This window comes from Mixophyes fleayi, chromosome 5, assembly GCF_038048845.1.
Source record: "Mixophyes fleayi isolate aMixFle1 chromosome 5, aMixFle1.hap1, whole genome shotgun sequence".
Lineage (NCBI taxonomy): Eukaryota > Metazoa > Chordata > Amphibia > Anura > Limnodynastidae > Mixophyes > Mixophyes fleayi.
Window position 1 is genome coordinate 270,138,343 of NC_134406.1, and position 288,358 is coordinate 270,426,700.

The following is a 288,358-nucleotide window of genomic DNA, read 5'->3' on the forward strand; positions in this document are numbered from 1 at the left end:
ATTTAATGGATTAGCTACCATCTATTCGCATAACTTAAATGTTATTTCCATACAGTCTGTTGCAGGCAAGACAATCACCATTTAATTTTTAAAGTGATAAAAGACAGATTTGGAGGAGTTTTATTTAATCTTTTTTTTTAAAAAAAACATGGTAAACGTCACTTTTGCATATGTGCGAATGTGTAAGTCAGCTTACCGGCTCACGGATTTGGTCTTTCAGTTCCACTTTGCTCAAAAACATAATAAAGTTTTTTGTCTTTTTTAAAGTTTTCATTTATTTCAATTATTTTAGAACATTATTGAATTTAAAAAAAGTTATATTATCAGAATAAAGCATTGTTAATGATTTTGATCTGCAATCGCCATCCTGAAATATCGTCATTGTTTTATTGCTGGTTACAGATATATATACATTTATATCTATATATTGTACCCACCTTGTTCAGTATAATCTGTTAACATCACCATTGCGCCCTCCTTCTGTTGTACCTATTATATCCATTTTTCGGCTTTACCAGCCAGAGTTTTGAAGGAAGGCTGCCTCCTCACGTGGAAAAGGTGTATATGTGGGTTTGAATTCCATTACTTCATATATACAATACTGCATTGAGCGCCAGTGTTTACATCTTGTTGTCTACATATATCTATATATATATATCTATATATATATATATATATATATCTATCTATATCTATATATATATATATATATATATATATATATATATATATGTATATATTTATATATTCCTGCAGTGGACAATAGTGTAAAGTTTGTATAATGTTTCATAGGATCTAGAACATTATCCCCGAGATGGTGACAACAGAACAGGTACTTGTACCACTGCGATACTTTAAATAAGATTCCCCATGGAAACGCGTGTTCTCGAATGCTCCCTGCAGCACAATGTACAAATTACTGAGCGGTAACACCAAGAGATGTAGGCAGTATATAAACTGATGTGAAACAAAAGCTTGTCATAAAGAGCTTACAGGTCCATTCTCTTACATTATTTATGGACGGTCAGTGAAAAAACTGAATTTATCAGGACTTACCAGCACACATTGAGGGCATGATTCATCAAAGCACGCAAAACAATCATACTGGGCCTGATTCATTAAGGAAAGTAAAGCAAAAAAAAAGGACTAACTTTGCACCTTGGCAGAACCATGTTGCAGTGGAGGGGTGGTAAATTTAAAATGTGATGGCAGATTTACAGTTGGGGTAGGACATGTCCTAGATCAACTTTAGGGTTCAGTTCAAAAATTAAGCTATCAAGCATTTGTGTGCTACATGACCAAACAGTCAATATTTAACTTATGAGCAAATTAACAAACTAATATGCGCCCCTTGCATTGTAACATGGTTTTGTCAAGGAGAAAATTTACACATTTTTTTTGCTTTCCTTAATGAATCAGCCCCACTGTGTGATTTTTAAAAATGCACGTAAATCGGGAATACGCACATCTGTATTCAACTAGAAGTGGATGAAAAGATACGTCTGTTAATGTCTGCTCTACTAAACAAGTCACTGCGGAGTACGTCCAATACATATGTGGGATATAAAGTCACAAAAGAAACCACAGGAAAAGAAATTCAATTAATGTCACCTGTTAATAATATAGTCATTAACAAAATATGAAAATAATATTTTTTTTTACATGTATCAGGATGTTATTAATGTCTGCTGTACATAAAATACATTGTTACAGTTGCTCCTGATTACAGACACATGTTCTAGCTGTATACACAGCCGTCATCCTAGTAATCAGCACTTACACCTGACCTGTAGCTGGAGCAAGTGACACAGCAGAAAATCACGTACCTGAGAGATACCCAAAGCTTGAATCGGACGCTGATGTGTGAGCCTGAGCTTGGCACGTCCTTACTGTACATTGACTACCAAAGAAAACTTTCTACGGGTTTCTCCAGCAAAGTCTATTTAAAAATGACAGTGGCAATACCAGTGCTTCTACTGTCCTCTCAGGATGTCGATAGCAGGGGATGTTAAATTCTTTTTTTACTTAAAGTATTTTTTCATATCAGAATAGTATTAAAATATTTATTATTATTTGTAATCATTTTTTTTATATTTTTGAACGTAGTACGAGTGATCGGTGCTGTAAACACTCTTTAATCCTCCACAATTATTCCTATACTGAACAGAGCGACGAAGAAAAAATACCTACTTACTAGTAAAAAGACAGAGGGCTAGATTTACTAAACTGCGGGTTTGAAGAAGTGGAGATGTTGCCTATAGCAACCAATCAGATTCTAGCTGTCATTTTGTAGAATGCACTAAATAAATGACAGCTAGAATATGAGTGGTTGCTATAGGCAACATCTCCACTTTTTCAAACCCACCGTTTAGTAAATATACCCCCAGAGAGTAAATCTGAAGACAGGAGATTGCGACTGTTCTAAATGACGTCACTTACAGCTGCTACTTGCACAGTTCCGGATTTAAAGCGGCAACGCACGGAACCAGGTATCACTCACCTGCCTCTACGACTTCCATTAGTAAATTGCAGCCATACGAGGTTTTCTATCGCTGTCCGTAAGCGGCGACAGAACACATTTGTTATCGCCACTTAATGGCAAATAGGTCCCTAGATATCAGTTGCACTGAAACATTTTGCAGATTTTATATAAGGATTGTATAAAGAAGTCTACTTGCTGTTGGCCTGAAAACAAGTTACAAAATACCTTATGAAGGGTTATTCCGACCAAGCCCAATTATGTTTGATCTGTAAAATGTAGCAACCTTAGTTTCTTGCCGGTTGTTTACCAATTTGTTCTGAAATATCTCTGTGGAGCGACAGGAGGAACAGAAAATAAAAAATAAGGGTGTGCACCGGGCACTTTTGGTGTTTTGGGTTTTGGGTTCTGATTAGCTTGAGGTTTTGGGTTCTGATTTGTTTTGCCAAAACACCTGACGAAAGGTTTTGGTTCTGATTTTTTTTTTAAAAAGCATAAAAAGTGGTAAAATCCATATTTCGGGTTTTTTTTCACTCCTACACTATTATTAACCTCAATAACATTCATTTCCACTAATTTCCAGTCTATTGTGAACACCTCGCACCTCACAATATTGTTTTTAGTCCAAAAGGTTGCACCGAGGTAGCTGGATGTCTAAGCAAAGCGACACAAGTCGGCGGCACAAACACGTGGCCCATTGTAGGTGGCTGTGTAGGCTTGAATGGCCTTTTTCTGCTCCTACATCCTCTGCAGCATATAGAGGGTGGGGTCAAGCGCGTCACGACCTCTTGTTTTTGTTGATGGCAGGGCATGTTCATGCTTTTTTGATGTAGCAGGAACAGTGAACCTAGTTTAATATCTGATACTAAGATTTCTGGACTGCGTAGTGGAGTGGCCCCGGTACCCAATTTAGTACCGGGGCCACAATACCTCCTTCAACTGTCTAAATTCCACTGCACAGATGGCGGACACCGGATGCACGTCTAACACCAACATAGCTGTTAAGGCCGCAGTTATCCGCTTTGCCATAGGATGACTACTGTTGTACTTCGTACTCATGGCAAACGACTGTTGGACGGTCACATAATGCTAAAAAAAGATTTGCAAGATGGAATTGTCCTTGGGCCCTCCCACCCACCCTTATGTTGTTGAAATAGGACATGCACACTTTAACAAACCAATCATTTCAGCGACAGGGCCTACAAACTACTGTGGCTGAAATGATTGGTTTGTTAGGGCCCCACACAAAAAAGCTGTTCATTTCTCCCTGTACAAACTAAACTGGCTCTACTGAGGCAAGATGTCGTCCTCATCCTCATCCTCTGATTCCTCGCCCCCTTCAGTGTGTACTTCCTCATCCTCACACATTATCAATTCGTCCCCGCTGGACTCCACAACCACAGGTCCCTCTGTAGTCTCTGGAGGCCAGTGCTGTTCTTGATTGAGGAATTGATAATTCATTTTTATGAACATCATTTTTTCAACGCTTTGCGGAAGCAACCTCCTTTGCCGCTCACTGACCAGGTTCCCCGCTGCAATAAAAACTCTTTCCGAGTACACACTGGAGGGGGGACAACTCAGGTAAAATAGAGCCAGTTTGTACAGGGGCTTCCAAACTGGCTTTTTTTCCTGCCAGTAAGAATATGGACTGTCTGACATGTTTACTTGGATGGTGTCAGCAAAGTAATCCTCCACCATTTTTTCAATTGTGACAGCATCCAATGCAGCGACAGTAGACATGTCTGCAATGGTTGGCAGGTCCTTCAGTCCGGACCAGATGTTCTCAGCATCCCCGCCAGCGGGTCTTTTAGGAAAACTGAGCTTTTTCCTCACAGCCACAGGTGTTGAAGTAGATGGAGGAGCTGTTGGCATGTCACGGTCCTCTTCAGAGGACAATCTCCTGACCAGCAGGTCTTTGCACCTCTGTAGACTTGTGTCCGCTGGAAACAGAGACACAACATACGCTTTAAACCGAGGATCCAGCACGGTGGCCAGAATGTTTTCCTCTGACTTTAAAATAGTGACCACCCTCGGATCCTGGCAAAGCGTACGAAGGGCTTCATCCACAAGAGCTACATGCTTGGTGGAATCGCAATGGTTTACCAGCTCCTCCCTCACTTTCTCCAGCTGCTTCTGCAACAGCCTGATCAGGGGAATGACCTGACTCAAGCTGGCAGTGTCGGAACTGACTTCTCGTGTGGCAAATTCAAACGGTTGGAGAACCTTGCACAACACGGAAATCAGTCTCCAATGTGCTTGACTAAGGCGCATCCCCACTCCTTTTCCTATGTCCTAGGAGGCTGTGTAGGCCTGAATGGCCTTTTGCTGCTCCTCCATCCTCTGCAGCATATAGAGGGTGGAGTTCCAGCGTGCCACAACCTCTTGTTTGAGGTGATGGCAGGGCAGGTTCATGGTTTTTTGATGTTGCTCGAGTCTGTGGTAGGCACTGGCAGAATGCCGAAAGTGTCCAGCAATTTTGCGGGCCACCGCAAGCATCTCCTGCACACCCCTGTCACTCTTCAGGTAATGCTGCACCACCAAATTAACGGTGTGGGCAAAACATGGGACGTGCTGGAAATTGCCCATATGTAATGCCCGCACAATGTTACTGGCGTTGTCTGACACCACAAATCCCCAGGAGAGTCTAAGTGGGGTAAGCCACTGCGAGATTATTTCCCTCAGTTACTCTAAGAGGTTGTCAGCGTTGTGCCTCTTATTAAAACCGGTGATACACAACGTTGCCTGCCTTGGAACGAGCAGCCGTTGTGGAGATGCTGCTACTGATGCAGCTGCGGAAGGCGATGCATCTACCCAGTGGGCTGTCACAGTCATGTAGTCCTTCGTTTGCCCTGAACCACTTGTCCACATGTCGGTGGTTAGGTGGACAGTGGGTAAAACTGCATTTTTCAGAGCACTGAGGACACTTTTTCGTACTTCTCTGTACATCCCGGGTATCGACTGCCTAGTGAAGTGGAATCTCGACGGGATTTGGTACCGGGGACACAATACCTCCATCAACCGTCTAAATCCCACTCCACTGATGGTGGACACCGGACGCACGCCTAACACAAACATAGCTGTTACAGCCGCAATTATCCGCTTTGCAATAGGGTGACTACTGTCGTACTTTGTGGTCATGGCAAATGACTGTTGGAAGGTCAACTGTTTGGTGAAAGACGTAGCGTTCTTGCGACTTTCCCTCTGGGAAGATGACCGACTACCAGCAGCAACAGCAGCAGCGGCAGTAGTAGGCGTACCGCTGCAGGATTCCTTGGATGAATCCCGTATTGAAGAGGACTCAGTCTGGCTGGTGACATGGCCTGCAGGACTAAATCTGATGGAGATCGTGGAGGAAGTTGACGAGGAGGGTGTTGGTGGTGTGTATTTAACAGTAACCAAGGGATTTAGGTGTCCCTGGACTGCTGACGGTCCTAGCCACAGGTCCTGAGCTAAACACTGAATTATGAAGGTTCTTCAGGTGACGTATAAGGGAGGATGTCCCTAGGTGGCCAAGATCCTTACCCCTGCTTATTTGAGCTTTACATAAGCTACATATGGCCATAAATTTGTTGACCGGATTGGGATAAAAATAACTCCAGACAGAAGAGGTGGATTTTTTGGTCTTCTGACCAGGCATGACGATGGGCTTTTTCATCCCATGGACAACAACTGTTTCCCCCCCTGGTGGCTCATTTATGATAACCACATCAGCATCCTCCTCGTCAAGTTCCTCCTCAGCGCCAGCTAAATCAATATCCTCCTCCCGGTGTACAACATTCACACCTTCATTAGCCAAATCTGTAACTGGACTGTGGGTGATCCTTCCAGCATATGCAGAGGGCATGCTGCAAATGGTGGAAGGAGCCACCTCTTCCCATACAGTGATGGGAAGGTCAGGCTTCGCAACCACCAACACCCTTGGACTCGCTTTGGGGATTTGTGATGACATCTCTCTAGAAAGCAGAGTTGTTTGCTGTGTTGTTGATGACAGCTTAAGTCTCTTAAATTTTTAGAGGGGTGGGGAGGAGGAGGGCTTAGATCCTTGGGTGAAGCTGAACCACTAGTCATGAACACGGGCCAGGGCCTAAGCCGTTCCTTGCCACTCCGTGTCGTAAATGGCAAATTGGCAAGTTTACGTTTCTCCTCTGATGATTTGAATTTTCTTTTTTTACTAATTGTAGTGAACTTTGGCTTTTTGGATTTTACATGCCCTCTACTAGGAGATTGGGCATCGCCCTTGGCAGACGACGTTGATGGCATTTCATCGTCTATGTCATGACTAGTGGCAGCAGCTTCAGCATTAGGAGGAAGTGGGTCTTGATCTTTCCCTACTTTATTCTCCAAATTTTTGTTCTCCATTATATGCAGCACAAGAGAGCATACCCCTAAACCACACACACTTTGGGACTGCTGAAACAGTGAACGTAGTAATATAGATTGCAGATCCTATTTTTTGGGACTGCAGAAACGGTGAACGTAGTAATTTAGATTGCAGTTCCTATTTTTTGGGGCTGCAGAAACATTGAACGTAGTAATATAGATTGCAGATCCTATTTTTTGGACTGCAGAAACAGTGAACGTATAAATTAGAGATGGGCGGGTCCGGTTCTCCGAGAATCGAACCCACCCGAACTTTGGGTATCCGAGTACCGAGCTGAGCAGCTTGGTACTCTCCCGCCCGTTCCGAATCCAAATCGAGGCCGAACATCATTGTGATGTCGTCGGATCTCGGGGCTCGGTTCTCGCGATACTTCAACTTTATAAATACACGCCTCCACAGCAATCCATCGCCATTTGACAGAGGGAGAGAGCAGGGTGTAGTCATAGGCTAATTAGAGCAGGGACAGAGAATACAATATTGTTCTTGCAATTGCTCTAACCAAAATCGCTAGTGCAGAGAGGAGGATAGAGGTTTATTATTTTTTCTTCATATTTGGCACTCCCCAGCGCTTTTGGGGTGTCCCCCATAATTGTGCATAAATATTTCTGGCTGTCAAAAGTCATATCTGTCAGCAGTATCTACTAAATAATTTTTAGCACTCCTCAGTGCTTTTGGGGTGTCCTCCCTAATTGTGCATTAATATTTCTGGCTGTCAAAAGTCATTTCTGTCAGCAGTATCTACTAAATCATTTTTAGCACTCCTCAGTGCTTTTGGGGTGTCCTCCCTAATTGTGTATTAATATTTCTGGCTGTCAAAAGTCATATCTGTCAGCAGTATCTACTAAATAATTTTTAGCACTCCTCAGTGCTTTTGGGGTGTCCTCCCTAATTGTGCATTAATATTTTTGGCTGTCAAAAGTCATATCTGTCAGCAGTATCTACTAAATAATTTTTAGCACTACTCAGTGCTTTTGGGGTGTCCTCCCTAATTGTACATTAATATTTCTGGCTGTCAAAAGTCATATCTGTCAGCAGTATCTACCAAATAATTTTTAGCACTCCTCAGTGCTTTTGGGGTGTCCTCCCTAATTGTGCATTAATATTTCTGGCTGTCAAAAGTCATATCTGTCAGCAGTATCTACCAAATAATTTTTAGCACTCCTCAGTGCTTTTGGGGTGTCCTCCCTAATTGTGCATTAATATTTCTGGCTGTCAAAAGTCATATCTGTCAGCAGTATCTACCAAATAATTTTTAGCACTCCTCAGTGCTTTTGGGGTGTCCTCCCTAATTGTGCATTAATATTTCTGGCTGTCAAAAGTCATTTCTGTCAGCAGTATCTACTAAATAATTTTTAGCACTCCCCAGTGGTTTGCGCTCAGAATGGATTCAAAGCAGTCCACATATGATCTGAATGAGCAACCAGGTTCTGTCACCAGTCCTGATGTTAGTGTTCCCAGTACGTCATCTGGCCAAGGCGATGTCAAACAACAGAGTGTTTTCAAATTAGTGCAAAAAACAAAAACCCCAAAAAAATGTACTGTATTGAAGCGAAAAAGAAGTGTAACTGAGCAAAAGTTAAGTGACGATAAAAAAAAAATTGCAAGCATGTCATTCTACACACGCAGTGGCAAAGAGAGAATGAGGCCTTCACCTTTGGCTATTAGTGGCAGATCCCAAAAAGTAACCCAGCCTACAATTGGTGCACAACTACTGTTACGCGTCAAAGCCGAGCTGCAAGATAACAGTGAGGCATTACAGGAGAATATTTGCTCTGATTCACAAATGACAACAATCCCTGTGGAGAGTCCATCCAACAGTGGGATGTCTAATCGTGAGCATTCTGCTGATGTGTGCCTTAATAGCCCGAGTGTAGCCGGTGATACCCAAATTGAGGATGCCACTTTGGAATTAGAAGAGGATGAGGGGGAGATTTGTGTAGGCGACGAGGGCGCTAATGATGATGTTGATGATTATGATGCAGACAGATACCAAATTGCCTTTCTCAATTTCTATTTATATTCTAGATTATATAACGGCTGAATAGTTTTCTATTTTACTCCTAGTGGAGAGAGGATCTGATGCAGACAGATACCAAACTGCCTTTGTCCATTTCAATTTATATTGTACAGTATATAACGGCTGAATTTATTAGTATTTTATACAAGTGGAGGGGGGCCTAGAGAGACAGAAACCAAACTGGCTTTCTCCATGTCAATTAATATTGTACAGTCTATAACGGCTGGATTTTTTGGTATTTTATACAAGTGGAGGGGGGCCTAGAGAGACAGAAACCAAACTGGCTTTCTCCATGTCAATTAATATTGTACAGTCTATAATGGCTGAATTTTTTGTTTTTTTAAAAAAGTGGAGGGGGCCTATAGAGACAGAAAGCAAACTGTCTTTTTCCATTTCTTTACATATTTAACTATAAGTGTAGGGTGTAATATAGATTCAAAGACAATGGCTGCATTGCCAATATGCATAGATGGAGAGGAAGACAATCTGTTTTGTGTGTAGAATAAATGAAGGCCTACCAACGAAGAATTAAACAGTTTTTTTGGATGATTTATTACCTCAACAATTAGATTACTTATCTCTAAAACAGTTGGAGAACTAAATTGGGTTATTTTAGGCACAAAAACATGTATTTTCCAACAAAATAGCAAAACAAAACCAAACAAAACCAAAACCAAAACCAAAACACGCAATGGCGGTTTTGCAAAACCAAAACCAAAACCAAAACACGATGGTAATCCAGATCCAAAACCGAATCCAAAACCAAAACACGGGGGTCAGTGACCATCTCTAGTATAAATATAGATTGCAGTTCCTATTTTTTGGACTGCAGAAACAGTGAACGTAGTAATATAGATTGCAGATCCTATTTTTTGGACTGCAGAAACAGTGAAGGTATAAATATAGATTGCAGTTCCTATTTTTTGGACTGCTGAAACAGTGAACGTAGTAATATAAATTGCAGTTCCTATTTTTTTGGACTGCAGAAACAGTGAACGTAGTAATATAGATTGCAGATCCTATTTTTTTGGACTGCAGAAACAGTGAACGTAGTAATATAGATTGCAGATCCTATTTTTTGGACTGCAGAAACAGTGAACGTAGAAATATAGATTGCAGTTCCTATTTTTTGGACTGCTGAAACAGTGAACGTAGTAATATTGATTGCAGTTCCTATTTTTTGGAAATGCAGAAACAGTGAACGTAGTAATATAGATTGCAGTTCCTATTTTTTGGGACTGCAGGAATATATTGCTCTAGAATATTTTTTATACTTTTTAAATTATTTTTTGATATTTTTTTTTAATTATTTTTTCATTATTTTTTTTTTAAATTTTTAAAAGATTTTATTATAATTATAAAATTACTATGGACTTAGCCCAAAAAAACTCAGGAGAAAAGCACCACTGGACTCAGCAGGACAGACACTGGCCAAAGCACCACTGGAATCAGCAGGACAGAGCACTGGACAAAGTACTACTGGACTCAGCAGAACAGAGCACTGGACAAAGGACCACTTGACTATAGTAAATTAGTATAACAGAGCACAGGATATCAACCTCCCTCGACAGTGATCGCAGGGAGAATGAAGATGGCGGCCACGAGCGGGGCATTTATGACATCCGAGTCTCGCGAGTTCCGACGCGAGACTTGGATGTCATAGCCTCGTTTTGGATTCGTTTGGCGGCCGGATGTACCCGAGCAGTGCTCGGATCCCGTCGGATCCGCACTGTTCGGGTGGGCTCGGATTTCGGTAATCCGAGCCCGCTCATCCTTAATAAAAAACAACAACTTTTTTGGTATCCTGTTGCTGGTTACAGATATATATATTTTCTTGCCGTTTTACATCCAAGAATAAAGTGCAGCGGTTGCCTAAGATCAGTCTAGAACCTTAGTAAAGGGTTTAACAGTTGCTGCGGCCAGATTTAACGTCTCAAATTGCTTCTGATTAATTCATCAAAGGTTCTTTGTTCAGCGGCTGATGCTACGTTTTTTTACCATAATAAAAAAAGACGGAAAAAGGGAACTGGGTGACTATTGGCACTTTAAATAAATATTTAGAGTTAGAACTAAAGCCAGCTAAAAAGCGCAAACAGCACCTGGGCAAGCTCTGCTGGTATGCAGGGGTGCAAATGCATTTATTTATATTATTTCATAGGCAAACCGAGGGGGGGGGGGTTTCCTAGTGCCTGGAAACCCCCCTCCAAGCCTGGGGCACTGTATAATTGAGCTGGTTGGACCCTGCTGCCGCTTTACACAGCTCTGCTTGAAAAGGGAGAGCTGCGTGCACCTAACAGTAGTGTACGCAGCATTGCCCATGTATATTATGGGGATAGGAAGAGTTGGAGAGCAGCCAGATTGATACTAAAAGTGGAGGATTTTTTGTCCCATCAGGCAGAAACTATATAAATATTCTGTACACTATGATCAACTTCTATAACAAAACCCATTTCACACAGCATTGACTGGGCAGAGAGTGTTGTCACTCATTGGTATTATTTTATAAATGTTTTATCAGCCTCACTGAGCCAAAACGTTTCGGGCATGTTTAAATAATTCAGATTGGGAAGAGAGCTGGTAAGCCAGGGGACAGTGGTCGGGAGCTCAGACCTTGATTTAAATTACAGACTTGCTGATTTGAAATGGGATCTTTTTTGTACAGTGTGGTAGGTGTGAATGATTTAAGGGTCAAAGTTAAATTAGCATTAGAGCAAAAATGATTCATGTACACTGCACGATTAGTGTGTCAATGTTTCATGTTATGAAAAAACACATCGCTAGAGGGTTATATTAGCCGCCGTTGCAGCATAAATGATGTTTGCGCAGCGCATGTTATGTATACCTGACAGTCGTGGATTGACAAACAAAATGTATTTAGTGGCGGCATAAAAGTGAATTTAGATTCAATTGCTGGTGCTATCCGGCTGTGTACATTGCTGACCATTACGGTGGGAATCTCTACTCATTTTTCTGCACACATCTATGGGGTAAGAATGAGTGGAGACTCCTGCCATAACATAGTCACAATGTGTCTCTGTGGACGGTCCCAAGAAACATTGCGCTGAACTGAATCTCCCATTAGCATGCTTGCTATATGGCAAATATATATATATTTAGCTTCTTATGTGGAGTTGGGCGCAATTCACGTTTACTACGTAAGTGTAAGTTGAATCCCATAATTGACTCTGTATTTAGATATCTTGAGATATGAGCGGCTCTGAATCATACAAAATGTGCAAAGATTTGCTTATAGAGTATCCTGAATTACAAGCGGATGATGTGCTTTAACCATATAATACACTGCTGAGTGTCAGACAACACAAACAAATAATTTTAAAAAAGCGTGAGACCCACCCCCTCAACAAAACAATAACAACCTAACCCCAGTGCTGCCATCCTAGACTGGTACCCTACTAATACCAGTACTAGGCTATGCCAACCAGGGCTGATGACAATATAGCAGGGAACCCGCAGAGTGGGAACAGTCAGCACTGGGCGAATTTGGGTGGACCGGGCCCGCAAATAACTAGCGGGTCCCCACCCCACTAGGATTAACAAGCCCACAAGCCCTGTAGGACTAGAACTCTACCCACTCTCCTGGTGCAGTGGGTGTGGAATAATAGGTAAAAAAAAAAAAGATAGAAAAAATAAATAAAGTGCTTGGACAATGCTACACTAGCTCCGCTAAGAGTTCCTTTTGCAAATGAGCTCTTAGTGGCTTCCTTCTGCCACCAATAACAAAGTGCCTGACGGGATGGCATGCTCCCTGCATGGGCAAGTGCCATTGCATTCATCGGTGCCAATATGACTTCCTCAGTCCAGTCACTGAGCGGCAGGACATTAGAGATAGGCTGCAGAAAACAGAAGAGGGCTCTTAGTTATGAGTAGAGATGCTCAGGCTCGGTTCCCCAAGACCCGAACATACCCGAACTTAGCAGATCCAAGTACCGAGCAGAGCCGACTCGGTACTTTTGCGCTTTTTCGGATTTGAAAACGAGACAAAAAGACATTTTTATGACATTGGATCACGGATCTCACGATTTTTGTATTCCTTTTTCAGATCCAACATAACGGTGGGTGAGAGGGCCCAAGGACAATTCCATCTTGCACCATCTTTCTTTCCTGCCACTGCTGTGTGCCAATGTGTCCTAGATGTGCTAGGAACTGCCGTGTGTTTGTGTCATTGCTCTGTCGCTTACCATCCAGCCAGGTCGCTGCAGTATTTGTCTGAAAGTGTATGAAAATAATATTGTGACCTGTGCTATGGTCAAAATTGACTGCAAATGACTTGAAATTAGTGTCATTGAGGTTAATAATAATGTAGGATCAAAAAAAGAGCAAAATTATGTGATTTTAGCATATTTTAAGATTTTTTCTAAAAAATCCAAACACACGAGGGCGGTTTTCCCAAAACCAAAACACAAAGCTAATCCAGATCCAAAACCAGTTCTTGGGGGTTATTGAGCATCTCTAGTTATGAGCTGCTTAAAGCCACAGGTAAACCTGTCTTTCTTGCCAAATTCCTCCGTCCGGCCAACAGACACTTTCTGAGAATAATTGGAATGTTGGGTACAAAAGAAATTGCAATTTTCCTTAGTGTGAAAAACTCCATTTATCTCACTGAATTGAAAAGGCCACATGGAGCTGCATCCAGCAGAGATCAAACCTTTTCCAGGCCAAGTAAACAGCATCCTCGTTATACAAAAGATGTTGTTCCCTGGAAGAATGGTAATAGGGCCGTATCTGTGTGGAGATTGTATGTTCTCCCCGTGTTTGTGTGGGATTCCTGTGGGTCCTCAAGTTCCCTCCCATACTCCAAAAACATACTGGTAGGTTAATTGGCTCCTGAAAAAATGAACCCTAGTGTATGTTAGGGAATTTAGACTGTAAGCTCCAGGGACTGATGCGAATGATAAATATTACAGCGCTGCGGAATTGGTGGCGCTATATAAATACATGGTGATGATAATGGTAGTAACGAGCTCTGTGCCATGAGAAAAGCCAAAAGATAGTTGACATCACCTAGAGAGAGAGAAGCGTATGTAAATCCTGTCCTGCTATAGTCTACAAACTGTCAGGAACCCCTCCAAACAGTACAACACCACCCGGAGTCTACTGATAGTCAGGTGTTCACTGGAGCCCCTAGTGGTGGGGACAGACTTGGCTGCAGACTACAGAGGGTCGTGTGGCGTGTAGCAGCTGCGGGGAACCCAGTAGCAGAGGGGAATGGCAGACAGCAATTCCAAAGAACAGGCCGAGGTCAGGGGTCACTTGCCAGGAAGAATCGTCAGGAAACACGCCAAGGGTCCAGGTCACGGGCAAATCAGCAGAAACGGAGGTACAGGCCAAAAGGTCAAGGGCACAGGCAGAAGACAAATCCAGTAAACAGGCAGGGGTCATACACGGCAGGCAACAATCCAAAGGCTTAACACCAGGAGTACAGCAGCAGGCAGCAACACAGGGATCTGGAAGCTATAACTGGCAGGGAGGCTAAGCCCTCCCTGCCTTAAATACTGAAATGGACCAATGAGAGCTCAGCTCTCAAATTGCACCTAAGCTGTCCCCTAATTGAATTAATTAGCCTGCAGGCTTGCACCCTGTTGCGCACGCGCCCGTCTGCCCTGTAATGCCAGTACGCGGCGCTAACTTAACAAGCGTCTGACCGTTGCTACGTCGGCTGGGCCCCGGAAGTGACGTCCCGGTCGTCATAGCGACGGCCGGGACAGAGGGAGGAGAGTCGCAGTGGCTGGGCACCGCCGCGGCTCGTAACACAAACCATGTAGAACACTACTATACAGATTGAATGTATCAGAGAGAGTGTGCATCACCTGGTGGTCATAAGTGGTATTGCAGCTGATTTGTGATGCGTATTTTGTAGACAAATTTTTTTTGCTTGGTGGGATGATCACACCTTCATCATCATTATCACCATTTATTTATATAGTGCCACTAATTCCGCAGCATTGTACAGAGAACTCATTCACATCAGTCCCTGTCCCAATGGAGCTTACAGTCTAAATTTTCCTAACACACACACACAGACCGAGAGAGACTAAGGTCAATTTAATAGCAGTCAATGAACCTAACAGTATGTTTTTGGAGTGTGGGAGGAAACTGGAGCACCTGGAGGAAACCCACGCAAACACGGGGAGAACATACAAACTCCACACAGAAAAGGCCATGGTCGGGAATTTAACTCATGACCCCAGTGCTGTGAGGCAGAAGTGCTAACCACTGAGCCACCGTGCTGCTCTTTGACATCATCTAGTTGACCGTTCAAAAGAAAGCTCTTCTGCAGGAAGTAATGCAATGTTACTGCCCTCTGTACTAGGTGAAGCATACACTCAGGAACTGCAGTGGAGAGCGCAAGCTGTGAAGAGTCCCAGCAACCAGCCACATAGGCGTTCAGCCCGGCATCTCTGAGACACATCCCATCAGGAATCTGCTGCAGTCATCGGCCCCGGCCCCACTGGTGATTAGTGCTCTGTAAAAGCTATTGATTCATTGATGTATTCATTTGAACTTGGCAATATAATCCCATAATGCTCATCGCAAAAGAGTACAACATAATTATTCCTAAACTGCTATACATTTAATTATTTTAGATTAATTGTGCATGTAAATGTAAGACCAGAATTGCAGTCAATCGTTTGTGTCCATTACATATATGTCATTTAGAAAATGAAGAGCAAAATGGAGCCTTTTCATAAAGTGAAAATAATGATTGGTTATATTTGTTCATTAAAATACTAAAAATAATATAGATCCCTGTTATTGATACAAAACAATTATTTGTTTTAGGTTCCATAATGTTTTATTTATATTTAAGTTTGATAATAAGATTAATAACAAATCTGCTGCCTTCTGGAGATAAAATAAATGCTTATATTGGAGTTCTTTCTAACCTACCTACATGTGAGCTGGAAATTTCAGCCCATATATTCAGCTTGTAAAGATAGCAGTGTGATTATTTATTTAGCTACAAATTGGCACATGTGTGACGTGTCTTCCTGCCATACTAATGTGCCTATTGGTCCACTGAGGGCCTCATTCATCTTCGAACGCAAAGTGAACGCAATTTGCATATTTTTTTTTAATTGTACAGAAATTGTACGCACGTGCGCCAAAATTCAAGTACAAGTGGATCTCAAGAAACGTTTCCATTTGAATCTGGGTATAAGTATCTCTGGCTGTACGTTACTGGCCGTATGTAGACAGAAGACAGCGCAGGATACGCGCATGGATATGTACAATATAAAGTACCATCAGAACGCATGGAAAATAACTGAACTACATTAACAACTTTTAATACTTTAATCATTAATAAAAATACATTTACATTTTTTAGCATATCTTTTTACATGAAATACATACAGTATATCAGGAAGATTTTGAGGCGCACTGTACATAAATGTATTTTTACAATAGTTGTCTTACATTCAAACCCATGTTGTAGCATCAAACGTGTCAGTCATCACTATCAGTGGGCGCGTACAGCTGCCCTGTATCTGGTGCAAATGATACGGCTATACAACACGTACGAGAGAGATGCCCTGAGCTTGGACCAGACGACAATGCACGCCTTACTGTACATTGCCTGCGTACGCCCCTTCCATCACCCGCCTTGACCTTCTTAGGCAGTCGGAAGTGTCAGTTGGCATATGGTCAGTTTCTGAGCACGCACAGAGCAATTTCACGCAAGATACAGCGCGCAACAGGACTTACACCCAAAGATGATACAAGCCCTGAGTCTATAATGACAAGTACTCCCACTTCTGGGATATACCGAAGTACAAACGCTCTGCAAGACTATTTGCTAGTTTGTGAGTCAATATGAGAATACACACACAGCTGACAAACCTGCATCCTTCCAAAGCTCTGTCTACAATTACTGTCGTATTCCCTCCATAATTAGTTACAACTTCTACATTCTGGTAAAGTCGAAAACAAGGTATAAGGTTTTGTTTAAGCTTTTAACAGGTGTATTTTTACCCACTTATATGTATGAGCCCTAAAGGGGACAAAACATGAATAACATTACATTGTTTTCAAATCATCTTATAACGAATCATATTATCAATTGAAGGATAAAAATGTTTATGGAGAACAATCTATTTCTATTTTACCACCTTTGCTGACGGATTGTTAAACAGAAAAATGTACATGTGGAAAACAGGAAAAACAACACTGTTGTGCGATTCATTAATATGTATAAATATTACAGTGTCTTCACAAGTGAGTAGGAACATGACTCTCTGAGTCAGGGATTGGCGGCACACTGTCTGTGAGTCAGGTGTTTGTGGCACACGCTCTGTGAGTCAGTTGATTGGTTGCACACTCGCTATGAGTCAGGGATCGGTTGCACACTCTCTGTGAGTCAGGGATTGGCGGCACACTGTCTGTGAGTCAGGTGTTTGTGGCACACGCTCTGTGAGTCAGTTGATTGGTTGCACACTCGCTATGAGTCAGGGATCGGTTGCACACTCTCTGTGAGTCGGGGTTTGTGGCACATTGTCTTTCAAGACAGGAGTTGAGCAGCCACAATCCACGACACCCAGACAACAGCATTACATCTCTGTACATTGATTACTATAACTTATAGGAATATTAAAGGCCGTGAGGAGTTTTATAACCAAATGAAAGCAGGAAGCTCCATTCTGATTGCTTTCATACAGGTCACAGATCCAAGTTGATATCTAATATCTGTAATAATTTACAGTACGGAGGATCATTAATCCATATAATATACAAGTTTTCCTCAACACTGAAGCGATTGCATCACATAAATCACTATTTATACAAATGTTATTTACAGAAGTTTACACACCTATTAAAAACATTTATGCTTTATAGCAATATAATTTCCTAGAGATAATAATTATATCATGAACTATGTTTTATCTTTTTAATCTCTATTGCTACTATTTCTCCAGTGTAAGATCTTCAGCTTTACAATGTCATTATTTTTACAGTATGTCAGAGATAACTTGTTAGTCACATGACACGAAACTATTAATACGAAAACTCAGAGGGTACAGAACACACACATTGGTATCACAGTGACAGATTCCAATGACAACAGTCATTAGTATCCAGCATGTCAGATCAGGAAGTAAAAGCTATTAGCAAAATAATACAAGGTAAATAAAACACACATGATGGCTGGCACCCAAGGAAAACGAAGGAGATTAGATTACTTTCAACTGGACCATTGTTTGTATATGTTAAAACTTTTAAGAAAAAAAGTTCCCTATGAGCATGTCTCTACAGCAATGTGATGAGATAGGACTCGTCCCTACTGTCGTTTCCCAAAAAATGGATTATAGGTTTTCTTTTTTACAGACGTGTGACCTTAAGTAAACTATAAAAACAAAAGTATTTTTTATTTCTTAAAGTTTTTCCAATGCCATGCAAATTTAATCTATTGATTTGTATATAGGGACAGGGAGATAGATAAAGCAACGTATTTAGCAAAAGGTGTCAGGATTACCTGCTCCGACCAATGCATTAAAGACATTGGGCCTGATTCATTAAGCATCTTAACTGAAGAAACCTCTTATTTCAGTATCCTGGACAAAACCATGTTACAATGCAAGGGGTGAAAATTAGTTTTCTGTTTTGCACACAAGTTAAATACTGACTGTTTTTTCATGTAGCACACAAATATCAACTTTAAATGTCAGTGCACAAATAAGTTATCAAGTATTTGTGTGCTACATGAAAAAACAGTCAGTATTTAACTTATGTGCAAAACAGAAAACTAATTTTCACCCCTTGCATTGTAACATGGTTTTGTCCAGGAGACTGAAATAAGAAGTTTCTCAAGTTAAGATCCTTAATGAATCAGGCCCATTAAGATGAAGTTGGCCTTGTTTGTTGATATTGTCCCTCTGATTAGATACTTCCAAAGAATATAAGAAAAGTTGTACAGAATTTTAAACAAATATTCCTTACAATGACGTCTTCATTTACAAGTTTTACAATATACCAATATATAATTTAACAATAAAATTCAGCCTTTGATTCAAACATTGTTTTCCTTGCTTAATTATATGTTTACCTATTCTTTCTCTACCCAACATTTCTTAAAAATTGCAGAACAAAGTGTATTTGTCACCTACGAAATAAATCTCAACATTCAACAAAATGAGATCAGTACTAATAAATCCATGTTCTACCCAAATCTCGCCCTGATCCATCTTGATACTCACATTCGGGTGAAGCCACACCCACTTCCCGGCGGGCCACGCCCTTTCGAGTCTGCAAACCAGGATATTTCTGGCAAAAAACTGGACAATTAGGAGGTGGGGACAATGTATAAAATGAACGTAAATAATATTTTGTAACAATGGAGCCAATTAATTGACTAACAGTTAGTGAAATCATGGGACTACTAAACACTTTGCTGAACAAATACTGAATGGGCCTCAACCAGTTTGTGGGTTGAACCTCACTGAAACAAGTCAAGGAAATGGATTTACTCATTAGTCCCTTCTCTTTGTAGACTAGAGACCAACATTCAAGTGAGCAAAGCCAAGTGACTAACTAGAAATTAGTGACATCACTGAGGAAAATTGAATTTTGTTTCAGTTCACAAAATTGCTGCTTCCACCGTATGTGACGGATAATCTGTAATAATCTTATGGATCAAGTCGCGAACAGCATTATAATTCTTGGTAAACACACCCGGCCTCCTTTACGATGAGCGCTGAATGCTCACTAAAACTGAAGAAACGCGTTGTGCAAAAGTGTAAACATCACTTCAAGGTCCAACCTCCCATCACTTCAAAACCTCCCATTCCATTAAATTAAATGTCTACATTTTTCTCATAAAATCCTGCAATATTAGCTGCATTTATGCTTGAATTAATCTTGAGGATGAGGGGACATCAGGAATGAAATCTACTTGTACTGTTCTCCGCGTAGAGCGGTGACAGAGCCTGGTGGTGTGAAACGCGTTATCAAGGCTTCACAAGGCAGAAAAACAGCATCCAGGGGGATGGACTCCTTTCCCAGGAGTCCTGGAGGACTCCCCGAAATTCCGGAGTCTCCTGGATGTCACGGGAGAATAGGCAATTATTTGCTCCTTGGCCATTTCCAATCCATTAATGACCTCCACTGATTGCTCAGGGTCCAGAGATAACACTCTAGGGGTGGCTTGGCTGGGGGGCATGGGGCATCTGCCCTCAGGGCTGGATCCATACCTTGGCCTGAGTCACTGAACTAGCTGTATTTTTTGTTCCTTTAAAATATTCCTCATAGGCTACTGAGACGAGTCTAGAAACTTTTCTCATTTCTATGTTAACAAATCCACTTAATTAAACTCGCCCCTTTTCATCTGAGAAGTCCACATATTATTCTTTGCGTTCCCGTGTACTTATCTCTGGTTTATTTTTTTTCTACTTTCTATATTACTATCTACAGTACTTCTCGCTGCCTATCAGACTAATTACCTTTGTTCCGCTTTTGCTGTGTCAGTCATTTAATTTATGTTCTGTTTTATATATGCTGGTGCCTATTCTGTCTGTGCATCTGTGCATTACCCAGATCTATACAGGATGCTGAGAACAAATGAATATTGCAGCAATAAATCACATATGTAGGAAAGTCATCAGCATTGAAAAGAGACATTGAACCTCCTGAGCTCACTGCTCCCCCAGGGCCTCCGTCATCTCGGATCTCTAACTCAAGGCCTCCGGGTTCCCATAATGAAAATGTGGCGATGAAAATTGCAAATGACACCTGGAAACTGTTAAAATAGTTAAGCTTTTTTTAGTATTAGGGTCAAATACATCTAAATAAACTGTAAACATCAACAAACTCAAAGAGAAAAATAAAGTAAATTAATTTATAAGCATATAGAAATGAACACATGTGGAGATAGACGCAAAGCGCGGTACGCTGCGCCTTTTAACTCTGCGCATGCGCACAAAGCACTAGTGATAGTTGGGGGCGTGTGAAGACTGAGATGCGTCTTGCGCTTACAGACACCTGTTGCCCCCTTATCATCATCATCATTTAGTCCCTGCCCCATTGGAGCTTACAGTCTAAATTCTCTAACATACATACACACACAGACAGACAGAGAGAGATTAGGGTCAATTTTGATAGCAGCCAATTAACCTACTAGTATGTTTTTGGAGTGTGGGAGGAAACCGGAGCACCCGGAGGAAACCCACACAAACCCACACAAACACGGGGAGAACTAACAAACGCCACACAGATAAGGCTAGTTCGGGAATTGAACTCATGACCCCAGTGCTGTGAGGCAGAAGTGCTAACCACTGAGCCACCGTGCTGCAGATGTGGAACGAAGAAAGAAGAGGACACTTAGGCATGGTCATAATATATTCTGGGCGTGCTAGCGCCAATGCGAGTTATGTAGACTAAGACTCAGACGCACGCGCACCTGTCAGAAGACGGGAAAGTATGTTCTGAAAACAATGATGATGATCAGCCGAGATGAATACAGCTCAATATACTCCTGTAAAATATAAAATGTGTCGGACAAAACTTACATCTGCATTTTAGACAGAAATTGCGCCCAATTCTACATGAGGCCCAAAATGTTGATCCAGATAAATTGTATTATAGCAGATGGAGCGTATTCTCATTAACGGTTTAGTTTCACTGCAGACCTGTGTCGATTTTAAACAAGTGTAATTTCCTTGGCTGAGGTTTTTCAACTAAATCCGCTGGGAATGTTCTGCAGTCGGCTCTTCACCATCTGTTTGAGACAGTGGGAATCATCTGCGTCCTGCGTCCCATATAATGTACCTGGATGTCGCTAGTACCGCGTAGCTGACGGGCAATTGGCAGAACCTCACAAAACATGTAAAATGCAGGTTGTTTTGAGTGTCTTATAATAAAGACTACAGATCTCAAATAATAAACCTGTTCTCTGTACTCGCTATGTGACATTAAGATACGGCTGGGGATTACTGAGCTACAATAATAATATAATGTACATGAAATAACTGGTGTTGTTATTTACCGAAATATACTCACCACATGGCCCATTCACTGAGGGGGGTTGCCTAGTGCCTGGAAACCCCCCCCCCCCCTCCAAGCATGGGGCACTGTATAATTGAGGTGGCTGGACCCTGCCCCCGCTTCACACAGCTCTGCTTGAAAAGAAAGAGTTCTGTGCACCTAACAGTAGTGCACGCTGCATTTCCCGTGTATACTATGGGGATAGGAAGAGTTGGAGAGCAGCCAAGCACTGTCTAAAATTATAGCCATGCCCCCATGCATGCTGGTCACGCCCACTGGCGGCGTGGTGTGGAAACCCCCCCTCTACAAATCCTGTGTTTGCCCCTGATCCTTGTTAAATAAACTTTGTTAAATAGAGCGAAGTGTTAAATCCAGCAAATATTCCTGTTTTCACTGGATTTAGAGCTCTCCTTCCTATAATACGTAGACCCCAGTCTTCTAATTGCCATTTAAACTTCACTAAGAACACACAGTACAACCACCAAAGATCTGACTGTATAACAGTCACTGTGATTAAGCTGCAGTGTTGCAGATATCTGACATAAGAACAATCACATCATACAGACAAAGTGAAAGGGAAGAGGTTTGTTGTTTCGTCTTCTCCTGACAGACTATAATGAAACTCTAAATATGCCTTTTTTTTACGTAGGTGTCTGTGAGATCCAGCAATCACATAAACACCACAGTCTCGCAGAAGACAATAATATATCACATGACTGCATTTAATTCTAGTGCTATGTGCAATTTGCATGCAAACATTTCTTGTGAATCCCATTAAAATAGCCGAAAAATAGATTTTGCAATGTTGTACAATCCAGTCTGCACAGACTACCACGATGTGCTAAAGCCAATCCATAGGTTTTTTTCATAACTTCATGTAAAACTGCATAAGATTAGTAAATGAATAATGTAAGAACAATTGTCACGATTCAATGTATGTTTTGAAGACTAGGGGGTAAATGTATCACTGTCCGGATTCTTCAACTCCGGCGAGATCGGCGTCTTCAGCGCTTAAATTTAAAGCGGTGCTGCCTTGTAAAGAGAACCTTTACAAGGCAGCACTGCTTTAAATTTAAGCGCTGAAGACGCCGATCTCGCCGGAGTTGAATAATCCGGACAGTGATACATTTACCCCCTAAGAACTATGTAACTATCATCGCATGTGTAATATCCAGGCAGTTTCTGCAGTCCCCCCACACAGACCTGCACATCCCCTATACTTTGTGCTGACTATTCCAGTTGAACCTTAGTACATGCTGTTATTGCATGTGACACCCATGCACTGTGTGATATACATGCACTGTGTGACACCCATGCACTATGTGATATACATGCACTATGTGATATACATGCACTGTGTGATATACATGTACTATGTGTGATATACATGTACTGTGTGATATACATGCACTGTGTGATATACATGTACTATGTGATATACATGTACTGTGTGATATACATACACTATGTGATATACATGCACTGTGTGATATACATGCACTATGCGACACCCATGCACTATGTGATATACATGCACAGTGTGATATACATGCACTATGTGATATACATACACTATGTGATATACATGCACTATGTGATATACATACACTGTGTGATATACATGCACTGTGTGATATACATGCACTGTGTGATATACATGTACTATGTGTGATATACATGTACTGTGTGATATACATGCACTGTGTGATATACATGTACTATGTGATATACATGTACTGTGTGATATACATACACTATGTGATATACATGCACTGTGTGATATACATGCATTATGCGACACCCATGCACTATGTGATATACATGCACAGTGTGATATACATGCACTATGTGATATACATACACTATGTGATATACATGCACTATGTGATATACATGCACTGTGTGATATACATGCACTGTGTGATATACATGCACTATGCAACACCCATGCACTATGTGATATACATGCACAGTGTGATATACATGCACTATGTGATATACATGTACTATGTTATATACATACACTGTGTGATATACATGCACTGTATGATATACATGCACTGTGTGATATACATGCACTATGTCATATACATGTACTGTGTGATATACATGAACTATGCGACACCCATGCAGTATGTAATATACATGCACAGTGTGATATACATGCACTATGTTATATACATACACTGTGTGATATACATGCACTGTGTGATATACATGCACTGTGTGATATACATGCACTATGTGATATACATGCACTGTGCCATATACATACACTGTGTGATATACATGCACTGTGTGATATACATGCACTATGCGATATACATGCACTGTGTGATATACATGCACTATGTGATATATATGTACTATGTTATATACATACACTGTGTGATATACATGCACTGTATGATATACATGCACTGTGTGATATACATGCACTATGTTATATACATACACTGTGTGATATACATGCACTGTGTGATATACATGCACTGTGTGATATACATGCACTATGTGATATACATGCACTGTGCGATATACATACACTGTGTGATATGCATGCACTGTGTGATATACATGCACTATGTGATATACATGCACTGTGTGATATACATGCACTATGTGATATATATGTACTATGTTATATACATACACTGTGTGATATACATGCACTGTATGATATACATGCACTGTGTGATATACATGCACTATGTCATATACATGTACTGTGTGATATACATGAACTATGCGACACCCATGCACTATGTGATATACATGCACAGTGTGATATACATGCACTATGTGATATACATGTACTATGTTATATACATACACTGTGTGATATACATGCACTGTGTGATATACATGCACTATGTGATATACATGCACTGTGTGATATACATGCACTATGTGATATATATGTACTATGTTATATACATACACTGTGTGATATACATGTACTGTGTGATATACATGCACTATGTGATATATATGTACTATGTTATATACATACACTGTGTGATATACATGTACTGTGTGATATACATGCACTATGTGATATACATGGACTGTGTGATATACATGCACTGTGTGATATACATGTACTGTGTGATATGCATGCACTATGTGATATACATGCACTGTGTGATATACATGCACTATGTGATATACATGCACTGTGTGACATACATACACTATGTGATATACATGCACTATGTGCTATACATGCACTGTGTGATATACATGTACTATGTGATATACATGTACTGTGTGATATACATACACTATGTGATATACATGTACTATGTGATATACATGTACTATGTGATATACATGCACTGTGTGATATACATGCACTATGTGATATAGATGCACTATGTGATATACATGCAATATGTGATATACATGCACTGTGTGATATACATGCACTATGTGATATACATGCACTGTGTGATATACATACACTGTGTGATATAGATGCACTATGTGATATACATGCACTATGTGATATACATGCACTGTGTGATATACATGCACTGTGTGATATACATGCACTATGTGATATACATGCACTATGTGATATAGATGCACTATGTGATATACATGCACTGTGTGATATACATGCACTGTGTGATATAGATGCACTATGTGATATACATGCACTATGTGATATACATGCACTGTGTGATATACATGCACTATGTGATATACATGAACTGTGTGATATACATGCACTATGTGATATACATGCACTATAAATCCTGCTCTAACACCGTACTGTACATTCCAGGTGTCAGCAGCTGATCTGCTATCCCAGCTCTGGCTGCTGCAGGTTCCCTGGTCTCAGATCTGCCTCTGCTCTGCGCTGATTGGCTGCAGCTCCTGAGCCTGGGATTGGTCCACTGCTCCTGGTTGACTTTCTTAATGAAAGTGCAATGCAATGGCCAGCTAAAGATTGCAAAGTGAGTGTTGCATGCGGCTGTGTGAGGCATCGGGATCCCCCTTTACCAAGCTGTGATCTGCAGGTGGCTTCAGTGGGCAAGTGCACTACATGGCTCAGTGAGGATTACACCTGTTCACCGCCTTGGGACTTCTACTGCATGAAAAGTGATTATTGCGGAGCAGGATAAACCTACACGAAGTTTTTGGAGAGAGAAGTCAATTTGCTCTGTCTGTCATGGGCTGCACAACGCTGCTCGCCTTCTGGATGGGTTTCATCTCCTCTGTAAGTATCCGGGTCTCAGAAGGGGCTGCAGAAAATACCAGTTGGGGACATGGCACAAGCTGTGTGTGGTATGTTGTACTGTCATACCTGCGCCAATGTCACACTACAGATATGAGATTACTGTGTGTTAATGCAACAACATTGTACCAGGTGAGTGAGTGGGGACCAGCTGGTCTCTGGCAGGACTGTCATGCCAGCTGCTGCGCCCGGCAGCGAAGGAGGATTGTTGGCATCTCCTGGTGACAGGTTGATGCCAATTAGAAGGGTTGTGTTTGCACTCAGCAGTGTGTATGTCTAATAAGGTTACATAGTTTCCAATTCTCTGCTTCCGGAATGGCATCAGACACTTTGCCAAATGGACTCGCAAGACAAATAATCTGACTCACTGATATAACCCTGCATGAATTATATTGGTTTTAGAGCAGAGATTGGCAGCCTGCGGTTCACCAGCTGGTGTGGTACTACAAGGCTCAGCGTGCTCAGGGGCTGTCACGGAATGTTGGGAACAGCTATAGTCAGTGCTTGTCTGACTGTAGTGTAGAGAAAACAGCACTGTGGGTGCATTTGTGCCCCCAGGTCTAGGGGCGAGGGAGCCCCTAATCATTTTTAAAAGTTGGCTCTAACCCATTGTTCACAGATAATTAAGCCCCATACACAGCACATTCAGGACTGGCCGGAGGAACTGACAATTAACTGATTGCTGGATTGCAAACAATTAGACCCCTTAAGGTGCCACCTGTCTCTGTGCCCCTCTACAGGTGTATACCTGGGATTCTGCAACTGCAATAATGCCCATGCCCACCCCCCCTCCTCTTGGTCATGCCAGTCTTTATATCCCTGCATTTGTGCTGCAGTTGGAGTCACAACGTACGGAGCCCAAGAAGCTGCATCCACAACAAAGTTATGTGATCTTTAGGGTTCAGTCTCTGGGTGTCTTGTTGCAGAACCGTCCCCCATGTTCTGCATTTTTTGCAAATTATCCATCTTCAGAGGTTGCAAGTTGCATCTCATGTTGTGCAGACAATATTGTCCAGCCCTGATGTTATTGCACAAGGCTGTTGTTCTCTCAGGCGCACAGCTCAGTGTATCTCTCCCAGGCAGTTGTTGTGTATTTTCATTTTGCTGTAGATGAAAGCTGTTGATATGTTTATCAGCCCAGTGCCTGTTGTGAGCGGTGTTATCATGGGTGAACCGGCCCCACAGATAGGGATTGGGGAGGTATCAGTCAGGGTTCCCTGCAGAGAAGATACAATCTGTTCTGGGAACTTCTGTGTTGTGCTCAAATTGAAAAAACCAATGGTCACTTTGGGAGGACCCTCTTAATGTTCCACCTATAGGATGTTGTTAGGTTAATTGGAGATGGTTAAATGCTTTCTAGGAATGTGTAAAATCTCATTGTCCTCTAATGCTCCAGGGCAGTGGTAGACAACCTGTTGAACTATAAGTCCCAGCAGTTTACTAGACCATGCCTCTAATGTTTACTAGTCGTGTAATGTTTGGATTGCAAGCTTATGGATTCTCATTTGTAAATATTCATGTCATAACACTGCATTGTTCTTAATCCTGTATTTCTCTACCTATCTATAAATCCTCATCACTCTGTACTACGCTTGATTTTCCCACAGTGTCGATAGATTGTTAGCTCCCTCTGCAAATAAAAAGAAGAAGATGTGTACATGTCTGTATAGCTATGTAAGGATGAGACAGAAAGATATTTTTCAATATTTTCTTTTTGGGTATTTGGGATTTTCTCTGTGAATGCTTATCCCTGTCTTTGTGTAATAATATATTACATAGTTGTGCACAAATAATGTGTTATTTTAGAAGACATTTGAGAAATACAGAAATGCTAATGGGACTGTGGTAGGGGGGGGGGGGGGTTCTGGAGTGTGGTTATATTACAGCAGCAACTCTTTAATCAATTATTCGATGAGCCACTGTAATTAATTCACCATGAGGTCTTATAGAGGAGAGAGGTAAAACTTTTAAGGAAAACCTACAGGCTCAGTTTAGAGAATGCCTCATTTTTCAGCCCATTAACTGGATCAGTCTCATAAACCTGCTGGGTGTTAAGGTTTTTGTAAACTTCTAGTAGAGATCCCAGCACTCCGCAGATTTGAAATGTTGACACACGCTGTTTTATAGTCTCTGCGCTCGTTAATGTATATATTTATAAACTATTCACACAGCATTCTTCCAGAACCACAGGCAAGACTGGTCTCCTGCCTGATTGTCTCAGCCATTTAAGAAACAATCTTTTTTTTTGTCTCTCTTATGTTTCTTAAATGTAAACCCTGAATATAATTATGGTTATATTAGAGTACAGCGAAAAACATTAAGACATCACGCAGTGAAATGTAATAAACCTCCCAATTACCACCCAAAATAATTGTCTGCAAATAGATTTTCTCTAAACCTTTAAGCGATTTGACTTTGTAATGGATACTCCTTTCCTTTCCTTATATCTTTTTGATGATCACCCTGTAGAATAGGTTTCGGAAATGATTTGGTACCTCGCCAACTGTTGCGAAATTGCCAGTGACAGCACGTTTTGTCGGCCTCTGAACGTGACTCTCTATGTTGCCAACCCTGAGCTTTCACAACAGAAGCTGGCAACCTGTGGCTGTTTGGTTGCTGTGGAACTACAAGTGCCAGCATGACCTGCCAACCAGGAAAGGCAAACAGGAACTCCTAGCCAGAGATGTCAACCAAATTTAGATGTCCCCAAAAAATGTTTTCATATTTTTTGGCGTTTTACTAGAGTCATCTACAAGGGAAAGCACATTAGAAAAATTAGGATTAGATTGTTATCTCGGTTGGATGGTGTCTTTACCAGGCAAGAAAAGGTTAATGTGTAGAGGAAATATTGTCCTGGTTGTGAGTGGCGGAGTATAGTATAGTGTGGATAGGTGACAGCAAATTATACAGGAACTAACTTCCTCACTGATACACAGTGGGATAGGCTAGGTACACACTACAGAAACATTCTGCTGATGCCATATTGTTAAAGATTTTACCAACGACTGAAAGTCCCGATCAGCAGCCGATTCTTGTGCACACACTGTACACGTGTTACACTATTTACCTTCAGATCTGTGCTCTTCATCTGTCATAACCATCAGCTGAAAAGATGGTGACTCTGTAAACTCTACAGATATCTGCCTGCGCTGCAGGTCGTGAGCGTGTACACACTGCAGAAGTGGAACGACATCGTTTATAAAGATTTGTAGTCTGGTTATAAAATTAAATGAAATGATAGATGAGCTTTGGAGCCATAAAAGATGATTGTTGCAGCGTACACACTAATGCAATATCGGACCTAACAGTCGTTTATCGTGTGATTAGCCTGATAATCAGGTGAAAAACCTGTAGTATGTACCCAGCCTAAGAAGGGAGTGGAGTCCTGTCAATAAGCTGTATAACTACTGCTGTGTCTGTAAGCTGCACATTGTAATAGTCTAACCTTGGGCAGCACGGTGGCTCAGTGGTTAGCAGTTCTGCCTGACAGCACGGGGGTCATGAGTTCAATTCCCGACTATGGCCTTATCTGTGAGGAGTTTGTATGTTCTCCCCGTGTTTGCATGGGTTTCCTCCGGGTGCTCTGGTTTCCTCCCACACTCCAAAAACATACTGGTAGGTTACTTGGCTGCTATTAATTTGCCCTTAGTCTTGGTGGGTGTATGGGTGTTTTAGGGGATTTAGACTGTAAGCCCCAAGGGGGCAGGGACTGATGTGAGTGAGTTCTCTGTACAGCGCTGCAGAATTAGTGGCGCTATATAAATAAATAGATGATGATGATGAACTTTATCCCATAGGATGGTTATTACAGCTCCAGGCAGGAATATTAGTTCTAAATGTACTATAAGATATGAGACATTTATCACTGTATGTCTGGGGGCCACGGCTTGCTCGTCATACTTGTAGGATATCTGTTATATAAGACGACAAAACAGATTTTCCCACAGTTAAAAAAAAAATAATTATAATTATAAAAAACTCTCACTATAAAGCTACTTCCCTTAAATTCCATTTGCCTTCAGCTGACTGCACACAGGATAAAACATCCGACCTCTGTTTTGTGATTTTATTGGATGTCTTTAAGGAGGTCTGGGGATGTCAGGAGGTCTCCCTGCGCCCACAGCCAGGGGCGGATCCAGAAGTTAATTGTACCGGGGGCGATTTAGGGAGGGGGGATTTAGCCCCGCCCCCTTTTTGACACCTAAGGCTGCTGACGGCTGCACACTATGTGCAGATCCGTTCAGCAGAGAGAGTTAGGGAGAGAGTTCTGCCCGGCTGCTCTGATTGCTCTGCAGTTGGGCAGGACTCTCTCCCTAACTCTCTCTGCTAAACGGATCTGCACATAGTGTGCAGCCGCCGGCAGCAAGCCCCTGCTAGGGGGGGCGATCGCCCCGATCCGCCACTGCCCACAGCTTTGGGGGGATTGGGGGTTTGGGGATTGCCTCTTCTCCATTTCTATAAATGTATGCAAATCAGTGTGGTTACTCTCATTATTCAGAGTTTTGAAAGGAATATGGTTATTTTTATGTCGTTATGTGACTGGTTGGTATATAAATTATACAATTAAGTGCAATTTTCATTATCACTATTATTATGATTATTGTTGTTACTATTATTAGATGCCGAAACATGTTATTAATACATAGCTCCCAACATGTCACTAGGGCTGCCAATTACATCCCTCTCCCTTCCCCAATATTCCCACCCACGTCCCCGAGAGGGACAGAGCCCTGTTTGTCCCACCCGCCTATGTAAGGGGTCTATAGATGGATAGAACAGCTAACTTCTATGTTGTCTATCCCTATCCAAGTGTGAGTATTACAGGCTTACCGCCAGGTGGGCGATTGGCAGCAGATGTAAAACGCGTAGAGTCAGGTGACGTCACAGAATTCAGGGGTGGTCTTGGGGCTTCCTTGCGGTTAATGTGATAAGAAAATAATTTCTGTTGCTCTGCAAAATTATAAAATATTACTGGTGAAACTCATTGAATATTCCCGACACCATTACTAATATATTTTATATTATAATTATATAAGTGAATTATAATTATATAAATGATATATTAATTAATGTGCCAATAAAGAGGTTGTAAACAGTATTCACCACTTTAACATTCTTTACGTTTTATTTTTGTGAAATCAAAAATTATTTATATGTGGGGGGTGGGTGGAGTTACCACTCATCAACATAAATTCGTCTGAAAAGAGGCACGGTGGCACAGTGGTTAGCATTGCTGCCTCCCAACGCGGGGGCCCTGGGTTCAATTCCAAATAAGGCACTATCTGTGTGGAACTTATGTGTTGTGCATGTGATTTCCATCTGGGTGCTCCAGTTTTCTCCCTCAATCCAGAACCATTCTGATAAGTTAATTAGAATTTAGATAGTAAGCTCTGCTGTTAGTCACAGACTGATGTGAATGATTAAATATTCACTGCAAAGTTTTGCCCATATAAGAGCTTCATCGTGAAGTTCAAAGAACAATCAAAGCACAACAAGTTTTTTTAAAGAACCAATCAGCTGAAAGATATACATTTTTTTTAAAAAAACTTGTTAATATCTCCTGGAGGACTGACAAGTCCATCATAAAGAAATGGACAAAATACGGCACAGATGGGAATCTGTCCAGTACTCGAAAACTAGACATCCGTCCTAGAAGCACGCAGGCCACTAGGTGACAAAACACTTCTGCCTCACAGCACTGAAGTCATGAGTTCAATTCCTGACCATGGCCTTATCTGTGTGGAGTTTGTATGTTCTCCCCGTGTTTGCGTGGGTTTCTTCCAGGTGCTCCGGTTTCCTCCCACACTCCAAAAACATACTAGTAGGTTAATTGGCTGCTATCAAAAATTGACCCTAGTCTATGTGTGTGTGTGTGTGTTAGGGAATTTAGACTGTAAGCCCCAATGGGTCAGGACTGATGTGAGTGAGTTCTCTGTACAGCGCTACGGTATTGGTGGTGCTATATAATGATTGATGATGAATACGGTGCATACATGTGATGTACAGGAACACACGGTGGATTGTCAGGAATGTAACTAGCAGATTCACAACATTCTACGACAGTTCTTTATGACTGTTGTAGATTGTCTGATAAAGACTACATAGGTTGTAAGTTGTAGATGACTAAGAAACATACACATACCGATATGTAATGAGCACATAACAGACTGTTCCCACAGAGGGACAGCGTGAGACAGACATTGACGGACGTCATTGTGGATAGTACTTGTCACTACTAACGCCATTCACTGTAATGGAATCATTGTGATAACAATCTCTTTAATATTTGCTCCTACTTACACCGTGCGCGTTGAACTGTCACCAGTTCCTATATTATTATTATTATTATTGCCGAGTGCCTGGGTGGTTTGAGCGCTGGCTGTACGATTATTCATTAACCCCTTCATGCCCGGAGGGTTTTCTTCCTGTTTCACCAGGAAGAACATTTGCACTCCTTTGTCCATACAATTACATGTTATAGCGTTGGGGTCTTTTTTCAAAGTAGGTTTTATTTTGGTAGCGTATTGTAATGTATAGTGGAGCTATATAAATAGCTGATCATGATGACATTATGGACGTATCCTGCAGCGTGTTGTCTGTTAGAGCAGAGCGGACCTAGACCCGTATTCAACCACAGACCTATCTCAGACCCGCTCCTTGGTGAATACGGATGTTCGTATACACGATTTACGGGCAATTTTGTGTAAAAAAAACACAATTGACATTACTTTTGCGTACCTTAATGAATCAGGCCCAATGTGTATAAACTAGAGAGCTCATAAACTAGAGAAGGTCGTACCATGGTTAGTTTTGGGTGGGGTTCTTCTGTAATTACGTACAGGTATATTTTGGCTGTACAATGTGTCCAGGGAATATATCAGTTACACTATGGTGCTGTTTTCAAACATTTCTATGCAGATAAACAAGTGTTACAAGTATCTCTGCTGAGAACTGCGTAGGGGTCAATCTGTACAGAGGTAAAGAGCATAAAAAAATGACATTTGTATATCTCAATACACAATCACTGGCTATAGGTTTAGTCCTGTTTTCTCTAATTCTGTGTGGAAATTATTGCCCCGAGGTGCCTGTGAGCACATAAATGCCCCATGTTTAGGTCATGATCCATAGACGTTTATTAGTGTATTATGTCCAGCACTGGGCAATTTTCCATTCTGTAACATATATTTATATTTTATTAACTGTAGTTGACCTTTCAGGACCAAACATTAAATCTTTACTGGCCACAGTTTTGCTACATTTATATCAAGAGATATCACAGAACTGAAATTAAGATGGTCACAAACTGGCCAATCGGCCAGATGGTTTTGCACGCAGCGGCTAGATTCTGCTGAGTCCCTCTGTCAGCAACAAAATTGCACCGACATACATTTCCTTACTTGTCTCAAAATATCTCCCAACTCGACACCTCGGTTCTGCACAAGATCTGCGTCTCTCATCCACTCCCATCACATCCTCCCATTCTCGGTTACAGGACTTTTTTCGGGCTGCACCCACTTTTGCAGAATTCCCTTCCTCGCACAATAAGACTTTCCTCTAGTCTACAAACCTTCAAGCGTTCTCTGAAAACTCACCTCTTCAGACAAGCTTATAATATTCCTCAACCACCATCTTAATCTCCCTAGGTTACCCTATTACCTCCCTCTACACAGCCACACAAGACAACAACCCTCTGACCAACATTGCTGTGTGACTGTTTACACAGCCCACTCAATACTTTATACCTTTGTGCAATATAATGTAGCACGTTCCCTTGTGTATCAAACGCCCATTGTCCCATAGATTGTAAGCTTGCGAGCAGGGTTCTCTTACCTCTCTGTCTGTATGTATTACCCAGTATTGTTTTTTTACTGTTTGTTCCCAGTTGTTAAATGCTACGTAATTTGCTGGCTCTATATAAATAAATGTTGGTAATGTTCATGGTAATGATGATGGTTGGGCACCTGGACCTCTGTGAGATTGGGCCATACACCTAGCTACCTATATGGCCAAACCTAATAGATGTGGCCGCTCAGATTTGTGCCCGATGTATCCATCAGAGTTGGCCCCATTACTAAGGTTGACTGTCTACCCCGGCAGACATCTGTTGTTTGTCACGGTTCTCAAACAGAAGTACAGCTAGGAGTCATGAATTCGGTGAAAAACACTGTGTTTATTTGCAGAGAGGTGATAACAGGTAATAAGGAGCAGTGATAAATACCAGGTTCCAGCTGATGCAGCAAGTAGCATGAAATGTCCAGAAACAATCAGGTAAGGACAACAGGAAATGACATCAGGATTAGGACAACAATAACCAGCAATGACTGCTGGGAGGAACAGGTATATATAAGGGGAATGAGACACACCCAGATGCATGAGATAATTAGTGCACATACAGGTTAACTCCTTAAGCACAAGAATAATGCACAATAGCAGCACCTCTGGGGAAAAGAGGTACTGCTGGAACACAAAATAGAAATACAAATAATAGAATGACAAAAAGGCAGGAGCTGCCATGCAAAGCAGCATGTAATGCATACGCTGTAGGCAGATCATGACAGTACCCCCTCCCTTAAGGGCGGATTCCAGACGCCCAATTACCAAAAATGTCTGAATTCATCGGAATCATAGTCCAGAATTGGGGGCCCGGCAGAAAAGTCCTCGTCCATGGGTGGATGGGCAAAGGAGACTATGCCAGCTGCCAGTTCAAGCTCTGTAGAACCTCCTCTTCTCTTACGTCCTCCTCTCTTACGGGACTTTCTCGGAATTGGGGCCTGAGCCAACTGAGTGGAGCACAAAGGTATCTCTTGGCCAGGTGAGATGGGTGGACCTGCTGACAATACAGAGGCCCCGTAACAAGGCATAGCGGGAGGTGTTGGTGAAAACTTGTTGATCACTGCCTCGACAAATAGTTGTAAGTCAGAAAGAATGGGGTGATCAGACTCAACAAAAGGGTTTGCCCATTCCATAGCCTCTCCTCTAAAATGTGTTAACAAAAACAAAACTTGCCTCTTTGGGTCACTGGCAAGGCTAGGTACTGAGGGGAAATAAGAAGCACAAAACCTCAGTAGAGCACTAAATTGAGAAAGGTGCCCCTCAAAGGTAGATGACAGCTCACACTTGGCACCCTTGGCAACGGATGGTTCGGACTTGGCAGCAGGCTTGACAGGAGACCCGGACTGGGTGGCAGGCTTGACAGCAGGCCCGGACTGGGCGGCAGACTTGGGAGCAGGCCCGGACTGGGCGGCAGACTTGGGAGCAGGCCCGGACTGGGCGGCAGACTTGGGAGCAGGCCCGGACTGGGCGGCAGACTTGGGAGCAGGCCCGGACTGGGCGGCAGACTTGGGAGCAGGCCCGGACTGGGCGGCAGACTTGGGAGCAGGCCCGGACTGGGCGGCAGACTTGGGAGCAGGCCCGGACTGGGCGGCAGACTTGGGAGCAGGCCCGGACTGGGCGGCAGACTTGGGAGCAGGCCCGGACTGGGCGGCAGACTTGGGAGCAGGCCCGGACTGGGCGGCAGACTTGGGAGCAGGCCCGGACTGGGCAGAAGGCTTGCCAGCAGGCCCGGACTGGGCAGAAGGCTTGCCAGGGACAGCGCTTTGAGAAGCCTGAGGGCAGACAGCGCTTTGAGAAGCCTGAGAGCAGACAGCGCTTTGAGAAGCCTGAGGGCAGACAGCACTTTGAGAAGCCTGAGGGCAGACAGCACTTTGAGAAGCCTGAGGGCAGACAGCACTTTGAGAAGCCTGAGGGCAGACAGCACTTTGAGAAGCCTGAGGGCAGACAGCACTTTGAGAAGCCTGAGGGCAGACAGCACTTTGAGAAGCCTGAGGGCAGACAGCACTTTGAGAAGCCTGAGGGCAGACAGCACCAAGTGGTAACTCGGGCTGAACCGCATGGACTGGCAACTCGGGCTGAACCGCATGGACTGGCAACTCGGGCTGGACCGCATGGACTGGCAACTCGGGCTGGACCGCATGGACTGGCAACTCGGGCTGGACCGCATGGACTGGCAACTCGGGCTGGACCGCATGGACTGGCAACTCGGGCTGGACCGCATGGACTGGCAACTCGGGCTGGACCGCATGGACTGGCAACTCGGGCTGGACCGCATGGACTGGCAACTCGGGCTGGAGGGACAGAACCCCCTCTGGAGCAGACTGTAAGAGCAGCGCCCCCTCTGGAACAGTCGATAAGGGCAGCGCCCCCTCTGGAGCAGACGGTAAGGGCAGCGCCCCCTCTGGAGCAGACTGGAAGGGCAGCGCCCCCTCTGGAGCAGACTGGAAGGGCAGCGCCCCCTCTGGAGCAGACTGGAAGGGCAGCGCCCCCTCTGGAGCAGACTGGAAGGGCAGCGCCCCCTCTGGAGCAGACTGGAAGGGCAGCGCCCCCTCTGGAGCAGACTGGAAGGGCAGCGCCCCCTCTGGAGCAGACTGGAAGGGCAGCGCCCCCTCTGGAGCAGACTGGAAGGGCAGCGCCCCCTCTGGAGCAGACTGGAGCTCAGGAACAGAGACAGCGGCTGAAGACTCAAAACTGGACACAGTGGCAGGAGACTCGGAACCGGACACAGTGGCAGGAGACTCGGAACCGGACACAGTGGCAGGAGACTCGGAACCGGACACAGTGGCAGGAGACTCGGAACCGGACACAGTGGCAGGAGACTCGGAACCGGACACAGTGGCAGGAGACTCGGAACCGGACACAGTGGCAGGAGACTCGGAACCGGACACAGTGGCAGGAGACTCGGAACCGGACACAGTGGCAGGAGACTCGGAACCGGACACAGTGGCAGGAGACTCGGAACCGGACACAGTGGCAGGAGACTCGGAACCGGACACAGTGGCAGGAGACTCGGAACCGGACACAGTGGCAGGAGACTCGGAACCGGACACAGTGGCAGGAGACTCGGAACCAGACACAGTGGCAGCAGGCTCCAAGCTGAAGGCAGATGATGTGACCTCAGAGCTGAAGGCAGATGATGTGACCTCAGAGCTGGAGGCAGATGATGTGACCTCGGCACAGGAGACAGAGGCTGGCACCTCGGCACAGGAGACAGAGGCTGGCACCTCGGCACAGGAGACAGAGGCTGGCACCTCGGCACAGGAGACAGAGGCTGGCACCTCGGCACAGGAGACAGAGGCTGGCACCTCGGCACAGGAGACAGAGGCTGGCACCTCGGCACAGGAGACAGAGGCTGGCACCTCGGCACAGGAGACAGAGGCTGGCACCTCGGCACAGGAGACAGAGGCTGGCACCTCGGCACAGGAGACAGAGGCTGGCACCTCGGCACAGGAGACAGAGGCTGGCACCTCGGCACAGGAGACAGAGGCTGGCACCTCGGCACAGGAGACAGAGGCTGGCACCTCGGCACAGGAGACAGAGGGAATGGGTGCCTCAGGACAGGCGGCTGGAGCTGGCAGATTAGGTCTCTTCGCAGAGAACAGGAATGCTGGAGCATAAACAGATTTGGAGTGCCGAGAGGAAACAACAGGAGATGGTTCAGTAAGCTGACGTGGTCTACGGACAGGACAGTCCTGCAAGAAATGTGCATTGCTGGCACAGTAGAGACACAGTTTGTTGGTTACTCTGCGCTGTCGCTCCACTTCGGTCAGATGGGGGCGTGGCCCACTTGTGAACCGGGCATTAGTTAAATTGCAGTTGTTAGTTAAATGCAAATTTGACATGGTATTATTGCAAGGTGTTGGCGGCACGGATTCAGCAGCAGACAGAGTTGGCTGGGTCAAATCAACAGCATTAGATTTCAGTGAAACCGTCTCTGATAGTCTCCTGAGTGGGTCCAAAAGCAAAGCGGAAAATCCGGCCAGCTGGGAGCGCAACAATATAATGTCCATTTGTAAGGTTTGTAGCAGGGGTAATTCCATGATAGGTAAAACAGACATGTTGCAAAAGACAAATGAAAACTTGATTGCAGCAAAAAGGTCCCAGAATAAAACAAAACTTTCACCTGACTCCAAAGCTGTTTTTTGGGCTGGTTATACTGTCACGGTTCTCAAACAGAAGTACAGCTAGGAGTCATGAATTCGGTGAAAAACACTGTGTTTATTTGCAGAGAGGTGATAACAGGTAATAAGGAGCAGTGATAAATACCAGGTTCCAGCTGATGCAGCAAGTAGCATGAAATGTCCAGAAACAATCAGGTAAGGACAACAGGAAATGACATCAGGATTAGGACAACAATAACCAGCAATGACTGCTGGGAGGAACAGGTATATATAAGGGGAATGAGACACACCCAGATGCATGAGATAATTAGTGCACATACAGGTTAACTCCTTAAGCACAAGAATAATGCACAATAGCAGCACCTCTGGGGAAAAGAGGTACTGCTGGAACACAAAATAGAAATACAAATAATAGAATGACAAAAAGGCAGGAGCTGCCATGCAAAGCAGCATGTAATGCATACGCTGTAGGCAGATCATGACATTGTTCATACCTCCCAACATTGGCCACCTGGGAATCGGGACAGAGGGCATGGTCATGTCATTTTGAGGTGCGCCGAGAACTACAGAAGCTTAAAAAACCCCAAACAACCCTCCCCTCTCCTAAAAAAATCCCTTGAATAGCCATACGCAACAGAGGCAGTACTCGCCGCACCCACCCTCAATAGAAAGACGCGACTTGCATCCTGACTTTACGATTGTAGGAACAAATGTGCTGTTGGGATGTCAGGATAGTCCTCTCAAACCGGGACTGTTCTGAGTAGATCTGAACATTTGGGAGGTGCAGTTGTCCCCCAACAGAGTCTTTTGGGACTCATACAGCCAGTTATGTCTAATTGTGCATCCAAAACACAGGGTCTGAAATGCTCTAATATTTGTATCCATAAAGTTCTTTAATAGTGAGAATTTAATTACACTGGATTCATTGTGTTACCGCAGTAACGATTGCGCTGACAGCTGGGATCATCCTGAACTTAAAACTGTGAAAATGTTTTAGTGGAAGTCCTATAATGCAAAAAAAATACATTTTTAGCTTTGTATATATGCAGAGAAAGTCCATTTATAAACAATCCAAACCACATTAGCACTGCATACAGTACAAACATTTTACGTGTACACACATCACACCAGGTTTAGTCAACATTTTCTTTCAGCTTTTGAGATGTGTTGCAGATGACAGTATCACATTCCCTAATGCATCCAGGCTCCCACAAGCTTTAAGGAATTTGATGGGTTAAAATAAAATTCTGTTTTATTAAAGTCAACCACTTTTTGTTGCTCTAGACCCGTCCAACAGGCCACACCCAGTTCCATGACATCACTAAGTTTGATAAGCAGGGTCCCACTGGGAAGACAGACTGCAAAACATTTATCAGTATGTTTCCTTTACAATATGTCACAATACGTTTTACGGACTATAGAGCAGGTCATCACGACGTCACGTGGGGGAATGAGGAATGTCATAGACCTAGTACAATATACTGCCGTATTAAATACCAAACAAACTCACCTTTATCTTCATTTCATTAAAGTTTAACAGTAATAAAGTAATAAAATTCTGTCACCAAACCAAGTGTCCCGCTGCCGGGGACGGACATGTTGGGAGGAATAATGAAGCCAGTTTCAGAAAATTACTTGTTTTTATTTGCTGTTTTCCTTATAAAAGCCCTCGCTGGACGTCAGCAGGACATGTACCTTCAAGAGATTCCAGCCTGACACATAGTAATTACACTACCCGCTATCTAGCAGTCTAAGCACTACATTATATAAAACCCCAACGTCAACAGGTAATAATAAAACATTGTAGCAAACACAAGCGCTTGAAGTTAACCACTGAGCATTACATTCTTCATTTTACAGATCCATCCAAATTAGACCTATTGCGTTAATGCGATTTGATATGTTGGGTTGTTCTTTAACAATCTATCTTCCCACACTGTCTGTGGGGAACCTGTATAAACTCTATAGTGAAAATGAAAGGTAATATATATTTATAGCTTATGTGCTCAGAGATTTCTTAGTCTGAATAGTTCTCTGAAGAGATGGAGAAAATGAGAATTTGATTTGCCTTTTAGGTGTATAAATTTATACAATTATCCAATCTTAAAGCAGCAATCCCACATACAAGATCTGTTTTCTTCCTCAAATGGCAAGTTAAGTATATTTTCACAGCATTTTTTCATAGCTATCCTCCTACAAATCAGAATATCCAGTATCTGGCCCAAGTAAGAAAAAATGACTGCCAGACACACACACAGTCAGGCTGCAAGACACAGACTCACATCTCTCAGCATGTCATGTTAAAGGGGTGGGGGTGGGGGGTTGTCAAGGTGCAGACAGAGGGTGTTCCAAAGCCTCTCTGCTTACTGTGCCATGTGCCATGTGACTGTGGTTGCCATGCTAGTCTATAATAATAATAAATCATTCTTCTATTAGCCTGCTGCAGAGATTTATGTTAAAAACATATGTATGGGAATGCTGCTTTAAAGGACACATGTGTAGACTAGCTCTATATTAAAATGTAACTGTTTTTTTTAATAGACAATGAAACCTTTAACTACATAAATATATAAAGCACACCACAATACATGACTTTGATGCGCTTCTGCAAGAGTCAGAATGTTTACTTTGGTTTACATAGTATATGAGTTTGAAGTTGTTAGGTGAAAAAACCACCCCACAAAATATTTTGGGAACGTCTTGCATCTCCTTTAAAAATGAATAGAATTCAATTAGTTATTAAAAGAGAAATTCCACAAGATCATGACTTGGGGCGGACATATAGGTTCAGTGGGGGAGGTGATAATACTGGGGAGGAGCTTAACTCCTGCAGGTGAAGAGCAAATAGTCCAAAGGAACACAAGAGCAGCACCTTTGGTAAAGCAAGGGTACTGCAGCAGAAAGGTTTTTTTTGTTTTTTTGTCACAGCTGTGATTAATTGTTTGCTCCACCTCTTGCTTACTGTGCTTCAATTGGCTCTCACAACTGACTCCCAGCTGAGACAACCAATCACAAAACAGCCAGGAAAGGGAGAGGCTGGGCTGACAACTGCTACCTTGAAACAGTTGTCAAGGGAAAGCTTAGCTGGAAACCAACACTTTACATAATTTTTAATGCTTTTTTTTAAAAAAAATCATAACTATATCTGCATACATTTCTGAAATAGACCTTCATTTGCTGCTATATGACATATCAGAAGTATGATAGTCTTAAATGCTTGAAGATGTGGATTACAAATTACACATATATTTATATTTATATATTTAACACTTGTAGAATCTTATAACCTATGTAGTTGAAACATCCATAACATAGCTTAAGTCTGCCCTAATGTAGCATAATCTGTTATTTCAAATTATGCTTTTTGTATTGTTTTTTGATGCTAACGCATTATAATAATGCAAAGTTCTTTATCACGTACCTGTAGTGAATATCTTCCAACTTAATTAAGGATAACAGCGTGTAATTCTCAGTAGCTGCAAGTTGTATTGTTTGTCTGGAGCTGAATGAAGCCTATAATTCTACTTTTATTGTTACACGCCTACCTGCACGATCATTTTAAACTCATTTATACCTTTATATCTCCGACGGGAATCTCTCCCCCAGTAATACAGTACAAGGGATTGGAATGTTATATGTTGCAATTAGTGTTTAAGAGTTTAAAGTAATATTGTGGTGAGAAAAAAAAATGACTTCACTGCTTTGGAAGGAAACATCCATTGAGGCAAGAAAATTAATCTTTAAACAATATCCTAAAACATTTAAGTTAACATCCCAGTAAGACGTTTCATCAAATAAATTGCAACCTTGGACGACCATTATGTTTTAGTGTCTTAATGTGGGGAGAATGTTTTTGTTGTTATTTAGCTCAATGAAGCCAGTAATCTCTTAGCTAATAGACAAACAGAGAAAGTTTATTCTTTTTGTACCGCTATCAAGCCAATAATCTTTTAAATAAGCAGCATAATCAGTAAGTCATTTGCTTTATACCCCAATCAAATCGTCAATCTCCTAAATAAGCCATTTAATGAGCACATTAATTTTTGTTATGCGGTTCTGTACTGTAGATATGGCACAGTGCCCAAACGGTATTTCCAGGACATAATTTGTGTAAGTACTTGCTGTACCTACTGAGCATTTGGATATTATCATGTACTTCACAAATGTTACATCCACAGACTGAGAGATAGATAGTGGACAGAGCAGGGTGCTCGAACAGCACAGAATGTGAAACTCCTGTGACATTAATGCGGGAAGATGGTGGTGTCAAATACACCTTTATATTAAACACGGTTTATAAATCTAATTTATTACCACTCTCTTATCTCATTGTGGGAGAGAGAGATAAGATAAGATGGTCTCAGGGCTTGGTCAGTAAAAATTTGTGATCTACACCGCTATATATACTTATATTCCATAGCTTTTATTTTTAACATAAAAGTTACAGCTTTTTTTACCTTTATTTCCTGTCTTATAGATATATTAGTAACCTCTTAATGGACGGTGGTAACAATAATTTTGCTTGGAGTATAGCCAACTCTCTTGACCAGCATAATGTATAGCCTCAGTGTTCTCCATAAAAGCACAATGTCCAGCACATTATATATCCCCAGTGTTTTCCATAATAGTATAATGACCAGCATGATATATAGCCTCAATGGTCTTCATAATAGCACAAAGTCCAGCATGTTATAGTCACAATGTTATCCATAATAGCACAATGTCCAGCATATTATATAGCCCCATCGTTCTCAATAATAGCACAACGTCCAGCATATTATATAGTCACAATGTTCTCCATAATAGCACAATGTCCAGCATATTATGCTACTGAAATGTCCACCATATTACATCTCTTCCATGTAGATTATACTAATATAGATGAGCGAATTTATCCATTCCATGTTTAATTTCATACAGATGTCTCAAACGTAGGCCAGACAAACAAATTCACAACATATGCAAAGCTGCATCTTTTTCAAAAACTGACCAGTAGAAGATAATTGAATTAAACTTAGAGATGCCGTCAGTATAACATTATAGCCAAACCATTACTAAACTGGTCAGCAAAGTGCTGGAAATGATATCTCACTACCTTAATAATAATAAATGATTGTAAAGTACTTTGGAAATTAAGACCAGATTGCGTAAATAATATTTTGACCGCACTGTGATTTTTAAACTGTTTGTGTTCTCTGCCTTTCAGTTTGATTGTTAATGTTATAAAAATTACTTAATTACGACATATTAGTTTTAGGAAGCACTGAGAGCATAAAATCAATATCCTACAGTCAACAAAGCTAGACGTGTGTAAGTGTGATATCCTGCAGGGCGTGTGATCTTCTGTGATGCCATGTGATGTCATGCGATCTTCTGTGATGTCATGTGATCTTCTGTGATGTCATGTGCCTACCATGTTTCATTGTGCAAGATGAGATTATTTCAATCAATATAAAGTTGTAGCGAGGGCATATTTACAACGGCACTCCCTGATTTGTGGCAAAAGAAAGGACCTTTTACCACCACGGATGCGTCGGAAATCGGTTCTCATCCTAAACATTTTATTTTACCTTATTGTTGCACATTTCAAATAATGTAGCAAAAACCTTTAAACACAAAAAATGACACATGTAATACAGACAGTCCCCATCTGTCATCATTTAAGAAATAAAGGAAGCTAAACCATGAAGTATTTAGGAGACAATTGGAAATGTTTAAATGAATAATGGGGATAGCCCTAACATGAGTTTCGAGTGACATTGCTCACTTTGCACAATGCACGTCAAATGTACCCACATAGCCAGGGGCAAAATGCTTTTGCAGAGGCAAGTTGAGGACCGTGAAGTGGGCGTGCACCTATAACTGTGCTAGGTATAGAAGTAATCTCATATAAAGAAGAAGTGTGGTTCTGCACCATTTGTGTTTCTTACATAAATCTTAATATCTCATATCTCCCACCTCTTCTGATTTTGGTGGGACAGACTTGGATAGCAGACTTCAAAAAGGGTGGAGCTTACACGAAAGTGGGCATGGCTTCACAGAAAGTTGGCGTGATTGGGTGGAAAGTGGACTTGTGTGGGTTGGATTTAGTCAGATGTGGGCGGAGTTGATTTTGTTTCGAATTTGTCTTTATAAATGTTGGGAGATATATCTGTAAATCATAGTTGAATTAATATTAACCCAAAGGGGGCTTCTGCATTAGACTATTTGATTGTAGGAATAAAGTTAAGTACACCTGAAACAGTGAATTTGTTTTTTTCCAATGTATATAAATCTATCTATATATAATATCATCTATTTATATAGCGCCACTAATTCCGCCGTGCTGTACAGAGAACTAACATCAGTCCCTGCCCCATTGGAGCTTACAGTCTAAATCCCCTAACATACACACAGACTAAGAGAGACTAGGATCAATTTTGATAGCAGCCAATTAACCTACTAGTATGTTTTTGGAGTGTGGGAGGAAACCAGAGCACCTGGAGGAAACCCACACAAAGATGGGGAGAACATACAAACTCCGCACAGATAAGGCCATGGTCGGGAATCAAACTCATGACCCCAGTGCTGTGAGGCAGAAGTGCTAACCACTAAGCCACCGTGCTACCCAGTTCCAACAGAAACGCGTGGCCAAAATGAGCATAGATATTGTTCCTCAGCCTTCCGATCTAGTGGACATTAAAGGGCACCTTAATGCACCATCTGAAGCTTAAAGTACAATCACGTTCTCGGTTACTAGTAATACTATTTCAGAAATCCCATAAATCCCTGTATTCTCCATAGATTTATAAACATTTATATTTTCTGCACTTTATGAATTCGATCACTGGAGATAGAAAGTTCATAATAAAAACTGTATCTGTAGACTGAGCTGTTCACGGAATTGTAAATCAGTTCTGCAAAGTTCACAAAGCCAATATATCAAGTAAATAAAACAGAGCCGTGACGCTTTGCAGAAGAATTAGCAGTGGGCTGTTTTAACGACCCTACTTGCCCAGGTAACGGGTGACTGTGCGCTGAATCACACAGCGATCTGCCGGCCGCTGGTGGGGGTGATGGAGATGGAGGTGTAACATTATTGATCTGTGTGCTGCAGCCAGAGGGGGTTTATATTTACGAAATGAGTCTGAGTCACAGGGTGAACTTTGTAGAAAGCAGCTCTGGATGATAATGATCAGTCATCGCTGCCTTCCAGGCACAATACGCTATCAATAGCAACACTAGACCCATTAAAAAAAAATATAAGGAGAACATGAAATGGTAATTGAAGCATCCAGGAGATTATAAGGTTACACAGATTTATTTTTGAAATCATATTCACTGAAGAATAATTGATGATTTGCAGGTTTTTTATATGACTGTTTTTGCAATGCAAATATTGTTTCTAACCTATCTACTTGTACGTGCTGCCAGTTCAATAGATAAAAGTGCAAGCATCATCATCATCATCATCATTTTATTTATATAGCGCCACTAATTCCGTAGCGCTGTACAGAGAATATTTGTCACTCACATCAGGCCCTGCCCCATTGGAGCTTACAGTCTAAATTCCTTAACACACGCACAGCATGAATGAATAACTCCTAACTGTCCCGATTTAGGCGGGACAGTCCCGGTTTGTGGCCTCTGTCCCGCTACCCCGATGGGGACAGTTTTGTCCCATGGGTGTGAAATTTGAGAGGTATCTGTTGTTCACTGCTGCTCCGCATGGCAGAGTAGTGGTGAAATGGTGCCGCAAATGGTGTTTGGAGGGGAGTACGGGGCCCCTTGGTGTGTGGCCACGCCCCTATCATGGCGTGGTCACACCCCTCCCCCTGCCAGAGAAACAGATATTGTGGGGTATGTCAATGTGCGTAGCGTAACGTTCGGATTTCTCCAGTGCTCAGACTGACAACAAATTCTATGCAGAGTCCATTTCATCTGGCGTATTCAGCTCCTTACAGTTACGGAGGCAGATCAGAGGAGGCAAAGGGCGTTACAATAACAACAAGGTCGTAAATACGTCTGTCAGGAAATATATCCGTGGCGGGTGCTCCCGGCCTGACGTAATATAGAAACCGATAAGAATGGCGTTCAGCTGAGATGCGTCCGACTTAGCAGGTTACGTGGAATGTCTTTTTTTCCAACACAATTTTCACCTGTGGTTTAGACTGAAATAGCCTTCAACTCTATATGAGGTCCTTAATGTACATGTTAAAGCAATAAATTAGTATTTTACATATTGATTTATATCCATTCTCAGTGCACACATCATTTTATATGCTATACAGTAGTGTTTTGAGAGAGAAATCGGCATTCACCTTTAGACACATTTCCGTGGTCTCTTGTAGAGATTGGCAGGGGAATAATAATTGTGGGATTGTGGGAGATCTTCTAAGGTCCTGGACACCGAACCATTTTGTCTTTTCTCTCAGATCAATACTAGTGACAAAAACACACACACACACACACACACACACACACACACACACACACACACACACACACACACACACACACACACACACTAAAGAATAGTGTAGTTTGTTGGCACAAAACAAAATTGCACCTTAGTTTAAGGCATTTTGTTTGGTGTCTTCTGTCCCTTAAAACAGGAAAATAATTCAGACAAAACGCGCTTGTGTGTTCAGGCCCTATAGGTTACAGGCTGATTTTCCTCTGTTGGAAGCAATTTCACCAGCTGACTAATTCAATCTGAACTGAGAACCTTATTTGCAGTAATCTCAGGTGACATCCTGCTGTGATGGGTTCTGTGCAGACATTGTAGCTGTTATAATACTGAATATACTTCATACTTATATACTTCATACTTATATACTTCATACTTCCGCGTCTCACTGTATATCTAAGTTGTGGGAATAAAACGTATTCACTTTATTGCTATTAAATAAATATATATATATATATATATATATATATATATATATATATATAGTGTTAAATCTCTGATTGCAGGATTCTTCAGGAATCTATAGCCTGTGGTGGTTACCACTGAAACTTACTTGCCAACTTTTTACACCTGAGGTGTGAGGACGAAATGACGCGTTTCACCCAGAATCGGTTGATGAAAGCCCCAGTCCTGCCTTCTTCACTAGGGAGTGGGCAGGATGCGGGAGACTGGACTGCTCTTCTGTGGTCCCCCCTGCAGAAGCAGTAACCAGCATGAAGTTATGCCAACCTGGGCATAGTCACACTAGGACAAAGGAGTCTTCCCTCTTTCTTAATGAGAAATTAGACTCAGACCATTAAAAAATACAGTTCTTTTAATGCCGCGAATAGGCGTCTTCATGCACTAAATACCTCCTAATTGTCCCGATTTTGGTGGGACAGTCTGAGTCATGGACCTCAAAAAGTGATTGGCTTTCTGCAGAAATGGGCGGACATCACCTACATGTGGGCATTTTAGGGAGGACTTGGGTGGGGTTTGGGCAAATCAGGGGTGTGGCTTATTGTGTCCCGATTCTCAATCAGCGTTGGGAGGTCTGACATTGTAATTTTTGCCCATCATGTGTAGGAGAATGTGATAATGAGCCCTATCACCAGCAAAAATGGGAGCTCAATATATTTGCCAACATTTTGGATCTCCTGAGGGGATGTCCAGGTGTCGAGCTCGGGGTGGATGATTCTCAGCATAATACAGCAGGGGACGGAGTCAGGATGATGCCATACACTGTGATTCATGTTATTAAGCGGGTAGAATGCGGGAGGGCGCACTGATCTACCGTAAGTCCCGGAGATCTCCTAGAAATTTGTGAGACTCTCAGATATTCCGGGAGACTAGGCAAGTACGGGGTTCCACATTTTATAAGTAGTACCCTGCGCAGTGAGATATCTTATTCCCATCGTACATGTTAATTCTGATACGCTCATTATACATTAATAGGACTTGTATCAACATAGACTTGTAAAAAAGATTTTTTGCATTTGGCACCAAAAACAAAACAACAGGTGGCGTTTACAAGCGTAAACCTCTACGGGTGATCTCCCAAGCAATGGAAATTGTTACATCAGTTAGCTTTCTATATAAATCTATTTGTCATGCTAGCAATGTGGGCCAGAAACGCTGACATTTTAATGGTTATTTCTGAACAGCAAAAAGAACTTCAAAAATGCGGACCTGCGCCCCTTGTTTTATTTGCACCTTTAAATGTTTTCCAAGTGCAGTTCAAGGTCTATGCCCACTCAGTGTTTATTACATATCTCACTTTTGTGTGTTTGTTTTGATTATATTGTGCCTAGAAGTTTGCTTTCATTATTATTATTATTATTATTATTATTATTATTTATTTCTTCTTATTTTTATGCACAAGTACAACTGGAAAGTGCAACCCGTTCAGTGTATCGGGAGGGTGTTGGGTTTTCAACACCGGACCCCTCCTTTTGCATTGAGAAAAATTATGTACATCTACCGGCCTCCCAAAATGTGCCTCCGCCACCTTCACCAGCTCATCTAAATTTATACCATTCCACTAACTGAAATGTAATGTTTCCACTTTCGTGCACCTAGTCCCCGCTTTGGGGTCTATTTATTAAAGCGAGATAAGCCCTAAATTCTGTGATACGCAGTGATAGAAAATTTGGTTAACGGGTGGTTCTGAATGAATAGACCCCCTTAGAATGGAAACCGCCCATCCACTCAATTCCTCCCATTAGAATGGCTAAAGTTTTGCTGATGTCTTCATCTTGGCGTATAAATGTATTGCGCTTACCTGCAAATCTGTCGAGTTTGAGCAAAAGTAGGATGGTGGCATCACGAAACAGCATTTGTCTTTTGTTTTTGCATTTTCGTAAATGACCCTGATATTTCCCCCTAGAGCAGACTTTCTAAGTTTAAAAAAAAGATGGATTATGCCTCTGTAGATTTTACTATATCTTCGGGCATAGGGGTTTATTAAATCGGTTTTGGGGATGGTACAACTGTAATATAAAGTCATGTCGTTGTGCTTTTTGTACGAGTATGTTACACTAGAAGCAGTGGACAATGTTGTGAGGAGAAACCCACCTTTGAAATGTCACTTCAAAATCACTTCTTGTTATATTCATTTCTAAAGTGCTTTAAAGTCTAACTCAACCTTTGTGGAGCGTTTATTTTCACCTAGTAGAATGCATACAGCTCTTGTCTTGTCTACCTAAAAAACTAAACAACAATGGCTCTTTCTTTAATTATTTACAGGTACATTGGTTTCACCTGTTTTATTGTAAATACAATAAGAAAAATATATTATATATGGGATGATGCACCCCTACAATGAAAAATAAGGTTAATAGAAGTCATCAATGCTTCATATAAAAACATGAGGCAACGGGCCGATATTGTGGAGTATGGAACTGGTACTGATAACATCTGGCTGAGCTTAGTTTTATGGAGGAAGAGAGGAATGAAGCATAGAATTAGCTAGTATTGTTCAAACACATTACATTACAATGAAGCAGAGAAGTAGCTAGTATTGTTCAAGCATATTTGTGACAGAATGGACCGCCTATGCCACCCTGTCTTTTGAGTTGCTGGGGAGCTGTTTGGCTCGCCTTGTCACCGTTCCCTTTTCGCTATCCCATTTGCGCACTCTAACCACGGTAGGAGGGGCTTAAGCTGCTGCCAACACTGGACTCATTAGCAGCATCCAGAACCACGTTCTCTGGGTAACTGTCGCTGCTAGTGTACCCCCTTGCTGGTATACCTGGGCTGGTAGCCCTGACCTCTTGCCTTCTTATCAGGGTTGCTGTGGATGGTACCCTTGGCCTATCACACTGGCCAGAGCTGCAAGCAGTGGGCAAAGCGTTGGTATTGGATGCTGGGTCCAACTACAGAACAGCTGGAAAACGGACTAGATTTGCTCTAATCTGCAGGTCACAGGAATTAGGCGTCAAAGCAAGTTCCTTAAGCAGTGATATTTATTAGCTCATGAAGTCCTAAAAAGGACAGTTACAGCCACTAGTTGAAAGTACTAGCGACATCCAGAAAGGTACAGATGGAATGATACATTTCCGTACAAACCAGTGCTCTTTTTAAATACATTATGACACACTGCCCCCTGATCCTCCCTGGCCCCAACACGTCTGAGTTATTTTTAGTATCAGGATGCAATATGTTTCCCCAAAACATGGATTTAAATGCAATGCAAAGTTAACAAAATTTACACTAATCTGCTATATTCCAAAACCTTCTGTGTGCATTATTCGGACAGGATCTGAGATGCACAATGAAAAGCCACACAGGCCAAGAGGCAGCGGCCCCTGCTGTGTATACAGGCTAAACAGACATGTTGGCCACTGAGAGGAAAAGGTCTAATTAACACGAGGGACTTTCTTTAGAAAAGTTATACACATACAATCATGACACCATGTTATCGAAGTTTCAAATCCATACCTCAGAAATGAATGTATTTCCTATACAGAAATATAACACAATATAATAAAATAAGTAAATTTATAATACACAGTATCAAGAATCAGTACATTTACAACGATATAAATTGGCACACTGCGCTAATAATATATTATTGCAATAAGTAACAGAATCCTTTTCAAGCTCCTCACTCTGACTTACAAGGCCCTCGCCAACTCCACTGCTCCCTACATCTCTAACCTTATCTCTATTCACACTCCCTCCCGCTCACTGCGATCGTCCAACGATCGTCGCCTCTCTTCCCCTCTGATTACCTCCTCTCACGCACGTATCCAAGACTTCTCCCGCACCGCTCCCCTCCATTGGAACAAGCTCCCCCACTCCATCAGAACTTCCCCTAATCTGTCCTCTTTGAAACGAACATTAAAAACCCCACCTTTTCCTTAAAGCCTTCCAGTCTCATGCCTAAACTCCCACCAGTCGGCTACCTCTCTTTCTCATCCCTTCTTCCCTTCTCCCCCTTCCTCCCGTCTCTCTGTCTCATACATGTGTCTGTCTGTCTTCCCCTCCCTTTAGATTGTTCGCTCCTTTGAGCAGGGCTCTCCTACCTTCTGTTTCCATCACTTTTAACTGCGCTCTCCAGCTACTCAGCTCACCTCCTCTCAGTCCCTCTGCCCTCTGTCTCCTCTCGCTTCTCTCCGCTCCCCTCAGTGACTCTCAACCTGTCATCCGTGCCCACCCTCTTGGGCCATAGTTACCTACCTATACTCACTTTTCCCCTCCCTCCCTCTCTTTCATGCTGTGCCTGAGACCCCAGAGTTATAGTGTTACTGTTACTTGTACTGTGCTGTTTCACCTTGTACTGTGCCATTGTTTGTCCTTGTACGGCGCTACGGATACTTTGTGGCGCCCTATAAATAAAAATTAATAATAATAATAATAATAATAATAAGTTATTTATAAGTGATCCAGCCACAACATCACATTGCAAAGTTGGAGATCTTGGTCACTTCATGGTATGTTTGAGATATGGGCTAAAATCGTCACCAGAGTGACAATGTAGGATAACTTTCACAGCCTATAAGTGTACTCACATATTCATTGTAATGATTCCAAATCAGTGGGCGTGCTGTAATAATTTAGAACATGATATACGGCTCTCCAGAAACATGCAGAGTTCTGTCATTAAACCAGCAGAGCGTATTAGGTTGAGAGCAGAGTACATCAAACACAGAGGAAAATCATATAGTCCTTTATGGTTGTTGTAGTGAATTATTAAAGCTATCCCTATAACTGTAATTAATAATTCCATAACTGTAATTAATAATTACTGTAATTAATAATTACAGTTATAGTGATTAGAGATTAACCCATAACATAATTGCTGGAGATAACTGCATTGTAGATACTGTGTATCAAATGAAGCCTCCTGAGTGGTGGTTCAGTGGTCAGCACTTCTGCTCTACAGCACTGTGGTCATGAGTTAATTCTGTGAGGAGATTGTATGTTCTCCCCGTGTTTGCGTGGGTTTCCTCTGGGTGCTCCGGTTTTTCCCCACACTCCAAAAACATACTGGTAAGTTAATTGGCTGCTAAAAAAAAAAATTGACCCTAGTCTGTGTGTGTGTGTGTGTTAGGATGTTTAGACTGTAAGCTCCGATGGGGCAGGGACTGATGTGAGTGAGTTCTCTGTACAGCGCTGGGGGAATTAGTGGCGCTATATAAATAAATGGTGATGATGAATTGAGCTACTAAGGTGTAAAATGGGAAGCCAAAGGGTCTGGTGTGTGTTTATTTGGTTGCTCTGCACGACCCTGTGTTATTAGGTAATGGTTGTTACCTTTAGAGAGTGAACAGCTAAAAAGGCCCCTGGGGTGAGCTACATTACTTTTAACAGATGGGAGGAAGCCGTTCACAGCTTGTGGTCTTACATAGGAGACCACGTGATGGCTTGAGGTATCTTACATAGACAAACATAATTCAGTTCTAAAATACCACTTAAAAGTATTGATCAAACACATATTCATAAATAACATGATGAAGGGCAGCCCGTACATCAAATGAAGCACAGAGAAGTTAAGGAAATGAGTATAAGTTCAACTAATACACTGGACCAAGGCCTGTTTGGTATCAATAAATTGGTAAATTCATATTGGATCTATTAATAATAAAATTGGCACTCCACAGGAAAGTTAGGTCACATGGTATAATTGAGTATTAAACCAGGCAACATGCAAATTGTGGTTGTAAAAAGTGTCACAGACCACAACCTGCTGAAGGTGGGGACAGGTGTGGAAGTGTCTTCAAAAAGCGGAGACCAGTTACAAGAAACTGTCAGACTTTTGGGAAATCAATTATCATTGATAAGCTGTCCATCTTCAAGCCAATTTCCCTTGGTGCAGATTATACCACTTGTCTGTAAGTTTTACTCCTTTATTTTGCATGTTTTGCTATGTATGTCATGTCCATTGTTTTTTTAATTGTTATTTTATAACCTGTAAGCATTGTACTTTTTGTATATTAAATCTAAAAATTAATAAGTGATGTCCTTGCTTTAAACAAATTCACTGCCTGTTTAGAATAGAGAGATTGCTTGGCTGTGTTAATGCTTTAGATACCGGTGTGTGAAGTGTTAACTGTTTCAGGAGCGCACGCAGGGGGGGTTTCTGGGTGTCCAGAATCCCCTCCCCTCCGCTCACGAAGTGCCCCACAAAGCGGCACTGTACTATATAGCAGCCGCGGTGCTGTCAAAGAAGCGTCCGCGGCGGTGCTGAATTGTAGACAGCACCGCTGTGGACGCTTCTTTGACAGCACAGCGGCTGCTGTATAGTACAGTGCTGCCGAAACGGAGCTGCTGCGCATGCGCCAGAGCACAGAGTGTGCGTAGTTGGATAATTAAGTCATAGGTTTCCTACGGGCCTTATACGTAGCTGGTGGCAGTTGCGGAGAAGTGTGGAAGTGTGTGTCTGTGTTGGGAATGAGACCAGTAAATCTGTAGCCTGAGTGAGAGGTGAGCGTGAGGTTCAGGCTGGAATCCTGTGTGTTTCCTTACCGCAAGCTTCCATGTCACGAGCGTGCAGAGTGCGGTTTGTGGCTGGTCAAAGTATTTAGCAGAGATTTCCTAACGAAATAGAGGTGATATATTGTGTGACTGTTAGAATATATGATAAGATATTAAAAGAGGGAGTGGCTAGAGGTGGCTGCTTCTGACAGTTGTTATAAATCATCATTATTTATAAGTCTCTAGATCAGGCTTGTCCAACCCACGGCCCGCTGGCCGCATGCGGCCCAGCACGCCTGTACATGTGGCCCAGCAGGAGTTTTGATTGTGGCAAGGGGGCAGCGCTGTTAATGGGAGAAAAAAAAATCCCGCAAAAAAAAGAAAAGAAAATACTTACCTTGCGGTCACGCGGTCACGTCAGCTGGTACTCCGCCTCCCTCCCTGGTCTCCTCCTCCATGCGGCGCTGGCAGTGAATGTCGGGCGTGATGTCATTACGCCCAACATCCATTGCGGAGCGCAGCACAGAGGAGTCACCCGCGCAAGAAGAACAATCAGCAGCACAGAATTGGAGAAAAGAAGAGAAGAGAACAGGAGAACAAGCCGATTAAAAGGTAAGTTAAGGGGGATTTTTTTCATTATTTCAAGGGACGCTGACCAGTGAATAAAAGTCACCTGGTCCTGGAGCATCATGGACCTTATCTCCCTGCTACATACTTCTACTTGTATTACTAATGGGGCATTATATATTATTCTCTTTGGCCCATTATAAGTTGTTATCCCTTAACTAACATAGTGGTGTAATTAGCAAAACAGGTGACAATTTGGGGTCACAGTGGTGTATATGTCAGGTACCGCAGGCCTGGTCAGGGCACCCTGATAGACAATGCCTGGCTTAAATGCACTTTATTGATATTGCATTGAAACAATACAAAAAGTGATTATAGTATAATAACTAGAGCGGATTTTTTTGAAGAGGGCGATTGAAAGGTAAGAATAGGGGGATTTGAAAAAAAAGTGATATATATATATATATCACTTTTTTTCTCATATATATGTTAACTATGTTTTATATGTTTTTTTGGGTGATCAGCTATCGTTAGTGTTAGTGTATTTTATGTGCGGCCCAAACCAACTCGTCGTCTTCCAATGTGGCCCAGGGAAGCTAAAAGGTTGGACACCCCTGCTCTAGATCATAGGTAATTATCAAGATCATGGGATTTGAAAGCTCTGAGTTGTCTTTTGTCATAGCAACATCTGTGCAATCTTTTCTTGCAAAGATATTTAAAATAAATTTTCCCTCTGACCAGTTGGAGATTTCACTTGAGCACGACTTCAGGGGCAGTCGTCCGGCAGTTTATTGATTGCTTTTTGCATCTTTGCTTAGTGAGTGGGAAGTGTTTTCCTACCTGGAAAGAGCATGAACTACGTTAGACAGTTGATGTGGATGATGTGTCCTGATACATTTCTGCTGTGCAATGTTCTGCCCCTTCTAAGAAAACCACTTAGCTTTTTTATTTTTGTATTAGACAGCTGTCATTTTTTGAAGTCCTACTTCCATGCTGCTATTTAATCGTTTTCAGGAGTATATGTCTATAGTTTAACCACCTTATTGCATCCAGTCTTCATCTCCTGTTTGTCTGTGTAAAAGCCAATCAGATTATCCAGGGCCACCTTAACCACTTTATGGGCCCCCGGGCAATGCAGTGCACTGGGCTCCTAAAAAAAATAATATTTTTATATATATATATATATATATATATATATATATATATATATATATATATATATATATATAGATATATATATATATACAGTGTGTGTGTATGTAAAAAAAAAAGTGATTATATATATAGTCACTTTTTTTTACATATATCTATATATAGGGGCCCCCTTAAACTTACCTTAAGTCTGATCCCCTTCTCCTTTTTTCCGCGCCGCTGAGTCTTTTCTACGCTCTTCCGTGCTGTGCTCGCAGTGAATTCTGGGCGTGATGTCACGCCCAGCATTCACTGCGAGCACAGCATTGAAGAGGGGACCAGGGAGGGAGCCGGATCGCCGCTCACGTAACCGCAAGGTAAGTATTTTCATTTTTTTTTTTTTTTCAGGATTTGTTTTTTTACAGAGCTGCCTCGGACGGGCCCCCTTGCCCGCGGGGCCCTGGGCACCTGCCCATTGTGCCCAATGGAAGAGACGGCCCTGAGATTATCAGCGGCTGGAGATGAGTGTGCTGATCTCAGTGATCTGTCCACTGGTGTGCTTGTTAGTGAGGACTGCACATGACAGGAGCAGTGACATGATGTGAGGAGGGGAATGGAGGCATCAGGAAGCCACAGACAGAGAGCTATAGAGGGGAAGGAGCAGGGTCCCCCAGCAGCTCAAAGTATATCAGGAGATGAGTCATGTGTTAGTGAGGACAGGGCTGCACGTGACAAGGGCAGTGACATGATGTGAGGAGGGGCATGGAGGCAGCAGGAAGCCACAGACTGAGAGTTATATAGAGGAAGGAGCAGGGTCCCCAGCAGCACAGAGTATATCAGGAGATGAGTGATGTGTTAGTGAGGACAGAGCTGCATGTGACAGTAGCAGTGACATGATGTGAGGAGGGGAATGGAGGCAGCAGGAAGCCACAGACTGAGAGTTATATAATGGAAGGAGCAGGGTCCACCAGCAGCACAGAGTATATCAGGAGATGAGTGATGTGTTAGTGAGGACAGGGCTGCATGTGACAGGGGCAGTGACATGATGTGAGGAGGGGAATGGAGGCAGCAGGAAGCTACAGACTGAGAGTTATATAGTGGAAGGAGCAGGGTCCCCAGCAGCACAGAGTATATCAGGAGATGAGTGATGTGTTAGTGAGGACAGAGCTGCATGTGACAGTAGCAGTGACATGATGTGAGGAGGGGAATGGAGGGGAATGGAGGCAGCAGGAAGCCACAGACTGAGAGTTATATAATGGAAGGAGCAGGGTCCACCAGCAGCACAGAGTATATCAGGAGATGAGTGATGTGTTAGTGAGGACAGGGCTGCATGTGACAGGGGCAGTGACATGATGTGAGGAGGGGAATGGAGGCAGCAGGAAGCTACAGACTGAGAGTTATATAGTGGAAGGAGCAGGGTCCCCAGCAGCACAGTCCCATACAGGGCCTATATCAAACTCTTGCAGGAAGAACATGGTATGAAACGTTTGTCTATATCATCATCATTATCATCATTTATTTATATAGCGCCACTAATTCCGCAGCGATGTACAGAGAACTCACTCACATCAGTCCCTGCCCCAATGGAGCTTACAGTCTAAATTCCTTAACACACACACAATATATGAAGTTCATTCATCCCTTTTTTATCATCACTTTTTGGGAAACACATTTTATAATACTGAAATGCTGACACTTAATAATTCAAGCATTGCACTTATGAAACATGTGATATACATAAAAAGAGTTAGGTTGAAGCTGGCATACATGTATGAACTGTTAGTGGTCCTTTAAAGGACTATTATACTCCCAAATGTAATTTTCTTACCTATGAACCATGAGTGATGGATGTAAAATACATTCTTCAAGATTAACTTGGCGTTCCAGTTGCAGGTCTGTTAAAATGTAAAATGTTCCCTACCCAATCCATTGCAGACAGCTAAAACCATCCCACATCTTTAGGACAGCGCCCTGATGATATATGGAACAGGTCAATGAGCTGAGACTACAGTCATTTGAGCTGCTGTGACATTGCTGCGTACGAATCCATACAGTGAATTCTCCCAGAGTAATTCTGCAAACCTGTCAATCTAAGGGTAATTTTATTTTATGGTGTTATGTGCCTTATTTTTTGTGCAATTTATGGGCCTGGATGACGGTTCCCACATGGATGGCATTATATGCACCATTCAATGGCATATTGGGGGTATACTTTACCAAGTACTTGTAGGCATAAGTTTTACATAAAATTGGTAAACAGATTTAAATTTGTGGGACCAGATTATCCCCACTTACTCTTTATCTCTACGCAAAAGAACTGGATTTCCCCTCCTGAGGTGCTGACGATTCTTTCCCTAGACCTATAATAAGAGGCATTTTACACTTTTCATTTCCACATATTTGGGAAAAGTAAGTGCACTCTGTCCAATTTATTAGCAGGCTTCAATGTGCAGGACCCACTTCTCGTTGGTCCAGGGGAAGTTAGACCGGAACACTAAGCTGGTAACATTTTATCCGTCAACTGCTAGAGAGGTCATCTAATGCTTAATAAAACATTGCATTTATATAAAAAAAATCCATCAGAATAATGTCTTATTAAAATATTCTATAAGAACATGTATTTCACATTTCTGGCAATTATTTATGCTTTGTTAGCAAATTCACAGCGTTTATATGGGAAATTCAAGGAACTCTTAATGTCCTCTCACATACTGCAAGCTTTATATTGTAGCTTTATAAATTAAGCACGCAGATAAACTCCACTGTTTAGATTTTTAGTGATTTACCATAGTCTCATTTGTGCACCAGACTAGGTATAAAAGTGAGAGTTTGTCCAACACAAGACTAAACTAGATAAACTCCAAAGGAGTATATCATAGTAATAAACCTAATCAACTTGGGTTTTGTAACTTTTTTTTAACATTACATAGTTGATCTACAGTATGTTTATTAATACACAGAACGAAACGATAATATTATGCATTCATATACAGTGGTGAGCAAATGTTTTTGAACCTTTTAGTGCTTGCTTCCAATTGCAATCTTGCTAGGTTCCTGGTTGTCCTCACATGAAGCACATTTTATTTTATTTGCATAGAGAGACAGGAATCGTTGTTAGAACTTTTAATATCACAATCGCCTTGGTATTAACACAAACTTACAATGTGACAAGGACAAAAAGGAGTCACACAATTTAAGAAAGCCAGGGTGTCTAGCTTCACCAGGGGCCCAGGGCCCAAAGATATACTGCTGGAAGTGGGACTATCAGCTACTTTCAGTCCAGCTCTAGGTGGTAAATCTGGGCACACCGGAAGCGCCAAGCAAGCAGTAAGGGACCAATAATGTGTTTAATATTTCAAGATACGTAAAAGAGACACTTCATTTGGAGACAGCAATGATCCTCTCTTAGTAGATAAAGTGGGAGTGATGATGTTCTCTTACTAGATAAGGTGCAAACAATGAGAAACATTGCAAAACAAAATGCATCTGGGTGTCTAGTCAGTATGTTAGTTCAGTGTCGGACTGGCCTGCCGGGGGGACCGGACTATTCACCGGGGGGCCCTGTGCCTGATAGCCCCACCCTCTTCATTGGTGGGGCGGAGTTATCTTGTCGGCTGCAGCCATTAAACATATATCGGATATTTCTGTGCCATTTTCATTACAGCATCAATCTCAGCGAGTTTTCCAGCTTGTCAGGTGAGCACTGTCGGCAGTCTGCTCTGAAATGTTGCAGCTGCAGAATCCCCAGTCCTGTGAAGTGCTGTTACGAACACTAAGAACAACATATCTATTTGCTACATGAGCTGTGCGGGGAAGTTCACACAAAAAATTCCACGTGTTGGGTGAGGAGTTATTACCTTGAGACATTTATGGGGCACATCCGACACTGATAACCTCATTTACCATCGAACGGAGGCTTTTCGACATTAACCACAAAAGAGTCTGATATTTATACATAGAACAGGGTATTGTTATCTTTCTAACTGAAAAATCTGTGATCATTGGACTACTGCAGCCTGGTTGTCATAATGCCTATGTAGTTTGTGGTCCTTTATAAACACATGCGATACTTTCACTTTCATCTTAAGCTCCCATTTACCAATACACCCATTCTTGGTACTAGAACATACTTGCCAACATTTGTTTTTCTTCCGGGAGATGCCGGCTGGGACGTGGGCGTGCAGGGGGCGGGGCGCCAAAATCGCGATTCCGGGTGAATCGCGGCGTTTAAACCGAATTATGCCCACTTCACTAGGAAGTGGGCAGATCAGGGAGATTGCCACACTCTGCCACACGAAATGCGGGAGTCTCCCGGACGTTTCGGGAGAGTTGGCAAGTATGTACTAGAATTATATAATTTCTAGAAATAATATAATTTTAATGTGCACATTGGGTGTTCCTTATTGAAATAACTGTGGGCCCATAGGTTAAATTACAACAAACAAAGAGCTCTAAATTGAAACCTGTTATTATATTGGCATTTATTTTAAAGAGATTGGTTCTGTTTTATATTAAGAGTTTCATACCCTGCTATTAATATATATTTATATGTATGTGTTCATGTATCACATTACTGCAATGTAATAGAAAACAGGGTTTCCATATAGACGCACTGTTGTCTTTTTTTTTTTATGTTTTGTCTTGTTTGGCATTTTATAGTGTATAATAAATAATAAAGAAATCTTAATCCTAATCCTGCTGTTTCTGTCTACTGGGCAATGCATTTTCTGGTCTCAGCCCTGTTTGCAAGGTATACTTTTTCTTTGTAGACCACACTATGATGCTATATGTTGTCGTACATGGGATGACAAGATCCCCTTTAATGATTGACCACACCCCCTCTTGCAGTTGGCCACACCTCATTGTAGTTGGCCCCTACCACTGCCTTCCCCCGGTGGGCCTTTTATGTCCCAGTCCGACACTGTGTTAGTTCTCAACCCAACTCCTACCCTCTTCCTCCAGGATAGCCGCCATCTTGCTCCATAAAGCAAAGAGCCCCAGCGGCAAGTGAGCTGCACTTGCACAAATCCAGGCCCAATGCTGTTTTTGCATGGTGGAGCGACAAATTTGCACTTAATAAGTAATCTCCATTATGAGTTATGTTAATGCTACATCCTCGTAACAAACCTTACAGTTGTCCAAATTTTGAAGGGGCATCCTGATTCGCAGGGCTTAATCGAAATATGTGATGTTTTATCCAATATTTTTTCATTTGTGGGCGGAGTTTTGTGAGAATGGAGGCGGGGCTTATTTTGTCCCGCTTTCAGGATTCTGAATGTTGGGAGGTATGAACAAACACGTTGAGTCTGATTTAAGTTTAGGTGTAAATCTAACATATCTTATGTAAAATAACTAAAATGGAACTTACTCCAATTAACACAATTACATGCAATACATGGCTGAACGCAAATGACAGTTATGACAACCTACGACTTGAGAAGCGGAACGGACAAGGGAAGGGGCGGACTAACGTAGGCCATGTACAGGAAGGGGTGTGTTGTATATGTGTCCCATAGATTGTATATGCGTCCTATAGGTCGTATATGTATCATATAGGTTGTATATGTGTCCCATAGGTTTTATATAAGTCCTGTAGGTCGTATATGTGTCCTATGACATTTCCATGCACATAACACTTTTTCTGACATCATCATAAGCGTATTCGGATACAACTGGTGCATCCATTATTACTACAGAGCTCTCTGTGAATGCTGAGAAAAATATTTGTCTATCCCCCACAAATATATAAAGATTACTGCTCCCAAAATAAAATAAAATAGTTTTTGGTGTAGTTGAAGGAATTTATATGGAAATAAAGGCATAATGTCCCTGGATGTGCTGTTCACTGGGTCATCGTGGTCCCCAATGGCTCTAAAGGCAGTACGGCACCATCCGGCACTCCTCTCTCCATTTCTGAATGTAAAGCATCACAGTTATTCTGTTCTATTAAATGTGCCTGTTTTTCTATAGACCAGGGGGTAAATTTACTAAACTACGGATTTGAAAAAGTGGTGATGTTGCCTATAGCAACCAATCAGATTCTAGCTGTCATTTTGTAGAATGTACTAAATAAATGATAACTAGAATATGATTGGTTGCTATGGGATGTAAAAATACATTTGTCTGATGAAAACTGGTTTAGGTCTGCTCTTTTCTAACAGACCACTGCAGGATACGTCCAATAAACATCTGCAGTATAAAGTCCCATCAGAACGGACAGAAAAAGAACATGTTTATGCAATCACAAGCAAATGTAATTTACAACAGATATTAATAACATCATGATAAATGTATTTTATTGAAAGAAAAAATAAAGAATATACATATATATATATACATATTTATATATATAAATTATCTTGTAATACTGTATAAGTTATTTCATAACCTTAATGCAGTTGTCCGTCCGTTCTGCCTATGGCTGCAGTATGTGAATTAGATGCTCCCCACTGGGGCAGGATCTTTCCTACAAACTTTTTGGCTGACCATATGGATTGAATAAAGAGGGACAGGGGAGGAACACTAGACCGCTGGTCCCCAGGAGCAGAATGGCTGGGCATTGTAGTCCTTTCTCCCCCCGCTCCCCTGGGTCGCCTTCAGTGCACCTTCTCTGTCATTTTAATATATTACTGAGGAAGGTTAGCCAAGGCTGGTGCTCTTTATCAGTTAGTAAATGAATGTACGTTCAGGTATAGAATAGCACTCTATGTTTAGATAGTCATCTGGAGAAGAAGCTGGTAATTAGGCTCCAGTCTCGTCATCTATGCAATACTAACATATCAGCACCTGAGCAGCACATAAGAGGTAATAATGACAAATTACATTCCCTTCTATGCTTCTGGCGACCTCAGTCCTTGCTGTACAGTACACTATTACCTCCGTCCTTCATAGGAGGTTATATCCTGAGACGTTGTCACATTGTCATGTTGATACGCTTCAATAAACATCCTGATTGTTGCCGGAAAAGCTTTTGACGCCCAATATTCAATCACCTTGCGTTTTTTGTAACCCAGAAATAGCTGATAATCCCCGAGTCCCCAAGGTGGGTGCTGATGGAGGCACAAGAAGTGTACATCCCAAATTTCTTTGACGTTTATACACATAGGGGAATGCGCTGCTGATATTTTGTTACAGCTGTATTTGCTTTACCTATATAAATCTTAAAATGTTTATAAATAATCTCTAAACACTTTGTATTTGTAAATTACATAACATTGTTTCACAATAATCCCCGCTTCCCCCTTGACTGTCCATTTATTACATTGTAACTAGTGAATGTTACATCCACACTGCTTATAATGATACAGTATTACGGTTGGCCGTCCCCGCTGCCTTTATCTCTGTGGTGAATGTGACCTACTTACTGATGCACCTAAAATACAGCAGACACTAAATCACTGAGGTGCCCAGTGTTAGATTTGTGAGTACAGAGGTCATGTTTATGTTAGTGATACATTATCTCTATCTGTATAGTGATAGTCATTCTGGATTATAGGTTTTGCAGGTGTGTGTTTAGCCTTAGTGTAATTGTCTTTTAGCATTTACACATTTAGGTACGTAACGTACCTCCCAACAGTCCTGATTTCAGCGGGACAGCCCATTATGTGGCAGCACAGTGGCCTAGTGGTTAGCACTTCTGCCTCACAGCACTGGGGTCATGAGTTCGATTCCCAACCATGGCCTAATCTGTGTGGAGTTTGTATGTTCTCCCTGTGTTTGCGTGGGTTTCCTCCGGGTGCTCCGGTTTCCTCCCACACTCCAAAAAACATACTTGTAGGTTAATTGGCTGCTATCAAAATTGACCCTAGTCTCTCCCTCGCTGTCTGTCTGTCTGTCTGTCTTTGTGTGAGTGTGTGTCTATATAAGGGAATTTAGACTGTAAGCTCCAATGGGGCAGGGACTGATGTGAATGAGTTCTCTGTACAGCGCTGCGGAATTAGTGGCGCTATATAAATAAATGGTGATGATGATGACAGTCCCAACTTTAGCTCTCTGTCCCGTCCAGGGACATGTTTGTCCCGTGGGTGTAAATGTCAGTGGAGGTATGTAATGATCAGCGCAGACCCCTGGGGGTGTGGCTATGTCACCATTGTGTGCATGTCCACACCCCCTTTGTGTGCATGTCCACGCCCCCTTTACAGTTGACAGACATGTTGGGAGATATGCTGTTATGTAGCTGTTGATGTAATGTATTGTTGAGTTTAGTGAGATCAGGGGATTGGCGCTGTAACCTGTTGAGATATCACCCGAATAGGAAAGGTGAGAGAATAATTCAAACCAGTTTGAAATTTGATTGAATTTGGCTGATTCAAGAGCCTCAAACTAGTTACAATTAAATAAACGTGATGTCAGGGGGAGATGAGTTGGGAACGTGAAGCATTATGGGTAATGTGGAGAGGTACAGGAAACCTGCTGGGGGGAGGTGTAGAGATAATCTGTCCTGATTACTAAGTAAAACAAGTTAGGTTATTATGAATTATTCTTAAATAATGTTATATACAAATATAAAGTGTTATTATTATTATTATGATTTTTAAAACTATATTTGATCATCAATTTAAGTTGATTAGATTTAGCAGTTTGAAGCTTGCGTTCTCGTTGGCAGGTTAACATTCGAGGTTCCTGCTTGAGTTTGAGAATCTTAACACTGTTAGAATGAACTATAACATGCTTCCATGGTTACATTTTATAGTGCTAGCATTGGAAAACTTGAAAACACTGTACAATGTAGTCACTGTGTGTATATTAGGGAATTTAGACTGTAAGCCCCAATGGGGCAGGGACTGATGTGAATGAGTTCTCTGTACAGCGCTGCAGAATCAGTGGCGCTATATAAATAAATGGCGATGATGATGACTGTCGGGGTAGTCAGTATTGTTAATTCGTACTACACCCATTCTAGCTGGGTCATTGTCATTTGGGTTTCACGTGTACAACATTCTATAATTACACATCACATTTATGCTGCTGCTCAAGCACGGGTTTGTGGAACTTCCAATGTTAATATTCTTTGAATAAAAATTTGAGAAACAAATCGCTGGTCATTTTGATACAATTCAAATCCGTAGCCTTTGTTACCTTCCGAGCCCTGTACTGTGCCACAGCCAAAATCCACCCACTCCCCGTTGCTCTTACTTATCCATCTGTTCTAAAAAAAGACAGCACACACATACATAGTATAAAAATAATACAAAAGCTATAAAGCCAAAACACACCCAGACACAGGGACCACCACATAATGTACTTAAGAATAAAATAGCTTCTCGTCTGCCTCCTATATTGTACTCTTATAATGATTGCATTTATGTAAGCAGAGACGTCCTCACTTAGAGGATGTATACAACTATGTGGAATTGACAGAAGATAAATTGCAGTGGATATATTAACAATTGTTTAGATGTCACCCACAAGGTTTGTGGATATAGAAAAAACTAGACTAATATTTAGAGAGAAATGGTCAACTTGGGTGGGCGAACATGCCCCTCTCTACCCGTATAACAGAAGTTTGTCAAATATGTAGAAAGTATTTTAAATTGTTCCACTGCAGAAATATTTAGCCGTATTCTCTCCATTAAGTGCCGTTCTGCTCCCCACTTTCTGTTATTATAGGAAGCTCATTATTTGCTGGTAAACAAAGGTCGTGTTGGGGTCATTGTGAAATGCGCCCCACATACAATTTTTGCAAACAGTTAGTCTATATGGAAACATTGCATCAAATTGAATTTCACAGATTGCATTAGAGGATTGCACTGTGGGTGGGATGAGCATGGAGATGTTTCGTTAATGGCAAATGACTGCCAGTTAAACACCAACGCAAAAAAAAGAAAAGAGGAAGAAAAAAAAAGAATAAAACCGCTTTCGGCAGCTGCTACAGAAACAGCTGTTTCCTTTGCTGTCAGTCTGGAATGACCTTTCTGCCATTGAAGGAGACAAAAGGGATACAGATTGAAACAATATTGCTATTAAAATCACGATGATAATAATAATAATAATGAAACTATTTGTGCTTGATCGGAATTTTAGGAAACCTTTAGGATTATAATTTATCACACCTTCTAGAAAGGAAAAGTGGAGGTGTTGCCCATAGCAACCAAACATATTCTACCTATCATTTATCTAGCACATTCTAGCTAAATGATAGCTAGTATCTAACTATGCATGCCATATGTGCACACGCTGAGAAACGCAATTTCTGTCTGAATGCAAATGACACTTGCCACGGACTATGACTTAAAGGGTGGAACTAGAGATGCTCAGGCTCGGTTCCCCGAGAACCGAATATACCCGAACTTAGCAGATCCGAGTACCGAACCATGCCGGCTCGGTACTCGCTTTTTCGGAATTGAAAACGAGGCAAAACGTCATTGTTACGTCGTCGGATCTCGCGAGTTTTGGATTCCTTTTTAAGATCCACCATAACGGTGGGTGGTCTTGCCCCATTTTTCTTTTCTGCCGCTGCTGTGTGCCAATGTGTCCTAGATGTGCTAGGAACTGCCGTGTGTTTGTGTCATTGCTCTGTCGCTTACCATCCAGCCAGGTCGCTGCAGTGTTTGTCCCAAAGTGTATGAAAATAATATTGTGACCTGTGAGGTGGTCTAAATTGACTGCAAATGACTTGAAATTAGTATTATTGAGGTTAATAATAATGTAGGAACAACAAAAAGAGCAGAATTATGTGATTTTACCATATTTTAGCAATTTTTCTTAAAAAAATCCAGATCCAAAACCAAAACCAGTTCACGTGGGTCAGTGAGCATCTCTAGGTGGAAGAGTTGTGGGAAAGGGCCGATGAACGTAGGTTAATGTACAGTAAGTGACAACACAGATTTGGCCTATTCAAGTCTTGGGTTTCTCTATTTTAGCCGTATCATGTGCCCCAGCTTCCAGGGCAGGTGTAAGTACCGACTGATAGAGATGGCTAACACACGAGTCTTTATATTAAACACTACATGTATACGTGCCACTAGAGAGCAAAGAACAATTGTACTCGTAAGAGGGACTATAGAAACGCATTGTGTATATACATCACTCATCAAGAACATCCTGATTTATCTATATAATGTAAAAAAAAGATACATTTTTTTTAAACATTTTTATTAATGATTATAGTGTTATGAGATGTTAATTTATTTGATTCAATATCTTTTTCCAAACGTTCTGATGTGACTTTATATTGTACGTATGTCTGTGTGTATCCTGCACGCTGTTCTGTCTGTCTGCATACGGCAAGTTCTGTTTATCGAATAAATCTTGAGATTCGCATGGATTTGAATACGGACGGAAGGACGCTTAGGTTTCCTGCTCTGTTTTAAATGCAAGTTACGCGCAGGTTGCATCTGAGCAAGAATCAGGCCCCATATGCTAACGATGGGCCTGAGTCATTAAGGAAAGTAAAGGAAAATTAAATGAGTAACTTTGCACCTGGGCAAAACCATGTTGCATTGGAGGGGGAGCTAAATTTAAAATGTGGGGACAGATTTATAATTGGGGCAGAGCATGTCCTAGATCAACTTTAAATTTCAGTGTAAAAATAAAGCTATCAAGTATTTGTGTTACATGAAAAAACAGCCAGTATTGAACGGATGTGCAAAATAAAAAACTAATATGCACCCCTTGGTTTTGCCCAGGAGAAAAATTTTTTTTTGCCTTACTTACCAATAAAGGCATGTGCTGAGAATTATACTTAACAGACCTGAATCATGAAGAAATGTAAATGCCGATGTGAGCTGTATAAAATCGCTTTGCGCATGTGCAGAACCAGACCGTACACCAGTAGACGCAGCAACGTCCAATTCATCTTAGAGCGCGGGGAGGGGACTGGGCGTATGTACGTAGTCAATGTACAGTAAGGACGTGCCAAGCTCCAGCACACTCAGCAGCGTCCGATGGAAGCTTTGGGCATCTCTCAGGTACGTGATTTTCTGCCGTAACACTTGCACCAGCTACAGGTCAGGTGTAAGTGCTGATTACAAGTGATGACGGCTGTGTATGCAGCTAGAACATGTGTTTGTAATCAGGAGCAACTGTAAAAATGTATTTTATGTACAGTAGACATTAATAACATCCTAATAAATATATTTTATTGAAAATGTTTTAATATTTCGTCATTAATGATTATTTTATTAACAGGTGACAATTATTGAATAGTTTTTTTTTCCTGTGTGTTCTGTTGTGACTTTATATTCCACATATGTATCGTACGTATCCTGCAGTGTATTAGAGCAGAGCGGTCCTAGAGCCGTATTCACCAACAGACGTATTTTCAGATCAATGACGTGCGTATAACCTATGTAACCGTTTTATAAAAAGACGCACATTGCATTAGTGTATAAACTAGAGAGGGGCTTATGTACATAATAAAACCAAATAAGAATATATGATAACTGTTATGTCCAGCGCTCATGATAAGAGATGTGGCACGGTGCAGTGTGCATACAATAAGAACATATGCTGAGAGATTAGACAGCACTATTCAGCTGCCCACACATAAAACCTAGTAAAATAGATAATAACAGGTAAACCCAGCATATATTCGGAATGTGAACACATACTGATGAATACATTCAAAATACAGACAAGGAGAAACGTTACCCTCCCATTGGCAAAATAAGCAATCTCCTAACTGCACCCAGCAGACGGATTATTTCTATTATTATTATTCATTTGAACAGTGCAGAACAGTTTCAGAAGAACATAAAGGATATTGTAACAATTACAATCACATAACAATTGCAAGTTTTGGATAAACAAGACGAGATACAAAGGCGATTGAAACATAACAGCTGAGACATCTGTGATATAGATGTCAGCGGTGAGTGCGCGTTGCACAGTAACGTAGCGTTAGATGACAATTAGTGAGTGACACTAGTTATTGCAGAGCCAAATAATCCGCGTGCCTGTAGGATTTGTTTAAAGCTTCGGAGGATTGTTTAGAGGGGATGGCGACAGTCTGGGACACATATAAAACTGTTACTCAGAAATAAAGGTGCAATGATCCTTAGCAACCAACCAGAGGTGAGCTCTCATTTCATACACTGTGGTAGACAGATGACAGAATCTGATTGGCTGCTGAAGATACCCTCTTGTGTGGATCAGTTTTTAGAAATCTCCCACTCACCCCCTCTGAATGTATTTGGGGGTGTACGGAGGTTGCATAGAATAAGTGCATTGGGCCTGATTCATCAATTGATGCATTCTGAGTGCCAATGAGTCAGAACGCACATGATTCCGGTCTGCGCACGCCCGAATTCAACATGGAGCGGACCTAAAGATACCTGCGCTGATGATATAGGTGTGTTCTATTACACAGGAAACTGCAGGATATGTCCAATGGCTATATGGAATATAAATTCTCAAAAAAACACACAGAAAAAAAAAAATGTAATTACTGTCACCTGGTAATAACAAAGGCATTAATACCAAAACATTAAAAAAAACTTACAAAATTTATATTTCCCCCCCATGAAATACATTTATTAGGATGTTATTAATACCTACTGTATGTAAAATGAATGTTACAGTTGCTCCTGATTCCATACACATGTTATAGCAGCATACACAGCCGTCACTACTAGTAATTGGCACTAAGGCTAGGGGGTATATTTACTAAACTTTGGGTTTGAAAAAGTGGAGATGTTGCCTCTAGCAACCAATCAGATTCTAGCTGTTATTTTGTAGAATGTACTAAATAAATGACAACGAGAATCTGATTGGTTGCTAGAGGCAACATCTCCACTTTTTCAAACCCAAAGTTTAGTAAATCTAGCCCTAGATCTGTAGCCGTTGCAATAGATACGGCTGAAAAGCAGAAATACCCAGAAAGTGAGTCGGACGCTGTTGGGTGTGCTCGAGTTTGGCGCCTCCTTACTGTACAACGCCCTTTTCCACGCCCCGTTCACGAAATCATAGATTGCAGTAAGTGTCCTTTGCGCTTTAATATGAATTGAACGTGGTTGCGTTCTCTGGCGTATGAGCCGGTACTGCGCAGCCGCAGAGGGATTTTGCAGATTGTGCGAACAGAATCGCAGTTTACGTTCCTGGATGAATCACGCTCATTAAGTGTGATTGAGAGGAGGATATCACAGCGTAACCGTCAGATATAAAAGAATATTTCTGTTAATGAATCATGTTTGAGATGTAGAAGACAAGACAGAAATGCCTCTGTAGTACAACCTTGTGCCCGCCCAGAATGCTAGAAGATACTTAGAAAACATTTTTATCTCATTTCTAATTACGCGTTTAAGGAAATTAATTTACCGTAATTGCCTTCCTGTGTTTTTGTTTGACAAGCGTATATGGCAGAAACTCCTATATTGATTCCAGGCAAAGTCAATACCATCATTTTTCAGATACACAGAAATGAAAGCAAATATTTAACCTGGTGATTACCAGTGAATTAGACTGTAAAATATCTCTCTGGATTTTGTTTTATGTTTTCTTTTATTATATTTTAATATATTTACTTGTCATTTTCCAAGTCACATATTTAGAGTGAACAGAAATTTGTATTAACCCCTTCATTATGGAAGTAATATCTTTTCATGTATAATCCATTTGATACATTGACCACTAAACATTTATTTGCCGTTGTAGTGTATTTTTATTTGCTTCGTATTTTGTGTTGTGTTGTATTGTGTTACTCTAGGGCGGGGCTGTACCACTGGGCCCTTCAAGACCTTACTGTGGCCCCTGACAACCCATATAGATTCTTTAGTATCATACCTCCCAAATGTCCCGAATTTGGAGGGAAATTCCGATTTGCGGGCCGCAAAGGGGCGGGGCTTAGCAGAAAAGTGGGTGAAGGGTTACGTAAAAGTGCTCATTTGTGGGCGGAGTTAAAGTGGAGCAGGGGATGGCACTTATTTATTTCCCACTTTCAGGATTCTGAATGTTGGGAGGTACATTATGTAGTTTCACATCATTTTTTAATAGTATATGTATGTAGTAAGGCTTCGCTCTCATTTGTTGTATGTTATTCTGAACCATATTATGCTTTCAGTTCATGTGCTATGGAACAATTTGGATGCATTTAGTAACTACAGTATATATCCATCCGTACGTACAGATTCCCAAAGGGTAATCTTACTCGTGTTGCTGATTTTCCTCTTTTAGACTACTGCATAGAGGTTGGATACGCTTTATTTCTTTCCACAATTCCGACTTGCATAATTCTTGCAAAAAAAAATCCAAAATAAGGAAAACCCAAATGAAAATTAACAGACTGTCAATCCAAATTTAAAGCGGCAATGTGGGGACCCCTAAGGTTAAGTGTTTAAACACTTAATCCAACATTGCTGCTTTAAATTTCTATTGACAGATGTCGCAATGACGTCAGCCTGCACTGCGGAACACTTGTCCAATCGGAATGGCTTGCTGTGAGCATGCTGATCCAATCGGAGATCTCCATCGTCGGATTGAAGGTAAATCTGTTTAATTTTCATTCGGGTTTTCATTATTTTGGAATTTTTTTGCAGGGATTGTCTGTGTCGGGATTGTGGTAATCGTAGAAGCGATTACCAGCGCTGCATAGTTGCCTACTCTCCCGGACTCCTTGGAGAGCCGGACGACCTCCCGTTTTACTGGTTATTTCTTTAATTAAGTGATGGAGGCGGGGCTTAGGAAGTAAGTCATGTGTCATGATGACCCCGCCCTCTGCTGCAATAGGTTAGAAAAAGTGATGTCAGTGTAGGGGGCTGGGCTGAATGACGCATTTCACCTGTTTGTAATTTTATTTCAGTAAACCATAGCAACATCTGACATAAAGGTCTAAACAGCAAATACTAATACTTGTGTCATTCTCAAAACTTTTGGCCATGACTGTATGCCATCACTATAGCTAAGTCCACTCCCCTTCCCCCTTTTTTTTCGGCGGGTCCAGAGCTGTAATTGACCAATCTACTGTGTCATACTTGCCTTCTTTACATACTTCTTCTACTTCGCTTCTGGAAGATGTGGAGACTATTTATGAAAAGTAGAGGTGGGAGAGTGACTTAAATACAACATTTGCATTGTCAAGTGGGCCGGACAATGCGTAGGATGAGGATATCATCACATTCCTGCCCACTTTGTGTTCACTGAGGTGGGCTACACTTGACGGTGTGATTCCTGCCATTTTCCCACTGACTTTGTAGGCAGGTTAGTCTCCCTTCAAGGAGAAATGACCACTCTCTCTGGAATCTTGAAGGCCACACCCTAATCCAGGATTCTCCTCGGAATTCCGGGAGAGCCAGCAACTGTGAGATATCTGTTGCTTTTTACTGACCCACAAAATAATGCTTGTAAACTGGAGGACACCATCCACAGTTGGTAATTTTGATCTCCAGTAAGAGCTCTGCCAGATCTCATGTCGTTTGATAAATTGATTGGTTAAATCTGCACCATGCTCAAAATTGTTATGAAGTTTTGAGGATGTCACGTGTAATAAAAACAGTCTCAAAATCCCCTCACTCTTATGATTAAGCCAATCCGTAAATGAACCAAACAGTATTTTTGGAGAATACATTTGAGGGCAGTTTGTAAGTGGTAAGAGGTTTGAGTTTGAAGTGATTGGGATTGTCCACGCACCTAGGTGCACTTCTGCTCTGTTGAGGCATCTCCAAAAAGTGCAGTGTGCTGGAAGGACCATCTAGGTCCAGTGATGCCAACCAACGCGTTTTGTGGTGTGCATTCAGTACACTTCATAAATGAGGCCATCTGACATTAGCTTTATGTCTTAGGTCAGTAGTTCCTGGTAAGACTATCTAGGTCCACTGATGCCACCAACGCGTTTTATTGTGTATATCCAATACACTTGATAGATGAGTCCATCTGATTTTAGTTTTATGTCTTAGGTCAGTAATTCCTAGGAAGACTATCTAGGTACATGCATGCCAACCAACGCGTTTTGTGGTGTGCATCCAGTACACTTCATAAAGGAGTCCATCTGTTTTTAGCTTTATGTCTTAGGTCAGTAGTTCCTGGAAAGACCATCTAGGTCCACTGATGCAAACCACCGTGATTTGTGGTGTGCATCCAGTACACTTCATAAATGAGTCCATCTGACTTTAGCTTTATGTCTTAGGTCAGTAGTTCCTGGGAAGACCATCTAGGTCCACTAACGTGAACCAGCGCGTTTTGTGGTGTGCATCAAGTACACTTCATAAAGGAGTCCATCTGTTTTTAGCTTTATGTCTTAGGTCAGTAGTTTCTGGGAAGACCGTCTAGGTCCACTGATGCCACCAACGTGTTTTGTGGTGTGCATCCAGTACACTTCATAAATGAGTCCATCTGACATTAGCTTTATGTCTTAGGTCAATAGTTCCGTTACTTTAGCGTGACCGATGGCTCATGGGACATTTTCTGCCACATTTGTTTAAGGTTCATGTTGACTTGAAAATGGAAAACATAATTACCCAGAGCAAAAAGCTACCGGTATGTCAGGTTCACTGGCGTGTTATATCATGTCAAGAGCAATGATTTCAGCTTGTCCTGCATTTCAAGCCACTCAATATTTATCCTTGCTGTTTATATTGACAAATATACCGAAAAGATAAGGCAGGTCGGTGCTTGCCCTACTATCTTAATTGAACAAGCAATATGAAACATTCCTTTTATTGTATAAAAGTACCGCTCGCTAAATACAGCATGTTCTCTGTATTTGTATTCATCCAAACTAATTGCTTTATGTGCAAACAAATTAGAAAAGAGGATTATCAGAGGTATTTATAAGACACCCTTAAAACCTTCGTGCTTAAAACATGACTATTACAAGAAGTCGCAAACAGATTGTATTTGCTGAAGATAATTGTATGTTTGAAGTCTATTAGTAGCTGAAGTATTCATTAAACAGATACATTTATGAAACTTAATATGGGCGAGAAAACACAACACAGCGGCCCGTTGCTCTGTCTTATAGCAACATAGAATTTGATGACAGATACAACCCACAGATATATCTTGTTAGCTCTTTGTGTGTGTTTCCTTTTTATTTTGAGGTTTGAGGTTTTTGTGGAGACGATGGAGCTCTCCTTATTTTCTATCTAAGGGGCCGATTCAATTAAGTGCGAGGTTCATACCGCTTAAAGCACCCTGTACTGGTAATTGCTGTACAGAAATCTTTTCTACAAAAAGGTTTTGTAGAAACCTTTTGACATTCTGCAGAGAAAGCTCCTACAGGACTTCAAACTTAATTGAATTTGACCCTTCATTTCAACTATAGCAATATCTTCGCTTATTAAGCAGTGTTGATCATGTTTACTGTATGAGCCCCTTATGTTACATTTCAGTCATCCTTACTCTAATTTCCAGGTGTGTCCCATTGTTCTAGATAATCTTTTATTTTAAAAAATACTGCCTTCTTATCAGGGGCTGACTGGCAAATTTTATCCCGGGGGGAAACAAGACTCGGCTCAGCAGCCTGTAAGGAACATTTTTAAGGAACAAAATGCAGCCCAAGGTAGCTCACTATGGGACCAACCCAGGGGTCAAGTGCCCCCTGCACCCAAGCCAAGCCACCCCCCAGAGTGTTATCTCTGAAACCTGTGCAATCAGTGGAGGTCATTAATGGATTGCCCAAGGAGCAAACACTTGCCTATTCGCCCGTGACGTCCAGGAGACTCCTGAATTTTTGGGAGTCCTCCACGACTCCTGGGAAAGGAGTCCATCCTCCTGGTTCTGCCTCGTGAAGTGAGTGAAGCCTTGATAACGCGTTTCACAGTACTAGCCCAGGCAGCCCTTACATCCAACCCTATTTCCTCTGTTTGTCCTCTCCTCTAAGCTATACATAGTCAGCTCTTGACGTTTATCCCGGTAACTTTTGTTACGCAGGCGTTCTCTGAATTGTTTAATAATGTCTAGAGCATCAGAATCCCCAGACACGCCGCAGCGGGGCCCTTTTTTTGGGCACGTTGTCGCAAGTTTTCCGCTGGCAAGTGATGCAACGGCTATGGGCCCAGAGATGAGGGGAAGGCAGAGAGCATGGGTGGGACGTTCACCCATCAATCTCAGAAGAGCGGAGCGGAAGTTTATGAAAAGGCCTGGGCATGTATCATGGGGCTCCTACAAATTTTGCTATGGGCCTTGTTTTCGTGTTGCGCCCGTGGTTGAGAGGTATGGTTTTTGTTATAAAATAAAATATTTGTTAGATATGACTGTGCCATGACTGAACATCTGTTATATAGTACGGTTCTAAATGACGTTTGTGTGGAATCTTTTGTAAAGGAAAAATCGTTAAAAAAACATATGTATTAGCTTAGTGATTGCCACCCAGATAATGAATGAATGTTAGGAACTAGCGGTTTTAGAGTGTAGACGCTGATGCCATGGGCTGGCAGAGCTAGGGGAGTGGGGAGCGTGTGCCCCCCGGGGCGGTCCCTTGTTGGGCTGACTTGCGTTAGCTTACTGGGCTATCTGCATTTATTTTCTTTAATAGGTTGCTCAGCAGAATTCCGCCACCCCAGGCTAAAATTTGCCAGCCAGCCCGTCTCCATTCATTACTGTGTTATCGAGCTGTAAAGATGAAGAGTAAGCTCTTGTAGCATTAACAGTACAGAGGTATCTCCAAACGTTCATCCATTTCTGTGAGATAATACATACGGGGCATAAATGGCCAATAAGAACATTATACTGTCTTACAAACTCGTCTGGGGAAAATTATTTGGCAGGACTAATAAGAGCTTGTTTCCTTCCCCCCTTACATAGTTCCCTGAGCTGTAACTGGTAACAAGTCGGTGTTAGCTTTCTCTTCTCTGAGGACTGATTTGAGTGATTGCTCTCTCAGAACGTTAATACTGCTTGCATCATGTTATTAAAGTGCCATTGTGTTTGTCATTATAGTTACTGTAATGATGGATGTCCGCGTTGTCGAGGAGTACAGTAAAACTACTTTAAGTGCTGAGGAATTATGGAAATTGTCGAAACCATTCTTTGCCATAGTTACCTCGTTCCGCATTTCTGCACAGAATTTGGGTCATCTCATTGGGGCACATTTATCAATCTTCTCATAAAGTGAAAAATTGTTTTCAATCCTTATCGCATTGATAAGGATTGAACTATTTCTCAAATTTATGAAAAACACAACACAGAAACAGCAGTTCCGATTAACTGCTGTTTCTGTGATAAAAAAAATGTACTTACCACGTCCTCTTTGGAATATGCTGTCTACGGATCTCCTCCTGGTCATCTTCATTTTTCTTCATACTGGAATTGCACATGCGCACAGACATCTCCGCTCTGTCTCTGCAACTATAGCTGCAGAGAGATAGCGGTGAGTGACAGGGAGGGATCATGTGATCCCTCCACACATGCGCTGTCCAGCTCTGCTCTTCGTAGCAGAGCTGACAGCACTGAAATCTTTCAATTATGATAATGTACGCCAGCTTTAGCAAGTTACTGAAGACAAGTTACTGAAAAAAACTTTACTGTAGAATGGTGACTGCTCGCAAATCGAAACAGAATGCAAAACAGCAGATATCCACGATAACTGCTACGATGCACCTTTATTAAATATGAGTAACACTCCAACTTGCATTGGAGTTCCGGAAACATAGAGATAGTGCAGTAACACCACTTCATTAATATGCCCCTTTGTCTGAATTTGTCTCTAAATTCCGCAAAATTCCACATGCGCAATTAAATTGTACCAAAGCAATGCAAAACGACGGATGGCGAAACAAAGATAGGAGTGGAAGATTATATCGCCGACACTCCACATATCCCCAAAACTGCCTTATATTCTGCCGCAATCTCTTTCCCAAAACCATAATATCAGCTTCAGTTACTTTGTTTAGCCAAAGGTGTTAAAACAGACTTTTTTTTTTAACAGGACTGTTTACATACCTCCCAAAATTGCCAATTGAAAAATGACGTCTGATCAGAAAATTTAGAAAATTCCCACCTCCCTTTTTGTTACTGACCGCACCCAATTTCAGTTCCCTCAATGTATTTTTATTGGGGGCATTAGTGGCAGTCTGGAGCGTGGGAAAAAGTTGCGTTTACCAATAGCAACCTGTCCGGTGCTGTCCTTTTCTAAACTGTACTAGGAAAATGAATGGTTGCTATAGACAACACCACCTTTATCCTTGGCACCAGTTGGTGTTCTATTTTTTTTTTTATTTAAAAAACATATAACAAATGATTAACCCACCCGTAAAAAAAATCTAATTTGATCTGATGAATAAAGTAACATTTCTATAGTGTAATAATGTCACTATCATCATCATCACCATTTATTTATATAGCGCCACTGATTCTGCAGCGCTGTACAGAGAACTCATTCACATCAGTCCCTGCCCCATTGGGGCTTACAGTCTAAATTCCCTAATATACACACACACATACACACACAGACTAGGGTCAATTTGTTAGCAGCCATTAACCTACCAGTATGTTTTTTGGAGTGTGGGAGGAAACCGGAGCACCCGGAGGAAACCCACGCAAACACAGGGAGAACATACAAACTCCACACAGATAAGGCCAGGGTCGGGAAGTGAACTAATGACCTCAGTGCTGTAAGGGAGAAGTGCTAACCACTGAGCCACCGTGTTGCCCAATGACTACGAGATTGGAAATCCTATGAATTCTCCTCCCAGGTCTTCTTACTGCACAAAGTGCAGAATGTATCCTGATCTCTGCGGTGTCATCCATTAATTGTACACATCTTATTTATTAACATTCCACGTAGCCGTCTCCCTCCAGCCAAAGGAGGGGTATCTTGCTGGCGGTAAGAAGAATTTGCTGGCATCTTATATTGTGAGATTTGTGAATAATTTATGTGCAGTCTCTGCAATACATTGTAACATGTCTCATCTGTTATCTTGTTCCAGAGAGTACACAGATTCTGAGTGCTGTGATGGATCAGTCCCTGTATATAGATTATTTCAGTTTCAGTTCAACCTTAAATTGACGGTACAACATAGGTATACTGGAAACTACAAGTCCCAGCATGCTTTAGCAGCAAGACAGAGGTAACATATTGCTCTCTTGTTTGGGACAAGCATTGCATTCTGGGAATTGTAGTTTCAAATTAGCTGGAGAGCCACAGGCGGATAATTCACCAGTTCTTATTGTTGAAGTACATCACAGGTACAAACCTTTGTAGTAACAGCACCAACATTACCCTGTTCTAAGGAGCTTACTATTGTTGGTGTACAGATACAGCTGTCTATGTGCTTAGGTGACCAGGTTCTGGCTGCCTAGGCTAATACACCCGTAGCGCCATCCCCCCAAATTATTAAAGGGAAATTCAGGAGTATTTTCCAGCAAAGAAATTTAGACAGATTCTTACCTGTTCTTGTTGTTCTTTCTTGCTTGTTCTTACAGCTTTGTTGTTGTTTAGCTGTCTTCTGGAAAGTTGGAGTCCTGTTTTGAAAATGTGCAATGTGCAAACATTGCAAGCCCTCAATGATTAGGCTCTTTAGAGAACATCCTCATGAACGCCACACAATGCAGAGATCATACCCCTCACAAGCGGCCAATTCATGACCCCTCAACCATTTCATCACACCGCAGCGGCCAATTTATGACTCCCCTGCACTCTGTCCCCCACAGAACACACACTGTCCCTCTTTCTGCATGCTGTCCCCCCAGAACACACACTGTCCCCCTGCATAATACAAATCTACTTACCTGTCTCCTCTTCCGCGGGCAGCCAGCTCCTCTTACTGCAGCTCCTCACTGACACAGTCGGGACGTGATGACATCAAACCTGACAGGCAGTGAGTGAGGAAGGAGGAGCGGGGGAAGCGGAGGAGAGAGGAGGAGGGGGAGGGGCGGCTCCGCGTGTGCAGGAGAATCAATAGTAAAAAAAACAGTAAAAAAAGATCTTACCTGCTGCCGGCGTTTTGCTCCCCACCCCCGGTCCCAGCATCCCAGGCTGCAGCCTGATCAGCCTATTGGTTAATCAGGCCCTGAGGGTGACCACAGTGGCGCATCCAGAGGGAGGTGATCAGGGCACTCGTTCCACTCCCCCCAAATGGCACGTCACATACCTTTATATTGCGGCAGAGGAAGCGATCAAAGTGAAGGAGGGGCGGGGCCAACCAGAGTGTAGACGGGGCATGGATATGCTAAATCGCCTCCATTAGAAAAAGTCCAGGTCCGCCCCTGAGTTACTATCTGTGACCAGTGACTGTATTACCAGAGCTCACGACATTCTCCATTGGAACAAATGAGGCCATGCCCTACTCCAGCAATGTCACACTCGTTTCCTGTGACACCACACCCATTTCTGATAGGTCACACCCTTTCTGCTAAACCACACCCCTTTCCGGCTGCCCAACCCAATTCTGGTAGGCCACTTAACTTTTGATTTCTAAAAATGATGTCTGTCCATTGAAAATTGGGACTGTGGGTGTGAATATATTACTGATTGGCGGTTTTATATGCTTATGGTGTCTTTTATCCCTATGTTTACCCCTGCTGGACACACTGACATTAAGTCTGTCTCAGAACTTCTTACATAGATGTTGAATTTCCTAACACGGCTCAGCAGGCTATTAGGATTATTTTCAAGTGATCCAGCCCAAGATCGCCCACTTTGGACCAGCGCTGGAGCGTGTGGCCCCGTGCCCACCTGTGATAGGTGATAGGATGAAGATAATTATTGTCACTTACTTTCTTCCCTGTTCTAGCAGCTTGCTGAAAATAATTCCATTTAAAGTGTTATTGTGAGTTAGTATTTTTAGTACAGTTATATGGTTTGTTTACTTTTACGTGGTTTAGGATTCATCTATAGTATCTAACGTTGGAGAAATGTAACCAGATATAACTGCTGATCACTTTCCTGCAAGCTTCTAACAGTGAAATCTAATATATACGGTATAGTTCCCCTTTAAACGCCAATGCGCTGCAGTGTTTATACTGATGTGTTCATGCCATTGTTCTGTGTTATATCATCTTGATGAGCACAGAGCATGCTAAGTGCACGTGGGTATTTGTGCGTGCAGCTTGCAATTATGCAAATGCTATCAAGTGCCATTATGAACTCGACGGCTTATCTAACCGCACAGTTGTGTCATCCCAGTTGCAATCGAAAATCACTTCTATTTATCACACAAATATTTATGTGATTTATTTTTATATTGTGATCTTTGGAGCTGATTCAGTATTGTCCTCAGACTAAAGATCGTTAAATTTAATGTCTCTTTTGATTGTTGTGTTGTGTGGGATAAGGGAGGGGTGGGGGGGTTGGCTCCCAAACAAGTTAATTCTTCTTTCTTTGTGTCATGAGTTTGATAATAAGCTGTCTTACATATGGTTTCTCTTACCACTTGTTTTTCCAGATACTTTGTGTCCCGCCGGAATGTTCTATCATATTGACGATCGAGCGGAAACAAGCGGAATGTTTAAATGATCCAGAATATTTAAACCAAACCTCAGGTAAACACTTATTTCTAGATACGTAATGAGATTGGATAGTTGTTATTTTCGTGGTGACATCATACTGCCGGCTCTCTGACTGTCCCCTCCACAATGACGCCATCGCGCCACATGGGAGAGGCCAAAATTATTTGATTTGCTGTGAATGGTAACATTGAGGTTCCTGTTTCACCCACTACACCAGGAAGGGGACAGGATAGAGGAGGGAAGTCTCCTCTCCCGGGAAAAGTACCCAGAATTCATGATTCTATCGGACATTCCGGAAGAGTGGACAAGTATGGGTAACATCAGGCCTGTAAATAGTTCCAGTAGTGTAATGTTATATATTTAAGAGTTTCCCAGTAAGTTGGAACAATCGTTTTCAAAGAACTTAGACAATTTGATGAACAGAATTATTGGAAAATATATCTAGTTTTTCTACATTTGGCACCTAAAAGGGAAAATGGGTGTTTCTGATAGACAGAGCCAGCACTTGTCAGTACAGTGAGGAACGTCCTGGCTTTCTGGTTCAGATCTATGGAAGTCTTGTTACATGTAGTTGTTGGTGATGAGCACGGTTGGGTTTGGTTTGCAACGAAAAGTCTGCTCTATATTGCAATGAAGACAAAATATCACTTCGTTTAATTTTATGTTTTAATAGATTTGTGGCTATAGCTTGTGTGTAATGTGTGTAAAACAATGATACAAAACACACATGGAGCAAATGGGTGACAAAGGATCCAAGAAACATTATTTTAAATACAGTTGGTTGTAATGTTTAGATTGAAATCCATTCAAGATAATGATTTTATTTGTGGGCAGAGTTCTTAATTAAGTGAAATCTTTATATTCCTTGGTCGTACAGGTCTTTTATCCAAAATGTTTGTGCTGTTAGTCAAGAATATGTTGATCAATTATCTTTAATGTAGTCTTCAGGTTCATGGACATTATAAATATTCTAGTATGAAAATCCCATAGATCTTAATAGTACTAAAAATTCCAGCAGTAAGAGTCCTGTGTTTAACCCTTTAGAATTGTTACCCCACATAAATGAATAACTGGCTCCAGTCATCCCTAAGTCTTGATACATTGTAACCATTTCATTCAGCGATTACTCCGTAACCATCAATGTCAGCAACATTATTATTATCATTATTATTATTATTATCATTTATTTGTTAGGCGCCACAAGGTATCCGCAGCGCCGCACACAGTACTAACAGTAGACTATACAGGGTAAAACAATACAGAACAATGAACAAAAAGTACCAATACTTCAGAAACTCCGGCCAGTCATATGCAGTAAAGACGGAGTGGAAGAACAGGTATGGAGACAGGAGGGGAGGGGGCCCTGCTCATACGAGCTTACATCCTAAGGGAGGGTAAACAGACCAGGCACAAGAGGAGCCAGTTGAGGCAAGAGGAGAGAAGGGAGGACGAGCTAAAGGGAGGAGATGGGGGTAAAGTAGATGGTTGGTAGGCTTTGAGGAAGAGATGAGTTTTGAGTGCACGTTTGAAGGAGCACAGAGTAGGAGAGAGACGGATGAAACGAGGGAGGTCGTTCCAGAGAAGGGGGGCTGCACGGGAAAAGTCTTGGATTCTGGAGTGGGAAGAGGTGATAAAGGTGGAGGAGAGGCGGCGGTCATTGGCCGAGCGCAGGGAGCGGGCAGGAGTGTGAATGGAGAGGAGGTTAGAGATATAAGGGGCAGTAGAGCTGGAGAGAGCCTTGTAAGTGGTGGTGAGGAGCTTGAAAAGGATACATTTAATGTATCTATTGTAGAGATGCTCACTGACCCCCGTGAACTGGTTTTGGTTTTGGTTTTGGATCTGGATTAGCTTCGTGTTTTGGTTTTGGCAAAACCGCCCTCGTGTGTTTTGGTTTTGGTTTTGGATTTTTTAGAAAAAATCCTAAAATATTCTAAAATCACATAATTTTGCTCTTTTTTTTGTTCGTACATTATTATTAACCTCAATAACACTAATTTCAGGTCATTTGCAGTCAATTTTGACCACCTCACAGATCACAATATTATTTTCATACACTTTTGGACAAATACTGCAGCGACCTGGCTGGATGGTAAGCGACAGAGCAATGACACAAACACACGGCAGTTCCTAGCACATCTAGGACACATTGGCACACAGCAGTGGCAGAACAGATAAATGGGAGTCCGCTCTCCTTCCCACCCACCGCTATGTTGGATCTTAAAAAGGAATCCGCCGATGTTACGATGACGTTTTGCCTCGTTTCCGATTCCGAGGGTGAGTGACAGTAGCGAGGCACCTCGGCTCGATACTCGGATCCCCTAAGTTCCGGTGTGTTCGGTTTCGGGAGGAACCGAGCCTGAGCATCTCTAATCTATTGTTTATCCAGTTTTACAAGCTGCTGAAAATGCCAAGTCATTTTACTCAGCACTGTGTGACAGAATGTGATACAGTAAAGTGTTATTATTGTTATTATGATGTTATCCTATGAACCAGCGTTTGACATGAGAGAGCTTTATACACTTTCCCAAAAGGATTCACAGAATATTTAAAAAACCGCGCAAGTTGCTCATGTGACACCCGGGGCCTGATTCAAGTCCGGGCGTGCGTCCGGTCGCAGAGCGTCTCTTGCGTGATTCCAAACTGCGCATGCCCAGAAACGGGCGTTACACCAGTGAGCGCATATGCAGGTGATTGATATCTGCATACATCTCACACTTGCAATCCCTTATGAATTGAGAGCCAGAATTGGGAGGGAGGGGGCGGACTATGGTAGCCCATGTACAGTAAGGGGGTATTCGCGCAGATGCGGACGATTCACGTCCTGTGCTTATCGTAATTGCCCCTGTATTCATCAATCATAAATCGTAAATAATCGTGACGTGAAATATTTGGATTTGAATATGGGCGGAACTACGTAAATTACAACCAATTTGTGTTCAGGCCTTTTAATCAGCCCGTTATGGTTTATTTTTCATTGCTGTCTATGCAGAAGTTTTGTTTTAAACGTAGCGTTAAAAGCCACCTGTGTGACACCACAGAAATCAATAATAATCTCCTTGCTATGACAGCTGGCTTGTATAGTTTAGTTTGCAACTAATTACATACATTTCTGTTATTGTTATTGTCATTAATGCTTGTCATTCAATACTACATTATGTAATAATAAGTCACACGTTACAGATGTAAAGTTAGCTCTTATTACTAAATACACAAAGTAACAGGGAATGAATGGACTGTTTCTGAGCCTGGTTAATGTAGATCATTCTGATATCTTATTTAGAAGTATTGTCACTGGGAAGTTTGAATGGAGGGAAATCCATTTCCTGCAGGAAGTTTCACACTTGTAGATTGTGTTGTTCATAATTCCTGAGTTATTTCTGTATTCATAGTCTGGGATCCATTCACATTCCTAGAGAACATTGTAGCAGAAGACAAGAAAGAGGCTATAGCACCAAACGTTTTGTATGCTCGCTTGAAAACACTGTATATTTTTCCCATGCAGCCAAGTATTTCAAACCTCAAATCAATCCTGTGAAAGAATGATGTGTTTTTTTTAACATATATCGCAGTGACAGTCTATAGGAAGCTTGGTAAATACCATTCTCCTTGGTTTCTTTATTCAGGCTGCTATCATTGAATTATAATTCTGCAGGCTTTACAGTGTCATGTGACTACCATAGCAACCACAGTGGCATGACACATGATGTAGTGAGCAGAGATGTTTTGGAACACCCTCTTGAACTCAATCTGTTCTGTGCACTGTAAAAATCTCCCCGCCCCCCCCCCCCCCACCCTTTGCTATCACATGACATCCTGACAGTCTTTGAACCTGTGTGTGTTTGGATGGTAGTTATAGTCGTCTGCCCCCCAGAGAGATTTTGAAAAGGAGATAATAATTTGTAGGAGAACAGCTAGGAAACATAATTAAAAGGTGCTTAACTTGCACCTTTAAATATGTAAGCATTGTGAGTTAAAGATATGGAATTTGGTGGAAAAAAAAAAAGGACTGTTTTATGATAACTAGGACAAAGTAGAGTCCTAGCTAAAATTTAAGCACCTTTTCTTACCCAGTCTCTGCTATTATCAAGTCCAGTAGAATCCACACAGATATCAGCAAAGACATGGCCTGGACTTTACTATGAGAACATGACGCAAGCGTGATTTTCTCACGGTAATATCTGAGCCACCACGGCACAGATCTGTATGCTGTGCTATTTCCTTGGCGGTTTTCTGGTGTTGCGTTCATTATGGAATCTCGGTCATGTGGGCGCCCTGAAGGTATCCGCGCTCTCCTTACACATTTCTCCTCTGCAGAACACAGCCAAATTTCCCAAGACACCAGACATCTATAAATGGTCACTTTATCTTAATTGCTTTGTCCTAAACTAGAAACCGCTTATCCATCAATTGTGTTATCTTAGCAAGGTCGGTACAACAGTGCCTGGCAAAACCAGAAAATGATTAATTTGTTTTTGCACTACCATTCGGTGCTGAATGAATTAATCCTTTAATTTTCTTCCTCTATTTTTTTTTTTCAACACAATGATCTTCAGTAGAATACCTCTCCACTGCCTGCTGATTGTGTTTGCTTTAATATCCATATGCTTAATTACTAGAGATAAAAAACGATTGCTCGCTTGCTGTAGCTGTAAGGCCTGCCAGCTCCTGTGCTGAGATCAGCTCTCAGACTATTCTGCTAATCAATACTTTATATTTGTTTTGGCACCAGTGCTAACGTTAAGTTAATCAAGAAATAGTCAGCCCACATTTTTTTGTTATCACCTTCAAAAGATGTCGTGACGCTTTCCAGCTGCAATTAACGTGTTACACTTCCTGCTTTAAATTAATTGCATGCGGATAAATCTGAGGAAATATTTTCTTACCTGTTTCCCATCCAATTACATTTTAGATGATTGACTGTCTTTGCTGCAGTCATTGTATGACTTTCATTTATGGGTTTCTTTGCTGCAGAGGTTCTTGCATACTGCGGAATGATGCAGTGTACTAGTTTTTAACACTGAAGGGCTTATTTAAAAGCCATTGTGTTAACATCCAATTGCTGCATTTGATACATGAGGGAGGGTAGGATTCGTTGGTTAGATGTGGTATACACCCGGTCAGCTACAGTACTCTTTGGCCCAGATCACTGTACTATACCCTCGTTTCTGTCCCCCAAGTCCGATGCCTTGGGGTCATCCTTGATTCCTCCCTTTCATTCAAGCCTCACATTCTGTCCCTCTCAAAATCCTGCTACTTCCACCTTCGGAATATATCAAAGATACGTCCCTTTCTCACCACGGAAGCTACGAAAACCCTTGTTCACTCGCTTGTTATCTCTCGTCTTGACTACTGTTACCTCATTCTCTCTGGCCTACCTGATTCTCGCCTTGACCCTCTTAAGTCTATCCTCAATGCTACTGCCCACCTCATTTTTCTCTCCCACTGCTCTGTCTCTGCTGTCTCCCTCCAACAGTCACTACATTGGCTCCCCATACCCTACAGAATTAAATTTAAACTCCTCAACCTCACCTTTATAGCTCTTAATAAATCTTCCCCTCCCTACATCTCCAATCTCATCTCTACCTACACTCCTACCCGCCCCCTCCACTCTGCCTGTGACCGCCACCTCACTACTTAACTGATCACCTCCTCTCACTCTCGTCTTCAGGACTTTGCCCGGGCTGCTCCCCTGCTGTGGAACGATCTTCCACGTTCCATCAGGTTAGCATCTACTCTCAAGGCTTCAAGCGTGCCCTTAAGACTCATTTCTTTATTCAAGACTATCAGTCCTCCTAACTCCCTTGTCCTGGCTCTCTCCCCCAGTTAGTAACACCCTATTTGTGTCTCCCCCTTCCCTTTAGGATGTAAGCTCTCAGGATCAGGCCCTCTTTCCTTGTGTGCTCCTTCTACTTTTCCATCACCCTCTGTAATTCTTAGCTGCTTCGCTAGCTCTGTTTTCCCTGTTTTATTAATCTTCGACCTTCCTCTCGCTGATTTCTACTATCCCTTTCACTATCTGTCCCAGAAATAATCTGATTTGCTTTACCCTGTCACCTGTGTTTGTATATATTTTTGTATCATGTTGTGTCTTGGTTCTGTTTTCTGTATATGTAATGTACGGCGCTGCGGACCCTTTGTGGCGCCTTATAAGTCAAAGATAATAATAATAATAATATCTTCATGTGGCTACTGGAACATCTTTGTTAAATCATCATCAAAGCGAGTGACTGCCTGATAATGGTCAATCTAACCCTTGTTATACTGTTGTGCTTATTGAAAAGTTAAGCTGTAATTTGTATTAACATCCAATGTGATATTAAATGATGTTGCATCTTTGGCTAAAAAATTGTAAAGCCATTACATATGTACATATATATATCATTGTTACATTCCTTCCAACATTTGGGTAGGTGCCATCAGGACAGGAAGCCAGGATCCATGCCAAAGTCACAATGGGGGTATGGCCACACCAGGGGACGTACCTAGCTCTTTTGAAGCGCTAGACGGCCCATTCTCTACTCCCCTCCCCTCCAAAGACCTTCAATCTTCACAACTTCCCCACTGATCAGGACGAAGTTCTGAAATCGGCTTTGGCCAGACAGAGTCCTGAAATCGGGACTGTCCTGTCTAAATCGGGAAGGTTGGGAGGTATGTTGTTAATAGTTTGCTATCTGTAAGGCATGTCTCACTCTACGAGTGTAGCACCTCTAGAGGCGGGTGTTGTTAGAGTGTGTAGTGCGGATCGTACTTGCTCTCCGGATGCTCTTCTCTCAGTCACGGCAGTGGGACAGAGAACCCCTATTTTCCCAATACAAATAAAACACTAGTGACGTCAGTGTGAAGTGACGTCAGATTTATTATACAGGAACAATGCGTCACTAAAATATTTCTTGACAAAGAATGATTAGCAATAAGTAAAACCTAAATACAGTATTCACAGTCCTAAGCTAATAGAGGTGTCAGTCCTGGTACCTTATAGTGCTTTTAAGTTGGCCATTATTATGGGCAACAGTATTGGGCCTTAATTCAAAATAACAAAAGCAATAATAATATTCCTATATTTTTAATACTTCTATAACTTAAACAATTTGATTACAACTATGCTTGACAGTACTCTGAGTACTTTTTTATATCCATCACATAAACAGTCTAAGAATAAAGTAATACAGTTCTAGGGGTATATTTACTAAATGGCGGGTTTGAAAAGTTGGAGATGTTGCCTATAGCAACCAATCAAATTCTAGTTGTCATTTTGTAGAATGCGCTAAATAAATGAAAGCTAGAATCTGATTGGTTGCTATAGGCAACATCTCCACTTTAGTAAATATACCCCACTAGTATCTAATATCATAAAGAACATTAATTTCAAATAACAACCACAAGCAAATGATATCACAGTCTATGAAACCCATCCTCAGCAGAGCGAATTAGCATAGATGTTTTCACTGGCCAGACTTAATGTACGTGTACTGGTTAGAACTGGACAGGAGGTACTTTTATTATAATAGAGGTACACAATTATAATGGCAGTCTTATAATGTCAGTACAGCAATCACAAATAGTTACTTTCTTAGGTATGTACTGGAAGGAAGGGTGCGGTACACCGCTTGTTAAACAAATCTCTCTATGTAATGTAAATCTAGCTCACAGATCTTACAATGTAGGATATACTGTGTAGTGTGTGAGAATACACAGTCAGTGTGATTACACAGACCTATTTCCTGTTGTGTAGATAGGGGTCAGCTCCAATCTGACTTACTGGTATCAGTCCTTGTCTTCAAGCCTTTACAAATACAGATTCTGGCTGGTATCACACCTCAGCCCACTGCAGCAGTCTATATCTCACTTTTCCTCACAACAACATAGTAGAAAAACCTGTCTCTCTTCACAAAATGTCTCCTCAGATGACACTCTGAGGCTCCTCCTTTCACCAGTCTCTGTCACCAAACCCTGGAACTTTCCAGCAGTCTTACACACTGGACTTTTTCTGGGTCCTATAGTCTCTCCTATATCATTCTGTGAGACAGTTCTGCTCCACTGGGTCCTCTACTGGGTATCACACCAAAAAACCCTGAACAGCCAGAACTAAGATTAAGACCTCCACCAAGATATCACCAGGAGATGCAAATACATTCACATGGGCATTAAAACAGTATGACAGATGCAAAAGCAGATGGGTAACAAGACTTTAGCAGGACTGTTCCTTCAGTTCATAAAAGATCCTCAGGGGTAGATATATCAAATATTCTAAAAAGCAAAAGTGGAGGTGTTGCCCATAGCAACTAATCAAAATCTAGGTTTCATTTTCTAGAATATATTAGATACATGATAGCTAGAATCTGATTGGTTGCTATAGGCAACACCTCCACTTTTCCTTTTTAGAAAGTTTGATAAATCTAACCCAAGAGTTTATACACAGGAACATCAGAAAACTTTGGGATGATAATCAGATCAGTCAGATAAATCACTTGCAATAACAATGTATTTATGGAAAACAATTAATAAATATGTAAACTGAATTTTGAAATGTGCACTCTGTATGGTCCTCCTGGATTTTACATAAATAAATCCCACATTTCTTACACATACACAGTTAAGAAGTTCTTGAGTTTTTCTGTCCCCTACAAAAGGGACATGAGAAATCTCTGGTTCTCTAGTTATCCGATGATCAAATATTTGCTCTCACATACTGGTTGCAGGGAGACAATACTTTCTGCTGTCCAACAAACCACTCCTCTGCCTGCGAACACTCTCAGCTTTTGTAAACACTAATATCTTTGTTATCTCAAGTAGGCCGTGATTGTAAAGCAGATCTTGACAGCAGATCCCGTGCGAAAATCAGGTTTCATGTCTGTTGTGGTTTCCACAGATTCCTTTACATGAGTGGATTTAGTTTGTGGAGAATGAACTGGATCTATCCGACCTGCCTCTGGTTAATGAGGAATTATTATCATTTCCTTATTTTCCTTTTGTAGAATTGATTCTTTTACCTGCCTACTTAACTTACAAGGTAGTTGGTCCCACAAATTTTTAAGGGGGGAAAATTTCGTTAGTTGGCATGGGAACAAATTTCCACCCCAGGGACTTCAGTCCATGAGAAATGGACGGAAGATGCCCACAAGCTTTTTGTTTCATGTACAATACACCCAGAACCCTGTATTCCTGATCATCTGTTTAAATCTGATTTCCATGTTTGAGCCGCTTGAAACTTGTTCAAGATGAAATGGTTACATTGTATTTTTAAAGCTTCAAACTTTGGACAGCTTCAGCCCATCCATTCATACTGGTCCAAAAATTACTATCGTACCACAAACAACAGTTTCGGCCACTCAACCGGCAAACTGATCGAAGTTCAAACCAGTTTGAATAATTTGAGCATCTCTAGTTGTCTGTATCTGTCTGTTTAGTAAGAACCCCCCCCCCCCGATCTAGCAACAGTAGAGCTCGAGAGACTTATCTATCTAAGTAGAAATGTATTTCAGTGAACTATATGTATAATACGCAGCTCAGTAATACACATTTTATATATATATATATACATATATATATATATATATATATATATATACACACAGTGTTTGCAATGGAAATTTAGAATTGACTGTATGACATTCCTTCGTATAACCCCCACTCCCACCACTGTGTATTATATATATGTATATATATATATATCTATATATATATATATATATATATTTATATATATATATATATGTACATATATATATATACAATGTAAGTGACTGGAATGTGATAGTGTTACAATGAAGGCAGCAGGAGAAGTGGCAGTATGACGTACCTCTGTATAGCCCACACTTCCACCACTGTATATGTTATTAATGTCTAATACAGTGGTAGCTTTAAATCTGTTTATACAGTATTTAGCACAATAAAATATTATGCATTTTATTTACATTACTAAAAATTTAGGACCAGGAGGACACATAGAGGCACCAATTAGCAGGGATAAAAGGGCACCTCTTGGAATTTTCTGTTGGTTGAGATCAAGGATTAACCCGGCGAATTCTTTAAGATATGGAACCCTGGGATTAACAATAAACATTCTCATCATATATGTTTAGTTCTTACCTGATAGAATTTGCTCTCTCTAATGCTGTCTTACTTTACTGTTTCATTATAACTGTGATATTTATTCATAATAATAATAATGATTATGGTGAACATAAACTTTATATATATATATATATATATATATATTGTGTAGGAGGCTGTTCAGAGTTGAGCAGGAGTCAAGATTCACTTTGAAAAGGAAGAGTCGGTTCTCCTTCCATGCAAACAGGGATACTGTGTTGCAGACTGGCTACATTTTACTATTAAGGGTATAGTCATGTGACAGTAGCTAACGAGTTTTGATTGGCTCCTTGTTGTTTGCTTGTCATTTATTGATCTGATTCTTTTCTGGGTGTTTTTTTTTTTTCATTTATCGAGTCTAATTCATGGATTTACTTGGTAAACACAGACGGATGTGTTTGGTCACCTGCAATGAGAAAATAGAAAATGTAATCAGAAAATTGCAATTAATGGTGACAGGTGCCGTTTAAGGGCAAACACAGGCAATAATATATACCTTGCCTGCAGACCCAGGTTGTCCATTAGCCGTCTCTGTCTTCCTTAATTGCCCATCTCACTAAAAATCTAAATGGTTTGTGAGTAGAACAACATTTGTGTCTTGTTGTGTTCAGAAAATACACATAACATCCCCTCTAAACTAGATTGGCAAACTGGTGATGTGGCATATCCCCAAGGCCTGTCAAACCGATAAGAAATAAATCTGCAACATATTAAGAATGAGCCTTTTGGATTATAATCAATCAGCTTATTTCTAAATATTTGACTTCCACAATTGTATTTTTGTACAGTCTTTGTCCATAGTGATTAGAACTTATAGGTGATTTATAAAAACAAATAAACTTGATTTATTGAGAAGCAAAGAACCAATTTTGATATACTAACAAAGCCTCCAGGAAATATAATATCCTTTTTTCAAGTTGTAGGAATAGAAACGTTTATTCTCACGTCAAATTGCATTTTTGTAATTTAGTGATTTGGGAATGCAATTTAATGTTTAAATTCCATTTGTCACACTGAGCAGGAAGTCACACTCATTTCTCCGTCCTTTACACTTCAAATCGTGAAGCATATTTATATCGTTTCTCATCCATGCAGTTTCTGTTGCCATAAATGGCAGTGTCCCTTGTATTAATGCAAAGTGTGTGCAACTATTTCCAATTTGGGATTCTTTTCAAGAAGAAACAGAAAGTGGCAAAATTGATCAAATTAAATGAAGCTATTTTTAAGTTTAAATATATGTTGTAAGCTCATTTGAAATTATCATTATAGAGACTAGCGTATCATGCTTAATATATATCGTCTGTTAAAATATATTGTGACAAAATCACTGGATTAGTGTATGATGGTAGGATCCTAAACTACTTATTTTAAAACCCCAGGAAAATGTTATTGTCTGTGAGCTGCTTAAGGGCTATAGGTCTGTTTTAAAGCTGATAAGGGGTCCTGGGGTTTAAGGATGGAGAGTGAGGGTGGGCTCCATCCTATTAACCGGGTCTTCCAAGTTACCAGTGAGCCTACTGGTAATTAGTAGGGGTGTGCACCGGGCACTTTTAGTGTTTTGGGTTTTGGGTTCTGATTAGCTTGAGGTTTTGGGTTCTGATTTGTTTTGACAAAACACCTGACGAAAGGTTTTGGTTCTTATTTCGGGTTTTGGGTTCTGATTTATTTTTTAAAAAGCATAAAAAGCTCTAAAATCCTGTTTTTTGGTTGTTTTCCACTCCTACGCTATTATTCATCTCAATAACATTCAATAACAATCATTTCCACTAATTTCCAGTCTATTCTGAACACCTCACACCTCACAATATTGTTTTTAGTCCAAAACGTTGCACCGAGGTAGCTTTCTGGACTGCGTAGTGGAGTGGGCCCGGTACCCAATTTGGTACCGGGGCCACAATACCTCCGCCTTCAGATGGTCTCAATTCCACTGCACAGCTGCCTGCTCCTACATCCTCTGCAGCATATACAGGGTGTAGTTCGAGCGCAACAATACCTCTTGTTTTTGACGATGACAGGTCATTTTCATTAATTTTGGATTTGGCAGCAACAGTCAACGTTTTTTAATATCTGATACGCATCTATCTGGACTGCGTAGTGGAGTGGCCCCGGTACCCAATTTGGTACCGGGGCCACAATACCTCCCTCAACTGTTCTAAATTCCACTGCACACATGGCTGCTCCTACATCCTCTGCAGCATATACAGGGTGTAGTTCGAGCGCGTCACTACCTCTTGTTTTTGACGATGACAGGTCATTTTCATTAATTTTGGATTTGGCCCCAACACTGAATGTAGTTTAATATCTGATACGCATCTATCTGGACTGCGTAGTGGAGTGGCCCCGGTACCCAATTTGGTACCGGGGCCACAATATATCACCCTCAACTGGTCTGAATTCCACTGCACAGATAAAAACAAAAAACATAGTATTGGAAATGGCAGTTCCTCTTTTTTGGAACTATAAAAACAAAGAACATAGTAATAGAAATGGCAGTTCCTCATTTTTGGAACTACAGAAACAAAGAATGTATTAATAGAAATGGCAGTTCCTCTTTTTTGGAACTATAAAAACAAAGAACATAGTAATAGAAATGGCAGCTCCTCTTTTTTGGAACTACAGAAATAATGAATGTAGTAATAGAAATGGCAGTTCCTCTTTTTGGGAACTACAGAAACAATGAATGTAGTAATAGAACTGGCAGTTCCTTTTTTTTGGGATCTACAGAAACAATGAACGTAGTAATAGAACTGGCAGTTCCTATTTTTTGGAACTACAGAAAGAATGAATGTAGTAATAGAACTGGCAGTTCCTATTTTTGGAACTACACAAACAATGACTGTAGTAATAGAATTGGCAGTTCCTATTTTTTTGGAACTACACAAACAATGACCGTAGTAATAGAACTGGCAGTTCCTATTTTTTGGAACTACACAAACAATGACCGTAGTAATAGAACTGGCAGTTCCTTTTTTTTGGAACTACAGAAATAATGAACAGTATATAAATAAATAAATAGTAAATAGCAGTACCTATTCTTTTTTGGTACAGCAGCAACAGTGAACGTAGTTTTACTTTTAAATAGCAGTACCTATTATTTTTTGGTACAGCAGCAACAGTGAACGTAGTTTGACTTTGAAATAGCAGTACCTAGTATTTTTTAACTAATTTTTTTATCTTTTTTTTTCAATTATTTTTTTATAATTTTTTTATAATTTTTTTTAATTATTTTTGTATAAGTTTTTTATAATTTTTTTTTTCATTTTTTATAACTTTTGAATAATTTATAAATGACAATGCCCTTGGCAGAACAGAGCACAGGACACAGGCAGCACCACTGGACTCAGCAGGACAGAGCACAGGACACAGGCAGCACCACTGGACTCAGCAGGACAGAGCACAGGACACAGGCAGCACCACTGGACTCAGCAGGACAGAGCACAGGACACAGCACCACTGGACTCAGCAGGACAGAGCACAGGACACAGCACCACTGGACTCAGCAGGACAGAGCACAGGACACAGCACCACTGGACTCAGCAGGACAGAGCACAGGACACAGGCAGCACCACTGCACTCAGCAGGACAGAGCACTGGAAAAAATAACCACTGGACTGATCAGCAGGACAGAGCACAGGACCAAGTAACCACTGGATATTAAGCAGGACAGAGTGACAGGACACAGGACACAGGACACAGGACGGAGCACCACTAAACCTATAACCTCCCTCTTCAATGATCTGAGCACGATTGAAGATGCCGAGCGCGAGCGGGGAATTTATGCAATCCGAGTCTCGCGAGATCCGACACGAGACTCGGACGTCAGAGCCTCAGTTTCATTATTTTTTCACGCCGGAAATACCCGAACAGTGCTCGGATCCCGTCGGATCCGCACTGTTCAGGTGGGCTCGGATTAGAGAAATCCGAGCCCGCTCATCCTTAGTAATCAGGAGCTGCACCTGAGTGGTGCTAGTAAAAGGCTGCAGCTCAGTCACTGCCTGGGGACAGGGGCTGCAGAGTCTCTGTGAGAGAAAGCCTGATATCTGCTTATAAACTGCTGTGCTGAAATTTCTTTTTGTTTTGTCTTAGTTCCTTAGTCAGGAGTGACCAGTGTTTAGTTAGAGCCGGACGGCATAGTGTTTATTTAGGAGTTTTCTTTTGTTTTCTTACTGAGTAAAACTGTCTGAGGCCAGCGGCGCGAAAGTCTTTGGACTTGTGGGAAATCTCTCGGCTTAATATTGTGACTGGGTAGGAGCCCCCCCTACCCGGTCACAATATAAAATGTCAATAATGTTACTTTAGTTCTAAAACCATGTAATAAGGTAATAGTATAAGATTGTTACACACATCTGCCCAAATAAGGTCAAAATAACACTTAAAGTTTTTGATGACTGTAAAGTAATAAAAGAGAACTCCATTATTAATGAAAAACTAAATAATTGTAATACAGCTGGTTAAAAGATTTAATATGGGTCCCAAATGTAAAAGGTTAAGGATCCTTGCTTTAGCATGTCCTAATGGGGATACTCATGAGATCACTGACTACTTTTTAGACCTTTCTTCCGAGATCGCCAAAGATATTTAAAGAGCAAGTACTGAGACAGACGGGGAACGGGAAAAGGGAAGGATGTTGCCAGTAGGCCGCCATTTTGCCTACTGGCAAAGCATGCTGGGGCTTCTAGTTTCACAACACTTGGAGAGCTACAGGTGGAACGGACATGACTTGGAGGCTGTGAACCGTACACGTCATGCCTCAGCAAAGTCATGGGTCCCTAGTGAATTGAATCTTAGTCAACACACAAAATGGCTGCCTCCTCTATGTGTAGGCGACAGGTCTACTGTAAGCTAAAGGGTGCAAAACACTTTTGCTGTTGAAATGAATGGACACTTTTCTAGGGCCTTAACACCTTGAACCCTTTAATTGTGATGTCTACCAACCTTACAGTATTAAATCATTTCCATTTTAACTAGAGATGCTCACTGACACCTGAGAACTGGTTTTGGTTTTGGTTTTGGATCTGGATTAGCTTCGTGTTTTGGTTTTGGTTTTGGCAAAACTGCCCTTGTGTGTTTTGGTTTTGGATTTTTTAGAAAAAAATCTTAAAATATGCTAAAATCACATAATTTTGCTCTTTTTTTGTTCCTACATTATTATTAACCTCAATAACGCTAATTTCAAGTCATTTGCAGTCAATTTTGACCACCTCATAGATCGTAATATTATTTTCATACATACTTTGGGACAAATACTGCAGCGACCTGGCTGGATGGTAAACGACAGAGCAATGACACAAACACACGGCAGTTCCTAGCACATCTAGGACACATTGGTACACAGCAGTGGCAGAAAAGAAAAATGGTGCAAGATGGAATTGTCCTTGGGCCCGGCCTCCCTCCCACCCACCGTTATGTTGGATCTTAAAAAAGGAATCCAAAAATTGCGAGATCCGAGATCCGACGACATAACAATGACGTTTTGCCTCATTTTCGATTCCAAGGGCGCGCGAAAGTACCGAGCAATTTGGATCCCTTAAGTTCGGGTGTGTTCAGTTCTCGAGGAACCGAGCCTGAGCATCTCTAAATTTAACTTGTCATGAGTTTGCACTTTTAATACAAAAATTCTGGTCTGAAGCTTTATTTATAGATTAGCTGATAACATTCAGAGACTTTCCAATACCCCTTGTCCGTTTCAGAATTCCTCTGTGGGATAAAGCAAGCGAGAATAGTGTATATATAACCTTGTCTTGAGTGTGTGACCTTTCCCTAAAACAGTCACAATTTGTTTTTCCATTTACTATTTTAAAGGCATATTATGGATCCTGTAGAATGACCTGACCTTAATGTGCTTAATATACATATTTCTATAGGTCTGTTTGCAGTTATTTGGTGTCCACAAAGAGTTCATTATTCAGCCAAATAATTAATCTGTACTAGAGCAAAGTCCACGTTGTACCTACATCTATTTTTACACTGTTATTCAACATCGAGCAATGTATATTTAGCTGTGTTTGGTCAGTGTGCTGTACATTTGCTTTATTTATTAACACAATAAATATTGTCTTCCATCACTTAATCCCCCATCAGCCCTGTTTCTTATTGGCAAGATTATGATTTGTAGTTACTTTAGGAAATGAAGAAAATCTGTATGTATTACATCGCTGTATGTGTGTATTTTTATGTTTATTTATATAGTGTTAGTAAGTACATTATATAATGGATTACAAGGAATAAAGTACGATAAAATTAAAATTAATAAACGCGGAATCTGGAAAGGGTTCCACCAATGAATTTTATTTTGATTCCAGGGGAGGTGGGAGTGTGGGGGCGGAGCTTGATGAATTGCATCATTTTGGCCCCGCCCTCTAAATGACTGTCACACTTTCGGCCAATTACAGCAGGTGGCGGGGCTAAGATGAGGAAATATTTGCATCATTAAGCACCCTTGCCACTTATGTATTGCGGAGGCGAGAAAAGGGAGGTTGCCCTGCTCTCCCGGGAGGTCTCCTAGAAATACACGAGTCTCCTGGACATTCCGGGAGAGTAGGCAAATATGCGTTAAAGAAAAGCAGCTAATGAATCTCTAGAGACTGAAGTGTCTTTTACATTTCTGTCACCATAACTGAAGTCATGTTGTCTTACCTGTCAGTCTTTGATTAAGTCTTGGTCTCCATGAAAATGGCCACCTCCATAGGCATCAATACATGGACATAGGACACAATTTCTGAACTGTGTCATCATGCCACAGATGGCGAAGCCAACCACGTCTTGTACTGGCTCAGCATCAGGGAGAATGCCAGACTCTTCAGGGAGTGCGGGAGATCACCCCTATTTCAGGGAGAGTTGGCACGTATGGCCTATTTATCAAGACAGCCCAGTTTGCGGCAATAAGGATGATTTTTTTAAAATTATTTTTATCCCCATCAAAATCGCTGCAATTTATCAATAAAATATCGCTGGGGAAGCTGAGCAACCACAGCGTCACTGGGGATACTTCGCCGGGCCAGTCGACTAGCCCGCTTCAGCGTGCGCAGTGGAACTGACATTTGGGCTTTCAGTTCCACTAATTAAAAAAAAGTAAAAATAAATTGTTAAAAAAAATAGATTAATGCTTTTTTTTTTTTTTTTTAAAGAAAAAAAATGAATATGATGAGAGGGCTTTTCTTGCATTAACTCTTGAGAATTGGTTAATTGTCCACTTACTGCTGCCAATGTTGTTATCTTATCTTATCATTAACAAGTGCGGCTTGTCTACACTAGAGCAACAACAGAGCAAATACATTGCTTGCTTTTCAGCCAAACGCTGTTGATGTCGAAGCTTCCAAGTTGTGTTGGCAGAGTCAATACATGCGGGTCTTGTGTCTGATTTTCAGGTGCCGCTAAGAAACAAGAGCGGATGTTCTATTCAGTATTTTAATGTCACCGATGTGTATGTCAGCTTGTTCTGCGGAATTGTGCGTCTCATTTCAGCATGACTATTTTCTCCCTCATTTAATTCATTGGGGTTCGATGGATTTCTTTTAAAACTGCTCAAAATAACAGTACAACAGCTGCACCAACTAGAGTGCTTACAATGCAATCCATTACTTCCATGAAAAGCCAGGTATTAGCTACAGAAAGTAGGGACAGTTAGAAACTACAGTTATGTATATTTGATACAATTGGCAATTTTTTTTCTTATACTCTTGAGCTTTATAAAAATGAATATCTAATGAAGCGGAGTATTTCAAAATGGAAAAAAATACACTATAATTATATCTTATATATCTATATACATTATCATTATTAAATTTCAGTAAACGTGTCACTATTAGGAGTGTAGTACACAAAGGGCTATTTAGAGATTACTTTGCATGATATAAAATGTTTGTAACTGTGTCCATTTGGTGTATGTATTTTATATACTTGCAGACGTATATGATCTACTAACTGCCCTGTTTGCCTACATAGTAACAGATGAAGTCAGGCTGCATGTGTCTTTTCTATTTTGTATTATAGTTGCTTTACCATGTCAGGCGCAAACGCAGGATTTGTAGAGGGGAGTTTCCACACCATGCCGCCAGTGGGCGTGACCAGCATGCATGGGGGCGTGGCTATAATTTTAGACAGTGCTTGGCTGCTCTCCAACTCTTCCTATCCCCATAATATACATGGGCAATGCTGCGTGCACTACTGTTAGGTGCACTCTTCCTTTTCAAGCAGAGCTGTGTGAAGCGGGGGCAGGGTCCAGCCACCTCAATTATACAGTGCCCCAGGATTGTAGGGGGGTTTCCAGGCACTAGGACCCCCCCCCCCCTCGGTGTGCCTATGCACCTAGGACCTAGTGTTCTTTTATATGTTCCCTTAGCCTGAGCCCCAGGTTCTGGTATATGCAGCCGTTTTTGACAGTGCTCTGCCGATTCTGCAAACTAATTTTGGAGCGGTGGTTAGCATGGCTGTCTCACAGTACCCTGGGGTCATGGGCTCCTCTATGTGTAGGTTGACTTTGAATTCGCATTGGGTTTGCGGTGATGCCTCTGTAGCAGGGCCCTCTTAACAACATTTAGGGCCCCCGGGCAAAGCAGTGCACCAGGGCCCCTATATATATAAAAAAAAATAAAAAAATGATTATATATATGGGCCCTGCAGGCCAAGGGGCCCGACAGAGGCAGCGAGAGAAAAAAGTTCCTGAAAAAAAGAAGAAAATACTTACCTTGCTCTCAGCTGGCGATCCGGCTCCCTCCATGGTCTCCTCCTCCGTGCTGCGCTCCGCAATGGATGTCGGGCGGGCGTGATGACGTCACGCCCGACATGCACTGTGAGTCAGCACGGAAGAGGAGACCAGGGAGAGAGCCGGATCGCCAGCTGAGAGCAAGGTAAGTATTTTCTTCTTCTTTTTTTCAGGAACTTTTTTTTTTTAGCTGCCTCTGACGAGCCCCTTGGGCTGCAGGGCCCCCGGGCACCTGCCCATCGTGCCCTTTGGAAGAGACGGCCCTGCTCTGTAATCTACTGGGCCCCCTGCTCTGCGGCCCCACACCTCATCGCTCCCATGGTCGTTAGTTATGCCACTGCTAGTAGGTTAATTGACTTAACCTGTGTGTGAGTATCTGTGTGGCTGGAATTGTAAGCTTGTAAGATTGTAAGCTCCACAGGGCAGAGACGATGATGATATCATCATCAGCAGAAGCTATTTATATAGCGCCACTAATTCCGCAGCGCTGTACAGAGAACTCACTCACATCAGTCTCTGCCCCATTGGAGCTTACAATCTAAATTCTCTAACATAAACACACAGACAGACAGAGAGACTAGGGTCAATTTGATAGCAGCCAATTAACTTATTTGTATGTTTTTGGAGTGTGGGAGGAACTAAATAAGCTAACATTATTTGACCGCATAAGAGGGGTGTGAGAGGACCAATTACAAACTGCAATCTCTCTTTTGTTCACATAAATTGATTTTGCAGACAAAATGTATGGGCGACAAAAGACTCATAGATCTTCAAGTGCATTAGACATGAAGTGTCCTGAAGTTCAACTTAAGGGGAAGGGAGTTTTTTTGTGCTTTTTTTTGTTTAATACTGTATACATAGGGTGGGATGCAGCTTAATGTAACAATATGCAGCTTTGTTTACTAAACCTCCTTTGTTGTTTACAGTAATATAATAGGTAAAACACATTTAAAAGACACACTGCCTGATATGCAAATGTTGTCCATTCCAATGTTATTACAACACATAAAATTCCGTTCACAGGACAACTGAATAGAGTAATGTCATGTTATTGAAGCCGTTAAATGCCACAGACAGAGCCGGGAACAAATATATTCTGTCATCTCGAGCATTAGCGGAGCAGAATCTACTAAAATAATTGTCTGTTAATAAAGGACGCTCTTATGGCTACATACATTTACATGAGCTGCTAATAGAGTCGCTTATTTTCATTTTCAAACTATTGCTACAAGTTGTCATTATGTATAATTGCGGTAATAGTAAATATTCATTTTGTGATCGTTGCTACTATAAAATAATTTGTAAAGGGCAATAGGTTTACCAAAGTATTAGGTTAACTAGGTTTTTTGCAAATCGCATTGGTGACCAAGTTCACTAAAATGGAATTTGATGAAAAAAACGTATTAAAAAAAAATATAAATTTACTTTAAAACTTTTAAAACTGTGTTAAAATGCCCATAAAAGGACACAGCCATATTGTGGGTTAATGTAATTGTCCCAGGAAGATAGGAGATATGTCATATTGAATTGCCACTTGTGCACATAACGATTCCATATGTACTTCTAAAGCTATAGACACGCCCCTGAGGGGGAGTGGCACTACACCGAACATGTTGGGAGTTATGACAAGTGCCTCAGAAATGGCATAGGCTCCTGGTGAATTGACAGGCTGCATTCCCTGCAAAGCTGCCTCTACTGGTTACATCACAGATGTCTCCTGACTCACTGATGTCAATAGTTCCTAATGAATTTATGGGCTGCATTCTCAGATTAGTACATAGTTTCCAACCTTTAACGATTGGCCTCCGGGAGTCTTGTGTAGAGGTGGGTGTGAGGGGATGGGGCACCGTGAATTTCGTCATTTTTGGCCCCACCCGTGTGACGTAATGGCCCCGCCCGTGTGGCGATTCCCGGAGAAGCGCATCATGGAGGCTTCAATCTGCCTACTTTACTAGGAAGTGGGCAGATGTGGGAGAATTGTCAGCTCTCCCGGGAGACCTACCCGGACATCCCGGGAGAGTTGGCAAGTATGGATTAGTATTGCTTTATCCACCAGAATAGCTGCGTTCCCTGTGTGTAGGTAAAAAGTTCACATACAATTTGACCTCTCGCCTACATAAAGCAAAACGTCCACAAATACGGCATGTAGACTGAAACTCACCTGAACTCAGACTTAGCCTACTCATATCGTCATCACGCAGTGGGGGTCGGGACCATGATTAGGCGAAACGCGTCATCCAACCTGGCCTGATGATGATGATGCTAATCAGGTCATCAAAGCTCCGACCTCTTTACAAGAAGGTGGGATCCGGAAGGGGCAGCCTCCTCTCCCAGCGTCCAAGAGGGTTCCCCCGATATCTAATAGGCATATTCAATTAGGTTTCCGGTCCGCGGTAATGGATGTTACCATGAAAAGTGCAAAGTATTGACGGTAATACGGTACCCAATAACGCAGATTTTCCTTGGGGTGCAAAAATCCACGTTATTGCGGTACCGTGGATTGCCTTTGCGGCCCATTCCGGCGTGTAACCATGCACCTGAGAGCTAACTGAATATGCCCCAGAGAATCTCCCAGGTGTTCTGGGAGAGTAGGCAAGATTGCCTGGACTCCCCCTCCCCCATTATTTGTGCTATCGGATGCATACTAGAGCTATATTAATAATAGCGGGCGGGTAACAGATATATTATCACTGGTGGGTGGTTATTGCAGGTTTCCTAAATATGAATGACTAACACATCCTGGTAGTATTGATTAGTGATGTTGCACTGCAGTTTTTATATTGTCCAAGCAAATAGTCCCCCTACACTTCTCGAGCTTCCCTGTAATAATAATACAACCATAATTGGGTGTTTAGGATTAATACCTTCCCAAATGGTACCATTATGTATATGTAACCCCTTTACTCCAGCTAAGGGGTGTATCTGTAATCTCTTTGTGTGTGTGTCACTTACTTCTTCATTCAGTGCCTGCACCAAGTCCTCTTATTCTGGGGGGTATAGTTACTAAACTGCGAGTTTGAAAAAAATGGAGATGTTGCCTATAGCAACCAATCAGATTCTAGTTATCATTTATTTAGTACATTATACAAAATGACAGCTAGAATCTGATTGGTTGCTATAGGCAACATCTCTACTTTTGCAAACCGGCAGTTTAGTAAATATGCCCCCAGGTATGTATGGATGTGGATGATATGACCACCAGGGGTGACTTGGGGACTCCCTGAAACCACACAAACTCCACACAACACTGACACGCGATAGTGGTTTTTATTTTTAGAAAAAAGATTTTACTTTGAAAATATATTTTAAATGCTGTCAATTTAGGGAATAAATAGCAATTCAGATCTCAAACACTTCTGTAAGTTTGAATATTTAACTCACTATAGGTATATAATTATCGTTGGATGTTCCAGTAATTAAAGAACATTGATAGTATGCTAAGGCGTTATAATAGACAACAGCAGTTTATCTTTATAAACTAAACCTAACTACCTACAAAATCTTACTGTGTCTTAACATTTATTTATATTTAATTTTACACTAAATTGAATTATAATAGCCAGAAAATAAATACTGAATTACACTCTTCACTTAGAATAAATATTAACTAGCTAATGTTATAAAACACTCAACAATTTACAGTTCACACAGGGAGAACATACAAACTCCAGTGAAATAAGGCCTTTAGTGGGAATCAAACTCATGACGCAAAGACTCTGGCGCATGCGCGATGGCGCAATATCCTTCCATGCGGCGCCATCTTCTATAACTGTTTTTAAGCTCCGCTCAGCGGTGGAGGTTACCTACACTATGGGGCATATTCAATTGTTCCTGTTTTCCGCGGTGTAAAAAGTATTACCGTTATTATGGTAATACTAAGCCGGATTTCAGCTCGCAGCTCCCTGAGCCGCGGGCTGAAATCCAGCGTGAAAGGTACCGTAATAACGGTATTTACGCACACTATTGCCGTAACAACGGTAATAGTGCGCACGCCGCGTTACTTTGGCCAGTAACGCCAACAATTGAATATGTCCCTATATATTCTTTTGAACCGATGGTCCAGCTTTAAACCATCTCTAATCCCATGTGAACGAGTTTGACTTTATACACAACCCGTTCCAGAATACTCTAACCAATTAATTTAATAAAACATTTCCTTTCATGTCCCCCTAGATCTGCAGCGCTGGTAGAGAAGTAAAAAAGTGGAATTTTTTTTACATGAACATTTTTCTACTTGCAAAGCATTTTATTCACATCACTTATTCATAAGGATTAATAATATATGTATAAAACCATGTTCCCAACACTTATTTTGGCTGACAGTCGCACACATTCACTAAGACCCCCAGGCACCGGAAAAGGTGAGTTGAACAAGACTAAAATCACATGGGGCTTTTGGGAAATCTATTGCCGTTTTTGTAAATATGTATTTTCTTCATTTAGTGCTGAAAGCGACACGTATTGCAATGTTTAGTAACCTCTAGTTCAGGACAGGAGAGAAGCAAAATTGAAATGAAATATCAGACATGTCGCATTTCAGACAGATCTATCTTTTAGAAGCCTGATCCTGCCTGGATCAAACAAAACGCAAACTAGGCAGGTGTCTAGGGGATACAAGTGACAGGGGGCGCTGAGACAGCTAACAGGACTGGGAAATTGCTGTGTGGTTGCTGAAATGGGGCAGCACGGTGGCTCAGTGGTTAGAACTTCTGCCTCACAGCACTGGGGTCATGAGTTCATTTCCCGACCATGGCCTTATCTGTGTGGAGTTTGTATGTTCTCCCCTTGTTTGCGTGGGTTTCCTCCGGGTGCTCCAGTTTCCTCCCACACTCCAAAAACATACTGGTAGGTTAATTGTCTGCTATAAAAATTGACCCTAGTCTCTTTTTGTCTGTGTCTGTGTGTGTGTATGTTAGGGAATTTAGACTGTAAGCTCCAATGGGGCAGGGACTGATGTGAATGAGTTCTCTGTACAGCGTTGCGGAATCAGAGGCGCTATATAAATAAATGATGATGATGAATATATTTATAATAAAACTGTATATTTTTGTAAATACCCCATTTAATCATAATTGCACACGCTCCTGAAATTTCCAGGAGACTCCCAAATTCCAGGTAGGTCTCCTGGGCAGACCATTCTCCCACATTCTGCCCACTTACTAGTTAAGGGGGCAGAATGAGGGCCTCGTGACGCAATTTGCATTCATTTTGGCCTTGCCCTCATGCCGAAATGGCGCCATTGCAGAATTACATTGCAGGGGATGGGGCCAAAATGATGTGACTTGTATTGCTACACTGACAAGCCTGGCATCATCGGGTTTGAACTAATGTCTTATAAAATGTACTTAGCCTTTAAGGCGTAGAAAACATTTTTGCTTCTAGGCTATTTTATATAGTTTAATTACTTTTATTTTGATGCTGAAGTTTGAATACTGTGCACTGAGCATGGCGATTGCATCCCAGTCCTCAAAAGATTTCTGTAAAGGCGTCCCAGATTCACCTATTTCATCATCGTTCTTGCTTGGAAAATGTTATATAACGTTTCCAGGCTAAATTTAGAGTCCGTCGTCACTAATTGCTTTATGTAACATAGATAGAGCTTGGTTTTTATTGGCAAACTGAAAAAAAATAGCTTTGAAAGTAAACTTTTTTCACTTGAACATCAGCCTGATGTACGTCCTCAATGACGTTCAGAAATAATTTCACACATGACCTACATTGTATGTTTCTTTAACCGGGAATATTGCTTGGTCAGGAAAAGTAAATTATTGTATTCTGCCCCAAACAAAATATTGAGAGTATCCAAATGATTGCAGTTTTCTACGAGAGCTCTTCTGACACCTTATATGTACCAGTGACAGAGGATGTGCAGATATACGCATGTCCGTATCCAACAAGGAGCGGATCTGAAGAAACGTTTGTTGATGAATACGGGTCTAGGTGCACTCTGCTCTAACAGACAATACACTGCAGGGTACGTACAATACATATGTGGAATATAAAGTCCCAAAAAAATGCATAGAATTTTTTTTTAATTCATGTCACCTAATATAGTCATTAATGACAAAACATAAAATACATTTATTAGGATGTTATTAATGTCTGCTGTACAGAAAATGCATTCTTACCGTTGCTTCTGATTGCAAACACATGTTCTAGCTGCACACACCGCCGTCATCACTAGTAATCAGCACTTACACCTGACCTGTAGCTGGTGTAAGGGATACAAATGAAATTCACTTACCAGAGAGATGACCAGAGCTTGAATCTGACATTATTGCGTGTGCTGGAGCTTGACGCGCCCTTACTGTACAATGCTTTCATGCACACGCCCATTCCCCTCCCTGTTCCGCCCATGAAATCATAGGCTCTAAGGGTCCTTTGCGCTTGATAATGAATTAAACGTTGCTGCGTTCTCTGGCGTACAGACCGGTTCCGGGTGTACGCAGATCGATTTTACACAAGATACAACACACATCGGCATTAACGTTCCTTAATGAATCAGGTCCTTAATGAGTGACATAAGTTTATTTGTTTTCCCCACGGGGACCCCTGCTGAGATGAAGAAGAAACAACTGACAACTTTATACATGTGAAGCTATCAGATGCTCTTTTCCTCCATGTCTGTGATGGGCTGGGAGCGTAGTGCTTGGACCTTACCCTGAAGAGCAGAAGATCCCGCCCCCGCGCAACGTCCGAGGGGGGTGGGGCACAGATAAGTTCACATCGGCCCTAGATAAATGCGCGACTAGCCTATAGAGTTTCCAGCAGGAATGTGTTGGGAATAATATTATATTATTATAAGTGTATATGATGTCACAACACAAGAGCACAAGACCGTGGGCTGATTCTTCTATACAGGTCACAGAACTCTTCGGGGACTTCTAGAGGTGAGTGCGTGACAGTAATACGTTGCTGAACTCTCTTCCACTATCTCCTATGAGTCTGGGACAACACAATACTCTATATTTTACACTTTCATTGTGTAATGAATATGTTTTTATGTTATTCATAGATGAATAATATGTAATTGAGGTTTGACAAAGACAAGTATACGTTCCTCTATTTTTACCCACTGATACATTATACATAAACCAATTCATACACATCACAATCTTCTTCTTTTCTCTTCTTTTCTCTGTTAATAGCAGATGAAATGTCACTTTGTGTTCTCTAGTTAAAGGATACGTTATGTGCACGGTACAAAAAGCCTGATAACTGGAGACGGGGGCAGGCTGAGAGGATTATATCCACCGCTTCCATGTAACGCAACCTTATTCTCTATTTATCCTTTCATCTTCAATTATGCTAATCTAGCAAACAGCGTATGCACGAAATACTGACCCCAGTCTCACTAAACCAGGGACAGGCTATATCCTTCTCAATGTCAAGGGCACATCATTAAAAAAAACATGCAGAATGTACAAGTATTTCTTTTTTAGCTAGAATTATTCTAAGCAGCAACGCCTGTGTGTATCTTTAAAAATCAATCACTATGTTGCTAGTAAAGTGTTTTAAGATATGTTACTGTATAAAACTGCTGCAGCATACATTATTACCTGGCTTTGATGTTTGATGCGCTGAAGCTCAGTCTGTTGACTGCTACAAAGTCTTCTATTTAAGCAAAATGACAATGTCGTACAATTTTCTTCATACCCAAACAAATCAGAAAAAGGACTCTGTGTCCTGTTCATTCCAGTCATCCTCGTTGCTTATGTTCAGACTGGTGCTTTTATGTTGTATTTTGTTCCTTAAAGCATTTATATTTGTCTCCAATAAATAAATGAAAAAGGCGTCAATTTAAAATTGTATTGTGACCAACGCTCCTGTCACGAGCCGCGGCGGTACTCACAGCAGCCGCGGCTTGCTTCTGGTGCCCCCTGGCGTCCTGGCCGTCACCTTGACGACCGGGACGTCATTTCCGGTTCCTGCCTTGGCAACGGCCGGACGCCTCTCACATAGCGCTGCGTCCCGGCAGTGCTGGAAGCCGGGCGAATGCGCGAAAACAAGAACAGCCTGTGGGTTAATTAATATAGGGGCTGAATTTACAGGCATTAGCCTGCAACTGTGTGTGTCAGGGACAAGTCCTGATTGGTCTGGCTCTGTGCTGCTGATTAGTCTGCAGGAGTACATACAAGCCCTGATTGGTCCATCTGTGTACTTAAGGCAGTGAGGTCTGCAGCCTCACTGCCGGTTATAGCTTATGTAACCAGTCTGCTGACCTGCTCTGCTCCTTGCTCCTGTCCTTTGGATATTCTGTTGGATTGCCCGTGTATGACCCCTTGCCTGAATTTGGACCCTGCCTGTGTTTCTTGTGACCCCGACCTCTGGCGTGTTTACCGACCTTCCTGTTTGCTCGTGACCCTTGACCTCGGCTTGTGTATTGGATTCCCTGTCTGCTGCCGGCCCTCGACCCTTGCCTGGACTTCACTCCGCTTTCCTGGGTTCTCCCCAGCCGGTAGACACTTCACGACCCTCTGCTAGTCTGCGGCCAAGTCTGTCCCCACCACTAGGGGCTCCAGTGAACACCTGACTGGCAGAGCAGACTCCGGGTTGTGCTGTACCAGCTAGAGGGGTTCCTAACAGACTCCACCTCTGCGTGTAATTTTGCTTTCTCCATGCTATTACCCCCACCCATTCATTTTATTTAGCAGAGACCTGGCACTCGCATATATCACCTTTGGCGCAGCTCACGTCTAACCAGTTAATAAATGAATGAATGAATGACAGCTGCTAAATGAAGTGACAACTTAGAAACATTCTTCAGGTCTCCCCACCTGCTCTCTACCTTACCAACAACACACAAACTCAGTCCATGTAAATCAGTAACAAATTAAACATGGGTTACTTATCCTGCTTATGTGTCCAAGATGGCTCCGCTCTTCGTTTCCCCCTCTATGTGGTCTCGCTCTCACTCAGACCACTCAGACTCTTGTTACTCTCTCTGTGACAGGCTGCACGGGACTCTCCCAGGATGTCTGTCTCTCTGGGTGCCTCTCAGAATCTCCAGGTGCCGTTTGTAACCTGCTCCTTCCCACTACTGCATGCTGGGAGATGTAGTTCTCCGCCTGCAGGAGAGGCATCCAAACCACATGTGCGGCCCACTCGGTTCGTCGGCTCTACATAAAGAAACCTCGCCAATGTTTCAATTTGTTTCCATTGTACATATTACTGGTGAAAACTTACAGGTTGGTTGATGTTATGCATATGCATATGGGCTGGATCTGTTTTATGAGTACATTCCGACAGACAGGCAGATCATCCTAAAGCAATAGATGTCACCTTTGTATGGAAAAACATACCTTGAAATGGTTACATTGTGAAACGTTGCATCATCGCTACATTTGCGGCTTCTTTTTTAAGAAACTTACCGCTACCCCCTTGTCCATAGTTGGTTTACTCAACACAATTAACAATCATCTTGACCTCACCGAATCCTATAATTATCCATCTTTTCTCAGGTGACAAATAACATGTTGCAGATTTTTCTTTGTCATTATTTATTGAATATAAAATAAGCAACATAAAGAACCAATGATTGTTATGTATGTCCTGATATGTAAAGACACTGTCGAAGTCAGAAAATTGGATAAAGTCATTTTGATTAATATCGAGCAAACTTGTTTGTCTATGTCTGAAAAGTTTGGAAGGGCGTACGCAGCCGCAACACGTGGCAATAACCGTTTTTACACATTTACATACATTCGCACAAATACGCACATCTGTAAATAGTACATATTATTTGTAGTTACAACACATAGTTATTTATGTAGAAATATAGTAATATTCATGTTTAATATTATAAGTTATATGCATATTAGTAAAACCTATGGTTCAGGTTAAAGGAAATGTGTCATGTCTGGTATCATTTTAATCCCCTATTCATCAGCAGTTGTCCGGTTCCTTCACTGAAGAGATCGCACATTGCATACTCTAGTTATTGATGTTAGGGAATAAACCTTTAAAGTAATACTGACTATAAAATGCTAATAGACTAGTTGAGACTGGATTCTTGGCCGGAAAGTCGGAGCACATCCCCTGGAGAGATGACCCCCACCTTTGGATTCTTTAGAACTAGCCTATGATCTGCAACACCCTGGACCTTCCTGAAACCTGGACCAACAGAAGCAAGCCACACCATCTGCATTGTTATACTGTATTCACTGACTGCATATAAGCAAGAGCTCTTCATCTAGTGTTCAGTCATCTTTGAGCACAGACTTCAGACCTGAAGGACTGTTCACTGGATCCAGAGCGCCTGCGATAAGTAATGGCTGTACTTATTATTATTTCACTTGAATTATTCTGCTACTTTGAGAATAAATATTTGTGCGTTGGAAACACAAATCGAGATTCGACAATCGTTATTGGATAGCGACAAAACGTGCATAACAACACAGATAAAACAGGCTGTATATTCTTATTCACGTGACTAAGTATAATTCAGTCATGGGAGAGATTGTAAGAAAGTCAGAATTTCACGGTGTTTTTAGCAGCATCCGGCAACAAGAAAAAGGGTAAATATTGAATTTTCCATTAATAAGGAAATAGTTTTGTCTTCCATGTTAGAGCTGTATTGATTCAGAAACAGAGTAAACATCAATGGTCTCTTCAAGACTCTTAGCTGTATACTATGCTGTAGTGTTTTCATAATATGACTATTTATTGATTACTTACTACAGGGTTTAACTTATTTTCCGTTTTATTTTTGGCGCTGAGAACATGCAGCTAGCTGTCTTAGAAACACCTATTGGTAAATGTATCAAGCTGACAGTTTCCTGCCGGTTTGAAAAGTGGAGATGTTGCCCATAGCAGCCAATCAGAATCTAGTTAAGATTTATTTAGTACATTAGGCAAAATGACAGCTAGAATCTGATTGGTTCCTATAGGCAACATCTGCACTTTTCAAACCTGGAGACTCTCAGCTTGATATATTTATCCCCTACTGTTCATTCAGATCAAATTGTACTATAGGAAGACTTTGCTCATAGCGACAGCGAAGTTCCCATAACAAAGTACCTGCAGGAAAGCCACGTAAAACAGCCTGCAGTAGATATTGCTCTATGAATTATGATTATTTATACAGCGCTAACATATTGTACAGTACAGTCAGATAAGTTGTTTTCAAGTTCATCAGTCTTGGCACCAGTAGAGCTGACAATCTAGTTTGCCGACCATGGGCAGACATACACAGAACAGGCACAATTTAGTCACAGGCCAACTAACCCACCCTTCTGCCATCACATCTCCTGTCATCCCTGCTGATTTCGGTGACAGCTCAGTCTCCCTCTAGCAGCGAGCTGACAGTCCGCACAATCCCTCCACGTCTTCATCTGCTGCGCGATGTCACTGTGTGGGCAGGAATATATTCAGTGCCCGCTCAGCTATTATATAGACAAAATGGGAAACACCAGGTGCACTATAAAACAAATAAATGGGGCAGCACGGTGGCTTAGTGGTCAGCACTGGGGTCATGAGTTCAATTCCCGACCATGGCCTTATCTGTGTGGAGTTTCTATGTTCTCCCTGTTTTTGCGTGGGTTTCCTCCGGGTGCTCCGGTTTCCTCCCACACTCCAAAAACATACTGGTAGGTTAATTGGCTGCTAACAAATTGCTCCTAGTCTGTGTCTGTCTGTGTGTATGTGTGTGTGTGTGTGTGTGTTAGGGAATTTAGACTGTAAGCCCCAATGGGGCCGGGACTGATGTGAATGAGTTCTTTGTACAGCGCTGCGGAATTAGTGGTGCTATATAAATAACTGATGATGATGATAATTAATTAAGTGTAATCCTCAATAATTATCGCTGTCTTTATAAGGATTTTAAAGTAAAGAGCAAGGGATTAGTTATCGTTAAGTTTGCCCAGAAAATAGATTGATGGAAATAAGTTTTCTCGCCACAGATATTACATCCACTTCAAAGAAAGCATTTCGGAGAATCTTCTACTCCTATTAGAGATACCATTTGAAAAATCACTTTTTCCATAATAGTCTTGTGCTTGGTGCCGCATTACACACAAAAAGATTTTACAGCCTCAAATTATACAGAAATACCACCCATTATGTGTTACGCTGTGGAATTTGGAATTTATTCAAACTGATCAATCACACTGGGGGCGCACATGTGGACATTTTGGGCTATTTGGCTCCAATATGTATGAAACAAATTGCTATGATAAGTAAACTGGGTATTTCTGCAAATTAAGCTTTCTGATCCAATATTCTATAACTCTTCTACAATATAAGATGACAGCCTGTAGGAGCTGACACTTAAGAGTTTTGTTGGCTTATCCCTCATTTATTCATTAAAAAAAGACAGATGCCTCCGACACTATTGTGGGGGAGAAGAATGGAGGGGGGGTGGGGGCGGTAGCGCTGGATAGGAAGAGCATGGCCATGTTTATCAGATAGCCTACAGCCCATCTCACTTCTTTCTCTTTTCAAACAAATGTGCGACTGGGAAATATGTTTCCGTTAGTCAGCATTATACATCAATATATGAAGCTTTTTTTTTTTAACATTCACAATCCTGAATTAGTAATTACTCTTCGCCCACACATGTCAGGGTTCCTGAAATTCTTGCCTGCATTAATATATTAATTTGTCAATGTCCTTTTCATAAATGTAATTAATCTGCTGAGTATATTTCTGAGAGATCAACAGTCTTGTTGCTCTCTTACGCACATTGATGCCTCTATTGGGTCTCTTAATCAGACAAATTGTCTAGTAGGGTGTAAAGCGTGACAATGCTGCATGTTTTCTGTTACTTATATTACTTCACGCTGCCTTTTTTTTTTTTTGCAATGCTGCTTTTCTGCCACAGATCTGTGCAAACTTTGAGGGCTGACGTTAGCTGTACTGCACATGCCCAGTACTGACTGACGTTAGCTGTACTGCACATGCCCAGTACTGACTGACGTTAGCTGTACTGCACATGCCCAGTACTCATTGACGTTAGCTGTACTGCTCATGCCCAGTACTGACTGACGTTAGCTGTACTGCACATGCCCAGTACTGATTGACGTTAGCTGTGCTGCACAGGCCCAGTACTGACTGACATTAGCTGTACTGCACATGCCCAGTACTGACTGACATTAGCTGTACTGCACATGCCCAGTACTGACTGACATTAGCTGTACTGCACATGCCCAGTACTGATTGACGTTAGCTGTACTGCACATGCCCCAGTACTGATTGACGTTAGCTGTACTGCACAGGCCCAGTACTGATTGACGTTAGCTGTACTGCACAGGCCCAGTACTGATTGACGTTAGCTGTTATGCACATGCCCAGTACTTATTGACGTTAGCTGTGCTGCACATGCCCAGTACTGACTGACGTTAGCTGTGCTGCACATGCCCAGTACTGATTGACATTAGCTGTGCTGCACAGGCCAAGTACTGATTGACGTTAGCTGTGCTGCACAGGCCCAGTACTCATTGACGTTAGCTGTACTGCACATACCCAGTACTCATTGACGTTAGCTGTACTGCACAGGCCATGCACTGATTGACGTTAGCTGTACTGCACAGGCCCAGTACCGATTGACGTTAGCTGTTATGCACATGCCCAGTACTGACTGACGTTAGCTGTACTGCACATGCCCAGTACTGACTGACGTTAGCTGTACTGCACATGCCCAGTACTGACTGACGTTAGCTGTACTGCACATGCCCAGTACTGACTGACGTTAGCTGTACTACACATGCCCAGTACTGACTGACGTTAGCTGTACTGCACAGGCCCAGTACTCATTGACATTAGCTGTACTGCACAGGCCCAGTACTGATTGACGTTAGCTGTACTGCACATGCCCAGTACTGAGTAACCCGACGCATTTTACTATGTCCTCGTGTAACTTTGAGAGTTTACAGGGTGCGATACATTGTAGGAATGGAAATTTTGCCTTAACTTGTCTTTAGGATTCTCCTTTTTTTTACTCCATATTCTGTAACGTTATTTTGCCATTTTTTCTGACACATTCTCCACTTCTTCGGCTGTTCAGTAAATAAGGAGCCTGGCTTAGTTTGTGCCACAATAAAATGTCGGTAATCAGCACATCTGCAAAATGTACTAATACAAATCTTGTAAAATACAAGAAATTGTACATTAATTGCCTTTATCTTGTGCCAGTTGTCATCCATTAGCATCTTCAAATGCTATATGTCAAATTAATCTGATATAATGTGTAATATTATTTCTTTTAATGAATCTGTAGTATTATGTCTAATATCCAAACTAGGTGTATAAAGCAATAATTATTGCCACTATTAGTGCATCTTTCTATGGGCAAAACAGTGGCACAGTGGTTAGTATTGCTTCCTCACAGATACAGGGTCATGGGTTCAGTTCTGACCAGGGTCCTATCTGTGTGGAGTTTGTATGTTAGCCCCATGTTTTACAGTTAATTGATATGTGATAAAAATAGACCTTAGAGAATTTTGACTGTAAGCTTCAATGGGCAGTGATTCAATATTCTCTGTACATCGCTACGTAATATGATGGCATTATATATATTATTGATAATAAATGCACATCTTTCCTGTCTAATTATGTGTATTCAATAAGTGTGCCCCGCCCATTTTCAACATTCCATTATAGTGTTTACAGTGTTCCGTAGCGGAATGTGGATGTAACTTTTCGGTTTTGAAAAGAAGCAAAATATATAGATTGATGACAAGATATAGTTTGAGATTAATCCTCAGTGTCTTTTAATTTCACAGTGGTATTTTTCTTCTGAGGAAGAAAATAAAATGGTATCAGTCCAAAGTCCAGGGTTAGATTTATTGCAACGTCAAAAAAATATGCACGATTTCTTAAGATGGAAACTCCACAAACATTCCCCAATCAATAATGGGTTGATTTTCGGCAGGCGGCCGCAGCTTCTGTTACTTGTTTAAATTGTTGTAACAGTGTCGCACTCTGCATAACGTAACCATTGTTGCTTCAGAGAAACTGGCACTTTTATATCTTGTTTTCGACTGGAAGGTCTTGGACACACAGATGTCCAAATCAGGCGCATACGAGCATTCCTAAAGCCTGCTATAAATGCCCTTTAATGCTTATCGGCCAAATAAATATGTAAGCAATTCAACCTGGACACACACATTTGCCGACAAGTGTTCAATTTGCTCAATGTGGACTGTGAATATTAATGCTTGGTACAATATAATGGCGTTCCATGTACAAGATACATAGAAAATACAAATTTAAGGGAGATGCCATTCACATGTCTATTTCATTTTAGAATCTTGGAGGCCTATTTATGGAGCCCCAAACAATGTAGAAACTGCTTTTTCAGCACGGTTTAGGCATTTTTAAGCAAAATGTCCATTCAAGAAAAGCCTAATGTAGGAGATATCAGAGATAACTCCTGTATTAGCCAAATTACCACAATAAGTTGCAGTTCCCATAATACTCAACAGGGACTGAGATCTCTGAAATTTTATCAAGCTATAAAAAACTTAACTCTGATGTGTAATGGGTCCATCTCTGCAGCGTTGACCCTCTCTCCTGTGCTAATTACGGCAATGACAAGTCGCACATGCGAAGTAAAGGGTCAGAATCCAGAGATTTCTTTTAAAATGAGTTGCTGTCCCGACATGACTTGTATATTAAATTGCTACGAAATGTCATCTGTTATGGGCAGCATGGTGGCTCAGTGGCTCAGTGGTTAGCACTTCTGCCTCACAGCGCAGGGGTCATGAGTTCCATTCCCGACCATGGCCTTATCTGTGTGGAGTTTGTATGTTCTCCCCGTGTTTGCGTGGGTTTCCTCCGGGTGCTCCGGTTTCCTCCCACACTCCAAAAATATACTAGTAGGATAACTGGCTGCTAACAAATTGACCCTAGTCACTCTGTGTGTATGTTGGGGAATTTAGACTGTAAGCTCCAATGGGGCAGGGACTGATGTGAGTGAGTTCTCTGTACAGCGCTGCGGAATCAGTGGCGCTATATAAATAGATGATGATGTTGATTCTCATCCTCCCCAGCCTCTTATCTCTCTTGCCCCACATCTCCCTCCTTTTTCCTCTCCCCTCTTCCATTTACATCACGTCTGTTAGTGTCCTTGTTTCACTCATTTATTCTCTCCCACCATTCCTAAGCCGCTCATGTCCTCTGTGCTCCTGGTCTGTCCCTCTTCAATGCATATAAATAGTTTTTTCTAATTACTGAGGAATATTAGATGGTTAATATTGTATAGAAAATTATAAAATTAACAGGAATATATATATATCAGCGCTGCTCAATTTCTTTGTCTATTACAGCAGCTAACAAATCTTATTTGTGTCTTTTGAAAGTGACAACAAGATAATGGAGTTGGAATTTTTGGCAAAAAAATCCTTCTGGATTTGAATTTGGTTGAGTCATGAACCAAATTTTGGATTCTATTTGCCTCTTTTAGAAACGTCAATGTGAAAACATTTTTTTTTCTTTTTAAATCAGCCGTATTCTGTACCAGAACTTTGATAGCGTAATCACACAACATTCTACCTGGCTATTTTCTTGTCTTATTCCTTGTGATTAATTGTGGTGCTTAGGTGGTTATAACCCAGGGCTGAGAGCCGTGTAAGTGATTGGTGTTGCTTTGCGGTGATTATGTGCTGCTGGAAGCCTACGTTAAAATATCACTATCTCAGTGACTGATGGTATCGCACATTTCCTAAGGTGACCTTAATAAAAGTGCTTTCCGAGGAAAGAAGAACTGACAAATGGCCCTGCGGGTCGGAAACATTTATTGGTTAATTGATGTTTATAGAGATAAACTTTCCATATCGGGCCCATCATTTCTGCAGACGCCAGGTTTAAGTATTATTGATCCTTCCAAGATGAAGAGATAGATTCACTCCTGTACATCACGCATTTCACTAATTGTTAGCATTTGTAGCACAAATGTGAACAACTTTTTCTGAATCTCCCTCACATTGTTTGTATAAAGTTTTGCTGCCTTGAAAAGTGTTCAGCCTTGTTTTACAAGCATCAGAATGTTTATTAACATAAAAACATTTAGAGGCATTTGTTTAAGAAAAGTATCAATAAAAGACTTTATGTTGTTTAACGTAAATCTTGCAAAGCAAAAGAGTCTGTATAACATATATGTGAAACATACCGTGTTTGTAAGTAGAGTTTATTTTTTCAGTAAATGTTCAGTGAAACATATGGACATTGTTTAATTTATCAAGATGAATGCTGCTACAAACGGAACACTATCGATTCATCTTTCAGTGTGATGTGTGTATGGGTAGATGCTGATTTTGGAGTTTCATTGAATGGTAGATTTCTTGTAACAGTTTTGCAAGATATATCCCACAAAGCGTCATAACCGCTGCGGAATGCCACAAACCTTGTCCTGCTCACCTTGCAAAAATATTGGGCTGGTCTGGGAAGATCCTTCTTTTCTGGGAGAACTTTCTGAAAGGTGGAGCAAGTGGGGTGGTTGATGAGACTGAATGTTCTACTGCATGGATGTGGTAGTTTGTGCAACTATGGTTCCTGCAGGGTCCTAGCACCGGCACCATCGGCTATATATGTGTCTGTACATACTGAGGAGGAAGTCGGAGAGGAAGTAGGGACCCCGGGAACTTCTGTGACTCTTCCAAACGCCAATATTCTCAGAGCAGATGCACAGAGAAGCAATAGACCATACTTGGCCTGCGGGAAATTCCGGAGTGAGGTATGGTGGGACGGCAGAAGGGGGCGGGGGGGGGGGGCTCTGCTGTGAGTTTGGAAGACCTACCCGGAATTCAGGAGTCTCCCGGACATTCTGGGAGAGTTTGCAAGTATGCAATAAACTCACAACTCATTTGGAAAATATCAATGTAAATACATTGAATTGGTATTTTTGCATCATGTACATTTAGGGCTTTATTCAAGTTGGGATGCAAATTGGGGTGTGATTTAGTTTTGTGTAATTACTATTGTGTTCAGATGAAAGATACATTATTACAATTTATATAGGGTTACAAATGTGCTCTGCAGATCCTGTACATACTTTCCAGAGGCCTGGACACACAGACAGGCTGAAGTCATTTTTAGGACTTTCCACTATGTTTACTACATGAATTCACATCAGAACGTGATGTGATTAATACGATCATAAATGAAAATAACAACTGCTAACAATATAATAACAAAGCAGCTAAAAAAACAATACCAACTGTAATTATATTTTTTATTTTCAAAACAATCCATATATTTGGTAAAAGAAAAATGTTAGTTCATAAATTATTTTAAAATAATAAACTAGAGTAATCTTCAATGCGTACAGTTGTTCTGTGTTAACTACTAACTCCCCAATTGTAAAGCGCTACGGAATATGTTGGCGCTATATAAATAAATGATGATGATGATGAATTACTGAGATGCATGCGGGAACTGATGTGATCAATGACACCATGTTGGGTATCACTATCATCTGGCATTTAAATCTGCCCTGTAGCAAGTGCAAAAGATACAGCTGATTGCAAACGTACTTTCGATCATTTGAAGTAGACGCATCTGCGTGAAGGCGCTGTCACCGTACATGACCTACGTCAGTCCACCCCTTCCCTCCTCGGTTCCGTCTCTCGAGTCGTAAGTGTCAGAAGTGTGTAGATATGAATTCGTGCAATCCAGGGCAGGTGCGTACGTTTGTTTTCTGGACACGTTCAGTCTGAAATCACGCAAGCTATGCAAACGCTCGTACGTCCAGACTTAAATCAGGCCCTTAGTGTTTATTTCTTTTCTTGCTTGTTTTTAGTTCAGATAAAACTAACGATTGGTACAGTAACATGACACCTTCTGGCTGATTACCTTATAGACACATACAATAATGCAAAATCCGATAAAGCCACATTATTGTTCTATAGCTCTGCCAGTTTTTTTTTTGCACTTAGCAAATATCTACAAACTAATGTCTGCGGTGTTAGGATTCCAGGTTCCCTGGGGACGCACATCCAGTAAGAGCTGAGTGAGTCAGGTGTTATGGCTGCAGCTTTCTGAACAGCTATTTAATTATACTCTTTAAATCACCATCCAGTCCCCTGAGCAAGCTTCCCAATCCGCTGCTGTGCTGAAGGTTTTACAAGTTCAAAGAGAAATCAAAGGAAAGAAAGAGGGACAGTGTAGCTACGATTTGCTATTTATAGATATATATATATATAGAGAGATATATATATATATTTATATCTATCATAATAGGATTTTACTGTATGCAGACCTCATGATCGCTTTCTTCTGCTTTGCAGTTTATTGTACTTCATGCTTATAATTCATGCAGGAAGACTTGAATAAACAGAACGGTGGTCATGGCCCGGAGGTCACAACGGTGTTTGTTTTCCAGATGTTTGTTGTCCTTAGAGGTCGAAGAACAGATGTTAAATCATCAACAATCGCTGCTTTCATGAACTTCTAGTTTCACTAAATCCTCTTTGAACTCCGTTGGTTACAGAACTCTCCTCGATGAATACTTGTCTTCATGAGACTAAGTTGCTCTCCTCAAAGGAGTCTGATAACACTATTTTAAACTTTATCAACAAAAGGGGTAACCCAGCATCTGTACTGAAGGGGCGGCCTTTTTTGGGATACCGCCTAAAATGAGCACTCACTGAAGACTGATTATATAGGATCATTGGGAATTTAGAAATTATACCTGGGGACTAGAGACATCATCATCATTTATTTATATAGTGCCACCAACTCCACAGCGCTGTACAGAGAATATGTCATTATATGTCATTTGTATCAGTCCCTGCCCCATTGGAGCTTACAGTCTAAATTCCCTAACACACACACACACACGCACGGACAAGGGTTAATTTTGTCAGCAGCCAATTAAACTATGTTTATTTGTATGTTTTTGGAGTGTGGGGGGAAACAGGAGCACCCGGAGGAAACCAATGCAAAACACGTTTAGAACATACAAACTCCACACAGATAAGGCCCTGATCGGGAATCGAACTCACAAACCCGACACTGTAAGGCAGAAGTGCTAACCACTGAGCCACCGTGCTGCCAAAAACATCACCATCATCAACATTTATTTATATAGCGCCAGCAAATTCCTTAGCGCTTTACAATTGGCTCACGCTGATTGGATTGCATATGCATTTTAAAAAAAATCACTGAAATCAAACGTACCCAGATACACTTCCACCCATTATACTCAGACTGTGCTTGCACATGTTACAATACAAGGGGTGCAAATTAGTTTATGTTTTGCACATAAGTTAAATACTGGCTGTTTTTTCACGTAACACACAAATACTTAATAGCTTTATTTTTACACTGAATTCTAAAGTTGATCTAGGACATGCCCTACCCCAACTATAAATCTGTCCTCACATTTTAAATTTACCTCCCCCTCCAATGTAATATGGTTTTGCCCAGTTGCAAAGTTTCTCCTTTTTTATGCTTTGTTCTCCTTAATGACTCAGCCCATTTGTCCCTCCCCCGTTTCACCTCTCCAATCGTAAGAAGGAGCAAGTGTCAAACCTGCTTAAGGACATACTCCTTATATGTGGGCGGGCACAGTACACGTTTGTGTAATTTACACTAAGCAAATCCTTACAGACTTATATGAGAGACTTAAAATTACATTAAAGATATAAAGCAAAAGGTGATTATTTAGGTCCAAAAAAATGTGACTAGTTGGAGTCTGTTGTTGTAGCAAATCGTTTTCACAATTATTCATTTGCACAATATTTGTCTTTTGTCTAATCCTTGGTTTTTGCAGTTATCCCCTCCCTAACACATGAGAGAGGTGATGGCACAGTTAGTGCTGGCTTCTCAAATAATGATGAAGTTATTTATTAATAAATAAGATGTTATAGTCACCTTAGGTTCATACAGACAGGCTTAAGCAATGTTATGTTTATTGTAGTGTAGCCAGTGGATGTGTCTACGGTAGTATGTTGTACCCCCAATTCTCCTTCTGATTTGATTGTAAAACTTTCAATTTTCCATTCCATCTTTTCTAAATTTACACTTAGATCACTGAGTGTAACCGGAACTTTGATGTGCACAGAAATCAAACCTTTCTATCAACACCACCATTTATTTAAATAGCGCCACTAATTCCGCAGCGCTGTACAGAGAACTCACTCACATCAGTCCCTGCCCCATTGGAGCTTACAGTCTAAATTTCCAAACACACACACACACACATAGAGAGAGACTAGGGTCAATTTAATAGCAGCCAATTAACCTACTAGTATGTTTTTGGACTGTGGGAGGAAACTGGAGCACCCGGAGGAAACCCACGCAAATACGGGGAGAACATACAAACTTCACACAGATAAGGCCATGGTCGGGAATTCAACCCAGCGTTGTGAGGCAGAAGTGCTAACCACTGAGCCACCGTGCTGCCCCTATGGAAAGAAAGACTGGTTATACTCCCAGGGCCTGAGACATTAAGGCAGCAAACTGAGCGAATCGTGCGTTTGTTTTAAACCGAAAAAAAACTCGGCTCTGCGTACTCCCGGAGTGAACAGGGAACGAATCTCAAGATAGGTCTGGTGATGACTACGGGTGTAGGATTACTCTGCTGTATTAGACCAAACACTGCAGGACACGTACAATGTGGAATATAAAATCTCAAAGAAACGCATAGAATACATATATATATATATATATATATATATATATATATATATATATATATATATTCAATTAATGTAACTTGTCAATATAATAGTCATTTATGATTATATATGGACATTTTATTAAAAAAAACACTTTTTAGTTTGTTTGTTTTTCTTGAAAAACATTAACTAGGGTGTAATAAATGTCTACTGTATATAACGGACATTTTTACAGTTGCTCCTGTTTGCAAACACATGTTAAAGCATGCATATACTGCTGACATAACTAGGACTCAGGACTCAGACTAGCCCTAGTGCAAGATATGGCAGAAAACCAGCGTACTTCTGTGTCTGACTCGGACGTGGCTGCACGGGAACACCCTTACTGTGCACTGACCACGTGAATCCGCCAATTCCACACCCCGTTCACTCCCCGAAATCACAGACTGTAGTAAGTGTCATTTCTGCTCGAAGATAACTTGGACGTGGCTGCGTTCTGTTGCATATTGTCCATTTCTGGCCATGCGCATAAGTGATTTTGTGGATGATATGTACAAAACCAGCACGTACGTTCCTTAATGATCCAAGCTCCCAGAATCCTTAGCTCTTTGCACCCTTAGTAATAACTATCATTTTCTCTGCATGGTTAAAGATGACTTGTGCTCAAAGGAGGCCAATTAGTTAATGAGCAAAAATGTGACAGAAAAATATCTGTACAAGGAAAAATAAGCCACATTATGTGTTCTCACAATTTCTGTTTGTTGATCTTCCATGAGAAAGTACAATATACCATGACCCCAGTTCAATTTTTAAATCTCTTTTCTTCACATATTTTTGTGACTATTTAATGTGTGACTCATTTTCTATTAGCCGTCCAAACTATTGAAAATAAACAGCAGTGATTAATGGCATTCTTCGTATTTCATAGTTTTGATCTAAGTAAACTTAGTGTTAAACAACAAGATAGGAGGCTTATAGCGATTCTGTTGTACAAATACACAGAGGGATAAGATATGAAAGTCCTAATTGGTGCGTGCGTTGAAGCAGTAATGTAATTAAAGCTTATATGAGGCATGCTGAAAATTGCAATAAAAATGGTGGTATGAGAGGAGCCATACAGGATATACTTGTAATTATTAGAATGAGTCCAGGAAGTGGGAACATATCTACTTTGGAATTGCAGAAACATAAATTGGTGACAGCGGATAATCTCTCATGTTAATGGTTTATTCTCAGGATAGAACCGCGTTTCACTGTTGCTGTGTTTTCATCTTCATATGATGGGAGTTTGTTTCAAGCATCTACAATTCGTTCAGTAAAAATTATATTTTGTAAGATTATTTCTGAACGAGGTGGCTCAGTGGTTAAGTGCCACGGAATTTGCTGATGCGAAATACATAAATGTTGATGATGATGCCTTTGGCAGCACAGTGGCTCAGTGGTTCCACCTCACAGAACTGGAGTCATGAGTTTGATTCCCGACAGGGCTTCATGTATGTAGAATTTGTATGTTCTCCCCTTGTTTCCTCCAGGTGCTCCGGTTTCCTCCCACACTCCAAAAACATATCAGTAGGCTACTTGGCTGCAGAGAATATTAACATTAGTCTGTGTGTTTGTTAGAAAATTTAGACAGTAAGCTTCAATGGGGCAGGGACTGATGTAATTGACAAATATTCTCTGTACAGTGCTGCAGAATTGGTGGCGCTATATAAATAATATATGTTGATGACCTGCTATACCACATGTTCGAAGTTATCCATTTATTCTGGAATTTAACTCATTATGGAAAATGCCTTCTTTCTCAACCATTCTAAAATGGGTTGTCCACTTTTTGACAAATTCTTACTTTAGTAAATGGCCGCCATTTGTGGCAGTTTGGTATGGGTCTCTACATTTGATCCAATTAAGGTCAAATTACTGACAATGCAAACAGTGTCTGAAGGGTGCCTTCCTCAGCTCAAAGTTGCAGCACTTTTTTGGTTGTTTTGTTTGACTTTTGCTGGTGGTGGATGTGACTTGATGCAGTAACAGCAGGTGGTGGAACTAGCTAGCTTTCATTTGACTACTGGCAACGGCTAATTGGAAGTTGACGGTGCAGCCGCCATGTCACTTATTGCGCCAGTGAGCAGTCCACAAAGGAGATATCAGGGACAACTAACCAGAACAAAAAGGTCAGTAGTACTGGTGGCCCAAAGAAGACAAGTTAGTATATGGGTATGTCTACTGATGGGAATGTTAGTGAGCATTGCCGGATATATAGCTGGATATTACTATTGATGCACGTGTTAATACTAGAGATGCTCAGGCTCGGTTCCCCGAGAACTGAACACACCCAAACTTAGCAGATCCAAGTACCGAGCCAAGCCGGCTCAGTACTTTCGCGCCATCGGAATTGAAAACGAGTCAAAACGTCATCGTTATGTCATCGGATCTCGGATCTTGCCAGTTTTGGATTCTATAAGTACCACCCTCCACGGCGATCCACAGTTCTTGGCAGTCTATAGTGCAGTTGGGCAGCGTATTGGTAGAAAAGAAAGAGGAGGGGTAGCAGTGTTCTTCAAAGTCTCCAGTGACATTCAGGAGAGCTCCATTGCTAATTGTCATTGCTGAAATACAAATAATAGGTCTGGCAGGCTTGGTCTTCTAAATCTGCAGTCACATTGTGCTGTGTTATATAGGTAACACACAAAGAGGAGAACTCCATTGCTCCATTGCTAATTGTCATTGCTGAAATGCAAATACTAGGTCTAGCAGGATTGGTCTTCTAAATCTGCGGTCTTTGTTTGAAAGTGTATGAAAATAATATTGTGACCTGTGAGGTGGTCAAAATTGACTGCAAATGACTTGAAATTAGTATTATTGAGGTTAATAATAATGTAGGGTGGGGGAAAGCCAAAATATGTGATTTTAGCAAAAAAAAATTGGATTTTAGAAAAAAATCAGGATCCAAAACCAAAACACAAAGTTGATCCAAAATCAAAACCAAAACCAGAACACGGGGGTCAGAGAATATCTCTATTTAATAGACGCTACTGCTAGTGGGTATATCAGTGGCATTGTATTATTGCACAGAGTGATTTAATGCACGATATAATGCAAACTGGCCTACGTCTCACTCTGCACCAGTCCCTTAGTCTTCATTACCATCTTTGTCACCTTTTTAATGAAGTAGGACTCTTCCTCACATGAGTGCCAAGTATGAGGACCAGGTTCCTCTGGGGAGGAAAGGCCCAATATACAATCTCTCAGGGGACCTATAATGATTTTGTCCACCGCTGATTCTTGTTCTCGCTGCTGGTTGGCAACACAGGTTCCTGTACTGGAGGATGTGTGTTTGAAAGAGGCAATTGTCTGGGTGGCCACAAATCCAACCAGGTGTTGCGTCCACTACAACCATCCTTACACAGGACATAAAAAATTCCCCCATCTCGGGGAGTTTCTGTCGCTTTCTAAATTTTGAAGAAGTCTGACAACAGCCAGCCCCATTAATGGACCTTAATGTGTAGCCCTGGAACGCTAAGGGTCCGTACATCTCCCCTTCTTCCTCTTCTTCTCCATCCTCCTCTATCCCCCTTTCTTCTCCATCCTCTACTCTGCCTCAATCTCTTCTACCTCCTGCCCCCCCTTCCTTGCTGCCCAATACCCCTACCCACAACTTCAACTCTTTAGCCTCCATATACTGGTCCATACCCCAACCTAAACTGCCAAAATTGATCCTACTGTCCCTTTTTACACCCCCCCTCTAGAATGTAAGTTCTCATGTGCAGGGTTATCTCTACCTTATATCTCAGGTTTGTCCTCTGTCCGTCCACCTCATACGTCTCTTGTCACGTCTGATGCTGAATTTTGTTCTGAATGAAATATGTCATATCTGTACGATGATGTCATGTCAGGCACTACGTAATCTGTGGCCCCGTATAAATAAACTAGGATGGCGATCTCTTGGGCTTGGACGACGATGTATCAAACTTGGGAGTTCAGTTGGGTATGGACCACCATGACTGATGGGATGAAATCACTTTACCAGCTGAGCATCTTGCCAAGTTAATGACTTATACACAAGATATAAACATATCTTCCAAAAATGACATTATATTCCCCTTATTATAAATTCATAAATAAATAAGTTTAAGCTCTGTTATAGATACTTATCATGTGGTATCTGTTAGCTTAGAAAACTCTTCATAACAATCAAATTTCAGATCTACAGTCGTGAACGTTCTACTTTTCTTCCCACAGTAAAACTAACTTATCTACGGCTTTGTAGAGGATATTTGTACTCGTATCTGGTTATCATCACTAAACCTGAATTCTGTGGGACCTCCAGATGCCCGGATGCTGGCAAATATAGTTTAGGGTCACAGCCTTTTCAGTTACCCATCCTAGAACGTGAAATTATGTCCCAGATTTCTGTCCTTGTGCCAAGCTGACAAAGTTACGAGAAGCAAAACCATAACGAAACTTTTTCAGAGCAGCGATCGACCAGTTTCCTCTGTATAAGGGGGATTATTTTTGACAACTCTTGCACATTTTACTTTATATAGACAACCTTATTTATGAGACGTTAGTCTTCTGTAAACTCTTTTTTTTTTGCCTCATATAAAAATATTCAAGACCAATACAAAACTCAATTTAAAGGAGCTGTAACCTCAGGTATATATAACCTTCTATATATGTGACATAGTTGTTGATCTGATTGCTCTGTGTAGGCAGGGGAGGGCTGGCAGATTTTAGCCCGGGGGGGAAGGCAAGATTTGTGTCAGCAGCCTATTAGGAACATTTTAAAGAAGAAAAAAACGTAGGTGGCCCAGTGACCCATCCCAAGGTAGCCCACTGTGGGACCGGCCCGGGGGATGGATGCACCACACCCCCCCCCCTGCCCCAATCCCAGCCTGCGCCTGTGTCCGGGGGCATGAAGAAACTCAGGAAGTTTTGTCTGCTACCTCTGTGCCTGTTCTCTCTCATATTTTGGGCCTTTTTGGACTTGGCCATGCACCCAACAACATCATACTCTGCCCCAATTATGTCACACATATACCTTGCCATTAGTTCTCACCCCAAGCTATTATATTATAATAATATTAATAATAATACTGATATATTATATAATATATAATATTATTGCCTACTTGTATTACTTTCTTTCCAGAAAGATGACCGTGGATGTGGCTTGATAATGTAGTACGCAGTGAGCGGGACGAAGTGTAGGGTAGGATGTCACAAAAAATTGGGTGGCCTCCAGGGAGATTTTTCAACCCCCCTCCCTGGTGTCCGGGAGGTCTGTCCATAATCATTGAGTCTCCCGGACATTCGGTAGAGTAGGCATCTATGATCATAAGAGGACTATGACACCTCTAGAAGATTGGTAGGAGATCTCTTGGAGGATATAAATGGATTCACTAGAAGAGAAACAATGAAACTGTACTGAATGATGAGCTCTGCAATCAGACTTACTAGCACTATCATATAAACTGGTTAAAGTAGGTAAATAAATATATAGGTGGTTCAGGGAAGAGAGGGTTTTGGGGCCATCTGTTTTAGAAGTTTGATATGCTCCTGTTGGACATGGCACACCCCCAATGTGCTGTGGCCACCCCCATTTTTCAGGCAGTGTTACGGTTCGCATAGGTGAAATGTCTGGAGGTACGGCTCAGGGAAATTGTAACATCTTTGTAAGATTAACAACTGTCCGAACTAGTGGATATGTATTGAGGACTTGTGTTTTATTTCCAAGATAGGGTAGTTTGTTTCAGTGTAAAAATGTAAATGCTTTTACCCTCCTCCCAGCCAATGTAGTCTCAACAGGTCAAAATCATCTCCCCGGCTGAGAGGCTCCGTCTGCAGGAGAGCCGAACTCTTATACCCTTTTCTAAATGCTAGATAAAACATCCAAAAAGTAGGTACACCTGCAGAAAGACATTCTTCATTTCCAAGGTATTTGGAAGAAAATTGGAACAGATGTAATTAATTCTTCAGTGCATTGTAAAACTTCAATAAATGTTTTCTCTCCCTCTCTCTCCCTCTCCCTCCCTCCTTCCCTCCCTCCCTCTCCCCCTCTCTCTATTCCTCTCTCTCCCTCCCCCTCTCTCTCCCTCCTCCTCTCTCTATTTCTCTCCCTCCCTCTCTCTCCCTCCCCCTCTCTCTCTCTATTCCTCTCCCTCTTTACTTTCCACCCTCCCCCCTCTCTCTCTCTCTCTCTCTCTCTCCCTCTCTCTCTTCCTCTCTCCTTCCCTCCCTCCTCTCTCTCTCTCTCTCTCTCTCTCTCTCTCTCTCTATCCCTCTCCCCCCACTCTCTCTCCCTCTCTCTCCCTCCCTCCCCCCTCCCCCCTCTCTCTCTATTCCTCTCCCTCTTTCCTTCCCTCCCTCCCTCCCTCCCTCCCTCCCTCCCTCTCTCTCTCTCTCTCCTTTTTTCCCTCCCATCTCTCTCTCTCCCTCCCTCTCTCCTTCCCTCCCTCCCACATCTCTCTCTCATTCCCTCTCTCCTTCCCTCCTCTCTCTCTCTCTCTATCCCTCTCCCTCCCTCTCTCCTTCCCTCCCTCCCCCTATCTCTCTCTCTCCTTACCTCCCTCCCCCCTCTCTCTCTCTCTATCCCTCTCTCTCTTCCTCTCTCCCTCCCTCCCTCCCCCTCTCTCTCTCTATCCCTCTCTCTCTCTCCCTCCCTCCTCTCTCTCTCTCTATCCCTCTCCCTCCCTCCACCTCTCTCTCTCTTTCCCTCTCCCTCCCTTCCCCATCTCTCTCTCTCTCCCTCTCTCCTTCCCTCCCTCCCTCCCTCCCCCCATCTCCCCCCATCTCTCTCTCTCCCTCTCTCCTTCCCTCCCTCCCTTCCTCCCCCTCTCTCTCTCTATCCCTCTCTCTCTCTTCCTCTCTCCCTCCCCCATCTCTCTCTCCCTCTCTCCTTCCCTTCCTCCCTCCCTCCTCTCTCTCTCTCTATTTCCCCCTCCCTACCTCCCCGCCTCTCTCTCTATTCCTCTCCCTCTTTCCTTCCCTCTCTCCCTCCCTCCCCTCTCTCCTTCTCTCTCTCTCTCTCTCTCTCTCTCTCTCTCTCTCTCCCCCTCTCTCCCTCTCTCCTTCCCTCACTCTAACTCTCCCTCTCTCCCTCCCTCCCTCCATCTCTCTCTCTCGCTCTCTCTCAGTGCAGAAAATATTTTTAATTCATTGATAAGTGGAGCGAGACCCCAGAGTCAAGAATATAATAGATTTTCCATCACCTTGATGGAAACACACTGTAAATTGCCCTCCCTGTCTTACCACATCCATAAACTTTTCAGACTGTCAAAACACAACTCATTAGTTTCAGGGGAAAAAGTAATTTGTAATTTAGGGTCTGTGGATAAGACAGAACAGTGATCTTATCTTTGTGAAGATGATTTCTCTCTTTCATGTCTTATTGTCCTCGCACAGCATTATTCAGCTATTCTGTGATTACTTGTTTGCTAGGTATAATTGGCTAGCTTTTATAAATTCAATTTTTAGTCTGTGAACTTTTCTGACATTCTGAGTCTGTGTTAGACGTGACATATAGAGCAGGAATACTACAATAGAAATCATCCCCTGCGCTCAAAGGTCAGGATAGGACCATACACACGGTGCCTCTGTGATGGGTCTGGTTCCTACTGAATTGATTTCCTGCATTATCATAAATGTCTGATATTGGTTTATCTCACATAATAACTGTCTCCACTGTGTGTAGAATTGTTAGACTGTGTCTGAATAAATCACTTCTCGGAAATGAGGTGCCTTCATTTATTCAGCACGGAGGACACAAAAAAATATATGTCAGTTCTGGAATATGTTGTATAATGTGCATACCTCTCGACTGTCCAGATTTCGGTAGAACTGTCCCAATTCCTGGGGAATGACCCCCACCTTGCTGTCAGCCAGCACGCTTGTCCCGACTTCTTGGGAATGTTTCGTAGTGTGTTCCAATCACCACCTCTCTGGACAGCAGAGTAGAGATAAATGGTGGTACAGCATGGGTGATGTGTCCCATGGAAGGGTGGGCTGTTGGGGGTGTCCTAGCCCTTCGAGGCCAGGGCCGGTGGAACAAGTTAAGTCTCAACAAGCGCGTCAGTAAGGCTCCCCGTCAGCACCAGCTGATCTGAAATTTTATTATAATATCGGCGTGGGCACCTGACTCCTTAACCATTCAATTCCATGCTCTGAACAGAGCAGGGAAGGGAATAGGCGCTGGGGTATGGGCATAGGCAAACCGAGGGGGGTTTCCTAGTGCCTGGAAGCCTCCCTCCAAGCCTGGGGCACTGTATAATTGAGGTGGCTGGACCCTGCCCCCGCTTTACACGGCTCTGTTTGAAAAGGGAGAGCTGCGTGCACCTAACAGTAGTGCACGCAGCATTGCCCATGTATATTATGGGGATAGGGAGAGTTGGAGAGCAGCCAAGCACTGTCTAAAATTATAGCCACGCCCCCCCATGCATGCTGGTCACACCCACTGGCAGCGTGTTGTGGAAACCCCTCTCTACAAATCCTGCATTTGCCCCTGATTTGGGTGCTTCACATATTTCTTTTAAGGTTTCACTATGTAAACACCAGCTGGTGGGGTGAGGGGGAGGTGCGCTGGAGATGTTCTGTAATTGTTCAGTATATTACATGTTCTGGTGATTCCGTGCTCCTGGTTCAGAGCTATCAGTATAGACATACAACACCCGGATATAAGGATCGCGGTATTAGCTGTATAGTGAAGGGGATAACATACAGAATAACGTTATGAGTTTTCTTATGACATCACGGCTTAACAATTATTAGAACAATTTTGCACAGAAATTTTAGATATAACATTACCTATTATGAACATTGTCTCTCTAACCTCTCCCCTCTCTGATAAGCCCTGGGCTCAGCGGTTACATTTAAATATATAAAAATAATTAATTCATTTAATTACATAAAATAGATTTTATTTGATTTATTGTGTTCTTATGATGCTCAGTCCATGAATATTTTCTCTTTTTTTTTTGTTTACAGTGTTGTAGGTTGTTATTGCTGATTGTGAAAGCCGATAGACATAGTTATCTTTACCTGGTGCATTCTAGTATATAATACACAGGTATTACTACCACAAAGCAGCAATTAGTTACTTTGTTATCTTTTTGGATTTCAAAACTTTCTGGATAACAAGTTTACAGAAAAGCAAAACCGATATCTATAACATTGGTTCTAATCAGGGTCAAGTGGAGAAAAAAATAGATCTCCCCTTTAAGTCTTGGTCTATGTATATATTTATGAATAAGTACATTATTATCTGTTTATTTTGCAGCATGTAGAAGAATGTGGGACAATATTACGTGCTGGCCGGGCGCAGAAGAAGGGGACGTTGTCGTGGTTTCATGTCCCAATTATTTTGGTTTCTTTGCCAATACACAAGGTGAGATGGATACATCTGTCATATTCATGTGTTACATTTTATGTCATCTGCTCATTCTAATCATTTTACTTTCCTAAAAAAAAATGTATGCTGAATTATCTGAAACCATTGTTGTAATTTGTAGTTGCAAAAAGATAGCAAATAGGTCATCCACAAAGTGGTAATAACTAGTGGCCTGATTCATTAAGGATCTTAAATTAAGAAGTTTCTTATTTCAGTCTCCTGTTACAATGCAAGGGGTGCAAATGAGTGTTCTGTTTTGCACATAAGTTAAATACTGACTGTTTTTTCATGTAGCACACAAATACTTTATAGCTTATTTGTACACTGAAATTTAAAGTTGATATTTGTGTGCTACATGAAAAAACCGCCAGTATTTAACTTATGTGCAAATTAATAAACTAATTTACACCCCTTGAACTGTGACATGGTTTTGCCCAGGAAACTTAAGTAAGAAAAATAACTCACATTCTAGCCTAAGTTCCTTAATGAATCAGGCCCACTGTCTCGAAAATGGCCCGAAATGTTGACTGCGTTGGGAATCCTGAACCTCTTAATAAACTTTTCGGTACTGCTTCTAAATGACGATACATTTCCTCTATGTCCTACCTAAACTTTTTGTCTTTTTCTTCTTGTTTGAAGTGGTCACACCTTATATTGCCGCTCAGCTGTCAGTTTGTGCTCGTGATTAGTGTTACATCCAGATATAAAACATTATCAGCCGTTCTGCATCTAAGTTTGTCCTTTAAAACTCTGTTCAACTCTTGTCCTGTCAGTGAACCAAGCCACAAAACCACTGTGCCACATGTCACTTACTAATCTCTTCTTTGTCGATAAAAAAAGAGGCAGTTTTGTCTTGTGACATTTCTGTAAATGGAAAGAAAATATATTTTTCCGACAACACGAGATGTCTGACCTCGGAAGACCTGCAAATACTGGGTGAATTTTACGCTATTGAACAAAAGTTTTAACTACACCGGTAGAACTTACCTTAAAGGGACCGCCATTCATTTCAGTTTGGATTATCCTTTGCAAGTTACTCTGTTACCTGTTGTCAGTGGTTTCCGATTATCAAAGCTGCAACCACAGATAACCATGGGAGTTGTTTCTGATCGTCATCTTTAAAAAATGGCTACGGAGAGAGGTGACTGCTCGTGGAGCAGACCCCCTACGCGTTTTACCCGACAGAGCTTCTTTAGTGAAAGTGAAATAATGCAATAAGCATTTTATTTGGCAGCTCCTCTAGTCGACTAGAACGTGGACTTTGCTTACTACCTGGAACGGCCATTGGATCTGGCAACTCTCTATATAACAGGAGTTTTTGTCTACTTGAGCAACTATTATCCTATGATGGTTATATTTATGGGCTTGATCCGAGATACCTTGTTGAGAGATATATGCAGGATTGCTAATTCGACATATGTGATCTTATAGTCATACATTATGGCAATATTCCAGTGAGTGATGCGTGGCGTTGAGGTTTTATATTCATTTACTCTTCCGGACCATTTTATATGTTTTTAAAGGCCATATATGGCATTTTTTGTGAATAAATGTATGTGTATTTACTCTGCTCATTCACGATCACATTCTCTGTTTCTGCGCCTGGGAACTAATTGTTTTGTTATATCACAGCGATCTTTGTCACTCATTTCATTTTTATTACAATCAGAGATAGGAGAACGGAGACGGGAACGAGTGCTACTGAGGGTGACAATGTCACTATCCTTGTCTCTCCAAGCTCCCGCCAAAGGATGACTTATTGTCTTCAGCCTTTACCATGGTAATACATCGAGATTAAAACATTACTACATTTTTCCTTTATAATTCCTTTTTACTTTAGAAAACAACTATTCTCTTATATTTTAACATTAATTTCTCATTCAGTTTATACCTCTCCCTGTAACACTTTAAATTCCTAAAAATGTTGCTCCCCTCCAAAGGCCTTGCACCCTCGGCTGCAACCTCGTCAGCCTATTGGATAATCAGACTCTGGCGGTCACCAGCCTGCAGGAAGGTGGGGATTTTTTATTGGGGTGGGAGGGGGGGGACCATGTTTCCCTGCAGGTTAAAGTAATTTGTCTTTGGAAGGTGCCCATTATGTCACTCCCTGCACATACAAACAGAGGAACAACAGAGAACTCTTTATAAAGTTAACATCTCATTAAAACTTAGAATTGCAAATTTCCAAATACAGCTACGACCAATATTTGACAAGTAACGTCCAGGGATATAAAAAGCAATTAAACAAAAAACATGAAAGGCTCCAATGTAAAAATATAAAAAGTAGAATTAATCAAGCAACTCTGCGGCGTACAGAAAGGAAACTGCGCTGGATATCGGTGGTAACTAATGAAACCAGAAGGAAGGATCAAAAGGCGGTTTGATATAGAAGCAGCTCGGTGAACAAAGCCCACTGTGAGCAGACTGAACAGACCCAGTTCAGACCATGTGAGCTGTTCCAATTAAAAATCATAAGATCTCTATTAAGCTATAAAGATATTCTTCCCGTGACGTGATCCAGGTAAACGCGAAGCGCTGTGTGCAGCCGTGTACGGAAGTGACCTGAGGTTGTGGTTTAGTAACTCATATCATACTTACCAACTTTTTTAAGTTGGTGTCCGGGAGACTCTCTGTAGCAGGGGGGCGGGGCTCCGGAATTGCGTCATTTTGGCCCCGCCCCCGCGACGTAATGACGTAAATTGCGCCATTTGACGGGGCTAAATGTCGCGATTCACCGGGAATCGCGGCGTTTGGGATCTAATTCTGCCCACTTCACTAGGAATTGGGGCACTTCCTAGTGAAGTGGGCAGAATTCGGGAGATTGCCACACTCGCCTGGGAGTCCGGGAGACTCTCGCAAAATGCGGGAGTCTCCCGGACATTCCGGGAGAGTTGGTAAGTATGGCTCATATATGTGACCCTTTGCTGTTCCTTTATTTGTTCATTTGAGGCAATATAGGGTCAATTGTGAATTGCAAAAGAGTTCATTTATAAGAGCGAAACATAGTCTGATTTATCTCTGACCTCCTGGGATGAGGTTATAAACTGTTTACCATCAATATTTCTATCCTCAATGGGACGCTAACAAGATATAGTATGTTTCATTGTGAATTTGTATTTGTCTAACTTATTTATTTGAGTAAGATTTAAATAAAAATGATGTCATAGGGCAGCGTTGGCAAACCTGTGACACTCCAGGTGTTGTGAAACTACAAGTCCCAGCATACCCTTCCAGCAATAAGCTGCTATATATTGGCAAAGCATGCTGGGACTTGTAGTTTCACAAACACCTGGAGTGTCATAGTCAACACTATTATAGGGCTTTACCTAGTTTTTAAATCCTATAAAAGATGTTGCTAGTAAGTCTGTTTGCAGTGATTGCTGTAGAGGTGCCGTTGTTTCTGTTCCCTTCCTTAGGTCTTATTGAGATGTGATAGTCTCTCACAGTGTAAAAGCTTGTGGGTGTGATCCAAAAATGTTCCAAAAAAAATATAACATTTGCAGGTAAGGATGTAATAGAGAGAACCCCCTGTACTTGCTCATAGCCTGCACAATTGCAAAACCACCATGAAACAATAAAGTCTCTTTAACACAATATTTAATTATGTAATTACATTATGTAGTATATGTCAATTAATAGGTTCTGAAAAATGCAACTTCCACGAAACAGAATCATTTTAATAATTCAAAGTGGAGAAAAATCATTATCTACAATCCCTTGATATCTGGCAGGTGTGTTCTTTCATGTCAGATATAGTGACCTACATTAAACACTGTAATCCTTAATCATTTTTGCAACTTTACTTTGGCAAAGTCACTGAAAAAGCAGGACCAGCACCTGCAGCCTGTACTGCGGTAATGTGCTCCGGTCTGTATGTCAAATGTTTGCACTTAAACAGCAGCGACAGCAGAAATACTACAACAGTGTATAGATCTAATCCCCAGAGAGCAGCTATTCGCAGGTAACAACAAAACAATTTAGATTTGGGATTTACGTATAATAGTGTGTAAATACAGTACGTTATAGGTGGGGAGAAAAGCAATCAGGCCATAATTTTCCATTTGTTTTAGTAAATGCTACATATTTTGAAACAGACCCAAAGCACCTGAAACATTTATAAAGAAACAATTAGCACAATTAAATAAATAGCCAATGATAGTTTTGTTGTTTCTCCCAGGACATCCAATGTGCGCTCAGCTTCGGCTACGCCTTGTGGGGTGTGTCCGTGAGGACCAATAGCCTTGTGGGGTGTGTCCGTGAGGACCAATAGCATACCTCGCAACGTTTATCATCTGGGACAGCGGGCCAGAAGTGGTTCATAGTGCACGAGGGGGCATGCCACATCCCCCCTTCCCCTCCAATAAAAACACCACTTCTATGCCACATGCTCCTGCCACTGGTATGTGCGGCTTTGAATGGGCATCACTCAGTGGGACAGGACTGTCTTTAAAACATTATGGGCCCCGGGCAAAGCAGTGAACTTGGGCCCCTACCTACACAACCACTTGCAGCAATAAAAAATGTAAATTATCAATAAAATTGAGTTTATATTTATTGGTAGCTGCAACAAAAATCAGTATTTAAACATTAAAAAGCATGTTGTGCAGCTGTGTCTTGATACATGGGTCATAGTAACACAGTTGATGAGGTTGAAAAAAGACACCAGTCCATCAAGTTCAACCTATTTTGGATCTCCTACGATCCTGCACTTATACTTGAAATTGATCCAGAGTAGACAACCGCCAATCTGTTTCAATTGTGAAAATCTCGCCAGACTCAATATTGCAGTCCTATTTTTACCCTATATCCACTACTATCCTTCATTTTAATTAACAGTCGTATCCCTGGATACACTTTTCCGCTAAAAATTTGTCTAACCCTTTCTTAAACATATCTATTGAATCTGCCATCACAACCTTCCCTGGCAGTGAATTCCATATCTTGACTGCCCTTACTGTAAAGAACCCCTTCCTTTGCTGGTTGTGAAATGTCCTCTCCTCTAACCTTAGGGGGTGACCGCGTGTCCTGTGTATAGTCCTTGGGGTAAAAAGTTCCCATGAAAGTTCTCTGTATTGACCCTTAATGTATTTGTACATAGTAATCATATCTCCTCTTAGACGCCTCTTTTCTAAAGTAAACATCCTAAACTGGCTGCCTTTCCTCATAACTTAATGACTCCATGCCCTTTATCAATATTGTCACCCTTCTCTGAACCCTTTCTAGTTCCAAATTATCTGTTTTATAGAGTGGTGCCCAGAACTGTCAATAGATTTTTTTTTCTATTGGGCCCTGCCTATGGGGTCCCTATGCTTGTGGGGCCCCTGGGCAATTGCCCAGCGTTCCCAGGGTGACAGACGGCCCCGCAGTGGAACATATCTGCCAATGGTCCCCGAATCTGGGCAAAACTTCTCATACTCAGGACGGTGGGTTTGTCTCCTGAAATCGGGACTGTCCCACCTAAATTGCCACGATTCTGCGGTATGCAATAGGAAGCAGTCACTTTCCCTGGTCTGTTATCCAGCTCAGATTGGGAAGTGGATGAGTGATTGGTGCCGTGGATCAGCAGTCGCCCCGTCCTCCCCCCATTAAGCACCACTGCTGATACTTCATGTCCCGCTCATACAATCAGCTCTGGTCCAGTGAACGTAACATGAGGAACTGAGTGAAATTTGTAGTTATGACTCAAATCTCCCAAATGTCCTGATTCTAGTGGGACAGTCCTGATTTTAGTCCTCTGTCCCGCCTGGGGACATGTTTGTCCTGTGGGTAGGAACGTTGGGGGATGGGTGGTATCTACTGGGCAGCCCGCAGCCATCTGTTGGGATATCATCATCATCATCATGTATTTATATAGCGCCACTGATTCCGCAGCGCTGTACAGAGAACTCATTCATATCAGTCCCTGCCCCATTGGAGCTTACAGTCTAAATTCCCTAATATAGACACACACTTACACATAGGCTAAGGTCAATTTGATAGCAGCCAATTAACCTACCAGTATGTTTTTGGAGTGTGGGAGGAAACCGGAGCACCCGGAGGAAACCCACGCAAACAAGGGGAGAACATACAAACTCCTCACAGATAAGGCCATGGTCAGGAATCAAACTCATGACCCCAGTGCTGTGAGGCAGAAGTGCTAACCACTGAGCCACCGTGCTGCCCCGTGGGTATATATTGAACTGGGGCTGAGGATCACTTATTTTTATAATGCAGTCACACACCCCTTCTGCAACTGCTGTGCAGAAATGGGAATAGTTAAAAAACAAAAACAATTAAAGAGTAGGGGTTTGCGTAATATATTGCCAGTAATATGTGAACGTGCACTTGACCGCTGGTCCAGCATCCACCATGAGGGGGCGCCATCCTAACTTCTGTCCTGCGCCTAAAACCAGCCGTGAAAATTATTTTATGAGCTGCAAAAGGGTTTAAAATAAAATCAGTTTTGTAGAATATTAACAGTATAATAAACGTTGTTTCTGCAGATATTTCCTTAAATGGATCCTATTCCTTTTACCCCTACGCATATCTCTGGCACATTCCCCAATTCATCACCCCCCTAAGTGCCAACACCAGCGTTCTGCTAGTCTGAGCCGGGCGTTTCCAGAAACCAGTTCATAGCATTTTTTTTTTTTTGGAACTTGAAATACTTGGACTGACGGTGTCAACTCCTTGTGCCCAACGCGCAAATCACTTAATCTCCATGTGTCCCGGTCACACACAAGAGGAGAATAATCCCTTTTCTGGAAAATCAATTTTAAACACAGACGCTGATCATATTTTATGACGGAAAACTATTTGGAAGCGAAAGATAAGACAACAGAAAATCTGCAAACAGATTGTAAATACTGCACTGATATCATTTAGTTTTACAGGTCAGCGTGGGGAATATAATAAGGGATATTCGTCTGTGCTCCAAGTATAAATGTGAGTGTCAGATGGTGACTGTTTCCGTATTGCTATAACTAAGCAGAGGATCTCGCCAGGCGATCGTCCTCCTCTCTATGTGCTCTTCTGGAATTCTTGTTTGGCCTCTAAATTAAAAGCTTCGAACTCTCCAAGGACCGATCTGTTAAAACCTGGAGACAGTTCATAATTTCACATACCATTCCCATGTTTCACTGCAAAGCACTTCTGTATCCATCACTTGCCCCAGGTCGTACTATATAATGTTACCCGCAGGGAAGGGGGGGGACTGAAGTCTGATAACCAGGATTTGAGTAATGGAAAATACCAGCATATGTGATTCATTATTCACTAATTATCAGATTTACTTAAATGGGGTTTTCCAGTATTGTCAAGAATTTGAGTCATTCTCCAATTCCTCCAGACTGGTAGTTGGTTACTCTTGGGCCTCCAAAGTCTACTCTACAACATGTAGTTTTCCCCCTTAATAACTTGAATTGAAGACCCCTGCTGGATAGCGAGTGGAGAACAGGGATGTGACACACTTAGATGACATCTGGTTTCTATCAGATGCCGTCCCTGCGCCTCCTCGCTCGCCAGGGACGGTCGTCTTCTTCTGACAGAGCGCAACGGGGACGCTCCTTCCGGTGAGTCTCTACGCATGCAACGGGACGCGTTTTCCCCGCTTCCTGTCGGCGGTCAGCGTGTCTGACCGCCGACCCACTGTCCACCAATAAAAGCATATATAATTCCTGCTCTGACACCACTAGGGTGCCAGAGCAACTAGTTTCCTTCTAGCCTCCAGCGTTTGTATATATATTTCTATATATCCTGTTTGATTGATTTCCAGTGCACCGACCCGACTTTCCCTGACTCTGATTTGGATTCTCCTTCGATCCTGCATTATACTCCCCGGATTGACCTTTGGCTTGTTGACTACTCTCTGCTTCCTGATTTGGTACTTTATCTGCCTGCACGGTTCCAGACCTCTGCTAGTCCGACCACGATTACCACTGCAATCTCGCAGGTAGCTTCCTAGGAGGGCTGCGACCTGCACGTCGTTTGCCGCAAAATCCAACACTTCCTTGCGGGGGTCCCTGGTGAAGACCGGCGGCGTGTTAGACTCTGCGCCTCCTTGTGTAGCAGTGCCAATACCCGCAGTTGCCGCAATCTTACTTTGTGACAGTTTCTGATTGGACAAGAGCTGCGGCTATCCAATCAGGTCCCAGATGTCATTACAGTCAGTGCCTCAGATCCCTCCTCTCTGGAGATGAGAGGGTGACACATTTCTCCAAATTAAGTTTTCACACTGAATTTCCCCGAATATTTTTGATCCGTCCAGACTTCTACCATAAGAAAGACTTGGTTCGTTAATGAAAGTTATGCAAAAGTAATTAAGTAAGGCAAAATCATGTTGCATTGGAGGGGAAGGTAAATTTAAAATGTGATGGCAGATTTATATTTGGGGTAGGGCATGTCCTAGATGAACTTTAAATTTCAGTGCACAAATAAGCTATCAAGTATCTGTGTGCTACATGAAAAAACAAAAAACAGCCATTATTTTCCTTATGTGCAAAATAATAAACTAATTTGCACCCCTTGCATTGTAACATGTTTTGTCCAGAAGAGTTGAGTAAGAAAACTCAATTTTTTGCTTAACTTTCCTTAATGAATCAGTCCCTTAATCCGTCCAGTCTGATTCAATAGACTAAAATATGTCTACTCAACTCTATTGATTATAACTGGACTGCGTCCTGCACTGCAGTCCACCCACAGTCCCTCTTTGCCTCCAGATTTTCTACCGTTTATATTATACTTTTAATTTTTCTTTTACATTAGTAATGACACAGCTTAGTTACATACATTACAATGCAGAGTAACATCTTCATTTCTTCCTAAAACATAAATCTTGTTCGTTTGTGTAATTGAGCCTGAAATGAATCTTCAGCCGTTAAATCGGCCGTTTGCTGTGATGGTTGGCACTGATATTGAGAGGGTTAACGCCGGTATGTGGTTGGCAGCAGAGATTCAGCACCAGCAGAGTTTAAACATCTTTATTGCAGTGATTTTCAAGTATATTCACCCGTGTAGTGCAATCAATTATATATTCATCAACGTGAAATCATTTATTGATCTGCAACTTAAGGATTCGCAAATCTTGTGACGTAGGAGGAAGCGATTATTTTGTGACATTCAGAAATGAACAACTAATAACCGAGCTGGATGTTTGGGTTTAAATTCATTCAATTTCTTTTTAAGCCTTACTTGAGTTTGACATTTCTATTGCGGCCTGAAACAAGGGACGGAAAGCTCTACTAAACATATCATTTGTTTTGGACTCGTTCTCCAGGACTAGAAATTATATACTGGATATTTTGGTCCCTAAACAATAATGATTTAAAAGAAAGACGTCATTGTCGTATTAAACTGAGCTGTCAGCTTTGTAACCGCTGAACGATAGATGCGCTCTCCGGTTTTAGCTCGCCAAAATATAACTTTCCACCAACTTTATATCAAACAAATGATAAAAGGGATTAAAATTCCTGAACATTACATTGTATAGGTCTGCATTCCCAAATAATAAAAAAAAATAAAAAAATTAGAGGCAGTGGGCAGCACGGTGGCTTAGTGGTTAGCACTTCTGTCTCACAGCACTTCTGCCTCACAGCGTTGGGGTCATGAGTTCAATTCCCGACCATGGCCTTATCTGTGTTGAGTTTGTATGTTCTCCCTGTGTTTGTGTGGGTTTCCTCTGGATGCTCCGGTTTCCTCCCACACTCCAAAAACATACTGGTAGGTTAATTGGCTGCTATCAAAATTGACCATAGTCTCTCTCTCTGTCTGTGTCTGTGTGTATTAGGGAATGTAGACTGTAAGCCCCAATGAAGCAGGGACTGGTGTGAATGAGTTCTCTGTACAGCGCTGCGGAATTAGTGGCGCTATATAAAAAAAGATGATGATGATGATGATTGGTTTCGTTGAAGGTTTCTTGTATCAGGATACTACAAACCGCGAGCAGATCATGTGATCAAACAACACCATCTAAAACTCTGTTTAGATCAAATTCTAAAACAAATCTAAACTACGGGAACAACTAGTGATCAGTCGCTGGTTCCTAGAGAATGGATTGGCTGCTTTCTCAGAAGTGTCTCTTCCTGTGCTTGATGAAGTACAGTCTATGAGCAGTTGCTACAGGTAATGTCACCACCATTGTGCAGTTACCCGTGCATCTGTTTTCGTAAATTCCCCCTCCCTGCATTTCAAAAGAACTAATAAAAACAAAGCAATTGCGTTTGATATGCATTTACCATCACGCTCCACGCGCGGAGCTCACTGTACTCTTCCGATAGAACGTGATGCATAATGTAAACCACGGTGGTCCACATATTATACATACAAGTCCATAATTCCCATGGTTCATTATACTATAATAGTAAAAATAAAAAAACTGCACACGGAATGAAAATAAGCTTTAAATAAAATAAGGAAAACCCACATACTCATTCTGCACTTTATTAGTATAAAATCAATTGTAAAGCGCTACGGAATTTGCTGGCGCTATATAAATAAATGTTGATGATGATGATGATGATCTTGATGCATCATAAGATGGGAAGTCAAATATTATTTTCTACTTTCTTCTGTCGCAGCCCAAATGGCGAAAAGAAGAAGAAACTACATATAAAATGATCCCTCCTCTCACTAGTGCTGCTTATATGATGAAAACAGGGAGTCCCTGGGATTCCCCTCTGCCAGCAGCCAATTACAAGTGGTTTGCCACTCTGGTATCCTGTGATTGGCTGCCCTGAGACAACAAGTAGTGAATGTATCAAACTTTCTAAAAAGGAAGAGTGAAGGTGTTGCAGGGGAGGGCTGGGGGGTAAGATTAGACTCAGTAGCCTATTAGGAACATTTGAAAGAAATGAAAATGCAGGAAGCCTAGTGATCCACCCCAAGGTAGCCCTCCATGGGATCAGCTCAGAGGGCAGATGCCCCCCAGCCCAGCCAGCCCCTGAGGTGTTGGAGGTGTGCGATTTCTACTTGTACCGTATACGCTTCATAAACCACTGACACAACTGGGAAATCTGTACTCGTATAAAGGCTTTTCTTTTGGTTTTTCATCTCGCCCATCGTATGGGTTTTAACGCAATCTTGACTGTCTGCAATATTTTTACTGTTCTCCACAGCAATTTCCTAAATCGATCTGTTATAGATTCCCCCTCTTCTGTACGTTACGCTGAGAAATTGTTATGTCTGCAAATAAACTTTTCGCAGACCCCCTAAGAGTGGAAAAGCCATGTATACAGAGTCAACAGCACTGACAGGGTTAATGGCGCTAGAAGACAGAGGCGAGCATGTGGGGGTCACGCTGTAAGCGAAAAACTGCTTTCATGTCAATTTGGCAACACGCCCGCACATGTTGTTTGCAAATATTTCCAAAAGCAATAACTGTCATTAATTAATCGGACCCAGGGAGCGGTCACACAGCGCTGATTGAAAGTTTAGGGCAGTAGATTGCTACAATGTATGGCCATATAACTCTTAGGGGCATATTCAATTGTTGGCGTTATTGCCTGAAGTAACGCGGCGCGCGCACTATTACCGTCATTACGGTAATAGTGCGCGTAAATACCGTTATTACGGTACCTTTCATGCTGGATTTCAGCTCGCGGCTCAGGGAGCTGCGAGCTGAAATCCGGCTTATTATTACCGTAATAACGGTTATACTTTTAACGCCGCGGAATATTCAAAGAATTGAATATGCCACTAAGTACTATAAATATATAATTCATCTCTCCACTGTTCTGTTCTTTAGACATAAATCTGCACTTAAAGTCCTGATCCGGGGGACAAGGGGCAGACCCCTGAAATCGGGATGTTATGCCCTAATTTGGGACAGCTGGGAGCTCTGCCTAATCTGTGGGGTTCTGTTGTCTTGGGGAAGCAAGGAGAGATTTGGTGGGTTAATTGGAGAAAACAATTGCACGGACAATTCCCAGCAGATTAATTTATCTTCAAAGTTATATTTGTGTTTTAAAACGACTGTGTTTTATGATTATGTTCAAAAATATTCTCTACGCTGGGATTTTCCTTCCTGTTTTGTCAGATGTCATCGCAGCTTAGCAAATATTTGTACAACTAACCATTCCTCCATCTCTCTCTCTATTGCTGCTAAACAACTGTATATTTTCAGAGCCAGATTCTGTAACGACGCACATGTCACCACAAATAAACATTTACACATTTAATGGTATAAATAAATTGCATTCGTACCATGTTTACTATTTATTCCCGGAGTGATTCGCTATTCAGCTTCTTCTCTCCCTTTCCTGGGGGCGTTGAGCATTTAACTTTTCAGATAATTCATCAAATTGTTCCATGTGTTGGTGGTGCCTTGTAAATGTAAATGTATGAAAATCATTATGGGTCTGACTCATTAAGGCACGCATACGCATCCGTCATCACTATCATTCGGCACTTACACCTGTCCTGTAGCTGGTGCAAGTGATACGAAAGAAAGTCACGTACCTGAGAGATGCCCAAAGCTTGAATCTGATACGTGCGCTCCAGCTTGGCACGCCCTTACTGTGCATTGACTACGTGCATACGCCCCGTCCCCTCCCCGTTCCGCCCATGAAATCGTAGGCTGTAGTAAGTGTTCTTTGTGCTCGACGTTGAATTAGATGTACTTGCGTTTACCTGCCTATAATCTGTTTCCGGGCATGCACAATTTCATTTTATGCAAAATACGTCACTTTTCGGAATTTACTTTTCATTGCACTTTGCACAGAACTATTACCTCGTTACACATTTCCATGGTCTGTTTCTGCAGACACTTTATACAAGATCTGCAGCCTATTAGTTAGCGACTAAAACAAGAGTATCTAGAAAAATAACAATTGCTAAATGTATAGTCCAGTGTTGACTAATCTGTGACACTCCAGGTGTTGTGAAACTACAAGTCCCAGCATGCTTTGACATTATATAGCCGCTTGTTGCTGGAAGGGTATGCTGGGACTTGTAGTTTCACAACACCTGGAGTGTCACAGGTTAGCCAACACTGGTATAGTCTATGAATACGACTTGGATGAGGACAGATCAATCATTCTGCTGTGCGGTGTCACTTGCGGTTAGGGCAGGGAGCACTACAAGCCAGATTCCGCTGGTGTAACGTGAATGAGGTATATATCTCGGATCGGTTTATTTACATAATTAAATGACAGGGACGTTGATCCATCACTTTGTTTTTGTACAGCATGTGCCTAACTCCTTATAACCATGAATGTTCTCCGATCAGCCCTTTATATCCTAAATTATTTTATGTAGACGCAGGACGGCGAGATGAAGGTTCCCAGTTGGACATTTAGGGACTTATATGAACTCGATGTTGGATGTTTATATTAACTGTACATTGATTAGAGATGCTCACTGTCCCTCGTGAACTGGTTTTAGTTTTGGTTTTGGATCTGGATTAGCTTCGCGTTTTGGTTTTGGTTGGCCGAGCGCAGGGAGCGGGCAGGAGTGTGAATGGAGAGGAGGTTAGAGATATAAGGGTCAGTAGAGTTGGAGAGAGCCTTGTAAGTGGTGGTGAGGAGTTTGAAAAGGATACATTTAATGTATCTATTGTAGAGATGCTCACTGACCCCCGTGAACTGGTTTTGGTTTTGGTTTTGGATCTGGATTAGCTTCGTGTTTTGGTTTTGGCAAAACCACCCTCGTGTGTTTTGGTTTTGGTTTTGGATTTTTTAGAAAAAATCCTAAAATATGCTAAAATCACATAATTTTGAACTTTTTTGTTCCTTCATTATTATTAACCTCAATAACACTAATTTCAAGTCATCTGCAGTCAATTTTGACCACCTCACAGATCACAATATTATTTTCATACACTTTCGGACAAATACTGTAGCGACCTGGCTGGATGGTAAGCGACAGAGCAATGACACAAACACACGGCAGTTCCTAGCACATATAGGACACATTTGCACACAGTGGCAGAAAAGAAAAATGGGAGTCCGTCCTCCCTCCCACCCACCGTTATTTTGGATCTTAAAAAGGAATCCAAAACTCGCAAGATCCGAGACCCTACGACGTAACAATGACGTTTTGCCTCGTTTTCAGTTCCAAGGGCACGTGACAGTACCGAGGTTTCTTTTTTAACATAAATCACTTGTTTTTTTTCTTCAGGCTGCTATTAATGATTTATGATTCTGGACTACCATGGCAACCACAGTCACCTAATGTAATGAGCAGAGAGGCTTTGGAATGGCCCTCTGAGCTCTTTCTGCACTGTCACATCCTCCTTCTACCCCCTCTGCCATCACATTACATGCAGAGACCTGAGAGCTGTGAGCCTGTGTCTATGTAGCAGATTGACTGTGTCTGTGGCTGGCAGCCATATTTGTTTGCCAAGCAGAGAGCTTTTGCAAAGGAGATAATGATTTGTAGCTGGATAACTAAGAACATTTGCTGTTAAATGGTACTTAACTTGCTAGTTAAAGAAGAAAAATCTTCTATGCGGAATTGCTGCTTTAATAACATTTTGGAAGACCATAAAAGACCAATAACAGCCCATTAATAGTCTCAGGCAAATGCCAAAAGTTTATTTTTTTTACAGTCAATCCATAGTGACTGCAAAATCTACTGTAGGAGGAATACTAAAAAAAGATTAATACCATTAACTTTACAGCATGTAAGCAGTATTTCTCTACAAACATCCGACACTTATGTAAAAATAAGAGATATCGACCATTTGACACTATGAATCTAAACCTCAGTATAACACGTTCAGAGATAACTGTCTGAGAAGTGACAGAATATTCACCTGCAGGACTGTCATCTCATTGCAGAGTCCACACATAAGTCTACAATCCTATATCACATTACATAAAGAATACATTACACCGGAAACATGGAACAGTCTTTGAAAAAGAGATATAATGGAAATGGATTTCAGATTAAATATCAGTAGAATTTAAAGGTTAAGATGTACATTATAGATTGGAAAGGGCTACAGTATATGGCTGGGTACAGACTACAGAAAATTTCTCCCGATGCGATATCAATAATGATTCTAACAACGAATGAAAAAACAAAAAAGTCTGGATCAGCCACCGGTTCATGTACACACACTATACCGGTTGTACACGATTTACCGTCAGATCTGTGCTCTTCATCTGTGATAACCATTGGCTGAAAAGATGGTGACTCTGCACACTGCATAGAGATCTATGGACACTGCCCGTGCTGAGTGCGTACACACTGTAGGATTGTAACGACATCGTTCCAATGTTGAACGAAATTTTTAGTTCAGTTTAAAAATCAAATGAAACGATACAATGTGCTTTGGAGCGATCATCGTTCATCGTTGGAGCGTACACACTATTGAGATATTGGGCCAAACGGTTGTTTATCGTCTGATTGGCCCGATAATCCGCAGAAAGCCCTGTAGTGTATACCTAAACCTCACTGAGACACATCATTAATATCTTTACATGGTGCGTACATTGAGCTGTTTTACAGGAGCACACCTTGAACACATTTTTGCTAATGATCCTTCCTCCCCTAACTGCCAGATCCATGGGGGTCCTAAACTCCCATGGCTTGGGAGACTCAACAGGAAACACTGCTGAGTTGAAGGTTGTCAGTGCATCTGATTGGACGGCTGTCACTGCTTGTCCAATCAGCTGGATCTATATCTATCACCTGACTAGGATTTACTTTCAGATTTATCCAGATTGTTATAGATTCTCCAGAACCACATGGGTCCTTAGCATGTAACCCACACAGTTCTGCAAGTCGGTTGAGGACATAAATATATTTACATTAGCAAAAAATAATTTATTTGTAAGGTTACCTGATAAAATAATTTTTTGCATTAATGGTGGAGGGTGATATATACATTTTCTGAGCTTTCCTTAGATTAAAAAGCAGCACTGTTTGATCAGAAAATCATGCAGAAGTTGCTCACCTTTGCTGCCATATTTCTGTGAAAGTCTAAGACACGCCCTAAGTCACTGACTTCATTGTTCACTTTCCAGAAAAAAAATATGCAACGGCATTTTCATTACCTCACAACATTTAAACAAGAAAAAATGAGATAAAATAGGTTCAATCAATGAGTCACCTGATCCATGTCCCGGATCTGGCCAAACTTTGCTCCAATGCAACCAAAAACAAACATATTTCGGTGGAACTACACCCATGTGTGACAGTGCAAACCTCCTTCTAAGGTCCACAGGTCATCATCATCATCCCCATTTATTTATATAGCGTCACTAATTCCGCAGCGCTGTACAGATACCTCACTCACATCAGTCCCTGCCCCATTGGAGCTTACAGTCTAAATCCCCTAACACACACACAGACACAGACAGAGAGACTAAGGGCAATTTAATAGCATGCAATTAACTTACTAGTATGTTTTTGGAGTGTGGGAGGAAACCGGAGCACCCAAAGGAATCCCACGCAAACACGGGGAGAACATACAAACTCCACACAGATAAGGCCATGGTCGGGAATGTAATTCATGACCCCAGTGCTGAGGCAGAAGCGCTATCCACTGAGCCACCGTGCTGCACAAGTCGGTCGGAGAAAATCTATCAGAACTGGGACTATTGGAACTATGTATTATTAGTTATAATAATTTGTGCGTTCTCATTGTATACAGTGCTCATTAGTTTGAGAAACGCGTGATCACAATTATACAATTGTTGTAAAGCGGGGTATATAGAAGGTTCTCCAGAGTAAACATCTAAATGCAAACACAACATAACAAGTGTCTACAGGGACAGATATTATATTCCCAGAGACACTTAGAATGTAAAGTGGATCTTATCCGAGTGTCTGAAATCCAGGAATATTAAGCATTCTGCATGTAATTCAGAGCTGCAGTTTCCAGCGCTCGGCTTTCATTGACAGCGAACGAGATTCAGACCTTGAACTAAGAGACTGTGATTATTTTGCAGCTAAATTGTGAAGATGTAAATGAAAATGCGTCTATTATCCAAACCCTGTTTCCGTACAATAATTGGTCACTGTGATTGGAGACTCTTACTCTCCAAAACCAGATTGCAGACGGGTTTTATATATTTCACTGCTTTGAAAAAACTCCGTCTGCCTTGAATATAAATGTGAATTGGTTTGTTTTGTTGGCGAATGGGCTATTAAAGCCAACAGTTTTAAAACCAACGGTATTAGGTCTAATAGTTAATAGGAGAAGTATTGATGGACTTTAAAAAGTTATACTGAATGCAAAAAATGATTCCTTGATAATGGCAGAAACCTTGATATTGATTAGTATCCATATTATGATATAGTTCTTCGTCTGTTGTGGAACTACAAGTCCCTATATAACTTGCCAGTCTCTGGCTTCCTAATTTGATGTAGAGCAATATCGTATATGAGTCAGACATAAACATGCTGGATCTGATCGCATATAATTTCTAAAGCTAGTCCGTTGCATCGGTGCAATAATTTGAACATTTTCCGGAATTTTTCAAATTTTAGATCGATTTAAAAAACTTGACTTAAATCCAATACCTCAGACATGCTTGTTATAGACCAGCGTTGGCTAACCTGTGACACTCCAGGTGTTGTGAAGCTACAAGTCCCAGCATGCTTTGCCAATACATAGCAGCTTATTGCTGGAAGAGTATGCTGGAACTTGTAGTTTCACAACACCTGGAGTGTCACAGGCAGGGGCGGGCTGGGTCGGGGGGCAGGGGGGCATCAGCCCCCTGGGCCGCTCAGAATCACGGCTGTTAGGGCCGCCCGCTCCCCGGAAGTAATTTCAATGTGATGCGGCCGCGCGTCATTGATGACGCTGCCGCATCACGTGTCATGTGATGCGGCCGCCTGTGCCCCACGGACGTCAGCCCGCGCCTGGTCACAGGTTAGCCAAAACTGTTATAGACCAAAAATTGCAGCATTGAGAAACGGAGGGCGTGGTTTATTGACGCGATTCGTGCACCATGCCTCCCCCGGACTCGGCAGCCTGATCCCCCCTCCAGGCAGATTTCAGATGTTGGGATGTATGATATTCATATATCATCATCAGTTATTTATATAGCGCCACTAATTCCGCAGCACTGTACAGAGAACTCATTCACAAACATTCCCTGCTCCCTTTGGAGCTTACAGTCTAAATTCCCTAACATACACACATACAGACAGAGAGATTAGTGTCAATTTTGATAGCAGCCTACTAATATGTTTTGTTTGGAAGGAAACTGGAGCACCCGGAGGAAACCCGCGCAAACACAGGGAGATCATATAAATTCCACACAGATAAGGCCATGGTCGGGAATCAAACTCATGACCCCAGTGCTGTGAGGCAGAAGTGCTAACCACTGAGCCACCGTGTTGCCCATGTGAATGATTGCATATCATCTGTACAACGCTGCTATGTAATTGGTGCTATATAAATAAAGGATAATAATAACACCAGAAGTAATAAGGGAGCATACAATTAGATTTGAACTAATTAAACCGAGAAGCCACCATAATATCAATAGTTCATTTATATAATTTAATTACTGGTAATGGAACCAGCTTGGAGTGAATTTACCAAAATATTTAAAGTTTTGCACCTGTAGGAATTTTATTTCCACCCTTTGAAAAACAACGTGCATGCCAATTTTGCCTACAAATCCCTATTGGAAATAACTCTTTCAACATTTTAATCAGGCTTCAAAGCTTTGCTACTTAACATTCCGTCACTGCGCTCTTCTCTTTGAAAACGCCCAAAGGTCAACTCATTTCTCTGATTCCCCCGTTCTTCCATTCAGATGGCAGCGAATATACTTTGCTGCAAATAATACGTACTTCACGTGCACAGTCATACATTCTTTTATGTCTTTTGTACTATAAACTACCGTTCTATATTGGGATACGGGACGCAGCAAAAGGGCTGCATGTCACAGACATACAGGAAGCTCTGCAAATATTCTTATGCTACAAGTATGTCATTGAGCAGGTGAGCCCTTAAAGGGACAGTCCTCAGTGCGGATGATTTATATTCCTATAATTACTCTGTTTCTCTATCCGAGTCATTCTATCTAATTCATTCTTAATCCATTTATCTATCTCTATTATTCTATTATTCTTAGTTTTGCAGCTGATCCCAGTGTGAATTTCGCTTTCTGAATTACGGTTTCTTTAAGCCCCAATTATCTTGTGCTTCATTTCCTCCCCTACTGAGCTTTTAAATCCCCCCCAATCTAAATCTGTCCTTCTTATCTTCTACCTCTCTGCCCCTTATCTTGTTTATCCTTCTGTGCTATTTCCATGCTTCTTATACTGGTCTCTTCTGTCTTCTCCCCTTAGTGCTGAACGATGAATCTCTCTCTACTTCCCGATTCCTCTCTCTGGGCCCAATTTATTAACAAACGCAAAACAAACGTACTGTGCATTTTTTTTAAACACCCTTGTACATCGGGCATACGGACATCCGAATTCAACAAGGAGCAGATCTGGAGAGACGTCTGTTGGTGAATACGGGTCTAGGTCCGCTCTGCTCTAACAGACAATACACTGCAGGATACGTCCAATACATATGTGGAATATAAAGTCACAAAAATAAAAAAAACTATGCAATTAATGTCACCTGTTAATAATATAGTCATTAATGACAAAATAATAAAAAATAAAAAAAAATATGTTTTCTTTATATCCCCCCTCCCATAAAATACACGTATCAGGATGTTATTAATGTCTACTTTAAATAAAATACATTTTCACAGCTGATTGCAGAAATATGTTCTATTATTATCATCATTATTTATATAGCACCAGCAGATTCCGTAGCGCTTTACAATTGGGGACAAACATTAATAAGACAATACTGGGTAATACATACAGACAGAGAGGTAAGAGAACCCTGCTCGCAAGCTTACAATCTATGGGGCAATGGGAGTTTGAAACACAAGGGCATGTACTACATCATATTGCACACTGGACCAGCTAGAATGCAAAGGTAAAAGTATTGAGTGGGCTGTGTGTGTACCAATGTTGGTCAGAGGGTTGTTGTCTTGCGTTAGCTGTGTAGAGGATGGTAATAGGGTAATCTAGGGAGATTAAGAGGGTGGTAGAAGAATATTATAAGCTTGTCTGAAGAAGTGGGTTTTCAGAGAACGCTTGAAGGTTTGAAGAATAGAGGAAAGTCTAATTGTGCGAGGGAGGAAATTCCACAAAGTGGGTGCAGCCCGAAAAAAGTCCTGTAACCGAGAATGGGAGGATGTGATGAGAGTGGAAGAGAGACGTAGATCTTGTGCAGAACGGAGGTGTCGAGTTGGGAGATATTTTAAATAAATCTATGTTGGTGCAATTTTTTTGACGGCCTTGTATGTTAGTAGAATAATTTTATACACAGCTATCATCACTAGTAATCCGCACTAACACCCGACCTGTAGTTGGTGCACGTGATACGGCTGAAAATCAAGTACCTGAGAGATGCCCAAAGCTTGAATCGGACGCATAGCTGTGCGCGCTCGAACATGGCACGTCCTTACTGTACATTGACTACGCGCTATTAAAGTAATTATATCGTTTTCAAATAAGCATTGCCCAATCAATTGTATGTGTTTCCAAAGCACAAAGTGATTTATTTTAGCAGATGTAAATAGTCAACAATTCAATACATTATTATATTATGATACAGTACAGTACAGCCAATACCAAAAGATAAATACATACCGATGCTATCGCATGCGCTCGCTGCACACCCACGGGACCCGGTGGACAGTATATCTGTTAGAATACTGTGTCAGAGTTGACTGAGGGACAGGGGGAGTGCAGCTATGATTATATACAGTACAGTGATACACAGTGAACAATAGAGATGACATAGATTGTTTCTATAGGTCCAGACGTTGGGTGGGTCCAGGGTAAACAGGTCATAGGCTGATTCAATCTAAGGAATCCAAAGGTGGGGGTCGTCTCTCCAGGGGGTCTGCTCCTTTCATAGCCAGCATCATACAAAAGGTTTATTCCCTAATATCAATAATTAAAGTATGCAATGTGCGATCTCTTCGCCGACTGCACCGGACAGCTGATGAATAGGGTTTCAGTATGATACCAGACATGCCACCTTTCCCACAACCTGAACTATATATATATCACTGAAGTGTACGTATAATCATTATATATATATTTATATATATACTACTACTAAAACAAATATTATCTGCTCATAAATTACAGTGTAACGAAACCAATATGAATTATATAAATAACTAAATGTTGTAATGCGAGTGTGTGCGTGCGTATTTTACCGAATCGCAATCGCACGGCAAAACAATATTAAACCAATATACTTTCATTCATCCAATTATACGACTTCGACAGCGCATACGTCCAGTCTCCTCCCCCTACCTTTGGGTCCTTTGCGCTTGAAGATGAATTGGGCGTTACTGCATTCTGTGGCGTATGGTCTATTTCTGAGTATGCACAGAGAAATTGTGTACATTATATGCTGCGTTGCGCCATTTATGTTCCTAAATGAATCAGGCCTTCTATCTCTGTTTCCTTCTCAGCTTGATGGGTGCCAACTTCTGCCATGAGCAGGCAATTTCCCCGTATTCAGTGGTTCCCCGCTTGGGGTAGATTTTGAAGACATACAGTTACATTCGCAAGTTTTACATATCCCACCCACCAATGTATTCAGCCTCAATACGGACATTATCACTATACAAATTATTGTCACACTAAAGGAGGGATTCCTCTCCAAAATATAGATTCGCTTGCTGACTCATATTTCCCCTTGTAAAGCACCACCATTCCGTTAATTAATTCTACTCGGCCGGGTGTGTCCATCCCCTTTATGTAACTGTTGGACTGAAAACTGCAACATTATCTCAGCTAAAAATGCAGAAGAATATTCATTGGGCACTTAATATATATCCACTGACAAACAGAACACAAGTGAACAGATGAAATAATTTGTGCACTGTAACATTAATCGCCCCTTGTAAGTAAAAGCTGCCGTAATGTTTGGAGGATTTTATTGCCCCCTTGCATGCAGCAAGTACAGTAAATGACTATCAGACTGCACGTATCGCTACAAATTCCTGGATGACATTAGTCCTATTAACCTTTTAGTAGCTATTGTTGGAAGCAGCAGATTTTTGCAGCTTCAGGGAGGAAATGACAACACATCAGCGCGTGCACTGGACGCAGAGCAATTTTTCACATTGTCAGGATGCCAGAGACAGAAAGAGACCTATATTTATCAGAAAAGGTGGAAGGATTATCGTCCAGTAGATATTATTATCTTATTGTGTCACTTGTCACTTGAATCAACACTGCATGGGAAACTAACCAGTTATGGGAACGAGGGGCTTGTGCAAATCAGGACAGGGTGAATGTTGTCTGATAATCGTCATAATATTAGTCGCAGGAGGATTTTCTCATCTAATAATTTGTTCACCAACTCCTTGTGATGTCCTATTAATTCTTCATATTTGTAGAAAGTCTACAATGATTTGTACTCAAACTACAAGATATTTAAAGTGAATTTTTTAACTCCGTGTGTTATCAGGATTCCCTATCTGTGCCAAATGAGCCAGGAAAACTCAATTACAAGCCCCCAAATATGCAGATTCGCGATGCGTGTTTATTTGAGTAAGTGCACCTAATGTATTTTAAGGTGTACGTTCAGTTCCCGATCCTTGGCCCTGCCCTCGGAATATCGATCTGTACCTTCAGGAAGCATTACCTGCTCCTCCGTGAGGCCTCCCAATAATTTGGGAGTCTCTCGAAGCCTGATTCATTAAGGAAAGTTTAGCAAAGGTAAGTAAACAAGGCAAAACCATGTTGCATTGGAGGGGGAGGTAAATTTAAAAGGTGATGGAAGATTTATAGTTGGGGTAGGGCATGTCCTAGATCAACTTTAAATTTCAGTGTACAAATAAGTCATCAAGTATTTGTGTGTTACATGAAAAAACAGCCAGTATTTAACTTATGTGCAAAATAATAAACTAATACCTTTAATAATTGCACCCCTTGCATTGTAACATGATTTTGTGCAGAAAATTTGAGTAAGAAAACGGACTAAATTTTTTGCTTAACTTTCCTTAATGATTCAGGGCCCTCGGACATTCCAGAAGAGAGGCGATACAGCAGAATTGCATTATGGTCGTGTTCAATCGCTGGTTCATATTGGGAATTATATTATATACTATCTCCATAAATTTGCATTTTGCTATAGAAAAACAATTGTATATTACACACGGATCCAACTTACCCAATGCCATAATTAATTGATCATGTATATGCTGCATGTTATATTCTCTGTTAAACCCTTCAAAATCATAATACATATAAAATGCATTTTTCAGGGAATGTCTCCAGAAACTGCACGAGCGAGGGCTGGTCCGAAATGTATCCGGCGCCCTACGCAGCCGCCTGCGGATTCTACACCAATGATACGCCAACGGAACAGGTACCGTATGCTCTCCGTGACTGTTCAGCACATTATGTCTTCCGACACGGAGCCTTGTTATTGACTGTCAGACATAAGACAGCTTCTGCTTATAATTACCGAGCAAAATATCCCGGTTTTATTTTTAAGATGCATTTAATGTAAATAATAAAGGAAGGATTTGGATATATTGGTATTATATCTCTCTATATCAGTTTTAAATCCGTTTAGTCCAAGGTTTTCATGTAGACATCTGCATATAATATGCTGCACACAGGATCGCAGCTCAGATTATTAATATTTATATAGACGTTACAGGAGCTATTAGGGGATTGGGAGGAAAGTAGCACAAGTCAGTCTCGTACGTCTTCTGCTGCGCAGCCTTGATGTAATCGTGAAGTAACACAGATTTCCTGTAACTATTAATGATCCTCTGTTTATATAACTCAGTTGTGAGCAGCAGGCGGCCAAGGGTTGTCCGCGGCCCTCCGATCCTTCGCCTGCGGCCCCCAGATCATTCCTGGTTTATTGTCAGAGTTGTTTGTTGCAGCTTGTAACACTTGTTTAAAACGCCTGCCGCTACCTTACTACGGATCTGTAATGTGCGGCCCTTGTGAAGGTCAGAGGGCCGATGTAAGGCACATATCACTTAATCCTGAATCATGTAACGTTCATAGACATGAGAGAAAAAACTAAAAATAGACGAGTCGTGTAAGAAAAAGAGCAAAATGTCACCTGCAGACCCCTGAATCTAGTGGGACCTACATGTCCATTCTGAGGGGCTCACTGGGAGAAGGACCATGACAATTCTACTAGGAGTTTGTAGAAGGTCCCTCACCCTGAGCAGGGAGGAGGATGCTCCTGTTTTGGAGGATCGGAGAGAGCAGGTTATTGACATTTACTTATTTTACACCTTGACGTCGCATCTAAATCCACCAAATCTGAATTTAAGTTTTCGGAGTAATTTTCCTTCAAGTATCACAGAATAATATTTATACAGGTAGAGTTGGGTCCTTAAGAAGACCCCACATTTCCAATAACAAGGTGAATTATACAGGGATTTTAGGAGCTTAGTCGGAGCACAGATATCATTCATTGTCAGCAGAGGTATACTAAGCGCACACTTATTAAAGTAGTGTCCTAGTCTGCAAGCTGCTGGACATGGTGAGGGTTAGGGCCATAGAATAAGGAGGACAGTGATACCGGGGTACCGACAGGCTACACAGAGTTAATAGGCCTCAGCGATTACCGAGCCACCTTCCAGTCTATCAGTACCCCTATGCCGGGGACGTGGGAATGTATTTTCGCACCCAGACAAATATCTGAATGAAGAAGTATTAAAGTTAATTTATGAAATAATAATAATCACAGTATAACATAATACATAACATAATGACTGGTCCATGTAAGGTAATCTCCGGGGCATCCCTTCTGAGACACAATACGGTTCAGGCTTCTGTTGATTCCACTGCCTACAAGGCAGCTGTCTGGTTCAATAGTCACCCTGCTTTCGGCGGGCACGTACCGTCTACAGGACTCACCAGATTCAGACAGCGAGGAATAAAATATCCCATCTTTGCAGTCCCTTTTCTCCATCCCAGAGCTTCAGCAGCCTGGCAGGAGAATTACCCTAAGCCAGTTAAGTCTCTCTGATCCTGGATCTCAAGGGGTTAATCGTCAGCCGGTCATTCATACTACTGGACAGTCCAATGGGAATCTAAATCCCCAGCAAGCCCTGGTGGCCAAGTCTTCCAGAGGTCCAACATCACCATTTATTTATATAGCGCCACTAATTCCGCAAAGCTGTACAGAGAACTCACTCACACCGGTCCCTGCCCCATTGGGGCTTACAGTCTAAATTCCCTAGCATACACACACACAGACTAGGGTCAATTTGTTAGCAGCCAATTAACCTACCAGTATGTTTTTTGAAATGTGGGAGGAAACCGGAGCACCCGGAGGAAACCCACGCAAACATGGGGAGAACATACAAACTCTTCACATATAAGACCATGGTCGGGAATTGAACTCATGACCCCAGTGCTGTAAGGCAGAAGTGCTAACCACTAAGCCACCACCTCAGATCTTCAGCAGCTTCAGACCTCCTGATGCCTCCAGTCACTGCTCTTATAACCCCCGCTCCAGCAACCACAGTGAAATATGACAATCTGGCAAGTTCATTGATGATTTCCCATTGGCACCAATAGAGGATGAATGGGCCATCAACAAACTCCAAAATTAACCACTTTCTTTGACCGCTGATGGACTAATTCTGTCACATAATTAAAATGTGCTAAATAAAAAGTAATTGAAATCAGCCCTTATGAGTTAAGTACAAAAGAGGCATTTGATACCCTTAAACCATTTACCCACTTGTGTCAAAAATCATGCTTTCATTAGTGTAAAGAGGCAGGGGAATGACCCCAAACCACTTGCAATTGGGGTGTTTTTTTGGACACTGTCAACTTGATGTGTCTCTGGTGGTTTAATCTTTATTCAGTACTAATAATAATTATTTATTCAGTTATTAGATATACTTGACAACTGTTTTGTCAGTGATAATACTGATAATCTGCTTGTAATATACACAAAAATAAACAATAAGAGGAGAAGCAAAAACAGTCATAAAAATTGATGTAAATGTAAGTTGAGGTCTTATTATATTGCTGCAGTTTGATAATCTCAAGGTTCCTGCAAAACTTAATATGAAACTGCAAAATAAGAATCTCAGTCACCTGTAAATACTTTATCCCTGACATCTGAGTAAGACGTCTTGATGTAAAACACTTCTATAAAAGTGAAGGAATCTGGAAACATTCTTACTAATTTCATATCAACATCATTGCTTTGATGAAACATCTTAATTGCGGATGTAAAAACTTACTTTTTGTCCTTTTTTAGTACTTAAAAAATGGTTTTTTTCCTGTGGTTTCAAAATAAAACAAACATTTTGGACCTGATTCATATCCGAACACAACTTGCATGCAACTTATGGTGCAAAAAAGAGCACAGAACTTCTCCCGTACTCTCGGATCTAGACATGAATCAGGTCCTTTATAATCATTCTCTATTCTCTTTAGATTAGTGATGCTCAGGCTCAGTTCCCTGAGAACCGAACACATCCAAACCCTGTCACGCTCCCTCGGAATTGAAAACGAGGCAAAACGTCATCGTTACGTCGTCGGATCTCGCGAGTTTTGAATTCCTTTTTAAGATCCAACATAACGGTGGGTGGGAGAGAGGGCGGACCCCCATTTTTCTTTTCTGCCACTGCTGTGTGCCAATGTGTCCTAGATGTGCTAGGAACTGCCGTGTGTTTGTGTCATTGCTCTGTCGCTTACCATCCAGCCAGGTCGCTGCAGTATTTGTCCGAAAGTGTATGAAAATAATATTTTGATCTGTGAGGTGGTCAAAATTGACTGCAAATGACTTGAAATTAGTGTTATTGAGGTTAATAATAATGTAGGAACAAAAAAAGAGCAAAAATGTGTGATTTTAGCATATTTTAGGATTTTTCCTAAAAAAATCCAAAACCAAAACACACGAGGGAGTTTTTGCCAAAACCAAAACACAAAGCTAATCCAGATCCAAAACCAAAACCAATTCAGGAGGGTCAGTGAGCATCTCTATTTTAGACAGGAAAATGTTCTTCTTTTTTAATGGAGAGCACTGATTCAGGTGCACTAAGTAGTTAAACAGAACAGATTCCCCCAAAGTTTTACTATGAGCCCAGTGATATGGAGTTAATGCCCCTCTATGCATGAATGTAACCGCCGTGTATCGGCTCTCTTTGGATGTTCATCCAATACTGAAATCAGATGGGATAAAAGGACACAGAACAGATAATATACCTGATGGAGAGATGTTCCTTTTATCTACAGAATTATTGTATCTACTTATAATATCAGGCTTTTAGAAGGTCCCAATGAGGTACTTAATATGATTATAGAAGGACACACGATACAAGTTAGTCAGTCGTGACTCATCTTTACACAAGTTGTTTGTTTTATCTGGGATTTGTTTGATGGGCTGAATCCTTCAATATATTAAAAGGAAAATGAAGTGGCATTGCTCATACATCCCGCACAATGTCAGCCACTGTACAATGACGGAGGTTCTCGTCCTCTGTGGGATGTCGGTCGGCGTTTGACGAGTCAGAAGCTGAGTGGTTGGCAGAGGGGAGTCTTGTACCGTGCAGGGGAAGGTACTCAGGATTTATAGTATGTATCACTGACTATTACTGAGCCAGTGACGATGCTACAAGAGAGCACTTCAAAGGGCTTGTTCAGAGGACCAGTTATTGTATCTGTCTCTCGTGCAGCACTTATCACTTGCAGGTTTATTGATTTATTCACATGTGAAAGTACAAAATCAAGTTCAGTTAAAGAGAAACTGAACCTAAAAGGTTATGAGGTTCAGCCACATTTAGAGTAGAGATGCTCACTGACCCCCGTGAACTGGTTTTGGTTTTGGATCTTGATTAGCTTTGTGTTTTGGTTTTGGTTTTGGCAAAACCGCCCTCGTGTGTTTTGGTTTTGGATTTTTTTGAAAAAATCCTAAAATATGCTAAAACCACATATTTTTGCTCTTTGTTTTGTTCGTACATTATTATTAACCTCAATAACACATCAATAATGCATCATAAGGCAGTGATAAGCTGTGGTTGAAATGTTATATTTTTATCAGGAGAAGATTTTCTACTGCTGTATTGGAATGACTAAATAATAGAGATGCTCAGTTTTCTGAAAACCGAACCCACCCGAACTTTGGGGATCCGAGTAGGCTCGGGAGCCGGCTCGGTACTTTTGCACGTCCTCAAATCTGAATTGAGGCAAAACGTCATTGTTGCATTGTCGGATCTCGCGGGTTTTGGATTCCATAAGTATCTCCCTCCCCAGGAGATCCAGTACCATTGCTCACACAGAAACAGGGGTAGCAGTGTTTTTGCCAGTCTCCAGTCTCCAGTGACATGGCTCAGTGCCATTGCTCATACAGAAACAGGAGGGGTAGCAGTGTTCTTGTCACTCTCCAGTCTCCAGTGACATTGCTCAGTGCCATTGCTCATACAGAAACAGGAGGGGTAGCAGTGTTCTTGTCACTCTCCAGTCTCTAGTGACATGGCTCAGTGCCATTGCTCACACAGAAACAGGAGGGGTAGCAGTGTTCTTGTCACTCTCCGGTCTCCAGTGACATTGCTCATTGCCATTGCTCACACAGAAACAGGAGGGGTAGCAGTGTTCTTGTCACTTGACAAAAATTGACTGGAAATGACTGTAAATTAATGTTATTGAAGTTAATAATAATGTAGGAACGAAAAAACCGAAATCATGTGATTTTAGCAAAAAAATAGGGATTTTAGAAATAAAATAGGGAGCCCATGCCAAAAACAAAACACAAAGTTAATCCAGATCCAAAACCAAAACCAAAACACGGGGGTCAGTGAACATCCCTATTAAATACCGGAACTGCATAGCTCTGAGGGTGGCAGAGGCTGATATCTTTGCCCAAAACGTGACATGGAGACAAGGGAGTATATTTATCATTATTCACCTTGTGGAAAAGTATAATTTTGAATTGTCACAATTACTTTTTTGACCATATTTATCCAAAAAAATAATTGCTTGGGCCACTGAGCATTAATCCGCTGTGCCATTGGTCTAAGGGGTATATTTACTAAACTGCTGGTTTGAAAAGTGGACATGCTGCCTATAACAACCAATCAGATTCTAGCTGTCATTTTATAGAATGTAGTAAATAAATGATAGCTAGAATCTGATTGGTTGCTATAGACAACATCTGCATTTTTTCAAACCCGCAGTTTAGTAAATATACCCCTAAGAGTTCTTATCACTTTGCCAATCCCTGTGGTGTTGTTCATATCTATTGCTCTTCTCTGCCTCCCTGAACGAGGAAGGAGCAATGAGAATGATATAATGGGATGTTGTCTGTAATATCAAAGTACATTATACTACAGTAGTAAAAGAAAGTAAATGGAATGCCTGAAACACACTTGTTTACTATTTTTTCAATCTTCTCTATCTTCACGGTCCAATGGGAATTCTAAATTCTTTATAATACAATTGGAATAAATTAGAAAAAAACATATGAAACAATGTGAATTGTTTCACTCAAAGCTCCGGTGTTGAATGAGAGTATCCTCAATTGTCATTATCTGCTCAGACAATCACAAGTGTGTAGTGTTTTCCCATGGCTGACGATATGATTGGCTGCTGCAAGGGGAACCCTCAGCAATTTGCATAAATTGTGGATGATGGAATATTCCAGTAATAAATGTTTTATATACATGTTTCATATGTACACGAATCATTCTGATCATCCTCTCTTGACAGACGGCTTTCTTCGGAATGATAAAGACAGGATACACCATTGGACACAGTTTATCTCTAATCTCCCTTACCGCAGCCATGATCATTCTGTGCCTCTTCAGGTAAGAAATCTGCAATTTTCTGATAACACAAGACTAATGATGACAAATCCAGTGCTAAAAAAAATATGATTTTATTTTTATGTTACATTTTAGACAGAATGTTAATTTTGGGGGGTACAACTTATGAGCAGGTGGCCTTCCAGGAGGCATCTGCCAAGTCTCGGAGAACAGTAGTTGTTTAAAAATGGGGGGCAACCCCTCTAAGTGTTATTGTGTACTCAAGACTCTATCAAAAAAACAAGTGTGCAGATTTTTCTGTGCTTTGGTTACATATCAATGGGTAACAATAAGTGTGCTGGGAGAACAATAATATACTAATTACCGCTATTACGGTACCTTTAACGCCGACTTTCTGCTCACAGCTCAGGGAGCTGCGACCTGAAATCTGGGTTAGAATTACCGTAATAACAGTAATACTTTTAACGCCGCGTTACTTTTGCGAGCAACATGGCTAATTGAATATGCCCCTTTGTGTTATAATTATTGCAGTAAAATGCTGCTATGTATGTGTTTCTAAATAACAGTTACAATTAACAGTACTATAGTAAACTTGAGTTCAATCAATATTGCCATCCTTAAACCTGCACTACCACCTATGGCAAAATAATGTACCCCTTTCCCCAACTGGAGCACCAGGAACTGCTAAACGCATCTGTTTTTCCAGGGCTCCTCCACTCCCTACAGCCCTGGACAAAGTTCAAGGAAGGTTGTGTATGGGAGGACCAATCACAAGCTGTAATCCACAGATCGCGGCTTACGATTGGTCCACTTGTTCATAAAACCACCCCCCTCTCCTCCGCCCCCATTTAATGAAGGTGAACTAAATTGGTTTTCGCTGGGAGAACCGTCTGTATGTATCAGCCACAGGGCTCCGATAAAGTAGAGGCGGCATGTTAGTAAAATCTTTTACGCAGGTGGTATTGGAGTTTTAAAGTCGTAAAATTTTAAACAGTCCCTATACTGATGACAGGTCTGATATACCTCAAAATGCTTTTTCGTGTGAGTTGTTTGCTAATTGAACAGCTCAGTTGTAGTCTATTTATTTAGCAATTATTTGACAAACTATGATCATTTCTTCCCCTTGGCATAGGATTTGTTTAATATGTCCTTCGGCCCACAGGACAACCCACACCAACAGCTAATTGAAAAAAAAAACATTTGACGCAATATAGCAGGAAATACAAGATAGGGAGTTTGGGACAATTTAAAGCTAATTTTCCCCATAATAGTATCAGCTTTAACATAATGTGTATTAATAATCATATATTGCAATTAGGATTTCTCAGGCTGTACTATCAGGGCCTGGTGTAGAGTTGGCTACAAATCGGGGTGTATTTAACGCCCTGAAATCCGACGGTAATTAAGCCCTTTATGCTGAGTCGTAGGTATCCCAAGATGAGTCCAGCTTTGCACCTGTAGTATATATGCCAGGTTTACATTGGGCATTGCCTACACCCAGGTACACATACGCACAACGAGGCCATAACATTTGTTTTGATAGCGAAAAACACATTTACTGTTAAGCTTTATATAATGCAAGTGATATAATATTACGTTTGGCGTTAGAATGAAAGTAGCAGAAAAAAATCTTTTAAAATACGCCCACGAAATTCTATAATATATGCACAATCCTGGAGACCGATCAACTTTAAACAATTATCCAAATTGATTTTTCACATGTATCTAATGAATGTATCGACTGAGAAAATTCACCGTCTATTCCCAACATTATATATCTTTCCTCGCAACATGATCTATCCGTAATCCAGGCTGAAGCAAATCCAGTTAAATAACTCCCAGTTTTTATGGATATTAAATTGCCTAGCAGTAATTTGCAGAGTATTCTGAGCAATGTGCCGCAGATTGATACACTGTAGTTTAATTAACTTTCTAGAACAAAAGGTCAGCGCTCAGAATCCACTATTTTCACCACTTCATCTAAAAGAGATTTATGTTTGACATAAAACGTAAACTTTGCCTTATTTTTCAAAAGCTCCGTGTGTATAATTCAGTCTCAAATGAGACGTACGACATACAAGAAAATCGGAAATTTCACGTATCAATACAAGACAAATTTACTTTTGTATAATTTGAGACAATATCACTGTGATTTGTAAGTAGGCTCTGATTGACCATTAAATTTTTTGCATATTTATGGTTTTCAATGGGGTACCAATTATCTTAAAAATTAGAGCCATTCTCTAGCAAAAAATGATTTCATGTTTGGAATCAGCATTACAGATCACTGTTATGATTGGCCATAAAATGAGTGTTGACCGGTGTTATAACAATAATAATAAGTGGCGGAATGGGCCGGTAAGGACACTGTTTCCACAAACATACCCAGAATGCCACCTTGCCGTTACATGAAACTCTATGAAGCACAAGTTGGTTCATTTAAAGATGAAAATTCACCAACACCTCTACACCCGAACTTCACTGATCCGAGTACCGGCTCGGTACTTTCGCATGCCCTCGGAAGTGAAAACGAGGCAAAACGTTATGATTGCATTGCCGGATCTCGCGAGCTTTGTATTCTATAAGTACCATCCTCCACGGCGAGCCAGCACCATTTCACAGAGAGACACAGAAGGGGTAGCACAGTTCTTGCCAGACTCTATTGCAGCTGGGCAGCGTCATATCTAAAACAGAAAGAGGAGGGGGTGGCAGTTTTCTTAAAAGTCTCCAGTGACATTCTACTGAGTTATAGCTCACACAGAAACAGGAGAGGTCCCAGTTTGGTTACCGGTCTACAGTCTACGTGCCATTGCTCCATTGCTAATTGTCATTGCTGAAATAATAATAATAGAGCTTTCATTGTTTTTAAAAGTCTCCAGTGACATTGTACTGTGCCATAGCTCATACAGAAACAGGAGGGGTGGCAGTGTCCTTTTCACTCTTCAGTCTCCAGTCACATTGTTCTTTCTTGTCACTCTCCAGTCTTCAGTAACATTGTTCTTGTCACTCTCCAGTCTCAGTGCTGTTGGTCACACAGAAACAGGGGTAGCAGTGTTCTTGTCACTCTCCAGTCTTCAGTCACACTGTTCTTGTCACTCTCCAGTCTCAGTCATGACGATATCAATCCCTCTTTGTCATGTGCTAAAGCCTATGTTCAAGTGCACAGTGGTTTTAAGTCAGGGAAACAAAAATGGAAAAAAAAGCTTGTCCCTTTTTAAAGAAAAAAAAAACACCTCTCTAATAAAGGTGAAAGCTTACTATAGAAAAACATAAAATTGCCAACATGCCAAAATATTGACAAGCATACCAGAATCAGCTAGCTCCTTTCTCTCAGCTAGATCCTAGCACCTGCAACTACACTGTCTTCATCCTCACTCTCATCAGTGTGTACATCATCCTCACACAATACTAATTCATCCCCGCTGGAATCCACTATTACAGAAGTCACTGCACTTTGATGTAATTGCCGGTAATTGCCGGTAATGGCCTTCCGTGTGGAATTTGTAGTTCATTTTACGACAGAGCTGTCACGATTTTTGAGCAATTCTTTAGACCAGACCAAATGTCAAAATGTTGTGCTGACTCTGCATCACCACTGGGTGTCTTGGGAAAGCTAAGTTTTTCCTAGCAGCAGTTGCAAAAGAAACTGAGGGAGGATGAGTCGTTGTGTCATGTACCACTCGAGCTGTCAGCTTGCTGACCAGGAGTTCATTGCATCTCTTGAAGTCTGGGTCAGCTGGAAAGAAAGAGAAGACATAACTCTTAAACCTAGGATCATGCACAGTTGCCAAAATGTAGTGATCCGATTTCAAGATGTTGATAACTCTCGGATCCTGATGAAGGGAATAAAGTACTTAATCTACAAGTCCGCGGAATTACTTAGTTTCATCTCCTCCTTCAATTTCTCTAGCTGCTTTTCCAAAAGTCTAATTAAGCAATCACTTGACTGAAGCTAACAGTGTCTGAACTCACTTCACAGGTGACTACTTAGATTGGTTTCAGCACCTTGCACAACACGGAAAGTATTCTGCACTGTGCTGGACTAAAGTACATTCCCCCTAAATTCTATTCTTCTTGCAGCAGCTGCATTCTCCTGCATGCTGTTGCACAATGCCAAATATCACCCAAATTATTTTAGGACACACCCAGCATCTCCTGTCAATTTTTAAAAAGCTCAATTGTGTGAGCAAAACATGGAATGTGATGGAATTCTCCACACTGTAATGCTCTCACAATATTGGTGGCGTTATATCCTCAGGAGAGTCCAAGCGGGATAAGCCATGTTGCAATGACATTCCTTCGTTTTTCAAACAGGTTGTCATGGTATGCCTCATAGTGTAGTCGGTGATAGACAAATGTAGGATACCAATTTGTATTTGCAACAAGATGAGGGGGATATTTGTGTAGCTGACAACGGCGCTAATGAGGATGTTGATGAGGATGATGTTGTTTGTGGAAGGAGTTTTGCCAATGATAAGAAGAAGGCCATTGTCATGCCTGGGCATAAGTCTAAAAAATGTGTGATTTTACACAAAATACGTCACATCAATGTATTTATGCTCCTTATGATTCAGGATCTGCATGTCACCTTTGTAGTTTGTAAATTAGAAAAACTATTTACAGATGAGAGGCGTTCTTTACAATAAGACTTTAACAAGTATTTGTACACAAAAATAACAGATGTGATATTGAGAATTGTAGTGTAGAAAATAAGTGTTCATTCCTCACACTAATGTCTCTAAGCTGCAGTTTGAAACAACATTTTGCAGTAAAAGTCGACGTAACATTCCAGGTATCTGAAATATTTATTTCTGTATGATAACGAGCACCTTGTCGTGTTCATCTGTTTCCCGAGCGAGCTCATTAAGAACAGGGCTGTGTGACGTGTCGTGGTGATAGGATTCTCATCCAGAGAGCACACATTGAGTTATAAACATTTACTAGTTAGGAACATTCTTCTGCTCTTGCCAGCGTGCTCTGGGATATATTCGTCTTTGGATTACTGCTCTGCAATTGTACTCCAAGGAATTTCAACAGAATGGAGCGTGATTTTAATTCTTGTGCCGATATGAATCATATTTTGTAAGGAGAAAACATTAATTTGAGCCAACAATGCAAGAATAGGGTATATTTACTATTATGTAAAGCCCAGCTCCATTATAACTGCATCTTTTTGGAATTTGTTAATGTGTAACAAAAAATATGGCTCTAACCCCAGACAACAGAATATGGTGTCAGACGGAATCAGATGGATAGTTCTAATCTTTGACACTTTCATAGCTGGAAACGTCCTTTCAACTTACTAACAGAGCACTCCAGCTTCAGATTTATGTATTTTTTATACTACAATATACTATAAAAGAGTAAAAGAAAGCTAGAGAATGCAGTTCGTAAAAATTGTGCAAGGCATGGAAAGTATGGAAGAAGTTTTATCATGTAAAGATCTCTCTGAAATAAAGAACAAACCAATTCATTTTTAAAGGTTAGTACATATTAAAATCCTCTAGTAAATAATTCACCTCATATATCGAATGTGTTTTACCTTTATACATCAGTTCAGCAGGCAGCCTGGTCTGTGGCTCAGATAAAATGTATAAAGGTTAGGAGGGTGATGCCTCTCTATCTTGCATATCTCAGGGCAGCTTATGTGATTGGCTTACTAGTCTCCTTGGTAACAGAACTGCTCTGTACAGACAATAGATTGGTGAATTCATACACTTAGCCAGGTCTGGTGATGTCACGGAATTCATAACTAATGTGCTCTGCTTTACGGTTTTACCTTTTTAGTCTTTTCTCAGAACCCCATATCGCCATTGCCTAAGAGCTGTGGGTATGGCTGTACTTGTTTCAGATAAAATGAATAGGAAATAATTACAGGACAAGAATGCCAAGACATACTAACCACAAGAAGAGATATTAATGGGTTAGACTCTGTAATATAGCTATATCATACCTCCACAGTCTCCTGGAATCTCTGTGAGACTCGTGAATTCTGGGTAGGTCTGCTGGACTCCGGGGAGATTCTGCGGCAGAATGGCAATAAAATGGGTCGTTCTGAAGAGCTCATTGACTTCAAGCGTGGTACTGTGATAGGATGCCACCTTTGTAATGAGAAGGTTCATGAAATTTCATCCTTGTTGGATATTCCATGCTCAACTGTAAGTGACATTATTAGAAAGTGGAAGCGTTTAGGAACAACAGGAACTAAGCCTCAAAGCGGAAGACCACAAAAATTGCAGAGTGGGTTCAATGACTGCTAAGGCGCAAATACCCCCAGCACACTGCTATAGCCAGCAACAGATCTGCTATATTTACTGTAGATAAAAATGCAAAAGTCTTAGGGCTAGATTTACTAAACTGCGGGTTTGAAAAAGTGGGAATGTTGCCTATAGCAACCAATCAGATTATAGCTTTCATTTATTTAGTACTTTCTACAAAATGACAGCTAGCATCTGATTGGTTGCTATAGGCAATATCCCCACTTTTTCAAACCCGCAGCTTAGTAAATCTAGCCCTTAGTTGCACACATTTGCAAATGTATGTTGAAGCCACCCACCACTCCACAGTGATTTTGCTAATAGGGTGGTCCTACTCTAAACAATGAGAGTCCCATATATTTGGGCCATACATATGTGTTTTTAAATTGAGAGCTAACTTACCAAAGAGGTACCCCAGAAGCCTCCAAATAGCAATCCAATGTCAGTACTCCCCCTCTCAGCTACTGACACCAACATGCCTCTCAGACAAATAAAGAAAATGGAAGTTGCTCAAATCAATTTATAGGCTATATCGGGTGCATTATCCTAAAAGGAACAAACACAGACAAATACCCCCAGCACACTGCTATAGCCAGCAACAGATCTGCTAAGGCGCAGTGTGTGTTAAAGTCACCAACACTCTGCTGATAATATAGCCAAAGAGTTCTGAACTTCCACTGGTGCTAATGTAAGCACAGAAATTGTGTGGCGGGAGCTTAATGGAATGGATTTCATGCAAGTCTCACATCACCAAGACCAATGCCAAGCGTTGGATGGAGGGGTGTAAGGCACACCGACACTGGACTGTGGAGCAGTGGAAACGTGTTCTGTGGAGTGATGAATCACGCTTCTCTGGCAGTCAGATGGGTGAGTCTCGGTTTGACAGATGCCAGGAGAATGTTACCTGCCTGACTGCATTATGCCAACTGTGAAGTTTGGTGGAGGAGGGATAATGGTATGGGGCTGTTTTTCAGGATTTGGGCTAGGCCCCTTATCTCAAGTGAAGGGCAATCTTAATTCTTCAGCATACCAAGTCATTTTGGACAATGCTATGCTTCCAACTTTGTGGAAACAGTTTGAGGAAGGCCCTTTTCTATTCCAACATTACCGTGCCCCAGTGCACAAAGTAAGGACTACAAATACATGGTTTGATGAGTTCAGAGTGGAAGAACTTGACTGACCCACACAGAGCCCTGACCTCAACCCCATCAAACACCTTTGGGATGAACAGGAACGGAGATCACGAGCCAGATCTTCTCGTCCAACATCAGTGCCTGACCTCATAAATGCTCTACAGAATGAATGGGCACAAATTCCCACAGAAACACTCCAACACCTTGTGGAAAGTCTTCCAAGAAGAGTGGAAGCTGTTATCACTGCAAAAGGGGGACCAACCCCATATTAAAGTATATGTATTTGAATACAATGTCATTACAGTCCATTTTTGTTTAATGGTCAAGTGTCTGAATACTCTTGTCCATATAGTGTATGTGTGCGGCTTGTTTCGTGGGCATGCACAGTACAAATTTGCAGATTTTACGTTACCCAAAGAGGCAAACCTCCAACTCAGCACCAAGCACTATGTTCTTACCGCACATTTTGCTTAAATTGTGAATGCCCATCTACCACGGCGAGGTGACCTCCTTCAGATGGGTTATAGATAATGATGGGAGGACCTGAGATCTCCCCTAATTAAAAACATGTGTGGGGTTCTGGGGCAAAGTAAAATAATAGTGGATCATGCGAACAAAGGAAGATATTTGGGTTTAGCAGGAGACATTGACCAGCTCTTTGCATTATGATTCATTAATTTATTTTAAGAAATTCCTTTTACTTTACTACATTTTTATTAAATGTTGTTGAGTATTCTGCATGTTCTATAACTCTTAGTAAATGTTTTTTGTATCAAAGAAATATATTGTCAAATATATAAATATACACTTTGGGCTAGATTTACTAAGCTGTGGGTTTGAAAGAGTGGGGATGTTGCCTATAGCAACCAATCAGATTCTAGCTTTCATTTATTTAGCACCTTCTACAAAGTGACAGCTAGAATCTGATTGGTTGCTATAGGCAACATCTCCACTTTTTCAAACCCGCAGCTTAGTAAATCTAGCCCCTTGTCTTGTTTGTCTGTGAAAAAAAAAATTCCGGGAACATATTGTATAATCTGTTATACACGGACTTGTATCAATGCTCAGGTAATCCAGTATTATCAGAGGATACATAAGAACACTGTGAATGATTCCTGTTGGTTGGTGCAATATTTAAAGCAGTTCTGGCTGCTTGACATCTTGAATTATGCTAAATGACACTATAAATATGTCATATCTTTTTATTTTTATGCTGTTAGGAATCTGTTACATTTAGCATAAATTGAAAACATGAACGATGCCTCTTGGGTATTATGTCGATCATATTAAGTGAGCAAAACATGTGGTTTTTTTTTTATATGGCTTGCGAGTGATCTGAGAATAATGACATTAAAATGTGACGTTGATACTATTGCTGTAAATTATTCTATTCACAGCTTCTGAATATATTAATAATAAAATAGTTTTAGACATTGGTACAGGAGGAATGTTAGGTTGTCTGTGTCAGCTGTTAATAAGAGTGAAAATCAAAGTATACAACTAAATAAAAAAAAATAACAAAGAAAAGATTTAATATACAATCTCCTTCTATAGGGCCACACGCAGAGCAGTGGCCCCTTGTTTAGGACACTTTTTTATGCGCTGAAGGTTCCGATCCCTTTATAATTCCTCCAAAAATAGGGTTCTGCAGTTTTTCAGATCCTCCCCATTCCCAGATCTGAGCGGCCCATCGCTATTAGTTTACCCTGCAGGGGCTTTCAAATCTGGTGTTACCAGTTGGATGATGCGGCAGAGAGGGTTGGAGGGATCAGCAGGACTATGCACTGGGGTGGGTTTGATAAGTCTGCAGCTAGTATCATCATCATCATCATCCTTTATTTATATAGCGCCAACATATTCCGTAGCGCTTTATAATTGGGGACAAACATAGTAAACTAATAAACAAACTGGGTAAAACAGACAAAGAGGTGAGAAGGTCCTGCTCGCAAGCTTACAATCTATGGAACAATGGGAGTTTGATCCATGAGGTTAAGTCTACATTTTGCATTTCGGTCCAGCCAGACTGCAAAGGTAAAAGTGACTCATAAGCTAAATGATCCTGTCACACAACAATGTTGGTCAAGGGGTAGTTGTATAACGGGTGGTAATAGGGTAATGTAGTGAGGTTAAGAGGGTGGTTGAGGAATATTATAAGCTTGTCTGAAGAGGTGGGTTTTCAGAGAACGCTTGACAGTTTGTAGACCAGAGGAGAGTCTTAATGTGCGAGGGAGGGAATTCCATAGAGTGGGTGCAGCCCGAAAAACGTCCTGTAACCAGGAATGGGAGGATGTAATGAGGGTGGATGAGAGACGCAGATCTTGTGCAGAACGGAGTTGCCGAGTTGGGAGATATTTTGAGACAAGAGAGGAGATGTATTTTGGTGCAGCTTTGTTGATGGCCTTGTAGGTTAGTAAAAGTATTTTATATTGGATTCGGTAGAATACAGACAACCAGTGTAGAGACATACAGAGTGATTCAGCAGAGGAATAACGATTTGCAAGGAAAATCAGTCTTGCTGCAGCATGCAAAATAGATTGTAGTGGTTTGAGTCTGTTTTGTGGAAGATCAGTAAGGAGGGAATTGCAATAGTCAATGCGGGAGATGATGAGTGCATGAATTAAGGTTTTTGCAGTGTCTTGCGTGAGATATGTGCGAATTCTGGAAATATTTTTTAGATGTATATAACATGATTTAGATGTAGAGTCAATGTGGGGAATAAAGGATCTAGTAAGCAGGATTATGGCATTAGGATGGCTATTAAGACACCATTTAGTGAGTTTATTTTAATTTATTTTTTTCATCTGGCTGATCCTCTATTTTACCCACTTGTTGTGAGTCTGCTAGAAGCAAAGGGATTTAACTTTTTCCTCTTTTTTTTGTACTCTCAAAGAGTCCCCCATAATTTTACAACATTTTGTTCACAATCTTTTTGTCTTACGGTCAGTAGCTCACAGTCATAAAGGTCCAATTAAAGAAGCTCTTTCTATTAGCATCAGAGTTTGTTGGGCCACTTTCCCGTGTACTTACTGTTTTGCTCTGATGTTCCTTATTGAAGAGCAGATCTGAAGTCCCATCTGGCAGGATCCAGTTCTCCCGGGACAATCCTCTTGTCCCGTCCCCAACTGTTCATCTGTCTCAGTCTTCCTGCCTCATTCAGTACCACAGCCCCTCACGGAGCTGCAGATTGGTGTGGTCACACACCTTTTCAACCTTGTTGGGGTGTATCCAAATTTCAGGACATGAACAAGTTGCACAGTAGTGCCCCCTTAGCCTGCAACCATCACACTATACATCTTTAGTACCATACCTTCTCCTTCCTAAGTCCACCGATCCCTTTCCTTAGTTTATGGATTCCAACACTTCATATTGTTTTCTATCTACTTAACTACTGAGCCTAATTAAAGGTAATATACATTTTGGGCCCCCTTTGAACTCCACTGTTTGTCAAAAACCCACATTAAATTTTTTAAGGTAATCAGGGCCCCTGACTGTACCCTGTGCCCTAAGCGGGAGCCTAGGTTGCCTAATGGATGATCTGGCTCCAGGACGATACACTTTAATACATTAGGTCAAATGAGAATGAAGTTGCTTGTGGCAGAATATTACAGACAACACACATGAGGTTCCTCCTTCTCCTTCCACCGTGGAATTTCTCACCTTTCTACCCAATTTCTTCAATCCAGGTCACCGCTCTACTTGCATATTCTAAACACGAGGATGCACATGGTGATGTGGAAAATGATCACTCTCCCACTTCCTCTCGCTCAGCTATACGTGTACTTCTGATGACAATCACTGGTACACTTCTCATTGAGCGTCTGACAAAACAGGAGCACAGTGATTAGTCTGTGTCACTGGGTGCTTCCTCTTGTAACGACTAAGGGGCATATTTATGAAGGAGTGTTAGCAAAGCTACACTCAGTTACCGGAACTCCAACGCAAGTTGGAGTGTTGCGCATATTTAAGAAAGGTGCATTGCAGCAGATATCGTGGATATCTGCTGCTTTGCATCCTGTTTCGTTTTAGGGAGCAGTCACCATACAACACTATGGTGACTGCTCCCTACCGCAATCTAACAAGTTACTAAAAAAAAGTTTTCCCCGGTAACTTGTCATGTTAATGTACGCCACATTATTATAATTGAAAAATGTCAGTGCTGTCAGCTCTGCAGAGCAGAGCTGGACAGCGAATGTGTGGAGGGATCACATGATCCTTCCCTGTCACTCACCGCTCTCGCTCTGCAACTATAATTGCAGAGACAGAGCAGAGATGTTTGTGCGCATGTGCAATTCTTCCAACTGCACCTGCTCAGTTGCTGTAAAGAAAAGAAACGAAGAGGACTAGGAGGAGATCCGGAGACAGCGCATTCTGAAGAGGGGGGTAAGTATGGATTTTTTTTATCACAGAAACAGCAGTTTATCGGAACTGCTGTGTCTGTGTTGGGTTCTTCATAAATTTGAGAAATAGTTCAATCCTTATCAATGCGATAAGGATTGAAAACTATTTGTCACTTTATGACAAGATTGATAAATGTGCCCCTATATGAGAACACAGGAGTAGAAGAACACAGGAATGAAGGCAACAATAGAAGCACATCTGAACAATATGTATTTTAATTTGTCTAAGAAGGACAAGCTGATCAGTGATAACAGAACGCAGAGTGATCTCTACTGCCGCTGGCAGCTGTCTATCCTATTTCCGTGCATATTATCGTGGAGGCAATTCCCCCACGTAGTTGTACTATGCAGAAGACGCTTTGTGCATTTTTCCCTTCTCAGCAATCGAGGACTCATTAGAAGCAGAATAAGTCACTGGCCGGTAAAGACCATGCACTTTATAAGAAGTGACAGATGATTCATAATCCATTTCTGCCAACACAAAACAGCTGCCAGGCTTTATCCTTAGTGCAGAAAGTAATTTAAAATGAAAGATGCGCTGTCTATTTTTTGACCCCGGTCATGAATTTTAATTACGGCGGTGGCTTAGAGATGGAACATAGAGAACGAGTGTCGTTTTTTACACGTACCTGTGTCACTTATATAATGATTAGCCAGCCATTGACGGTGATAAGTGACTGCGTGGGTTTTTTTACCGTTAATTCAAGAATGAAGTCAAGTTGTGGATAAGAGGATTAGAGACGACTGCTGGGAGCTTGTCGCACAGACTAATGGGCATTTCAAAGTAAAGAGCGTCTTGCTTGGCCCTTAACGCACTCAGACTGCAATTCTAAAGATCTTCCCTTCCACTAATGGATTAAGAACGCTCCTATTGTACAACGTTAGCTCAACTATGTGGTTGGTTTTGTTGTTTAATTTTCCCAAAGTAATTGCTCTACATCCTGCCCCACACAGCGGATTCCTCATACTAACACCAGGGCCCAGCTCCCGGACGTCTTTGAGAGGTATCTAAGGATACATCAGAGCCTTTGACATCTTGGCATTTTTCCTTAACAAGCTGACACTTTAAAGTGATGCCTTTTTATCTGTAGACTCGCAGAGGAAAAGTCTGACACAATCTGCACTACCTTCATGCATAACAAATGCAGGGCTGAAGGGGAAGGTTTCCAGGAGGACACTGGGCTTTTTTGAACTTATGACATTTTTAGAAAATATATTCATGTGGCAATGTGTTCAGTTAAATTTTGTGATAGTTCATGATCAAGAATAGCAGCATTTGTTCTGTAATGACGGTTTTGTATGGTACATTCAGACCGATATTTCAGTTTTTTTTTAATATTCCATAGTCGTAACCCCATCTTGTCAGTGTAAAATCAAAAGACGGAATATTTTAGCCCTATTTTAGACCAGTGTTTATGATATATAAATCTGAGTTTGTGGATATACAAAGTAAAAAACAAACAAATACTAAAATATAAGTATTTATAAAAAAAATGATGTGCCACCCGTACAGCTCTTCAGCCAAATGTGGTCATCATCAGGTATTTATATAGCGCTACTAATTTCTCAGCGCTGTACAGAGAACTCACATCAGTCCCTGCCCCATTGGAGCTTACAGTCTAAATTCCCTAACATACACACACACACACACACACACACACACACACAGAGACAGAGAGAGAGACTAGGGTCAATTTGATAGCAGCCAATTAACCTACCAGTATGTTTTTGGCGTGTGGGAGGAAACCGGAGCACCCAGAGGAAACCCACGCAAACACGGGGAGAACATACAAACTCAACAGATAAGGCCATGGTCATTCCCCAAATCTTTTCCAGTGTACAGTCTGTAGGATGCAGCTATATAACGGTGGAGCTGTGTAACGGCAGAGCTGTGTAAATATATATGTTTTAGCTGCTAATAATTTGCTCTTTGGGGATTGCTCAGTAACGTCCTTCAATTTTCTCTCCCTGTCTTAGAAAACTGCACTGTACAAGGAACTATATCCACATGCATCTCTTCATGTCTTTCATCATGAGGGCCGTGGCAGTGTTCATCAAGGACATCGTCCTCTTTGAAAGCGGAGAGTCAGATCACTGCTTTGTGGGCTCGGTAAGTGAACCTTTTGTTTTTACGCACTTTTTGTCCTGATACAGTGCTCACTTGGTTTGAGAAGACCAGAGCCAGGCTAAAGGTGTCCTTACACAGTTGGAGCAGCCATTTTGTGGAACCGGTATTCATGTTAAACCAGCCTATCACTACACTAGTTATTAGTGACCTCACTGAGGCACAAAGGAACATGATATTGCCAAGTAATCACCTCAGTAGGCACCGTTAAAGGGATAGGCTGCTTTCCCAAGAGTATTGGTGCAGCTCACAAAATGGCCACCTCCACTGTGTGCAGATGCACTTTTTACCTCATGATTATAACAAAATGTGTATAGGTGCCTGGTGCGCCTTCCATTTCTTCTTTATTTTCCCCGTTAATTGATACTGTATGCTTGGTTTCTTTAAAAAATAGTATCATATTCATGGTCCAAATCATCCAAAGGGATACAACTGTGAAAATATGAGAAAAGGAGAACAGTTGAATAGTATAAGTCACATGACTCTCTAAGTTTCCTATTTAAAGCAGCGCTAAAGGAAAAAAGCAAAAATATATAAATATACAACAGACTGAGAAGTAGTTGTTAACATTTTTTCTGTGCATCAGACTGTCGGGAAACAATTGTTCGCTCCTGCTGTTCCTCACCCACCTCCTACCAACAGCTCCATAAGGATTTCACTGAAAGTTGGTAGTGAATGTTTACTAAAAGGATCTCAAGGTCAGGAAGGATGTGTGTAACAAAGTTATATTGTGAACTTTCACCCATCCTCAGAACTTAACAAGATAAAGACAGCACCTGAACTAGGGAAGTAGCTACATATATCAGGGTAAATGGTCTTAATTGTCCTTTTAAATAAAGTGTACCATGACTGTATGTGGCTGATGGCCCTTTCTATCAGGAATTCCAGGTGAATTTGTGGATTTACATATGTAAATTCTCTGTAGCTACCTGTAATGTAACGAATGAATTAAATGTCGTTTTGAGCACATCCTACGTCTCTCGCCGCTTTCTCTTGAATTAAACGTAATATATTTTCTCCTCCACTTGCCCAAGAGGACGTTAGCAATGATGAGTTATGAATGAACACATTAAAAAGGAAAGCAAAAATGAAGCGCCGGGGGCCTGTGATCTATATTTGATGTTGCATTTTTGATATAATATATTTCTCCCGCATAATACTTTCTCTTCAGGGTTATTAGCAGGAAACGTCGTACATCAAAATAAAATAGGAAAAGAGGAATTAGGATTTTGGTTTCTGTATTAAATAACACCTTAGGTCAGGTAGCGCAGGGCTCCGCTGTGTGTTGCTCTGTTATACTTAGTATACATTTCTTCTGGTGCGTAACCTTAACCTGTTCATTGCCAGGGGTTTTACTGATAGTGACACTAAATCCAGGTAACAATGGCAAGAATATATTTCACAATTTAGTGTGGGTGCTAGAACTGCACACTAGTTCCTTTATACAGAGAATACTAGGTGGGACCATAATTTGATATTTTATGGGGGTGGGATAGCTCCCCCTTAAAGGCAGTGTCCAGCCAGGGCTAAGAGTTGCTGCAGCTCTATAGAATTCAAGACAGAAGTTTGAAAGTGGGTAGAATATTGTCTGTTCAATCATGTGATTATATCCCCACTAAATATAATCGGTCTTTCATTTTACTTACGAAAGCGAATATATTTATACAGTTCTGTTTTGCACATAAGTTAAATACTGACTGTTTTTTCATGTAACACACAAATACTTGATAGCTTATTTGTACACTGACATTTATAGTTGATATGTGTGTGTTACATGAAAAACAGTCAGTATTTAACTTATGTGCAAAACAGAACACTCATTTGCACCCCTTGCAATGCAACATGGTTTTGTCCAGGAGACTGAAATAAGAATCCGCTTCATTTAAGATCCTTAATGAATCAGGCCCCTAGTTATCATTTATTTAGTACATTCTACAAAATGACAGATAGAATCTGATTGGTTGCTATAGGCAACATCTTCACTTTTCAAACCCGCCAAAAAGCTCTCAGCTTGATACATTTACCCCCAGAGCTTAATATGCTCATGGTGATGTCCGTAGCAGGTTGTAGAGTATGAGAATTAACCCCTCATCTGCAGAATATTGATAGGGGTGCGGGAGATGACCCTCTGTTTTGATGTTTCACTTCTCTTAAATTCTACTAGTCCCACCATTGTAAAAGACCCACTTTGAGCAGATCCCACCACCTCCCTCAAAATCTAGTGTGACATTTACAGGGATCTTGGTTACAGAAGCAGGCAATTAAGTAATTAAGTGAAGTAGATTGCTGCAGTTCAAAGACACAGATAGCGCCTTATTATATTTGATTGCACTTAAGAGGATTACAGAATAAGCCACAGCAAAATGATTTATATAATGTAATATATGGTTATAAAGCACAGAGATGTAGGCTGTTTCTGAGGGGTTTGGAGAGGGTTAAAGATACCTGGAAGACAAGAGAAACAATCTTGATAATACTAAGGACCCCTGAAGTCCAGCTCTTTGTAATGAATTATAAGATTATTAACAGTAAAACCTCCCACTCCCCACATTTCTAACAGCCAGAGAGAGAGAGACGCACAGTCCAGATATTTTGGGGGACCTGCAGTAATACCTCATTTTGTGAAAGCACGTTCCTTACCGACAATAGAACATGATTTCTCACAGTCCGACTTATCCGGCATACAGAGATATACACTTATCATAGGACCACAGCTACAGTGATGATAATAAGAGATAATCTGGTGTGATCTCTATATATTCGGTTGATTCAGGAAATCCTATTACTGCATATATATAATACTCCAGTATCAGGACGAGGGGGAAAGAGCCCCCGCTATAACTGTTTTCAGAAAAATGTAAATGGGACACAGGTATGTACGGAAGAGACGTAGACACACAATCTTGTACTGGAAGGTGCAGGGATATTTACGGAATAATGGGAGGTGCATCCTGCTCTATATAATACATTGGTTTCGCATCTTCAACACATTACTTTGCAAGTTTGTGGTTTACTCTGTTTTTCACTGCAATATACTTTACGATTTGATAACCTGACGAAGGGGGAAGACCCCCGAACATTGTGTTGTTTTTGCTAAACTTATCAGTGTGAAAAGTCCTTTACAGATATACATTTTATTTATTAATGTGTTTTGCATATATAAATCTAACGGAGAGCTGCCACACTGATTGCTTTTCTCAGTATTGAGTCTGACCACATCCCACGACGCATTGTGGCTCATTCATTGTGCGACGGAAACAGCCAGATTGTCCCACTCATCCTTAGGTGACATGCTCCTTCTGTATAACACATACACTACTGCACACTGCTTGCAGGGATTTTTAAATGAGACACAAGGGGAGGAGAAAGAATACATAGGGGGCAATACCTCTTTAGAGGGGCAAAATACCCTTTTCACAACACTGTCCATTTAACGGAACCAGGACCAGGCTGTGGGAATGCACCTATGAAACGCGTTGTGAAGACAAATAGAGCCATTCACACAAATAGGATCAGGTGCCTACAAGATTTACACTATTATTAGTGACTTTTATTGTCAGTAATGTCAGGGCCGGAGCAAACTCTGTTGGCGCATCTCCATTGGTTGGAAGTGGTGAACTCCACCGCTCTCTCAAGCGTCACGCCCCTCCACCGTCACTCATTCCCTAACCATTGACCCCCTAGGGTTCGTCTAATGTTATCGCCGGCCTGGAGAAACGTACATTTCCATGTATACAGTATAGGGATTACAGTTTGTTACTTGGAATTCATCCAATGACATCATGGGGAAATTTTTCAGACCTAAATGTGTGACATAAAGAAGTAAAACTAAAATATCATCCTCACAGCACCCGGGAAAATAACTAGCGGCCATGGAAACTCTTTAATGACCAAGGTCACCTCACAGAGAGACACCATTAAACAAAGCCAGTAATACGGTGATGAATCACTGTATACACTGCAATAAGATAGGGCGTTGGGTGGAATGTACAGAACACAAAGAGCCCAGACAGTGGTAAATCAAAGTCCATGTTCCCAACAAGTTTAATCCGCATCTGTTGTGTGTACAGCTCCTGTTATTACAGCTCGTGGCTAGGCAGACACAATAACACTCGCTTGACCTTGTAGTGCAGACTTAAAGTGTATACATTATTATTTATTTGTTATTGTTTATTTATATAGCGCTGATTATATTACACAGCGCTGTACAGAGGATGCTTATCATTTACATCAATACCTGCCTCACGGGAGCTTACGATCTAAATCCCCTACCACACAAACACGCTCACACATTAGGATATATTTTTGTAAGCAGCCAGTTAACCTACAGCGTACGTATTTTTGGGGTGTGGGAGGAAACCCACACAAACACGGGGAGAACATACAGTCACCGCACAGATAGGTCCACGGTCGGAATCAATGACCCCACCCCTGTGAGATAGCGATGCTAACTGCTGTGTCACTGTCCTGCCCAGTCAAGCACTTAAGGCAGCCATTTTGTGCCCTGAACTAACATGTTTGTAACCTATCAAATCAATAGGAAGTAGTAATATCACTGAGGTAAATTGGAGGCAGCCATTTTCTGGGCGGAACGTGACATTCAAGGAAGTAGTAAGTTCAGTAATGCAATTTGTATAGTTGCCAATTGCCCCTAATTTCCAGGGTACCTGGGTAGTTTGTCCTTGGAAATATTTTTCGTTAAAGACTAAGTCATACTTGCCAACTCTCCCGGAAAGTCCAGGAGACTCCTGAAATTTGGGTCAGTCTCCCGGGACTCCCGGGAGAGCTGTCATTTATCCCGCATCCCGAAATTAATTTGCTAAAATGACACGATTCACCGGGAATCGCGTCATTTTGGCCTCAACCCCCCCCCCCCCTTAAAAATCGTAATTTTACTCTAGGGGGTGGGGCCAAAATGACGCGATTCAAGGCACCCTGCCCCCTCCATACCTCTAGCCACACCCCTCTCCCAGATGTTGCCTACTGGAAGTAGGCAAGTATGAACTAAGTGTAATTTCTCTTTTTTGTTTTTTTATTAGATTCGATTTTCACAATTTCTTTTTGTTTCCTTGTGTTTTTTAAGTTAATATTTATTAAAGAACAATATTTAAAATATGAAAATGATGTTATAACTATGTTCAGTTGATGTGTCATGCTGGGGTTTGTAGTGCACCAAGGTCCCGCTGAGCCTGCACCTCATGTAGAGGATGTAAGTCCACCAGCTCAGCAGCAGGGGGTCCTGTTAGCTCCTCTGATTTTGTGCTGCTAGTTGTAGTTCAACACAATCTGAGGTTGCTTATGTCTATCATTAGAAGTGAGATGTGACAATACCATCTTTGTTCCTCCTTTCTTTGGAATGACGTTCCTCACAGAATTTGCAAATTCGCATTTGGGATCCGCCGATCTGCCAGATGACCGTGGACAATTTTGTGGTCAAATGCGGCTTTAACTATATTTACCAAGTAGACTTGGAAAAGGATCAAAGACAACTGTGTTCATCTCGCACGTTCCATGACCACAGGGAAATAAACATCTCCAAGTTTAAAGCCCCAAAGTCCGACGTCCGACCCCATGTTTTATATATTATAATGTGTTCTCTGTTGAGCCACAGATGAAATCTCTGTTGTCGGTACAGACAGCGTAAGCAGAGCCGTTGTCTGCACTATATGTAGCAGATAATATAGATCATTTTTTGGAAGTTCAAGACAGACTTGTGGAGTTATATCACTTCCAGAGCCATAAATTAGATTGACTTCAAACTTAATTTTTAGTTGCAATTATTTGTAATATTCACAGAACTAATAAAATGCTTAATGGTTAATGTTCTCACATAATAATCACCCCCCCCCCTTCCTGTTTACATCACTTCTTACCAATCTACTAATAATAAAGGACAAAACACAGAGTTTGTCAAATAAAGGAATTTATTAAAATACCAACATTGTTTGGTGGAGGAGAAAGCGTTAAGCAGGTCGCCTAGGACCTACGCTCCTAATATCACAGTGAGGGCAATTTACCCTCTTTACAGCAATACATGGGGAACCATTACACCCGGGCGTATCCTTATCCTTAAACTTGAATATGCCTTATCCCAAGCATTCAAGAAGCCGCATCCCTTCTGGGCTGACGGATCGCAACCAACAAACCTGCCCCGAGGGTGGTGCCTGTACCAAAACCAAAGCCGACTCTTCGAAGGGAAACCAGTTCCCCATTACATAAATAGTAACATAGTTGATGAGGTTGAAAAAAGACACCAGTCCATCAAGTTCAACCTATTTTGGATCTCCTGCGATCCTGCACTTATATTTGAAATTGATCCAGAGTAAGCAACCGCCAATCTGTTTCAATTGTGAAAATCCCCCTAGACCCAATATACGAGTCCTATTTTTATCCTATATCCACTACTATCCTTCATTTTAATTAACGGTCGTATCCCTGGATACACTTTTCCGCAAAAAATTTGTCTAACCCTTTTTTAAACATATCTATTGAATCTGCCATCACAACCTTCCCTGGCAGTGAATTCCATATCTTGACTGCCCTTACTGTAAAGAACCCCTTCCTTTGCTGGTTGTGAAATTTTCTCTCCTCTAAGCTTAGGGGGTGACCACGTGTCCTGTGTATAGTCCTTGGGGTAAAATGTTCCCATGAAAGTTCTCTGTATTGACCCTTAATGTATTTGTACACAGTAATCATATCTCCCCTTAGATGCCTCTTTTCTAAAGTACACATCCTAAACTGGCTAACCGTTCCTCATAACTTAATGACTCCATACCCTTTATCAATATTGTCGCACTTCTCTGAACTAATTTGCGCCCGTCAAGCATAGGTCGCCGACTGCTCAAAGTTTTCCGGAAAAAAACAAACCTCAAACCAGCTGGTGTTGGCAGCTAAAGTACCAGTGAAGAAAATCCCACATCGGGAGTAAACATAGCACACGGCAAACAAGCCGAAGGGTCTTGGGACCAAAACCAAAACCGCCCCACAAGGGCTGCCAGTAAAACACTCCTGAGCAGGTGTTGGCACCCAAAGTACCTGCAAATCACCTCCAAAAACAGAGAGGGAGGCCAGGCAACTTGTCCTGCAGGTTAGAGGCAGAACAAATTATAATGTGGCCACCGTGATACAACAATGGCGTATCCAAGGCCCAACACACACCTCAACTTTAAGTTCCCTCTGGCTTAATTAATCTCACAGTTATGAAAACCCTGTGGTGTTACGCCCAGGCTTAACTATTATTATGATGATAATGATGATGATGATGATGATAATGATGATCCACACCAACCTGAAAGCAACAACCTGTGGAAATAGCGCTCTAGAAACGGTGCCAAATTTTTAGTTTTTGTACCTTACTGAAAGTTTGGCAGCAAAATGGGCAATTTAGAAATTCTTTCGGTGACGGTGCCTCAGTAAATTAACTTCTATTGTGCAATCAATATTCACAAATCACCTGCGCGTTTGGTGCCGATGACGGTAATTAAGGTGTATTGATCCAGGCACAGCTCTTACAATGCCAGAAAACAAAAAATGATCACTGAGAAAAAATAAATGATTGCACATAGTGAGGGAGATTCCGTTCAGCGACGCGTTTCTCCAGAACTCACAGAGACACATCGTGCCGATGTTGAGGGTGGAATGTGCGCTCATTTTTCCTCACGCCCCTTAGAGGTGTAATGTGCGTAGACGGACATAGCACTGAAAATAACATTGCATCCAAACCAAACAGCCACGGATGCCAGTTCTTCATACAGTCAATTTTTTTTACAAACATTGGACTAATGTTATTTGCAAAATAAAAGTTATGTATCCACCTTTTCACTCAAAAAATACAGTAGGTGCGTGTGTGGTTCAAATTCTTTTAATTACCATTGTCTTAGAATGTCTCTATTTAAGTCTAATAAAACAGCTGTGTTTTGAACTATTGTAATAGACTTTTTATTTTAATTGTGGCACTAATTATTCTGTCTTACGCTGCAGTATGTGTGACTTCCAATTATTTTAATATACTGTAGTTGTGCCCAAAAAAATTCAGTCTTATAAATTACTTTTTCCAAACATTAGTGGAGCAGATTATTTTGTTCACTTCTTTTTTTAAAAAAAATCATAATCAAGATATTCTGTATAACTAATAAAGATAATCTGTGAAGTATAAAAACAAAATAAATACAAATTTATACTGCAAAAGCTGAAGAAAACGTCAAAACTTCTTAGCAAACACCCTCCCTAGATTCCATCCACATTAATCACATCAGAGAGAAATATGTTTCTGGTACAGAAAACAAGCTGGAAAGACGTTTCCTGAATGGAAATCTGTTTCTATAAGTTGACCAATTGATTATCAGGTCTACAAATCTTCTAATTACATTCTGTGAATCGGTTATGAGTCTATTCGCTCGTTAAAGCATTGGTTATTATCTCTGTATTAGGCTGCAGACCTTCATTGCAGTTTGAACATCATCTTCTAAATGACTTATTTAATCCAAGTGACCAAACAACATGGACTTATAGGTCATTGCGGTGCTTACATGAAAGTAATTAGCTTGATTATGTCTTATTACTTTCTTGGAAAGCGTATAACTTTGCATAGATAATATCCACAACGTAACATGCATTATGTAACAAATGTTTCATCTATTTAATACTAAGCTTTTTCTCAGTTAGGTATTTAAATCAAGTTAAATAATGTTTGAGCAGTGGAGCTTTTCACTGTGCTAATGTGATAATATTATGCCCGGTATATGCTCTGCCTGGGGTAGATTTTAATCATTAGTTATTCCGGTGGGCACTCTCTCCACTGATTGGTGCCAGGTCTTACACCTTGGCAAAAACAGTGTTTTATATCATTTTGTTTGGAAACTGTACAGAAACTGTAATTTATATTTGACAAATAGCTGTGAGGTGTAATTATTATTACACTGTGATGCAGTGCAGTATATTACTGTCACTACTTTGACTGGGGGGAGCTAAATTCTGTATACACTCTTCATCCTATAACAGTACAGACCAGTGTCCCCATACACAGTATAGACATCACTCCTCTCCATCATCATCATTAATTTATATAGCGCCACACAGTCTAAGTTCCCTAACATACAGACAGACTAGGGTTAATTTTGTTAGCAGCCAATTAACCTACTAGTATGTTTTTGGAGTGTGGGAGGAAACCGGAGCACACGGAGGAAACCTACGCAAACACAGGGAGAAGTGATACTATGCAGTTGTCACATATCCCAGTATATAGTAAAAGGGAAGTAGTACTATGCAGTTTTAACATATCCCAGTATATAGTATAAGGGAAGTAGTACTATGCAGTTTTAACATATCCCAGTATATAGTATAAGGGAAGTGATACTATGCAGTTCTAACATATCCCAGTATACAGTATCAGAGAAATGGTACTATGCACTTGTCACATATTTGTGGACCACAAAATAGATGTGTCATGTTGTAAAAAGGGTGTGGCTTAATCAGGAAGTGGGTGTGTCCTGAATCAGGTTTCATTGGATTATTATATTGTCCTAATTTTGCTTTTTACAATGTTATAAAGTAAGGGATCTGGCATTGTATGGGCAGATCAAGAGGCATTTTCTTATATGTCCTGGTTTTAAAATGGGAAATGTTTGGATATATTTGTAAATGTTAGCAGCTCTTTTATATATTCTGCATTTTAGTTGAAGGAAAATAATGTACAGTGTTGATTATGGCATCTGTTACTGGCACATAGAACCTGCACCTTGTCTTATTGCACATGCGCAGTTTCATGTGGAGACAGAACTCTACTCAATGTAACGTGTTCTATGTTCTTTCTAGGCCGGATGTAAAGCTGCAATGGTGTTTTTCCAGTATTGCATCATGGCCAACTTCTTCTGGCTGCTGGTGGAAGGACTCTACCTGCACACGCTCCTGGTCATCTCCTTCTTCTCAGAGAGGAAGTATTTCTGGTGGTACATTCTGATCGGATGGGGTAAGTACTGAGCTGAAAGTACCAATCTGCAACTCCTGAGAAGAAATTAAGCATTTGTTTCAATCTACAATATCTCCAGATCAAATAAACTATACGTTCAGCAGTGAGATCTGATCAATAGAGGGCAAGAGAAACAATAACAGGCTCTAGTTATCAAATGGGAAAAACTCTATAATATATAGGACCAAAGCCCAATGGTGTATAGTACCAAGCCCTATCATATATATAGAACCTAAACCATATCATATATAGAACCTAAACCCTATCATATATAGGACCAAAGCCTAATGGTGTATAGGACCAATCCCTATCATATATAGAACCAAAGCCTAATGGTGTATAGGACCAAGCCCAATCATATATAGGACCTAAACCCTATCATATATAGGACCAAAGCCTAATGGTGTATAGGACCAAAGCCCAATGGTGTATAGAACCAATCCCTATCATATATAGAACCAAAACCTAATGGTGTATAGGACCAAGCCCAATCATATATAGGACCTAAACCCTATCATATATAGGACCAAAGCCTAATGGTGTATAGGACCAAAGCCCAATGGTGTATAGGACCAATCCCTATCATATATAGGACCAAAGCCCAATGGTGTATAGGACCAAGCCCTATCATATATAGGACTAAGACCTATCATATATAGGAATTAGACCTATCATATATAGGACCAAAGCCTAATGGTGTATAGGATTAAGCCCTATCATATATAGGACTAAGACCTATCATATATCGGACTAAGACCTATCATATATAGGACCAAAGCCTAATGGTGTATAGGACCAAGCCCTATCATATATAGGACCAAAGCCCAATGGTGTATTGGACCAAGCCCTATCATATATAGGACCAAAGCCCAATGGTGTGTAGGACCAAGCCCTGTCATATATAGGACCAAAGCCTAATGGTGTATAGGACCAAGCCCTATCATATATAGGACCAAAGCCCAATGGTGTATAGGACCAAGCCCTATCATATATAGGACCAAAGCCCAATGGTCTATAGGACCAAGCTCTGTCATATATAGGACCAAAGCCTAATGGTGTATAGGACCAAGCCCTATCATATATAGGACCAAAACCCAATGGTCTATAGGACCAAGCTCTGTCATATATAGGACCAAAGCCTAATGGTGTATAGGACCAAGCCCTATCATATATAGGACCAAAACCCAATGGTGTATAGGACCAAGCCCTATCATATATAGGACCAAAGCCCCATGGTGTATAGGACCAAGCCCTATCATATATAGGACCAAAGCCCAATGGTGTATAGGACCAAGCCCTATCATATATAGGACCAAAGCCCAATGGTGTATAGGACCAAGCCCTATCATATATAGGACCAAAGCCCCATGGTGTATAGGACCAAGCCCTATCATATATAGGACCAAAGCCCAATGGTGTATAGGACCAATGCCCTATGGTGTATAGGACATAAATCATATAATGTATAGGACCAAAACCCTATAATATATAGGCCCAAAGCCTTATAATTTATAGGACTTTTTTTTTTTGCTTCGCTGTACACATCATAGGGGTTATCGCTGCGTCTTAATGATCAGCTTATTATTTTTCAAGTCATTGCAGTATGGAAATAACAGATAGAGAATCTAAAAAGAATAATTTAATGCTGAAATATTTTTTTGTCAAGCTGTAAGATTTTAAAATGAATGCAGATTTTGCCTTGCCCCCAAAAGATAAATATTATTTTATTAATATTTAGGTAGATATAGCTTTTATATCATTTGTGGCTTATTTTTTTACATACACAGTAATGATTAGATTGTTTCTAGCAAACAGATACACTGTACCATAATTATAGATAAATAGCCAGTGAATACATTTCTGCTAGTCTCCATGAAATGTGTTTACATCCTGAACTTCCAAAAGTGTAACCGTTCCTGTGATTAAATTTATCGCAATAACAGTTTCCTTGGAACTGAACTAAGGGGCCACAATAACTTCAGTTTTTATAAATATGATGAGATTATCTATAACATATATCAATATGTGTCTGTCATATTGTAAGGGGGGTATTCATTTGTCAGCGAGTTGTTATTTTTGAGCAGGTTAAGTCATTTTAACGCTGTTTTTTATCATTTTCAAGCGGGTTAACTTTATCCGCAATTAAATTCCATTTTTAACGCTACGGTTTTTTTCATGCAACGGTCCTCTCGCGCTCCAGTAGAAGGTATATTGAAAGTATAGGGTGTGTGAAATGCAGCCGCGTTAAAAGCTATTCAATTGTTTTTTAACGCGGCGCGTTAAACAGGCCAATATGCTGTTTTATCTCGCACCTCTTTGGGGTGTGCTAAAAATAAAAAAACCTTTGAAAAGTATTTGAAATCATGTAATAATGTGGAAAAAAGTTAAACTTATGTTTATCGCTAATGTCTAACTTGTGTAAGTTGATTTTCTTGTGATAAAATATTGAAATAAAAAAATAAAAAATAAAATCACTAATTAATTATATTGATGTATGTTTTTGGTACAAATATGAATGTAGTAATGTGTTTTGACATGGTTTAGATGATTCTATGGTAAAAAATAGTTCAATTAAAAAATATGCTAAAGAAAGTACTGTAATGTAGATATTATCAATGTGTAATGCAATCTAATGTATGGAAATGTATGCAAAACCTTTTTTTGTGTTATACATGACCGCGTTAAAACTCCCCTTCACTCCCCTAAAATCTCACAAACACAATGTTTAGCGGGCAGGGGCAGCGTTCCCTCTTTTTCAATTGAATTTCACGAGTTTTCCCGCTGCGCTAACTCAAAATGGTCCCTATTGCCGGCAAAAAAACGCAGGAGATTTTTTTTTTTTAACACGGCATGGAAAAAAAAATATCTCACTAACAATTTAATACCCCCCTAATTGTACAAAATTCTACAGATCTGTAGACAAATATTTTAAGAGGCACCTCAGCTCCCCAACAATCCTCTTCCCGATAGTGATGTCACTACTTCCCAGTGTATACATTAGCTGCCTTCTGATGAATATTGGTTCAGCACATAAAATGGCCACCTCCACTGTATGTAAGCAACATACTTTAACTATTAATAAGCAAAGTTTCGGTATAGAGTGTACAATGGGAATTGTGAGGTTCTGAATATGCAGTTTTATAGATGCTCAGTTCCTGTAGTGATCTACTAGCACCTTTGACCTTTGAACTGTGGCACTACATCAATGTATATAGCTGTATTTTTTCCAAATGAATTTCAAGCTGTTGGTCTGAACCCCTCTAGGTGCACCGACTCTGTTTACCATGGCTTGGACAGTTGCGAGGATTTATATTGATGACTCAGGGTAAGGAAATCCAATGTAAATGTTTATTTTCCATGTAGAAACAAACTCGATTCTATCTGTTCATTTTTTTTTTCTAAAAAAATTATAATATACATATTAATTTTATATAATCTAACAATAAATAATGCTTATATTTAATTGGGAATCTTGGGTCATTAGTGGTAGCAGGCATGAAAATCCAATCAAACATATTTCTGAGAACCATTTATCAGCCGCTTTGTCATGATCTCTGTTTAATACTTGACCCTCTGACAACACCATCACAAAATGGTGATTTTCCAGCCTACAGAGAGACTCATTGAGAACTGCTGTGTTGACAAAGTATACAATTAAATCTCTATGCCTTCAACCTTCCTCCATATCCATATGGTACCACTATCATGTTATTACTGACAATGACAAGAGAGGAGGATTACAGGATGGCTGTCTCTCACTGTCTACTCGTAGATGCAGGTGAAGAAGAATGGGCATCAATCTAGTTCCTCTGTTCTATCTAGATGTAGCTTTTCAAAGCATTTTGTTGTTTAACTCCGTTGTTTGCTGGGTTTGGTAGAAGAGAAGTGGAGATAGGTTGTTTGGTTTAGTTTTCCTTGACAAGACCTCCATCCAGGTCTTTCGAAGACCACATGTAGGGAAATTTGGATGATTTAGCAGGGTTTGATCAAGGTATATCCAGACTTCTTTGCCCTTTGTCTAATAAACAGTTGTCAAGCACAAAAAAAGCTATTGGATAAAGTAGGGTATAAATGGGAAGGGAATGGAAATGATGAGAAATAGCGTTCTTGGTTTCCACATCACAGTATAGCAATAATGATGGTTAGTAACAGTGTCAGCAGTATAGGTGAGAATGGCACAAGCATAATCCGAATGGTAAGCCCAGTGATTTCCTAGAGTCAGTTATATGTTATGACCATAATTGGGCAAGTGTCATGCCATAAGAACATGGGCAGACAGAATCCACCTCTAAGCCTACTGGAATCAGATCTAGAACTGTCCCTCTCCTGACAACTCCTCCTCTCTGGAGCTCGACAGGAACGGTCCTCTCTTCCTCACCCCAGCTGGTGTCAACATTCTATTGACTGCTTCTTCTCTTTGAGGTGCTGGTTAAATGTAGTTCAGGCAATTCCAGATGCCACTCAAAAGCTGCATCAATGCCATTCTCATCATCAATCTAGTCATCGTTGGAATCCTCTTAGAGAGGTAGGATCAATAAGAGGGTCGGACCCCACAATGTCATCAATGGGCAGGAGGTGTGTTCGGTAGAGTGTTCTAGATGATCTATTCAATTTTGCATTTCCGGGGTACCCCCAGCTGACAAATGCAGAATCAGTTGTTTGACTTTAGTTTCGTAACATCAATTTAACTCTCCTGCTTTCTTAGGTGTCTCAAACAATTTTGTGAGCTTCATTGAGACTGTCCCTTATTTTCTGAATGTACCTCATCCACAGTTTCATTGGATAACCCTTAGGAAGGACTCTAAAGTACAGATCTATAGGGAGATTGTCCTCTCTTGTCAATATAAGTAGGGCTTCTTTCTTGATCTCCTGATACCACACAACTCAAACTCTGTTGATCCCCAAGTGGCTTTGATCATCAACACCAATTGTCTTCCGCCGCGCCCTTCGTTCTGTGTGATTTCTCTATGCAGTAGCCCTCAGCACCAAACAGTTCTCATGTTAGGCCAGTAGTCTGCCCGCTTTGTCTCATAATCTTGACTGGGGTATTCGGCGTTTCTACGTCACATACCACATTATAGGAACATTGGCTCATATTGCTGACTGAACAGTAGGTCCTGTTGCCTCAGTTGGGGCAGGTTCTCCATCCCCACTTAAGTGACTTCACAATGCAAAAAAACAAATCTGCTCTGGTACTGGATCTAAGATGTCTTTATGTGGTATAAGCTACCTTTGCAATGGGAGCCAGTAAGCTCCTTCACCTCCTACCCATATCCCTGCTTTTGGGGTTTATTGGAGTCTCTGGATGAGGGAGCTTTCATTCCTCCATCACCATTCAGGGCATCTTTTAGCAATATGGCCCATTTTTCCATATGGCCCAAGCATCCATCTTCTCTTTGCAGCTCCTTATGGGTGAAGTCCCATCCCCAAGTCCCTTTGGTGCTGAGAGGCCCACTCGCACTGGAGAGTTGACGACACTGGCTTTTGGAAACTAGTAATGCTGCATATTCTGCCACTACTATTTCATTATTGCTTGCAGCTCGGCAACTTTGTCAAATGCGTTGGGGCACTGGGCATTACCATGGCCTCATTGACTCCTCCTGTTGTCCCTCCTGGTGTGTGGAGGGAACAGTTGTTGCCCCTGGACCCAAGCATCTGTACATCTGTGTGATAGGATTTATGGTCAAAGCCACTTTAAGTAATTCAAGCTGCTCTTATCTATTTGGTCATGTGGAATCTCCCCTTTGGCGGCGATCTGATACAGTCGAAACCGGAGCAGTAGATCGTAAACCTATTCTGAAGAGCCATACGCATGTCCAAGAACTGCGTTATAAGCCTGGACAGTCATCAAGCCTAGATTACACATGTTTATCTGGCCTGGAGTACTGGGAGCAGACTATTATGTTCTGCAGATTTCTATAGTATTTAGTAAATTCAGTATTATTACAACATTAATACAGAAGAAAGGTAAATAAAATGTTTTGCAAAAGAGGAACTCTGGGGCCCACATGCTGCTGGGATGTCCTGTGATTTCCAGCTGCCGTGGAGCTACAAGTCCTAGCATGTCATACCATGTTACTAATTGATTTGGATTGGGCAACCTGCGGCTTTCATCTGTTGTAGAGATGCTACTGATTTCCACAGAACAGTTTCAGATTTCTTACCGCACCGTGGCACGGCCTGTTGAGAATACGGTGGAGGCCTGTGATAAGTTTAAGTGGTTTGCAAAGATTATTATTTTGGGCCTGGTTCATTAGTGATCTTATCTGCCGTTCTTAAGCAAATCCACTCTGTGCATGCTCAGAAAAGGGGGATAAGAAGCAAAATCCACTGCGTAAGTGAAGAATTTCTTAAGTGAAGATGAAAATCCATCTTAACTTCACTCTTATGTCCCCGTTTCTTCTTAAAAATAAGCATCTTAACTTTTGCACAAGATAAGATAACTAATGAATCAGGCCCTTTGTCCTTATTATCCGATTGGTATTGTTGGCTTCCTCTGGCCATCCATGATGTGGAACCACAACTCTCTCTATGCTTTGTCAGCCAGAGGTCATTGGTTGCCTAAGGTTCTATTACAATGTTCTTATGTCTACCTGTAAACCTTTATTGTCTAATTCTTGATTGCTAAATCTCTGTGATGTATCCACAGGTGTTGGGACACCATTGAATCCCCGCTTTGGTGGATCGTCAGAGCTCCAATTTTGGCCTCAATTTCGGTAAAGTATTTCATAAAACTTCCAACAACTGCTTATAAAAATAAAAAGCTCTTCCTGACGAGTTCCGCCAGCCCAGCACGCTCGCTAATGATGTCAGCACTAATCTAAATTACAAAGCTTAATAATCAACCTCAAATATAACTAAACACATGCATTGTTTAAGGCGACATTATGTAACTGCCAAGTGCATAATGAGAATCACCAGGGGGTTGAATATGAAAAATACTCAGTAAAGATCATTATGTTATATGAGTGAGGCTGAAGATCGCTCTGCTGATAACTATTATTATTACCGAGACTCTTAATGTTGAGAGGGATTTGGGTTTTTTTACATTTATTTCACAGTCAACATTGATATCATAATGATAAGTTGATAAAGATATATTATGAAAAGAACATTTACAAGTAGATATGAGCAAAGTATTTCATCATATTTTGAATTTCGACAAAGTGTGTTACAAAATTTTTGCTTTTGAACAAAATTGACTTCTGAAGTTTTTTTTTTTTTTAAGGAATTCTATAGATCAAAGTAAACAAGTAGCTATAGGTTGAACACATGTACATTAGAAAAAACTTTTATACCTTTTTAAAAAAAACTTTTTGAATGACTTTTTGGTTGGACTAGTAAGGAACGCTTCATGAATTGATCTGCTGATTTGGTTTACTTATATTTCTTTCTTAGCCCAAATCAAAATGTTTTTTGTTTTTTTTTGCATTAAATGTACAAGTTCGTGTGTTGTGCGACTGTGAGAATGTAAAATTGTGATAACTCCTAATGAACAGTTCTAGCTAGAACCGAAATCTAGCCGCCTTATCGTCTATCAGCCGTCTGGCACTTCTACCTCTCGCATAGCTGTATTCTATGGGTTTGACATCATCATACTTGCGATGTATGACTCAAAGTCTCAAGCAGGCTGATGTCAGGCCCAAGATGGCTGCCATCCTATGCTGCTATACCAAACATGAGTTAATGTCAACGGGCAGTGAATTCAAGTAGAAGACAGGTTATTGTGGAATCGGCTGGCGTTATTTGGTTTCACCCTGCAACTGTTTCCTTTCGTTTTTTTTTTTATTCTTTATGGGATGTCTGTGTGTGTTTTAGAGTAATATGATCTTGTTTATTTCTTTTTTTAGGTCAATTTTATCCTTTTCATCTGCATCATCAGGATTTTGGTACAAAAGTTACACTCGCCAGACGTTGGAAGAAATGAAAACAGCCAGTATACGTAGGTGGCAACATTATTTTGTTATATCTTCAACTTAAATCTTAGTGGCAGGATCTACTATCGTTGTATGGAGTGTGCTCCTTTTGGCCTCCACTCATCTCTGGGCCCCCCATAGAAGCTGCACCCCCCAGAAATGGCCTCATGATCTTCATCAGAACTCTCATCACTTACTGGGCTAAAGAGTTCATAGTAAGCAAATGACAGAGGAGGGGAAGAGCAATAACAAGTTGACCGATTAGCATATAAGTCAGACTAATTTGCATGCTAGTCATGCTTTCTTCTGACCGAACACTGTTTACTTGATCAAGAAATGTCTCTCCTCACTTCCACAATTCCCTGGTGACTTTTACTAGTCTGGGTAACCTCTTGTGATTTCCCAGATGTAATGAGGAGGGGGTAACAGTACATAACATGCCACGTGCCTCAGAGATGTCACTAGTTCCTAGTGAATTAATAAGCTAATTCCTCTACCTGAGATAGATTTAAATAATAACCGTGGGCACATACCTTATCTCTATGAGCAAAATGAACCCTTACACATATCTGTAGCTTAAATTAAGACTTAATCTAAGGTGTACATCCTTTTTGATTTTCAAATAAATTATTGCTATTTCCAAGCTTACCACTGGCACTTGCTTAAGAAATCTGCATAGTAATTAAGTCAAAAAAAATTCCTGTGTATTTCATGTCTGGTGCTGAAAGGCCATAGAAGATTGTTTATTGGGGCATAAGTTCTCCCAGTAGGAAATTTTCCAGTGGTCTTTCGTGCCAAGTGACTGGAACTAAACCATGCGATGATTCCTTTGTACTCAATATTAATTTTTGTACCAGGAAAATACTTGTCAAATTTATTCTCATTAACTCTTGTTACATTTAATGAGATGCATTTTCAGTGTTCCAACTTGCACTTGAAAAAGGCTATCTGCAAATAATCACAACATCCTACTGATATATCAGGATTAATCCTGATAATGTTTGTGCTCGGTGGTGTTAAACTCTTTATTTTGCCACCCCCCTTTTTCCCCCAAAATGATGCACAATAAAAATAGGCCTTTCCTACACAGCTTTGTAAAAATCAGATTTCACTCAAGGGCTATTACTTCTAAATGACCAGTTATCAAACGCAAAAAAAAATACATTAGAGCTTGTTTACAAACACTGCAGAATATGTCAACCAGTTATCAATTAGCCTTTATCTGTCTAGTGCGAGATAATGAAAGCAAAATTCTGATTTGTTAAGGTCTGGGGCATATTTTTTATCTAAAAGAAATGTCCGTAAACAGTATTTTGTTGCCTGATTAATAGATAAATGTAAATTTACGGCATTTTCATGCACGCAAAAATACCTCCATACTCTTAAGCTTGTGCAGCTGTATTTTGATTTTGCTGGATCACAAGATCCGTGCAACTTTAAATTTAGCATATAGATACATTTGGCGAAAAAACTGTCAAAATCATCAACTTAGGTTTATGTAGCCCCGGATCAAAGCAGTGAGCAGGACTAACCTTGCAGCCTCCCTGCCAATTGGGACAAAAGTTTTGTCTGTTGTGACAAAGGAACAATAATCCAGAAGCAGAACTGTCCTGCCTAGATCCAGATAAACGGGAGATAAGTCGTTAGGCTAAATATTATTAGTAACTTTGTTTCATAATGCAACTTGCGTTGCTTCTAAGTCAAAGACCACATCCATTAGTTGCCCTATCTACAGCCTCTCTAAGGCCCCAGTTAGAGTTAGGTGCAGAGCAAAATAAAGGAACAATTTTGCCCCTTGGCAAAAACATGTTGCAGTGCAAGGGGAGGGGCAAATTTAGAGTTGGGAAGGGGTGTGTCCTAGCTCAACTCTAAATTGAAGTGTGAAAATAAAGCTGCCCAGTACTTGTGTGGTACATACAAAAACAGTATTATCCCAGCATGCACCATAGTTTGCTCAGTAGTAAATTTTGCAACTCTAAATGACGTCTTTACTGTTCAGAATTCATATTTTAAATAATGAGACCCGATAAGGTTGAAGCAGTTGACTACAAGTTTGTTTTCCTGATCTTTGTAAAAAATGATAAAAACATAGGATATTAGATTTACTACAAATATGTTTCTTTGCACAGATGTAAACAGAAATTTCATTAAGTGCACAATTTACTTCTAGGGAAGTTGTCCAAAATGAGATCATCTACATATTCCTAGCCAGGATTTGTCTTTTTCCGTTAAGACACAAAACCACAATATCACTGCAGGGAATTCCTAGCGCCATATACTGCGTTTTATTACAACGCCTCTGGCAGATCCCATCCGTACATCATACTATTAACAATCTGTTAAAGGAACCTGTTTTAAGACCTGTGTGTCAGCCGATAGCAAAAAGTTAAACATTTATTTAACACAAAATTAAAACATCTTCAACTGCCGCGATTTATATTTTTTATTTCATTACCATGTCGAGTCACAATAAATATCCTGAATTGTGCTCATACGGTACTTTTTTGGCTCAGAATAATTTGCACTTTGCCTGTGTGTAAATTTGGATAAGCCTGTCCTCTATCCAAATAGTAGAACTTTGCCCGGTCATTCTGCAAATACTCATTACGTGTCCAGTGCCAAAATGAGATTTTATTTTGTGTGACAAGATTATTTGAATGAAGTTTCAAAGGGTTGTGAAGGTGCGTTTAAGGGGCTGTAAAGATTTTTTTCAATGCAAAAGGACTTGAACTTTAAGGCAATTCAGGAGTAGAGATCATTAAATCCCCAAAATTAACTTCACTGTGTAATTAGTCGTTTTTTTTTCTATTTTTTAATCCGACAAGTCCCAATACTGATTTGCCCACTTCTATTCAGCTTTCTTGCAATCTCTGGAGAAGACAGTGCACTGTAAACAAAATAAAATACACTGGTTGATATCACAATGTATTCCCTGGGTATTTATACACTTATAAAAGCAATGGCAAGTGACAAAAGACAGTGGGTTTGGGGGGAAGGCAGTGTAGATAAAATAAATGTGTACAATGCAAAGCAATCTGCAAATCCGACATGACATGACTAGGACTAGCACTTGAGTGAGATGATACAAAAAATAAAATAAAAAACAGCTATATGAGGCAATGTTGCTGTATTGTTCCCACAGTTATGTAGCTAATGCAGCCTGCACAGAACTGTACAATAGTTTGGGCAACCTACCTCGTCACTTTCCACAATGAGCACCTACAGACTATGAGGGGCTGTGAGCTACTTTTTTTTATGGCCATGTGACTTGTGTTGATGCTTTGCGATTGGCTTCCTTACATTCCATGCACTGTGATTGGACCAGAATCTCCAGTGGACGTTATTTTGGGCTAATTGGTACTCAATCATTAATCGATTTACTGATGGCTGATTTTTGAAATCCCCCCCAATTTCAGAACAGATCAGCCTCAGAGGGGATGGGGCTTCTGCAGAAATGGGAGAACTTTCTACTAAAATTGGGCATGGTCCAAAAACGATACTATAACGCACCTTTCCAGTCTCACCCACAAACCCACAAGAGATTTCACTAATTTACCAGGAGCAGCAATAATAACCAGGATCCCTAGGTACACCTGTAAATGCATTAGGCGGACAATTAGGCAGACTCGCGGGAATAAAGAGTTCTGTATCGCCTCTGTTTATTGCACTCTCGTACATTACCTATAATGACCCATTAAGTATAAAGCAAAGATGTTGTTTTCTTCTCACCAGACCTAAAAAAAAGTGCTTTGACTCAGATGATGCAAATAAACAAAGAGATCTCCATTTAGAAGACGCAGAAGTGATTCAGCAGCAGAGAACTCTAATCTGCCTTTTAGCGGGTGACATTTTCCTTTCAGTGCACAATGTGATGCACGTGACATTATTCTGCCTCAATTAAAAATATCTGATAGCCAAGTAGAGGCTGCTGTATAGAAACGGATGAGAGCAGACACAGCGGAGACCAAACAACTTATCTTTATAGATATTTTTATAGCGAATCTAAGTAAATCCAAAGGTGACATTGTTCTGGCATTGTGCAGTGAGAACAACACAGAGCAGAGGTCACACACACATTGGTCCACTGCTTATAAACCTGCCCACTCCTTCCTCAATCCTCTCTCGTCTCATTATTTCTGCAAATGACCCATTCAGCCATTCTTAGCAAGCATATTGATGGTACTGCAAGAAAGGGGAGGTGCTGACACCTTCACAGTGGTTGTCAGGGATGACTGAGATGGTCACTGAGACATAAGAGAGAAGATAAGAGAAAGACACAGCACTGAATGGTATCTGTACGTACACTATATGCAAATATTAATATCTGTACATATATATATGTATTGTTTGAACAATACTTTCAGCTTCTCTGCTTCACTTCTCTCTTTTGCTATTAAATGTACTTCAGCCAGATATTACACTGATTATATCCTACAAGACCCATGGCCCCAGCCCCTACACCAGTCAACGTCCTATTACAGCAGAGAACAAGCCGACAGTTTTCCTTTCTATCATTTAAAAATACACAATTAAAACAAAAACTAAATATATCAAATCATAATTTCATTCTGTGGTAAATAAAATAAATGTAAGTGCGCCCTCTTTTGTGTAATATAATAGTAATCAAAGTCACCTTTGAGTTAGGTGACCTGTAAATATCTTGTCTTGGGAAGAACCTTTGCCAATCCCAATACTACATAACATTGTATTACATTATCACCACTATTTAGCCTGGTTTACATAAGAAGGCTGTCAGTAGCTTATTCTACCTTAACTACTTATGCACTCAAATTAACCGGATAATTGGTGATCGGTCCCTATAAATGTTTTACTCCATTTTATTTCATTTAGCACCGAAGATTGGGTGGATTTATAGACTAAGCAGACTTCAGTAAGAATGGGTCTCTTTGTTTATCATTACTCCTCACAGTAATCCCCCTCTTACGGCTACGTTTCTCCATGCTTTGCCTAAAACCCAATATAATCCAATTATTTATATCTTCAGCAATACAGAGAAGCCCTAATTGTGTTACTAACTGTTAAGTACCTAAACAAGAAAAAGAGGACAGTCTTGACTTCAGAGTGTCCTAAAACAGTATACTTTCTTCATTTTTCTTGTTTCGGTGGTACTTATTAATTATTCTGAGGTGCACCCCCCATATAGACATTATAGAGAATCAGCGAGACAGTCATTTAATTAAAATAATTTACTTTTCTGCAGATTATCAACCCTTTTTTGTCCAACTATTAAGTCAGCAACTTTCTGACTTAGCCACTAAGGCGGCAATGGACAACAGGTTGCCCTAGGGCCGTATGTGGCCCTCCGAGCCTGTGGGCTCCAGCTTGTCCCTGTTTCAATGTCAGGTTTGATTATAATAGCTTGTAACACTTGCGTAACATACCCGCTGTTACGTTATTACAGCTAGGTGTCTCTTTCCTTGCTTCAATGTATCGTTTTAACTTATCACTTACTGTGTAGCCATTTTGAAAGTTAGAGCCCCCCCCCCCCCCCCTGTGGCCCCTGACGTACTTCAGGTTTCCTATCACTGATCTAGGGGCAGAGATACACCATTAGTAAGTGCCTAGTGTCTTCTACTTGGGCAGCCTGGTGCTCAACAGTCCAGAAAAGTCGCAGCAAACCCCAGAGCGACGGGGAGCTGGAGAGTGATATCTAAGTACAATATGAATCTTTGCGCTGCTAATTGTATCAGATTTATACATTCAAGAATATATATTGGACTGGATTTCAATGCATTATCATGCGTGCCTTTATTTAGTTCTGTCCCTATTTTGAAAGACAGCAGAAGCTAATTTGAATACTGCATTAGCTAGTTGGAAGCTGCAAATTGAACAGGAGAGGAATTCAAGGCAATTTGCTGCCTTATAGAAAGTAAATCAATGTAGCTTTCTTATTTAATCTCTGTAGAAGTCATTAGCAATGAGACTGCAGTCACTAAATTCAATATGTCAAGCTGGAAGGAACGCCGAGTAAGTGAATGGTAACGTCATCTGCATTCTGATGCAAAAACTAAGAAAGTCCTATTATAGATGCCTTCGAAAAATATTTTACTTAATTATCAGCAGTTCGGTGATTGTTTTGACCCACGCAGCAGGTGGATTAATTGGTGGTGCCCAAAGATATCATACAAGTTTGAAACCTAAACGTATTCAACTTGGTATTTAGAAATTGTATTCGCCTAAACACGGTAACGTAGATTAATGTCTCTGGGGCTTGGTGCAAAATTAATGAGCTGTTTTGACGCTGGCCCTGAACGCTGCTTGCAGCTTTTTAAGAGATGGCAGGATTGGTCTGTGTGACACCTGCTAGGGGAAACACCATTAAATTCAATAGGATAGAATATTTATTCGAAAAAAGTGTCGGAAAAACAAACGCAGAAGAAAACCGCCTGTGGGACACCACCCGAAGCAAACGGTACAGGTCTAGGTGCACCAGAATGTTAGAAAAGAAAGTAAAGAATATGATACATTAACTTTGCTCTTTTACTTGCAGACCTTTAGTGTAAGTATCTGGGTCTGGTGGGGAGCTGCGTACATCTGACACTGTGATAATATTTATTTAATTTGGGGGTTAAGTAAATTATATGGATTTTGGGCATTGTGTTCTTGCAATCTCAGGAGCAATAGACAAATCGCACTGCGCAGAGGGAATGACCCAGGTTTTCTCATATACTTGGTTGTTATCACCCTTTAAAAATATGTAAAATCTCATGTATCAGCTTCAATGTATATAATAATAAGACGGGCAAACAGGTTATTTTCACGAGCGTTCTATTTTGGAAATGTCAAGATTATACCTTTACAGAAAGAAAATGGCTTTGTTGCCTGAGAGGATAATCGCTAATACCTTGTTATAAACAGTAAATCACGCAGCTGTCATTCGTTGGCATCAACAAGAAATAAGACTTTTTTTCAAGCTTCTGTGTGTCTGCAAGTGCTTAACGAACCACTGTGAATATACCATCTGACTCTAATGTCGGACACTTCCTTTTCATGACAAGTGACCATTTAATAACATGACGCAATTTGTATTTTTACAGGAGACTGGCTAAGTCAACTCTTCTGCTAATTCCTCTCTTTGGAGTCCATTATATCATGTTTGCGTTTTTCCCTGACAACTTCAAAGTGGATGTGAAACTGGTTGTCGAGCTCGTTCTTGGGTCATTTCAGGTAGGGGACATTATAGCAACACTTTCAGGAACGGATCTGTTTTTAAATGTTATGCTCATCAAGTGCCAAAGGTACTACCTACTAGCGTACACAAGGATACACTAGAGTGCACTTTGATATGCTAGAGTGGACTGGAATACACTAGAGTGGACTGGCATATATTAGCGAGCATCGGGATACACTGGAATACACTACAGGGAACTGGCATATACTAGAGTGCACTGGAATACACTAGAGTGGAGTGGCATATACTAGAGTGTGCAGTCATTTACAAGAGTGGACTGGCATATACTGGAGTGCACTGGAATACATTAGAATAGACTGGCATATACTAGAGTGCACTGGAATACACTAGAGTGGATTGGCATACACTAGAGTGCATTGGGATGCACCGGGATACACTAGAGTGGACTGGCATATACTAGAGTGCACTGGGATACACTAGAGTGGAGTGGCATATTCTAGAGTGTGCAGTCATTTACAAGAGTGGACTGGCATATACTGGAGTGCACTGGAATACACTAGAGTGGACTGGCATATACTAGAGTGCACTGGAATACACTAGAGTGGACTGGCATATGCTAGAGTGCACTGGGATGCAATATACTGTACTGGCATGTACTAGAGTGCACTGGAATACACTAGAGTGGACTGGCATATACTAGAGTGCACTGGGATAGACTAGAGTGGATTGGCATGTGCTAGAATGCTCAGACATATTTTAGAGTGCACTGGAATACATTACAGTGAACTGGCATTTACTAGAGTGCACTGGGATACACTAGAGTGCAGATCTTTATTGTTTTATTAGTGATTGCTAAGTTTCCCATTTTCAACCATTGTTGTCCATTATACAATTATTTCCATTAAATATGCTGATTAGCTCTACTGTATAGTAAATGTCTTAGTTTCAGAGGACATCAATTCATTTAAATAATGTTTTATTAAAAAGATAGACACTGACTTCCACTATTTGAATTACAGTTAATTACAAAATAATTAAAAAAAATGTTTTTCTTGTGTTATATAAGACAAATAACATTATATGACTGTACTGCAGATATAACTCAGCTCTTCTGCACTGTCTGTACTGGATGAAGTATCTGTAGAGCGGGTAGTTCCAGGTCCATCTACCTCCAAAGGCCCCTAATATTACACACCCAAAACCCTGTGCCCCCACATCAGCTCCCTAAAATGAGCAGAGTTCCCAGGCATGGCCGGAGGGAGCCCCTCTGTTCATTTTAGAGCGGAGCTGAAGGCCCATGAGATTACCGTGTCAGCAACGGGCCCCCACCCAATCTTTGCTATGAGGCCCAGTAATGGTCTGTTGTGTCCCTGGGTAAAGGTCTGTTTCACACAACAATGTAGGACGCACTATGTACAGTATGCAGAACAGGGGCTCACTCAGGGCTTTAGAGGGGACTGCGTAAGACCCCCAAGCCAGACGGAGGCCATGCTCTAAGGGCAAGGCCTGGAAAACGTTGATCTGCCACCAACTCTTAAGCAAAGTGTCTTTTCTTCAGCCGTCTGCATCCGTCTATGTGATAATTGGTAGAGCCTCAAACTTTAAGAAAGAGTCTCTGGAGCTCAGACCGCTGAGGTTACGTCCGTGAGAGGAAATTCTGAAAACTTGGTCTAATTGGTAACAGGTTGGCAGCAAAGTGTATAATAGGCATATTAAATGCAATGTAATTCTCACCTCTTTAGGGCATTTTAAAGAATAAAATAGCAATTGTAAAATTCTTTGTTCTTGTTGGCATTTAGTAGGAGGAGGTGGAGATCTGGGGTTATTAGATGATTTATGAATGTAAATATGGTTTTGGAACCTTCTGGAATATCCGGGAGACTCTGCCTGAAGGGTAGGGGGACCTCCAGGACTTTCGAGAGAAGCAAATCTCTCGGATCGCTAATCTGTCGCACTGCGGTGTGGTCCGTAACATTAATGGGGTGGCCTCACTGACTTGTGTAACTTTTACTGACATGTAGGCTTTACTGACATGCGCTGTATCATAGTTTGATTACAGAAAGTTATTTTTGTTGTGCAGGTTAGGTATATGTTGTATATATAATATTTCTGGGACAGCCTGGCTGGAGTTTGCTTAAACTTCTTCTCTTACTACAAGAATATTATTATATGTCTAAAAACACGAAGAATTAAAACACTGTAATCAAACATATAAAAAAAAGCATTGTATTGTTTCCGTTATTTAAATAAACGTTTATGTCGCTATTTCTATTTCCAGGGCTTTGTGGTGGCGATTCTATATTGTTTCCTTAATGGAGAGGTAAGAATGAATTCTGTTCCGTTGTCTGTGAGTTTGGGGCATATACTGTGCTCTCGCTTTATATACAAACATACATTATATACTATATATTTAACTTCCTTTAAATGACAATAGTTATTACCAAATTGATTTATCTGCTTGTAATTGTAGTATTTTGCCTTTTATTAAATGTATAATACTACAGTTTTATGCTTTACATATCAATATTATATATGCAACATTAGGATTTTTTTTATTTTTGAGTTATTTGTTAACTAAGGGCAGACCTCCCAACATTTGAAGCAGAAGGGCGTGGTCACACCTCAATGGGGCGTGACCACACCATGATGGGGCGTGGCCACACCAGAGGCGGAACTAGCGTCCTGTGGGCCCCCGGTGCAGGGAAGCGTGGAGGAGGGAACCTGGGTCCGCAACACCGTGATGAGGGCGTGGCCACTCACCCGGGGGCGTGTCTAGTGCTTTTGAAGCTGACCCTTACTCCCCTCCAAACAACTCCAATAACTTCCCCACTTTCACGATCTTTAGCCGAAGTCACTGTAAAATGTATTTAAAAAATGTTGATGAATTGCGCTGCAATTTTTTTTAATTAAAGTTAATTTTTATTTAAATACTTGAATAACTGCCCACAAAACTGAAAACTCGGCTTTGGCTGAAGTTTTTCTATAATAGTGAATGTTATTATATTGTTCCCTCAACCCTCCATTCAACATGTCCCCCGATACATCCAGCAATGCTCTCCTCGCTACCTCCGTCACACTTCTGTTCTTAATATGCCATGGTGTTGTGAACAACCTTCTTTGTGAACGTCCGTTATCGTAGATAGTAAAAGATAAACCATTTGTTATCTAGGTTCAAGCTGAGCTCAAGCGTAAATGGAGAAGGTGGCACATGGAGAGGTTTTTGGGAAAGGATATGAAATATCACCACCCCTCGACGGGCAGTAATGGAACTAACTTCAGCACCCAGATTTCCATGTTGACCAAATGCAGTCCAAAGACAAGAAGATGTTCCAGCTTCCAAGCAGAATTTTCCTTAGTCTGATGCCTGAAAGATCAATCGAGGACTTTCGGGGACGAGACATCCGGTGCCGATTGGCGGCATCACCTCTTTGAAGTGGGTCCGGCGGGGTGGAAAGTCTGAACACACTCACACACACTGTTCTGAATTGCACTTTATGGGGTTGTGTGACTTGTTTCATAGCCCTCTAAGTGGACCATTGACAGTATACAAAATAATTCATTGGAAGACTTGGCTTCATACTGGAATGTCTTAAAACTCTTTCTCGAACAAGTCTTCAAAAAAAAAAAAGAAAAATGGAGGAAGTTTCACCTACCGAAAAAATATTTATTTAATATTCAAAATTGAGGACAGAAAATGACATCTAGAAAATAAATAAAATAATATTTGTGGGTGCAGCTTAAGGAAATAAGTGAACGTTAGTTATGTTATCCTAAATAAGCTAATGCATAGCGGCCCTCACTTCTCTAAGCGTCAAGTTAATCGTGCTGTATATAGTGAGCTGAGAACCAGCCGTCGAGCTGAACCCCTTTTTATATTTTAGAAAAAACTTTATATTGTTAAACAAATCAACACCTTGTAGGTACAACTTTAAGGTAAAACAAATAATGCACAAAAAGTTTTTCAACATTTTTTTGTGTTATAATAATTCAGCTACATTTTTCCGCCATCTTGGTGGGTTAAATTCTCCGTATCACCCTCAATTAATGTTGGCTCAGTGGTAAAAGTCCATCACGAAGCTTCGGAAGTTTTACTTTCTGTAACATTTAAACGGATTTTGGTGCAATTTGCTAAATCCTTTATTGTATGTTTATCACCATTGTGGCAAATGGGTAAGAACAAAGCAGACTGATGAATGTGTGCAGTAGCTAAAATACTTCTTTCAGGAAGTGTAAGAAAGAAATAAGAATTTACTGGGTCACATAAAGATATATTTGTATATGAAACGTACTGACCCACTCACGTTAACAATCTCTCGAGTGCCAAACTAACCTTGCAAGAAAAACAACTTCCTATCAGATAAGAACACTGATGTATCATGATATAAAGTGACATCTGCTCTAGAATGCAGTAAACCTCAATGGTGTAGGGTATGGAGGATCCTAAGTTCATGTATATGTGCATATAGCAGTTTGATAGAGCGTTTGCCAAAAAGATCTCTAATCTGTAATCGTATGAACCCCCCCACCCCATATTTTAGAGTTAACCTGTCAATCTTTTAGTTATTACTGCAGTCCAAGGACCGTTAACCACTGGTGTCAAAATTCATTATTTAACTAGAGTTTTGTAATGCAGTAAAAACATGTAGACTAGTACATAAATGGATCCTGTTGGTTCCATTGACCCTATACCCACCAGCATTTGCACTTGCAGTTGGGAGCACTTACGTTGCAGCGCAGTTTTTCAGATGCTGTCTGCTCCATTTACTTGTGTTGACCCCCAGGGAATGTATTGTGTCAATGGAGTGACTTATATTGTCCCACCATGACAGCAAATGCAAGTTCTTCTTAAGCATTGCATGTGGTATCATGGTATAACGCCAGTGGGTAAGGGCCCTACCTAAACCAGATACGGACAGCAGACACGCTCACCAGCGGTTGTGGATCTACATCCTTGTACACCCACCAACTCTCCTGGAACTTGTAGTTATACCTCCACTGGAGAGCCCACCGGTTTGTCTGCGACTCACTGGGACTTGTATTTCTACCTCCTGCAGTAAATGAACTTTAATAACCAGTGCGAAACTCTATATTTTAATTAATTAATTAATTATCTTCTTGCATTTTTATTCCATTTGCCTGTATTATGGCTTTGAAAGCTTTCTTATGCCATCAATAATCATGGTGATCTTGGCCGTTTAGTTTAAAGGAGTTTGTCCATCGAATTGGCCCTCGACATCTCTCAGTCAGTCGCAGCTAGTCTCTGTAAGGGCCACCATTTCAATAAACCAATACAGCACAGCAATAGCTCACATCCTCATTAAGAACACATTGTGTTTTTAAATAACTTAACTCTTAAGCGAAAAAAAATGTCAAAGATTAATTTTGTACAGGTGGGATATGTGAAAGTATCATTCCCAGTGATCGGCATCATTCCCAGTTAACGGCATCATTCCCAGTTAACGCCATCATTCCCAGTGAACGGCATCATTCCCAGTGAACGGCATCATTCCCAGTTAACGGCATCATTCCCAGTTAACGGCATCATTCCCAGTGAACGGCATCATTCCCAGTTAACGGCATCATTCCCAGCTACGTTTTTGCATCCCCTTAGTGAACTGCGCACTGAAATTTGTTTTCCCCGGGGTTCCTTCAGTTCTGTTTTATGGGAACCCACAAATCTTTCCGGCTCACCATTTTAAAATGGCTGTGGTGTGGGGAACCAATAAGAACCTGCACCCTCTGTGATAGCTCCCTCTGATTGGTCTGCGCGGTCACATATCTCTCCGCAGCTTCGCACAGCCCACTGTTTTTGGTCAGGGATGTTAGACGTACGATGGAGCACAGGATAGACAGCTGAATGGAGCAGTCTATGGGACTCTAGTGGGGGGAGTGGTGGGTAGAGTGATTTTTTTTTCACTCTAATGAGCAGTGGGGGGGGGGGGAGGGTTTTGAGGGGGAGCTTTACATAAATAGTTGCACAACAAAAAATATCCTTTAGCCCATAGCAACCAGACCAACTGACATTTATGTGGATAGCACTTTGAAGATCATAGCAAAGGTCTGGTTGCTGTTCGCCAGTTTTGATACATGTATATAGACGCTAATCTGACTCTCCCCTAGTGTCCAAATGGGGCACACACAATTATAGAACCCTGCAAGATTAATGAAAGGACATTGACTGCCCCCAACATTCCAGCAGCCTTTAAATACATGTAGACACACAAACATAAGGTTTGTTAATCAATTAAGTCGCTCATTTATTTAGGAGCTCACTCTACGATGATTAAATCTCTAGTGTCATTCATAAGAATTTATTTGCAGGTTTTCAGTTTCACATCACCTGATATTTTCTCTATTTCTACAGAGTTATATAGTAACTTCCTGGTTACGAAGTGCTGAGCTCCTATCATTTCCATGCAGAACTGTATTATTATTCTGCCCCAGATTTTCCCTTTTAATTATACAGTAGCTGGGAGTTTAGTGCTGATTTCCTATTCCATTTCTATAGAGCTGAATCTGAAATATCTTCCAAAAGTAACTTAAATAATCTGACTCAATAGACAGTGAACTTCTGGATTGCCAGATAAGAGTCTCTATGGCTTCTGCAAAATATTATACCCGTTCAGGCGTGGACAATATTCCAAAAAGGGGAATCGTAATTTTCATTAGATCTGCAGAATATCTTTATTACACTGATAACTGTCCTGCATTAATGGATGATGTCTCGTATTGGAGGCCTGGAAAAAGCAGTACAAGAGCAATTGCCTCTGGGCCACTCTGATTTTACAGATGGGCCGGTGCAGTAAGACAATGCTTCCATCATTGTAGCAGGGACCCATTGTTTGGTCCTACATGGTGAAGAGACAGAGAAAGCACAGTAGTTTATGAGGAAAAATATGCACATTGTGTGTACAGTGAAAATCATTCATTAAATGCGTAATGATATACATGACACCCGGTGTAATATTAAAACTGTTTAATGATACAGAGTATTTATAGCTATTAAGGGTGTCTAGGTGCCACTCCGATGCTGTACTCTTTTCCTCTTGAGAATGTGGCATTGGGTTGTGACATCATAGCCCAGTGCTGCACTCCAACAACAGGAAAATAAAGGCTCTGAATGTGGGACATGTCTTTCATTCAATGTTTTAGTCACCCTCTAAACTCTGGACCTCTAAGCAACCTCCTAGTCACTCACCTAGTAGCAGAGTCAATCCTGAGGCTCTGGAGAAAACCCAAGGTAGAGCATGACAACTCCATACCCATCATTTACAAACCCTTACCTTGTATACCAGCCTTGTGCCAGCCGCAAACCTATGCCCACCATACATAGCCCTGTGCCCGGTGTTATCCCTCATTCCCACTATACTACCCCGTGCCTGAAGATTTAGGTTTAATGGTCCTTTAGAATGTCTGACATGTCTGTGTTATATTATTCACCGCAAACAATTCTCATTTTATTCACTAATGTTTGCAGTGTCGTTTAGCAGAATTTCTGACCAGGTCGTCTGATGGGCAAAGGGAAATTTGCATTTTGTGTTTCCTGATCCCTTAACCCTTGATCTGTTGAGGATGTAACCAATCAATACCTGTTCCATGTCATAAAAGTAGTCATGTGACTTTACAATCATATGAAACAACATTATTATCAAATGTCATCTACGGAGCCATCACAGTCCATAGCTGTCTAATTCCCCCGGCATATATTGTAATACGTATAACTATGTATAGAAACAAAAGCTTATTTGTTTAAATTTATTTATTTTCATATCTTTTATACACTTATACATGAATAAAAGTAATTTGTATATTATAAATACGATATATATAACACGCAAGTGAGGCTATAAACTTCGATGAATAATACCTGTACTAATGGAGATAAAGTCACCTTTAGAAAAGCACTTTGCTTGCGCCCCAAGTGCCTTTACATCGTCAAAGAAATACTCAGTGACGTATAACATCTCTAGAATTTACAGTAGGAGTGTTACATTATCACATATATTTTCCTTTGAAAATAGACTCTCTGTTGGGTTTTCTTGCTCTTTTTAGGAAGCTCTGTAAATTTTGTTGCATTTCCTAGTTTGGTGAAGAAGAAATGAAGGATAAATCCCCAAAATACGATACAGTGATTTAAATCGTGAAACATTTTGCATGTTTTTAATCATACAGGATTTCCTGAAGACGTTGCTATAAAATAAGACGCAGGAAGACAGTAAATCGTGCTTCAATTTAAAGCCGAGTCGTAGAATATGGATTCAGGACAGAATATAAAATTCACCTGTCAACTTTAATGCCAAGTTATAGCCCGGCAGTGTATAGTTTATCTCATTCAGCTTGTATTAGGCCGTTCGCATAGTTATGCCTTAGTTACACTGATGCCGAATTGGTTTTGTGTTTAAGATTTAGTAATATATTAATGCAACACTGCATTTCTCGAGACTAAACCAGGAGTAAGCCGGGATCACTGAACGATACGTCAACTATGCTGGGAATTGACGTTCAAGCCATTCTGTGGACTGAACCAATATTCGTGGGGATGACATTTCACTAGAAGCTAGAGACATCATTGACGCCCCGGTTAACAAGCGCATAGTCATCTGGTCGGTTACCACGGTGATCGGTACCTAAGGCTAACCAAGGTACTTTTTTTTTTGCAAGTGATGAAGCACTTTCTAGTGAAATAATAACTTTAATATTGATCGAGCCCACAACATGTCTGTGTGTGATTGACGAGTATCCTTTACATGTCATGGGAGGCTTACCCCTGCAATAGACTGTAACAAAAGCAATTACCTCATTTTTTCAACCCTACCTCTAACGTTACTGAAATATTTTAAAATACTTTTGTTAGTCTTTTGAACAGGAACAAGTAAGGCAGTTTTATTACTAAATATCAAGAGACACCTCTTCCTCCTTCAATATATTCCACTCAGTGTAAATGAAAAATGACGTGTAACATGTACGATTTCAGAAGCATATTAATCTATCGGGTATTCTGTTTGTAAAGTGAGGTTCGTCAGTGTTTGCTGTAATTTGCAAAGATGTTGAAGGTTACAGCCGACAGAATATAGATTTCAGGCCACAAACTTAGTTGTGAAACTATCATATTTCTTGTTTTACACGATCTTGTTTCTCAATAGCAACAGGACATTTATACAGGCAAATTCGGGACAAAATAAACCTTTGGGCTCGGCTCCGCCCATGTCTATGTAAGTACCGCCCCTTTTGAGGTATGGAAGTACCACTGGAAGGTACCGTTGGAAGGTATGCAGTGGATTATGGAAATAAGTGTTATCTTATTGTGCAATAAAACCCATTTAAAAAAGAAAATGTAAACCATACTTGCCGAATCCCGGGTAGGTCTCCTGGAGAGCAGATAATTCTCCCGCATCACTTCCTAGTGAAGTGGGCAGGATGGGAGCCTCAATGACACAATTTGCAGTGAAACGCGTTATTTTGCCCCACCCCCGCGTGACAAGGAGAGGTTTTCGATGCAAGGGGAGTTATCTTGACCAGGTGTAAGTATCCTGTGTCTTTCTAGTTGTTGTGGAACTACATGACTCAGCATGCCCTTGCAGACCAGTTGGAGAGCCACTGGGTACCCATCTCTGCATAAAGTCCTAAAATTGTTTTCTGTTGATTGTTACATTCATTTCTCAGTTTAGTTAGATTGCTACGCTGAATACCTTACAACATTGAGTCATGCCCCCAATCTGCCTAAACTGCAACCATATCTGTTCACGCCACACCTATTTCTCCGTGACCCCACTATCATATCAGGCCATGCACCTTTAATTAACCAAAAAGCATTAGTTAGTAGGAGAAAGTAATGTTTTCTCTGCAGTGATCTTTGTATCCAGGCAGATCGGAGTCAAACTAGCTGCTCTCTGTATGTAAAAACCAAATGTCTTTGATAACCAGGAAACTGTTTTAATTTTTGTTTTTTATGGTTTGATAACACAAAAGTTTAAGCTCTCAAGTCCCCGTGTCACACAAGCCATGCTGGTATCATGCATTTTTTTTTTTTAAATATCCTTTTCAGAAAAAGTTGAGAGATAAGAAAACATAACAATGTTTCTGTTTTAAAGATATCAGCACTTGTCCATTTTATGCCCAAAGCTTTTCAGTTTGCGACACTCAATAAGTCAAAATAGGTTGAGCGTTCAAGTGCCATTTGACAGTACATTGAAGTGACTAACCCATAAGTTTTCCACTCTAACACGACTTTAAATACTTTTTTTTATTGCATACAATGATGCAGTTTTAATCTATACTTTTCTGTTTTGTTATAATTTGCTATGATGCTTTTTAGCCATGCCTATCGTCAGGCAACATTATTTATTATTGTTGCAGGGCAATGTAAATATTTAGCCTTCTCTGATTGTGTAAATACATGGCTAAGAAACACAGAAAGAAAACGGGGAACTGAAAGTTGCAGGAGGAACTGTACAAGGCAATAAACTAAAATCATTAAAGTGGACGACCTACTTAACAAAATGCCAGCTAAAGATTCCTCTTTGGTTTTTAATGCTCAGACAAATTTGGCCATTCCGCCCCCTGAGTATGTACCTACCTTGTAAATATGGTTCTATAATAGCACATGAAAATGAATGTATGTTTTGATACAATGTGAATTGTAAATATAGTACAAGAATATGTTTATGACGCATAGTTTATCTAAAATATATTTTACAATTTAAAATCAAAATTGTCTTTGTTGCTGAATAGGTGTTTTTGTGTGTGTGTGTGGTTTTTTTTTTTTAATACGTTCAACTCTTTAGCCCCCGTGTGTCTGATCTGCTTTTCTTTGTGAATTAGACCCCCTTGCTCTGTTACCTTACAGTTCGGATTGATATACACTGTGATATATACCTATTTTTAAGTATGAAGTTTTTATTTTCGCGTGTATTTTACTGGTAGCTACTAATCTGTTATTGCTGTGAAATTCCACTAATCTGTTATTGCTGTGAAATTCCACTAATCTGTTTTGCTGCAGAAGTAAATTCAACTTCTATTTCCTCTGCTTTTTTTTATGTATGTTATTTATTTAGACATGTACAGTATGTGGATACTGGGGTCTGGGTGTACGACTTCCTTCCATTTGGTTAATTCCAAATCCATCTCCTTGCTACTGGGGGTCTCATTCTCCGTAGCTGCCACTGCTGAACAAGCAATAAAAGCATTGTAAACCTATTGTGTTGTCTTTTGTTCTTTTACTGTATATTATAATGTTGTGATACAGAATGACATAATGTATATAATTACATTGTTTCAAAGGTGCAAAATAAATTGCTATAAGTAACTTTAAATGCATGGCTCATTATTGCATCTTGCTTTACAGGTGGCAGCCATATTGCAGAAGTGAGAATGGACACTCAATATCTATATCTACAGGTTATCTATAGATTATGTTGACATAATGTTAGTGCAATGTTACACATACCAACCAGTCATACGCTAGCATTAATCAATCTAATGAAAGTGATATGTGATAGCTAATATCTGATTTATTGCTATGGACTGAAACCTGTTCGTGTCAATGCCTTACATTGTCCTTGTCATGTCTTCACCTTCTTAGCGTTGTAGAACACGTTTATACTGCAGTGTCACGCGTGCTTGTGCGTGGTTGCGCTCGCTTTCCCGGGATAAAAGCCGAAAATATTTGGGCTGCTGTGACTTATCTATAGTGACCAAAAACCTGTGATTGACCTCGTCTGAACTTTGCCTGCTTCTCACTTTTGATCTATTATTGGCCAATCTCTTTGCAGATTCTGTACCTAGAATTCCAAACTTGGATCTTTTCCCAGATTTGTTACTTTTGTGTATTCTCCTGCAGCCTTTACTATCTCACGACTCGCTTGCATAGCCTCACTAAAGAACACCTAGGGCTTCTGGTTTAAGACCTGGTGGAATCAGAGTACAATGGCCAATTCTGCTCCATGTGATAGGTGGCTGCCAAAGATGAAGGGTCTGATTCATTAAGGAACTTAGGCAAGAAATTTCTTACTTAAGTCTCCTGGACAAAACCAATGTTACAATGCTAAGGAGTGAAAAGTAGTTTTCTGTTTTAGACATAAGTTGAATACTGTCTGTTTTTTCATGTAGCACACAAATATCAACTTTAAATGTCAGTGTACAAATAAGCTATCAAGTATTTGTGTGCTACATGAAAAAAGAGACAGTATTTAACTTATGTGCAAAATAGAAAACTAATTTGCACCCCTTGCATTGTAACATGGTTTTGTCCAGGAGTAAGTAAGAAATTTCTTGCCTAAGTTCCTTAATGAATCAGAACCAAAAAGACCTCTACATGTTCCTGGATAGGGTATTAGGGGCAGACGTGACACTATATATTACTTACACTATGATACTAGCTAAACCTTAGACTGCGCATGATGCTTTCTTACAAACTTACATATAAGCAGTTTATTTTCATATAGGAAATAGAATGTAATAGATTTCCTTTAACAACATTTATTTTGTAAAGGTTACTGGTGAGTTAAATCTATTTTAACTTCATCATTTCCGGACAAAATAAATTATTATGAAAATACCTTTGTATAGATTTTTACTTCTATCAGCAAGTCAGCAATCATTTTATCAATGTTACGGTAATACAAAAACTGATTATAAATCATAACTCATTTTTAAGCTTTGTAAAGACAAACCTGCTTGAAATAAAATTGAGCGTGCTCTGATAATTGGGCACTTAAACAAGAAAATATATTAAATGGTAAAAACCATTTCCAGGAACGGTTACTATGTTCTTTATAAAGACTGAATTGAGGGTACACTGTGTACCTGTGTGTCATTCAGTAAAGTCATTTTGACATGATAGGGTTTGTGTGTGTGTGTTACAATTCTTTGAGTCTGCCTCTTACAACAGTCTACTAAACACAGGACACAGCAAACATACATCTCCACAATATCTATCAACAATAATGCACCAATCACCTTAAAAAAACTAAACTGGAGATGCTCAGGCTCTGTTCCTTGAGAACCAAACACACCCGAACTTCCGATCTGAGTACCGAGCCGAGTCGGCTCGGTACTTTCGCGCGCCCTCGGAATTGAAAACGAGACAAAACGTCATTGTGACGTCATCAGATCTCGTATCTCGCGAGTCTTGAATTCCTTTTTCAGATCCAACATAGTGAGGGGTGGGAGGGAGAGCGGACCCCCATTTTTCTTTTCTGCCGCTGCTGTGTGCCAATGTGTTCTAGATGTGCTAGGAACTGCCGTGTGTTTGTGTCGTTGCTCTGTCGCTTACCATCCAGCCAGGTCGCTGCAGTCTTTGTCCCAAAGTGTATGAAAATAATATTGTGACCTGTGAGGTGGTCAAAACTGACTACAAATCTAAGGAGGTGCCGGCTCTACAATCTACAAGTCTTTGTAAAGCACATTGTGGAGCCTCCAAGATCCATGAAAAGCCTCTAGGTATTTGCAACTGTGCATTCCTGCTTAAAGCCGGTGGCACCAGGGCTGGACCGCTGCCACATTAACAGGAAGGCAGAAGGAATTTGAAGCATGGATCAATAGTATATGTGCTAAGGTCTTTCTGGGTGCTCTCTAAAACTTGTTCCCTCTTGCCTCCTGCCTGATTCTCTTACTCCTATCTCCCCAATCTCATGTCTCATATAATTTGTCTCCTCCCCTAGTATCTTGAGTGACTCCCTCCTTGTCCTGTTTGGGTCCAGATTTACCTCCTACTTATTTGGAACTGTGGGAGAACTATTTCCACAAGTTTAGTAAAGGCGAGGAGCATTCTAATTCTGATTTCTGAATGCTCCCAATTTAGAAAGCTTTTAACAACTGTCCAGTGGTGCACCGGTGCTCATAGAGATAACGGTGCCTGCTGCACGGGAAACTAGCGAGCTGTGGGCGCCAGTTCCCTACTGCCTGCTTCCCTGCCGACCACTCGCTAGTTCCACCTCTGTAGCTGTCAATAGCCCATTGTGATACTTCTGTGCTCTCAATGGGCTTCATTTAGAGTCGGACGCAATGTGCGTCTAAGACTTACATGAAAGAGTAGGAGTGGGAGTGTGTCGCAGCTTGGTAGGGTATTACGAGTGGCATGCAACCTCAATTGCGCCCTACTCGTGATACCTTACCAAGCTGAGACCAGTTCCTGCAGATAGCTAACTACTTGCGCCACTTAATTCCTGCCGCACTCTTTCAGTCTTGTTTTGACGTGTGTTCCGCCTGCAACTTGATCCGACTAGGGTAGTTTTTGCGGGTAGACGCCCATAGTATCTGAATTATTCTTGGTCATGCCTCCATAACTCTGTGTTCCACCCTTTCACTTGCACTGAGATGCAAGCTGTCACAGTGTACACTTGCGTCTGAAGAGCAGACGGAACTGCAGGGAACTGTTGCTTACAGTGCATGCCTCATTAGTGGAAATGTGCAGGATGCGCCTGAAATGGATTTTGCTTCCAACTCTAAATGAGGCCGAATGTGGGGAAAAGAAAAACCAGTTGTGTATTTATAAGTACAACGAATTGATCCTTGCATTCGCATTGTCTTAGGGCTGTGTTTGTCCCTCTAAACAAGGTAGTGCATGCGCACTTGGATAGGCGCAGTTAAGGTAGTTTAGTTTTGGAAATTTAACCGGCTATATACTAAATATATATTTTATAGATTAACACCGCAGAAATCAGTGATTTTATGATATCTGTGATTTGTTTGTTTTTTTGAGTGGTTTGAAAAACTAATGAATTTTATGGACATTTACAATTAATAGATGTGATGAATAAAATAATCTCCATGTTAATCACTAACAAATAACGATTTTGATCACTATTCATCATAACCGTGCTTTAGTGGAGTCCCCCAAAAGTGTGAATATCATGTTGAAGTCGTATAATTGGATGAACGAAAGTATATTGGTTTAATATTGGTTTGCCGTGCGTATTGCGAAGTGTACGCCACGTGTTACATAGCTTGGTGTGTTCGCACGGTAAAATACGCACGCACACACTCTCATTACAACATTTAGTTATTTATATAATTTCATATTGGTTCTGTTACACTGTAATTCAGGAGCAGATAGTATTCAGTTTATTATTAGTCTATATATATATACATATATATATATATATATATATATATATATATATATATAAATATATATATAGTGATTATATGTACATTGTAGTGTTATTAAAGGTTTAGTTTATAGGAAAGGTGTCATGCCTGATATCATATTGAAGCCCTAATCATCAGCAGCTGTCCGATGCAGTCAGCGAAGAGATCGCACATTGCATACTTTAGTTATTGATATTAGAGAGTAAACCTTTGTATGATACTGGCTATGAAAGGAGCAGACCCCCTGGAGAGACGACCCCCTCCTTTGGATTCCTTAGACTGAATCAGCCTATGAACTGTTTACCCTGAAGCCACCCTGTGTCTGGACCTATAGAAACAATCTACGTCATCTCTATTGTTGAAGTGTAACACTGTACTGTATATAATCATAGCTGCACACACCCTGGCCCTCAGTCAACTCTGACACAGTATTCTAAACAGATATACTGTCCACCGGGTCCCGTGGGTGCGCAGAGTGCGCAAGCAATTGCATTGGTATGTACTTATCTTTTTGGCATTGGCTGTACTGTACTGTACTGTATTATAATATGTTAATGTATTGAATTGTTGACTATTTACATCTGCTAAAATAAACCACCATGTGCTTTGGACACACATACAATTGATTGAGCAATGCTTATTTTAAAACGATACAATTACTTTAATAATCACAGAGGACAAAATACAAAATGCAATACAAAAATAAAGCTAAACAACCTAAAATAATACACAAATTAATAAAGTGTAGATCAATGAAAGAATATATAATGACAAAGCTCTGATATATATCTTATTATGCTAATAGAACAAGAGTGAAAGCCCAAGAATCAATAAAAGGAGTGGGGGGTATAATGAGAAGATCTACTCTTTTCTTCTAGGCCAGTGATTTAGAAGTTCCCTTCTCAATGCTGATTTAATGCTCACATATTTCACAGTCTGGAAGGTCTTAGTCTACAGTACTCTGCACAGGCACTTATATTTGTAGCTTCCAGGAAACAGTCGATTGACTCGCCAAAATACAGGACGGTTTAGAAGGAACTTTAAAATGTATTCCATTCAGGTTCAGTATGGGCTAATATCATCATCATCATCATCATCATTTATTTATATAGCGCCACTAATTCCGCAGCGCTGTACAGAGAACTCATTCACATCAGTCCCTGCCCCTTTGGAGCTTACAGTCTAAATTCCCTAACATACACACACAGACAGAGAGAGAGAGAGACTTGGGGCAATTTAATAGCAGCCAAATAACCTACCAGTATGTTTTTGGAGTGTGGGAGGAAAGCTGAGCACCCGCCGGAGGAAACCCATACAGGGAGAACATACAAACTCCACACAGATAAGACCATGGTCGGGAATCGAACAAATGACCCCAGTGCTGTGAGGCAGAAGTGCTAACCACTAGCCCACTGTGCTAATACGCCAACGACACTACAACACGAGTTGCTGTCAGACCTTATGGAATCAGTCAGTTATTTTTATTTGTAACCACCTCGAGAGCATGTTTATTTTTTAGCCCTCATATTCTGTACACAGTACAGAGTGAACTGTAGGCAAGCAGATGATCAGAATGCTCACAACAGCATATAGCATTTCAGGCTCAGCGTACAGGAAACCACAGACTGAGAGATGGAGCAAGGTCCTCAAAAAGCACAGAGTAGCGTATGAAACTGATATATAACTAATGCAGAAGGACTGTGGTGTCAAACGCGCAACTTTATATGAAACTAAATTCATCCCTCCAAGATTTTGGTCCATACAGTTTTTAGTCTGACCAACTCAGTTCAGCAAAAGTAGCTGCTCCTTTATGAATTTAGGTTTGTATATCGCAGTGAATTAACATTTGAAAGATTTTCGCTGAAAAAGAGAAGAAATTTTTATATCCCAAAATTTAGTGGCGAAGTTTGTTCTTGTTTTGCATAGAGTGACTCAGATAGCCTTTGTCAAAAAACATTTATTCATGCAGTCGAACATTGAGTATGAATACAAAGGCCTTTGGGAAATATTGTTTTATGCTCCTTGATTTGTGAACCTAAATCAACTCTAGAAATGTTTCAGCGCACAAAGCAGATGGGCTCGCAGGGGACAGAGGTCACATTGAAATCCTATTTGTCCAGCAAGGAAGTTGAATCTATTAAAATGTTTGTTATTTCAACTGAGACAGATTAGATGATGCAGAATATTATATACATTTTAATAACAAAAATACCATGCTCACTATCCATCTCAATTTTGGGTAACATATATTAACAAAAAGGTCTATGATAAGAGCGATACTGTGCTCAGATGCTATAAACTCCGTTACTGAATTTAAGGACATCTTTTTGGGTTTTTAATGTCTTTAAGGCGACTTTAAAACTAAAAGGTTATGCTGTAAGGTTAGCAAGGTCCCCCTAACACATGCATGAAATGTGTGAAAGGATTTACTTTTTTGTCCCTTTTCTGTCTACATGTGCCCCTCTAAAATAAACATATCATGTATCCAGATATAGATTCCATGTATATAGACATACATACCTGTACTTTTGATGGCATAAACGCGACATTTCCAAAAGTTTGTGGACATCCGAACATCACTTACATATGTGCTTATTGAACATCTCATTCCAAAACCGTTATTATTTATTATTACCATTTATTTATATAGCGCCACTAATTCCACAGCGCTGTACAGAGAACTCACATCAGTCCCTGTCCCATTGGGGTTTACAGTCTAAATTCCCTAACAGACACACACACAGACAGACTAGGGTCAATTTGTAACCTACCAGTATGTTTTTGGAGTGTGGGAGGAAACCGGAGCACCCGGAGGAAACCCACACAAACACGGGGAGAACATACAAACTCACACAGATAAGGTCATCGTCAGGAATTGAACTCATAACCCCAGTGCTGTAGGGCAGAAGTGCTAACCACTGAGTCACCGTGCTACCCTGCATATTGACCATGCAATAGGGATTTGGACGCCTCGCCTTTGCTGCTATAAAAGCCTGGAAAAGCATTTTTTGATGGATATCACTTTGTGCACGGGGCATTGTCCTTCTGCAACAGGAAAGGGACTTCCCCAAACTGTTGGCACAAACAGGAAGCACACAATTCTCTAAAATATCATTCTACATCTGCTTTACGATTCTCCTTCACTGGGATTAAGAGGTCCCGTCCAAACCATGAAAAACCAATCTTTACAGTTGACAGGAAGCATTTGGAAAGGAACTTTCATGTTTCCAGGTATTAATTCAGTTTCTCTCCCGTTGTGTCTCTACCACCTGAACTACTGTCTATCTCTTGATGTATCCATGAGACTGCTGTAAATCTCTCCATTACCATCTTTCTTCATATTTATCACTGCATCTCCGATCCCGGCTTTAAGTAGGATTTTTTTTAACGCCACTTTCACCGGCAATAGACCTTTAATTTCATTTGCAGCGTCCTTTAATATTTTTAACCGACCTGTAAATTTGAAAATGATTCTTTTGAAACCCCCCTCTGGGGACCTGTTGGTAGTGGCGCCTCCACATGGCACCTTCCGAACTTGCTCTACACCCCCTACCCCCCGCTGTTTGCCATAGCGGATGGGAGGAGGGGTGACATTCCCTCCTTCTGGGGCTGGGAGTGTGGTGCTATGACATCGTAGCCACGCACCACACTCCCGTCGTAACCACTGACGTGAAGGAGCAGCTGCTGATATCTGCACATTGGAGGCTTGCGATCCGTGGGGGGCATCACCGGGGCATTAAAAACACTGGATGAGGGACTTTGTTTCACTCATTTAGTGTTTCAGGTGCCCCCTAACCATTGGCCCTTTAACAAATCAGCTAAGTTCACCTAATGGTAGCGACAGCTCCTGTAAATCTGTTTGCCTCTGTCTGTGAATGGGTGTTAGAAATGAGGAGTCACTTGGGGAACCCCTTGTTTTTGTTCCTCTGTAGCCTTTCAGAGAGGAATGGGAGTAGATGTTGTCTGAAAGTGTGTCTCCAATCATACAAAGAAATCCATTCCGTACTTCCATTTAAGTCACAAAAAGAATAAATCAGTTCTAGAAACCAATTCCATCTTATCTTGTTAACTGTGGCTCACAAAGAGTTTCGTTTATCTAATTAGCACTAATGCCTCACAGCACTGGGGCCATGAGTTCAATTCTCACCAGTGACCTTATCTGCGTGTAATTTGTATGTTCTACCCGTGTTTGTGTGTGGGTCCTTCGGATGCTCCAATTTCTTCCCATAGTTTAGAAACATACTGGTAGGTTAATGGGCCCTAGTGTCTGTGTGTGTGTGTGTGTGTGTGTGTTAGGGAATTTAGATTGTAAGCTCCATTGGGACAGGCACTGGGGGGAATGATTACATATTACATATCCTCTGTACACTGCTGCATAATCTGATTGGTGCTATATAAATAAATGACAATAATTATGAGAAAATAAGTACTGTGAGTGTTCAATTCAGAGTGCAAAAAAGGGGGACTGTTTTAGGAAAATGGCAGCACAGGGGCCTAGTGGTTAGCACTTCTGCCTCACAGCACTGGGGTTATGAGTTTGATTCCCGACCATGGCCTTATCTGTGTGGAGTTTGTATGTTCTCCCTGTGTTTGCGTGGGTTTCCTCCGGGTGCTCCGGTTTCCTCCCACACTCCAAAAACATACTGGTAGGTTAATTGGCTGCTATCAAAATTGACCCTAGTCTCTCCCTCTCTGTCTGTCTGTCTGTGTGTGTGTATGAGTGTGTGTCTATAGTAGGGAATTTAGACTGTAAGCTCCAATGGGGCAGGGACTGATGTGAATGAGTTCTCCGTACAGCGCTGCGGACTTAGTGGCGCTATATAAATAAATGATGATGATGATGATGTGAGTGTTCAATTCAGAGTGCAAAAAAGGGGGACTGTTTTAGGAAAATCAAGACACATGTGAGACCTAAAAATTCTGTACCAAAAAATAAAATCTACATTTACCCTTGATTTGCAGTTTCAAAATGCTTATGTGAGCAGTACAATTGTTTCCCTCAAGCAATAACGAGCACAGATATTTTCTGTTCTTTTATTTTTATATATACGGTATATATATCTGTGTTTATACTGTGTAGTCCCAAAAAAATAAGTTCTGCAGAAATGCGATGGAGGTATAAAGTATTACATACTGGACAGAAAGCTGGAGGTTGGTTTTATGTGTATAAATTGTCTGGGCGGTTGTACGAATGTCTCTTTGTCATTTACTAGCCCTGCCGAGTAAGCCTCTGTCCTGGCTCCAGCGTGAGATAGATAAACATCTCAGCAGGGATCATTACTTAACACGCAGAATATTTATTTTATCTGAAGACGAGATGGCTTTAGTAGCAGCGCTGCGCTCTATATCCCTCATTTTGTGTCTTACCATTGTCAGACGCCGCAGACTATATGACTTCCTATTATATAAACACCGTCCAATCAAAGAGCTACTTTATAAGAAGAATAATTAACAATATCATTAATTATAGGTAGAGAAACATCTCAGCAATTCAGCTGGGCTCCACGTGGTTTCCTTTATTTTGGCTGCGATGTATTTATGAAATCTGAGAATATTTTGACCTAGTTTTTACTGTGTGGGTTTTTTTTTTCCTAAGAGCAACGTTACCAAAGCAATTCAGAGACGAAAATAATTCCTTCAATTCCTTTACGGAGACAAATCCAGCTATAACGGATTCAGTGTTGAAAGTGAGAAATGCTGTTTAAGACGGGACTTGTGAAAAGTTGGCAAAAGTCCTGGTTTGCGGAGTGGTAATCTGCTTTGTACAGTATGGTTTTTAGTAGACTTTGTGTTACCTTCTATCGCAAATTGTGCAAGGTCATCAGAATATATACTTTAGATTATTCATACTTGCCAACTTCTTGTAGTTGGCTTCCGGGAGCTGCCGGGGGAGGTGGGCGTGCGGGGGAGGGGTCAATTTTATAGCGGGGGGTGGGGGCAAATGCTGTGATTCCCTGAGAATCGCTGCATTTTAGACCTAATTCTGCCCACTTCACTAGGAAGTGGACAGATGCGGGAGATAGCCATACACTCCCGGAAGTCCGGGAGACCCACCCCGAATCCGGGAGTCTCCCGGACATTCAGGGAGTTGGCAAGTATGAGATTATTCCCTGGGACAGGCTCCTATCGGAACCCCTGTCCTGGTCATTTCATTGTGCACAGTATGAGTTCTCTGTACAGCGCTGCGGAATAAGTTGCGCTATATAAATAGCTGATGACGACGATTCATATAATTCCTTCTTATCACTGCAATAAGTAATTATGATTAACATACAGAAAATAAAAGAGATCATAAGTAGACCCCTGGGTGTATTAATAGTAATAGACATATTATAAACCATAGACTGAATTGCTGTAGATTATATCCATCTGTATAGTCTATGGGAGATGTAGATATAGTAGGGTTTCCGTATCTGGGAAAGGAAAAATGAGGAAACAGTGCACACTGAGGGAGAGATGTCCGCTGTGCCCATTGTCGGCCATTACAGTAGGAATTTCTGCTCATTTTTCTGCGCTCCTCTATAGGGGGGTGAGAACAAATGAGCGAAGTTTCCTGTAATATCTGGGACCTGAGGTGTTTCCGTGGATGTTTCGAAGACACTTTGCGCTGAATTGAATCCCCCCCTTAGGGGCATATTTATCACTAGCCCTTTACTCTAAAAATAAGTATGAATTATTTATTGCCGTTCATCTCGGAGATAAAAAAAATAACCACTTTTCGGCGCAATTTATGAAAAGTAACGCACCTAAAAATCCTTCCTAGTGAAAGATGCCTATTAATAAGGAGCCCTCTAAATCCCCCTTTATTTTTACTGTTTAGAACTTTGAGGACTGTTACAACTTTAACTTTGGCTTAGCACCCCATCCATATCCACATATAAATAAGGGTTTTAAATTAGTATAGCTTTCTGCTCGGTCCTGCCAATATTATGTATAACCTGTAGGTAGATGTAACAGATCGCGTTATATACACTGATATAGATATTAGCTGTCAGTGTAGCTGCCCATCTGAATGAGATCAACGTGGTGTAGATTGAATAAAGCTTCTAAAATGGAAAAATAGAGGAGTTGTCAATAGCAACCAATCAGATTCTAGCTATCATGTATCTAATACAGTCTAGAAAATGGTAGCTAGAATCTGATTGGTTGCTGTGGGCAACACCTCCACTTTTCCTTTTCAGAAGTTGTAGTACATCTATCACCTTGTCTCAGTATTCACAATTTGATCAAAGTGTGCTCCTAGAACCTCAAGTTTATTTCAGAGTTTATATGTAACATACATAGTAACATAGTAACATAGTAACATAGTAACATAGTTGATGAGGCTGGAAAAAGACACCAGTCCATCAAGTTCAACCTAATTTGGATCTCCTGCGATCCTGCACTTATATGTGAAATTGATCCAGAGTAAGCAACCGCCAATCTGTTTCAATTGTGAAAATCCCCCCAGACTCAATATTACAGTTCTATTTTACCTTATATCCAGTACTATCCTTCATTTTAATTAACGGTCGTATCCCTGGATACACTTTTCCGCTAAAAATTTGTCTAACCCTTTCTTAAACATATCTATTGAATCTGCCATCACAACCTTCCCTGGCAATGAATTCCATATCTTGACTGCCCTTACTGTAAAGAACCCCTTCCTTTGCTGGTTGTGAAATCTCCTCTCCTCTAACCTTAGGGGGTGACCGCGTGTCCTGTGTATAGTCCTTGGGGTAAAAAGTTCCCATGAAAGTTCTCTGTATTGAGCCTTAATGTATTTGTACATAGTAATCATATCTCCTCTTAGACGCCTCTTTTCTAAAGTAAACATCCTAAACTGACTAACCTTTCCTCATAACGTAATGACTCCATACCTTTTATAAATTTTGTCGCCCTTCTCTGAACCCTTTCTAGTTCCAAATTATCTTTTTTATAGAGTGGTGCCCAGAACTGTACTGCATATTCAAGATGAGGTCTTACCAACGATTTTTGTAGTGGCAAAATTACACTGTCTTCCCTTGCATCTATGCCCCTTTTTATGCATGCCAATACTTTATTTGCCCTTGCAGCTGCTGCTTGACATTGAGCACTATTGCTAAGTCTACTGTCTACGAGCACTCCCAAATCCTTTTCCATTATAGATTCTCCTAAATTAATTCCATTTAATTTTTAGATCGCGTTCTTGTTTTTGATCTCTAAATACATAACCTTACATTTATCTGTGTTAAACCTCATATTCCATTTGGCCGCCCAATCCTCCAGTTTATTTAAGTCCCTCTGATGTGATATTAATGTTAAAGATTCTATAATACACAAATGTTGGTTACTGCGATAAGTACGCTTATAGCGTCTAAAGCGTACTCCTGCATTCTTGTCCTGTATTACATAAAGTCAGTCACAGCTTCAATGCACCTTTCCAAACATTTTACAAACTTGGGTGTGCAGACAAATTTCCCTGCATTTTTATACATACTTGTGTATTATATATATATATATATATATAAATATATATATATATATATATATATATATATATATATATATATATTTGTATATTGCAACAAAATTTTCATTCTCCATTTGCCCCTTAGCCTTTTAGCTGCTTAGACAGATATTTTTTTCAGTCGACCAATGTTTTTCTCATAATATCAATCCTTCCTTCGTGTTAGCCTCTAAAGGGTTTGATATTTCCACGCTACGAATAAGTCCTTCGGGGGTTGGTATGCCGGAGATGATAAGGATGCATGGTACACTATGGATGGGGCCTGTGAGCGGACTAATGAAGGTCATTTACGTCTGAAATCATTGAATTTCAAATGCATTTAGATGGCCACAGCGGGTCGCTCCCTAGATGACATTAACACTACGGCTGCGATTCATGAAAGATAATCAGTAGAGAGAATTTGCTCACAATGCTGATTACTCCTATAAGGAGCAGGAACATGGGCAGATTAATAATCACCACTATGCAGTTGTTAGCTTGAATTATAATGACAGTCCCATGATCACCATTAACGTTAAGCTCGATACACGTCATTGGTCCATTGACCAATTTGCCTAATTTAATGCAAACTGCCCTCAAAATCGCCACAATATGGCAGAATAAGGAAAGTCCAATTTGATTAATATTATTCTGATTGCAATCTCTTCCCCTCTCTGTCTAAATATATATATAATTGTAGATAGATAGATGTAATCCTTGACTCACAACTATTGTTTATACCCCACATCAACTCTATATCTAAATCATGTTACATACATCTAAAGAACATTTCCAGAATACGCACATATCTCACACAAGACACCGCAAAAACATTAATTCATGCACTTATCATCTCCCGCATTGACTATTGCAATTCCCTCCTTACTGGTCTTCCCAAAGTCAGACTTGAACCCCTACAATCCATTTTGCACGCAGCGGCTAGATTGATTTTCCTTGCAAACTGTTCTTCCTCTGCTGAGTCACTCTGTCAGTCTCTACATTGGTTGCCTGTATTTCAACGAATCCAATATAAAATTCTTCTATTAACATACAAGGCCATCAACAAAATTGCACCAACATACATTTCCTCACTTGTCTCAAAATATCTCCCAACTCAACACCTCCGTTCTGCACAAGATCTGCGTCTCTCTTCCACTCTCATCACATCCTCCCATTCTCGGTTACAGGACTTTTTTCGGGCTGCATCCACTCTGTGGAATTCCCTCCCTCGCACAGTAAGACTTTTCTCTGGTCTTCTAACCTTCAAGCGTTCTCTGAAAACCCACCTCTTTAGACAAACTTATGATATTCCTCAACCACCATCTTAATCTCCCTAGATTACCCTATTAACACCCTCTACACAGCTAACGCAAGACAACAACCCTCTGACCAACATTGGTACACACACAGCCCACTCAATACTTTTACCTTTGCATTCTAGCTGGTCCATTGTGCAATATGATGTAGCACATGCCCTTGTGTTTCAAACTCCCATTGTCCTATAGATTGTAAGCTTGCGAGCAGGGTTCTCTTACCTCTCTGTCTGTATGTATTACCCAGTATTGTCTTATTAATGTTTGTTCCCAATTGTAAAGTGCTACGGAATTTGCTGGCGCTATATAAATAAATGTTGATGATGATGATGATAATAGATAGTTAGATAGATAGATAGATAGATAGATAGATAGATATTAGATAGATAGATAGATAGATAGATAGATAGATAGATAGATAGATAGATATGAGATAGATAGATAGATAGATAGATAGATAGATAGATAGATAGATAGATAGATAGATAGATAGATATGAGATAGATAGATAGATAGATAGATAGGTAGGTAGGTAGATAGATAGATAGATAGATAGATAGATATGAGATAGATAGATAGATAGATAGATTATTATTTATTATTATTATCTTTGACTTATAAGGCGCCACAAAGGGTCCGCAACGCCGTACATTACATATACAGAAAACAGGACCAATACACAACAAGATACAAATATATACAAACACAGGTGCATGGGTAAAGCAAATCAGATTATATCTGACAGATAGAGAAAGGGATAGTTGAAATCAGCAAGAAGAAGGCCGAAGCTTAATAAAACAGGTAAAACAGGGCTAGGGAAGCAGGCCAAGAGGAACACAGGGTGAAGGAACTGTAGAAGGAGCACACAAGGAAAGAGGGCCCTGCTCATGAGAGCTAACAACCTAGAGGGAGGGTGAGACACATAAATGGGGGTACTAACTAGGGGAGAGAGCCAGGACAAGGAAGTTAGGAGGAGGACTGATAGACTTGAATAAAGAAATGAGTCTTAAGGGCACCCTTGCAGCCTTTGAGAGTAGATGCTAACCTGATGGAACGTGGAAGATAGTTCCACAGCTGAAGACGAGAGTGAGAGGAGATGATCAGTGAAGTAGTGAGGCGGCGGTCACAGGCAGAGCGGAGGGGGCAGGTAGGAGTGTAGGTAGAGATGAGATTGGAGATGTAGAGAGGGGAAGATTGACTAAGAGCTTTAAAGGTGAGGGTGAGGAGTTTAAATTTAATTCTGTAGGGTATGGGGAGCCAATGTAGTGACTGTTGGAGGGAGACCGCAGAGATAGAGCGGCGGGAGAGAAAAATGAGGCGGGCAGCAGCATTGAGGATAGACTTAAGAGGGTCAAGGCGAGAAACAGGTAGGCCAGAGAGAAGAAGGTTATGAGATAGATAGGTAGATAGATAGATATGAGATAGATAGATATGAGATAGATAGATATGAGATAGATAGATAGATAGATAGATAGATAGATAGATAGATAGATAGATATGAGATAGATAGATAGATAGATATGAGATAGATAGATAGAGAAATATGAGATAGATAGATAGATAGATAGATAGATATATGAGATAGATAGATAGATAGATAGATAGATAGATAGATAGATAGATAGATAGATAGATCGATAGATAGATATATGTGATATATAGATAGATCGATAGGTAGATATGAGATAGATAGATAGATAGATATGAGATAGATAGATAGATAGATAGATAGATAGATAGATAGATATATGAGATAGATAGATAGATAGATAGATAGATAGATTCATAGATAGATAGATATGAGATAGATAGATAGATAGATAGATAGATAGATAGATAGATAGATAGATAGATATATGAGATAGATAGATAGATAGATAGATAGATAGATAGATAGATAGATAGATAGATAGATAGATAATAGATAAATAGATATGAGATAGATAGATAGATAGATAGATAGATAGATAGATAGATAGTAATAGTGCGCAGGCCGCGTTATTTTTTTACAGTAAAGCGGCAAATTGAATTCCCCCCTTTGTGTGCTAAATAAAAAACAGCCAGTATTTAACTTATGTGAAAATAATAAACTCATTTGCACTCCTTGCATTGTAACATGGTTTGTCCTGGAGAACATTTACTTCTTTTTTTGCCTTACTTTTCTTAATCACTCAGGCCCAATGTGTTTTTATAGTCTATCTTTCATGCATACACATGTTCTGTACCAGCTATTAGCACACATACGAGTAGTTTATGATACAAAGACTATGCCGTGTCTGTCATCACTATCAGTCGTGTGGAAGTCGAATAATTGGAAGGAGCAAACTAAATTGATTAATATTGTTTTACCGTGCGAGTGCAATTCGTGCGCCACGTGCAATGACGTAATCGTACGGATTAATGACACACACATTGACATTCGAACTTACACTTGCAAATAGTACACATTTATTAAGGTTCCAATAGACATTTATTTCTTAGTAAAATGTTATAGAGTTTATTTATACATAGATAAAACTATAGTAAATGTATTTATGGTTCAGGTCCTCTGAAAGGTAAAGAGTTTGGTCTCATACTACAGCTTATTCCACCAGCATTAACCCGGTTTTGACAGGCTAGCGATTGCATCTAGCGGTCGCAAGTTATGAGCAATATGAGATTAATACTCAAAAGTACTTTGTTTATGGGTCAGTTTAAACTGGTTATTCAGCGGGAAGACATGTAGACAACAGTTGGAAAAGCTCAAATGAACTGACCTATGACCAGCAGACAACTGGAACATCGTTAGCTCTGGACCAATGAAGACCTCTCTTGGGTTATCTGTGTGTATTTGTGGCATCATCACTGTTTTTGTTAACTGAAACTGCATATAAGCTTCCTGGGCCAGAGTCTTCTTTCTCTCTTCCTGACAACAGACAACATGACTGTATCTGAACCTAGGCCCAGGACGCGCTTTGTGAAAATGTAATGTATTTGGGTTTATAATTTTCTGTTTATTGTTATCTTTTATGCTTCAGCATGATTTACTGTAAATCCTGCTATCTTTTGCTATTAAATCTCTTTGTGCGTTGGAACCACAATAATCGCATTGGACAATGTTTATTGGTAGCGATAAAATGAACATTACGGTTGGTACTTACACCTGCCATGTAGCTGGTGCAAATGATACGTTTGAAAACAGGCGTACTTAAGAGAAAGCGAGGACTTGAATTGGCACGCCCTCAGCACTCCCTTACTGTACGTTCCCTACGTCACTTTCCCTCCTCTGCTCTGACATTCAAGTCGTGGGAAGCCATATGTGTTATTTGTGTTTGGACATAAATTGTATGCAGATGTGCTCATTGGCATAAGGTCCATTTCTGAGCATACGCAGAGTATTTCACACAAGATACGGCACACAAACGGACTTATGCCTGAACCTGAACCAGGTCCTGTATGTGTAATAACCACCTGAATTAAAGTAATCTGCTGAAAACAATTACAGGGACATAATTGAATATGTAATGTGTCAGAAGCTTATAGTTTGATGAGCAGTCACAAGTACTAATGATTTATTCTGTGTCTGATACCCAAAGGCTGAGTCATTACCACCAGGTCTGCAGCTAGACAAGCATTGTCTTCATTAATCCCAACTTACTGTTTTATCCGCAGAAGTTCAGATACTTAAACTAATATTATAAATAATAATTAGTTGATAAGTGCAGCATTATTTTTTTATGCTGTTTTATTTTACGTAAATTGCTAGATTTAAATATTTCAATAAAATATTGAATAAAGTAATACGTATGATTATAATTCTATATATAGATGGTAATTCTCTTTTACGTGGTGTCAGTTTAGCACATTTAACCGCCGGGCTCTCCAGAACCATTGAGTACATCAGACACCTCCTCTGATAGATAGCCATCATCCCACAGATTGTAAGCTTGCGAGCTGAGCCCTCTTACCTCTCTCTCTGCCTGTCTGTATTACCCAGTATTATTTTATTAGTGAGTTTGTTCCCAATTGTAAAGGACTACAGAATATGCTGGTGCTATATAAATAAATGATGATGATGATAGTTTGCTAACATGATAAAAGACCACTACCACCACCCCCTCCACCACAATTTTTAGCTCAAGGATTGGCTGCAGGCGCACATTTAGGGGGGGTTTATTGCAGCGGTGTAGAAGCAAGTGGCATTTGCGTCTCCCTTCTACAATATACGGCCCGCCCCCCTCTTTAATGGTTTAGTCAGCATGACATAATGTAGGAAAGATTAGAGGCAGACAGCAGAGTCTGCCTCTGAAATCTACAGAGCAGAAAGGTAGAAGTGTGAGGGGAGGGCTTCTATTGTTATGGAGGTGGAGTCTGGATATTAATTTAATCGTGAAATTAGGTGATAATCATTTAATATTGGGTGGGAAATGTTAATTTATTGGTGGGGCATTTTATTTGATGGTGGGGACTAGTTATTTTATTAGTGGGGTCATAATAATGACTATTAATTTAAGGTGGTGTGGTGGCATTATTTAATTTTGGTTTTGAGGGGATTATTAATTTAATGTGTGGCTGAGTTTAGGGACAAGGAGGACTATTTTTATTTGTGAATACCTATCTAATACTGGGGAAATTTGGAGAGAAATAAGGGTAATTATTAAATGGGAATACTAGGTTTTAATAGTGCGGCTGTTTGGGGGAAAATAAGTGTATTTATTAAATGTAAGTACCATTAATTTAATGTCAAGGCATGTTTAGGTGAAATAGGTCAATTAATTCTGAATGCTATTAATTTAATGTTGGGGCTATTTGGGGGTAAATAGGTATGTTTATTAAATGGGAATGCTGTTAATTTGTGCTGGTTTCAGGTAGAGTGGTCTAATTATTAAACATATGTGCTATTGATTTAATGTTGATGCTGGTTGTGGGGGAAGGATACCTAAATGGTTCACTCACTACTAGACTTACCATATTTTATGTCCCTATCTCTTTTTTCTAAACAGGGACCCAACATTCCAGGATCCAGACAAGCAGCCGCAGGTAGCAAGCGCTGCAAGAACAGATATTAGAGAGCAGGAAATTCTGTCAAGTGTCCTGACTGGGGAATTCTCTATTGTGTGTTACTATCCTGCTCAGTTGGGACTTTGTTACAACTGCAAGGATAGCTGAGATGGGATGGATGTCCCAATTCCCACTGTATTGCTAGTTAAGGGCAAGCTGCATACACTACAGTTAGATGCATGCAGCTGGCCCTTAATAATTAGTTAAGAAATTGTTTTCCTTGGACTCTTCAATTTCATTATTATACTGTTGGTATCGGATCAGAGCCAACACTACCATATAATGCACCCCATGCTTCCCAAATAAAGTGAAACAGTTATAGGACCTTTTTCCTACTTGTCCTTTTAATTTGGATTCACCAGGAGCTTAATAAATTATGGGACAATCAGTATTGTGATTTTTTTTTTTCTTTTTTGATGGAAAATGGGAACTATCCTAGATTTATCGGGGGAACGATAGATGCCTAATTCCAGTGGTGCTGAATCTTATGTGGTTTCTCTTTTTAAAAAAAAACAAAAACTTTTTATTTTCAACAGACAACTGTATCACATGTTCATAAGAGAATATGTAGTGTAGAAATAACATAGTTAACGGGTCCAGTTTTCTTTTTAATAAAGTTGTAGGGAAGAGAGAAAAGGAAGGAGGGGGGAGGGCTACAACAGAGGGGGCAAAGCAGTTTTGTGGGTGGCTTTTAATCACAAAGAAGTCTGTTCAAAGGTAGAGAGTAAAGGAACCGGCAATCTGTTGAGGATCACAGGAACACTAGATCATCAGTGTTGAGTGTCTTTCATGGGTGAGCCAGGAATCCACGCCTGTGTGTAGAGATGTGGCGTGGTGCCATGACAAGACGAATTTTAGGCCCCGATACAGCAAATATTTTGCAACTACAAGTCCTAACTTACCGTATTGCAGAACATACTGTGATTTGTAGATCTACAAAACTGAAGAACCAGAGATACTGATAAATGTAGAGTGTCACTGACTGAAAACCTACCTACCTTGCAAAATAACCAGGGTATGGCCGGCGTTGGCAGGATTATAGGGCAAAAATAATTAAAATCAAAATCCACATTACTTCTGATCAGCAGCCTGGACTCCAACCACTTCAGCAGAAGAGAAGGAGGACGGTGAGGGGTGGGAAGGGAGAGGTGTTAGGAGGGGAAGGTGGGAGCAGGTGTAGATAAAATGTGGGTTGTGAGGGGCACAGGGGAGAACAATGCAGGAGATTTTTATTATTATTATTTATTTATAAGGCGCCACAAGGTTTCCGTAGCGCCGAACACAGTACAAATAATGGACAGTACAGGGAATAACAGTACAGAACAACAAACGAGTAATACCAAGACTTCAGAGGCTCCAGGCAAGCAAATATAATGGAGTTGGAGCAGAAGAGAAGGTAGAGAGACAGGAAGGAGAAGGGCCCTGCTCATAAGAACTTACATCATAAAGGGAGGGGAAACAGATGGCTGGTACAAAGGGAGTCAGAGGAGGGGAGTAAGCGCACATCTCTACAGAGGAGGAGCCAGGAGATGGGAGCGAGCATGGAGAGAGGGTTAGGTGGAAGGCTGGTAGGCTTTAAGGAAGAGATGAGTTTTGAATGTTTGAAGGAGCACAAGTTAGGGGACAAACGGATGGAGCGTGGGAGGCCATTCCAATGCAGGGGGCAGCTCAGGAGAAGTCTTGAATTCTGGAGTGGGATGAGGTGATCAGAGTGGATGAGAGACGACGGTCATTGGCCGAACGCAGGGACCGGGTGGGAGTGTGGGTGGAGATATAGGAGTGAGAAAGAAAGGACAGACACCCACAATACAAAGATACACAAACACAAAGATGGAACAACAAAGAGAGACTGATGGAGGAATAGAACAGCAGATACAAAAAAGGTATGTACACATACAGAGAGGGAAACACAAAAGCAGAGACGGGGATTATAGAAGCATACACCCTGGGGGGAAGGTTGGAATACAGACAGGGGGCATACTGTGTGCTGTGCACAGGAAGAGGCTTCACCCACTGAGAAAACAGAAAGCCTGAGTCATTAAAGAAAGTAAGGCAAAAAAAAGGAGTAAATGTTCTCTAGAGCAAACCATGTTACAATACAAGGGGTGCAAATTAGTTTATTATTTTGCACAAAAGTTAAATACTGGCTGTATTTCATTCAGTACACAAATACTTGATAGCTTTATTTTTACACTGAAATTTAAAGTTAATCTAGGACATGCCCTACCCCAACTATAAATCTGTTCCCACATTTTAAATTTACCTCCCCCTCCAATGCAAAATGGTTATGCCCAGGTACAAAGTTATTCCTTTTTTATGCTTTTCTCTCCTTAATTACTCAGGTCCAGAGGCTGCATGTAGACTCCACGCTGCACCCCAGCCTCTTTGCAGAGATCCGGGTTATCATGAAGGTGATAGGTTCATCTGCCATATCTGATTTTTACATAAAGCAATGGTGGAAGGATTGCTCTCTCTCCAGTGTACCGCTCTTACAGAATTACAAAGCATCCAAAATGTGGGATGAAACTTTATCAATTTTATAGATAGGTCCTGGGGAGGATAATCTAAGAAAAATATACAAGAACCTTTCAGAAGTTTTGCTTCAAGTAGCAAGTCCAGGAGATGGTGTATTTTACCCCTGAAGAGAGAAAAATATCTTTGGGCAAGTCCACCATACGTGGAGTATTGTGTCCTTATGCCCTCAATTCCTCCAGTAAGATTGGTTAGCGTTGGGGAACATCTTATTCAGTCTGGTACTACCGGTAGTATAACTGTCTCGTTAAAGAGCTAGAACCTGGCAATCATGGTGCCCAAAATTACATTCTGGGACCGTCCTGACATAAAGGTTGTGTCCCTCCATTCTAAACAATGCCATAATGCCATAATGCCATAATTGATATTATTTACATATTGAACATTATCAGAATCTTCTTGTCAGACGCCGTCCCCGCGCCTCCACGCTAAGCAGGGACGGACGTCTGACTCTCCCTAGCAACGGAGACGCATCTTCCGGCGGCGGTGTGCGCATGCGCGCCCGTCGCCATGACAACGGGACGCGCTGCTGATGCTTCCTGTCGGCGGCCAGCTGTCTGACCGCCAAATCACTGTCCACCAATGAGCATGAAGGACCTCCTATATATATCCTGCTCTGACATCACTAGGATGCCAGAGCAACTAGTTATCTAGCCTCCAGCGTTCCAGCTATACATTCTACTTGTATACATCCTATTGATTCCTGTTACTGACCCGGCTTCCTGACCTCGCCTTTGGATTCTCCCTGTGTCCTGCATTACTACTTCGGTTTGACCCCGGCCTGCTGACTATCCTCTGCCTCCTGAATTTGTACCTTATCTGCCCGCTTGGTTCTGACTCGGCCTGTACGTCTACGGATTTGCCCTTTCCTCGCAAGTAGCTACCTGGGAGGGCCGCGACCTGCACGTCGCTCGCCGCGAAGTCCAAACTCCCTTGCGGGGGTCCCTGGTGAATATCGGCGGCGTGTTAGACTCCGCGCCTCCTTGACTAGCTGAGCCAATACTTGCAGGAACTAAAGTCACCTCTGTGACAGTTTGCTCTGGCCATGTAGACCGAGTCGTCTAATGGAACCGTCAGCACGTGACCTACTACTCCATTTGGCGCATAGAGTTGAGAAACAAGAGGCTGAGCAAGCACAATTGCTTCATTGTATCCAAGGAGTCGCCTCACGTCTCGAGACCCTCCAGACCTCTATGTCCGCAGCTCAGAATGTTCCTGTGACCACCTCTGCGGCTGCAGAAACTTCCTCCTCTCCTTCCGTGGCATCCACTGCTGTTTTGAGACTTTCTCCACCGGAGAAGTTTGACGGAGAGCCTAAGAGATGCAGGGGATTCCTGAACCAGTGTCTTATTCACTTCGAGTGTAATCCAGCATCGTTCCCCTCAGAACGCATCAAAGTGGCTTTCATCATTTCTCTACTATCCGGACAGGCTCTCGCCTGGGCTTCCCCCTTGTGGGAACGAAATGACGCACTGCTTTCTAACTCTTCCACCTTTATTGAGACCTTCCGTAAGGTCTTCGATGAGCCAGGTCGCATATCATCAGCCGCCTCCAGCCTCCTTAACCTCCGCCAAGGACCCATGACAGTCGGACAATACGCCATTCAGTTCCGCACCTTGTCCTCAGAACTCAGTTGGAACAACGAAGCTTTAGTAGTGGCATTCTGGCAAGGCCTGTCAGATCGAGTTAAGGACGAGTTAACGTCTCGGGAGCTTCCTACTGATCTGGATTCATTAATCACCTATGCAACCGCATTGATCTACGCTTCCGAGAACGTACACAGGAACGTTCCACCTCCAGACGGGCCCCTACTCGCCTAGCTCCCATGTTCCAAAATCCGATACTTCAGGAGGAACCGATGCAAATTGGCCGATCTCGGCTTTCTGCTGAAGAACGTCAGCGACGTTTCAAACAGAATCTGTGCTTATATTGTGGGGATCCTGGTCATACCATATCTTCGTGCACTAAAAGACCGGGAAACGCCCCCTCCTAGTCGGTGGCAGGGAGGCCGACTTAGGAGTTGGAGTTACTACTCCCTACACTACCGCTAGCCCAGATTGCCTCATGCCCATCTCCTTGGACTCACCTGTCGGCCCCTTTGAGACCCTAGCCTTTGTGGATTCCGGCTCTGCCGGGAATTTTATATCTGCCACTCTGGCATCACAACTCCAATTAAATACACTGAAATTGCCTCAGCCGTTATTTCTCACCGCAGTGGATGGAAATCGGATCTCCAACGGGTCGGTTTCCCACATCTGTTCTCCTATTCGGCTGACGGTAGGGGTGCTACATTCTGAACTTATCGAGTTTTTGGTTCTTCCTCGTTCTGTCAACACTGTCATTCTAGGATTACCTTGGCTCAAACTTCACTCACCCCAGTTTGATTGGAATCGTGCTATGGTTACATCTTGGGGCCCACAATGTTTCAAGTCCTGCTTGTCTGGTCTAACACCTGGCCACTCTACTCTTCCTTGTTGACGGACATCTCCTCAGACTGAATTACCATCTGCATATAACTCATACAGAGATGTGTTCTGCAAAGCTGCGGCCGAGGTCCTACCTCCTCATCGGGCCTGGGATTGCTCTATTGAGCTTCTTCCTGATAAACCGCTTCCCAAGGGCAGAATTTACCCATTATCTCTCCCCGAGAATGCTGCCATGTCTACCTATATATCTGAAAATCTCCAGCGTGGATTTATCAGGAAATCTACCTCTCCCGCAGGGGCGGGATTCTTCTTTGTCAAAAAAAAAGACGGGACTTTACGGCCTTGCATCGATTACCGGCGATTGAATGCCATCACTGTGAAAAACAGATACCCGTTGCCACTCATCTCGGAACTGTTTGATAGGATCTCTGGATCCAAGATCTTTACTAAACTAGATCTGAGAGGAGCATATAACCTCATTCGTATACGCTCTGGTGACGAGTGGAAGACTGCCTTTTGCACTAAAGAGGGTCACTTTGAATATCTTGTGATGCCCTTTGGATTGTGCAATGCCCCTGCTGTGTTTCAGTCTTTTATTAATGAGATTTTTCAAGACCTTCTCTACGTCTCTGTAGTAGCCTATCTAGACGACATTTTAATCTTCTCTCCCGATCTGGCCACCCATCGTGCTCATGTAGGAGAGGTTCTTTCCCGGTTAAGAAGAAATAAGTTATACTGCAAACTCGAGAAGTGTGTCTTTGAGGTATCACAGATCCCCTTCCTGGGTTACATTGTATCTGGAGCCGGTCTGCAGATGGATCCTGTGAAATTATCTGCCATACTCGAATGGCCCAGACCGTTGGGACTAAAGGCAATTCAGAGATTTGTTGGATTCGTCAACTATTATCGACAGTTCATACCTCACTTTTCTTCCATCATTGCACCCATTACCCATCTGACCAGAAAAACAGCAAATCCTCTGGTTTGGTCTCCGGAAGCTATTTCCGCTTTTGAACTCCTCAAGAAAGCCTTCTCTTCTGCTTCAGTGATTGCTCAACCTGATCAGAACAAACCATTTTTAGTCGAAGTTGATGCTTCCTCGATTGGTGTCGGGGCAGTCTTGTCGCAAGAAACTAATTCTGGGAGACTAATACCTTGCGGGTTCTTCTCTAGGAGATTTTCCCCTTCTGAGTCTAATTACGGGATCGGAGATAAAGAGTTATTAGCTGTAAAGTCTGCACTTGAAGAATGGCGTCACCTCCTGGAGGGTGCTCTCCACCCGGTCACCGTACTTACCGATCACAAGAATCTCATCTACCTTCGGGAGGCTCGGTGCCTGAATCCCCGTCAAGCCAGATGGTCCTCATTTTTTGCTCGGTTCAATCTCAGACTCACCTACCGTGCTGGTTCACTAAACTCCAAGGCTGATGCTCTGTCCCGTTCCTTCGATACCTCTGATACTCCTCACTCGGTAAAACCCCCACCGGTCCTAGAACCTTCTTGCATTGTGGCAATCACTCGGACACCACCTGTCGGTTGCTCCTTTCTGGAACCACACCTTCGTCTGAGGGCGCTCCGTTGGGCACATGCTTCTAAGTTTGCTGGACATGCCGGATCAGAGAAGACTCTTTCATTACTTTCTCGGCAATACTGGTGGCCCACCATCCGTACTGACGTCCTGGAGTTCGTAGCCTCATGCACTACTTGTGCTCAGAATAAAGTACCTAGGCAACCTCCCGCTGGACTGTTACAACCCCTTCCAATTCCTGACCACCCTTGGTCTAGCATCTCAATGGATTTCATTACTGATTTACCACCCAGCAACGGCTACAACACCATCTGGGTTACTGTCGACAGATTTTCTAAAATGGCCCACTTCGTTCCCCTAAAGGGCCTTCCAACTGCAGCTAAACTAGCACAAATCTTTATCAAGGAGATCTTCCGCATCCACGGTTGTCCTCTAGAGATAATCTCGGACCGTGGCGTCCAGTTTATTTCTCGCTTCTGGAGAGCCTTCTGCAAGGACTTAGGTATCAGTCTTAAATTCTCCTCTGGGTACCACCCACAAACCAACGGTCAGACAGAGCGAGTAAATCAAGATTTAGAATTGTTTCTTCGTTGCTTTTCTTCACACAACCAATCCAATTGGAGTCTTCTGCTACCTTGGGCCGAATTTGCCCACAACAACCATGATCATTCTTCCTCTGGATATTCCCCATTCTTCACTGTATATGGGACCCATCCCATTCTTCCCTCGTTTTCTTTCCCACCCCCCACGGTCCCTGCCGCCCACGCTATGACTCAAGATATGGCTAAACTATGGGCTTCCACCAAACAGAATCTTCTCAAGTCTGGACGTCATTATAAAACTTCCGCTGACAATCATAGAAGAGTCGTACCAGTCCTCCAGGTTGGGGACAAAGTCTGGTTGTCCACTAGGAATTTGAGACTTCGGGTTCACTCCATGAAACTGGCACCCCGCTTCATTGGACCCTTCTCAGTCACTCAAATCATTAACCCAGTTACGGTTAGACTCCAACTTCCTCTGGCTCTGAAGATCCATAACACCTTCCATATTTCCCTCCTTAAACCTCTGATACTCAACAAGTTTTCCCAGGTCACCCCTGTTCCTCATGCCATTCCAACCACTATGGGGGACGAATTTGAGGTTAGTCAAATCCTGGAGGAACGTAAATTTTGAGGACGGTTACAGTACCTGGTACATTGGAAAGGCTTTGGTCCAGAAGAGAGGTCTTGGGTTTTTAAAGAAGATTTGCATGCCCCAGGATTATTATCCGCCTTTCTTAAACGGCGTTCTTTACCAGATGGGTCTTCCAATTGTGAGGAGGGGGGTACTGTCAGACGCCGTCCCCGCGCCTCCACGCTAAGCAGGGACGGACGTCTGACTCTCCCTGAGCGTCCCGTTGCTAGGCAACGGAGACGCATCTTCCGGCGGCAGTGTGCGCATGCGCGCCCGTCGCCATGACAACGGGACGCGCTGCTGAAGCTTCCTGTTGGCAGCCAGCTGTCTGACCGCCGAATCACTGTCCACCAATGAGCATGAAGGACCTCCTATATATATATACTGCTCTGACATCACTAGGATGCCAGAGCAACTAGTTATCTAGCCTCCAGCGTTCCAGCTATACATTCTACTTGTATACATCCTATTGATTCCTGTTACTGACCCGGCTTCCTGACCTCGCCTTTGGATTCTCCCTGTGTCCTGCATTACTACTTCGGTTTGACCCCGGCCTGCTGACTATCCTCTGCCTCCTGAATTTGTACCTTATCTGCCCGCTTGGTTCTGACTCGGCCTGTACGTCTACGGATTTGCCCTTTCCTCGCAAGTAGCTACCTGGGAGGGCCGCGACCTGCACGTCGCTCGCCGCGAAGTCCAAACTCCCTTGCGGGGGTCCCTGGTGAATACCGGCGGCGTGTTAGACTCCGCGCCTCCTTGACTAGCTGAGCCAATACTTGCAGGAACTAAAGTCACCTCTGTGACACTTCTACTTTTCCGTCTCTTCTTCTCCTTCCTTTTCCTCTCCTCATTGCACATTTGCCTTAATGACTATTGGTGATTAGTAGCAACACATTCATGTAAGTTATAAGGCAACTGGGTAAATGTGCGTAGGAAAACGTGATCAGCTGAAAAACACATTTCGAAATAGATATTATTACATAATTTATTAGTTGTGTAGCTGAAACCATTAACTCTTCATTAGCTTCTGTTTCAAGTCATAGTAAGTCATTTGTTACGATCCTTTCAATGAACAGCGCTACGTAATATGTCAACACTTTAAAAATAAAAGGTTTTGTGACTGTGAATTACACTAGTAAACAATTGACCCCACCAGCAATAAAACACTACACATAACATGAACCACAACATATGTTTAGATACTGAATAGTTTTATGAATCACTATTTCAATCTCTGACCCCTTTTTCTTACACATGCTACTACTTTCATTATTTTTTGATACATTTTAAAATGACTTATGTTATGTGCAATGGAAATAGATGGGCTGCCAGAATTGTTTATAACATTTTTTAGTAGAAATATATAGGAAGGGTCGGTGACCCTGTCACTTGGTTTCATTATATACAGACTCCTATGAGTACATTTACAGTTGGGTGTTTCAATAAAAATCGTTGGTTAAAATATAATTCCCCTTTAAGCTTGTTTAACACAATAAAAACCAAAACTCGCTACAGACGTGAACCCAGTCCACAGAGGCATGCCAATGAGGAATAATTATTTATGGCTTAAGCTGTGGATGGATTAATGATCTCAAAGTGCATTAGTTAAACCTCCTCTGCGAAGTGGTTCCACTAAGTGTTTTCTGTCAAACACTAAAAAAAAATGCTCAAAGATTGGGCAACAAAATGACCCATCTCCTGTGATACACGTTCTCACGTTTCCTATTTGTAATAGCTACGCCTCTTATGGTAGAGCAAGAAGAAAAAGATTAATATCAACTTCGACTTCAAATGTCATGACATCTTAGGTCATCTCTGAGTTTATTTTCAAATGTCTAGTGGAGTCTATTCTGAGTCATCGTAACCAGTGAGATGTCACTTAAATTATGTTTAATGTGTCTCTCCCCACATGAATACCTCAGTCTCACAGTCTATTCATGTGTCTAGTTTATTCAATTGGATGTGCCAAAAAACATGAATAATTACTGATAAAAATTATTTTTACACTTTTCAGTCGTGCTCACACAGTATATTATATAGATTGAAACAATGCGCAGCAAAGTGCTGTATTAAAAGCACTCACTTCAGTAGACTTGATGTGTCAGAATGCCACATAACCCAGGCCTAGGGCCTACCCCCAAGAATTGAGAATTGCGGACCCAAACTAGGTGGGGCTTACATGAATGTGAGCGGGGCCTCAGCAGAAAGTAGACTTGGTTTGGTGGACTGGGGTGGGCTTTGGGTGAAGTGGGCTAGTGGTTTGAGGGTGTTATGGGTGGGGCTTCACCTGTTCTGACTTTGTTCTGATAAATGTTTGGAGACATGCTCGGCCAATAGAATTGCAAGACAGTAGGCTGCATTGTACGATATTATTCACCTGCTGTGTATTCCTGCTGACAGACAAGGTACTATATGAGGGAAAAACCATAAATTGCCAAAGTGTCAAAACAATTAAATCTGGGCCTGATCAAGATGTCCATTTTTTCTTTCATATTTCTGTGTTTTTTCTTGCGTTAATGCATGAAAAAGATTTCTGCCTGAAATCGCCTTAACAACCAAGGAAACAAACTTGTGGGATTCTTTCCATAGTTACAGATGTTGCTGGGGAAGGTCAGTAACACTGTCGATTTCAGGCAACAATCCCGTTTCAAGTTTCGGGAAGTGATCCAGATTTAACAACCAATTTACTGATTTTGTTTAGGGAGAACAATTTTTGAGTGGTGTTACCCATTAATATAACAACATATTTAATATAGTACTACCATGTTCACAGACAGCAGTCCAATGCTATGGTACAGCTAGCCTTATATAGTTATATTAAAGAGAAAAACAAAATAAATTCTGGCCTTTCCTGTTTCAACTAATACATTGGAGAATCCCTTTCTAAGTGTGAAAGGACCTAAAGTCAAACTCACAAACAAACAGCAAGTGGTAACTTTAGTTCACTTATAAATTGCAATTTTCTCTCTCTTTGTAGGATTTCAGCCTCTTTCCCCAGGTAATGAGTTAGAATGACTGAGCAAACTGTCAGCCTTTTAAAATACAACTTGCAGTTTCAACGATTAATTAGCAAACTATCTGGCTGGCAGGTCAGAAGACCTGAGATGGGCCTAATGAATAGAGTCCCTCCCTCTCTCTCCATTCACACCAAGGTACCCTTGATCTGGCTCAGTGTTGCCTTTTCAACACCAACAAGTTTACCTGGAGATCAAAACACATAGGTCAGAAATCTGAAACTTACATAAAGTCCACCAATGATTTTGCCAGTGTTTTGCCCGTGTTTCTGTTACAAAGTGGTAGGATAGTAATTTTTTTGATGTATTGGGTCAAATGTATTTAATTATTTAGACTTTCTCCCTTCGAGTCTGAAAGTTGAGCTATAGAAGTTTTTTGACATACTTAGGAAGAGATCCAGATTTTTTTCAGTACAAATCGGGCAGATCCCCAAATAAGGACATTTTATAATACTCATCCCCTGTAGACAGACCATGGACATCTATGTTTTGTTCTAAAATTGAGCCAAGGGTTTTACGTAGTCTGCAGAGGGCAAGAGATACGGGGCAACCTTGCCTGAATCCATTGTGAATGTAAAAGCGAGTGGCGTAAAGTCAAACTCAGGAGACTATTGTTATTGGTGAATTATACAAAGTAAAACTAGCTCTAATAAGAGCTGATGAAAAGTCAGGGTCATAGTCATATATCGCCACAGTCAAAAGGCTTCTCTGTATTAAAAGCAAGAAGCATCAAGGCGGCTTTGTCTTGTTGGGCCAAATTAAATATAATAAAGATTTTGTAGATATTATTGCACTTTTGGAAGGCAAAAACCCCAATTGGTCAAGATGTATAAGAATTTCTAAGACTTGACTTACTCTTAGTGCCCAAACATTTATTATCATTTTCACACCTACCGCACACTGATTGGGTATGTAACTTCTGCCGACTGTTGCATCTTTATTATAGTTTGTGATAACTGTGACATTTTCTATCTGTATGTCCAGATGTAGAGATACACAAGACACTGCAAGAACTTAACACAAGTGAAGCTGATAATATCATTTGTACTGCGATGCTTTAATTTATGGATTCGTTTATATGTTCAATGTCTTTATTGTTGTTGTTTTTTCTTCTATAAAACCAATAAAGAGATTTTCAAATAGACACTGCAAAAACTTTAATCCAGGCACTCATCATCTCCCGCATTGACTATTGCAATACCACCCTTACTAGACTTCCCCGAATCACACCCCTACAATCTATTTTGCACAAAGTAGCTAGATGGATAAAATACTTCTACTAACATACAAGGTCATCAACAAAACTGCACCAACAAATTCCTCCTCAATTGTCTCAAAATATCTCCCAACTCGACACCTCCGTTCTGCACAAGATCTGCGTCTCTCATCCACTCTCATTACCTGCTCCCATTCCCGGTTACAGGACTTTTTTCGGGCTGCACCCACTTTGTGGAATTCCCTCCCTTGCATAATAACACTTTTCACTGGTCTATAAACATTCAAGCATTCTCTGAAAACCCACCTCTTCAGGCAAGCTTATAATATTCCCCAACCCCCCTCTTAATCACTCTAGGGTACCCTATTATCACCCTTTACACAGTTCACACAAAACAACCACTGATCTCTGTGTGACTAGATCATACAGCCCACTAAGTACTTTTTACATTTGCAATCTGGCTGGACAAATATGCAATATGTGCCACTTAACCGCATGTATCCAACTCCTATTGTCCCACAGATTGTAAGCTTGTGAGCAAGGCCTTCTTACCTCTCTGTCTGCCTGTTTCCAATTGTAAAGTGCTATGAAATTTGCTGGCGCTATATAAATAAATGTTGTTGATGATTATATATTATTTTGAAGAAGAGCGATGACTAGGGCGAGGAGATGAGTGAGTAATAAGTATCAGTAAATTGTTTGTAATAGTCCAAAGCACAACCAACAAGACTTGGAGCTTTTGACAGGGATCTCTTTGTTAAGCTTATGGTCAAAACTTTGCTGGAAAGTTACTTTTATGTTTTGTTTAATATGAGGAACTTGAAGTAAGGTCCAAAGGAGCCACCAATCTTGCTAAGATCTAGAAAGGTATCATCTTTCAAAAATCAACTCTGTTATGCCATGGACTGACTATGTGATTGGGTGTACTATGGCTAAGTGTGGTATAGAAAGACATAGGTCATTATCAAAAAAAAATTATCAATCAAGTTGTTCATTTTGTGTGGATGAGAGTAGAACATGCTTGCCAACACTCCCTGAATGTCAGGGAGACTCCCAGAAATAGGGGTGATCTCCCTTGCTCCCTGAAGAGTCTGGCATTCTCCCTGATGCTGAGCCAGTACAAGACGTGGTTGGCTTCACCATCTGTGGCATGATGACACAGTTCAGAAATTGTGTCCTATGTCCATATATTGATGCCTATGGAGGTGGCCCTTTTCATGGAGACCGAGATTTAATCAAAGACTGACAGGTAAGACAACATGAGTTCAGTAATGGAGACAGAAATGTAAAAGACACTTCGGTCTCTAGAGATTCATTAGCTGCTTTTCTTTAACGCATAGTTGCCTACTCTCCCGGTTTGTCCGGGAGACTCCCGCATTTATGGGAGACCTCCCAGGAGAGCAGGGCAACCTACCGGTTCTCGCCCCCACAATAGATTAGTGGTGGGGGCGGGGCTTAATGATGCAAATATTGTGTCATCTTAGTCCCCCTGCTGTAATTGGCCCAAACTGTGACACTCGTTTAGGGGGCAGGGCCAAAAGAAGCTATTCATAAAGCCCCGCCCCCCGCATGCCCACCTTCCCCGGGATCTCCCTGAAGCCAACGAGGAAAAGTTGGCAAGTATGGAGTATAAATTATAGTCCTTTATAGAACGAAGAATTAATCTACACACATCAAGGAGGCAAAAGTGGTGGGTCAGAGTTTTAGATGAGTTAAACGCATGAGAGAGAACAACAGGGCATTGAGTAGATTTAACCAGCAAGGGGTTCAAGTCTAGGTTAAAGTCACCATAAGAAGTTTGGATAGAGGGAGAGCTACTAACGTTGGATGAAATGTCTTTGAAAAATTCTTTTTGCAATTGGATGGGGTCACTCACGTTAAGAAAAGTCACTTTTTGCTGATTGAACAAGCCTGACACAATGAGAAAATGATCCTTTGTATTTATAAATGGAGTTTCATTGGATTTGAATAGATTTATTCAGAACTATAATGACTCATATAATCTTATTGTGGGAAGATGCCTGAAATTGAGAGGGGACAGAATTTTGGTTCTTTATGATTGGAGTAAAGAGTTTCTTGAAGAAAGAAAGTCTACATACTGAGGTATTCAGAGCAAACCATTCTACTTTTTTTTGACCGGCAGTTAAGATCTTTCATATTATAGGCAATCAAATTGATAACAATTTTATGTTGTTGATATTAATACTTCATTTTAAAATGTCAAAATGCAGAGGGTTGAAACATGTGTCTGTGAGTACCTGTGGAAAGGTAATAACTAGATACTAAGTGGTTTAAAGAATGAAGTTCGTTGGAGAGTGTTGGGACTAAACTTGATTGATAGATGCCCACTTTTTCTAGGTGTACCATGAAAACATATTAGAGTTATAATGAAACCCAATGTCACTGACAGGTGAAACACGGTTGCATGATAATTATAATAATGGAACATCTATATCTGTTATGGAAAACCAAGAGTAGATCGGGGAGACATTAACATATATAAAATCATAAAAATAAGTGATGGTGTATAGGACATTAACTTTCCTCAAATTAGTATTCACGTAGAGCCTTAATCAGTCCTAAATAAAATATATAGTGAGATTGGAAGAGACTTTCAATTAGAGATGGGCGGGTCCGGTTCTCCGAGAACCGAACCCACCCGAACTTTGGGTATCCGAGTACCGAGCTGAGCAGCTCGGTACTCTCCCGCCCATTCCGAATCCAAATCGAGGCCGAACGTCATTGTGACGTCGTCGGATCTCGGGACTCGGTTCTCGCGATACTTCAACTTTATAAATACACGCCTCCACAGCAATCCATCGCCATTTGACAGAGGGAGAGAGCAGGGTGTAGTCATAGGCTAATTAGAGCAGGGACAGAGAATACCATATTGTTCTTGCAATTGCTCTAACCAAAATCGCTAGTGCAGAGAGGAGGATAGAGGTTTATTATTTTTTCTTCATATTTGGCACTCCCCAGCGCTTTTGGGGTGTCCCCCATAATTGTGCATTAATATTTCTGGCTGTCAAAAGTCATATCTGTCAGCAGTATCTACTCAATAATTTGTAGCACTCCTCAGTGTTTTTGGGGTGTCCTCCCTAATTGTGCATTAATATTTCTGGCTGTCAAAAGTCATATCTGTCAGCAGTATCTACTCAATAATTTTTAGCACTCCTCAGTGTTTTTGGGGTGTCCTCCCTAATTGTGCATTAATATTTCTGGCTGTCAAAAGTCATATCTGTCAGCAGTATCTACTCAATAATTTGTTGCACACCTCAGTGTTTTTGGGGTGTCCCCCATAATTGTGCATTAATATTTCTGGCTGTCAAAAGTCATATCTGTCAGCAGTATCTACTCAATAATTTTTAGCACTCCTCAGTGTTTTTGGGGTGTCCTCCCTAATTGTGCATTAATATTTCTGGCTGTCAAAAGTCATATCTGTCAGCAGTATCTACTCAATAATTTGTAGCACACCTCAGTGTTTTTGGGGTGTCCCCCATAATTGTGCATTAATATTTCTGGCTGTCAAAAGTCATATCTGTCAGCAGTATCTACTCAATAATTTTTAGCACTCCTCAGTGTTTTTGGGGTGTCCTCCCTAATTGTGCATTAATATTTCTGGCTGTCAAAAGTCATATCTGTCAGCAGTATCTACTCAATAATTTGTTGCACACCTCAGTGTTTTTGGGGTGTCCCCCATAATTGTGCATTAATATTTCTGGCTGTCAAAAGTCATATCTGTCAGCAGTATCTACTCAATAATTTTTAGCACTCCTCAGTGTTTTTGGGGTGTCCTCCCTAATTGTGCATTAATATTTCTGGCTGTCAAAAGTCATATCTGTCAGCAGTATCTACTCAATAATTTGTAGCACACCTCAGTGTTTTTGGGGTGTCCCCCATAATTGTGCATTAATATTTCTGGCTGTCAAAAGTCATATCTGTCAGCAGTATCTACTCAATAATTTTTAGCACTCCTCAGTGTTTTTGGGGTGTCCTCCCTAATTGTGCATTAATATTTCTGGCTGTCAAAAGTCATATCTGTCAGCAGTATCTACTCAATAATTTTTAGCACTCCTCAGTGTTTTTGGGGTGTCCTCCCTAATTGTGCATTAATATTTCTGGCTGTCAAAAGTCATATCTGTCAGCAGTATCTACTCAATAATTTTTAGCACTCCTCAGTGTTTTTGGGGTGTCCTCCCTAATTGTGCATTAATATTTCTGGCTGTCAAAAGTCATATCTGTCAGCAGTATCTACTCAATAATTTGTAGCACACCTCAGTGTTTTTGGGGTGTCCCCCATAATTGTGCATTAATATTTCTGGCTGTCAAAAGTCATATCTGTCAGCAGTATCTACTCAATAATTTTTAGCACTCCCCAGTGGTTTGCGCTCAGAATGGATTCAAAGCAGTCCACATATGATCTAAATGAGCAACCAGGTTCTGTCACCAGTCCTGATGTTAGTGTTCCCAGTACGTCATCTGGCCAAGGCGATGTCAAACAACAGAGTGTTTTCAAATTAGTGCAAAAAACAAAAACCAAAAAAAAATTTACTGTATTGAAGCGAAAAAGAAGTGTAACTGAGCAAAAGTTAAGTGACGATAAAAAAAAAATTGCAAGCATGCCATTCTACACACGCAGTGGCAAAGAGAGAATGAGGCCTTCACCTTTGGCTATTAGTGGCAGATCCCAAAAAGTTACCCAGGCTACAATTGGTGCACAACTACTGTTACGCGTCAAAGCTGAGCTGCAAGATACCAGTGAGGCATTACAGGAGAATATTTGCTCTGATTCACAAATGACAACAATCCCTGTGGAGAGTCCATCCAACAGTGGGATGTCTAATCGTGAGCATTCTGCTGATGTGTGCCTTAATAGCCCGAGTGTAGCCGGTGATACCCAAATTGAGGATGCCACTTTGGAATTAGAAGAGGATGAGGGGGAGATTTGTGTAGGCGACGAGGGCGCTAATGAGGATGTTGATGAGGATGAGGTTGTTTGTGTAAGTCCTGCACCAGTGGCAGCAGTTCTGGCACGTGACAAGAAAAAGGCCATTGTCATGCCTGGGCATAAAACAAAAAAATCCACTTCTTATGTGTGGAATTATTTCTACCCAAATCCAGACAACAATTGTATAGCCATTTGTAGTGTATGTGAAGCCACAGTCAGTCGAGGGAGGGACCTTAACCATCTTGGAACCTCGTCTATGTTACGCCATTTAACGAGAGTTCATGGCAAAGTGTTGGGAAAAGCTGAAAGTTCTTCCCAAAAGAATACAAGCACTCCCTCATCAGCTAAGACCCTCCGCTCACCGACATACCGACGGCTACAAAATACACCCACCACACCATCCTCATCAATATCCTCAGTAGCGCTCGGAGTTAGCCCGGCATCCCACTTAAGGCTGGATGACTCCGGCACTATTATTGATTCCTCTGAAGAAAGCGTTAGTCCTGCTGCTGCTGTTGCTGCTGCTGGGGGTGAATCGTCATCCCAGAGGCAGGTGAATAAAATGAGCAGTCCTACATTTCAGCAATTAACTGTGAAACAATCATTTGCGAGGGGAAGCAAATATGACAGCAGTCACCCAGTCGCCAAGCGAATCACAGACGCCATGGCTGCAATGTTAGTGTTAGATCTGCGTCCAATCTCCACAATAAACGCAGCTGGTTTTTCACAGTTAATTGAGGTTTTGTGTCCGCGTTACAGAATTCCATCGCGACACCATTTCTCCCGTAAAGCTATTCCACAACTATACCAAAAAGTGTGTAAAAATGTAGAGATTGCGCTGAAAAATGCCATTCTGCCCACTGTTCACTTAACCACAGATATGTGGACAAGTGGAAGTGGCCAAACCAAAGACTATATGACTGTGACAGCCCACTGGGTTGGTCATTCACCTTCACCAGCAGGAACAGCAGCAGCATGTACACCACTACGTAACATTTGTCACAGGCAGGCCACTCTTTGTATCACCGGCTTCACTAACAGGCATACGGCTGACAATTTGTTACGCAAACTGAGAGATGTGATTGATGCATGGCTTATACCACTCGGACTCTCCCCAGGGTATGTCATTTCAGATAACGCCAACAATATAGTGCGAGCATTACAGCTGGGTGATTTCCAACATATTCCCTGTTTTGCTCACACCATCAACTTGGTGGTGCAGAGCTTCCTACGAAATAACCGTGAGGTGCAGGAGATGCTTTCGGTGGCCCGTAAAATTTCAGGCCATTTCAGGCATTCAGCCACAGCATGTAGGAGATTACAGCAGCTCCAAGAGCAGTTTAACTTGCCCTGCCACCAACTTAAGCAAGAGGTGGTAACTCGGTGGAATTCCACCCTGTACATGCTTCAGAGGATGGAGGAACAGCGCAAAGCCATCCAAGCATATTGCACAAGTCATGACATTGGGAAAGGAGGGGGGATGTATTTCACTCTTGCACAGTGGGGAATCCTTTCAGTGCTGTGCAAGGTGCTGAAACCATTTGAAGTTGTGACATGTGAGGTCAGTGCAGACTCTGCTAGTTTGAGCCAAGTCATTCCTTTAATTAGACTATTGGAAAAGCAGCTTGAGAAAATGAAGGAGGAGCTGAAAGCAAGCAATTCAGCAAAGTATGTTGGCCTTGTCGATCAAGTACTTAATTCGCTTCACAATGATCCTCGAGTTATTAAGATCTTGAACTCGGATCAGTACGTTTTGGCCACTGTGCTTGATCCAAGGTTTAAAACCTACATTGAGTCTTTACTTGTAAATGAGCGAGATGTGAACTTTTGCAAGGAGCTATTGCTCAGCAAGTTGGCCGCTGAACTGGGCCTCGGCTTGACGACGTGTCCTCCTTCACTTTCTCAAGCTGTTGCTCGTAAAAAATTAAATTTCCAAAAAAGAAGCAGGGAAGACACAGGGGGCAGACGAGAACAATTTAACATCTGGGCTGGTTTGAAGGATTTTTCAAAAAAAAGTGTCACTTTGCCCATAAGTCCATCCAATATGAGTATAAACATGCAAAGGATGGTGGAGGATTACTTTCAAGAGGTAGTTGATATGGAAATGTCAGACAGTCCCTTTCCTTACTGGGAAGAAAAGCAGGCCATTTGGAAACCCATGTACAAACTTGCTTTGCAATACCTAAGCTGCCCACCCTCCAGTGTGTACTCTGAACGAGTGTTCAGCACAGCAGGGAACTTAGTCAGTGATCGCCGTAGAAGGTTACTTCCCAAAAATGTGGAGAAAATGATGTTTATAAAAATGAACTACATCTTCCACGAGGAAGGCCTTCACCATCCAAGACATCCAAGCACTGACTGTTCTCTAATGGCGGATTCAAGCGGCGATGAATTGATAGTCTGTGATGATGACGTACACACTGATGAGGGTGAGGATGAAGCTGAAGATGATGCCGATAACATCTTTTTAAAACTTTCTATGTAAGTGTAGGGTGCAATCTACCCCCAAAGAGGAAAGGGACTTGTGGCATTTCCATATCACATACCATCTTGAAAGGCTGCTGTTAGGGCAATTTATCCTTAAGGGTAGGGTGTCATAGACAGAGTGACCCTAAACTGGCTTTGTCCATTTTTCATAATATTGTACAGTCTATAATGGCTGAATTTTTTAGTATTTTATACAAGTGGAGGGGGGCCTAGAGAGACAGAGTGACCCCAAACTGTCTTTCTCCATGTCAATTAATATTGTACAGTCTATAATGGCTGAATTTTTTGGTATTTTATACAAGTGGAGGGGGGCCTAGAGAGACAGAAACCAAACTGGCTTTCTCCATGTCAATTAATATTGTACAGTCTATAATGGCTGAATTTTTTGGTATTTTATACAAGTGGAGGGGGGCCTAGAGAGACAGAAACCAAACTGTCTTTCTCCATGTCAATTAATATTGTACAGTCTATAATGGCTGAATTTTTTAGTATTTTATACAAGTGGAGGGGGGCCTAGAGAGACAGAAACCAAACTGGCTTTCTCCATGTCAATTAATATTGTACAGTCTATAATGGCTGAATTTTTTGGTATTTTATACAAGTGGAGGGGGGCCTTGAGAGACAGAAACCAAACTGGCTTTTTCCATTTCTTTACATATTTAACTATAAGTGTAGGGTGTAATATACATTCAAGACGATGGCTGCATTGCCAATATGCATAGATGGAGAGGAAGACAATCTGTTTTGTGTGTAGAATAGGCCTACCAACGAAGAATTAAACTGTTTTTTTGGATGATTTATTACCTCAACAATTAGATTACTTGTCTCTAAAACAGTTGGAGCACTAAATTGGGTTAATTTAGGCCCAAAAACATGGATTTTCCCAAAAAATAGCAAAACAAAACCAAACAAAACCAAAACCAAAACCAAAACACGCAATGGCGGTTTTGCAAAACCAAAACCAAAACCAAAACACGACGGTAATCCAGATCCAAAACCGAATCCAAAACCAAAACACGGGGGTCAGTGACCATCTCTACTTTCAATACAAAAAGTTTCCACATGGTATAAAACAAGTTAAAACATCTAACAGAGAAACATATCACATATCCCAAATTATTAAAAACAACGATCACATAAAGATGGCAGAGAGATTATGAGAGAGGATAATTACACTCCAGCTCCACAAACACCTTATTGTCATTTGTCAAGTGATTTATCAATGAGGGGAACGTTCTATTTCCTGTGAAAACAGATGTTTATATATATTATTTTTTCAGTTTGATTTGCTGTAAATGAATAGTGACATTGCCCCTTCCTCAAGAAAATTAATACTATTGTGGGGGGATGGTGGCTACCACACACACACACATACGGATGCTGGGAAGGTTAGATCGACAACAGTTTAGAGAACATTAATTTTTTGCTCTTTCTTCAAAGTTTAATGTGGATCTTACAACGCAAAAATAATATATTTCCATTCCATAGACCCTCATCTCCCATCTTTCCTGATGCTGACATTCAATATGCTCACTGTACGAGCCTGCAGCAAAGTTGTTGGTGACACGGCGCCGGAAGGCCGCTTTACCCTCTGTTTTAGTGCTGCAAGTTTCAGTGCTTCACTGGCACTCATAATCATGACACTAAATGGGTCACAGAAACCCCTGCAGCTTCCCACTCGGGCAAATATCCCTACCGGTGTTTTCTTGTTGAGATGAGGAAATTTAAAACAATACATTTCAGGTTGGCAGCAGTAAAGCAAAAGATCATTTGTTTATTGCTTTTTCATGCCATGTGATTCTAAAACATATATTACAATTCTAATCTAGAAATACAATCCGTGAAAGCAGCATCTAGGATGGAACGAGTCTGGGACCGGTTAAGTTTAGCTTACGGGCAGTCTTGACATTTCCATCTAATAACCGTACAACGGTACCAGGCTGATCCTAAGGGGCTGCTTCCATCATGACATATCGACCAATCAAAACAAGCGTCCACAGTTTAATGCAGTTGATTATTTCAAAGCTGGAAATAATGAGTTTTCTAAGATATATTGTAAAAGTCACGCTGTGATGTATATCTCAGCCTTATCCAGGGAATTCAGTGTCTTCACGTTCTAAGGTTATTGTTTGATGAAAATATCACCAACTGCACATTTCTGCCGTGTGAACCGATTTGGATAACGTGCATTGTAAATCATTGAGAAGACACCAATTTTTTTATCCAAGAAACCAGAAGGTGTGTGAACAGTTTCATCATAAACACTTCCAACTGCCTACAATAGAGCAGTTTTGAAATTAATTGGATCATAAAAATGAATTATCCATGGTAGGTAGAACAGGATAGGAAAATTGTATAAACACATATGACAAAAATTTGGGCTAGGAAACTGTTGCTACATTTTAATTTATTGTAGGTGTCCTTCATTTTTTTTTTACTAAATACATTACATTGTCTTCATTTTCCTACTGTGCTTTCACAAAGGTCTTCATGTCATTCAGGCAGATGTTATCGTTGTCCATGTCGATATGAAGAGGGACAATATTGGCACCTTATATGCAACCAATGTAACTCGGTGCCTTCTTCTCTGACTGTCTGCACCAGCTGTTCTGTGGCTAATTCATTGCCACCAATGGGAATGCAGCTCTATCTATTTAAAGGAGACTCTGGCGTCATTCTGGTGCCAGAGTATCAAGGTCCCTTATGCTCCAAGGTTCCTGTGTACTTCAAGCAATCTGATTGACTCTTTAGCTCCAGACTTGGCTTCCTCTGACCTTCCTTCCTGGTTCTCCTTATGGCATTACAGATTTCCTGGTTTGACCCTCGACTTCCTGACTACGCTCCTGTCCGACTCTGTTGTACCTCTCTGCCTGCACGGCCTGACCTCGGATTGCCTGACCTCGCTTCTTCACCTACTACTTCACTGGTGACTAACCAGGAGGGCCACGACCTGCGTGTCTCTGCAGCTAACTCCAAACTCCCTTGCGGGGGTCCCTGGCAAAGACCAGGTGCAGGATTACACTCTGCGCCCCGTTGTTTAGCGGTGCAAATACCAGTAAGTAGGCCTCAGTTACCTGCTTGCCGTGACTGTATGTAATAAAAACAGTATGCATAAAATCTGGTATGTACTTATAAAGATATATTACAATATCGCAATCAGTAAGTCAACAATACAATGATAAAATGTGAAAAATCACAAGATTTAAAAACACAACGGAACTGATTCGTTAAGGCACGTATGCTGTGTCTGATTCATTAAGGAAAGTAAGGCAAAAAAATGAGTAAGTTTACTCCTGGACCAAACCATGGTACAATGCAAGGGGTGCATATTAGTTTATTATTTTGCACAAAAATACTTAATAGCTTTATTTTTACACTGAAATTTAAAGCTGATCTAGGACACGCCCTACCCCAACTATAAATCTGTTCCCACGTTTTAAACTTAGCTCCACCTCCAATGCAGCATGGTTTTGCCAAGGTGCAAAGTTACTAATTTTTTATTTTACTTTCCTTTCCTTAATGAACCAGGCTCAGTGAGCGCAATATGATTGTCTAACAACGTACGGTACTCAGGTCTGCGCAGGCTCGAATTCAACAAGGAACGGATCTAAAAATACGTGTGTTGATAAATTCTGGTGTAGGTCTGCTCTACTACACAAGATGCCGCAAGATACGTACAATCCCTATGCGGAATCTAAATTTGCAAATGAACGCACAGAAAAAAAAACAAGTAATATCATAGGTTGTTTTATTATTCTCCCCCCCCCCAAAAAAAATACATTTATTAGGAGGTTCTTAATGTCTATTGTACATAAAATATATTTTTACAGTTGCTCCTGATTGCAAACACATGCTATAGCATGCGTACACGACTGTCATCACTAGTAATCAGGACTTAGACTAGACCTGCAGCTGGAACAAGGGATACGGCAGAAAAGCAAGTATCTGAGAGATGCCCAGAACTTGAATCGGCAGTCTCTGCGTACGCACATTATTGGCACGACCTTACTGCACATTGACTATGGTCAAACGTCCCTCCCCCGCCCAGTTACCTACCTGAATTCATAAGCTGTCGTAAGTGTTGTTTAAGCTCGAAGATGAACCAGTCGTTGCTTTGTTCATTGTCATAGGATCCGGTTCTGGGCATGCCATGTGCAGAGTAACTTGATACACACAAAATCGGCAGTAAACGCTCGTTGATGAATCAGGCTCAAAGTCAAGAGCTGGTTGTCTACTCTGCTTGTGCTTCGGGAGGGCCGTCAATAGAGGCAGGGGCATACTCTTGTTTGTGCTTCTTTTGATGGTGCAAATTAGCACACTCAGTAGTGCATAGTGTCACTACTAAGACGTAGACTACCTGCTAACGTTGGTGCAACTCGAGTAGAAGGTGCGGAATCTAACGTGCCTCTGGTTTTCCTCAAGGAGGTATGGGCTCCGCTGCAGGGGACACGCAGGTCGCCGTTCTTCACTGAGTCGTATAACGAGGTACAGAATGAGAGTAGTCAAGTGAGCCAGTCTGGTAAGGTGCTGGCAACGAGGTACAAGGGAGAATCCAGGAGAGAGGTCAAACAATGTCGGGTCGGTAACAGTCGGGAGCCAACAATGCAGGGGAAATCCAAAGGAGACACTGGAGACACAATACACATGGAGAGTAACGAGTCTATAGGTGATCACTAAAAAATGGCTGCTGAGGATTTGGGCAGAGAAGTTGGAAGCAAATAGTGCATGAAATATATATGGCCACAGGCTTAGCCTGAATTAAAGTGTCCCTTCGTGCCTAGGCTCTGAGTCTAGTAAAACGGTGCCCCTCAGGCTTCTAAGACTAACAGGTATAAGGAAATAAGGGATCTACAATATACTAACGGGACCTACAGACCTTGCACCCAACTAACTGTTGCACGGGCCTAGTCCCCAAAAATGTGCCCCCCGGGCCTTGTGCCTGAATGTGTAATAGATAGAGTGCAGGCCCGTAAGAAGTTCGGCCATAGGCTTTACCTGTCTCTAGCAGCTTTCATCGGCAGCAGGGGGGAACCTGGGAAAGCTTAGTGCCTTCCTTCCTCTGTTTTCTCCTGTGTATGACCTCCGCAAGTCTTCTTTGTTGATCTGTCCTTCCATGGCTCTCCGCCTGTCACCATCTTCTATCTTCCACTACAGCTCTTTTGCCTTGCTCTGCTATCTTAATGCATCATTTTTGGTGCTGCTGCTTCTCCGCTCTTCTTAATTGCACTTGCCGACCTGTCTCCGGAGCTCCTCTTGGGTCTATCTCCACCGTCGGACTGGCTGTGCCACTCACAATGGCTGAATATAAGCCGTTGCGAGGGCAAAGACATGGCGAGCACCGATAGGCTTGCCGTGGAACCCAAATTCAAATAGCCAGGGTGAGCCCTGATTGGTTCTTCTTCTTTGCCCTTTTCACAGGCACTACCCTATGTGTGTCCTACATGTACTGTATACTACATTAATGATACCTGTTTTCAATAGAAACCCACAAAGCTTCAAATTCCACATATTTATGCTCTATAGTCTGAGAACTGTAATTTCCCGTAAAAGAAGGGGGTTAAAAGCACATCTCTGGTTGCGATTCTGAACTTTCTTTTTGCACTTAAAATTCCATAAGGTTTATTTATAGAAGCACAGAAATAGGTTTCTTAATAGAAGAAGTCAAGATGAAAAGAAAAGTGAAGATTATTTTGTTGATTGTGATCTCTGAGTCTAAGGCAGTAGGTGACAGCTATTTAATCTTATTGTTCAATGATGCATGCAATGAAGAAATTGGTACATTTAACATGTAAAAGCATTTACATTGCAATGAAACTGGAACAGATGAACTGGAAAAGACGGCGAAGCCGTGTGACCCCATAATTCTTCTGTTCACTGGTCAACTATAAATTAATGTTTCGGATGCCTCACTTAGTGCTTCAATGCAGAACCTGATGTCTGTCTGTGATTGAACATGGACAATTAGTATTATTTTTTTTTCACATGCTGGTTTATTCTGGAAATCACTGCAATTATCATACATAGAGGATGAACGATGCCGGGTTTCACACTGGTGCCTCCGCTGGCTGGTCCTGTGCCCGCTGTGGATGTAAACAAGTACCCATATCTTCTCTCAGCGGAGGGAGCTGTTTTTCAGTCTGGATCAATATTTATGAGAATGTAGCCTATCAGTTGGCTAGGATCCAGTGACAGCACAAACAATGTGGCACAAAGGAACGTAGGCTGATAATTGGTGCAGCCCACCAAGTTTTTGGTGTGACTGACAGACTGGACCCACAATGTGACTCCATAAAATGGCATTTGAGGGATATGCGCCCGGATATGCTGGGCCTCATAGGCATTGGTGCGACACATTGGCTGCTGTTAGGAAGTGGGCATATTTTGGGCCTGATTCATTAAGAAGCTTAACTGGTGATACATTGCGTATAAGGCACACAATTACTTTGTGCTTGTACAGAACTGGATCATACACCATTGACCGCAGCAACGTTCAATTCATCTTCGAGCGCAAAGGACCCTTACAACAGCCTACAAATTCAGCGAGGAAATAGGGAGAGGACTGGACGTATGCATGTAGTCAATGTACAGTAAGGATGTGCCAAGCTCAAGCCCAAGCCGAAGTATCCGATTCAGGCTCTGGGCTTCTCTCAGGTGGAGAGGTTCACTGACCCCCGTGTTTTGGTTTTGGTTTTGGATCTGGATTAAATTCATGTTTTGGTGTTGGAAAAACCGCCCTTGCGTGTTTTGGTCTTGGTTTTGGTTTTGTATCCTTTTTTTTTCTAAAATCCCTATTTTTTTTGCTAAAAGCACATAATTTGGCTCTTTTTTTATCCCTACATTATTATTATTAACCTCAATAACATTAATTTCCAGTCATTTCCAATCAACTTCTGTCAAGTGACAACAACACTGCTACCCCTCCTGTTTCTGTGTGAGCAATGGCACTGAGCAATGTCACTGGAGAGTGACAAGAACACTGCTACCCCTGTTTCTGTGTGAGCAATGGCGCTGGATCTCCTAGGGAGGGAGGTACTTATGGAATCCAAAACCTGCGAGATCCGACAACGCAACAATGACGTTTTGCCTCGATTCAGATTCAAGGACGTGCGAAAGTAACGAGCCAGCTCGCGAGCCTACTCGGATGCACTAAGTTTTGTTGGGCTCAGTTTTCAGAAAAACGAGCCTGAGCATCTCTACACTCAGGTACTTGGTTTTCTTTCGTATCACTTGCAATAGCTACAGGTCACTGCAGTGGCGCACGCAGGGGGGGTTTCTGAGTCTCTAGAAACCCCCCCTGCGCTAACTAAGTGGCCACTGTCCTATACAGCAGCCGCGGCGCTGTCAAAGAAGCGTCCGCGTTGGTGCTGTATTGTATACAGCACCACCGCAGACGCTTCTTAGACAACGCCGCGGCTGCTGTATAGGACAGCGCTGGCAAAACGGAGCTGCTGCGCATGCGCAGCAGCTCTCTCTCGGGTTTCTTTTTTGTTTTTTTTTGGGGGTCGGCGGGGAGAGACCCCCCCCGACAATCCTCCGTGCGCCCCTGCACGTGTAAGTGCTGATCACTAGTGATGACGGTTGTGTATGCATGCTAGAACATGTGTTTGCAATCAGGAACAGCTGTAAAAATGTATTTTAGGTGCAGAAGACATTAATTGTATCCTAATAAATGTATTTCATGGGAATTTTTTTTTTTATTTTTTTTTAAAAACACTTTTTATTTTTTAATGTTTTGTCATTAATGACTATGGGCCTGATTCATTAAGGATCTTAACTTGAGAAACTTCTTATTTCAGTCTCCTGGACAAAACCATGTTACAATGCAAGGGGTGCAAATTAGTTTTCTGTTTTGCACATAAGTTAAATACTGACTGTTTTTTCATGTAGCACACAAATATCAACTTTAAATTTCAGTGTACAAATAAGCTATCAAGTATTTGTGTGCTACAAATGACCCTGTAAGTCTATGCTCAAAGATACAAATAATACTTCATCGGGTAAATGATACTGTTAGTAAATTGTGTTTGCTGCCTGAATGAGTAAAATGACTAGGGCTCTAACTTTGTAGCCTGAAAATTGGAACATCCCAAAATTTGATTAGTCCACGGGGGGCAGTGGCGGAGAGCAATAATAATTCACTATGAGAGTCTATTTATTAAAAAGTGGTTATAGAGCAGGTCTTCTATGACCGTTATCGCAGTGATAGAAAATCTATCACCAAGATTCGCTCGGACAGACTTGGTGGCTCTGTGCACGCGTGACTTGGCTTGCCCGTCCACAAATATGCAATGGAACTGGAAGCACCGACTTGGGCTTACAGGTTCTACCTGTAAAAATAAATAAATAAAATTAAAAATATATATAAAATTATAAAAATAAAAGAAGATATTTTACAGGTGTTATGATTTGAAAATTTAGTTATATAAAAAACATTTTCATTCATTCTTTATTAATAGAACCCTATGTGATATATATCATAGTTGCCTATTCTGCCAGAATGTCCGGGAGACTCACAAATTTTTGGGAGTTCTCCCGGACTCCCGGGAGAGCAGGACAACATCCCGGGTCCAGCTCACCTCGTTTGTGAAGCAGTTGGGGGCAGGGCTAAATATGTCATCCTGGCCCGCCCCCTCCCACCGATAGGCTGAAATGGGCAAAGATTGACAGGGGGCATGGCCTAACAGGTTGATTCACATGGCCACACCCCCAAGATGGAGCCCCCTCTTGGACAGCTGGCTGCAAAAATTGGTAAGTATGATATATATATATTGTGACAAGAGCAGGGTGTCTGGTACATTGAAAAATAAAGGTTCTCTAACATGTCCCCATGTCCTCCCATCACTGTAAGTTATATTGGCATCTAGCCCACTGGCGGCACCCTAAGTAGCTGCGCCAATTGGAGATAGAGACTTTGAGGGACTGCTTACGGTCATGCTGCATTATAAATGCTGGTCTGTCTAGAGCAAAACCTGCCAAAAGTGGGAAGACACTGGGGTAGGTTCCTACCCTAATAGTAGAGAAGTGAACGAGTGGCTCAGCAGTGGAACATTGCTCCCAGGGATAGTGGGAATTTAGCCCCTTTAGGGTAGGCTTCTTGTGCAGTGCACCTTATCGTATTTGTTCATTTAAAAGAGTATAATCCTGAGTGTTTCATTTTTTTTATAAAAAGGCTGTTTGAGCTTTTATACAACTGTTTTGCCTAAGTGATTCCGAACCTCCTAAGGATATATGGTGTGCCAGACTGTCACACAAGGCTGCTTACGGGAAGACCAGTGAGCTGGCAAAGTAAATGTGCCATCATTCACTGGTTATTTTCATATACTGTATATAGATAGATAGATAGATAGATAGATAGATAGATAGATAGATCAGCCACAACATTAAAACCGCCTGCCTAATATTGTGTGGTACCACCTGGTGCTGCCAAAACAGCTCTGATCCATCCAGGCATAGCCTTCACAAGACTTCTGAAGGTATCCGGCACAAAGATGTTAGCAGCAGATTCTTCAAGTTGCGAGGTAGATCCCCCATGGCTCGTACTTGTTTTTCCAGCACATCCCACAGATGCTCGATCGGACTGAGATCTGGGGAATTTGGAGGTTGATTCACCACCTTAAACTCTTTGTCATGTTCCTGAAACCATTCCTGAACAATTTTTGCAGGGTTGCAGGGCGCATTATCCTGCTGAGAGAGGCCACTGCCATCAGGTAATACCGTTTCCACGAAGGGTGTACTTGGTCTGCAACAATATTAGGTAGTTGGTACTTGTCAAAGTAACTTCCACATGATTACCAGGGCTCAAGGTTTCCCAGTAGAACACTACCCAAAGCATCACACTGCCTTCGCTGGCTTGCCTTCTTCCCACAGTACCTTCTGTTCTCCAGGTAAATGACACACACATGCAGCTGTACCCAGCTGTCTAGTGAATATGAATCAAAATGTGATTCATCAGACCAGGCCACCTTCTTCCATTGCTCCATGGTCCAGTTGTGGTGCTCATGTGCCCATTGTACCCGCTTTCGGAGGTGGACAGGGGTCAGTAAGGGCATTCTACGCAGCCCCATATGCAGCAAGCTGCAAAGCTGTGTTTTATCATAGCCAGCATTAACTTTTTCAGCAATTTCTTCTGTGGGATTAGACCAGACTGGCTAGCCTTTATTCCCCATGTGGATCAATGAGTTTTAGGCACCCATGGCCCTGTTGTCAGTTCACCGGTTGTCCTTCATTGGACCACATTTGGTAGGTACAAACCACTGCATACGGGGAACACCCCAGAAGACCTATCGTTTCGGAGATGCTCTGACATAGCCGTCTAGCTATCACAATTTGTCCCTTGTCAAAGTCGCTTAGATCCTTACGCCCAATTTTCCTGCTACCAACACATCAATTTCTAGAGTTAATTGTTCGCTTGGTGTGACTGGTGCCATTGTAACGAGATAATCAATGTTATTCACTTCACTTGTCAGTGATTTTAATGTTGTGGCTGATCGGTGTATATAAAGCGCTACGGAATATGTTGGCGCTATATAAATAAATGATGATGATGATATAGATGTACAGTATATACACAGTATTTTATGGCTCAGCTAATAGAATACTGTGTAAGTGATCTCTGCTAAATTGTTTGGTATAAATAAGTTTCTTTTATAACAGAGGAAGTGGGTTTATGTCTTTAGCACTTTTAATTAACCTTATCAAGAAATCAAGGACTGCTGTGCTGAACTAGTTTGTGCAATATATCCCACAGAGGAAGTGAACGAAACATTCATTATCTTTATTAATCTTATGTGCTGAGGTTATGGGGGCAGGTGAGAAAAGGTGTCAGCTTGCAGTTTGTATAGGAAGGCAATGAGTTTGGCTTTTATTATTACTTTCAGACTACTTTCTGTTCCTTCAGCATTGATAGATATTGTTGCAGGTGCGATGTCACAATCTCTGTGGATGGTGTTAACTATTACATTCTTACGGTACAGTTCTCTGCACCGATGGAGGAGAAACTGCGAAGAGGAAGCCTCTTCCTGTCAGCTCAGTGTAAAGAGAAGGGGATATTCAGCAGCACTTAAAAGGCATCCTGGGCCTGAATGGTTAAGCAACATAAATGCCGATATATCTCGTATTTTGTGTAAACTTTGTGTTCCTTGAAGAACGTGGCCCCTGTAATTAACCCTGATCACCCAGGATTGCTGTAACTGACCCCATCCAGGCAGATGAAGAAGCTAACGCTCTTCCTCATGTCTAAACCTCCATATGGGGGCGGAATGAGTCCTGCCCTGTGCTGCAGAGCCTGCACTCTACTTATTACCAGTGTCACGACAGGATGGGCTTCCCAATACCTGAGATTTATTGTGAGAGACTGGGGTCCCTGCCTTGCAGGGGCACTTACCAGTCATCCCACTCAGAACACACCAGGGGACAGAGTGCAGTATCCACATCCCCAGTGTATCCATCCCAGAGGCACTACAAGCAGGGGCTTAAGGTAATCCAACAGCTGCTGCCGCACTGAGATACATGGGCACTTCCTCAGCAGTGGCAGTAGTAATATCTCACCTGTGCTGTTGCGGCGAGATCACTTTCATAAATTGCGGTGAAACTATATTTTTTAGCAATACGTTAAAAATATTAATTATAGCTGAAATTAGGGGGGTGCTAACGTTTTCATTGCAAAGGAACCTATTCAGCCTATAGGTGCTTTAGAGAAGGAAGGGGACCTGCAGGGGGGGATGGGTCAGAACTGAAATCCTGAAGACAAAGGCATAAGGATTCCAACGCCAGCAAAGGTGGAAAAGATGAAAGGTGGAAAAGATGGCCTTGTGGCTCACACAATAATCTCATAAGGCTAATGTACATTAGGTATTACGGGAAGTAAAATAATGCAAATGTTTCACTATAAAAACTGGGGTCATTTTCATTCTGTGTTGTTTTGTTAGTGGGTGTTGGTTTTGGTAGAGGTGCGAGGCGCCTCTATACTCTGTAGTCATGCATGGTATAATAGATCAGTTCAGCCTCTGATGGAGCTATAACTAACTGGTAGTTTAGGTTTATACTGGTAGAAATGAGATCAGAAGCTGCACGTTTGTCTGACAGTCACTAAAGCCTAGCACCAGACAGAGACATGTATAATTGCTGTAATGCTGCAGTGTATTGGAGACAGGGCACAAGAGATTTACAATAACATGCAAAATATGTCTGTAGATCCTGAGAAACAGACACAAGAAGCCCCTTTAAAAGCATTCCAAGATAATTGCAAAAACAGGATTAGACAACTCTGTCATGAAGTAAAAATTCAAGTGATTGTGACCCTGGGTCCACCGTAGGTCGTTGTCGTAGTTACTGACTGTAAGTGAATAGGGTGACTGGTTGACAACCCTAATTTAACACTTGCCTGAGCATGCTTGCAAAACCAAAGCACCGATAAGTAACAAAGTGCAGAGAACAAGGATCATTTATGAAACTGTCCAAATACAGTGCTGCTTTACTGTTTATGTAAGAGCGCATAATTGCCTGCAAAGTGTATTTTGAAAACTCCCCAATAAAAGTGGGATATACCTACGGGAACATTGGGACTGTATTTTTTTCATGTTTCACTTTTGTGTATTTGAATGTTTATATTACATTGGTTGACGTGGTCCTGGACATGTGGCTTCCTGCAAAACTACGCCTGGAAGTTGTGAAATGCGTCACATTAAATGTATAGGGATGAAGTTGGGTTTGGGACCACCCAGAGCATACAGGTCCTTTATTGAGGAGAAAGAGGCGGTGCATTCATCCATAAAATGGGGAACACCTCCCTAAATGCCAGTTCATGCATATTGTTTCATTCCATAAACGAAATCTCTAGGTACAATCGTGCGACCAAAGTGGAATTAGGATGGAACGCCCCCAACCTGCACAACTCCTGCTGAATGCAGATGGCCATGAATTCATGTCACAAAACATAATGGGCCTGATTCATTAAGGAGGGTAACTGGCATTTCCTGGCATATAATGAGCACAAGACTCTGCGTCTGCCGAGAACCGGACCATGCGCCACAGAACGCAGAAACGTCCAATTCATATTCGAGTGCAAAGGACACTTACTACAGGCCACGTTTTCATGGGTGGAAGAGTGAGGGACAGGGTTGTCTTTCCGACTGGGCACGATGGGCAGGTGCCCGGGGGTCCAGCGGACAAGGGGGCCAAAGGCAGAACTCCTATTAAAAAAAAGAAAGAAAAAAACCCTTACCTTTTGCGGTCATCTGACCTGGCGATCCGGCTCCCTCCCTGGTCCCCTTTTCCGTGATGCGCTCGCAGTGAATGTCGGGTGTGATGACGTCATCATGCCCGACATTCACTGTGAGCACCGCACGGAGGAGCGCAGGACAGCGACGAAGAACAGAAGAGGATTCGACTTGAAGAACAGGGCGATTGAAAGGTAAGTTAAGGGGGATTTGAAAAAAAGTTTTATATATATATATATATATATATATATATATAGGGGCCCCGGTGCACTGCTTTGCCCGGGGGCCCATAATGTTGTTAAGATGGCCCTGAGGATATATACAGTAAGGGCGTGCTAAGGTCTAGCACAAGCAGCAGTGTCCAATTCAAGGCCTGAACATTTCTAAGGTACTTGTTTTTCAGCCATATTTCATGCACCAGCTACAGGTCAGGTGAATGTGACAATTACTAGAGTTTTCTCGTTATTAACAGGTGATATTAATTGAATAGCTTTTTTTTCTGTACGTTCTTTTGTGATTTCATACCACATATGTATTGGATGCATCCTGCAGTGTCCTGTATAGTGGAGCAGAGTGGACCTAGACCCGTATTCATCACCAGACATATCTTCAGATCCGCTTCTTGTTGAATACAGATGTGCGTATTCCCGATTTCCGTGCAATTTTTAAAAATGCACATTTTGTTTGCTTTGCGTTCCTTAATGAAGCCCAATTTGTCCTAGAGTTCTGTACTTTTTACATTTATGCCCCCCTAATGACTGCATAGATTAATGTTTTGATTAGCAGCACAAATAGCATAAAAAGAGAAATCATTTCATCCAGGAAGTTATGTGTACTAGGTTTGGATGTAGTCACAGATCCTGTCCAGCGTGCAGTGATAACGGTCTCCTTTGCAGACATACAGTAGTATGTTAGTGGTGTTTGGTGGTGATAAATTAAAACAAAAAAAACCCCTCTACTTTTAGATTATGAACACAGATGACCCAATACTTTCTGGCAGGACAACATGTCCCCTTCACCTCATTTGACAGGTCCCCTAGCAAAGAAAATCTTTGCAGCTATATGCTGATGCTTTTGAATAGATGGGAGAATCTCCAGGGACTCCCCCTACTGCAGGGAAGAGTGAAATTGCTGTGAAAATTGAGTTCTGCAGTGAACCAGGTAATACAGACTTTGTGTTCTGCTTTGTGTTGTCTTTCTGCACTGGATTTGTAAATTGGCAGCTTGTGGGACTTATAGTCTATGCATAGAGCTGGTCTGCCAGTGGTCAATTCATTACGCTGTATCGTGTGGCTGGGGTAGGACTAAGACCACTGATGGGCAATTGCCACAAATGGCAAATGCTGATTGAGGTGAATATTTTGTAGAACAGTTTAGAATATGTTGCTCATCATCTCTGTCTAAATACCCTTAAATATCACCAGTACTTCATGAATGCAGGGAGATGTTAAAGGGCAAGTTGGAAATTACACTACAGGTATTAGGTAACAGTTATAATTTCCAAGGTGACATAACCACCGCATTTCTAAACAGCAAAAGAAAGATGGCTCTCTTAGATTATGTGTTGATTGGAGGGATTTTAACAGAGCAGTGTAAATACAGAATTTACCTATTCTAACTCTTACAAAATGTGCAGCAAAGCCTAACAGGGAGACAATCATTTGTCATGTTAGAAGAAAAGAATGTAATCCTCAGAAATTTGCGCATTCAATACTTCTATGGAAGTTATACACTACGTTCAACAACCATTTCACATCTGACTGCAAAGTGCCATCTGAAGGAAAAAGTGTTCCAATCAAAAGATTTGTGAATCTTTTCTTGACATTTTAAAGTACTTCAAGAGCATAATCCCTACAGGGTACAGGAAAATCATGTTCCCTTCCCTTCACTCACAGCATCAAGGTATTCAAAGATCTAAAGCAAAGAGCCTAGGCATCCAAATTTGAACAGGCAAAATAAATAAAAGATAGAAAACTTTGCAAGAAGCTACAGCAAAACAACTGTCAAAAACTAATGCTAGCACACAAGGTTCCTGAAATGCTATGAGTAAAGGTAGCCACAGAGACTTTTAATTTATGGGATTATGAATACTTATCATTGATGGACTGATTCTCAAAATGGGCTAAAGCAGTGGTTCCCAAACATTTGCAGTTCGTGGCACCCTTGGGTCAGAAAAACGCAATAAGTATTTAGGTCAGGACAGAAATACTTATTTAGTTGTATGCAAAAATAATACACATAAATCCAAGGGAAAAGAATATTTTTATATATTTTTTTTCAATTATATTTCTGTCAAAGAATAATTTACAGCTAACTCACACTGTGCCCCCTCTGCATCTCCACTCACTCTGTCCCCCCTCTGCATCTCCACACACTGTGCCCCCTATGCATATCCACACACACTGTGCCCCCTCTGCATCTCCACACACTGTGTCCCCTGTGCATCTCCACACACTCTGTGCCCCCTCTGCATCTCCACACACTCTGTGCCCCCTCTGCATCTCCACACACTCCGTGCCCCCTCTGCATCTCCACACACTCTGTGCCCCCTCTGCATCTCCACACACTCTGTGCCCCCTCTGCATCTCCACACACTGTGTCCCCTGTGCATCTCCACACACTCTGTGCCCCCTCTGCATCTCCACACACTCTGTGCCCCCTCTGCATCTCCACATACTCTGTGCCCCCCTGCATCTCCCCTCACTCTGTGTCCCCTCTGCATCTCCCCTCACTCCGTGCCCCCTCTGCATCTCCCCTCACTCTGTGTCCCCTCTGCATCTCCCCTCACTCCGTGCCCCCTCTGCATCTCCCCTAACTCTGTATCCCCTCTGCATCTCCCCTCACTCCATGCCCCCTCTGCATCCCGGGGGCCAGTATGAGTATTAAAGTAATTCTATCATTTTAAAATAAGCATTGCCCAATCAATTGTATGTGTTTCCAAAGCACATGGTGGTTTATTTTAACAGATGTAAATAGTCAACAATTCAATACATTATTATATCATGATACAGTACAGTACAGCACAGCCAATACCAAAAGATAAATACATACCAATGCAATCGCAAGCGCTCGCATGCGCACCCACGGGACCCGATGGACAGTAATCTGTTTAGAATACTGTGTCAGAGTTGACTGAGGGCCAGGGTGTGTGTAGCAATGATTATATACAGTACAGTGTTACACTTGATCAATAGAGATGACGTAGATTGCTTCTATAGGTCCAGACATTGGGTGGGTCCAGGCCAGACAGGTAATAGGTTGATTCAATCTAAGGAATCCAAAGGTGGGGGTCTTCTCTCCAGGGGGTCTGCTCCTTTCATAGCCAGCATCATACAAAGGTTTACTCTCTAATATCAATAACTAAAGTATGCAATGTGCGATCTCTTCGCCGACTGCACCGGACAGCTGCTGATGATTAGGGCTTCAATATGATATCAGGCATGACACCTTTCCTATAACCTAAACCTTTAATAACACTACAATGTACATATAATCACTATATATATATATATATATATATATATATATATATATATATATATATATAGACTAATAATAAACCGAATACTATCTGCTCCTGAATTACAGTGTAACAGAACCAATATGAAATTATATAAATAACTAACTGTTGTAATGCGAGTGTGTGCATGCATATTTTACCGTGCGATCGCATCACGCCACATAACACGTGGCGTACGCTTCGCAATACGCACGGCAAACCAATATTAAACCAATATACTTTCGTTCATCCAATTATACGACTTCAACAGTCCACCCTTTGATAGTATAATAAACTATCACCTTAAAGATGTTATGTGCAGGATCTCAGTACCACGTTTCATTGTTATGTAATACAAATCCCCCTTGGTGTGTGTCCACGCTGTTTGTAGATCTAAACAAGTTATCATAAGAGAAAGTCTTAATCCTCTAAACGACTTCTTCTTTTACTATAAACCGTACACTTCTGGAGCTTGGAGATAACCTTTTGTATGCCCTTCAAGGGTGCAATAAAACACTTAATACATTATTTGGAAAGGTACAAGGTACAGTAGAACATGTATCAGCTATACAGAATTCTCTACTACAGTTCTTCAAGTTTAACAGGTTCTTCTGTCCAACGCATGTCTTTAAGCTCAGAATAAATTTAAACACTTCATGTTCATCAATAGCATCATCCTATGTCTATCAATAATGTCATATGCAATTCTCCTTCAGCTTGCGTTAATATACACACGTCTAATAATGTCACCAGTTCTTTCCATCAACACTTGTGGGCGGGCTATTGTCTGTTCGTTCTTCCCAGTCTCCCAATACTCAGATTTAACAGTGATCAGCTTGCAAAGCATTGGGAGACTTCAGACTAAGGGACCTAGGTGTCCTACTTCTTCCCCTAGTGACCTCCCACCCATAGTTCGGGTACCTCAAGAATATTTAGCGGAAAGAGAACTAATCCTACTTGATATAATCACTGAGGCACGTGTGAGCACACCCAGCACTTTGTTTGGTCTAAAACCTTACCCTCCCAAGAATGATAATCATTCTCAAGGATGCCTGCTCAAGTCCGAATATTACTGGACTGGCATCGCTGGGTGTATCTCTTTTTTAACCATGGGGTCGTCGTACTTACGGACGTAATGCTACTCAGATAATAGCCCCTCGCACTTTCTCCAAGCTCCAAGGTTTCCAAATTTTCCTTTACCTCTGAATTGAATAGAGTAATTGGCTGGACTGATTATGCTACTAACTTCTTCCTCCCCAATACCTCCTTATCATTACCTGAACCAGTCTCTGTCACCTGCTAATAATCAAAAGAATTAACCGTCCTGAGAAGAGAGTGAAATGAGAGAACACAAAAGAGGAAAAACTACAACTTCATGCTGGACAACAGTCTTAGCCTTTGGCTCAGGTGATACTAACTGCATTCGAGGCCTTCCAGTACAGACTCATGAGTGCCCTTGGACCCTTCTCTGAGTGTTGGCCCCTCTGCAGTGGGTGGATTGGGCACCAGTGTGTCTCTGCTACCCTTGAAGCCGTGATGCTGGTAGCCTACACCTGGTACCTGTCTGTCAAATAACCTAAGCTTAAAAAATTTCTGCTCCACAACTTACTCTCCTGATCCAACATCCTGACAGTTAGTGTGACTTTTCAGGAAACAGTGTTTTGGACATTCTTGGTTGCTGTCTCACTATTTACCTTCTCTCAATATTTACCTTCTCTCAAGGTCTAACCTAGCCTCCCAGTTACAATCTCATCTCATGAGGGGACAAGAACATTTCAAAAACTGACAGGTTAGGAGTCTGCCCAGGAGTGATCTTTTGGTAGCGGGAAAGGACTAGTGGCCGAAGCTATCAGTCACTTCAATCAAGTTCCAACTCTTATTCTATTCAATTCGTTCTACCGAGTACCATTACTTTATGTTCACACTGGTTTATGGCTAATTGAAAGTATGTGATTTGTTACCACTACTCATACATTATACCTCTATTATCAATAACATGAATACCCATATCATCTATTATAACTCTAGGACTATCACATTGAATAACAAAAGTTTTAAGTATGACACAGTAATACATTAGACACATTTCAATATACCTTTACCCAGACATATTTCATTGGTACACCTTTGTATACTTGAGGATCCTGCATGGTGGTAATTGGATGACGTGTATGTGTGCATGTTTGTGTGTGTGTGTTCACATTTTAAAACTAAAACAATACAACGAAAAACAAAACAAAACATAGGTTTGTTAACTGTCACATACAACCCTGCTGTCTATTTGACAGCTATGTTCTCCCTGGTGGGACAGCCATGTATTGGTCGTGTGTGTAAGTGTGGACCTTACTAGCAGCTACTTCAGTTGGTAACTGTGTCACTGTATAAAGTCCTCTATGTAGTGTCCTAATCATGTGCTGGTATTGCTATAAAACGATTTCTCAGTCACCTCAACATCGCCCTTTAGACTAGAAAAATGCTAAAGACCAATGTATATCAATCGATTTTCCCTCTGCCAACTCACATGTCATTCTCAGTACCTCATATTCAGCTACTTGACTAAGTGGGAAAGGCAAAGAGGTCTCTTTCTATAACACTTTCTTCAAATATAACAGTATCCAGTACATGCCTGTCTAACAGTGAAAAATATAAAACATGAAAATTCTACATTTTCTAGGGTTTCACATTATTAAAAATCCTACTCCAATGTTCTATACAGAGATGCATATCTGTATGCCTTACTTCTAGCATTCTTCTGTTCTCCTGTCCTCCCCACCCTTTGTGCATCCATATAGAGGCACAATTTTGTACAGGAGGCACGAATCATAAAACAAAAAAAACAAACCAGATATGCAATCTATAAAACATGAATCGTATTTCCACAACAGAACCTTTCTGCTTAAAAATCAGCAATTTCTATACACATGAAAACAAAACCCCTGACTGTTTCTGTAACTCATGTAATCATGTGTGTGTATCTCTGAATTTGTCTTATGTAAAAAAATAAAAATATGTTTTAGCCCCATTGTTGAGACTGTGTCTGATTTTATCTCTACCAGAGCAGAGAGAGAGAGAGAGAGAGAGAGAGGGAGAGAGAGGGAGAGAGAGGGAGAGAGAGATAGAGAGAGAGAGGGAGGGAGAGGGAGGGAGAGGGAGGGAGAGGGAGGGAGAGGGAGAGAGAGAGAGGGAGGGAGAGGGAGGGAGAGAGAGAGAGAGAGAGATACTAGCGTTTGTGTAAAGAATGAGAAATAGGAAAGCAATGAATGATGGGAATATAAAGATTTGAATACAAACATACATGTGGAAAGGGAGATTTTTTTACAACAAAATGACAGCTGGATTGGACTCTGACTCTATGGGAAAATGGCTGTATTCATTCCACTGCTCCCCTTAGCTATTTGCTACCTATGACCCCTCCCCATACTTGACTAGGGGGTCTTAACAGTGCAATCCAATGTCGTCCGTCATTTGTTCATTAAGAACTCGGTATCTCATTGACTACATACCTTTTCAACGGACTTTTCTAACTTATGATAGAGAAATGAAAAATTTACTCTTAGTGACTCATGTTTTCTCTGAAATACATAAAACGATATTTTGGAGCAAAGTATGTACATACTTCATTGTTGGATAATGATTCTCAGCCAAACAAATTATCCTGAGTCACTGCAGCTTAAAACAAAAGAGTGTTCCAATTGTCTATGGTTAATTTGTCTTTCAAGAGTGATTCTTCTATTTCTCTATCTCCCCCCTTTTTATCACTAAGTCTATACTCCTGTTTGTGTCCCCTTTACCTGTGAGAAGAAAAACAAGATAGTTATCTTAAAACAGCAAACAAAACAAACATTTCCCTTCTTTGCCATTGGCCAGCGATTTAGGAAAACAAACATTTGACAACATAAAATGAACAAACAAAATCAACAAAGATTACCTTTTAAAATCAGTTTCCTGCACACTAATACTTACCACAGTTTAAACCCCACCTGGTTGTAGGACTACAGGTCTGACCTAACCTCTAGGGTTGGCTATGGTTCTCCCCCAAGGCATTGGCTGCTATGAGGTGCACAGGAAACTGTTGAGAAATCTCTGAGACTTGTGTGCGCCGCCTCTGTGGGTGTCTGTGTGATTCCCCCTTAGATGGGCCAAGTCTCTTTGCTTCGTGTCCCATTTTCTTAGCCTTGGCTCTAATATTTTCTTTGCAATCTTTCCTCAAATGTCCCTTTTTAAGACAGTTAAAACACTTCAAAGATTTCTGTTTCTTTCGTCCCTTTTAGTGGTTTTTATAATTCTGAGGTTGTGGATGTAGTTTTTCTAATGCCTGGATACTCAACATCATTAACCTATCACTCTGTGCTTTTTCCTTTTTACATATATTTTTATCATGTTCTATAGCATGCTCTCTAATATCAGTTACTGTGAGACCTCTCCAATTAGGAAAAGAGGTTTGTATCCAGGTCCTTAGATCCTCCCGGAGGCCGTACATTAGTACTGCAACAGTTACCTCCCTGTAATGTGGATTTACCATTATATCCCATATTCCTGTGTACTTAATAATGCCCGCTAGCGCCCTTGAAAAATAATCAGTTGTATTCTCATTACCTTTTTGTTTGATGTTGTATATTTTGCCCCATTCCACAGTCACTGGAAAATATACGGCCAACTCTTTGATTATACGTCCAATATTATGCTGATTGTTATCCTCAGTTAAGGGTTTATCCTTCTCCAAGCTACAACCCTCAATGAACTTCTGTATATCAGTATCGAGAGGAAGACAAGCTCTAAACAACACTCGCCAATCTTTATTAGTAGGTTCATGTGCATTACCTAAATGTCTAATAAATTTCTGACACTTGGCCAAATCTTTTCTAGGATCAGGGAAATCAGACATAATTGTAAATAGTTCCGTCTTAGTCCATGGAGAATACACTGCTACCTGTTTCATGGGAACTACACCATCTCTGTCCGCTTTCCCATTGGGAACTGCTGTTCTGCGGATAGGATATAAGCCTACCAAATCACTCTGTTCTGACCTAGTTGCTGGAATCGCTGTTGCAGTATAATGAATGTCTCCCCCTCCGATAACCTTTTCATTATTCTTACCAATTTCAGCTACTGCCCCTGCTGGTGGAACCATTCCCTTTCCTTGTCTGTATATGTTACTGGCATGAGCAATGGCTGAAATGACTGTGGGTACATCTTCTTCCTTTAAAACATTACTTAAGACATCATACAACTTACTAGTTACAGTTTTTACATTTTTGGTATTGGCTGTACTATCCGCCCCGACCGAATTTGTCGGGGGCGTGTTTGCACTCAGTTCGCCACTCTTTGCAACGCACACTTCCGGAATGCTTGTTTCCGGTACGCTTACTTCCGCTGAGCGCGCGCTTCCTTGCCACGTGTACCCTTCTTGTTGCCACAATTTTAAACAGTCATCATGTTCAATTCTCGTTTTTGTAGATTTAATCAACCGCACTTTATCTCTAATATTATTTAACACCTCTGAGTCAAGAGTACCTATGTTTGGGAAAGGTTTCACACACTCCCGGGTCATCTTGACCCATTTGTCGCAATATGCCGTAGCATACGCACCGTATTTATTATACATAACATATTTTGCCGAACCAACCGGCCATTCATTAGGCAGCACAACATGAACTATCTCTAGCGTTTGCTTCGTGTCCATTGTGAAAACAACCTATTTCTCAACGCTACACAAAAATACTTTTTACCTGTTCTCCTTTCAAACAGAACTCACTAGAGATTTTTTTTATTCATGGACGTTTTCAACAGGCACGTCCTCTTAAAGATATCAATGCCCTTCCTAGTTTGAGTACTTTACCACTGTTAGCACCCGATATACATCAAGAATATCAGTGGTTGCAGCGTATTTCCTCCCACATCTCCCAAGTCGCAATCACGGCTGCACTAAATCAACCATGCGGTCCGATCGCACCGCTTACGGATACTAAATATCAGTAAGCTTTTCGATTAATATTTGGGAATGCCGCGAAAACCTGTTATTTTCGCTTCGAGTATGCCATGCATACTCTGTGGTGTCTCTTTATCACCTGCTCTTTGTTAGAACAGAACACCACTCACACAAAGGTTTCTTTATATCCTGCTCAGCCCTAGAACAGAACCTTTGTTGTCAGGTCACCTTTTTTTTAACATGCCCCGTCAGACACACCTGAACTACAGCGCTATGAATTTTAAATAGTACCACACTGCCCTCCCAATACTCAATCACGGCCTTGCCATGCGGTCGATTTGCACAGCTCAATGATTCATTATGTGGACCACAGATAACACTGCAATGCTCTGTCCCTTCCAGCAAACAATACCCTTTATCAGTGAATGTCGTGATTAGTATTGGGTGCACGTGCAAAAACCTATAGTTGCCTATAGCTACCAGTATATTTTTGCCTTTATGTATTTATTCACATACACACACACATAACCTTTGTTTTCTATACAGAAAATAACTTCCCCAAACAATGGCACTATCTTTTCAGAGACTTTACCAAATGCTTACAGTATGCATATAACAACTATCAAAACGATTGTTCAACCACGTGGCAAATCTACCGGAATTTCGCGTACGCACAGCGGGAAATACACATACGCTCAGCAATGCAATACACTTTAAAACATAAAACGACAATAAAAAGAAACATTTTTTTTTCTTGTCCCTAGATTCTAATTAGCGTTCCTTCAGTCTATGCAACAACGGACATTCGGTTTCGCAACACACAGTGAACCACAGGTCTTGAACACATTACGTTCTTTCCTGCTTTATGCGACGCGTCCGTCAATCCACCCTTTGTTGAGGAACCGAATATCGTAAGCGTTGCATACCTGCTGGTAACGTAAGTCCTAACTCACGAGCCCACAAACTATTAAAGTAATTCTATCATTTTAAAATAAGCATTGCCCAATCAATTGTATGTGTTTCCAAAGCACATGGTGGTTTATTTTAACAGATGTAAATAGTCAACAATTCAATACATTATTATATCATGATACAGTACAGTACAGCACAGCCAATACCAAAAGATAAATACATACCAATGCAATCGCAAGCGCTCGCATGCGCACCCACGGGACCCGATGGACAGTAATCTGTTTAGAATACTGTGTCAGAGTTGACTGAGGGCCAGGGTGTGTGTAGCAATGATTATATACAGTACAGTGTTACACTTGATCAATAGAGATGACGTAGATTGCTTCTATAGGTCCAGACATTGGGTGGGTCCAGGCCAGACAGGTAATAGGTTGATTCAATCTAAGGAATCCAAAGGTGGGGGTCTTCTCTCCAGGGGGTCTGCTCCTTTCATAGCCAGCATCATACAAAGGTTTACTCTCTAATATCAATAACTAAAGTATGCAATGTGCGATCTCTTCGCCGACTGCACCGGACAGCTGCTGATGATTAGGGCTTCAATATGATATCAGGCATGACACCTTTCCTATAACCTAAACCTTTACTAACACTACAATGTACATATAATCACTATATATATATATATACAGACTAATAATAAACCGAATACTATCTGCTCCTGAATTACAGTGTAACAGAACCAATATGAAATTATATAAATAACTAACTGTTGTAATGCGAGTGTGTGCATGCGTATTTTACCGTGCAATCGCATCACGCCACGTAACACATGGCGTACGCTTCGCAATACGCACGGCAAACCAATATAAAAAAACAACAAAAAACTTACCAATCTGGTGGCGCCCGGGACCCAGCATCCTCCTCTCTCCTGCCGCTTGTCACTGAATGTCTGGTATGATGATGTCACGCCCGACATTCAGTGAGAAGTGAGGAGGGAGGATGCTGGGTCCTGGGCACTGTCGGATTGGTATGTTGTTTTTACTTTTCTTCCCAGCCACGGCACCCCTGTGACAGCGCCGTGGCACACCCTGGGAGCCGCGGAGCACACTTTGGGAACCGCTGGGCTAAAGTCCTAACTATCCATGATAAGACAGCTATTATAGTAATTGCCAAACCGAAGACACTATTTGTACGACATGGGATTCCAAAGGAATTGATATGTAATTATAGGCCTTTGCTAGCCAGGCAATACAATGGTTTGCCTGAGATGGGAAATAAGCTAGCAACCTGATACAGACAGTTAAATACCTTTTTTGAAAGGCACTCAAAAACAATGCTGAGTCTAGAAAATACGCCAGTGCATTGGTTGCAGTTTTCAACAGTTCAGCGGTCCATTGAAAGGGCGCTGTGGATGGCCCTTCCTACAACCACAACACTCAGGGCATCATTGTATCATCTTACACATCAAAGGGATTACAGACCACGATAATCATGCTGGTATCAAGTTTTACTGGCGAAGGATTCTCTGTTTATATTATATTCATTTAATTATTAAAATAATTATTATTAATTATTAATTATTAAAATAAAATAAAAAAGTTTATTAAAGTATGTAAAAACTCAACATTATATAGGTTATATAATGGATATAATGTTGTTTTTGTATGTGTGTGTTTGTTTTTTTAAATTCTTTTTTTTTTTTTACCTAATGAAACTGAAGACCCAAGTCTAGCAAGCCAGCTCACACATTAACTGAATGACGGTGACTTACCCTGGTTTGGCGCTAAGTTACTAATGCTGCTCTAGGCCAATATCGCTGGGGAAGCTGAGTAACAGCTACCTCAGCAAAATATTTTCGGAAACTTCGGAGAGTATTTTTTTTTAATTGCCATGATAAGCTGTTGTAGAAAAAGAGACTCCCCAGTTTTTACTCTGCCATATATTTAAATTCAAATCCTCATTTGAAATACTGCACCAATCCTAGAGGGTGATCAATCTGGGAGAGGGGATAGGCTGCAGAGAGCCAACCAATCAGGATTAGATTCAATGAGCCAATGGACAAGGACTTTCTGCACATGTGCAGCTTTCAATACAGCATTATTGCACACTAATGATTGGTATCAGGGTGTTGCTCTGTGCACAAGGAACAGTGGATTATCTAAAAAAGGTATTTAAACATAGGTTACAGTATTCTGTGATTCCCAAATAACTGCATATGTCTACACAAATTTGGTTCATCATTGGGCCAATTTCTCCCACTAGCCCTGATACACAAGGACCATCTGAAGTGTTTCACCGGGCCTGTGAACAAAATAATGTATTTGCAAAGGTAATTCCTTCTCCCTCTCCTTGTGCAAAGAGTAAACACTTGATTAGCATGTCACATACTTTAGAAAGTTCTATACTATGATGAAACACAGCAACATTTAGCAGTCACAGAAACAGACATATGCACACCTAATAGTTATTATACATCAGAAAAGTTAATGTAATAATACATTTTCTGCATTTACAATGATATACACCAGAAGCACTGCACTGTCAATAGAAATACATGTATACAATCATTTATGTCTTCATTTTTTGTGTCGCGGATCCTTCTGCTAAAACAGCAGTAGAGGAGCGCAAATTCATAAGCACAAAAGGCTCAAATACACCATTAAAAAGCGCAAGTCTGTAACGCAAATGTTCTTTTGAGACATCAGGTGCCCACTTTTGGGCAAGTGCGACTATATTGCAGGGCAAATAGCTGTATCTGCTGCAGTACAAACACATGCCTCCCAAATGTCCCGATTTCAGCTGGACAGTCCAGATTTTATGGCTCTATCCCACTGTCCTGCCCGGGGACATGTTTGTCCGATGAATGGGAATGTTGGGGGAAGGGCGATATCTAATAGGCCACCTTTGTGACAGGGTCGCACCCCCCTGTTCTGCTCCCGATGACTGACATGCTGGGAGGTACGCAAAACCTTGCACTTGCTGATAAGAGGAGCTGAAAGGATAATTTTATCATTTAATATTATTTAATCAAGCTACTGAAGGTGGATAAATGGGCGATTCACAGGTGGATGCACACAGAGGAGCAGAAAGGTCACCCACCGCCCAGGGGCAACATTGAAAATGCACGCGGTCTTGCACGCCTGACACGTGAGCACATCACAGTGTCCAGAACATGACTTTGCCTTCCCATGGGTGACATTGCTCGATGCACAGCGTTCGTGTCCACACAATTGAATTTTTCTGCCTGCCCAGAGCTGATGTAAACCAGGCCCTGTTCTATATACGTTTAATGATTCTTTAAAAGCATATTTTTAGATAAACTGAGTGGTATTTTAGGAAAGCAAGGTAAAAGTTTACATTAATGCGTAGTTGCCTCCTGTCTCGGAATGTCCAGGAGGCTCCAAGAATATTGTGAGATTTCCTGGACTCCCAGGAAGTTGGGCGAAACTCTTGGATCCTTGCTGTGCTACAAGAAAATGGACACCGCCTTTCAGCACACAGAAAGAGTGAGGCTACAAGAACATGGCCGTCAGTCTCCCACACTGTAGACTGATATCGCAAAATAGTTATAAAACGCTCTCATCCCCGATGTTGCACACGTGATGATGCCACATGGGTCCAAGCTAGCACAGGGAGCACTAGCCGGTATGTGCATCTGTCCGATAATAGCAAGAAGAACGAGGATCCTTCTGACTCAATGAGTCAGCACAAAGGCTGTATTACAAATAATTTTTCATCGTCCATTGTATACATTTGTTTAATTTCACAATTTGTGAGAAGTCCAAAATGTATTTGTCAAAGTTTGATAAAGTCAGTTAAATAATTTAGGACCTATACAAAGCTATAAAACCTTTATCACAATGATAATCCCTTTATTTTATTTGCTCTATTTATTCACCCTGTTATCTATCACAGACAGGGCCGGATTAAGGGAATGGAGGCCCCTGGGCTAAGGGGGCCTCCATTCCCCCGTGAGCCCCCCCCCCCCGTGATCCAAGCCGCTCCCCCTGTGCTCCGATCCGCCCCCAAGGCACTTACCTCCTTCCCCGGCGCGCTGTACGCTCTTCACTGAGGAGATTTCGTGAGAGTGAGACTCATGAGATCTCCTCAGTAAGGAGACTACAGTGCGACGGGGAAGGACCGTAGTGAAAGTGCTCAGCAGCATTGATCGCGCAGGGGGGCCCCCACCCCCGACTGATCAATAATGCTGCTGAGCACTTTCAAGGGCCCCCTGGATGCCCCGAGGCCCCTGGGCTGTAGCCCAGTTAGCCCTAGGGTTAATCCGGCCCTGATCACAGACAGTTTATTTATTAATTATCAGGCAGTGCGGCCATCATTTCCCTGCTGTTCTGTTTGGTTACCGCTTGCATTGTCTTAACTTTTACAGCAAAATGAAGATAATCTGCCCTGCTACACTACACAGACTCTGGCAGTCTGCCAGACATACACATGGCACCATGCTGCTTACAGTAATACAGGTTCCACCTGCAGGTGCTGGCCACGCACCTGGGCGGGACTCCATACGCCCAGGGTGCCCCCCTCCTCCCCATTCAGTGCCTCGGTCTTACTTGCACAATCTCCCTGAACTTATTTTTCAAATGTAGACAAACATGCATCAATGAACGCTGTCCTTTTAAAGGGATCGGTGGTTGGACTTTAATGTGACACTTTTACTGTCGTGTTTATTTGCTAGTGCATCCACAATCCTGAAATTATAGGTCTATTCCCCTTTTACAGTGGTGGGTTCTAGGGTAGGAAAGTGGAACCTACACCATGAAATGCACCGGGGGGACACTTGCATAAACGTGTTGGGTAAGTTACACCGGAGGTTGGAATTCCAACAACCGGTATAACGTCAAAATAATGCCGATTGTACTGATTCCGAAATATATAAAATGCAGAACAGACTTACTATTATGAACACAGACCAAATCTCTGATAGGACTTATTGACGGCTGCTATACGTTCCGAAAGAAGTAAATGATGGCACTTTAAAATGACGTCACTTACAATGGGGACACAAAGATTTTATTTTTTAAAGCAACAATGCCACTTCAGTTTTTAAAGCTGCTAATCCCTTAACCCTAACCCTAAGCCTAACACTAACTTTAACTCTTTGTATGCTTTATGTAGGTGGTGAGTCCTGGCATTGTCGCTTTAAAAACGAGTGTCTCCATTGCAAGTGATGTCATTTTAAAATGCCGGCATTTCCTTCTTTCAGAACATGTAACAGCCGTCAGTAAGTCCTATCGAAGATGTGGTCTGTCATCATAATAGTAAGTCTGCATTTTATATATTTCGGAATTAGTACAATTGGCATTATTTTGACGTTATACCGGTGGTCAGAATTCCAACCACCAGTATAATGAATCCCATCGGCATCAACAAGGAAGCAGCGCAATTCCAAATTTTAATTAATGGTTTCACAGAGGGGTTTTTCTTGTGTCTGACAAACTTAACGAAAGATAAAGTGAACTTGGGGTGAGGAAGTTACAATACATTCCAGATAACTTGTAGTGATATTTTGGGATTGAGCGATTGGTGTATGAGCCTTGACAAGTATATTAAAAATAGAGATGCTCAGGCTCGGTTCCCCAAGAACCGAATACACCCGAACTTAGCAGATCCGAGTACCGAGCTGAGTCGGCTTGGTACTTTTGCGCGCCCTCGGAATTGAAAACGAGGCAAACGTCATCGTTACGTCGTCGGATCTCGCGAGCTTTGGATTCTATAAGTACCGTCCTCCACGGCAATCCAGCGCCATTTCTCAGATGGACACAGAGGGGGTAGCACAGTTCTTGGCAGTCTCTAGTGCAGTTGGGCAGCGTCATAGGTTACAAAGAGGAGGGGTAGCAGTGTTCTTCAAAGTCTCCAGCCATATAGCGCCACTAATTCCACAGCGCTGTACAGAGAACTCACTCACATCAGTCCCTGTCTCATTGGGGCTTACAGTCTAAATTCCCTAACACACACAGACAGACAGACACACAGACTAGGGTCAATTTTGTTAGCAGCCAATTAACCTAGCAGTATGTTTTTTTGGGAGTGTGGGAGGAATCCAGAGCACCCGGAGGAAACCCCACGCAAAAACGGGGAGAACATACAAACTACTCACAGATAAAGCCATGGTCGGGAATTGAACTCATGACCCCAGTGCTGTAAGGCAGAAGTGCTAACCACTTAGCCACCTATAGGTAACATACAAAGAGGAGAGCTCCATTGCTCCATTGCTAATTGTCATTGCTGAAATACAAATAATAGGCCTGGTAGGCTTGGTCTTCTAAATCTGCAGTCACATTGTACTGTGTTATATAGGTAACACACAAAGAGGAGAACTCCATTGCTAATTGCACCACTTTTCTTTTCTGCCACTGCTGTGTGGCAATGTTTCCTACATATGCTAGGAACTGCCGTGTGATTGAGTCATTGCTCTGTCGCTTACCATCCAGCCAGGTCACAGCAGTCTTTGTTTGAAAGTGTATGAAAATAATATTGTGAACTGTGAGGTGGTCAAAATTGACTGCAAATTACTTGAAATTAGTGTTATTGAGGTTAATAATAATATAGGGTGGGGGGGAAGCAAAAATATGTCATATTAGCAAAAAAAAATCGGGATTTTAGAAAAAAAAATCGTGATCCAAAACCAAAACACAGAAGGGCGGTTTTGCCAAAATCAAAACACGAAGTTAATCCAGATCCAAAACCAAAACCAAAACCAGAACACGGGGGTCAGTGAACATCTCTAATTAAAAAGTCATTCAGAGTAGATATTAATGACATTGTCAGTGTTTGAGTGGGTGATCAGCAAGAAAAGAGTATAAACTTTCCACCCAAAAAATAATCCTTTTAAATAATGTGAATTATATTATTGCAGACAACTCCAGTTAAAACGACCTGTTTCTTGAATAGATGGTAGATGTTGCCCCCAACCTAGACAGAATATTACCTGCTCATCCCAGATGGTTATTTAATCAGCCTGTAATAAGAGATACTTTCAAGATAATGACAAAGTTTGCTAAGTGGATATAAAATGATATGAACATGACATTGTGTATGAAGTTCAGAATCCTGGCAACAAAGACATTGAATTATGGATTCGTGATCCCATTAGGTATATTAGCTTTACTTCTGCTTTTCATTCATGACCTTCCTGCACTGGATGCTAATACTTTGCAATGTGCCGCTCACCTGGTTAATGCAGCGGATGGATAATTGTGCAGACTAATGATTATATCGCAGGGGGGATGTAATTGTAGCTGTGCCAGGAACTGATAGAGCTTTGTGGTATCAGGCTCACTTCTTTATAACATGCATTTTAAACACTTCTGAGTAATAATTGATCACAATGTTGAAGCCATTTGAATCTTGTTCCTCTATTCCGCTGACTGGCAACAGCCGGCCCTAGGGCCTTATGTGGCCCTCTGAACCTTTACCTGGGGCCCCCAGCTCCTTCCTGCTCTATGGTCAGATTTGTTTGTTATAGCTTGTAACACTTGTTTAAAATGCCTCCTGATATGCTATTATAGACTAGTTAAAAGCTCGTCAATATGCTGGAAAAAAATAAGAGCAAGATCTTATTGGACCCTTTGTTGGTAACGGTTAAATTCTGCGCATAATTTACCCCACCAATGCGGAATTAACTACCGGCTCCGGAAAAAAAAAAAATCTTACCGCAATTCCTATTTCAGAAATATTTTTTTAGATACCACATTTCTTATGTAAATCTTCTCAGAGTCTTTTAACAATTTCCCTTGTTACATGCCACCAATATTTTTGATTCACACGTCAGCAGGTCGCCATATTCTGGATATTACCACATAAAGTAGACCGTGACAAGTAATTTATTTGTATTTTTTGTAAAATATCATTTTAAAACATTTGCGGCACACAAAACAGTCATTTGCAAACATTTTACATAATTTGTTCGTGTGTGTATTTATAAAAGTGAGGAGCAGCTTTAGCCATATCTACTATATAAATGCCTAGTGGCGTGTGTGAAAAAAAAAAACAAGCTGCAGCGCCACCTGCTGGGCAGAGTTATACACTGACCTATATATTTCTTGAAGGAGAAGTGACAGTTGGGAGTGGTTGGTGGTTGCCGGGGGTGACAGTGGGGAGTTTTTAACACCTTAAGTAGCTTGATGAAGGATGTGACGATGAAGATGAAGGATGAGGTGATGGAGAAAAATGATGAGGTGGTGACATCTGGACAAAACCACGTTAAAAAAGGGCGCTTGCGTTGGGAAGTAACGCTCTTCCCGTGAGGAGGCCTGGGCTAGGCCCAAATGCATGACAAGAACCTTTTTAACACCTTAAGTAGCTTGATTTGACTAGAGTGCATGAGTATCATGCACGGGTTAACTTGTATATATATATATATATATATATATATATATATATGTATAGATGGATGGATGGATAGATAGATAGCTCTATAGGATCTTTTGCATGACTACATTTTATTTATATAGCGCCACTAGAGGTCACTGGAGTGGAGGGGGTCTTGGGCAAATCAATAGCGGAAGGACAAGTAGGAGGGGGTCACTTAAGTCACCACCAACTATACCAGCACGAGAGCGTAGACACAGGCGGACGGCAGAGTAAGCAATTTTTTATGCCGGCTGTATACTGCAATATATATTTGTTAATACTATGGGATGAATGGATGAGTGTTTTTTTATGTTTGGTTCTTCTTAGTTGATGAATTTATTTGGCAATGTATTGCACCTGTTTAGGGCATGTTTTACTATACATTGATTCTGACAGGGTCTATTACTGTCCTTCTGGCACAGTACCAAAGACAATCCATCACTATCAAGCTCGCCCTTGGCTTGCTGCGTTAAATGAAGCACGCCACTGAGACAAGTAGTGGAATGGTGTCAATTTTGAACTGTGTAGGTATTTGGCAAAGAAAACAAAGATATTTGCTTGAAAGGCTATTGGGTGTGATTCTCCATCTGGCGGCAAGGAAACACTTCAGCTCTTAAAGCTTCCTCAGACTGTTTTATTTTTTGCAGAAGGTGGGGACAAAAGAGAGCTGGAATAAATGTAGCAATATTTAATAACAGTGGCATTAATCTCGGAGGACAAGGATGCATCAATGGAGATCATATTTCTGGAAAGATTAATGGAGTAAGAGCGAGGGTCCAGGTGGAGCGTCCCATAGCCTTGATTTGCGCTGTACTGCTCATTCAGTGAATCTTGGTGGTCTCCACGCACCGCCCAGCTGTTTGGAATTGAAGCAACAGCTGGTTGTATGTCCTTATAGGTGACAATACAGAGAGATGGCACATTTCAATTAAAAGGGTTTGGAGATGTGAACTATGATTCTCGTTGCCTTGAGGGTGGAAAAACTATGCATGGACAATGGAACGTAAGCACAAATGCACTTGACTACCACACTAACATACTGTACATATAGATACATATACATGTATCCATATGTTTAAAAGAGTGTACATTTAATTTAAATTGGCACATTCTGCAGCAGGGCTTTCAGTGGCTTATGACTAAGCCATTGTGTCCTCAGAGATTTTCTGCTCTGATGTACTCTTGGGGGTGACACCAGAACAGGGAACTGACACCCAAAACATAAATTAATTGATGGAGTACAAGGGATCAACTATGATGGATCGTGAACATAAATTTAATTTTATATTTAACAAAATGGTAAACATGGGTTTGGGGACTGTTTTAATCAATTAAACTTAATGTGTGCAAATTTATTTATCCTATTTTTGTACAATGGATCAGAGTCATAGGGATGTCAGTGTTACAAATTGTTATGTAAGCAAATCTCATCTGATTTATAGAATTTATTCGGAATAAAACTAGACCTGTGTAGGGTTGTATGAGCCTTATGAATACAGCAATGCTGAGCAGCCTGCAACTAAATGCAGCTAACTCCTAGGGGGGAGATGGCAGAAGGTGTCCCCGGAGCATCCGTGGAGACACCGGGCGCTAATGTTATGGCAGGAATCTCCGCTTATTTTTATCTCGTACCCCATAGAGGCGAGCAGAAAAATTAGCGGAGATTCCTATAATAGCTGTCAGCGATGTGTTCAGCTTGATGTCTGCGCATTACATATCATCACATCGTTTACTGGCTAGCAACTGTCAAGTGTTCATGATAAAGTTTCCTGCTCAAAGACGGAATCTTAATAGCGACGCTAGAACACAGGTAACTCACCCTACCTATCTTTCCAATAATACGCAAAAGAAAGGCTTTTTAAACAAACTGCAATGGGAAGGCATAAAGGAATGGCCCCATCAGTCAGTTCACACAGGGACACAGAACCTGGGGTCAAATTAGTCAAGGCCTATCCAAAAAGGGCATCATCATATTTCAAAGGAGAAGTCACTATCACATCGTCATATTTCTTCATTAATGGAAAACGTTAGGAGGTCAAAAGAGATAAACTGCGCAGATGATGCAATTTGTTGCAAGAGACATTTTTCTTTAAGTATTACTAAGCTTTGATTAATAATCTTTCTTTTGTTTTGGTTCTAAAAAGTACTGTATCATAAAATTATTGTCGTTATAGTGCTTATATCTTGACATTTGTAAAGTAATACAGACAGCAATAGATTCGCTGCTGAAATAACTTGTCTAGAACAAGCTACGGCACACTGTAATTTATAAGGCTGTCTTCAATTAAATAAGATGTTATTTTATATATTCCAGATCAATGGGGAGCAGCTGAGGTAACTAAAGATTTTTTTACTCTAACGCGTTTATGGAAAATAATATAATACCAAATCTATCTCATTTCATATATAGCGTAGAAATGAGAATCTCATTTAGAACCAAAACAAAACATATAGCGGCGTTATATAAATAACGAAGAAAAAATTATGTCTCATCACAGTCTCTTATATACACTACTTGGACATGTGCAATTTTTTATATTATTTTATTGCGCTTTACTGTTTGTTTAGGGTTTATTTAGATTACATTGCTTTTTATCCTACTCTTATTGGGTCTGTCCATATTTCTTGAATTTATTTTGACAGAATTAATAAAGCATTAAGTTTTAATGATATCAAAGACATTATCAATTGTTCAAAGAGTGCCCTACTTTGAACATTCTTTTCCTCTTTGGATTCCAATACATCTGCCCATATTTCTTGTAAGCAATCTTCTTACCACTTATAGCAACAACCACTTCCTTGCAGAAACCTATCGGCTTTCACTACCTTATGCTTTTACTAACGTATCTGGCACAAAGTTTCTTTTAGTTTATTCCACTGTTCCAGATTTCCCCCTACCAGTTCCTTCCCTGTGTCAGATTCCCATAAAGTATACAGTATCTATTAGACTAATGTCAGCACTTCTAAAATCTAACACCTTTGTTTTGGTGCAATTCTGCTTTACTGCTGCCTGTATATTAAGCCATAGAGACCGAAGGTCAATAGACTCCAATAATAACAATAGCTCTTTCCTACAGATATTTTTCATACTATTTATGTTTATTATTAGTAGGCTTGTCTCAACAGTTTCTACAGTTAGTGTTGTCAGGATCCCTGAAAATGTTACAGGAAGATTGCTTTGTCAAGCGCAGCTATATATGAAACATGTTATCTACAGACCCAGCATTGTAACTGTTATATAACTCTTGTTGACCTATGTAAATGCATATAATATTGTAATTGGGACATTATATTAAGAAAATACAATTTAATCAATGAACATCTTGGTACTGAACATCATTCTTATATGTTACATTTTACATTTCTGTTAATATATTTTCTCAGTGAATAGCTAATGCAGATTTTAATATTAGATGTACATGGTAGACATAAAGGAAATTTGAGAATGACATTAATGCTATCAGAAGGCCTCACTGAAATAAAGAAATAAAAAGAATATCTAGGGATATTATTAATCTATTCCAAAGCTGCTCCATGTAGAAGTCAGTACTGGGAAATTATATTTACATGGCAGTAATTGTTTGTTACTTGGTATATGTGGTTTCTTCTGTGGGTGTTCAGAACATGGGCATGTTCTGAGCCCGAATTCCACCTACAAAAAGACTGTTTCACACTGCTTGGGGATCATCATTGTAGTTTAGGGATTTTCTGCTTGGCATGTTAAGTGCTAGTCACAAAAAGATAACTCCAATACTGCAGTGGTCAATCATGGTAAAACCATTTACTGCACATGTCAGCCTATCTCCCACATACTGTACATCGGTTATCATATATTAAATTTTCATCAAACATATTGTCTTTCTGTGACAAATAATAGTTTCTAAAACATATTTTTGTATACAAGTCACCACAATAAAGCTGCACCTGCTTTCTTTATAAAGTGGAGGCTGAGCCAATATTCATTAAAATGCGGTCAGTCAATTCTCTGGGAACCGGTGAAATCATGCAGGTATCATTATTGGCTTAGTCTATAAAATGGCTGCATCTGCTGCCAACAGTCTCAATTTTTAGCATCCTAAAAGAACATAGCAGAAAAAGACTGTGACTTTAACCAAAATAGCTGTGGTTTGGTTGGATATGGGTGTTGTCTCATTGTCTAGTCAGGAATGTTGGCTTGTATACTGTATGTAGGTCCACTCTACCTCCTAACGATTTTTATAAGGGCGATGTTGAAAATACAAATTGATGGTAATAGGATCAGAATTATAATGGGGCAGTAGATTTTTTGCGTACCTGATCAAATGTCAACCAAGTTTAGCCCCACAAAGTAAGCAAGTTCTTCCCTGATCTTCTTACAAACAAGAACACTGTGGGAGGAAGCCTGGGCACTGGGAAGAAGCCCACACAAACATTCCCTCTATGCTTGATCTGGACACCCGGACACAGCTGAACCACTGGACTGGGATGTGTTTCCTTCACTCTGGGACACACAAGGTCTCCTGTCTTCTATGGCCGTGCTCTCTTCTTTAATAGCATGCTCCTCTATACCTTTCTCCTTTTTATTTAGACTCCATTCTCTAGCAGTTCTGGCCTCTATGGTAGCTGTCTCCTCTATAGGTATTGTCTCTTTCCAGGAAGTACTCTCTAAGGTAGCATTCTCCTCTAGCTACTCTCTCCCCTCTGGCAGCACTCTCTTCAAAAGCAACTCACCACCTCTACAACCGCTCTCTCTTTTCTGTCAGTCCTCTCCACCATGGCCATTTCCCCTTCTTTGGGGGCACCCTCCTCCCTGGATGTACCTCCTTCCTCGGCTGCTCTCCCGTGCCTCTAGTCTCTGTAACCACCAATTTTCAGCAGTTTGCCCTCAATGTTTAAAACAGCATTTATTTTAAGAACTAAACTTACTGGACTTTGGACTTAATACAATTGCAGTTTTAAATAAAGCTGGCAAAACACCAATAGATAACCACCAATCAATACATTTACCTATTAGCCTTCAAGATATATATCCAAATATGCCAATATAGCTAAAGTAGGACCAATTTATTAAAATACATAATTGTTATTTATTTAAATCTAATATATATATATATATATATATATATATATATATATGTATACATAAAACTATTTTATACTATATAACAAGTTTCTTATCAAAGATATAGAAATCACAGTTCTTCCCTTAAACAACATAGAAAAACAGAATAAAAAGGAATAAAGAAATAATCCATAAACCTAAAAGGGTCAGAATTTAAAAAATCAGGTTTTTATCACCAGATGATAAATGAATCACAGTTTTATGAAAACTCCATATAGAAATTCAATAGATCAAACGTTGTTTAATAATGTATAAAAAGAATATAAATGTAACTTACAATAAAAATGCAGTTATCATTGCATACAGAATATATTCTTTTTATAATTTTATATTCATTTCTATTGCAGTTTTTTTTTCTTTTCTGACCTCCAATCATATGTGAAGAATATAATTTAAATAAATTGTGCATAATGGAAGGTGTTACCCACATATTAGGCACTAGTCCCTTTACAGTGCCCCCTCTCCATATGTTTATAAAAAATAGAGAAAACATAGAGAGTTGCACCAAGTCAAAATACCTATTTGAAACCCAAGTGCCCATTACACATGATTATTATTCTGCTTGGCTTTATGGCTATAAAAGCAAGTAATTTTATGACTTGCCTTTCCTCTATACATAGATATAGATATAGATATTTATTCAGGCTGCGGACAGGTGTTCCACATGAGTGTAATTACTTTTTTGTTTGCTGCGGTTTGTAGTGCTTTGGTGGAGGATAAAAACACTGTTTTATTTTTGGGCGGGGCCACTGATGCCAGTTAGTGACTGGCTAGTAGTGAGGGAAACTACTGTTTAGTCAAACGTAGGTTTGTGGGAGGTTTGTGATGCTTTACTGGAAACGTCTGCTGTAACCACCGCTGAAATTGTTTAAGCGATACTGACAGCTGCCAATAAACAGTGAAATGGTGCAGCATAGCTGTGTGAGACTCCAGTGAACGCCATGCTTTATCACATGATATATATAATATATATATATATATATATATATATATATATATATATACATATATATATATATATATGTATAAATATATGTATATATATATATATATATATATATATATACATATATATATATATATATATATATATATATATATATATACATATACATATATATAAATATATATACATATACATATACATATATATATATATATATATATATATATATATATATATATATGTTAACCCGTGCATGATACTCATGCATTCTAGTCAAATCAAGCTACTTAAGGTGTTAAAAAGGTTCTTATCATGCATTTGGCCCTAGCCCAGGCCTCCTCAGGGGAAGAGCGTTACTTCCCGACGCAAGCGCCCTTTTTTTAACGTGGTTTTGTCCACATGTCACCACCTCATCATTTTTCTCCATCACCTCATCCTTCATCTTCATCGCCACATCCTTCATCAAGCTACTTAAGGTGTTAAAAACTCCCCACTGTCACCCCCGGCAACCACCAACCACTCCCAACTGTCACTTCTCCTTCAAGAAATATATAGGTCAGTGTATAACTCTGCCCAGCAGGTGGCGCTGCAGCTTGGTTTTTTTCTCCACACACGCCACTAGGCATTTATATAGTAGATATATGCACGGAGATACTCTGCACTCACCAAATACACAATTAATGCACACAGCGTTTAACAGCAAATATGTATATACATGTATAGAAGTGCATCTAGGTTCAGAGGCACACAGATGTAAGACATGTGCAACAAAAAGGCCTAATTTGCCATACCTCCTGCATAGGGACAGGAGAGATCCCAAGAGTCTGCTGGTACAGGCAGGGCTGCCAAGAGGAATTCAGGGCCCCGGTACAACAAATTCATGGGGTCCCCTTATAGTCGAGTATGCTAAAAAAAATGTATAAAATTTTTCGGAGGTGTGGTCATGCATTTAGGGGAGTGGCAAATGCGCCATTGGGGCGTGGCTAACACATCAAAATCACTAGGCTCTCAATTCGCCGGAGCGTCACATATGTCCAAGCACTCCTGACTTTCAGGACATCTAGCACCACAGTGTAGTATAGAAAGAATGCAGTGTGTACACAAACAGTTCAAACTTGGCCTGCACCTTACATTGGGCACAACACTCACCAAAAATTGCCATTGTCCCTACTAGAATCACAACATTTCACATACTGTCCTGCTCTCTCCTACCTGTTCTTCTCACTTTCACCACCTGTGGCTGTATGTTTCTTTAGTTGCGGCTTGTCTGGATCCTGGAATGCTGGGGGCCCTATTTGGGAAAAAATGGCTACATTTAGATAATTCCAAACAACCCTGACGTTAAATCAATACCACCCACGATTAATAATTAGGCCTTCCTCCAGCTCCAATATTACAATAACGTGCCCCTTCATCATCGCCATGCCTTATGATCACGCTGCACCCTCTATGCTGCTTTTGCCCCTTCACCTGGCTCCCCTTCATCACACTATACTATGATGCTTCCCCCCCCTTTTTTCAATCCCACTGTGCCATGCCTCCCCCCGTTTTTAACCCCACTGTGCCATGCTGCCCCCCGTTTTTTAACCTCACTGTGCCATGCTGCCCCCTGTTTTTTAACCGCACTGTGACATGCACCCCCCTGTTTTTTAACCCCACGGTGCCATGCTGCCCCCCTTTTTTGTAACCCCACTGTGACATGCACCCCCTGTTTTTTAACCCCACTGTGCCATGCTGCCCCGTTTTATAAGCCCACTGTGCCATGCCCCCCCATTTTTTAACCCCACTGTGTCATGCCGCCCCCTGTTTTTAACCGCACTGTGCCATGCCGCCCCGTTTTTTAACCCCACTGTACCATGCTGACCCCCATTTTTTAACCCCACTGTGCCATGCTGCCCCCCTGTTTTTTAACCCCTCTGTGCTATGCCGCCCCCGTTTTTTAACCCCTCTGTGCCTTGCCCCCCCTCGTTTTTTAACCCCTCTGTGCCATGCCCCCCCTCATTTTTAACCCCTCTGTGCCATGCCCCCCCTCATTTTTTAACCCCTTTGTGCCATGCCCTTCCTCGTTTTTTAACCCCTCTGTGCCATGCCCTCCCTCATTTTTAACCCCTCTGTGCCATGCCCCCCCTCATTTTTTAACCCCTCTGTGCCATGCCCTTCCTCGTTTTTTAACCTCTGTGCCATGCTGCTCCCCATTTTTTAATCCCTCTGTGTCATGCGGCCCCCCCTCCCCCCCCGTTTTTTAACCCCTCTGTGCCATGCTGCCCCCTCATTTTTTAACCCCTCTGTGCCATGCCCCCCCTCATTTTTAACCCCTCTGTGCCATGCCCCCCTCATTTTTTAACCCCTTTGTGCCATGCCCTTCCTCGTTTTTTAACCCCTCTGTGCCATGCCCTCCCTCATTTTTAACCCCTCTGTGCCATGCCCCCCCTCATTTTTTAACCCCTCTGTGCCATGCCCTTCCTCGTTTTTTAACCTCTGTGCCATGCTGCTCCCCATTTTTTAATCCCTCTGTGTCATGCGGCCCCCCCTCCCCCCCCGTTTTTTAACCCCTCTGTGCCATGCTGCCCCCTCATTTTTTAACCCCTCTGTGCCATGCCCCCCCTCATTTTTAACCCCTCTGTGCCATGCCCCCCTCATTTTTTAACCCCTCCGTGCCATGCCCTTCCTCGTTTTTTAACCCCTCTGTGCCATGCCCTCCCCCGTATTTTAACCTCTGTGCCATGCTGCTCCCCATTTTTTAATCCCTCTATGTCATGCTGCCCCCCTCCCCCCCCCATTTTTTAATCCCTCTGTGTCATGCTGCCCCCCTCGTTTTTGAACCCCTCTGTGCCCCCCCTCATTTTTTAACCCCTCTTCACCCCCCCCCTCATTTTTTTAACCCCTCCGTGCCCCCCCTCATTTTTTAACCCCTCTGTGCCCCCCCCCCCCCCCCCCCCCGTTTTCCTCCCTACACTTACCCTTTCTTCTCTCTTCTTTCTTGGTCTTCTTTGCTGCTCTGTGCTCCATTGCTCCAGACTGACTGAATGCTGGGCATGACATGATGACATGACACCCAGCATTCAGACAGTCTGAATGGAGCACAGAGCAGCAGAGTGGAGGGACGCCGGCACCGTGATTACGTGAGTATGGTTTATTTTTTTTTAACTACCCTGCTCCCCCCACCAACGACCGAGCTCCACCCCCCCCCCCCACCAAAAAAAAGAAAAAGAAAAAAATGTAGTTTTGAAAAAAAAAAAATCGTTGGCACAAGGGCCCGGGCCGGGCCCCCTGACATGCCTGGGCCCGGGTAATTAGTACCTGCAT

General features: G+C 41.2%; 1 protein-coding gene across 1 annotated transcript; it reads left to right on the plus strand.

Annotated features, from left to right (window-relative positions):
* The first annotated feature begins 25,824 nt into the window (after window positions 1-25,824).
* VIPR1 (vasoactive intestinal peptide receptor 1) lies at window positions 25,825-203,728 on the plus strand. Its single transcript, XM_075214096.1, has 13 exons — window positions 25,825-26,095; window positions 79,369-79,465; window positions 129,057-129,164; window positions 152,408-152,511; window positions 158,841-158,938; window positions 172,661-172,793; window positions 182,622-182,775; window positions 186,040-186,100; window positions 189,425-189,491; window positions 190,626-190,717; window positions 197,750-197,879; window positions 200,123-200,164; window positions 201,014-203,728. The coding sequence occupies exons 1-13, from the start codon at window positions 26,048-26,050 to the stop codon at window positions 201,203-201,205; spliced, it is 1,326 nt and encodes a 441-aa protein (XP_075070197.1). The 5' UTR covers window positions 25,825-26,047; the 3' UTR covers window positions 201,206-203,728.
* The last annotated feature ends 84,630 nt before the right edge of the window (window positions 203,729-288,358 follow it).

What these genes read in the sequence shown, in the direction of transcription:
- VIPR1 (XM_075214096.1), top strand. Translation starts at nt 26,048, where the DNA reads ATGGGCTGCACAACGCTGCTCGCCTTCTGGATGGGTTTCATCTCCTCT. An exon ending in GTACATTCTGATCGGATGGG is followed by an intron (nt 182,776 to 186,039) that starts GTAAGTACTGAG and finishes GAACCCCTCTAG; the next exon opens with GTGCACCGACTCTGTTTACC. An exon ending in CAATTTTGGCCTCAATTTCG is followed by an intron (nt 189,492 to 190,625) that starts GTAAAGTATTTC and finishes TTCTTTTTTTAG; the next exon opens with GTCAATTTTATCCTTTTCAT.